We start from the raw sequence: 269,522 nt of genomic DNA, 5'->3' as shown, positions 1-269,522 counted from the left end.
CCCCCCCACTGTGGCTTGTGCTAAACCTGTCAGAACCTACAACGCCTTGTCATCATCAGCCAGGGACCAGCACTTAGGAGCACTTTGCCTGCCTATTGCTGTGGGGTCAGCAGGGTTCACTAGGAACAGCAGATCCCTGTAGATGCTGTAGAAGCTCCTCTACCTGAATTGCCCTCTCAGCACCACGGATGCTTCTCTATTGATGCAGCATTCCAAATGAGCTTCTCATGTTCATGGGAGACTTTGAGTTCGGAGTCGGTGTCCAAAACAGCTCAGTTTTGTTTTCAAAGAAATGTTCTGTTTCACATCATCATTCCCGTCATCTTCCTTGGTCTTTAACTCCTTAGCCCCACACTTCATATTTTGCTACTGGTCTGGTTTATGCAGTAAGTGTAGCAGGGACTTTCTGCTTCTCCTGTTAGTTATCAAATCCAGATTTCCATGATCCCCCCCAAATCAAGTTTGTGATTGTCTCTCTTTAATCTAGTTTGTGTTGGCCCCACCTAAATCCAGGTTGTGATTGCCTCTCCTTAATACAGTGTGTCATTGTCCCACATAAATCCAGTGTTTGATAGTCTCTCTTTAATCCATTTTTTTTGATGGTCCCAGCTAAATCCAGATTGCCATTGTCCCAATTAAATGCAGTTTGCGATAGTCTCCCTTTGATCAATTTTGTTATGGTCCCCCCTAAATTCAGTTTGTACCAGCTGACTTTAATTCAGTTTGCGATGATCCTACCGAAATCCAGTTTGCCATGGTCCCACCTAAATACAGTTTGTAACAGCCTCACTTTAATTCAGTTTGTAATGGTCCCACCCAAATTTATTTTGTGATAGTCTCACATTTATTCATTTTACGATGGTCCCACCTAAATCCAGTTTGTGATGGTTTCTGAGAATCAAGCTTGAGAATCCAGTGGCTTTCCAAATCAGAGCATTACACACATTGAGTAACTGACAGTGCGGACATGAGTAACATGCATAATAAGCCCCTCAAAGGAGGTTATTCCAAACATACATTTGTGTTGTATTATTGTACAAATCACAGAAATAAGCAAAATAAACCATCCATCAATCTATATGTCTTCGAAGCAATCATCATGGCCAGAGTCCGGAGGGGCCTGGAGCGTATCCCTGGCAACACAGGGCACAAGACTGGGGTACACCCTGGACAAAATGCCAGTCCAAATAAACCATCAAGTCCCAAATTGAACTGAGCTAAATCTTAAATGAAAACATGGAGAGAACATGAGAAAAAAAACCTGAGGTGAGTCAAGCTCATAAATATATTACAGATGTGTGGGTGTGAGTATTTATGCACAATTCAGTCATTAAAGTGGAGGTCACTGTAAGGTCACTTTAAGGTCATTACAATTTCGTGACACATTCAAAAAAGCAAGCGCAGCACGGAACAAAGCGAGGGGCCTCGTTAGCTGCTGCCTTTTATGCTCGGTCGTGCATTATCAGCACGTTGTTTGGTCATCTAAATGCCTCTCACGTGCCATGTTAACCCTGCCTGCAGCTGCAATAATACAGGGACCAGCCTGGGGGGGGGCATCCACACCCCCCATCAGCACAGCACTGTGCCTGTGAGTGTAAATCAGTCCCCCCCCCCCACAGTCCTGTGATGTCCCATGTCTGGAAAGTATCTTCACTTTCTCTACAGGCTGCGACTCACCCCCCGACAGACTAAACAGCGACTGTCTGATTACAGGAAACCTCAGAAGATGGTGCATGAGGCCAGCTGCTGGACTGGAGCTGCAGGATCTATATCCGCTTACCCATAACCCCCTGCTGCACCCTGCACCATGCCATCCGTACAGAGTAAATCACCACTAACTCAGTCGAGTTGCCACCCTGGGTCGAATCTGCAGTGCTGGCTGCTGGCAACCGTGGCAACAAGCAATAGGGGACCGCATGAAAACAGATGCATCAAAGGTGTGTTAAGGAACACTTGGAGGGCTTTTTAAACACCAAGATGAAAAGCTATTATATCCACAAAGACTATGTGGTTTCAAACTGGTCTGCAAATGACTTTGTTGCTTTGGTTTCAGCCCATGAAGATTAAAGCACCTTAAAGCATTTAAAAAATGTTTCTACGTGTGCTCTACCTTTCGCGGCTTTGCCGTGGGTTGTCGAATGATGGTGTCGCCGGTTTAAAGCTGGCCCCTTTCACAGGACACACCCAGGCCGGCTTCAGACAGGAACCTGCTAACAATTTTTCATTCTAGGAACATTTACCGAAAGTTATGATTAAGGTATGGAAACGTTCAAAGTGTCCAGTGTTCCTGATGTTCCCAGAATGTTATCCCACTATTACAACTATGTCTAATAATACAAAAATGAATGAAATGCATGATAGAGCAGAGGATAACACTATCGCTTTATACATCAGAAATGGGTTCTAAGCTGTACAGCGCGTTTGCAATATGAAACTTTTACAAATTAATATTTTATTATCAAACAATAATTTTTAATGTTAATTGCGTTAAAAGGGTATTCAGGAAATTACGTTATCATGCTGATATTAACAGAACCTGTGTTAAAATGTGAAACACGGAAATAACATTCCATTGATGCTGCAGTAAAAGTGTTCTTTGCCACTGTTGAGAGAACCTTCATATAACATCGGCTAACATTCTGGGAATGTTCCCTGTTAGCTGGGAAGTGGATTCGGTTTGTTCTGATAACCCTGATTGCTGCACTGGTGGACAGGATGAGACCCCGGGGCATTCCATTTACTTGGAGGTCGGAATTCAGAACTGTGAATGACATCACACACGAGTTAACAGCGTTTCGGTACAGCAAGTCGGAAAGCCATTTAGCAATACCAGAGACCCGTTTCAAACAGAAAGATTTCTTGCTTAGCCAGATAACTTGTTGGATTAATTTACCCCCGTTTAAATGGCCTTTATCTTCATTCAGCCCAGACTACCTTAAATCCAACAAGCTGTTCGCAAGAAATCCTGTTTAATGAAACGGGCCCCAGTTCTAGCCTGGTTAACTATTAGCAATATCAATAGATAACACTTTGCATGGTTTTTTTGTGCATAAAAACACCATAGCGAGAAGTCCACAGATAGTGGTTGGACAGTACTGTGTGTAGGACTGATTTAATGAGCAACAAATAAGACATAAGGGCTAATAAACAGTACAAAACTACAGCCTTAACTTCTGTTGATAAAGGGCGCAGCCATCTTGAATTCTGAGCTCAAGTCAGAATTCCGACTTCAGGGGGTGTTGCAGCTTAAATTTCCAACTAGGAACTTGGAATTTCCAAGTTATGAGTTCAAATGGAATGCAGCAATAGGACCGGGGCAAGGGAATGGAAGGCTGATGGCTAACACAAAGGGGGCGAGGGGGCGACGGGGGGGGGGGGGGGCACTGAAGGGCACCAATGTGGACTGGGAGTCACCCAGCTGTCCCCTGCAACCTTGCGGCTGTCTGTAGTTGTTGAGATGTTAAAGCTCTCCTTATCTCTCAGGCACTGCTGAAGACGCCTCAATGCTCCCTGCCTCGTCCCCCAGACCCCCAGATGGTACTGACCCCGCTCAGCACATGTTCTTCATGTGGGTTTTCCGGCTACGCCTCTACAATATGAAAGGCTCTCCATCACAGCTAGCTGCTTGTGTTACATGTCACCGGGCAGTTAAAGTTTAATGGCAGGTATTATTGGAAAGGGATTTTTTGGAGGGGCAGAGTGTCCCCGTTTTACTGTATACCCCGACTCCTGAATATGTAATGCTTACCACATGGCTGGCATCTGGCCAGCTGGAGTGCAGCGTAAAATTAAAGAGTGAGAGAGTATGAGAGAGTATGTTTCCCCATTACCGTCAGCATGCGGCTTGATGCTTGACAAACTAGCTACACATATTTTTTAGCAGTCTACACCGCAGGATTCAGCTAATGCCCAGCGGCACAGAACCTACTTCCAAACGCATCCTGTTTCGTTTGTGCGCCTCCTGTTGGTGCGCTGGTCCACTTTGGCAGAATGGAGGTATCTCTGTGTCTGGAACAAGGCAGGGGAAAGAGAACCACGGTAGGATTGCGATGGGAATTTGTCCACCGAGCCTAAAGGACCTGGCTCCCAGAATTCCACGGATGCTGGGTTCAGAGACGCCCTCTCTCTCCATGCTGCTGGGTCCATCAGAACCATGGACTCATTCAGGATGGGCGGATCTCTGTCTTTTCACACGATCCCCCCAGACAAAATCCCAGCAAGACAGCGAAGCGAAGCTCACACAAAGTGCCCCAGCATCACGGCAGACTGCCCCGCGGGGGCCCGGTACGGCTGGCCCCTTTCAGAAATGCTAATTAATCATTACACTCATTACTGATTCACCAAGTGAGGCCCTGGTTCTGCCTTCGCAGTCTGACCGCGATCCTATAGACTGTGGTCTCCCTGCAAGACAAACCAGGATTCCACTGATCTAAGGACCAAGAGAAGGGGGACCGATAGACATCCAGCCTTTAATCCAAGCAGCGTAACAACATCGTTATAACAGATAAACAGGCCAGAAATTCCCAGAGGCTCTGGGGGGGGAGGGGGGGGGGGCGTTGTCCCCATTCAATCTGGTTTCCACACACCACAGAAACCACAAAGCTTGTGGTGTGGCTCCAATATGGGTTTGTTCCCTAAGATAATGAGTTTTACGCTTCACTTCTTAAGCAGGGGCTAGGGAGAGAGACGCATGTTTTGCAATATTAAAGAAAACAGTGCTTAAGCCAGCAGCACGATTAGAAACACAATGTGCTACAATAAACGACATGCATTACATAATTTCCCAGATGCTTTTTTCCAAAGGGACTTACAAGTGAGGATCGGGGAGCAGGTCAGACAGTGTCCCTGGAGCAACTGAGGTTAAGGGCATTGCTCAAGTGCCCAGTGGGGAAATTCCTCTGCCAATCATGGGATTTGAGCCAGCAACCTTCCAAACACAATAACAGAGACATAGAGTCAAGTCCTTACAGTTCCATAAAAGCTGCATTATATAAGATTCTGAGTTAAATTAGTTTTACTTAAATTATAAGATTATATTGAAATTCTATAAAAATTGTTTCCACGCCTCAGGTCCTCATTCAGCACGGACCTGCTGGACAGATGTGGTGAAGCAGACTCGGAACGGCAGAGAGCTCAGGTTGGTACAGGCTCCCAGGTCTGGCGGAGGCATCGCCGATGTCCCACCCTCCTCTTTACAGAACTGCTTTCACCAAACCCACCGCCGCAGCTTGTCTTTCCCTGCTGGGCCTGCAGCCGGCCCGGGTGACTCCCGGGGAGCCTCTGACACTGGCATGGAGGTCAGGGGTCTGAGGGGCCGGCGGGAGATCAGAGTGCACCTGCAGGGGGCAGTACGTGCCTCCCGCGCGCCTCCTGCGCGCCTCCCGCTGAGATATGTCCTCTCCATCAGCGTGAGGGCGTGGGGGTCTGCTGCCGATTTTATGGCTGGGGGGGGGGACACAGGAACACACGCATTCCTGTGGCCGGTCGAGGAGCCGGATGCTGCCCCCCACTCACCGAGAGGTGGTCCCAGGACAGACAAGCCATTCCATTTTGGGGGGGGGTCCATTTGTCGGTCCAAAAGGGCAGGAGGTGGGCAGATAAAAGCCTTTAGCGCACCCAGAAAGTGGTTAGATTGGGGCAGAATTACATCATTACATCTCCCACCTACCCGAGGATCTCTGACGGCAGCCTGGCCCCAAGGAGGCCACAGTCATAACGCGGAAGACGCCCCTCCCCACCTCTTCTCCTGTATCCCTCATTCTGTAATGTATTTGCAATTGCTGTGAATTACACACATTTCGATGAGATGCAAGGAGCCTGTTTAGTATAACTTGAGCAGATTACCACTGACTCTTTGCAGTGGTAAAGAGTGGGGGGGGGGGGGGGGGGTTAATGGCCTATCGCCCCATACCCCATGCTGCTCTGAAGCCAAGAGTATCAAAACAGAGGGGTAATGGGGAACAGAGCGTGACTTCCTGGCTTATGTCATGCTACCCTGGGAAGAGTCAGCAAGAAGCCGGGCTCCCGGTATCAGCATGGAACAGGGATGAACCAGCCAATGGCCACGTCCCATCCTGAAGGTGTGATGCAGGAGTCAGAGAACTGTAAGTCACATGACCCATTAGCCCAGAGCCGGCAGAGCTGACCTACCTGTCCCCACAGTCCTGTCCTTACGATCGGTTTTCACATGCCCCTCGTCTGAGTCGCGCTCCAGATGCACAGATCCGGGGCCCGGGGAATGAGCAGGACTGTCCCACAGGTGTGCCACAGGGCATGGAAGTTCTCAGACGTGGCCAGAGCCGACAGAGGAGCCAGGAAGTCACACACCATTACACACGAGGCGGCTTGCGAGCTGGGACTGCTGGTGTTTTGACCTCCGGGGTCGTTCATGTGCTCTGAAATGCTTCCATGGTAACCGCTTCACTAACATAACACCCTCACCTTTCTGAGGCCAGTGTGACTGTCTGAATGTGGGGGGGCTGGACCTCATTCACTCCCCCTGTTTACTCTTGTTGAAATAAACACCTAAATTGAACGCGTGACCTTTGAGTCTGAGATGTATTTAAAGGGCTCTTTGACGGGGCTGGAATGACGGCATTATGCTCTGAGGTTATGCTAAGCAGCTGCGCGTTAATGGAAACGCTGTTTACACATCTTTTTTTTTTTCAGACCGGAAAATCCCCCCGAAAGACATTTCAGCCTCCGTCGGCTCATTGTGCATGAGGCAGGCATTGAAACAGCCGCCTAAGTGGCCCTTGTGCGACGGGCTGCTTGTTTGACACGCCGCTCACGCTCCGTCTCGCCTTGCTCCGCCGCACCTGCCCATCCTCCCCCTGTCAGCGCTGCTCCTGGCCCTCTCTCCCTGCCACCCCCCTCTGGTACCCCCCCTCTGCAAACACTTCAGGGGGGGTGTACGTCTGCAGGAGGCACACAGCTGGGTTTTGCATGGATCCACCATTCATGTCTTCATGCCCCACCCGGTTCTGTACTGCGTGAGGGTCCTGAGCCTGATCCTGTGCCAGGAACCCGTCCCCTTGTTGGGCGAGACTGGCGCCATGCTGCCAGTCTCCCTGCAAACTCCAGTAGCATTTGCCTCTCCAGCATTCCGCATTCCTGCGGATTTGGCGCATGAGCCCTCCCCGGGTCCGCAGTCCCCCACCGCCACCTCACACCCTGACCTCTGACCCCGAACGCCATGGCGCTGACTTGTGTTGTCACCAGATGCCGGTCCTACGCCCACACAAACAAACTGCGCTCATCCCTCAGGCCCTGGAAACCCTGGAGATCACAGCAAACAGGAAATGGCAATTTGGAGCACTATCCTGGATTCAACCGGACCCTCTTATGCTTGTGTCTCTGTGTGTGTGAGACCTCCAGGTGGGTTGTGGCTGACCAGCCTCTACAGTGCAGCCTACATAAACATTTCCTGGAATCTCAGCACTATTTAATAAAATAAAATCAAGCTGGGATTTTCTCATTCTGAAAATCCTGGGTCACATGCACACGTCTGAGATGGTCTCAGTCTCCTACGATGTTCTGGGATTTGGATTAGTGATGATGAATCTGATAGCCTCATGGAAAGACGCAGAGTGGCTAGATCCTGCGGATAACAGCAAGGCCCACTACCAGGATTTACTCAGAAAGATACCAGAATTCCCATGATGCACCTGCCCAGACTGAAGAGTGGGTCTTTGTGACTTTGTTAGCCTTAGTGGACGTGGGCCTGGGGGCCTGCTGCTGTGGTCCATGTTTCCGATAGGTCAGGCTGCAGAGATGCTATCATGTTACAGGGATCCATCATCTACGCACATCTGGAGAAGGTTTTCAGGTCTCGCCCCCCCTTTGATGGTCACATCGCTGCACCCTGATTCCAATACACTCTCATCGTTCTCCCAAAAGATTGTCAGTATTCTTCTTTTAATCATTTTAATCCAAACAAACTGAACATAACTCACAACCTCTCACCTCGCTTGGACGTATGACTCGCAGTGATTTCATTCACTCCCATGGAAGCAGAGATTTCACATACTGTGACAGGCAGCTTTCTCAGACTTCTCGCTTTATCTGCTACGCCATCAACAGCTCCGCGCCAAACAGCGCACCTCTTTTCGACTCTAGACTAGCAGGTGTAGAACACCACAACACGTCTAGCTGTTGGACACCACTTAGAGCGTTGTGAAATGAAAATGGGTTACATAAACGAGCTCTGTCGGAGGCCTGTGTCAGCCTGTGTGGTGGCTTTATTGTGAGACGCACCTTCAGCACCCCCCCTCCCCCACCCCCAGACTGAGCGCCTTTCACAGAAACTCTGGAGCTATTGGGTAATGCGGGAGAGTAACGCCAAGCCAGTCTTAGCCCACATCGAACATCGTGTTTTGTTATACTTGACATGATAGCATTTCACTCTGGCCAAACTTGTCAGAACAAAACTTGGCAACGAGAAAAAAATGCAGAACTTAGAAGCCCCGTCATCCTTAATAAACGGCTGGGGAAGGAAGAGAATTAAAAGGGGATCAAGAGTCAATCACGGTTGTGGGGATTGAGTGAAGGCGTCACATCTGTAAGCCAATCAGCTTCTAAGGGCCCTGCACGTGTCTGCTGTGTGGCCTTTGTTTGAACACACCTGGAATGATTGGTTTTTATCTGCCTCAGTAGATAGGGGGATCTTCATTCAAACAACACCTTCAGCTGTTTCTTTCTGAAGAATAGCAGGATGGATTTACAGGTGTTGATTTCAAAAGAAGTGCACTTTTAGATGTCAGACTCCCTCTCGTTATCTCCTGCTCGTTATCTATAGAGGACGAATTTAGCTTTTCACGGTCTTGGATATCCATCGGAGGCAGTGAATCTGAAAGCGAACGTGGTTCTGAGAGATATCGCACCATCCCCCCCCCTCCCCAGCGTCACTCTGAGATCGCGATTAGTTTGATTATTTTTGTTATGGGAGGTAAGGTGGTGGCATTGTGGGATTGTCACCGATCGGAGGCAGATAACCGTGGGAAAGCAGGAGAGTGGAAGAGGGGAAGAAAAAGCCTCTTTGTGGAGTCGTGGAGTCACCCACCCACCTGCTGTCTTAAAGAAAAGGGGCTGAGGTGTGGCACTCCCATCCAATTAGGCTGCTTAAAGCTGCTTAAAGAAACAAACTCTACCAGAACAACTGCGTTGATATCAGCCTGGCCCCGGCAGATTGGCACCTCTGAATGAAGTGAACGCCTTTCTTTAGAACCTGCAGCTGAGACAGCACAGCTTAGCCTGCTAAGAACCAGAGGAACCACCTCCCAGCTGACCGATGTGGCCCAGTTTCCTGGAGGTCAGGAGTACAGTGAAGCAGCTGTCTAGCTGGTGGTCAGGCCTCCATTTCCATGTGATTTTCGCAGCATGAAAACAAGAAGGTTTCTCCTCATGCATCTTTGACCTGGACCTACTTCCAGCACCTTCATTGGTCCTCTGAAGATATGCTGAAGACCATGCGTATGAGTTTGGAAATCTCACACGTCTTGCTGACACAGACATTCGATGTCTAGGGGGGCCCTCGGCTGTCACAGTCCACTGGCTCTCAAGATGGAGACAGTCGAACCCTGGTGGACCCCCTCTGCCAAGCTCAGCGTGCTTCTGCTGGGCTGCATTCAGTCCTGCCGGTGTGGGGCCCCCCTCATTTCCGTGTCAGGGCCCGGACATTCTGAGGGGCATGGCAAACATCGCTGGCAGTCCACACATGCTGCGTTAAGGAGCTGCCCTTCCTGTCCTATACAAAACAGCCCCCCGTTATATATCTGGTTATATGCCAAACTCTCTAATGCATCTGTGCGGCGCAGTGTTTTCTTTCCACCAATAAAACTGCTTTTCTTTTATTACCAGGGGGCCGTGGTTCTCAGAAGCGTGTGCGATCTGTCCCAGGGGGATGCTACTAATCAGACATCCGAAATCGTTGTTTAAAGAATCTGCATCAATATGAAATTCAGAATTTTATTACAATGTGATTGTCTCATGAAATCCTGCTCTGTATGACTAGTGCTGCCATGGGATGGTAGGTATGTGTGTGTGTGTGTGTGTGTGTAGATTAGGTTTATATTATATTGTGGGGACCAAAGGTTCCCTACAATGTGAGAATACTTGTTATTTTCATGTTGTGTGGACCATTTTTCAGGTCTCCACAAAGATCTGTGAATGCAATGAACAGAAGGTCCCCATTTAGATGTTATGCCAACGTGTGTGTGTCTGTGTGTGACTGCGCGTGTATGTGTACAATACTTGAAGACAGACATGAGAGGAAGTTATGCATAGACATCAGATGGACGATGCTCCCGTGAACTTGGATAGCAAGCAGTCAGGGTTCAGATTACTGGATATTGAGCAGTGAAAGGCTGACTTTCACAAGCCCATTTACAATCCTCCTTCTGTCACCAAGCCCTCCCCTCTGATTTATACCGTGTGTCAGGGCACAAATCACGCCACTTTTCTGACGGTCCCTAAACGATTATTGATTGCTCTCCCAGTCTCTGGGGGATGAACATGACTTACCCAAGCCCACAACCTCTAACTTACTGAGCAATCAAATGCAAATATATCTTTTAAAATAAACAGAGACGGTAACGAGCTGGAGACCAGCCCAGCGGAAATGAGACCGTAGTCTTCAGAGCTAAACTAAACTTAGCAAACGCGAGCAAGTTAAAGTGGCTTTGGATCAAAGGCGAGGGACCCCTGAATGCATAGGTCCTTAACCTCTGATTGAGGGGTTATTGGCCCTGCGTTGTCAGGGGGCCAACCACTGGTGGTGGTGGTGGGGGATGGGGGGCGGAGTAGCCAATCCGTGGGGGGCTTACTGCTGCTTATCTTAAAAGAGCCAAGTGGAGCTGAAATGGTGCTAAGTGATAGCAGCGCACAGATCCCTGCAGGATTGTCTGTTTACAGAGCTCAGGCCTACAGCCTTAAGCAAGAGCGTAGCATACCTGCTTGTCCTGACATCTGAGATCTGTGATTAAGCTGTGATTAAATCCTTTATCTCACATAGCTGATAGACATTTACTCAGCCCAAGAAACAACAGTGGATCCCTTAGGTAATAAAAGCTTAAAAGGAAATATTTCTGGCTGATAAAAGTATGACTGCTTCACCTGAAAGCTGACAGCACCCCGATAGATGTTACTGCGCGGGTCCTGCAAGCACTGCATTTCCAAAAACCCCACCGAAACCATTTCGATTCTCATAAAAACCCGAAGTGCTTGACAAATTGCTTGCCGCGCAGACGTTACGAATTACACATCATTACAGTGACAGCATTGGGACCGTTTCCCGGTTTTTCTGATTTATTCAATAGGCCGCCAGGCTCTGTATTCCGCTGTCGCATTTCGGCTGCGGATCAAGCTGCGCCGCTGACGTGCTGTTTACCGTGAGCCTCTGATACCACGAGGTGCTAGGAGGATTGATACTTCTCTGTGGAGCACGGGAAACGTTAGAAGGTGTATACATTACCTGCAAAAAATAATATATACAAGTTCCTGTGCCATTGCTGGAAAAAATGTCAAGGAAAACAGTTCATTAGAAGAAACATATGTTATTTTTTCCAAATGTTATTTTTGTCATGGTGTGTGTGATGTGATGGTGTGCAGTGACTTACACACACTTACTGGACCCACCAGTCTGCTCTCTGTGGGGGGCGGCAAATTATTGCGAGGGAGGGGGGCTTGCATGAAACCTTATCTCCCCAGCCCATCCTCCATGGGTTCTAGAAACACTCACGGTCTCGTCAGGTCAAATGGAGCAAACCAGAAACTGTTTTATTTTTATTGACCACTGGAAAACGTATCTGGGGACTTTCAGTATGAGTGTGAATTCTCCCCCCCCCCCGCCCCACACACACACACACACACTCCCGTCCGTAAATTCCATCTGCATCTACAGAGGCCTGTCACTACACATCTTTTTCTAAGAGTAGGCGGGGTGTGGGGGGGGGGGGGGGGGGCAGGATGCTAACCTGAGCAAGTCTTTTTTTTCCCGAGATGTGTTGATAAAAAAGAGAATAAGCAAAGAAACTTGGAAGTTTGTAAAAGACAAAGTCTGGCTCAGGACACAAAGTTGTTTCAGTGCAACTCAAGCCAGTCTACAGGAACCGGACTCACATCTGCATCCTCTTATATGTCCAAATAATTCAGTGCCATTAGGTTATTTGCCAAATTAAACTGGAAAAATAAATGGAAAATGTTACCTAAAGGTGAATGTAATTCTTTTGAGATTCAATACATGCTGCACGAAGCTCTCTTGGCCAAATGGCAAACCAGTTATTGGAATATAAATGCTGTTTGTTGTTTTGCGTGAAATCACTACCACAATGCATTAAAAAAATTAATCATTGGAATGTTGTGTATGGTGAGATAACTAAACACCATCATGTACGAACAAGCATTTAGTATTATGTGTGCGTAATATTCATTTCATGTGCTGCGTAGACGATGCCCGTATTTTTACGGTCGGGTAACCAATATGCAGACAATCATATATGTGTATAACATTTAAAAAAAAATCAAAGGAGAATGGATGTGTCTGTAAATGCCGCGTGCCCGCACGGCGAAACGACGTCAGGATTATTGCACCAGTGAGAGTACAGTAAAAATTGAGCAAGGGGGGCATTAATTGAACCGCTACCTGGGGTGAAGCCAGACGTTTTCACAGAGGAAACTTGCCGTTCATAAGGCGATAAATCAAGGAGAGGACACGCCCCCCGCTTGTCTCCTGCCCTACAAAGTGGGAGTTGCAGAAGGGAGTGGATTTATCACCGTGACGAGACTGCCCAAGACAGACTTTGCTAGGAACCTAAGCAGCACAAGATCTCGGACACCGCCCGCTATGGACCCCAGAGTGCCCCTGCTGACCACCCTTCTGCTGCTGGCGGCGTGCGCGCTGGTATCACACGGTGAGTTTGGAGCAGACCTCACGCAGCCTGCCCTAGGCGGCCAGTGTGCGTCACTCGGCACAGCATGCATTTGCGCCTGATCCCCTAACTCCAATTTACCTGTCACTATGCCTATCTAATAAGCTTCGCCCGGGCGGTGTAGCGCTGTATTGCTGAGGGTCTCTGGACTGGATATGTTCAGTTATTCACGTGTAAAATCTAAATGCACTTTTTAAATTAAGATCAATAAATATAATATTGCATATGTATAAATGCGGGATTTAATATAGTATATTCTGCAACGCTCTTGCTTTTAGAAAGTTACTAAAGTTGTATTTTTTGCGAAATGTTAAACTATATATTGTTCTAACTAATGCAGTGATAAAGAAAACCTTTCGGACTAGGGTGAGCGGAATAAATTATATCCATGTAGTGGTATTGAACCTGCAGCCCACGGGTATGGCGTTTGGACAGCATTTCGACTGAGTAAAAGTAATCTGTTGCTTTGCTGATTAATGTGTGCACTTCCTATCTCCTTTGTTTTTATTTAATTACTCCCAAATTGGGTTAGGACAAAAGTTGCAGTGAGAGCAGCAGGTACTCACTTCAATCGCTTCGGTATGGGTTTTATGGCTCTGGCTTTCACATGATAATATGTGAGTAACCATCAGCATTTGGGGGGGTTGCGGCTGGGATGCCGATGATCCGGCGGCACCAGGCTGGTTCTCACCTTGAGTCTCTCCTGCAGGACATGCCTGCCGAAGGACCATCGACCCTAAAAGTCTGGTTTCAATTTAACATAAATAAACGTATTTTTAAACAAAGTGTAGAGAGACAATCCAACTTCATTTAAGGCTTGTTTAAAAGTGGCACCTACTGAAAGACGACGCGCTTAAATCAACTGTTTTTGTAAATGACCCAAAGCAAAGGGTCGTTTGATAGTAATGAGATGATTACAGAGATTAGGCTTTTTTCAGGACGATAAGCCGCGTGAATGTTATCGCATTTGTTTTGTGTGATGAACTCATTTAGGTAATTTACATTGTTTTATTTTTACTCACACCATCTCCGAAAATGCAATTTCCAGTATCCTGTTTTTATTTACCGAATCATCCAGAAACAATAAGGACAGGGTGACTAATTTTATGACACTTTAACTATTTTAATTAAATGTTTATTATCTAGATTAATCTGAATTGGCTGTTCAAAGTTAAATCAGGCAGGAAAGTATATGTTCAGCTGCAAATCGTGAATTTTGAACGCATATTTTATTCGTAATATTTTTATATTGGTCCCATTTTGACAATTTACTGTTGTGGTGTCCAGTGGTGTAGTGTCTGTGTTGGGGGTCTCACTCCACTTTTCACCCTCTGTTCTGCAGTGTTGGTGTTTGTAGTGCCTGGGCTGGGGGTCTCACTCCTCTCTCTGTGCAGTGTCTGTGCTCACCCCGCTCGCTGGTCTCTGTCCACAGCCAAACCCATCAGCCTGTGGGAGCGCTGTTGGTGCCGCACATCCATCAGCAACGTGCCCATGCGGAGCATCCGCGAGCTCAGGTTCCTGCAGACCCCGAACTGCCCCTTCCAAGTCATGTGAGTACCGCACATTCAAAGCAGCTGCTCAGCACAGTGTCATTAACATAGAAAGATGGAGGGCCCTGCATTCAATAGGTTACCCCTCCCCCACCCACATCTGAGGCTTGTGGAAAACAGTGATCTTGACATAAAGGCCAACAGGAAGTTAATGCCAGGGGACAGTCCTCCCTTGAGCTGGCCTGATGTCCTATGCACTGTGTATAACATTACCAGTGACACTGTTCTTATACTGACTTCTGCCCTTAACAGTGAGCTGTTAAGTAAAGACGCCCTCCTGGCCCCCGGCACTGAGCCCCTGATTCATACACGGGAGAATCTTAGAGAGGAAAACTCCCCCAGTAACTGCTAAGTGTCTCCCAGGTCGTGTTACAAATGACTGGATCAAAATAAAGACCGGTGTCTGAGTTTGATCTAACACAAAGATCTCTAAGGACAGGAACTTCTCAGTTCCCCTCTGTTCTTCAGCGAGGTTGGTTAAAGGGTTAGCGGTTACTAACCGTTTGATGTATGTGGGGTTCTGTGCAAACTTCTTATAGGATTCGTGTGTTCAGACGTCTAGGATGAAAGATATAATCAGTAACGACCTTCAGGGAAGTAGTGCGAGTTCAAGTAATGTGTCCTAGAGCCGAAATTCTAGCTACACTTTGCCCTCGGTAAATACTATAGGTTTCATCCGGAACAGAAAGCTATAATCAGAATATTGCCGTGTTTTTGTTCGTACGAGTGTCCTTGGCCCAATTTAAATAGGGAACAGCCGAAGATCAGAGTGGATTCAAAGCCGTTTGTGTCTGGGCAGAAATAGGATTACGGATCGTGTGGTCTCCATGTCCCTTTGAACAGGGGCCCGCTAACGAAGCCCAGTCGGCAGCCTCTGACAACGGTCACGCGGGTCGCATCGCGCGAGCGAGCGTGGGCGGTGTCAAACCACGGTGAAATCTAGGCGGGAGAGCGAGAACTTCGCAGGGGAAGCGACGCTCATTGCACACAGCAGACATGTGCTGGGGGGGTGACTTCCACGCGTGACCTGAGGACGGTGCCCCCGTGGGCGTCTGCCGTCTGTGATGAGGACCACATGCGTGGCATCGCGACGGGCTGCCATGAGTTTCTCATTGATTATTATCAGAGAGGAGAAGGCGGCGTCTTTCAGGATAAAACACAGGCAGCTCGAGTGGCTGCGGCCTACATATGGGGGCCTCGCTGTACATGCGGCTCAAAGCCTAACTGTTAGCTTTAATGTCAGCCTCAGATATATGGTGCGTGGAGAGACACAGTAAGGTCACATATCGTTCTCGCTGGTTGTAGTGCTAATGAATGTAAATAATAAATATAGTATAAATACTGAGACATTTGGTAATGCTTTACATTAACTGCACTTTCATAATGCCTTTATAATGCATTCATAGAACATTCATAAGCAGCATGTAAGTATACCTCAGCATCCTAACATGCCTTAACAGCTTAAATATACATTAATAACAAACATTATACAACTATACAAGTATAATGTTTATTATTATCATATAAGGGGCGGCACAGCTGTGCAGTGGTTAGCACTGGGACCTGGGTTCGAGTCTCCGCCAGGGTTCCGTGTGTGTGCAGTTTGCATGTTCTCCCCGTGTCGTTGGGGGGTTTTCTTCAGGTACTCCGGTTTCCCCATCTCAGTCCAAAAACAAGCTGAGGCTAATCGGAGTTAACAAGGTGTGTGTGTGTGTGTGGGTGGGTGAATGGTGTGTGAGTGCCCTGTGATGGGTTGGCGCCCCGTCCTGGGTTGTTCCCTGCCTTGCGCCCATAGCCTCTGGGATGGGCTCTGGACCCCCTGCACCCCTGAACAGGATAAGAGGTTTCAGAAATGTATGGATGGTGTTAAGGTATATTAGGATGTTAAGGTATATTTACATGCTGCTTATGAATGTTCAACAAAGGCATTATGAAGGTGCAGTTAATATGAAACGTTACCCATAATATGGACGTGATTTTTTAAGATGCAATTCAGACACCTGATTGGTGGGGACAGACCGTGCAGATTTGGTTTCCCGAGGGGTGGTCATGGCGTTCGATGTAAGACCCAGCCTGGCACACTGCCCCCTCAGTTCTAGTACTGTGCCGCCTCATTTGTGCCTTCCACACAATGCAAAATTTTACGTCATGTATGCAAATCAGAACGCAGTCTCAGTAGGGGGATAACGGTTCCCCACATCAAGCTAACGGCGATACGTTCTCATGGTAGCGCGTAGGCACTGCCCCGCAACCCAGCTCCATAGAAGGGATGACGGCTTTGTAGCTGACATTTCCCAGCATTCATAGAATTACATAACTTTCGCACATGAACATAAACGCTAAACTACTCACAGTTTGCCGGCCACAAGGCATCCTGGGAGATCATGTTAATGTTTCCAGACACCTAGGCATCGTCCCCTCTATCGAACTGCAGTATCGAGCGATGCCTACGCGTCGAGTTAAATATTTACTCTCATTGAGGTTATGAGGTGCTGTTCTCTCCATCTGTAATGCAGTTATTTTAATTCGCCTGTGTGTGTCGCCGTTTGCCTTTATTAAGGCGAATTAAAGAATTAATTGTACCTGAACTGAATCACAGGGGTCTCTGTCTTGTAGTTTGCTGCACCTGCTTGCCACAATACTGTACCCCCTCTGTAATTTCCGTTGCCCTCTTGCCAAGTCAGTATCGCCCCCAGGGCTTGGGTTAAACGCCCCGCTGACGCCTCTGTTTCCCTCTCCCCTCCCTCTGCAGCGCCAAGCTGAAGTCCAACAAGGAGGTGTGCATCAGCACGGAGACTAAGTGGCTGCAGCAGTACCTGAAGAATGCCCTTAACAAGTAAGGCGAAACCCTTTCGACAAGTAAGAGAAGCAGCGGGTAACCGTGGGAAACGGGAGATGAAATACGAGCCTGTTTCAATGCCAGCTCTCACCTTCCCAGAATGCTCAGAGGCGTGTGTGTGTGTGTGTGTGTGTGTGTGTGTGTATGTGTGCGCGCGTGTTACTGGGACTCAGGCATGCAGCCCCTTGTGTGGCATTAAAACAGGTCGCCGTGGTATTTCACTTCTCCTGTTTCCTACCACAGTCATTGACCTCGTCATGTCCCAGCCCGACCTCACCCCTCCCAACCCAAACTGAACTACATCCCTTCAGGTCTCTGTCCGTGAGGCCGGTCCTGAGCAGCACAGGCTCTCTGAGGAAGCAGCTTCTCTGCTCCAGTCTTCCTGTCCTCCCCCTTTCGTGGCCTCCTGCCCAAACTTCCAATTATATTCTGTCAGTTTGTTTTTAAACAGCTTCTTACAAGTGGTACAGAATCCAGCTTTGAGACAGAAGCTGGCTGCTTACCAGAGAGTTTATCAGCTGCCAGGGCGACGGTGTTGGTTTGATGGCTCGGCTCAGCATCAGCTCTCCTTGTTAACCTAACCCTCTCTCTCTCGCTTTCTCTCTCTCTTGTTTTGCAGAGTTAAAAATGCCAAGAAGGAGCAACAAGCCAATTAGCAGGCTGGCAGAAGTAAAGGTGGCCCCACTCTCCCCCCTCCCCCAGCAGACCACACAGACTCCTAACGCTCACGGTCCCGGTCCTGATCCAGCACTTACCCGCCAGCACTGGGCTGCCGCCGCCAACTGCCCCGAGGCCCATCAGCGCCGCGCGGCGAGACACGCGTCTGACCGGCTGTGGCTCCAAGGCCCTGAACATGAAGTCCTGTTCCAAAAAAGATGCCAGATGGATGCCACCCCTGCCCTGCCCTGCCCGCCCCTCACTTCCTGTCCCAACGGAGGGTGAAAGGTCACTGAAGCGCTCTGCTCCGCCCACGCCCTGCCCATGCTCCGCCCACTTCCCCTCCCACACCATGCTCTGAAGCCTGCGGCAACGAGCCGTGTGCACGCCCAGGAAGGCAGGGCCATAACCATGCAGCCGCCACCCCGTTGGTATCCTAGGCAATGGAAGCCCAGCATCCCTAAGTATTTGGTGTGCAGCACATTAGGGATACTGCTTGTAAATGTGCACGCAGATGAGTATCTGCCTTATATACAACTGTCCTACAGCACACCTCTGCATATCAGCGTATTCAAGGTGTGTGCTGGGAACACATACAGACTTTATGGGCCTACATACCTTTATGTAATAGATAGGCCCAAATTTTTATTTTTGTATGTCTCATAAACCTTATAAATGAATATCTGTTGTATTGATGTCAGCTTATCTTAACACTGAAGTACCATTCAGTGGAACTGGATTCTTGGCCAGTTGACAAACAGCGCCCCACTGTGGCCACATTAGCGGCAGAGCCAGCAATCCTCATGCTGCCCCCCTGGCCTGCCATACCCACCCAATAACCCCCCCCCCCCCCCCCCCACTCCCACCACATTCAATGTGAATGTAAAGACACCACAACCAGCGAGTGGTGAACATGCCGTCCACACTGACCTGCTGAAGGAATACCACCTTGCATTTTTTGGTTGTTTGTTGGTGAACAGACTCTCCCCCAGGACAGGCTCTAGCTATAGAGTAGGTAGCTGCCTCGGGCCCCTGACTTACCCGTATTGTGGAGGAAGCGAAATGATCATCAGTTTTCTTGGTAGGGCTGCCTGCCTAGTAAAGCTTTGGCTATAGGGCCCCTGAAAAGCTAGAGCCTTTGTTCAGAAATCAGACTGTAATCTTGGTATTGTGTGTCACCTGAGCTCTTTTCCGCTGGCCGGGTTTCCTCCGTAGCTCTCGCTGTGGCTCCATCAGTGAGACCCATCTTTGGTCTGTTATTTGTCCACCAGAGTAACTGGTGGTGCCTAAGAGTGCCTTATTCCTTTGTGGAGGTCACAGCATCACACCCCATTGTGACAGGCGGGACTCGTGTGGCCTGGACCAGGAGAGTGAGTCCGTTTGATAATGAAATGCGCTAAATGTGACGTTAAATGCGCAGCCCGGTGCGTATGAACGGAGGACATGGTGCCAGTTTCTGAGCCAGGTGAAGTAACCAGACCCTCTTAGTCCTCTCCTCACTCCCCAGACAATGTGAAGACACCTTGTGTAAGGCAGCCGCCAGTCACATATTCGACGACTCCTTCCGCTTGTTTACTGTACCTCTCTGTCTGTATACCGCCATTCATTGTTGTTCTTTTTTCACTTTTATATTTTTTAATAAAGACAGACAAGTGAAATGTTGTTGGCTCCCCTTCTTGCCGTCTTTGGCCATCATCGCTCCTTAAGTGCACATTAATTAGACGTCACGGTAATCCCATAATCACATTACAGCCGGTGCCAGCCTAACACCGCACACAGGTGCCAGGAAGCTCTGCTCCCATCGGATCATCTAGCAAGGGGGGGGGGGCGGCAGGAGGTCAGGCAAAGGTATTCTGGAGTGGGGTGAAGCCAGGAGAGCTTGGTGTCTTCATGGGTTCTCTGTTCTGTTTAGGGCCCAAGGCGGTGACCTAGGGATCAGGATGCCCCCCCCCCCCCACCCCCGAATGCCTGGCTCATCAAGGCTGTCAGTGCCAATAACCAGAAAAGCCACACAATGAAAACATTAATAGGGGTGTCACAAAACACAGGCGAACGTGTCCTTGCAGGTCACGACGACACGAGCTGAACCTCGGTGTTTGAACCTATGCAGGCTGGCGATACGCTGGGTCATATTGGCAGTCCCACTACCCTGCAGCAGCACACCCCTGCCACCGGGGACACCAGTGAGAAGCAGCCCAGTTGTGAGCAGGAACCCCGAAAGGGATCAGCACGAGGCGGATGGCCAACCGTGGCTCTGAGCTGCCGGGGTCATGTGACCAGCAGCACCCTCCAGTCGGTGCTACGTTCCCAGAGTTCTATCAGCAAGCTGTGTAAAATGAAAACAGTGTGCTTCATGTGCGGCTGGCGCCATAGAAGCCGGGGCCCCAAGAGAAGCCGCAGCTGGGATCCTGCCTGTCTCGCTGCAAGCCGCTCGCGGCGGGAACCCAGTGTGGTGCATGTTGGTGGGAGCCAGGAGGATTATGGGAAGGCAGGGAGGGACACACACTCCACTTCTATCAAAGCAGCGGTTAGTGTTTTAGAGACTTGTGGTATTCAGAGTCACATCTTGGGGTCTAAGCTCCCCGCACCAGCAGTTGGTTCAAGTCCCCAACACAGTACTATGCACACTAAAGGTGAAAGCACCAAACGTGGCTTGGGATGCCGGCAGCACTAGGGAAAGACACATACTGCATCATGTGTGTCACTTGGCTCCCATAGCGGGGGATTGTCATTATTAGCAAAGTCTGGAATTCCCCAAAATATCAGCCAGTCAGCTTTGACTGCAACACATTGACCCTACTTTTCAAATTTACACAGTCAGACTCATCCCAGGACAAGCTCAGGCTTGCGTAACCTCTCGGGGTTTGGCAGAGATCAGCGTGTGAGAGGCTGCAGCAAACTTGAATACGTATCAAACACCCAGCACCACTGCCTGCTTTGATTTCAGAAAACAATGGCAGGCAGATGTATTTTAAATCCCTGCCCGGCAGGGGATGGACTTACTGGGGTTAATATCGGCAGCCATCTTGGGCTCTAACAATTGCTGTGGTGTGAAAGTAAGATGGAGAGCAGCTGTGGCATGGACGTGATGCATGCTGGGATTGTTTCTGGATGAGCCACACTCAGCATGTGGTTACAATGAGATCTGAGTGTTTGTACCATTTGCGGTGTAAACCGTACACTGCGTAACGTGACCACAGAAGTTAACGTTTGGCCTATAGGTAGCACATAGACACCGCAATCATTTTAAACTCTCACGTCAGCCCCATGTGTGCATAGTCGCACCACTCACCCTGCCACTCCTGCCTCCGCACGTGCGTCATAATGCAGCGAATCGCAGCTGGATGCTGCTGTTAGCTGACCAGGTCAAAGGTCACATTTTAGCCAGGAATTAGCCAGGGTGGTCCTCAGGTAAAAATCAGAGAGAAAACTGGACTATTAATGCTGATTTTATGACTCAATAATTCTCCGTGAGCCAACGTGAGCAGCCCCACCCCCCCAGCAGCTCGTGGCTCTGGGTTATTGTAACGGAAAATCGAGTGTTTTCATAAAACCATGCTGAGATCCATCTATGGGGGGGTACATTATCTGCAGCCTGCCTATGATACATGACGCCAAGGGTAACAACCTATTAAATTTGCATACATCATGGCGGTGTTCAATATTCATGGCGTGATGAACGTTCTCCTGCTGGCCTGCGGCTGGCTATCTGAGGCATCCCCGGCCTCCGCGCTTCGGTAGTGGGCTGTGCTGGCGGAGCCCCTGCTCTCTGTCGGCGGCCTGCCCGCGCTGCCCTGCAGCCATGTGTATTCAGCCTGTCCCTGGGGGACTGTCACCGGAACACCCCCTATCTGATGACCCCAGGGCGACCCTGGGCTCGTGGTGACAGAGAGTCAGAATGGGGGCATGTTCAACACCACTGATTACATCCACTTACTTAATGGTATTTAGTCTCTAATTGTGTTAAGAAATGGGACAGAACTCGGGACATAAATCACTGCTAAGGACCAAAGGGACCAAGAGACATAATCCAGGGCTGCAGACAGTCCCAGCAGGACTGGACAGAGGGAACGTGATACAGAGAGAGGCCCAGCTGGGCTGGAAACAAGGCAGCGGGGGGGCAGCATTGATGCGAAGGTGAAAACCGTGAAAAACCCCCCCATCGTAGCTCTCACTGTCCGGCCCAGCATCAAGGCTCAGGCAAAACTCCGCACAGGACAAAGACACTTTTACTTCTTACTAGTTTGGCAAAAGATCTGTTGAAAATAATCTGCTAACCAGCCAGTGTTAAAACTTGCCGACGAGGAGGCAGTGGTGATGCTGATTTGCAGAACTACGTTACATCACTTTTTAGTCTCGACTGATTGATCAGTGGGAATCATGATCTATATATGATGTTATAAGTCTATGAGTTAAAAAAAAGCAGGCTAGAAGGGTGAACTGAAAGCCAAACCAAAAATCTATCAGTTATCTATCTGTTTAGTCTACTTCAATGACAAAGGTGGTAATCGCCTGTTAGTCACTGTAAGACACTGCTAATGAGTTACTTGTCTGTTATCGCTGACTTCCAATAATACCAACAAGGCACCCAGGCACGCTGTCTCTCCCCATTAATGGCACCCCCACCTTGCTCGTGTGCCATGTGATGGGGACAGAGAGGCCGTGCTGCCATATGAGGCCGCAGGTTCCACATCGCTGATGAGGCATCGTCCCACAAACTGCACCTTCCAGTAGACCAGGGAGGCCGCGTCTCTGAACTCCCAGGCACCACACAGCTGGATGTGAAGCAGGAATCAGCGGACACACAGACCGAGTCTGAGAGGTATTAGCTATGCTTGTTAAAAGAACAAGCGGCGAATGTTTAAGGGCAGAGATGGGGGCTGACAGAGATGGGGGCGGCTGTGAGAGACGCACCGTGAACCAGGAAATAAATAATGTGCTAAATGGAAAAGTGCTTGGCAAAGGTTGACGGGAAAACTCATGTTTGGGAAGTAAATGTTTGCAAACTCCATTGGTATTTATTTTACCATATACAACCATAGTGCCAAAAAGTGCTTGGTTGAAAAAAAATCAGCAAAATTAAAAAAAGATGACCGTTATTCCTTTTTGATTCTGCTTGGACCTAATTTTAAACGTACTAATTTCAGTAATTGAAAACGGTCCATCTACCTTTGGTTTGTCTGCCAGAGGCAAGACCTCCCTGAGTCTCCCAGGATGCATTTCTCTGTAGTGACTGTCACATGTTTGGCAGAGTAACTTGTTTTCAGTGCTTTGCACCCTGTGCTGTATGTACCGGCTCCAGGCCCCGCCGTGACCCAGACGAGAACACCCAGCTGGAAGATGGATGGCTGTCAGGGGTGCCATGGGGGGGTGGTTAGGACGATTCCAAGGGCCCCTCACTCAGGGGCCCTAAAAAAATTGGAAAATAACTGGATTGGCCTGGACTGGGGGGTCCAGTATGACATGCTTCCAAAATCTCTAGCAACGCCCCTGTTTGATATAATGTATAAGTTATATTCTAGCTGATATTTTCAATTATGCATTATGAAGGTATCTATAATCCAGGGGAGCCCAACCTTTTTTAACTCAAGATCTACTTTTCAAGTGGCCAGTGTGCTGAGATCTACCAGTTCAAATAGGGAGCCATAGCTATTACTCTATTATTCTATTATTACTCAAGCTATTGCCTTTCTACATAGTTAACAGGCACACAGCAAATCCAGACAAATACAGGTAATTCTCCAAATTGAAAAAGTGTAAATAAATGTATTTCTTTACCTTACTGGGACGCCGTCACTGGGAAGCTATTGTTACAGCCTTACTTTTGGTGTTCAGCTTGGTAAAAATTGACTGCTGTGCTGCTAACTGACATTTCAGTTCTCGCACATTTCGGCTGCATATGGCTGTTTTTGCAGGGAACTCTGTCTCGTAGCTTTAAAGCCATGCTCGCATTGCATATAAGACATATGGACTTTGAGTAAACAAAAAAATAATCCCTTTCCACTCTGAATGAAAATGATACGTTTTTGATCTTTTGGCTTCTGACATGTTTGCGTGCGAAATGTTTACAGTACACGATTAGCTGCACCCTGAAAAATGGGCGCATGAGCGAAAGTGCACGGACGCTTGCGACGCACTTGGTGATCGATTGAGAATTACTCCGCAATGCCTGGGCACCCCTGCTATAATGCATTATACGCGACAGCTTTGAATAAAGTGTTAGCAAACATTCCAACTGGGTTAGTAAATGCACAAAGAAATACAGAAAAAGCTGTATCCTCTGGGAATTTTGCAGATGCTGAGACACACATCCTGAAAGGTGGAGGGGCTGCCCGCTAGAAGGACGTCCTGCTTGTGGACAATGGGAGCGGCCTGGCCTGGCCCTCAGCCTGCTGCTGACCTTGGCATTGCCTGCCACTGTATTACCTTTAAATCTTTCACCAAATGCTGCCCAGGGCTCATCACATTCAGTGCCCAGAAATGCCAAGACGCCTGAGCATTTCTGCAGCTGTGGATATTGAGCAGTTACAGGACTGGAAAGGTGACTAAGAGTACAGTGAGTCATCTCCTGCTACACCAGTGTTCCTTAGCCCAGACAATCCACAGTTCTGCTCCTTCCCAGCTCCCAGCACTCCTTTACCAGGTTCTCGGTGTTCTTGATTGTTTAGTTTATGTGTGCTGGGTTGAGAACCACTGTGCTAAAGGCATTAAGATCACCTGCTCACTTACAAACGGTTGAGGGTTTCAGAGAACCAAGATGGAAACTGGTAAGATGACACAGAGACAACATGGAGTCCCCTGTAGAACATGGAGTCCCTTGTAGAACGCTGAGAATTTCAGGTGCAGCCCCGTACATCTCAGAAAGATATGAAATCAGCAACTCTGGCTGAATCTGTGTCCTGTCAGCATGGTTCAGCATGATCTACTCCTCCGTCCATTCAGCCTGTCTCCCAGCACGCTGGCCAAAAGCCCTCCATTCACTCTCTGCCACGTCCCAACCAAGGTCCAGATTTACCCCATTTCTTGTGGTTGTCACTCGTAAAGTTATAACAGTTTGGCATGACTTTTACTGATGTTAGGCTTCAGAGGACAACATGCCGACACATTCAGAGTTAGAAGCCAAGTACTGATACTGCTTAGAATGAATTATAAACATTAGTGTCTGGTTCAGCAGTCATCATCTTGGAAAACCCAGCATCTCTTGCAACCCTAACTCTGTTTCATCACATTCCAGCTCCATATTCACCATGACGATGAGAACTGGGTCTCAGGACCAAGAGGGGGGATTCTGGGTATCCACCCCTCCCCCGGTCCCCCACTCAGCCACTAACTTTTACACATTCCTCCCGTCTCTGCATTCTGCCAAAAGCCGCCTTGACTTAACGCCCCCCCTGTAAATCTTCTCCTCTCGGTCCCCCGCTGAAGGCTGTAGATCAGCCTTGACATGGCAGCTCCTCGCCGCAGAGCAGACCTCCTGCTGAACTGTATCTCCTGCCTCAAAGTGTGCCCTTTATCTGGCCGCCCTTACCACTGACCTCACATCTTTCCTTAAACATCTGCGCAACAAAACATCTCTGAAGCATGGGAAGTTCCAGAACACCTTTCTGCCGAAAAAAAACAGGCATGTGTCGAGATCTTTGCAGCAGGACCTACAAAAACTCAGGGGGGGTGGGTCGCACCATCAAGGAACACATCGGTTTCCTGCGGTGGGTACGATGTGCACGATTAGCACAGGCAAAAGGTGATTACATGGGTCCTGTAATTGTGTTCGGCATCAAGGCTCTTGTGATCCAGGCTGCATCATGGCCACATAACCACCTTCCGGGGGCCGTGACAAAACCACGGTCGGCTTCGCTCGTCTGAAGTAAAGTGGCGGCAGCTCTCTGACCCGTGGTTTACATAATGACCGGTGCACCGGCCATAGCCATGTGGCCGGGAAGGGGATGCCAGTCCCATCTGGCATGGAGCACTTCACACTCTCTGCAGATTCATGTAATCTGAGACCATCTCATGTTGTCCAGGGACTCGAGTAATGTCCTCTTAAGGACCCCTGAGATCCAATTTAGGTGCAGTAGGACTGCCTGAGTAAAGGTTACTGTCTCTGCCATTCCTCCGGGCCAGGAAGTAATTACGCCGTTTGAGAAGGTGTGCTTTTAAACCTCATACTTCCTGAGTGCTGCGCAAGTCACCATATTCGTGTGCGCACCAGACCAGCATGCAGCCACAGCTTAAAGAAATGTCATGTAAAGCTCGTTCATCTCTAATCAACGTTTTTGTCCAAATAAACAGGCAGGTATACAGCGTATACTAAATTTTCAGGTTCTGATCTATCCTGGACAACATCTCTGTGACCTGTGGAGTTTTGTCTGCGTCTTTTCAGCTCGTCTGAAGGTCGCTTTGGGTTCTCAGACTAAGACCTGGTTCATACGTACTGTGGGCGTGGCTGTGCTACAACGCAGGCGTCATAGTGCTGGACCAGCCACACTCCTGGATGTTCATACTTCTTGCACTAATGCACCAGGCCTGGCGCTGTAGAGCGAAGCTGTGCGTTTATGAAGAGTGACATGGATGTTATATTAAAGATAATTCTTTTACTAAAACTAACTGTGCACTGTTCTTATGTACTTATAGTACATAGACAGGTATATTGTATTGCAGTTACAAACATATTTTATTTTAGTTTGCAGCCATCTGGAAGTCTTTATAATCCCGTAGCGCGGAACCTTATACTTGCTGGTATTTCCTGACTTTCTCAGCCAACCCTTCTTTGAATCCGCTAGCCATGTTTGTTTTCAGTCTGATCAGATAGGTTGGAAAAGGTGTTTATGTGCAATCTTTGTCCGATTTCCTTTCTGACTTTCTGCTACTTTTCACCTAGCCGATGGATGATAGAGGCGCGTTAGCATTATGAACGGATCGTACACGCTGTTCAAATTTTCAAGTGGTACGTATACTTATGCATGGTCCCCCAACGCGGTTCCCCAAGTGGGGTCCCCCTACCACCAGCCACTTGGTTCTATAGCACCCAGCGCAGAACCGTGTCTGACACTGGTAGTCCATCAACCAAATTGCTTAGTTACTATCGAGAATCAAAAAATGGTTTGTCATTCAGTATCAATAACTAAGGAGTAAATATCATCAGTGTCAGTAAGCATGTAGCATGCTTGCACCAAGACCTAACAATGCGGATGACTGGTAATGTTGCACGCACATGTCATAGAGACACGCAGGAAAAAACACTACACGCCCACAGACAGGGCTCACGTGTGTGCACATTAGGAGATGTGGCTGACAGGTCTGCATGTGCACACAGCCAAGAATGGCAAGATATTAAACGCACATATGCAGAACATGATGCATGTTTTGTTTTAAATGGCAGGCCTACTTTAGTGATAATTACTAAGAGAACAATTTGACAAACCGCAATTAACTTACTGCCCGATATATACGAATATCAATCACTCATAAACATTTTGTAGGTTGTTTACGACCAGTTAACCCTTATTGGGTTCGTGGGCTGCTCAGCCTTTTAGGTGAAACCAAACCAGATTCTGGACTGTATGCAGTAGTTCTACTTCTTAAAGGAACAGTATCTCAACCTTACTATTTTTCAAATAACTTCAGGTTGAACCCACATGACATTAGCCTGCATTTCAATATAAATTAATAAATTGATGTCTGTTTTTACAAACCTACAAGCAAACAGAGATCTTTGTTTTTAAAGTATATAACTTTTGATCAAATTAATGCTGCTGCTTTACCATGATTTATGCAATTTTGTACTTAAGTAATTTTTCAAGTACTGTCAGGCAGTAGGTAAAATGCTAACAGGGAAAAAAGGATAATATGTAAACACAGCCAAACAAACATATGAACAAATAAATAAATATAACACTGTTGCCTCACACCTCTGGGACAAGGGTTCAAGTCTCCGCCTGGGTTCCATGTGTGTGGAGTTTGCATGTTCTCCCCGTGTCGTCGTGGGGTTTCCTCTGGGTACTCCGGTTTCCCCCCACAGTCCAAAGACATGCTGAGGCTAATTGGGGTTACTGAAATTGCCCATGGGTGTGCATGTGTGAGTGAATGGTGTGTGAGTGCCCTGCGATGGGCTGGCCCCCCATCCTGGGTTGTTCCCCGCCTTGTGCCCATAGGCTCCAGACTCCACGCGACCCAGTAGGATAAGCGGTTTGGAAGATGGATGGATGGAAATAAATATAGATTGGTGTAAGAATTTTTTTTTTCTGTAGAAATTTCTTACCTGTTTTGGAATGTGGCTTGTGGGTAAGGTCTCTTCTGCCCATGATCAGAAGGTGATTGGTTCAAATTCTGTTGTTGACCATTGGGCCCTTGAGCAAGACCCATCTATTCATTTTCTGTAACCTCTTGTATTATTCAGGGTCATGGAGGGATCTGGAGCCAATGGGCACAAGGCAGGGAGCAACCCAGGATGGGGGCACAACCCATCACAGGGCACCAACCAATCACAGGGCACCAACCCATCACAGGGCACAACCCATCACAGGGCACCAACCAATCACAGGGCACCAACCGAATAACAGGGCACCAACCCATCACAGGGCACCAACCCATCACAGGGCGCCAACCCATCACAGGGCACCAACCCATCACAGGGCGCCAACCCATCACAGGGCACACTCACACACCATTCACTCACACATGCATGCCTATGGGCAATTTGGTAACAATTAACCTCAGCATGTTTTTGGACCATGGGGGGATGCTGGAATACCTGGAGGAAACCCCATGATGACACAGGGAAAACATGCAAACTCCCCACACATGGAGATGAAGCCATGACAGAGACTTGAAACCTGGTCGCAGAGGTCAGAGGCAACAGTGCTAACCAGTACACCTCCCTGCCACCCAGGAAAAAAGGCATCATTTATAATGACATAATCCACTCTTTGCATTTGTGACTCTGGAGGGTGAATGACCTGGAATTCATAACAGTATTACTGCATTCATTCATTAGAATGAATTCTTCTGTGCGCTTTTTGTTTGTTTTACTGATTTTTTTCTCAACTAGCACCCGTGCTACCATTTAAAATAAGAGTACCAGAAGAGAACCAGAATGCGGGGAGGATACACAGGGCTACCAAAAGGGAATCTAAGCCATCAAATTCAGAAAACTGGGAGCCATTTGGACTCTCATATGCTTTCACAATTTGTACATCCCTGAACTTAAATATTTTTCTATGTTATGAAACTGCTTTCAGTGTGTAAAAGCAGCAAGGAGCTGAAAAATACAACAAAAGATTTTTAATGTAATGTGTAATGTAATTTGTAATGTAATTTTCTTTTTGTTAAGATTAATTTTATAAAATTGGTATTGAACACAGTATCATTCAGGAATCGGTATTTGAGTTACGGGATTGATACTGGTACTGAAGATCTTTGAAAGATACTCAGCCCTAGACACCAGTGCTCTTCCACTGAGTGACAAGAATGCCGATGCAAACTTCAAAGAGACTGATATGTCCAGCAGAAACACTAGGATAGAAAACAGCACAAAGAGAAGAGAAGTGAGCATTGTGAACATTCACTGTGCCTAGGGAACTTATCTCTGACTTTTACATCTGAAGCTTGTAGCATAGCATGACTTCTGTCCCTCAAATATGTGTCACGGGACAATAAACATGGCTGGTCTTTGATATTAAGTTGACATAAATGATAATATCCACACCAAAGTGACTAGATGCCATGAACCAATAAACTGATATGCATCCCCAGCACAAGACGATATGAAAGACTATGCCGACAGGACAAGCTGCAGGAGCACATGCAGATACGGGACCTTGGAGTGTGACTCCCAATGCACTGCTTAGTGACGCCTGATTAGTGGGACAAGGGTCCCCAATCGGGCAAGATCCCTAATAATAATTAGGTCTAATTAGGGTCATTAGCTCTGTGATTTGACTGAGTACGGTCACTGAGGTTTACTTGCAATTAAGCGCCTGATTGTCTCCGTTTCCAGCAATGACTGGGCCCTTGATGGGAGAAACAACAGACATCCTACAGCCTCAAAATGAAACAAAGATTTCACAATGAAATATAGGAGGTGCAGAAACACCATCCGGCTTACAGATGCACCAACAGACTTGAGACTGACCCGTCTACCGGGCCTTGAGTCCTGCCAGGGTCCCGCAATTCAAAGACTGGCCGCATGTTCTCCTTTATGGCTACACTGAGCGGGCAGACATGCTAAACCGTTTAGCGAGTGTCGCTCTCGTGCAACGGTACTAGATCACCAGTTCCGAGGAGCCACAGGGGATGCTTAGTGGGAACCAGAGCCTCAGGGTGCAAGTGAAGGAGCATGATTTGAAGAGGACCCATAAATATTCCATTAAAAATAACGATGCAGGACCAAGGGGTGCTAACAGCCATGTCACACGCGGCACAGCAAGCTGAGCTGACTTCCCGGCTCGGTGAGGGGCAGTCTCACCCCCCGGCACCAGCTGCAGGAAACACTGTATATTTGTCTTCCTCTAGAAGCATCTAAGGCTGTTATTAATCAATACACATCTACTTCCAAAAGCTGTGTGATTAATCTCCGCAGGGAGTATAGAGGTCACCTGGGGCCTGGGATCCTTTGTAAAGACACTGCCACCTTGGGATATGAGCGCTGTACCCTTCAAGGTCAAGAAACGAAGAGTAAACTCAGTCTATTGTAACGGAGAAAGAACCCCAGAAAGCCAACAGTGAGAACACGAGGTTAAAGACGGTCTCAAATATCTCACTTTAATCTATTACTGCAGCTGAAGTTTCAGTGCACAAGAAGGTAGACTCATCAGTCCCAGATGTGCTGATGTGTTTATGTAGCAAGTCTATCTTGACTTAACCTGGGTGGAACACAGTGAAACAAGCACGGGACTTTCCTCTAAGCCAGTGCTGCCCTGCTCAAGACAGAACTTGTCTTCTTTGAGCTGGTAGCAATCAGACTCTGGATACTCAGCAACACCTCCGGGGCGTGTAGCCGGATGAGGGCCTGCTGACCCCTCCCCAGCAACACTCCCGCACCATCGTATCCACAGCATAGCACAGCTCTGGGCATGAGGGCCCCAGACCAATCATGTTTTTTTTTTTTTTGGCGTGACACATAAAGCCAGAGTCATGTGAGTGTCGTTTTAATGGCTGGACAAACTGGGCCTCAGCGACCTTCTTGAGGATGGGAAAGCGAGGAATGCGAGGACCATGGGTAACCCTTCCATCTTCAAGACACACCTTAAGACCCATCTGTTCCATGAATTCCTCTACTAACCTGATGCCTCTTCATGCTCTTCAGATGCTCTTATGTTACACTTCCTAGCCCTTGAGTAGTCTTATTAGGTTCTTACTTTGTCAACAGTTATTGTTTTGTGCTCCAAACAATAACAATAACTTCTGCTCCAATTCTGCTCACACTTGTACCTGGACATTCATTGGAAACTTAGTCTAGCTTCACCTGTCCCTAGTTGACTCCATGACAGCATGAGTGTTTGCAATATGCTGTTTGTCTCACTTGTACGTCACACTGGACAAAAGCGTCTGCGAAACATGTAAATGGAAATGTAACTGAAACCAGGATGATTGGGAAGGAACTAGTATGGGATTGACCTCCAGGAGCTACTGAGATTAAGACACCATATGATGCTGATTAGCATCACATGTTCAACCCAGGTAGCACAGGAAAGTGAGTCCTAGTGCAGAAGCAGAGGAGGACCGTTGGGTTCGAGAAGCTCGAGAGGCCTATCACACCTCTTGCTGTTATAGCGCACATCTGTGTGGAAGGCGGGAAAGGAGTCCCGATGCCTCTTCAGCTACACTGAGGGACCACACTGCATCATCTGGAACTCAGTCTGCTTCCATTTTCCTGAAGAGGTTTGATGTGTTTCATTTGGGAACCTTTCAAGCTCCTGCCAAACCCTTCACTCTTCGGCACATTTTATTTGTCCTCGCAAATAAAATGCGTTTCTGGCTAACGTTCACATCCTGTAAAGCACACTATTATTAAGCAGACATAACTAAACAGAGGGATATTTAAATGATGCCAGTAAAACTCAGGCGTGTTAGGACTGAAGTCCTAACATGCCTCACTGGAGTGGACTTCAGTGCTGGTACCATATATTTAACGAGGGAGAAATGCATTTTAACAAGTCTTACGTAGAAATAAGATTCACCAGACCGTTTCAGTTTGGACAGATAAAAGTTTTCCTGGTAGGTTTTATATGGACTTAAAAGCTAAACTGCTGTATTAAAGTTTTAAAGTTCATCAGAGTTTTCTCAAGGTGTTGAAAACTCTCACTTGTTTTTTCCCACTTCTTTTTGAGTTTTGTGGGGGTGGAGGTGGGAATGATATATTACGTTAAACTGTGTATCAGTGAAATGCCCACAGCGAAATGAAAAACATGCACGGCGTTACTATACTATCATTTAATTACTCTCATCAGACACTGAGTGCATAAAAATAATTACAGTGCATCTAAAGATCAGAAAATAATAAATAACATCGAAACCTGTTTCTAAAAGTCCAATAAAAACACTGATATCAATGGCTCAAGTGCCTTCAAATGGTAAAAGTCCAATAAAAACACTGAAATCAGTGGCTTGAATGCCTTCAAGTACTCCTGTTTATAGAAGCTGAGTTATTTCCTGTACACATGATCAAATCAAAAAGCAAAATACTGCACCGGCCAATGAAAACACACAGTTGTTTTAATGCCCTGGCCTCACTGCCTTTGACACGACGAGTGTTGCCACACAAGAGGTCGCCCTGCTGGACACGGAATGTGAGACCACTAAAACAGTGTCTGTGGCCTTCATGATCCATGCAAAGAAAGGCTAACAATGCTGACTGGACTAACAAGGCTGTTACAGTTCAGGCAGGCTGGAATATTGCTTAAAAATGGCTAACAAGGCTAACCAGGCTAACAAGAGCATTGTGGATAAAGTAGGCATTAGCATTGCTTATGGCACCCTGAAGCCAGGCACCCTGCTAACAATGCAGTGTTGTCCAGTGTTCCTGATGTTCCCAAAACATTATCATACTACTACAACTAAGTTACTCAAAAAAGTAATCCATTACAAAAAGAGGTGGAAAGTTCAGGTCCAGACAGTAGAAATCCAGACCAAGGTTATCTTTCAACCAACTAGTTGAGTATAAAGAGTCACAGGCACAACTTAACTGATTAACATTAACAATTAGCAATTGATCCTATTTCTATAAAGTGTTATGAGAGCTACTCATTGGCTCCCTGTAAGCTACCAGTAGCTAGCTGGAGACGTGTTGGCGGCCACTGACCCACAGACACAACGGCGCTCATGGGATTTAAAAACAATACTGGGAATACCAGTGGAAAGAAACTGCTCATATCTGTCTTGTGCCCCTATAAATGCCGAAAGGACGATAACCTTCAATGAATCTGATCTCTTGCTCAACTGCTTCTGATTAGGAAGTGCCATATTATAGCAGATAAACAAACAATGCGATAATGACGCGGCCTTTTCTGTGACATGGGGATTATTTGGCAGGGGAGCATAGAAGGGCTGCCAACCCCAGAGCCAGAAAGGACACAGAGCCCTTCATGCCAAGGCCCTGCTCTGGGCTGACACTGGAGGTAGACCAGCCACCAGAATCCTGTTTTCAGCACAGTGCTGACCAGGCTCTCTAGCACAAGAGACACTAGGTCAGGTCCCTTCGGATTTCCTCCCACGGCATGTGACACGGCATGGCAGTGGGGGACCTACAGAAAGTGTGAGAGAACATTACCCATCAGGCCCTGCACAGGCGCCACGATGTCAAGCGCCGTCAGCAGTTCAGCTGGGATTTCAAAAGGTCGCCGCTGGGTTAAGAATGTCTTCAGAATGAAGAACCTTCTCCCAGTCTGGGTACAAGATTCTTCTGTACATCCACTCCCATAGGACTCATACAAAACACATAGCGGACCCATAGAGTCCAACATTTGCCACTAGAAATAATGAATGGCTTGTCTGGTTCACTGTAATCCACATATGGATGACAAAAATCCAATGAGAGCTTTGACATCTCAGGGAAGCTCCTGTTGACCTCAATGAAGGCTGGCGAGAACGTCAGTAAGTCTGCTTCTGGAATACCCATGGGATCGGATACCCCTGCAGCACCATGGCTGGACTCTGCAGTGTCCCATAGGGTCTACGGTGCTTTCAGAGAATAAACAGAGCTCAGCAGAAACAGCTCCTTCAAGAGCTAGACACAATAACTTCGCCACCATGAACGAATCGGCACGAAACCTCTAATCAGCAGCTCTATCTAAGCTATTCCATTAGCTTGTGTTTCTCCGGCCTTTGAACGGTGACCTGCGGCTGGGTGTATCTCGCAGAAGTATAAAAGCACACTGGGGCTGTTATGTGGACAAATCAAAGCCATCCCTGATGGCATGTAAACAAAGAGCGAAGTGCATGAAAGCTGATCACTCTGCTTAGGGCTGAAGTGCAGAGCCCAGAAACATCACACAGGAACAGAGAGTCCAGATACAGTGAGAAAGATTCCCTTGGGAGAGTCTGCAAAAGAAACAAATCCTCCAAAATGATCCCATGCAAATCTTAGAAAATGTCTAAGTGAAGCCAAAACCTGATTAGATGCTGTTTAGCCTGATATGCCTCCAGCTACTCAAAGAGAACAATACAGATTGTAAAAATCAAGTGGGTGGAGGTGGAGGAGGAGGGAGAGGGGGGGTCTCTTACGGTAACGGGCACTTGGGAGTTACCTCCCAGGCCTGAAGGGGAGCAGGAGTTCCAGCTAGCTTCACAGGACATGGGCAGGAAGGATGGATCCGTGGATGGATGAGGAACTCGCTGCTCTCAAACGCTTGCTGGCACCAGGATCGATGCTCATGGTCAACGCCGAAAACAGAAACTGAGTGAAGCAGCGCCAAGAACATATCCTCCTTTACAAGTGAAAAAATAACAAAGAAGAAAATGTTACCAGTACAATTAATTACAACAAGAAATTTCTCCACCCGCAAATTTGCAATGTTTATTTAGGGTTAGCAGAAAGTAATTCCTGAAAACACGACAGTGCATTGAACTTCTGTTTCTCTAAAATGGATCTACTTATTTGGCCTGGTTTTCACCTTCTGTTCATAGTCCTGTTTAATGGTTTGCTCAAACCCCCCAGGGAATGCATTTTAAACTCTTTGGAAATGCCATATATGCTATACTACTAAAATACGGAAGACGGACAGGAGGAATGTGTTCCCTGTGAGCACTGGCCTCCCATCCAGGGTCCCCTTGCCTTCTTGCTCTGTGTTTCCCTGGGATCCGCTACTCTTTACTCGACAAATGGCCACACCAAACAAAGAGTGGAGAGTGAGAACTTGTGGCACGTTTACAGGGGCCCCCTTGACGATCGTTGCATTTAAGGCAGAGCTTGAGTTTCCTGGGCAAACCGCAGATCCATAGATGTGGTGAGAGCCGACTTAATGGGCCTGATAAGCCAAGGAGCAGCAGTGACACTGCCCTGGCCTGCTGGGTTGCGAGGCAGCGCCTGGGCCCAGAGAGACCCTGGCTCTGTTACCCACTCGCCCCCAAACCCATCAACCCATCGCCTTCCTCCCTTTGTTGTCCAGATCCACAAAAGCCGTCTGTTTCCTGACAGCTATGCGGAATATGTTTCTGCTTATAAAATGGTGGGGGGGGGGGGGGTCTTTTTACAGCTTCCATTTATAGCTGCTCCCCCCAGACCCCAACCCCTAGTGCCCCAATGAAAAGCTGCCCTCCAGATCCGTTCCAGTTACGGCTCCCTTGCGGTGTGGTTTTTGGCCTGCCGGGGCCGGTAACCTGGCCTCCTGAGGCCTGGCAGCAGCAGGGACACCAGGAACCAGCAGGAAGTTGCTTGAGGTTTGGCTGTCTGCTGATTTCCTTTGCCTGTATATTTTTTCAAGGGTACGATGTTGACGACCAAACTTAACCTCATGCTGTTTGCATGTAGTCATTGAAGTGCCTTCACACAAAGTGTTTAAAGAGTCTGTGTGTGTGTGTGTGGGGTGGGGGGGGGCAGCCTAAAACCAAGGCATACCTAGTTAGGATCCAATCCCCCCAGCAGTTACAGAGTGCATGAGGAAGCCCGTTCACTCCAACTGTTTCATATACATAGTTAAGAGCTTGTCTGTCTAGCATCTAGTGTTGCATCTGTTTAGACTAAAATGTTTTCCTCAGGAAGGAATGTGCAGAAAAAATGCCACAAACACACAGATTATACACACAGAAACTCCAGCTATATATGGTAATGCAGGCGCTGAACTGAAGTGAAATCTGTCAAACTGGACTCAGAGGAGAGCACACCTCCAGGCCACACACAGACGATTCGTTTTTATTTGTCAAGCAGTTTTATTAAAGAAAAGAAATTAAAATTCATCAACAGGCATTGAAAAGGAACTAAATATTAGCAGGAGGGTTGACAGGGGTCAGGGTAACGCGTTTCATCCACGGGAACACGATTGATCACTGCAGCTCTTGGCGGGGCTTGATCTACGGGGAATAATACATTTAAAAAGCATAGGTACGCATTTATTTCAATGTTTACAGGAAACGTCTGACAAAATGACCATAATCAGCAACAATTTAACTTTAAGGGGTGCTAAGTCTGCAGCTCATTTTCCCACACATAGCAAAGTGCTAACATTAGTCATAATTTATCTCGATCTGTAGGCTCCAGGACAGGAAATTAAAAGTTATGCAACAGCTGCTCTCTCCTTTATAGTCAGCATGGAGACGGGGCTGCAGAACAATGGCTGACAACGAGCCACCAGCCACGAGAGCTGGAATAATAAGCAGATCCCACTAGGGAGGACAGAATCTCTCATCGCTCTTCTCAATGGGGAGGTTCTCCAACACCTGCCTCACAACACACAGACACACACACAAACAGATTTTTATATCTTTGTGGGGACTCTACATTCATTTCTATGGGGAAAATTCTAATCCCGACTTGACAACCTTAACCCCTACCAGCCCTAACCCTAACCATAAGTAATGAAATATAAGACTTTTGGCATTTTTAGTTTTTTGATTGCATTCACAGATCTTTGTGGGAACCTGAAAAATGGTCCCCACAATGTCAAAATAAAAGGTTTTTTATTACATTGTGGGGAACATTTAGTCCCGTGATTTGGGGAAGGTCAAGTGTCAGAAGCAGGATACTTGACGGTATAAATGGCCAATGAGATCCCATGTCCATCGACTCTCCCCATCGAGCCTTGGGTAAGCGCAGGGCAGGTGTCGACGAGAGCCACCTTGGAGGCTCCGATTTTAAGTTTAGGTTTTCTAGTGATGCCCATGTCAAAAGCTCTGATCCTGTCGAAACTCAATCTGGCCACCTCCCACGCTGAAACTGCTGCCAGAAAAGAAGCGGCAAAGCTTCACCGGAAAGATTGCGACCGAGGTGACAGGGTGGCAGAAACGCATGAAAAAGGAGTTTCGCTTTGCCACCCAGTTCTGGAAAAATATATCTGAGGCCCCAGATTATCTAACCTGCAAGTAAAGTTACGAGCTTCATTTCATTTTATTATTTAACCGTAAAGAATCTGGAGATCCCAAGCACTGTTCACAACTGGTGCACAAATCCAGCATAAATCCTTCCACCATGGGAACAACCAGAGAACAATAGAGTTTTTCCACTAATTGTCCCTTGTGCTGAAACATGCGTGCCGAACACGACACAGACGAGACAGTGGAGGATCTTCAAAGTCGTTCACGCGTTACCACGGCTGCAAATGAATGATATGTGGTAGCGAAACACTGCAGCTCTGCACATGAGCTTATAATCATGATGCACAGAGATCAAACCAAACCTTAACTGTGAATAAGTGCAGCCGTATTTCACTAGTGGATACACCATGTTACCAGTAATTATTAACGTGTAGATAATACTAGTTTGCAGTACCGGTCAAAAGTTTGGACACACCTACTGAAAATCATTTGCTATTCGACGAGATATTGACCGACGAGGAGACCTCAAGTTATGAAGTAAGTATTATGTAGTATCCTGTGAACAAGGAACGAGATGGAGTGTCGTGACAGATGACCTGGGCCCCCACAACCCCCCAACGTAAACCCTAAAGAGCTGGCTTGGGATGAGCTGGATTGAATAGTAAGAGCAAGGTAGCCAACTTGTGCCCAGAACTAGTGAAACTGTTGGAGAAGCATTCCAGGTGGCCACATCTGGAAGCTGGCTGAAAGAATGCCAAGAGTCTGCAATGCTGTCATCGAAGCAAAGGGGGGCTCTTTTGAAGAGTCTGAAATTTGAAAAAATTTTGAGATGCTGAAAACTTCTTAGTAGTCGCAATATTTGATATGTATTACATATTATGTATGTAAGTCTTTTACTATAAGGTGACTCGCATAGCTAAAAAAGCAGGTATGTCCAGACTTTTGACTGATACTGCGTGTGTAAAGGGCTGATCAGCCCCATGTCAGCCAGGTATGGCCCATTAGCTTAGCGTCACACTACAATTCTACTGCGTGTGGTCACTAAGTTAATGCTGGGTGCTGGATGGTCAATGAGAGGAGAACACCCAGAAGGACAATGTCCAGACCCCCTAGATCAATTATCTCTGACCTTCTCCAGGTCTACAATCTAACACCATATGTCCCAGACAGCGACCACAGCCTAGCTTTAGAGGTTCAATAAGCTAGCAGCTGATAGCATTATGTCACACAACAACAGGCACAGCAGTCAGCAAAGCAACACACTTACTGATCATTAACAGATGCAAGAAGGGGGCACAAATCAGGACAGGCACAGCGTGATGGGCATGAGAGGCATAAGACTGGGGTGTGTCTGCACCCTACGTAATCCTGCTGTGAGCATCAACACTAAGCTTGCAGCTAGAACATACACTTCTAGACAAGTTTAAGATACAGTATACATTGCGAATGGATGAGTCCTGAGTCGGCTTGCATCCCCCAAGGCACCCAACACCTGCTTTTTGTATTGCCCAGCCTTCCTCGGCCACAGGCAGGGACACACACCCTAACCCTACTATATTCTGAAGGTGGAAGATGCAGCCTGCAATCTGCAGGGGAGACACACCTGAGACCTGGACTCGGGCAGCAGAGGCATTGATTCTGCCGCTTGGGCTCACAAGCCTGGATTCCTTCTACATCATGATAGTTCCTGAATGGGGTGTTTGCGCCCCAGAGCCCAGCAGTAAAACCCGATCCAAAACTCATCTGGAGTACAGAGCGTCCCTTTATAAGTTTAACCCCCACACAGGGGTCTACGAACAAAAACAAGGCCTTTCTATAACTGCACTGCCTTTATCAGCAGACGTGTTTCAACATCACAGTAGATTTACAGCAAAAGCCACTAATAACTGGAGACAAATTCCCTGTATATGTGAACATACTTGGCCAAGTAAACCTGATTCTGATTAATTATGAATCTGAAAACATACTGTACGTTATTAATCTGAATGAGTTTACGGCAGGTTATGAATTTTAAGGAGATTACACATGGTTAAGGAATCTCACAGATCACAGAGTAGGGTATTAATATGTAATATGCCATAGAATTCAGGTAGTGAAATGTCATCATATGAGGAAGGATTTGATTTCAGTTTTACTCCTCAAAGATTAAATAGGATGCAGATGCTGAACAGAATAATTTAAACTGCAACAGCCATGCTGGGGTGGGGGGGGGGGTCCACAGGCTGCCACATTATGGGATGGTTGCTCATTGAGAAGGACAATGTCCTGTCCAACTCAACAAACCAGCATGGTCACAGTCCATGCAAAGAGCTCTGAGAATAGCTGTGCATTTGAGCAGGTTTGCATTTCATCGCCTGACCTATGGCACCAGTAAACCCAAGCCAGTGTCACGGGGTTATGGAGCAGGTCTGTGCGCCTGCAGTCACTAACAGGAGCAGTAAACTCACCTAATAATCGCATGAATATAAACTTCAATTTGGCTATACACACCTCTGACAGGAATCCTTTCTGCCCAAAGTCATTGTATTCACAAGCTGTTGGGACATGCTGAACCCCGCAGATGTTTGAAAAATGTTGAAAAACGCATATTTATCCAGGGTACAGGATTAAAATCACAAGTTTATACTGCTTACAACAGGGTCCCCATATTCCAACGAGGCACCGCCAGTCATAAGGTTGGGAATCCCAAACTTACAGTGTACTTCAGTGACCATTGGATCTGGGGTGGTTTGAGGTCAAGAGGTCCAAAGGCAAATTGGGTGGTTCAGAAGAATAGTGTATCCTTTTATAAAATTACATGTACTTTATAATGAGAAATAATGACCCAACCTCAACCACTGGCATAAAAGAGCGTTTGATATTGATGGGACACAACATAATAATATAGAAGCAAAGGTCCATTTGTAGGGGGGCTGAATGCATGAAGCAAAATTAAATATTGAGGGTAACGTTTCCCCCTTCTTTGTTATCATCCCGAAAAGTTAATGCTATGGTACCAAACAGGTCATGTGGAGTGAGTGAAACAGGACTCCATTAAAGTGTGCGTGCCCTCTAAATAATTATATTCTCCCACATGTTTGTACATTTTACTGTAAATCTGCAGGTAATTTTACTGGTTCATATTCGGGGCAGTCTTTTGTATTTAACATCAACATAACTCAGTCAAATTGAAGAAACGAGCTAGTAAAAGTGGGTAAGGTGACAAAGGGATATTATTTGAACGATTTCACAGGTGCGCAAAGGAGCGCAGTTTGGGTTAAATTAGCGGGGAGCCTCAGAAACTCTAACTGTTTAGTTTTTCCTCGCAGAAACATCTGCCGGTCGGACCTACTTCAGTTGATCCTGGTACTTCCATATTAACCGTTTAATCCGATCTAAACCTACAGTTTTGCCAGTTATTAAATAACGACCGAAGGGCTCCAAAGATGAAGTAAAGTCAATAAAAACATCAGAAATGTAATTTAAATAGTAAGTTAATACTACTTTATTTCGCGTAAACGATTTAAAGACAAGCCCACCCCCAGCATGTTGTAAAAATAACAATTGGCCTCTACAGTTACATTGTAGTTGTGGCACTTTCCCATCGTTACATGCCCTATCGGCCTGCGATGTGAGGGGTAATGACTTCCATTATTAAGGTCGCCCTTCTCATTTTATTTTACTGGACCTCAGGCAGCCTGTGACCCCTTTTCCCGTCTTCCCCACCCTCCGCCAGGCTCCCCACCCCCGTACTACGCACTCCATCTGACAGCGGCAGCACGGTGCCCCTTCTCGGGCGGGAGGTTTCCAAGCCTGACCGTCAGATAGGAGGCAAAAACAAACAAAACACGCCGTAGTCCCAAAATACAACATTATTTCCGAGAAAGAGGAAGGATCGTCGCCAGCTACATAGACAGTTTGATTACCCAGATGGACAGTCCGATTAAAATCATTTTTAACAGGAATTTTAAGCTACATCCATACCCTTAATGCTTTGCAGACTTGTGTAGATTTTCCTGTCTCATAAAAGCTCTACACTATATGAAATGCGGTTATTAAACTGATCATGCCCACATTTTGCATTATGTTACTTTGAGAATACGCAGCTAGGATTTGTGTACTCCCATTGTAAAGCTTTTTTCATGCCCAGACAGAAGGTGCCAAAGATTGTTCTTCTTAAGCGAACGCGCTTCATGAAATATTTAAACGTTGGTTTAATCTAACATTGTCTCATGCTGCAAATATATATGCATGTATTGCGTGTTATTTTTCAGTTTATCGGTGACTTCACAGATTAAAGCTTTATACCAATGGCCAGATGGCTGCCTCGTAAAATCCCAGCAGACCAGCTAGTTGTGTACTGCCGAGTTTGACGGACGGAGTACATCCATTCATTAAATGCTCATCCTGCTGTGCAAGTAAATCTAATGCTCGGGAAAATGCGGTCAATAGCCAATTTTCAGACTGTGCGCGCCATCTATGGTTCACTTTACAAAATGCTAATTATTATTTCCAAATTTGACGGTTGCCGTATTAAAATTGAGAAATACAGAAGCCAAGCACAGGGACACGACATTAATAGTGAACAGTATATCTTACAAAATTATATTTAACTTGAAGGCATTGAAAATAAAGCGTAGTGTAGCCGTGGGACTACTAGTAATTTCTAGTAGTGTATTATAGATCTGCAAGTCTGAAAAATGCAGATGAAAGATCTGAGAATTCTGGATTATATGAGTGGCTTTTTTACCTAAGGCTTAGGTCCTGAGCAAAATGGGTACGTGAAGGCTTAGTGACACTGCTGAATGGGACAGTAAATATAAAATATGCACAGAATGCTGCAACCCTCCTCACCGCGTGGGGGCGCGCTCGGATTTTGGGCAGCCCTAACGGAAGCTTCAACACGTCTTTCATTGTAGTTCTGTTCCGGAAACGGACTGGCGGTGTAATATGCTAATGAACATGCTTTTGTAACAGATCAAGATATTGTAAGTATCAAAGGGCGAGACGCATTTTGTTATGCGAATCTAACTTTGTATATTAATAGTGGCTGTATTAATTTGGTCTAGAGTTCACTAGTCGGCCAGTCATGGTTAGCGTGCTGCTGTGACAGAGAAAGGTGTAAGACAATAAAACTGTGGCTTTCCTTGGCTGAATTCAGTCTCCTGTCATGGGCTTGAAAGTATCAAAGTAGACAAGCTGGCGAAATGTCGTTTCCCTGTTGAATAACAATGACAGAGTGCAGTGACTGGTCTGGAACAGGGAGATGTGTGTCAGCGCAGGATGCGGAATCACTGTCTAATAAAAGCTTACCAAATACCTGTAGTAGGTTGGTGAGACGCATCGTGTGTCGGTTATCTGACTGTATTTAATGCTTGTCTTTTTGTAGTTGTCACTGGCTCAAAGCTGGTTTTTCAAGTTTGTTTCGGATAAATTATTTGTGCGCACGTTAATGAAATACTTCCTCTAAAAATGTTTCATGTTCAGTTTTTGATAATTTTTTTCCGTTCTTTAAAAATGGCCTGAATGTCATAATTGGTTTAATTGGTCTATTTATTTGTTATTTATTTGTTCATCTGAAGGGTTCTTGTCTCGAAATGTATTAAACACTTGATTTACACTAAGATGAGTGGATGTAGAATGATTACTTTTTTACTGTGCAGTAACACCGAAATGCCAGCAGATGGTAGTGAGGGCCAAGACCTCCCGGTGCTGGCGAGCCCTGGATGCTCTGCTAACGCCAGAGGGACAGAGACGGGGGATGAACATGGACCTGGAGGACGGGTTGTTGGCCCTGACTGGCTGGCCACCTCGGAGCCGGAGCTGCAGGCACGGCCACGAACCTTGGTCCATATTGACCGGCAGCAGATCCAGGCTGTTTCTCAAGGGGCACAGGATGCCGAGCTTCAGGGGCTGGGCGTGGATGTGTATGACCAGGACGTGCTGGAGCAGGGCGTTCTGCAGCAGGTGGACCGGGCCATCCAGCAGGCCAGCCAGGCTGCAGCACGAGCAGAGGCCCAGAAGGAGTACGAGAGCGTCCTGGACGACCTGCGGTACAAGTTCCGACCCAGCCTGCATGTGCATTGTGGTGGTTAGAGTTGTACAGAATCTTGAGATGCTTCATTTGGCTTATGCTGATTGTCAGCATGGTGTGGATGTGTTGCCATAGTGCTTTAGGGCTCATTACTGAACAACTGAACTCGTCTGCTCAGGTCCTGCACCATTGCGTTGAAACACATCAATAAGATCATCGAGCAGCTGACCCCCCATGCAGCCTCCAGCAAAGACATCAGCAGGAGGATGGAGTCTGTTAAACGGCAGAAGGAGAACAAGGTGATCTGGTGTCTCTCTCAGCCATGCTGGGCGGTGCCACAAGGGGGCGCACGTAGTGACTTCTGATTGGTCAATACTTGTAGTTTTAGTGCTTGAATGTGCACAGCTTGGGTGTGTGGTGTTCAGTAAAGGTTTCTGTCTGAACTCCTCAAATACACATGGCAGGAGAATCAGCTGAAGAAGATAAGAGCCAAGCAGAAACGACTACAAGCCATCCTGGGAGGAGATGATGTTCAGAGGATGGAGGCTGAGCTGCTGGTTGAAGGAGATGAAGGTGAGGCTGGTAATGGTGTTAGCAAGTACATCTGCTCATCAGTAAGGCCGTGAAACGTGGGCCCACAGGTCAGCTTAAGCCTGGTGCACTCTTTGCATCATTCCCTGCCTCCTGCATGCCCTACCCAAACACCACCCCTCATCAGCCCCATCCAGGGTGTTTCTAGCAGGTTTGAACATGTCTGACATGGACAGTCTCCGGTTGTGCGCCACATATGTAAATGGGCAACTCTGGAAAATGTCCGGACCTGATTCTCTGGATGATATCCGGAGTTCATGTGTGGAAATGGTCTAGGTTTGGGATCATGGGCAGTTTTAATGTAATTAAATGCATGTTTTTGTCACCAAGCCTGCAGTTTTCCCTCTCTCCCATTGTCAGAACCGGGCCCGTCCTCACTGGGCAGCATGCTGATGCCTGTGCAGGAGACGGAGTGGGAGGAGCTGATCCGCACGGGTCAGATGACACCCTTCGGTACCCGTGTGCCGCAGCGGCCCGAGAAGAAGGAGCCCAGGAAGGTGATGCTCAGCGAGGGCTCGGGGTTTGACCGCTACCTGGCTGACCAGGCCCTGATGGCCATCAACAGGAAGAAGCCGGCGGTCAAGAAGAGAGAATCCCGTCACCCCGGTAACGACACTGCGGGGGATGGCCGCACATCAGTGAGGGACCGGAAGCTGCAGAAGCGCATGCGGAAGCTGCAGAGGAATGCACTGCGGGCGCACCATAAAACCAAGGCCAGCAAGGAATGGGAACACCTCCCCTCGAAAAAAAAGGGACCCCGGGACTCCGATAGCGAAGGTTCAGAGTACGTGCCCAGCGACGAGCTCATGGACCCAGATGAGCCGGACCGCGACGAGTTCAGGGTTGATGGGGATGAGGAGTACGAACTGAAGCCCTATGTGGGGAAGGCTGAGAAGAAGGCCAGGAGGCCCAGGAAGGTCCCTGTGAATGAAGAAGACTACCCCAGCAGCTCAGAGGAAGAGGAGGTATCGAAGAAGGGTGGCGTGACGAAGTGTAAGGATGATGGCGATATAGACGTGTACAAGCAGAGGATAAGGTAAGTTTGAGAGACCGTGGTCTCATGCTCAGCTGGGCCCAGCAGCGCCCCCTCCTGCCAGCCGGCCATAATCCCGTGATAGACAGCTGTGCCTTAACCTAGTGGATTGTTGGGCGCCTGAATTTTTATTACAGCGTCTTGTTCGTTAATGCCTAAGTGAAAACCAAAATTACTGCTTGCCCCAGAATTGAATATTCATATTTATAGAAACTAAATGACATTGGCACGTTTCCTTGTGCGGCTCTAGGAAGCGATGTAAAATTAAACAACGTGTTTCTGCGTCTTATTGGTATGACGAAGCGGGGGGTAGAGGCAAAAAAAAATGTAATTAACTGAACTGAAGCTTAGTCCTGACTTAATTACAAATATAGTCTGGGCACCGAAATAAAGGGAATGGTTTCATTGTCGAGTGACAGGCCCCGGACTCAATGAAGATGGATTTTTTCCCTCTCCCTCTCACACCTTTCATGGGGAGCTCAAATGCTTAATTGTCTGTATCAATCTTAATTTGCTTCCTGACGACGCTGCCACTAACCGGCATATCTCTGCAGTCGGGGCGGATCAATTAACCACCGCCTTGTAGGCTGGCTAATGCAGCGCAAGGGCGCAGGGTTGGGGGCCCTGGCAATCTGTAGGGATACGGGGGGCCAAATCGTCCCCGTGACGACTGACCGGTCTGTGCCCGTTTATACTCTTGATAAGCATGGCTGTAGGTGTCTGGGTGCTGAGGATCTCGGCTTAACTGCACCGTGCTTCTCTTCTGCAGGAGGTGGAAGCGTGACCGGCTCAAGGAGAAGGAGCAGAAGCGGCAGCGGGGGGAGGACGAGTCCGAAGACACAGACGCTGAGTTTGACGAGGGCTTTAAGGTGCCCGGGTTCCTCTGGAAGAAGCTGTTCAAGTGAGGTGCCACTTTGCGGTTCCCTGTTAGGAAACGCTGTCTTATTGAACAGGAAGGAATTAGAGAACAGGCTGATTGATGGCGTAGAGGCAGAGTTCAGACTTCTGGGTCCTGCTGGGTGTGATTAGCCAAAGCCGGGGATGCTGTCTGCTGTCGCTGGCTTGAATCGACCCGCTGGGTGCGGCTGTATCCCCAGGTACCAGCAGACCGGGGTCCGCTGGCTCTGGGAACTGCACTGCCAGCAGGCGGGAGGCATTCTGGGAGATGAGATGGGGCTTGGGAAGACCATTCAGATCATCGCCTTCCTGGCAGGCCTGAGCTACAGCAAGATCAGGACCCGCGGCTCGAATTACAGGCAAGCCCCCGCCCTCCCCCCAGACTGACAGTCTCGAGCACCATTAATATTTCAGCAGCTGGATTGCCGATGGAGAGAGGGGGCGGCATAAATTATTAATGGCATTTCAATTATGATATTCCTTTAATTCTTTTAGCGGAGACATCAGAGGAAAACAAGAGCGTGATGGGCGGAGACTGCAGGGTTGGGGAAATTAAACCTGAAACGCGTAATTAAAGATGTTGGAGGCAGCGCCTGTGTTCTGCCGACGTGCCGGGCAGAGTTTGCAGGGGTCAATACTGCATGTAGCATCGACTCTCCACAAATTGATTGTTTGCAAACTCGATTAGGGCTCGATGGCAGTCTGGAATTTTAGATGGGCCGTAATGCGCTCGCAGTCGTATCCTGTCCATTCATCTCGTGCAGGAAAGTGCATCGTGCCGCTAATGTGTCAGCTTCTGCGTGCCTCTCCCTCCCTTTGATTTACGTCCTTGTTGTCGTCCATGAGCATTTTTATTGGTCAGAGCTTGATGTAATGAGAAGCAGTGGGTGTGTTTGCCACTCGACCCATGTGCTCATCATTTGGCCCCCCCCCCGTACAGGTACGCCGGCCTGGGGCCCACAGTCATCGTGTGTCCAGCCACTGTCATGCACCAGTGGGTGAAGGAGTTCCACAGCTGGTGGCCGCCGTTCCGAGTGGCCGTTCTTCATGAAACTGGCTCCTTCACCAATAAGAAGGTGAGGACCCGTCTTCCTGCGCGGCGCTCGTTAGCTCTTGTTTGAAGCCTTCGTTAAGACCTGACTGGTCCACCTCAAGCGCCCTGCTTTACCGCTTCACACCTCTAAATTAAATTTATTCCGCTATTAATGACCCTGTCACTAGTACCGATCGATACAGATGCCATGTGGCGTGTACCTTTTCTCCCGCTCTGGCCTTATGGGTAGGGCGTTTTGCTGATCATCTGGATGTTTACTTAATTAAACGGATTGAATTCAATTACAGGCTAAAAGTAACGAATCTCTTTCAGAACCGTTTATGGAGACGTATGTTTTCCTCACATCCAAATAAACTGAGCTGTCCTTTTTCCTGCAAGGCCATTAATCACACGGGGCTGAAGTATGGTTCACCTCCCGAAGGGTGTTGGATCGTTCGCAGTGATGTGCTTTTAATTAATTAGGAGGAAGACGCTCGCACAGAAAAACCGGCTCTATCTCTAAGGAAATGTTGCTGTGTCGAGGTTTGACCCTGTGCAGCACGCGTTCACTTCTCAGCCTAGAGTGGTGATGTCAGAGCTGTCACATGACAGCAACAAACCAGGTAGCATGTCCTGCAGTGGTGATGGGGCCATCTGGCGGGGAATTCCAGGATGGTTTTAGCAGCTGGCTAGCGAGCAATCGGCCTGCCTAGCTGGTCGTGATTATTATTCAGTCACACGTGTGTGACGGGAGTGAGACCGCTTGGCCAGCCATCACTAACGCCGGCCCGCGCCCTCTTCCCCCCGTCAGGAGAAGCTCATCCCGGAGATCGCGGCCAGCAACGGCGTCCTGATTACCTCCTACTCCTACGTGCGCATCATGCAGGACTACATCCAGAAGTACGACTGGCACTACATCATTCTGGACGAGGGTCACAAGATCCGCAACCCTCACGCTGGGGTCACGGTTGCCTGCAAGCAGGTGCGACCACACGTGTGTGAGTCGTATCTGTGTGTGTGGCGTGATAACTAACCAGCCCTGACACGCTGGTGGTTAACGCTGTTACCGTGTAGATATCTTCGCAAAGGCGGCACCGTGTTTCCTTCACTGAAAGGCTATCGATCGGATCAGACCTGATCTTTTTATCATGTGCTAATTGTCTTAGTGGGCCGGTGCATAAATCAACCTGGGTGTTGGAAGGCCCCCATGCGCAGAGATCGAAGGGGCTCTCTGAGCAGGCAGTAAGTGATGATCACCCCGGTAGAGCGTGTGTCGCACTCTCCTGACCAGGGCCATCCATCCCCCCCCCCACAGTTCCGAACGCCTCACCGCATCATCCTATCCGGCTCGCCCATGCAGAACAACCTAAGGGAGCTTTGGTCTCTCTTTGACTTCACCTTCCCGGGAAAGCTGGGAACCCTCCCCACCTTCATGGAGCAGTTCTCTGTGCCCATCACCATGGGAGGCTACTCCAACGCCTCCCCCGTGCAGGTAGGACGCCGCCCGGCCTACTGCTGCCAGCACGTGACCCTGAGCGGGTCCCCGACGGATAGTAATGGCCCGTGACAGACGGGTGGCGTGCAGGCAGGAAGGAGCTGACTGCGCCTCGGGGCCTAGTCCCGCCCGGGGAGATGAAGACCCGTCATCAGTGTTTGGGGGTGGGGCGTGTTGGGCGGGGGCGGGCAGCTTTATCTGCATCCCCTCGTTAATAATACACCGACCGTATGGATTTATGCGCTTAACTTCCTTTAAAGGTCTATCGATGTTTCCTCCGCCAATAATAAAAACCTTTACAAATTATTAATGTTATTAAATGGTTGCCGATGACAGCATCGGGGCCCCTTCTGAGAGCCGCTGCTCCTCACAAGCTCCCCCCCGTGTCGGTGTAAATACACAGGGTGCGAGTAGCGATGCACGGGCAAAAGCGTCCTGCCCCAGCAGGCCCCTGGAGTCTGACTGCTCCCATTAGATGTCTGATTAATTTAGTCGAACCCCAATCATGGGGCCCTCGTGACGAGGTGGCGGTTAACGTACATATGACCCATTACTGTAGCATATGTTATCTGGGCCTGGCTGTGTCCCACCTCCCCCTGCTGCCGGGGGGGGGCTGCCCCTCTGCCTTTTGTTGTCTCAAGTGGGCTGTAATCCCCACTTATTGTATCCCCTTCAAGGTTCCCTTTGATCTCTAACCCCCACCCCCGGCCCCCACCCACCTCGAATCATTGGCAAATGGTGCAGGGTCTGCTGGTGGATTAGGGTGGTGTTTTCGGTAAGAGGGGCCCCTCCCTCAGGACGGGCGGCAACTCCATGAATCTTTAATGCGCCAATCTGCCGAAAAAGGAGGGGAAAGGTAAAGCACCACCAAAGCCTTGGGCACTTCAGAGCAGGTGGCTTTGGTTATGTAATCCAAGATGGCGCTCCTGCTCCAGCACGCTCCCGGAAGCTGCTCCAGAGTAAATCGCTCCCCCGCGGTCCCTCGACAGGTGCAGACGGCCTACAAGTGTGCGTGCGTGCTGCGCGACACCATCAACCCGTACCTGCTTCGGAGGATGAAGGCCGACGTGAAGACCAACCTCTCTCTGCCTGACAAAAACGAGCAGGTACAGGTGGCTGGGGGAGCGAGCGTGTACGCGGCGGAGCCTCGAGGCCGTATGTAACCGAGGCGGCGTGCAGACGCACCACGTCCTGCTGGGTTCGGCTTGGAGATCTCGCCTTTGCTCTGTGCTTTGTGACGTGTGGAAGACCTTCTGTTTTATATTCTGCTGAAGAGCAACTCTCACAGGCTGCTACATTTCAGTACATTGTGAGTCGTGTATTAACCTGAATGGGATTTTTTTTTATTGCTATTGTAGGTTCTCTTTTGCCGATTATCTGGAGAGCAGCGTCAAGTCTATCAGAATTTTTTAGATTCCCGAGAGGTGTATCAGATCCTGAACGGAGAGATGCAGGTGAACACAATTTGCATGACTTTGTGGGGGACGAAAAAGGGGTCCATTTTATAGTAAAGGTCAGATTGGCCTGGACTGTTCTCTGGCTGCCCAAAGAATTACAGTAAAGCCGGGTCCGGGGGGGTGGATTTATTCGCCTGGTGACCCGTCTCTGCCCACAGTAGCCGGGTTTTCCATGAGAGACTCAGCCGCTGCAGTAGGGGGCCAGCAAAAGAGCGATTCATCACCCTGTCCCAGGATGCTTTTGGTGCAGGGGTCACAGAGGATGGCTGTGTGTTTACAAACCTCTAATGGGCCTGTACAGTCCATTAAGCTGCATTTTTAATGGGCTGTCCACTGCCAGGTCAGGGCCGGGAAAACGGCAACAACAGACGCAAACATCACTTTGTTTTATTGAAGGCAGTTTTTAATTAATCAGCCTTATTAATGCAATGGAATTTTTGTTAAGGAGGCTTTTTCTGAGCCGTGACTTGGTTCTGTTTCTGTGGCGTGTGAATGTTTGTGTGCGTGTGGCTGTCCGGACCCCGCTCAGGTCTTCTCAGGCCTGATCGCCCTCAGGAAGATCTGCAACCACCCGGACCTGTTCTCAGGCGGCCCCAAGATGCTGCGCGGGATCCCGGAGGAGCAGCTCACCGAGGAGGAGCGTTTCGGCTACTGGAGGAGGTCTGGAAAGCTGATCGTGGTGGAGTCCTTACTACGGCTATGGTTCAAGCAGGGCCACCGGGTGCTGCTCTTTACACAGTCCAGACAGGTAGGGGTGTGTGCGTGCGTGTAAGCGCGTGCGTGTAAGCGCGTGCGTGTAAGCGCGTGCGTGTAAGCGTGTGTGTGCATGTGAGAGAGGCGAAGAGAGAGCTGTACTGCCATACAAAAGCAGAACACGGTACCTACGCTGACACACAGACCACTTAAGAGTTTTTTCACTGTTCATCCCTGTTTATAGTAGCGGGGTACATGATAGCATTTTCCTCACAACTGAGTGTTGGTGAGCTGAGATATTTTGTCATGAGAGACAACAGAACCCAACAGACCCGATTTCAGTCATGAATTTTGAAGAAATAGGCAGTCAGAAGGAGATCCAAGCATAGAGCGACATGCGATGGTCGTATCGGTGGAAATGAGATGCAACTGATATGAGGACGAATGTGCCTCGATGAGCTTTTCCTTTGTGTGGAGCGTGTGTGGAATTAGGCTGGGTGGGGGCATTTGACACTCATCAGGAAGCCACTCAGCCACCTAAGAAACGAACGCATCCCCTACACTTACTGCATTTTTAGGGAGCCGTCTAGCTCCAGCTGCCCCCGTTCAGGGTAAATAAGTTCACAGCCCGCAGGATTAGCACTTCTGTATATGTACTATTAATCCCCTTTAATCCTATTAGCCTAAGTCTCTTCTCAGGGTGTCCCAACTCTTCCTTTCAACAGATGCTGGAGATCCTGGAGGTGTTCGTGAGAGAAAAAGGATACACTTACCTCAAAATGGACGGCACCACCAGCATAGCCTCGAGACAGCCTCTGATCGCTCAGTTCAACGAGGTCCGCTCTGCTGTGTTCGTCTCCGGTCATCCTGTCCCTCTATCTTCATGTATCTCATCAAGGTTCCTCTTCTGCAGGACGCGTCCATTTTCCTCTTCCTGCTGACCACCAGAGTTGGCGGCCTGGGTGTGAACTTGACCGGTGCCAACAGGGTCATCATCTACGACCCGGACTGGAACCCCAGCACGGACACTCAGGTGAGCCTGTGCGGCATGAGGAACCTCTCACCCGGGCTGCTTTATGAAGTCTCATCTGCTTGTGTTCATCTTAATGGACCCTTTTAGGCTCGGGAACGTGCCTGGAGAATCGGTCAGAAGCTGCAGGTGACTGTGTACAGGCTGCTAACCGCCGGGACCATAGAGGAGAAGATCTACCACAGGTTAGTGCTGCTGCTGTTTGAGGCCTTCAGGCAAGAAGCTCGAACTTGGGGTGGTGGTGGTGTGTGTTTTGCCGTGTGCAGAAAGCCGCAGTGGGCTGGGTGTTGCTGTCTGAGTCATGTGACCTTCTGCAATTCCCCTTTTATGTTCTGCACACGCCTCTTGGCAGCATCGTTTCTTAATTGGCTTGCTAAGTCGGTCATATTGCCTCAACGCTTGCAGGCATGAATGCTTATTGCGCGTCAGGCACTAAGGGGAATATAGGTCATTGTAAGGCGGCCGTAACCTGTCGCGTTATTCAATCTTAACAGCGCCAGGAATTCCCAAAGATGGCGCCGCGATGGGTTGTTTACAGGCTGAATGAGTAATTCATTTCTTACTTATAACCTGGAATAAGTTTTCCCGCTGTGAAAACGTTCTGTGGGGTAACATTTCATGGTGGATCATGGGCGGGCCGGGCAGTATTTCTGGCCATTATGATGCGGGACGTGGGCCGGGCCGATCAGCGAGGCAGCCCCCTCATCGTAACTCTGCCCGTCCCCTCAGACAGATCTTCAAGCAGTTCCTCACAAATCGAGTGCTTAAAGACCCCAAGCAGCGACGCTTCTTCAAGTCCAATGACATTTACGAGCTGTTCACGCTGAGCGACCCCGACGGCTCGCAGGGAACAGAAACAAGCGCCATATTTTCAGGTAATTTACAAACCGAGCCAATTACGCTTCTGAATGGGAAATTAAACGCGGCCCGTACCAAAGCTGTCAGCCCCTCTTTTATCCTTGTTCTGACACTCGCGCGTTTAGATTTACTTGGGTCAGCTAAAGGAGATGTTTTGCTCTGTACACCTGATAGCATCGTCACCCCCGTTTTGTAAAATGCTGCCAGGTACCGGTTCCGACGTCCAGGTGCCTAAGAAGCCCACTAAGAGGAGAACGCCTCCGCAGTTGAGCCCGAGGTGTCAGAATGGGACCATAGACCCGAAGGACCTCCCGCCGGATGTGTCAAGAAGCGGTGTGACCGCTTTCCGAGACGCGAGCGGATCGATGGTGCCCAACGGCTGCGGTGCCAGCCCCGAGGGCGAGGGGAGTGTGGGGGTCGCCGGCAACCCCCAGAACCTCCCTCAGAAACAGAGGGAGAAACGGAAGCACTGCGAATCCAAGGGCCGGGTCGCCAAACACAGGGACGCCCGCTTTGAAGGACAGCGCATCCCGCACCTAGTGAAGAAGCGGCGATTCAAGAAAGCCAGCAATGATGATGACGAGGAGGGTGGGCGGAGCAAAGATGACCAGAGGAAGAGCGACGACTACGTCTTGGCCAAACTGTTCAAGAAGTCAGGTAAAAGTAAATAAAAATAATAATAAATGAGATACCTCCTGACATCATAGCCAGTGAAAGAAACTTAAGGCACGATATCATTTGCCAGTTGTTTGTGTGAATCTTTTATTTGAAATCCAGTCAGGAAAGATGGGGTGGATTGGGTCCATTTCTTCACAGAAGCAGCTTTGTTCATTGTGCACTTTTTTCCCAACCTTTCCCAGGCATCCACAGTGTGATGAAGCACGACACGATCATGGAGGCCTCTAACCCCGACTACATCCTCGTGGAGGCAGAGGCTGAGCGCGTGGCAAAGGATGCCCTCAGGGCCCTTAAGGTGTCTCGCCAGCACTGCAGGCTGCCCTTCGCACGTGGCCCTGCACGCGATGGCGGCAGCTGTCCACCGGGAGCGCCACCTCCTTCCAGGTGCGGCCCTGCTGATGCACTGTGCTGGCCGGCACTTGTCTCAGGGGATTTTTTATTAAACCTGTGTTTTGTACTGGATAGAAAATCAAGAACAGGCCTACGATTGTCACAAGTGATTGAAGGAGCCCCTGAGCAGCCATTGTGCGTGTGCTTTATAAAAGCATTTTAAGCTACTTAACGTCATGCACCGAAACAGGAGCCTGGAAACCCCAGCAATGGTTGCCAGTTTGATTTCAGATTAAATATTGAATACTTCCTAGTAAGCCTTGGGATGCATCTGCAGTAGCAGAACAAACTTCAGTTATGTTTATAGTCTGCTAACCATTACCTACAAACCATTAAATCAGCCAACTGTTCACAGCTGCAAATTCTGAGTAGCGTTGTGTTGAAAAGCAGGGGCCATCTGAGATTGTCCTGCCTGTTTTCACGCTGTGCCTTCGGCCATCAGAAAGTGTCCACTCTGCTTAGGCTGGATCAGACCAAGCAAAGATGTTAAAGGCAGTATGGCAAACCCTTCACAGCTGCACGTTTCACATTCGCGGTTTTGGTTATTCGCGAATTGCCCATTAACAGTTGAACAAGAATATTTTCGGAGCTTCCTGAAACACAGTAGAAATTCAGACATGTAAGCCAAAAACTACACTGAAAATGATTTGGATCACATGACATCACGTAATGTATACATGATACAGGTTTGTTAGTGTAAGTGCATAACATAACTTTATAATTAAAAGTCTTGCCTTGGGTATGCCGCGCATCTTTGTCCCAGTAACCAGCCTCCCTCACGTGTTAGCTGTCATTGTGCCCGTGGAATCTCGTGTTTCTCACAGTAACTTTTAATCTTTTCAGTGCCGCTAATTTTGAGTCCAAAATGTATCAGTACTAACGTTGTATATACAGGGGCATAATATAGATGGTTTGTATATTATATAAATACTGTAGGTCTAGATAGGTAATGACGTTGACATGCAAAGTGTACAGTTCAGTACTGTTTGTTTAGAAATTGGTAATAAATAGACTATCTGTGTTATCTTTTAGGCTACCAGACTATTATGGGGTGAGATTAGGGGTACCTATTATTTGAGAATATTCCCATTCTTCCGCCCCTACCCCTCGCGAATGTGAAGGGGTCATTATACTTCAGATTATGCTCCTTTGCCAATTCTACATGCTTTAAGAAGCTTTTCTTTGCTTTGACATCTTCCCCTTTCTTTCAGCAGGAGATTTGGCCAAAGGAAGAATCCCATGTTAGCAGAGAGCCATGCTCTTGTGGAGCGCTCATCTGACAAATGCAAGGTATGCCGTCAGTTGTTCTGTGTCATGCATGAGGTGGACAGCAAAGCGGATGCATTACGGGATGTGCCCTTGTTGCTCTGCTGTGCAGTACTGCCCCTTGTGGTGGTTGTGGGAGCTGCCTACTGGACCTCTTACCTCCTGCTCTGCTCTTTGACTGACTCCCTTTTGTTAGGATGCCGCCGTCATAAAGAAGCTCTGTGCTAAGAAGGGCCGCCCCCCCAGCCACTTCAGTGGACAGGAACTGGAGGAAGATGCCACTTCCACAGTCCTCTCATCATCCTCCCTGCTGGCCAAGATGAGGGCCAGAAACCATCTGAGCCTCTCGCAGAGCTTGGAGGAGGAGGAGGAGCAGCAAGATGAAGGCAGCGTGGCTGCTACGCAGGTCCCCACAGAGCACGACGAGCTGCTGGTGGAGCTGAGGAACTTCATAGCCTTCCAAGCCCCGGTCGACGGGCAGGCCAGCACTCAGGAGATCTTGGCCCATTTCAGCCCCAGGCTGTCGGCCTCCCAGACGGCGGTCTTCAGGGAGTTGCTCCGGAACCTCTGTCATTTCCACCGCAGCCCTGGCCAAGAGGGCATCTGGAAGCTTAAAGTTGACTTTCGCTAAGGTGCTGGCCGTGTTGGCACAGTGCTTGCGTATGCTTTGGTGCTGCTCTAAACACAGTTTGTTTGGACTCTGCTTGAGCGTTCCTTTGATGCTAGTAATCAAGGGTTGTCGAGTAGATGCCATAATGAAAACTGCACAAACCCATGTGCCATTTGCTCAGGTTAGACTGCAGATGAACATGAAACTCCATTATGGAATATCAGCCATGGTGAACTTGACTTAGAACTATTCCACAGACTGTTTTATATACTTGAATGTTCATTGTAAATTAATTTTCGTGCTTATGAACACTTAATGTAGTTCCTTCCTGATGTTTTTCTTGAATTTTATAGACATGTTGTATATACATCTGAGTGACAGCCCTGTCATGACACTGATCAGTCTACCTCTTACGTCTCCACCCTGTTACATATAATGCAACTGTGAGTCTCATAGATGCCTATTTAAGATTTAAAAATAAATAATAAGGGCACTATGGAACAACGGAGTGACTTGACTTCTGTTTTTCTGCATTGAGTTCCTTTCTATGGATCTGCTGATACTTAACGCCTGAAGTGTGATTTTAATTTTGAGACAGTCCTCAAAAAAAAAAAAAAAAAAAAAAAAGTCTGGCGGTAATTTAAAGGAGCATCGAGATAACCGTGGTCATCCTTCATGATGAAGGATTGGAAGTTAAGTCTGCTGCTTCTGGATTTGCTGTGCAAGCGCTTATCCCGTAAATATTGGTGTATGACACCGACGTTTACCATATAATGGTCGACTTTTAGGGTATTTTCACTGAGAGTCTTTGGGTACGGAGAGAGGTCACATGATTTCGGCGCCCTATGCCATCATGCACTGGAACCATCTTGTGCTGCGGGCATTTTCCATAAGTCATTAGGCATGTTTTTGCGTCGTCTTGCTCTTGTTCCAATAATTTGGGCAAAGTTATTACTTAAACTATCAGCTAAATAGGTTTGAACGACTGTTCAAAATTATCTCTCGTGGCGTGGTCTCATTTACGTATTGCACATCCTCTACCTGGACTTTATGTAAACCGAGTTGCGTTAATCTTGACTTTATACATTGACATATGCATATATTTCTGTATCAGATGTAGGTTTCAAAATATAAAACAAAACCTCATTTGCTTTTTAATTAACTACAAACGTGCACTATATCGTTATTTTTCGTCTGAGTTCTGCGAGTTTGGTTACAGAAAATAGTCCGGCGTTAATTCGATCTGATAAAACTAATCCTCAGAAGCATTTGGGTGTGATCATGTGGTGGTGATTGTTGGTATATTTAAATACGGAATGTTTTCTGTTTATCATAAACGGCTGGGAAATATTTGCGTGCTTTGCAATCGTCAATTACTTATTTGTATATTCAAATCCATTAATCCACATGTAACCCTGGATTCTGGATGAGTGAGTAGCGTGTGCCAGTCTCCCTCTCGGGCTGTGGGTAGTAAGCGGGCTGCAGTTTCTTCCACAACTGCGTTTAATAATCACCAACACGGCAAAACAGCACTTTCCAACTACTTTTCCAGCCGCTCTCCCCTGTCCCCCTGTGTACCAGGGCAGATAGGAACTACTGTAATAATACGGTTAACCAAGGGAACATACTGAACCTAAATGTAAAACATGTAAATATAACCGAAAAAATAAAGTGTTGTAACTGATTATAAATAAAATAAAATAAATTAATATTAAATCTGATCATTCAACATAACATTGTAATGTAAATATACATTAACCTCAATAAAATTACTGCAAAGCATAATAATAATATAACATACATCAGTGACATACACTTAATTAAAATAATCCAAAAAAATAATGTGCACAGTAACTACGGTTACAATACTACTGGAAGTAGCTTCGTTGTCAGTTCGGCTACGTACACATGTGGGCATGTGGAAATCTATAGAAGGCTGGTGTTCTTCCTCAGGTTTTACTCAAATTGTTTCTTAAAGGTTTTGTGTTCTTGAAATTTTCTGATTTTAACTGGAAAGACTAACGCTTCGGCAGTACTCAAGAAAAGATTTCTGGAGAGTGGCATATGTAGGCTAAATTTGCTTTAGCTGGTTTTCAAATGACAAATATCTGTTTATTACCTGCTTCTAAGTTCTAATAGTAATCGTAGTAGTGTCCTTTTAAACGTGGATTTATTAATTGCATTGTCTTTCGTTTTCATTCATTATCACGGTCATTTACTTCGTAAATCTATTACAGTGTTTTTTAAGTTGAACAGATAGGTCTGGTAATAATTCGTTTTTGTTCAAATAGACATTGAAAATGTCATACATGAATGAATGAATAGGCCTAGTTGTTTCTGATCGACAGTAGCCTACATTTCTGACGTTTATCTTGATACGCATCGGCTAACAATAGACTAAATGTAGTATTTAAAAGTAATTTTAATATTGACTTGTCCATATGCCCGTTTCTCTTTAAAAGATAGGTCTGTAAATCCATGTTCGAAATGATTCAATAGGAAAATACGTTAAGATAGATTAAGGAAGAACTAAACATTTTAACTCGTTAATTGAATTTCCGGAAATAACATAAAGAAAAAAATCGCTCTGGCCATTTTTTAAGATTAATTTCTGGAATAAAAACTATAAATCCATTAAACTATACTTCATATTTATACCTGAAACGGTGTTTTAACTGTTGTAGCGTATTCTCCGCGCGTGTGTGCGGAGCGCCCGTTTTCCCGCATGACTTCACCGATCCCGCAGGTACAGAGTGAAGACGTGCAGGCGCTGTATGAACCGTGAAGCGCTGATGTTTCCCCTTCGGATGGCGCTCGACCTCTCCTGGTCATTGTTAGTACGACGATATTGTTAGTACCAAGATCACCGTTGAAAACGCGCAAGCACTGATGCGTGCTTATTCACAAATTCGGATGCCCAACAAGAGCATTCTTTTTAAACCTAAGCCAAAGAACAACCTATATTTAGTCTAGCAGCTAGAACATGACAATTATTTACTTTCTTTTTAGAAATAGACTGGTAGGCCTATTTGGATATTTTAGGGCAGTTTAAAAATGCATAGGCCTAATTGCAGCTCAATTTCCATAAGAAGAAGTTGACTTAATTATTACACATTCTCATGCATTAAAGTAGGCCATCTTAAGAAATTAAAAGGTCAAATTGTTTTTGTAAAATTGCCGTATCACCATATATAGTTCAAATTAAATACGTATTTTTTCCAATGAAACGCACTGCCAAGGGCTTAACTCTACTTGAAATATCACTACAGAAGAATTTATACACTTGGAATGATAGGCTACATGCACTTTGTAGACGACATTTAATATACATAAAACCTGTACGAATATGGTAGTTGTATAACCTTATGTAATTTACTTAAAGCTGTAAGTGGCTTTTCCGTGTAAAGTACCAGGTAAATGCAGGATAATATTGTGGGCTTTGTTTAATATATTTTCTTAAAGCGTCACTATCTGCGGAATAGTGATTATCTGCGGAAACGGAAAAGGACAAGGTTCGCACGTGGTGCTGACCAAGGTGCTGATATTTAACATTTTACTCGAGTTGGTCTTTTTTCATTGATATTTTTTAGTGTTTTCTGAACTGTGATGTTGACATTATTTTGCATTTTTAAATTACTGGCAGAGCTTTGTGATGAGGCTTCATTAATAACTTTTTCATATCTGAATTGTAATGACACAACACTTAATTCAGTTGGTATTGTGTCCGGATGCTCTTGGAAAAAGGTGTACTCTTCAGTACAGCTAAAGACAGCAAACTGCTGTATGTCGAAATGGAGGATATTGTACGAGGTGTAAATACTTGAAGCAGTATTAATTTTCTTTTACCGAGTTCAAAATAAAACGAACTGATGCACCGACGACGCAAATAGCTTGATCGTTTTAATTTACTTTTTAGTGGTTGGGACGAGTTTGGGTTCACAGCCGGAAGATGCGTCAAATAGACAGGCAGTAACGCGAGTACCGGACCCTAATCTCCCTCCTGAGAATCAGTCGACACCAACTGGATCAATGATATATGGTCTTATTAACAGAAGCTGAACACTCCCGTCACACGATTCACTAAAAACAAAGACCAATAAACAAACAAATTTTCAATTAAAATAAGTCTCCACAAAATAGAGGAAACTTATCAACAGTTGTTTGATTTCAATTTTCCATCGCATCTCGCCGAGGTCATAATACCAACTTTATTTTCAGCGGTGCATAAATTAATTACACGCATTTAATAACCAAAATATCATTATATTCCCCCCTTAATATCATAAACGTTTTACGCCAGGGAAGCACTTAATAGTGCAGGGGGCCGTAACAGGCTATTATCCTTGTGTAATGCTATTAGAGAACCAATTATGAGCCATTATACTTGCTTTTTTGCAGTTTATGTGATTTCATCCAATCCCGCCCTCGTCTTCAAAATTTCAGCTGGTACTTAGAGCCTAATTTTCAGAAGGCTGAGAACCGGCGATGTCTGTGTTCCACGTCCCAGATGAGTTTTAAAAGTAATTGAAAGGGTCCCGTTGCATATCATTTACTGGGAAAGAGGAAATAAATCCAAGGACCCCTTGCTGTGAACAAAATCAAAATTTGGATGTATGAGCACTCAGCAAGCGAAGCCGTGTATAAAGTGGACCCCTAACCCATCTAATGTGCAATTACTGGTCTGACAGTCAATTTAAAATCCAGAACCAGTCATCTAGATTTTTAATATCAAAAAGCGAAGGAATAAAAAGTGCATGGCTGTCGATAAAGGGCGCGTGTGTTTGGGGATGATTTTGGGAATAACAACGCATACCGCAAGGCAATTGGCGAGGAAAGGTACATATTTTAAGTGGTAGGTGCGATGGAGATTTGACGGTTTTCACCACGTGGGATGCCCTGGAACACCCAGCGGGCCTATCCAAGTCACTCAGAGCAGACAATGCTGGAAATAATAAGATTATGACCAATTATGCCGGAGATTATAAAGGCAAGTGCTGAGAGGTTGGTCGTGCTGTAGACGCTTATAAAGACATCTGGTCATTCCCAGGGCTGGGCTGATTTCCCCGACAGCGTGCGTGTATTAGTGAGAGAGACAGAGAGAAAGAGAGAGAGAGAGAGAGAGAGAGAGAGAGAGAGAGAGGGAGAGGGAGGAGAGAGAAAGAAAGAGGCAGACTGAGTGTACGCAGATGACCGAGGGAGTGTTACTGCCGGTAACTCAGGCACGCAGGAACCGCACCATCAATCTCAGAAGGGGGCTCGCACGTCGGTTCACGACAACAACTACATCAGGTACGCTTCTTCGTGTTTGAATAATGTTTTTGACTTCTACCTGAAACGGAAAGGACAACCACGAACCACTCGTCACAGACATTTCGTAACTGATGTTCAATTATGTTTGTGCATGAATAATTCTCTCTCGTGCATACAGTTGATTTTGCGGGTGTTTTGGCCTTCAGTTGTGAAACGGAGTTATTCATTAAATGCTGAATAATCCAGTGAGACAGTTGTGTACAGTGCAATCTCCCAGTGAACGGAAAATATGTAATGCATACTTAAATAAAATACACCCCTATTTGGCAAAGAAAGGTCTAAACTCTTTGCATCATTGCGTCTTTTTTTCAGATCGACTGCGAACTTCACCCGTATCCAGATAAACTTTAGAAAATGTTTTACTTTCATTGTCCGCCTCAGCTGGATGGGGAATGCTGTAGGACAAATACTAGTAAGTATTTATTTTGACTCTGAACTAGACTACGTTCGATGTTGCGGAAAAACGGGTTGTCAGAAAAATGCATGATATTCAGTTAATTTAATCAAATTGGTTTATTAAACGTGAATAGTTTCTTTTGTGTGTTTTTCATATTTAAAGTTGGTTTTAAAATTAGCGAGGCGAATGCAAATGCGTTATTCTTGTATTTTTGCCACTTGGCGTTGTTTAAAGTTAAAAAAATTTGCAAATGCTACTATTGCGTGTTCATTTAAAATATTTTAGTTTGAAAATATCCGCGAATATAGCCTATATACAAACAAATATAGGGTTTAGTTTTACCTTTTACCGCAACATTATCACCGCACGTTGTATATTTCTTGTTATGATATTTCCACTACAATTCTACTGGAAGCGTTTTATTGTTTTTACGACCGTCGTTCTTCCACCTGGCACCATCCTTTAGGCCGAGCACTAGTGTTTGCCCTAGGGCCACGCCAGGCTGTTTTGTTGCCTGCCTGGGCACAGATGTTTGATGGCTAATCGACATCTCAATGTGGTCACGGTCGTCTCCTTCAGACCGTCTGCATTAATGTTTAACGTTGCTCATCTAAATATTTACAAAGCATGGAGCTCCACCTACCAAGTTTAAAGTGATTTTAATACACAGCACTTTAAAATCGTCTTATGCATCACTAATATTCCTGAGTAAGTTTTCCCCACCGAAAAAGGCGCATCAGTCTCGAAATGTATGTTACGATAGTTAAATGATGGTTCGAATTTTTTGAAAGGGAATTTCACAATAAGCACGTTAATACCGGCTTTGAGTGTGTGTCTTGTGTGTGCGTGTGCGTGTGTGTGTTGTGTCACTCAATTGTCAAAATATTACTTAAAATTATCTTGTCTTTTCTGACTGTGTTCCTCAGTAAACAGCGGCTCCTTCGGAGGCCACGCAGCCGGTGACTTCGATGACGGATTTCTCAGAAGGAAACAACGCAGAAACAGGACTACGTTCACTTTACAACAGGTAGGCCACTCAAGTTCCTTAGCGTATATTTTATGCGACATTGATAAATATTAATCGAAAGTACAATTTTGTTTAGTAAATTATGAGTGCTGTTGATTTTACTGTTTGTGAAAAATTGTGAAAATCCTTTTCGTCTGTATTTATGTATACGTGTATTTTTTGTAGCCTATAAGTTTTTTTCTGTATAGCTAATTTTAATTGTTTTAAACTTATTTAAATTGTGACAATTATTTATGTATTTGTTTATTTGCCACGCAGTGTTTGGATAAGTGTCAAAAGAAACGAGTCTGTTAGTTCGTTTTTGTTTTTTTGTTGTTGTTTTTTCTAATGTCCATACGAGTAATGACGATGTACACAGTGTAACTTAAAATGGTTATCGTCACCGGCTGGACACCGATGAATTTGCTGCGTTGTTTATTTCAGCTAGAAGCCCTCGAAGCGGTTTTCGCCCAAACGCATTACCCCGACGTCTTCACGAGAGAAGAGCTGGCAATGAAAATCAACCTCACCGAAGCCCGTGTCCAGGTGAGCCGACTCATGAACACACACCCCATAAAGTGTTCAAAGCACGTTTGGCCAAAGAAAGTAAATTAAGCCACTCTGTCATTTTCTTGATGCACTTTAATAACATCAACATAATGTGGAATATTAGATTAGGTTGATTAATCGGTCATTCATAATTAACTAGCGATAATGTTCTACACTAATTTGTCCGCGTCTCTAAGGTACAAAATTACTTTAATACAAATCCATTTCCGGGCTTCAGAAATAGAGGTAAAAAGCTTTCGTTCTTAAAGCCTTCTCGTCGTTGCAAGGTAGTGGAAAAATATTTTTAGCGGTAAATTTATTCATCTCTTTGGCTCATCAAAGCAAGAACAACAATCGGGAGCGCGCGCGCACACCAGCCGAACGATATTAGCATTCTGCTTGGCGAACGTTTAGTGCCTTTACTTCTGACAATTTACCATTCATAGATTGGTCGGCAAAATATTCGCCGTTATACAAACATAGGCGCATGTAATGAAATTCAGTGTGTCCTATATGTAATTTCCTGCTTCCACGATTTGCTTTTGGGTTTTGTTGTGAGCACAGATCTAATTGTACGAAATATAATAGTTTGCCTTTTTTTCCCCAGGGTCATCTTACTATCGCTTAAAACCAATGACTGCACATAGATAATGGAATTCGCTGCTGTAAATTAGGGATTGTAAACAAATTATTTCCCTCTAATCGGATTACCAGATTCGTATTATTAAATCTGAACATGAATCAGTCGCAGCATGCAGGGATATTAAACTTACATTATTATTAGAAAATAAATTTTCTTTTTGTTGTAGTGTGTAGACCTTCCTTTTAAGTGTCAATTGGCCTTGGCTGCATTAAGAGCAAACTGCAAATTGAGATTAATGGGGCAATTACAGACTATTCAGACGGAGGAGATCATGACTTCTAGCTGGAAGGTGCAAGGGTGAGATAGCGCCGTGACAATTACAATCCGAATATTGTTGCCCTTCCTGTAAACTGTTGTCTTATTATTCGGAGTGAATACTATATGTTTGTGTTTGTCCGCTGACATTATTGTACCTATGGACAATACTGCCGGGCCTGCGGAGATAGGACCGCATTGTGCCCTTCGTCCATTCAAACGTGATTAATGCGTTAGAGAGCGCAGTCTTAATCGAATCTGATGTTGTCAAACAATCACTAAATAGGGAAATAAACGACTTCATCACGGTTCTCTCTCAGAAGCAGGGGCACTGTCAGTAGGAAGTCATTAAAATATGATAATGAAAAATTGCTCAATTAAATGTTGTTATAGGCAATGACCTTCATTCAATTAAGATACAAGAACTTCCCTGAATATGCAGAGCATTAGTGTTAGCTGAAGTTTTAAATAAGTCGCCATTTGTACGGTGAGGTGGCCCGATACTGGGGAGAATTAACAATAGAAAACAAATTAAACTTTAGCCATATTCAAGATGTTGTTTTGCAAGGCTGAGATTAAAAAGGAAAGAAAATGTCGTAAGACTAAAATGAAGACATTTTTAGCATACCTTTGCATGTCTGTGCACTGTCTTCACCAACCGACAGGTATGGTTTCAAAACCGAAGGGCCAAATGGAGGAAGACGGAGAGAGGAACGTCCGAGCAGGAAGGGGGCAAGGAACAGACGCGCGAAGGGACTTCTCCCGTGAGGAACCTCAATTCTCCGTCCCCCGCTGACCAGAGCCGTAACAAGAAGGATCAACTAGAAATTCAGCAAAGGTACGTCATGCTTTTAGCCGTCATTTGCTACTTGGTAAAATACTATTGGAAAAATACCTGACACATGTTTCTCGTTCATATTCAAGTCTGAACAGAACGGTCGGACCAGGTGGCCCATTTTTCCCGTCCTGTCTGCCCGGGACCCTCCTCAACACGGCCACTTACGCCCAGGCCTTATCCACAGTCGCGTCTCTAAAAGGTGACTTCGCTTCGTTTTGTATAGCTGCTGCTGTTGTCCTGTATTTTTCCAAGATTCATCATTTAATAATAATAATAATAATAACAATAATAATAATACGCGTATGCTATTTAAATTTTTTTCGCTCCGCGACTGTTTTTTCCCCTTTACCTCCAGTAGGCGATGCTCTTGTTATCAAATCTCGTTGAACTTTTTGGCTTCGACTTGGGTTGGTGATTATGTTTTACCGGATTAGTATCGCATCCGTGATGTACCTTAACGCGCTTTATTTAAATGAGAGTAATTATCTGTATAATTGAAGTTTGGGTAGGACTGGTGAAATTGTACGGTAGGTTTTGGGGAGTACATACCCTCACCCTGTGGCTGTGCTTTTCCCCCTGTCTCCAGGAGGTCCCCTCTGCTCCTGCTGTGTTCCCGATCCTATGGGCCTGTCATTTTTGCCCCCTTATGGTTGTCAGAGCAACCGGACGGCTAGTGTGGCAGCGTTGCGCATGAAGGCGAGGGAACACTCCGAGGCTGTGCTGCAGTCGGCTAACCTGCTAGGGGCGAGCCAAAGCGCAGGTGTGGGTCCGGCAGCAGGTGTGGCCGTGGGCGTAAGCAGGAGCAGCCCTGGACCCATCACAAGCAAAGCCCCAAGTCAGGCGAGCTCCCAAGATAAGCCGGCGCCCGGAGGCAAGGACCCACTTGAGAAGAAGTGCAGCTTGTGAGTGCCCCCTAGAGGGCGGCCGCTGTCAGAACACTGATGCAAATAGGCTCTCTGTACAAAAGACATGAACGTTGCCCCTTGTGAGAGCTTTATCTTGTCCAAATACCATAATCTATTTGTTTCTAGTATTTACTGATTTATGGAGTATTTGATTGTGTTTTTAGGGAGAGGGGTGACTCAAGGACATTTTTTTGTTACTTATCATATTAAATAAACAGTGTTACTGATAAGTAAAAATATACACCGTGTATAAGTGAAGACAAAAGATTTGCACTGGATGCCTGTATTCAGTCTTGGGCAGCATGCTCAGAGAATTTGGAGAAGTCATGATCACCTCAAAACTACCCTGGTATGCCGTTACTTCAGAATCAAGTTGTAAAATACCGATGCTTATAAAGTCAAAGATTACAAAATATTCATATAATTACAATGCGCACGTGGAAATATCATCTGCGGAAGGCTGCGTCAGATCATTTCCTTGTATCCGTGCTTCGTAAGTATACTTTAAAGTTGAATGCATACAACGAGCTAGCTGTGTATAACATGTTGTATCATCATACGGTTACGTTTTTGTCTTGTTTTGACATGTATTTAAAAAAATTAAAGAAGTAGACATTCACGTATGTCTCTTGTAGCTCATTGCTTGAGCCATCTGGCTCAAATTAATAATTAATTCCCTTTCCTGTTCACTAGAGGTAAAACTGCCAGAATGGATCTGATTATTTATTTACTTTTATGAACAACCTTGGTCCCCTCGTTGGTCGCATTGCCCGCATTTTCCCAGCTAAACTTTTTATCTTTACTAGGAAATAATTAGTCGTCATTTGCAAATGTATATTTACAGCTGTTGGTTTCTTACGGCACCCCCACTGAGGTCTTGAAATGTAGAATGTATTTAATTTAATTTTATTCTTTCACAGTATGTTTCCCAGAAAGAGAGATAAATAAGGGAATAGTTGTGCAAATTAAAAATATTTAAAAGGATTGTACGTGAAAAGTAGTTAGGCTGATTAAATTTCTGTCCTTGAGGATTTTCAGGAAATTACTTTTGATCGTCAATAACACAATTAAGTAAACTACACACACATTAGCATGAATAATTGATAAGAAATTATGTATTACCACGAAGTACTGATTTAATATTTTATGATGCAACGTCCGGGTGACTCGACAATACGAGATAATGTCAGGCGTCCTGCGTGATTTTTCTGGTGCTCTGCGCTGCCTATACGGATTTCTTCGTCCGTTTGATAAGAAAGGTACTTACTACTAAAGTCTTAAATGCATTTTGCTTGCGGAGGACTGTGGTATATCTGAATCAATGCCAGTGAATGCGCCATATAATAAATTTATAAAATGGTATTTACTTTAAGAATGGTGTCAGTTTGTAGCTGCCTTTCGGTTTGTAGTTGCTGAAAGTTACTCCGTTTGAGAAATATCAGCCTTAGCCTACCCACCGGCTTTTTTGGTTACGCAGCTCCGGGAGTTACAGACCTGGGGCCTGAATCACCGTCAGAAACCAATCAATCGAGTTAGTTTATTCACAGACTCACCTTCTCCCTGCGATGCGAGACGGGTCGCTGTTGAAACTGCATCAAAAGGCATTCTGGATAATAACCGCTCACTTATTAAAACTTTCGACACACTGCGACAGCTTCATTTGAGTTCTGCTAATGTGTTTGTTTGTTCTAATGCATACTAATGTTTTAATTAAGAGTTTAGCCACTACCAAATATAAATGAGATAATGGTTAAATCACATTGGACCAGTAATTTGTGATTTCATAAAGATGTTGTTACGATGCTGCAACTGTACATTTGGAGTTATTGATAATGCGATGTTCTTATTAACTATTTTAATCATTTTAGAGGGGCATTATTTATATTAAATTAACTGGAGGGCTGCCAAAAAATGAACGTCTCTTTTAAGAGAAACAATAAGACATAAATACAAGTGGGATTTCCATTCTTTGCCGCATATGGGACTTTCCTCATTTGGTTGTAATTATGAAATATTGTCTGCCACAGCAGTTATGCATAAGCCCTTGAAAAGAGTCGTATGTGCAGATGCCCCGCGTAAGTTCTCATGAAGTCATCTCTAGTCGTCACTGTTTTGTAATTCCTGCATTTAAGGTAATCAATACATCAATCAATCATGCTCATCTCTGTCGGAAATTATACCAACGTAGCAGTCTTTAATGCAGTGGATAATGATGTTTACAAGCAACCCAATAACCACATGGTACTTACTCAGCACGGGGCCAGCCAGCGCCGTATCATTTTAGATTCCCATCCGAAATTGGGCCGGACCACTGTCAATACTCTATGTCTGGACCAAGTTATGAATCTCTCACGTGTTAAGGTCATCTGAAAGAGCATAAACTAGGCTACTTGAATAAATGTTTTAATCACCTTTAACTTAAAATGCCGTTCCCCAAAGTTCCCTGCACTTGTGCAGCGCTGTTGAAATGATAAACCTACTTGAAAATAATACAGAAATCAGGCTTATCTGTTAGTCACGTCTCCCGGAGAATATGCAATGGCAAAAATAGGGAAAGATTGCCAAGGATGAAGCAGAACCATATATTGCTCTTTACCACTAGAGGGACCCAAAGTGCAGTTCTGGGCGAAACACACCATTAGATTAAAATCTCAGCTGCTCTACAATGGGTCACTGTAACAACTCAAAATTCTGCCATATCAAAGCTTTGTTCAGATGGAATCGACCTGCCTACCTGATTTATATGGAATGTGATTTTAATTTAATCAACTCAAGGATGTAACTTTGGGTTGAACTTCGGGAGGGTTGAGATCTCCAGCCACAGGTAACCTTATAATGTGATATTTTCCTTCAGTCACCGTGAAAGACTTTTTTTTTTTTTTTTTTAGAATTTTGTAAATTATGCTTACTGTAACTTCATTACAAGTTAACATTTAAGTGAATGAGCAGATACAGTGTAGCTATTTTAAGAACATTGAAATGAAGTGACCAGTGAGTAAAGCAACACATAACCATTAGACATCAAGTTCAATTGGAATCAGTTTTGTCTTCATTTAGCATTTACAGTTAATTCATTTAGCAGATGCGCAGATGCTCTTGTCCAAAGCAACGTACAAGTGAGAGAAATAGCACATTGCACACATTCGTGCTGCTGAGGAGTCGATTGGGCATTAGTGCAGCTAGGCTGAGTCTCCATTGAATGCCCAGGTGTAAGTGTAAGTGTAAGCAGTCCTGGAGCAGGAGCTACACAACTTCAAACACAGTAAGAAGCTAATAAGACAATACAATGATGAGAAGTGCAACATTATGTATATGTATCTTCATTATATTTCCACCATCTCTGACTATGCTATGCCTCCAGATACAATCTACCAATCAGCATTAGAGAAATGTCTCCATTTCTGTATAATTATCAAGGTCTTTTGCCCAGTTGATAAAACTGTGACCTTTAGGCATGCATGATCAAACAGACGGATATACAGATCAGACCCAGTTTCAGGCTTTTCGACTGGCCATGTAAGTGAGATAGAAACATGTGGGATGTGGCTTCATGTACAGATACATAGTATCTAAGCAGTCCTTAGTGTCTGTGCTACAGCGAAATTACAAGGTACAAGGTGCTGGGCTCAATTTCTGCATATTTGGTACACAGGCCGTTTGCTCTGTATGGATGTGAAGAGTCTGACTATTTAGTTTTCAAGCAGTATTGAGGTTGGTTGGTAGGAACCTTAGATTTTCAGCCACAAGCTTAAGGTGAAACAATCACAGAGGTCGAATATTTCGAATAAATATTTGGAAATTAGCTCTCCTTAGTTTTTTATCCGCTCCATGGTGTCCCACACATGTGAGGGTTTGAGAACCCAAGTGCAGACAGATTATTTAAATGAGATACTTCTGTTATGCATTATGGTTGGGAGCCAACATATTTTCATAGTGCATGGACCGCTAGGTACATTTCTTCTGAGAGAGGAAATCAAACATAAGACGGAGTGGCCAAGTAGGTAAGGTACCAAATGTGGTAAAAAGTGTCCGTTATAGGTGCAGCCACCTCTGTGGATACTTGTGGCATTATTCATGCAGTCGGACTGAATCATATGAATGGAAACATGCTTGGGAGTGATGCTATGCAGAAGCCGAAGGGGAGATTTTGTGCGAGGGAGTAACATAAATAAACTCCCTGAAACTCTAGAGAAGATCCAGGCGGGGAGCCATGCTCTCCAGTTGCTCTGGATTAAGAGACTGGCGTTGGGCATGAATGAAGAGGGTTTTGATACAGAGAGAGTGTGTATATTTTTGACCGCTAGGTGGAGACGCGAGCTCCGGCAGCGTGCGAGCCCAGTCTATACTGTAACCGGCTCCTTGTCTGGAATAATTAGGTTTCACCCAGGGGATGGCGGCTCAGAACCAGGTACAGAAGGCTCACGTGTAATTCCTTTTCGCTATAATTTTCAGCATCCACCAGCATTACAAACAGCTTAAGTAGAATCTGTTCATCAGGAATGTCATAGAAAAAAAACTCCGTGACACAGTAGGTAAAATACCAAGCTTTTACCGAAACATCAGTAGTGTGAATCAGTCCACAAAATAAACAAACTCCACCCACACACAGGTCATAGAGAGACATGATGGTTAAGGTACCTGCTTCTTAACACGGAGTTGGAAGTTTAATTATGTCCATATATATTTAATACATGTAGGGGGAAAATGATTAAATAAAAAAAATGTGTTTTTTTTTTCAGGGTGGCACAGAGATTAAAGTGCCAAGTACTTAGTCTGAAAGTCTATAGCTCAAATCTGACAGAGAAATTACTATATTCAGTGTGTTTTTTTAATTCTCTGGCTTTTAATTCATTATAAAATGTATATGGAAAAAAAAAAACTATAAGCTGCTGCTGTGGCAGATTGGCAGGGTGGCTAGGGTACCAAGTGCTTAATATATTAATATAACTCATAAATGCTTTTTTTAAAATCCCCTAATTCCCAGAGTGGCACAGTTGGTAGACCTACAGTCTTACCTGTTTAATGTACAATTTCAGGATTTGAGTTTGGCAAAGGAAAATTCTCAAACATTCTCTTTAAATCCCGTCCCTTTATTCCCAAGGAAAATATATCTTGAAACGGTTATGTTTTAATTTGTTTTGTGGAACAATTAGTCAGGTGCAGGCATTTAACCTGCAAGTGCTGGGTTTAATTATACCAAAGGAAATTCCCTATTAAATGTGCTTTTAAATGCTAAGTCCCTTAATCCCTCCTGAAAAAGGCGGTCAAACACCGGCTGACCATGCCAGAGTGGCACAGTTGACAGGCAGCTAAAGGTGTTGCATCCTTATAGTTTGTTTGCTTTGGTCTGAATCAGTTGATGGGTTTGTAAACTTGTGGTCTTTTCCCCTCGGTTCAGTTTGTTTTCACATAGAAGAAAATCCAAACAAACCAAAATACACCACTACACTGTCAGAAAAAAAGGTATAATTTTATACCTTTGGGGGTACAATTACTTGTCACTAGGGCTGTACCCTCAAGGGTCTGTCAATTGTGCTCCAGCTGTAGGTAAATGTACATTACCAATCAAAAGCTTTTGTTGCACACTAAGGTTTTCTACATTTGCATGTTACTCACTTAACATTTACTAAAAATACACCCGATATTCTTTGCCAACAAATATTGCATATTTCTATGCAGTTTAGCATGGAGCAAAGACAGAAATGGCGTTTATTCATAGCTATAGTAATTATCTCGGCAATATACCAGGCTGTACTGCAGCAGCAGAATGCCGAATTCACTTGGAAGGCATGTCTTGAAAATGCTGTACTGACTCAGACTTTACAAAGAAGACCGGCTGCCTTCAGGCGACTGAACAGAAGAGGGGAGCTGATATTGAACCGTTTAGCTCAAACTTGCAGAACAAGTTAGAATCACATTCCCACCACAAACAAACTGCTCCAGAGTTAATTTGGGACCGGACCGAGACCATCTCCTCTCTAGGGTGCGAGGATCCTTCACACCTGCCCAAACACGTTGCAGCAAGGGGGAAATCGAACCAGAGTCCTATTTAACCAGACTGAAAAGTACAGGTGTGAAAACACCTAAAGTGCCTAATCAGGAGGTGTAGGGTTCAAATCCAGCAAATGCCTACAGAGAAAGGTATATCAGACAGATTTTACAACCTGCTTCCCAAACTGGCAGTGTTGTGCAGAGGTAAAGTGGTTAGATGGCCAACTTAAAGGCTGGAGTCCTTCCAGGGGGACACTGGCTGACTCACACTCATACCTAAATTCATAGTGATGATGGGCTGGTAAGAATGCACCTGTATGAAAGGAAATAAGCTTTCATAAGGAAAATAGCATGAAAGAATAGGACTGTTATGCTTCTAGACAGTAAAGTGAAAAGTTTTTTCTCCACTCCACATACACCTCACATGACTGGCAGCCCTTGAGAGACTCAACCCCACCTCCCATTTACCAACTCAAATCTAAGAAAGACCATCTAGTACCACAAGTCACAGTTGAGTACCTCACATACAATTTCACCATCACTCACAAAGACATTCGTGGAATTTTCCAAGAAACATAAATACTTGTATAAAGTCTTCATACAGTCATATGGTGTCACACATCATCCCATGTTTTTGTTAGAATCCAAATCAAACGCTTTTTATATACAATTTGACTGCTCCAGATATTTGCAGATTGCATAAAGACACCAGGGGGCCCCCTGCTGTGACGGGCCCAGGGGTGGTTGCCCCTCCGCCCCCTGCGTCCTCCGCTACTTTTGGGTGGGGTGGGGTGGGGTGGGGGTTCGCTAGATTTAGCAGCACTTAAGCAGTCTTGGTCAGGAGACGTTTCCATTACACACTCCTGTCTTGGGCACCAACCAAATCTCCACTGCAATATGTTGTACAGCAGTGCCTGAAACTGCTCTGCTCAAAAGAAGCATGTGTTTACTTCGATGGTGCAGCAGATATACTTGTTCCCTGGTGCTTTTACTGATTTCTTCCTACTGAAAGCGACACCAAAAAAGTTCACATGGGGTTCAGGTCAAGCAAACTTTCTACATAGCCCCTAAGCATGAGCCTTGTGTGGCTCTGTGGGCTAAGTCTCTGTGCCTGTGATCAGAAGGTTGCTGGTTCTAGCCCAAGCACGTCTGTGACCCATTGAACAAAGCCCTTACCCCCCCCCCCCCAGGTAGCTGCCCTTCACAGTTGCCTTGCTTTTACCTACAGAGAGAAAGAGGGGAGAGACAAAAGGAGAACTTCCCCACAGGGATCAATAAAGTATCAACTTTAACCTCCCATGCTTTGTGAGAACCCTGGTAAGTTTGCTTGTTCCTTGCACTTAGAAGCAGAGCATACAATTAGTTGCCAATATTATCTCCCATTTTCTGTCACTGTCATTTCAGCTGGCACGCACTTTATATGGGATATCAAAAATATGAACCACCTTTTTACACGACAGAAAGAAACCTCACAGCTTCAAGCTATTAATGAAAAAGTGAACAGACTACCAGTCTTGCACTATTGCAGCAGTCGCAGTTCATTTAGGCCTAGTGATCAGCTGTGTGCATATTAATTGTGCTCTGGCTGTTAAAGAGCTTATTGTTTGTGCTTTTTGTAATTGTTTCGGTCTAAATAGAATTAAGCTTATACTAGTAATTACCACTTGTCAAAATATGCATTCCCTAGTGTCTTCCTTGTAAATGTCAACCTGGAGATGTATTTAAACATTTCAATGCTAGCATCCATGAGCAGAATATTTCAGACTGTGTTCAGTGCAACCTGAATTCATTATTGCAAACATGGAACGTCCAGCACTTAGAATTCTGCTGGAATTTGTCTATATAGTCCAAATTTACCTTACCTGAACATTAAAGCATTCAGTCAAAACCCAACCTCCATACTCTCTATGACTTCTGCATCTGTAAAAGACTACATTTGCTTAAATCTGTTTAAGTAAGTGGTAAGATGATGATACAGTAAAACAAATGAGAGCTTACAAAGTACTGTGTGGCAAATTAAACAATAAACAATAGACATCTATGCCTATGAGTACCAGAGGTGGATTTGATACAGAAGTAAGAATATACACGGTGAGAGAACAGTCACATCAATCGAGGCTATGGGGCATTTCACTCAACAAAACAATCATCTCAGCCAGATCTCTGATCAGGATCCAGGTAACACCAATAAACACCAATATTCACAGAGAAATAAACTCAAAGTAAAACCACCAGTGACTTTTTCAGCCTGCATTTTCAATCCCCACTAAAAACCTACGACTTCAACTGAAGGACAAAGGCAGCAGCAGTTATCAAAGGTGGCGGAATTTCAATTGCTGACTGCATTAGACACACGGTCCTGGCCATTTGCATATTTAATGGAGACAATCCATATTTTTTAATAGATTTAATTCAGGTTATGTAGGTCACCAAGGGTACAAGAACAAAGCCTTCCTTTGGCTTGAAGCACCAACTTCATACCTGAATTGTTTTCAACAGCTATATAAAGTACACAATTATGTGCATTCTGAATGTAAATGTCAGTAACATTCCTCACCCAAATCTGCAGACAGCACAGCGGCAGTGCATTTCGGAGCACTGTGGCTTGTACCTGCCACAAGCAGACCTCCACAGTTTGAAACGCTCCGGGAATCGCAATTTCAAACATAACCCGTGTGACAAAAATGATCAGTCTGACTCATTCTTTACTAAGACTCAAAACCATAGGTGTGCTTGAATTCTATCATATAAATTATCATCCTAATACGCTATCCATCGGAACAGCTTCATGCAGTTTTATTGCAATGCTTATGCTCTGGAGTTTAACCATCTTTAGGTGGGCTTCTAACACCTAGTTCCTAGGGAATGGGCTTAGATCACAATATACCCAAATATACCCACAATTTATCGCTTCTTGACTGAGGATATCTGAAATGGAATGGTATCTTTAAGCAGAGCTAAATAAATTACACTGCTTTGTCAAATAACTCATTTAAAACTTCAGCTTCAATAAACAATAAAAATAAATCTACATTACATATTATTATAGGACATTTCTTTCCAAGTGCATGTGAATGCATGCATATTTTATTGCCAGTCATTTTAAGAAATAATTCCATCTTTGTGTGTCAATAAGTCTGATATACATTCATATTGCCTCAGATATGTGTATATACATATATACTGTAACATCATTCATTTCTTTTAGTTTTCAGTCCCAAGACGTCATGTGCTTTCCACAGCAAAATCCTCCAGTTCGCTCATCGAGATAATATTGAGTTTTCTCTGGCTGCTCTTGCTCTCAGTGAGTGTTGGCTCCTGAGGCTGCTCATGTTGCATGTACACAGGTTCAATGTACATCTGTGAGTCCTGGCCTAACTCGGGGCAGTAGCCCTTCTGGACCCAGGGGTCGTTCAGCTCCAGCATCTCCTGGTCCTCTGCCAGGGCGGCTGGCGCAGACATCTGGGAAGAGGACCTCAGAGGGGGCACAGACGCGACAGGCAAAGTTAGGAAGCCGGGGTACAGAAGATACGGGGGGGTCAACAACTCCACTGACGATGCTGGCGACAAGGTGCCTTCTGGCGATTGGCGGACTGACAGCTGAATGTACTTTCCTGTCTCAGGATCAAAAAAGGTTTTTGTCTTGACCGGCACTGGCACCTCAACCATAAAGTACTGACCAGAGTTTGGGTCCTGGAGGAGCTTCCTTTCGGTTAGTGGGAAGGGCTGAGCCACCAGCTTTGGGGCTGAGGGGACGTAGCCAGGATCCATGCAGTACCGTGGAGCGGCATTTGGGCTGGGTGCAAGATGCTGTGACAGCAGCTGCCCCGTAGGGGATGGTGGCTCACTGGACACCATGCGAAGGGAGGTCTGATCCAGGTGCCATGTTCCTTCAGGCCTCACTTTACCCTCAGCCTTCTTTATTCTTCGTGTTGTTAGCTTCTGGGCACGACGGAGGGCCTTCTCTGTCTTGAGGGGAACTACTGGTGGTTTGCCGAATGTCTTCCCTTCATTGACACTGCAGGTTGGTTCTGGCCTCTCACTGATACCTCTCACGATTTCAGGCCCCTCTGTTACCCCAAGGATTCCAGCCCTGTCATTTGTCACATCTGCTGTACCTGCAGCACAGCTCTCTTCTGACAAAGCACTCCCTATCGAGCAGCATTCATCCTCCTCTAGGGCAGGATTCTTCCTGAAATAACCATGTGGTTCCTTTGTGGCGGTAGAATCTGAGGGAAACAGGGCACTGCGAGGTGAATGCTCCTTCGGTTGCTGGAATCGGTTTGATAGACCAACAGCATGTTGGATGACTTTGGTTTCTTCTGAATTGGCATCATGCCAGTCCTCTCCCTTCTCAGAACCGATAGGGGAAGAGAGTTGGAGATCTTCTGGAAATGTCTTGTGGAAATATGGCTTTACTGTTTTGGTTACAGGTGATGTTTTGAAGGTGTTGTCCTTCACCTTGAACAATGTGGGCTTCCCCAGAGATGGCGAGGAAGTATCAGGTAGTGGGGAAAGCACAGGGGCTTGAGCAGGGTACGTTGTGTTGTGAGTCCACCTGCCGTCATCGAGCACTCTCCCAGAGTTCTCCATTTCCCTCGTCCTCAGTGCCATCTCAGTTTTTTGGGATGAGTTGAGCAATGCGCCTTTAGCTTGCACTTCAGTATCATGGTTAGTAATGGCATAGTATTGCAGTCCCTCCATCTCCTCTTTGTTTTCCCTCTGTTGTATGATTCCTGTGTTCCCCGGACTATTCCGTATTTTTAATTTCTGTTCCGGAGTTTGCTGGGCTTCTTGAACAGACAAATATAATTCATTTAAGGGCTTTTTTGGAGTTTCAACATAAATTGGTTGCTTGTCAGACCCTGAATTTCCTTGTCTTCCAGTGAAATCTTCTTTGGATTCTAATTCCTTCATTGAAATGACCTGGTCTCTCTCCATCCATGTATGCATGTCTCTCACTTTATTTAGATCTTCTTTGTCAGTGAGCACACCCATTTTTGTCTTAGTATGTTCTTTAGATGGGAAAGTATGCTTTGATATTTGGCCTTTTTCTTCAGGCACCAAGGTTGGATCTTTTTTCATTTCTAGGTGGGAATTACCTAGATGCGAAAAGTCCTTCGGTTTGGCCTCAGCGGAATCTTTGGTTGCATGAACCTCAGATTTAGCAGGTTCCATAATACAATTATTTATTAGAACTCTATCTGATGTAAAACCTTTTAGTTTTACAAGCATTTCTAGGTTTCCGGATTCTTTACACAATGGCTCTAGTTCATGGTGTTCTTTTTGTACATGAACATTTGGTTTATGACGTTCTCTTCTCAAAGGTGCCTTAGGATGTTCATTTGTTAAAGCTTCTTCTTTCAATAAAGACACAACTGGTTTAGTGTATTCTAATGCTGGTTTGGTCTGCTCTGCTTTAACAGGAATGCCTTTTTTAGTATGTTCTTTTGGTACTGGTGCACCTGGTTTAAGGTCTGTTGTCACTGGCTCATGTGGTTTACTGTATTCTTGTTTTACACATACGACTGGTTTAGGATGTTCAGTGATTACTGGTACACCTGCTTTACTGTCTTCTCGCGTTACATGTATACCTGGTTTGGGATGTTCTGTTGTTACAGGTACCCCTGATTTAAAATGTTCTGTTGTAACTGGTATACTTGGTTTACTGCCTTCTGATTTTATACGTAAAACTGGTTTAAGATGATCTGTTGTTACTGCTGCCCCTGGTTTAAGATGGTCTTTTGTTACTGGTTCATCTGGTTTAGGATGCTCTGTTGTTACACGTAAAGGTTTAAAATGTTCTGTTGTAACTGGTACACTTGATTTACTGGCTTCTGATTTTGCACGTGACACTGGATTAGGATGTTCCATTGGTGCTGGTTCATCTGGTTTAGGATGCTCTGTTGATACTGGCAGTCCTGGTTTAGGATGGTCTTTTGTTACTGGTACCACTGTTTTACTGTGTTCTGATTTTACATGCAAACCTGGTTTAAGATTTTCTATTGTTACTGGTACATTTGGTGTGGGATGCTCTTTTGTTAGTGGTACATCTGGTTTAGGATGTTCTGTTGTTTTTGGTACAGCTAGTTTAGGATGTTTTGCTGTTACTGGTAAACCTGGTTTACTGTCTTCAGGTGTTACATGCATATCTGGTTTTAAATGTTCTGTTATTGGTACACGTGGTTTAGGTTGTTCTGCTGTTATATGTGTAACTGGTTTAGGGTGTTCTGTTGTAACTGCTACACCTGTTTTACTATGTTTTGATTTTACTCGTAAACCTGGTGTAAGATGTTCTATTGTTACTGGTGTGTCTAGTGTAGAATGTTGTGTTGTTACAGGAACACCTGGCTTAGAATGTTCTGCTGTTAAACGTACACCTGGTGTAGGGTGTTCTGTTGTAACGAATAAACCTGGTTTACTGTGTTCTGATTTTACACATAAACCAGGTTTAGTATGCTCTGTTGTTACTGGTATATCTAGTTTAGGGTGTTCTGTTCTTATTGGAACACCTGGCTTAGGATGCTCTGTTTTTACTGGAATATCTACATTAGGGTGTTCTCTTCTTATTGGAACACCTGGCTTAGGATGCTCTGTTGTTACTGGTGTACCTGGTTTAGTATGTTCTTTTGTTACTGGTTTAGGATGCTGTGTTCTTTTTGGGACACTTGGTTTAGAATGTTCTCCTGAAACAGATACATTTGGTTTACTATCTCCTGGCTTTACATATATACTTGGTTCTGTTGTTACTGGTAAACCTGGTTTGCCGTCTTCTGATTTTACATGTATATCTGGTTTTTGATGTTCTACTGTTCTTGGTACACCTGGTTTAGGGTATTCTGCTGTAACTTGTATACCTGTTTTACTGTGTTCTGATTTTACACGTAAAACTGGTTTAGGGTGTTCTGTTGTTACTGCTACATCTGGCTTAGGATGATCTGTTGTTATCAGTACACCTGGTTTACTGTGTTCTGATTTTAAACGTACACCTGGTTTAGGATGCTCATTTGGTACTGGTATATCTGGTTTAATGTTTTCTGGTTTTACACCTACACCTGGTTTAGGATGCTCATTTGATCCTGGTATACCTGGTTTACTGTTTTCTGGTTTTAAACCTACACCTGGTTTAGGATGTTCCATTGTTACTGGTTTACTGTCTTCAGGTTTTACATGTTTAGAATGTTCTCTCATTAGATGTGCAGCTAAGGTAATATGTTCTGTGAAGACTGCTGTATCTTTTTTTGTATGTACCTCTGGTTTAGGATGTTCTGATGTTGCTAGTTCACTTGGCTTACTGTCTTCTGGTTTTACACATACACCTGGTTGAGTGATCTCTGATTCTACATGTACACTTGATTTGTTATGTTCTTGTACATTTGTGGCAGGTCGTTTACTATCATATGTTGTTATATGTCCCTGGCTCCCTGATTTAGTAAGTTCCTTCATTTCAAATACATCTGATTTAGGGCTTTTTCTTCCACTCTTTCTTCCATACTCTTCAGCTGAAAAGGCGTGAGCCTGATTGTGACCATCTGATTTATGATCTTCAGCTGCAGACATTAGCACTTTCGTGTGGTCCTTTGTTGCGAATGTCTGTAATTCAGTACTGTCGTTGTGTGTATAACATAAATTCCTCTCATGATCTTCCTTTTTTGCAAGAACTTCAGGGCTCATATTAAGTTTAATTCTATCTGTGTCAAATTTAGGGTTTTCTGTTGCTGGACGTTTAAAAGGTTTACTGGACTTTATAGTTCTAATTATCTCTGGTTCTGCAGGCTGTTCTTCAAATACCATTTGTTTATCATGTCTTGATTTAGCATACATACTGTCTTCTATGCCTTCTACTGTAGTTGGTACTTTGGGGAACTTTTGTGGTTGTAAATCCTTTCTTGCAGGTGAATCTTCTTTCCCTAGTGTCTCCAGCTGAGTATGATCTGCAGATGTTGGTGATACTGTGCTCAGCATAGCAGGAAATGTGTGTTCATGCTTCACTAAGGGAACTATCTTAGACTGTTCTTCTGCTTTGAGAACCACTGGTTTAGTAATTTCTTTTGTTGCATTTCCTCCTTGTATATCATGTTCCATTGGTCTTTTTATATCTGGCTTGGAAAATTCTTCTACAGTTATAGCTTCTGATGTTGGGCAGTTTTGTTTAGTGGGTAATTCCTGTTTAACATGGCCCTTTCCTTCTCCAGCAGTTTTGACTGTTTGATTGTTAATTCTTGAAGCATTCTCAGAGCCCACTGTATAGGTGACGGTTTCCTCTTTCATCTGTCCCCTTTCTGTGATTTCATGCATTGTGTTGTCATTGTTACGCTTTGAAGAAGGGTCTTCCCATTCAGTATCAACTTTTCTTGTAATTGCAAAAACATTAATTTTAACAAACTCATTCTCTATTGTCCCAAGAACTTCTTTCCGACTTTGGACATTCCTCATCGATGTCCCCATACTCTTGTCGTCTGTTTTATCTTGGATATTCCTCATCGGTGTCCCCGTACTCTTGTCGTCTGTTTTATCTTGGATATTCCTCATTGGTGTCCCAGTACTCTTGTCGTCTGTTTTATCTTGGACATTCCTCATTGGTGTCCCCGTACTCTTGTCGTCTGTTTTATCTTGGATATTCCTCATTGGTGTCCCCGTACTCTTGTCGTCTGTTTTAACTTGGACATTCCTCATCGGTGTCCCCGTACTCTTGTCGTCTGTTTTATCTTGGATATTCCTCATCGGTGTCCCCGTACTCTTGTCGTCTGTTTTATCTTGGACATTCCTCATTGTTGTCCCCGTACTCTTGTCGTCTGTTTTATCTTGGACATTCCTTATTGTTGTCCCCGTACTCTTGTCGTCTGTTTTATCTTGGACATTCCTCATTGGTGTCCCCGTACTCTTGTCGTCTGTTTTATCTTGGACATTCCTTATTGTTGTCCCCATGCTCTTGTCGTCTCTTTTATCTTGGACATTCCTTATTGTTGTCCCCGTACTCTTGTCGTCTGTTTTATCTTGGACATTCCTCATTGGTGTCCCCGTACTCTTGTCTTCTTTTCCATCTTGGACCTTCTGCATTGATGCTGCTACTACAGTGCTGCATTCTTCTTTTGTGCCTAGTTCCATTCTGTCACCTTCATTGACACTTTCCTTTTCTTTCAATAGACCCTTATGCGGCTTTTCATTGGTACTCCCTATGTTTGGAAGTGTACATACTTCGGCAGGATTCTCGTTTTCTGTTGGGAATTTGCCCTGATCAGATGGATAATATTTATCAGTTATAGTAGCTTCATTTTGAGTATGCTCTTTGTTTTTATACTGAAGGCCTTCATGTTTAGGCTGTTTATTATTTGTAAGTCTGTCCTTGTGAGGAATATCACTTTCTTCTGTTGTCCTTGCAGATAATTCCAGAGAAGCCTTGGGAATTCCCCCAAGCGAGGCATTCTTATTCAGAGTGTGGCCTTTCTCACCATATGACAGAACCTTCTTGATAGTGATGTCTTTCTGTTTGTCTGCAGGGGTAACTTCAGCTTGGCTGTTGACTGCTACAGTTTCAGCTCTCCCACTGTCAACTGACAAAAGTTCTTGTTTGTCACCGACCCTGTTTTCATGTACCTCTTTATCAGCAGGGTCTTGTTTTTTCTCACTTATGCAAGTGTCATGTTTTTGTTTTAAATCTTGTTTTGAGTAAGTTTCCTTGATATCATTTGATGCTTTCTGAATATGTAAGTTTCCAGTTTGCAACAACTCTTGTCGGTCATTTATCGTGTTCTTCTTTCCATGAAGTCCAGCATTTCCAGCACCTTCCTTCTTAGCAAAAGGAGCTGTACGGTTCCATTCCTGACTTCCCTGACTGGCAGGTGTCCCTTGTTTTACTTCTGTTTGCGGTGCCTCATTTTCTTTGATCTTTGGCAGCGTGTCAGTTCTAGAACATTCTCTTGGGGGAGTTTCAGCTTTCATATCCCAGTTCTCACTGGCTATAGCTACCCCTTGGTTAGCTATTCGCTGCCCATCATTCACTCGTTCTCTAGAGTCTTTCCTACTAGAAATGATGCCTTCCCGCTTAGCGTGGCCCTTTTCCTTGATGGCAATGATTTCTTTCTGAGCGTGAGCTTTGACTTTTGATGTGAGCAGTTCCTGCATTGCATGGTCTCTTTGGTTAAATGTAAATATTCTGTGTTTGACTTTATGGTTGTCTTTATTTGCTAATCCATTGTGTTTGTTACATTTTTCAGCAAGCATGCATCTTGCCAGGTCATTTCCACCAATAATAGCCTCGCCATTACCCACAGGATGACTCTCCATTCTTGAAAATACCTTCTCGTCAATAGCATCTGGCTGTTTGGATTTTATGTGCTTATTTTCCCTTGCTCCTTGTTCTTTCAGGCTGCCATTCACTTCCTGTTCTGTTGCCGCATGTGATTCCTGATAGCTTTTCCTTCTTTCTTGAACAAAACCATCATTTTTCCTAACTGCATTCATTATAAATCTCTCTCTGTTTTCTTGTCCATCTGTTTCAGGGTCATCCGAACCTTGACCTTTGCGGAGTTCATATTCTGTACTTGCTTTGATACTATTCTGTGCAAGCATTTTCTCTCCCCTAGTTTTCCTAACACTGGGATGTCGTTTGTTTAAAATTTCCTCATTGGTCATTTGTTCACTCTGTTTAGCCCAGTAGTGGTCTTCACTAGGATGTTCATTTTTCATATGATCTTGTTCTGTAGCAGCAGTTGTATCACTTTCAGGAAGTTTCAAGCCAGTAGCATGCTGGCCTGCTCTCGGTTTGGCTTGTGTATAGTTACTGTAATTATCTGATGTGGTTTTTCTGTTTGATGAGTATCCAACAGACTTCTGCCCTTGATCAGGGAGTTCCTCATTTCGTTGTGATGCACTCTTCTCCGTAGGTCCTTCAGGTTTAGGGAGCATATCACCTGAAACGTGTTTCCTTTCTTTCAGTGAATGTGTGTGTTTTGTAGCTGGTTCATCATTCTGCACTGTGTATAACCCACTTGACGAAAGTTCATTTAGTCCTTTTGGAGGGATTTTAGCAGTCTGACCATCAGCCCTATTCATGGTTCCTATGCTCAGATCTTGCAGATTTTGACAGTTTGCTGGCACGCTATGGCTATCCGGGTCATTCACTTGGATTTTAAGAACTCCCTGTCGTATATGGCCCTTTTCTTTGATTTCATTCATTGCTATTCTGCTGTGCTCTGATTCTTTCTGGGGAAACAAACGATGTGTAGTGTTCTGTCTTTCAGTGCTTGTATGGGATCCTGTATCTGCTTCTATTTTTTCCTTCAGTGCATGAATACCTTGGGTAGTACCACCCCACTTCTGCACCTGAAGTATTTGGCTGCTCGGCTTATTCTGCACCAGTTCATCTGCTTTCAGTGAAGATCTTGTCGATCTGACATTTACATTTTCACACAAGTTAAATGCATCTGTGTTGGGGCTGTTTCGATTTTCTCGCACCTCCTGTCCAGTGTCATGTTTTTTGAAAGCCGCCAGACTTTGTGTAGTGTCCATCTTGTTGTGTAAAAGTTCATCTCTTCTGATGACATCCTTCTCTTTCACGGAAAATGAGTTTCGTCTTTCATGAAGGGAATATGTTACTGTGGTGGATCCAGTAGGTCCTCCTGTTGATAGCTGCTCTGTTGGGCTTGTCTTATACTCTTTCCAGGTGGGTTGATTTGATTTGTTTCTAGATAGGCTTTCATTGGATGTTGAAGGGAGATGTTGTGAATGCCTGTATTGGCTCTGTTGACTCACAAAGACCTTGTCTATCTGCTGTGTACTTTCCTGTGTGATTCTGTCAGAGTTACTGTAAAGAGGAGCTTCTTTAACATTTGGAGGTGAAATTAATGTGAAATAGTCATCCAGTCTGTTGGCTTCAGTGTATTTTTTATGATCAGCTGCTGATGCTTTTGTGGGTTGCAAGGCAGGACTATAAACTGAACAGGCCTCTGCTGCTCCAGTTTGCACATTTGTACTGATTCCAGGCCCAGGAGGCCCAGAAGCAGATTTTTTTGATGCAAGAGCAGCATTGTCCTGCCTGCAAGGCAGATTGTCAGAGTCCGATAGCTCCAGGCCTTTGAACTTCGTGGGGCTGTATGTGCTCTTCACCCTCTTCCGATTATCTTTGAGGTTGAAGAGCAAGCTGGAGGCCATGGCTTTGTAGCTGTCCCGTAATTTGAGCTCCGGGGGGGAACAGGGCTCAGCGTCTCTTAGGGCAGCAAGGTCATCGGCAGGCGAAAGTTCATATTGTGAAACCTCAGAGGTTTCCATTTCTTGTCTGGCGTTTAGGACAGGGGTGAGAAGCTGCGAGATGCTGAACGGGGTGCAACTGCCTGCCGTCTGCTCGCCCACTAATGTGTGCACCTGATGGTGGACGGCGGATGGGCGGCTCCCCGAGAACGAGGCGTCGTCGTGTCGCCGGGACGCGTGGCTGCAGGGCGAGGCCGTGCTCGGCCGGTACACCGGGAGCTGATTGCTCAACTGATTCCTGCTCTTTCTCCACGGAGGGCATTTGGACAACACTTCTGACTCACAGCGCTTCTCCACCGCAGCAGGCTTGGGCTGAATCACTGATCTTGCGAGTTCGGAAGGTGTCCTGTCCTTGCTTAGCATCCAGTAGGATTTCACATCCTCAGAGTGGGTGGTTTGGATTCCGTGGGATGCAGTCAGCTCCTTGTACAGAGGAGAGTCATACCACCTATGAAAGCCAGTGGGGGAGAGAGTAGGGGGTGTGGCTTCCCGCTGGCAAGGAATCCTGTTGTAATCCGCCCATGTCTGGAATGGGCTGTGCTCACTGTGGAGGAAATAGTTGATGGAGCTGAGCTTCCTGAACGTGGCCTTGCTGACTTTATTCCTCAGTGTCTTGCTGGAGGCTGAGGCAGGCCCCAAATGGGAGGCCTGAAGCGAGGCAGCGGGCGTGAAAGGGTCCCGGCAGTAAGCAGGGAAATTCGACAGTTCATTGTTGAGGCTGAGCAGTGCCGAGCTCTCCCAGGTCCAGCCGTCCGGGTTACTCCGACGGCCATCCGGCGCCCCGTCCATTGTAGACCCACCCTCGGATGAGCTGAAGGCTTTTATAAGGGATGAGACTCTCGACCTACTGCGTCTGTTCTGCCACATAGCCTCGATGGCACCGTTGCTCAATTGAGACACATACCGGGGACCCTGATCCTGACTATCTATGAAGGAGTGCTGGAATGTCGCAGGGAGCTCTACAGCGAAGGCATCCCTTGGGGAGGAGGTGAGCTCGGGGTCCGTGTAGGCAGCCTCCTCCCCAACGCAGAGGCTCCTGAAGGCGCGGTCAGTGAGGCTGCTCACTTCCCGGTCCGTCTCGTCCATGAAGCCGTCAGCGTACTTGATCTGTCCCTGCTTGGCCGTTCGGCCTCCCTGGTGTCGCCGGTCAAGAGAGCTCATCCCGAGACGGGTCTGTGGGCCTGCTCGAGTGTGCCGGCCGCTACACTCGGGCTCACGCTGCGTGCTGGATCTCCTACACTCTGTGGGGCCGGGCCAGTTCACCATCCAGAAGGTGATGTAGCTTCTCTTCTTTTCTGCAGTGGAAGTGAAGCAGAAGTCAGATGTCATGGAAAATGACTTGATTACTGAGCCAAAAGACACCATGAATGAAAGTCTGCTCAAGACAGACAGACAGACAGAAAAACAAGCAAACTTTATCGACCCCTGAGGGGAAATTAAGCCATCATAGTACTATACATTTAAAGTCCCTGCAACCCTGATCTGGATAAGCAATTAGAAGATGGACAGATGGATGGATGGTTGGATAGATGGACGGACAGATGGATGGATGAATGGGTGTTTTTAAAGTACATACACTAAATTAAGATGGAGAATGACTTTCAGAAAGAACAGAAAGATATTTATAGATGAAACAAAAATGTGAATAGAAATAATGAATAAAAATAAGAGTAAATTAAGAAGAATAAAAAGAACAAAATAAGCAAGTTCATTACTAGCAGAAGAAAGAAGGTAATGATGGGAATTAGAGGGCAAGGATAGGAAGGGATGGAGCAGGATGGCTCATTAACAGCCCAACCCTAATCAAACATCGCAGCTGAGAATATAGCTATAACAGAACATGATGTGTGGAGCTATCACAGCTGAGAATGCTGGTAAAACAGGGTATGGTCTGTGGACCAATCATAGCTAAAAATACAGATGAACAGGGGCACAATATGTAAGCTTATCACAACAGGGAATACAGGTAATCAAGTGCAATTTATGCAGATCCATCACAGCTGAGAGTACATGTAAAGCAGAACGCAGTGTGTGGGCCAATCACAGCTGAGAATTCAGGTAAAACATGACAGTTTGTAGACCAATTGCAGCTGAGAATTCAGGTAAAATGACATGATGTGTAAACCTATCACAGCTAAGATTACTAAGACTTTGGCTCGCACACTGATAATATTACTGCAGCCTTGGTTGGCTTAATTACATCCCAGAATAACACTCAAGGCTGTTTTAATCCTTTGCCTTGTGGTCATAACCAAGGAGGAGGACCCTAAAACTCTTTTACTCAAGGGCAGGCATGGACAACGAAAGGCCAAATATCAAAACCTGCATTTGATACTAACATCAGAAGACAATGCAGCGGCAGAACATGACAATGTACTGAGTAAAATGCTTATTACCACAACGGTTAAAAAACTCATTAAATCTCAAGTAGGAATATAAGAAACTATTTGCATCACCTTTAATATATAGACATAAAATTTACTGAATTGAATGTATCTGCAGGAACTCATTGCATATTCTAGAACATGTGACTCATCTACATCGACTAGTGATCCAGAGCTTTTAAGCAGAGGCCAGTGGCAGGCTGGGAGATGACATGGTTATTTTTAACCAATGAAGAGCTGCCTGTTGCACTGAGTAACCTGACACCAAAAGGTGCGAATCTGGAGGGGCCCAATGGCAATAATTAATTAAAAGAGAAAACTTCAAAAAATAAAGTAGAGCAATACCTACGGGACAAAATGGTTCCCCTGTTTCTTGAAATTGTATCTCTTGTATATATTGAAACTGGTATTTAATTACAGAGAGGCTTGGTTTGCATTATCAGGACAGTTGGCATTAATGATACAGTTGTCTATATTTTTAGATACAAAGGAAAACCATCAGTAAATTATTGTAAAAGTGTCCCAAATTGGGATAGACGCCTCTAACTCCCCCAGGTTAAAAGCAACAGTGCAGCATTCCCATGCAGACTAGCCGATTCCTCGGACCCCTCACCTTATGCCTCTGTGCTCCATCAGGAGCCTGCAAGGGACACCGTGCCTCTGGCAGACCAGACTCACCAGGAAGGTGCACTGGTGGTGTTTCAGTGGGGCAGCTATGGGAGAGACACACATCACAGCAGGGCTGGCCAGCTAGTCCTGTCCGGAGGAGGATGGTAAGGAAGCAGCGGCAAAGCAGCACAGGCCAGGCAGAGCGGTACCATGGGAAGAAGCTCCCTGACACACGTATAGCAATAACCATGGGGTGTCGGGTGACAAGCAGATGAAATAAACAGGCCCGTCGGCTATTTTTATATTCGGAGCCCGAGACGCGCCGAAGCAGCTTTCGACACCGTAATGCTGATGAAAAGCCTTGAAGCCCTGGTAACTGAATCCTGACTATGCCCTAAGCATTGCATACCTGCCCACAGAACTTCCACAAAGTCGTTTGTGCTCCTGCAAACGTGTGTCCCGGAGCAGAAACGGCTCCCCGCATCACTGAGACCCTCGTGTCAGTTCTCCTTCAGAGAGGGGACAAAAATATGGTGTCGAGAAGCCGTACCAAGCCTTTTTCAGAATGGTCGGCCTTCCTCAGCAGTAATTCAGCATTCTTCAGATCAAGGATATGAGAATCAAATTGAGAATCAAATGTGTGGTTATGAAGATTCTGTTAAACAGGAACTTTTCCCCCTCTCATATATATAAAAGAGCATAATTACATGTCGACTCTCCACAAACACTGCCTTTAGTCTGCTTGATTTTGAAGATAGTCGATTGATGATGACTGGCCATCATTGCAGTTCTGATACTATTGCGAGGACCACTTTCTGAGTCGCCGTGCTTTCCTGTGTTATGCTTGTATCGTTTATAATGTAATGAATGTTCACTCAGCAGTCAGGAACAGCACTGATGATCCAACTCAAATAACAGCTCACTCATATAAAAAAAAGACAAAAATATATACCTACGTCCATATTTCTTTTTCCTGGCTGGCAGATTTTTTTTTAAATGCTGTATGTACAAAGTAAACAGATGTTTCTGACAGGTAAATATTAATAATGAATAATGCTCAGCAAAAACGCTTCCGTTAGTACCCACGGCTGCAGAGTTTGCTGTAGGTGTTAAAAACATAACACTCCAGTTACTGCGGTAATTCCCTTCCCGCCCCTGCTGCAGATTTAAAAGTAGAAAGGCATCTGAGTGCATTTTTCCTTCAGTCTGCCACTTACTGTGAGGTCAGGAGGTGTGGAGAGGGTCCATGAAGCCAGCCAGAAGCTGTCAGGCCTCACGCGCTTCCCACAGTTCTGCTCCAGGCAGCCTGCACTATAATTGGAGATGGACACACTGAACACTCTCACAGGAGTCTGGGTTGCCCCCCTGAACACCCCCAGTATGATGGACACCCACATATGGACCGCTTTCGCAGACTGCTGTTCGCTCTGCTGCACCGCTCGCTCACCCACCACCCCAGACCCCTGACCTCCAACCCCTGACCTCCAACCCCTTCGAGCAGTAGAACTCATGCCTATAGAGAGAGAGAAGGAAGGAACTGGCAAAGCCTGGTCAGACGCTCGGAGGTAACGACCTGGCAGGAGTTTTCAAGGTGACCTCCAGTGTAACACTGTAAGCATGGCTCAAACCAGTTGTTGCAGTGGGTTTCCATTAAAAGTTTTCTATAACAGTGCTAAAAATAAATTCATTATGTGCTGCTAAGCAGCCGACCAGGCAGTACGCCTACAGCTCCGAGCAGCAAGCTTAGGGGATCAGGTGCCAGTGTGTTACTGTGGTGACTGACATAGACTAGCGGGCAGGAACTAGTTAGTGATTGGTTTGTAGTCACATGGTGAGCAGGCCTGTGATTGGCTCAGGAAATTTAACTTCCACATGCCACAAGACTGTTGTCAGAAGTTTCCAAGAGTCTGTACGAGGAAAAACGTGGGGCTATTAATTCCCAGTCACTGGAAATCATCACGTTTTAGACTGCATGTTTGTGTGTTTTTAAACTGTTTTAAACGGTGTCTTACCAAAAAATGGTTTAACAGGACAATTTCCCCCAAAAGTTGCAGCCTGTATTTACATGTGCCCTGCTGCCAAATCCTAAACTTTCTAAATAAATAAAGCCACAAAATCACATGATCATTTATGTCACCATTTGTCCAAGAATCATGGGAAAATTACATCTATATGATGGAGGTAGTCAGCATAGACTGGACGGCACCAAATATTAATAAAAATGTATAAATAGCTTTACAAGTAAACCCTTGGTGTCTCAGTAAAACTACATAAACAGACAGACAGACTAAGCAAAGAAAAAGACAGCAATTCAGATTTCAGACCCTTCATACATTTTAAAGAGATCAGTAAATAACCAATACGTGTAGTAAATCAAAATGGTTGTACCTATCCTGATATTTCTGATGTGCTTCATTTTACATACTGAACTTACATCCATGTTGTATACGCTGCCTAATGTAAACGCTATGTGAGCTGAAATATTTGTTATGCGAAAGTGGTTTTTAAAAAAAATCAAATTGTTTCTGCTAAGTGATAAGGAAATAGATGTCTGAAACAGTAGTTGAGTTTGCAGCTTGTTATTCTCAGAGTCTATCAGTTATTGAGCCCCTCCCATGCTTTCTGAGCCATCTGCCACCCCCCACCCCCCACCCCCCACCCCTACGCTGGGACCAGTCAGAGTGAAGGCTTGGTGTTTCCATTGCCAATCTGAAGACATGAAACGAACATCTCTAACATCTCTAATGACACCAAACTTAAAATGTGTAAGTTGCTGTAAAGAATGACTCCTCGCGGCACGGTGAGGGAAATGGGACAGTGCCCCCCCCAGGCCAAGTGGTGTATAACCCTGGTGTCCTGTGACCTCACTGAGGGTGACTGTGCCCGGTTAGACCGGGGCCATCGATGAGGCCAGCAGCCGTTGAGCGGATGCAGGGCCTACGGTGGGCAGGTCTTTTGTGCATTAAGCGGTATAATTACAAAGCCAACTGACTGAGAGTAATTAGCCTAACGAGCCAATGAGCGAAGTCAATAAACAAGCAGAGTGAGCGGATGATTTAACGTACTGGCGCTGTCGGCTGGTCCTCCTTGCCGTTTACTGGGCCAGGGGGAGCAGACATCTACAGCACATATAAAATCGCGCTCCCTTTGATTTCCCCAGATCCAGCAGCTCACAATAAATACTCCCAAGCATTCATAGAGCTCCCCCCCACCCCAGCCCCAACCTACCCCGAGAAGCCTGAAAATAAGAGTGCGTGGGGCCAGGGAAGCAAGCATGGTCCCTGATCAGGGGCCACAGAGATTGGAGTAAGAGCCATGGGGCCACAGGTGTGTTTTGGGGAGGCCGGCCTTCTTGTCCTCCGCCAGGCTGCTGGAGATAATCCCTCACCCAGTTATACCTATTAATCATCTCCTGGATGAAGGAGCCATTTCGCTGCTGGAGACGACCTGCTTGTGGGAAAGGCAATTGAATGATGGAGAATCACGGCTATCTGCAATAAGGACGTGTTGCGGAGGTTCAGGACGCAGCAGAACCACAAGCCGCACACGGAAAAGCAAGCAGATTAGTGTGCCTGGTCTGTACTCTAACAAATGCTTGTGCTCCTTTCCAGGTGTGCTGTACAGCAACTGAAATTACACACAGTGTTCATGGTCAATTCACCGCTGTCAGGGTCTCTCTGAGCCAGCACCGATGCCATGCAGCAATCAGAGGTAAAGCCTGTCAGTTAATGTCTAATAATATATAGCCTTCAGAAATTGCATTCACTAGTAATTAAGCAACAAAACAGAAGTCCAAGCATGACATATTCTAGCCACTAGGGGGCAGTGTCAAATTCTCCAACCAGAGGGCATAGGACACGACAGGAGGCTCATATCAGCTGGAACTTTGTGGGCATTAACAGCCAGGGCTGCTGTCTGAAGAGCACATTTTCTGGGCATCAGCCATAGGTGTGTTTTTATGCTAAAAAAGGGGATGTTTTTGGCTGGTATTTCATCGTAATTTTAAAACTACAGTGCAGTAAGCAAATCTTTGGGAATGAGCACCTTGTGGTGGTGAGGCTGCGAGCTCCCAAAAGCCAGCCCTCACGTCGACTTAATTTTGTCCTTGTCTTTCCTCTTGGCTCTGTGTCTGTATCTGTATCCGTATCTATATCTGTATCTGTATCTGGCCCACATCTCCCCACGTAACCTAAACAGTAATCAAGTGATACCATTTCATTTACTATGAAAAAATAATTTTAATCCCATGACCCTGAGCAGAATAAGCAGATGGATGGATGGATGGACAGTGCATAAATGGTAGCCAACTCTGCACTCTTTTAACTGCAGCTGTGCCTTTCTACTTAATGAGATGCACATTTCAGTCAAGTGTTCTTTACAAGGGTGGGGGGGGGGGGGGGGGCGTGCACACACACACACGCACATGTAGGGTAAACATATCCTTATGGGGACCGCTCATTCATTTCAATGGGCAAAATGCTAACGCTAACTATGACAACCTTAACCCCTACCCTGCCCTAACCATAACCATAAGTAACCTAACAAAATACAAGAGTTTTTGCATTTTTAGTTTTTTCATAGCAGTCACCGATTTTTATAAAATAGAGTTTTCCCTTATGGGGACCAGGAAACCGGTCCCCATAAGGGAAAAAAAACAGATATTTATCACGTTATGGGGACATTGTGTCCCCATAAGGATAGGTAAACCCGCTCGCACACACACACACACATACACACACAGATACACACACACACACAGATACACAGACACACACACAAACACATACAGACACACATACAGTAGATACACACACACACACACACGCACAGGTACACACGCACACAGACACACACACAAACACACACAGATACACACGCACACAGACACACACAAACACACACAGATACACACACACACTGCTGTTTACTCTCCACTGCCTCAGAAAGGCTCTGTGTCCACAGAGGGATGCAGAATAACAATGAGTCCCAGCAGCTTGGGTTGTGTAATTAGCAAGAACCCCCCCCCCCCCATCTCACACCCCCATCTGTGTACCTGACATAGTGACCCCCGTCACCCCAAACCCCAATGCAGTGTACTTGAGAAAGTGCCCCTCCCCCAACCCTAAACCTAAGCCTGTGCCCCACAGATGCCAGTGCCCCCAACTTCATTCTGTGCTCCCTACAGAGGGGCACACACAGGGCTGGACAAAGGCACACTGGATGGCTTTGTGGCGGGGTACAAGTAACCCCACAACCAGTTCATCTTCACTAGGGCTGGTGGCACAAAGACCTGCTGGCATGACGTTCCCTGCAGCCCCAGCTGGGGGTCTGTCCCACACGCAGCTCCAGCACAGGAAATGACATTTCCTCCGCTGAGCAGGGGAGGGGTGTACGCGGAACTCGGAGGGTGTTTCTAACCGGGAACAGAGAGGCACTGTTTCATATTACACACCAAATGGGAAAAAGAAGGGAGAAAAGCCCTTGGACTGGTCTCGCCTGAGCCGCTGCACTGGGGTATGGAGCCTGCAGCTCGGCAAAATGAACATCTCCTCTGCGTTCTTAGTCCTCCTGACTAGGGCTCTGCTGGCAGGTAAGATGGCTTTTGCCCTTTTTCGGCAGTTGACAGGAAACACTTCTTTCTGCAGAGTAACGTGATCAGGCATTCGGCAAGACACTGTGGAGATAAAAGGGAGATTTGCAGGCATTTGGTGAGAAAACCTGGAGAACAGAGGCTGTTTTTTTCCGGAGAAGAATGTACATAAATGCATGGAATGCACAGGGGCCAAGCCTAATGCTGATTCTTACCAAGTGGCAGAACTGACATTGATGTTTTCAGGCACCGGTCACTCGCTCAGTAACTTCAGATGTGACTGCTTGTTACACAAATTCAGTTCAGCAAAGTTACCAAGCTTTGCTCAGGGATCACGACTGTCTGGAGTTCTCCCTCGAGTTTTCTGAAAGGTGCAGGCATGGACTAATCTATACTCACAGGAGAGTCGTGCCTGGAAACATGTCCATCTAGGTCACCGACTGTCCCTGTGATGTGGTCTCGGCATGTGAGACAAAGAGCAGACTGGCGTAGGGGGGAAGCATCGTAAATAAGGAGCAAAAATAAACAGGGACGGCGAGCTCAGCACAGATGTTTGCAATCTTCTCTGCCTTGTTGTTCAGCTTCAGTGAAGGAGCCTAAATGGTTTCCACCTGCAGCTGGGCTTGTTTTCTTTGGCAGTGGTGTTGCTTTCGAGTATCGAGCATGTCCCGCAACACACACCTCCTTTAAACTGGGTCAACAAGAAGACCCGTCTGCACGAGAGCAGCTCTGCACGCTGTCGCTCCATCAGCATGCACCACATAGCCTTATTTATTACCGTGACTTCAGTTTAAATCTGTGCAGCTAATTTCTATCTACTGCTCTTCCCTGCATAGTGTTTAGCAGTGAGAATAGTATCACAGATGGAGGCAACAACGGGATTTACAGAGCAGCTTTACAAAGGAGAGCAAAGCCTTTCTTGCAATTTAATCAACAACTGCAGGACATCAGCTAGGACCTAATGAGAGGGGTGTCAATTGTGCGGAAACATCAGACAAACCCAGTAAACTTGTGTGTGGGGTAAACATGGCCGCGTTCTGGAAGGTGACAGCCACCCCTCTCACATCCACTTCTACAGGATCTAAAGCAGTATGTTTCTTTCCAGAGGTGTGTGAGGCCCTCAACGTGAGTGTGATCCCGGGGCCTGTGGCTGTGGTCCCGCAGGGGCACAACGCCACACTGACCTGCAGGGTGACCCAGAGGAGGAGGCCCTCCAGCTTGCTGGTGCTGCGCTGGCTCTTCTCGCTGGAGGCCGGCCAGGAGCAGCTCATCGTCAGGATGAACGTACGGCGCGCCCAGGTCTACGGCAACTACACACGCCGCTTCCACCAGCCCAAAGTCAGCTTCTTCGAGGAGAAGGAGGGCGAGACCTACAACCTGCTCATTTTCAACATCTCCGTGGAGGACCGAGGCCATTACACCTGCAAGGTCCAGGAGATCACGAAGCACCACAGTCGATGGAGGGCTTTCTCCAACGGCACCGCCACGACAGAACTGAGAGGTAAAAGCGTAGAAGCACTCCTTATGCTGGACCTATCCGCAGGGGTGCCGCTATAAATATTGGGCCCCCAACCAAGATCAATCCAATTATATTCCAAATGTTTTAGGGCCCCCCTTGCTGAGGGGCCCTTAGAATTATCCTAACGTCCCCCCCCCATCTTGGCACCCCTGCCTATCATTACTATTATGTGACACTGGGGATTCTCATATCATAACAGTCTGCGTTTACATCCTATGGTGGGGGAGGGGTGAGGTGGAGTGGGGGGGGGGGGGGGGGGGCAGGGCCACAGGGCAGCTGCTTCCCCGAGTCCACTTCATCTGAACTGTGTCCTAAAACTGTCCACAGCTCCACCCCTTGGCCGGATTCCCAGCCAACGCCAGCGGGAACTGCGGGGGTGAAGCATAGGAACTTAGAAAGCAAGGCAGGCCCCTTTAAACTGTGGCCAGCTGGCCACCACTGGGCGGTGGACATGGAGGGACAGTGGTTGTAACCGTGGTGACCGGGGCAGTGGCTCCAGCCCTTTGAAAGCAATCCTAGCTTAGCAGTGGCGATTTTATATGGTATTCGATAAATACTGTTATCTGTGTTTATTTTTATTATTTATTTCACATAGGTGAATTACTGTTATACAGTATTACTTATTTACTAGCACATATGAGCAGCAAAAACTTCAGCACTCACCACGACTGCTCCCCAGCTACTTTCTGCCCTATCATTCACCAAACATGCTACCTTGCATGTATACTGCACAGATGTGCACATATTACTCCTTCCATGATTCCCTGCCAGGAGAAACAGCACTCGCGGTTGACGTGCGTTACGGCTGTGTGATCTGAGATGACGACAGAGGGAATCTTGGCAGAGACGCCACAGAAAATATTGACACTGGCCTTTATCGGGCCTCCCTGCTGAATGGACAGAATCACTGCTCAGCTCTGGGCTAAATTACAGTCCCAAATGTGAGACGGCATGATGTCTAATGTCTGTCTCTATGGGATCAATGGTTCCTCTTCTGAAGGAGACAAAGTGAATGCTTAGCTGAGGGACACACATGATGCTCCATCATCAGAGGATACTCTCCACACCCCAAGCACCTCAACCCTGGCAGGCTACATGGTGCTAGAACAGACCTGTAATTGTATAAAATACAGATCTATCATGTTGACCAGGCTTTCATGGCTTATGGCAGTAGGTTATGCTGGTTACTTAGAAAATCAGCCAACTAACCTTCACAGCCAAAAGCCGGTCGAGTTAATACTGGGGTGTTACTTACCTGAATTCCTAGCATCCTGGTCATAGGCAAACACAATTCATGTTACATTTCATATTTCACAATAATATGTTCAAACCAGCGTGATGACTTCTAAGATGAAGATAGAAATAAACTCTAGTCAGGCTTACTCTGATTAGATATGGTCTGTCTCTAACTGGACAAGAAAGACATTTCTAACATGATCTTGAAAGATCATGATCTTGAAATACCTAGCATTACGTTGGTTTTATTAAAGCCCAAAATTAAAAAAAAAGAGAAAGAAATGGGAGATGAGAGGTCATGAAACAGTTACAGACAGCAGTGAAAATGTTCAGATCGGTGGTTTATTGCCTCATTAATCTAAGAGTCAGCACCTCTCTACAGCCAAAACAACCCTCACAGATCACATTTTGACTGGTCTTGATCACATGCTAACTTGTTGACATGTCTGAGGTGAGGCTGTCCTCCGATCAGAAGGGGAGAAAATTGTCGCAGACAGATTGTGGGCTGAATAAATTGATTCCACAAACCTGCACTGGATAATGTGACAGCCTCAAGGTGCGAGCTCTGTGAGCTTGGGTCCTTCCATCTGGAAACTGTGCATGTTTTGACCCTAAAGTAGCCCACATATAAGCACAAGCTCCAGCACCTATATTGTATTTGGAATGTGAATCATTAAATAAATCAGAATTCTCATTACATTCACATATTTACAGTAAGCAGATGCTTTGGTCCAAAGAGACAAGTGAGGCAAATAACCCGTTGCAGACTGAGGTTCCAGTGAATGATCAGTACTGGGGCACGAGCAATACAGCAACTAAACAACAATGTCTAACAAAACAAGGCACTAATTAGACAATTCAATTTTCATTAGAAAGGAGAACCATAGCGCATGAACCCCTGCATTCACTTTTAAAGACCAACAGAAACTGACTGATGTCTACAAGCAGCTGTAGACCTACTGACCGACCTTGTCTTATTATTCCATGGTGACCTGCCATCTAACCAGTGTTATGCAACTAGAGTAAAGTTTACTTCACACAGATTAAAATGAACTAGTTCACATTTATGTCTTCTGATTATTTTTATGAGCTGTTCTGAATCCAAAGTGAAATTTGTGGTCAGAAAAATATCTATTAAAATATCACTAGCATCATCTACCATTAGAAAGTACTTGGAGTCTATTAATATAAACAAATCATTAGTGTCACGGCCGGCACACGGAGCACATCAATACTGAACAAGACACGGAATGCATGAGAAGATCAAGATCATCACATGATAATTTTCTAAGCCGCAATCCTGATCGTCATACATCGTATTTCGTATCACAACATAAAAGAAAATTTTCGCCTGCGGTTGCTATTTCTGATGTGTGGCCAGAGTGAACGACGCTCACATTCATTAGTGGGCATCATTAAAAATATCAGTGCATTCAATGAACGATGCTCATTTAGCACACGCTCATGCATGTCATTGCATGTAACATTTGCGTATCTGGTCATACAATAGTGCCAACGCTCTATATTGCACAGCTGCCGTTTGTCCTACTCAGCCGCTATGGCAACACCATAAGCTCGTCATTGTGGTCCTCAAGTCAACTAGGGGACATTTTTGCCACTATCGTCTAATTTTTCATTAAATTTTTATTGTTGCTACTATTCTTTTTATAATCCCAACATGAACAAATGATGACACACATTATTGCAAAGGTTTAGGTCATGGAAATTTGCACTTAAGCTCTCTAATAGGTCCTGCTCTTGAGTTCAACCAGGGGAAACAACTTTGTTCTAATAACTGTTTATCATCTCCTTTGTGAAAGAGATTTATTAAAACCAATTCTCAGCGGTAAATACTAAGTATGGAAATTGGGTCATTTCTGTTGCTGTTGAAGGCTCATTATTACTGTAGAAGCACACTCCTTCTCCAGACCAGAGCCAAATAATTTTAATGCACCACGATGCCGATACAGTGAGGCATGTTCTCCATTTAGCTAAGTGCCCCCTAGTGTTGCCCTGGGAAAGTGTCTTTCATCAGACGCCCAGAGAGCCAGACTATGACTCCTGACCGGGGAGACCTCAAAGCTGAGCGTGGCTATCGTCCTTTGCCAGCGGTTTGGGTATTTATAGGTTTTTCTGGACAGCACTCGGGGCGTGTGCCACCGCATGCAAGTGATACAGGAAGCAGGACAGACCTCAGCTCTGTTACTCAAAACTCATGTCTCTGCAAAACAGGCACTCGTGATGTGTTGGACTTCTGTAGCAACAAGAAAATTGTCTCTGCCTCTTGCGTTGTAGTGCACTTCCTGGCAGAGGTGGAGAAGAGTCACGGGATATGGCGGCTGCTTCAAGGTACCGTCCATTTCTTTCTCCCAGAAAGTACAACTGCCTTATGTCTTCTAAATGATTTTCGAATAGTTTTATGATGTGTTTAGGGCGCATCTTTCAGCCAAAGCCCACCCAGGACCACACAGCAAACATTAAAGGTCACGGCAGAAGCCTTTAGTGCCTCAGACTGTTTCTCTGCTTGGACTCAATCCATGAGAATGAGCTTCACCCCCAAAAATGTGGCCTATTGTAGCCCCCGTGCTGCTCTTCCAACAGGCTGGGTTCCAGCACAGCCCAGTTTGGTAAACCCCAGTGCCCTAGACAGTGTTTGGGCAGTGGTAGGTACCAGTGGTTTACCTGCTTAAACAGGCTCCTGCAAAACTCCAGATCAGGCCGGATGGGATGGTTTTGAGGTGCCTTTCTGTGTTTCAGACGTGTACCTGTGTGCTGTGCTCATCTGCTCTGCTGGGCTGATATGCATGCTCCTGTTCACGGTCATCCTCTCCTGCCAGTACCTGCGCAGGAAGCAGAGACTGAGAGGTAGGGATGCGTGTTACAGACACAGGAAGCCGGGTGTCTCTCTGGCTTTGCAAGCAGGACTCTTCCTGAATCCCAGTCTACTATGTAAGAGTAGCATCATATTAAACTGGAAAATAAATGAGCGTTCCCTGCTCACTATCTATCATTTAGCATTCATTTAAGCACTTGTAAATAAATAAATGTGTGACCATTTTTTCTGCCTCATTCCTTTGCAGGCAATTACTATTTGGTCAAGTGTCCTCAGAACAGGTAGGCCTCCCCCCCCCCCCCCCCAGCAGTGACAAAAACAATGACTCTGAAAAAAAAAAAAGACTGTGAAACAACCATAGAAATGATTTGTTACTGCCACGGGGAACGTTTAATTAGTTTCGGGGAGGAACGTGCACCGTGATTCGTCAAGCTGTACATTCAGTGTGATGGTTCCCATGGCAGCTGTCTGCAGCCCCCGCCCGGCCTCCCCCCATGACGTGGTACCACAGGCTCGCAGTCTATAAAATGCCATGACAGCAATCTGTGAGGCTAACAGCTCACATGTGTCGAACAGGACCAGGACGTCGATAAAACGTTCCTTCATCTGCACACTCTCACACTCCCTCTCTCTCTGAGATCGGTTCGCTCGCCCAGCACGCGCAGCCCGTACCCTGAAACGCAGTCACGGTGCCCTTTGTCCACTGCGTCTCACACACGGCTGTGACCTGTCACTTCCCAGCTCGGGGGAGACGGTGACCAGCGTGCTGAGCCGCTCTCCTGGCACGGGGGAGAAGGGGAGGAGGTGGTCTGCTGAGAGGCCCAGGGGCCGTGCTGAAGCGCCGCCAGAAATACCAGCCAAAGGTAACAGCATCTCGGCACGGCCGAAAATGCCTCGCACCCCCGGGCGTAACCCGAGCCATATCTCCTCCTTTTGACCCTCTCTTCTGTTCTCGTTTATCAGCTCCCACTGCAGACAAACTGCGGAAACCCAAACTTTTGAGGCCTCAGCCCAAGAAGGTAGTACTGCACCATCTCCGTGCCACCTATCTGCTTCTCCCCAAGAGCATGTACTCGCTTTCTAACTCAAAAGGACATTGGCCAATCATCAAACCAAATTAATAAAAATTTATGGTAACAATTAACCTAAGGTCATGTTTTTAGTAATTTATAAACACATTCATAACACATTAGAATGCATTCATAAAGCATTATAAATATGGCTATATTTGTAAAAAGGCATAACATATTACAGCCATGTTTATTATGCATTATGAATGCTCTGTGAAGCTCTCATCTATAATGCCCTATAGATACCTTTATAATGCATTATAATGATCGGTATAAGCATTAAGGATGCTTTGCACTGCATTATTTATAATTTGACTGATAGATCATTTCTTTTATTTTTCCTATTTCTTCATATTTCAGTTATATTATTACTGGCTGAGGGTTTCCCCGCACTATCACTGTGTAATACTTAATGCTGCACTTTCTGCAGCCGCTACATTTTATTTTGTTTTTATTGCTTCCTCATCACTGCATTTAATTTGGTACAAACGTGTAATTAAAAAATGCCTGGCACGCTTGAGGAGCGCTGTGCAACCGATCGCAATGAGCACCACAGAATCACGCGACCCCGAGCCAGTCACATGACTGGGCGAGGCCAGGCCAGGGGCCATCTGTGGCTAATAAAATGAAGCATGTGAGCCACGTGACTCGACAAAAGCTTCTGATTGAATTAGCATCACCTGGTGGAGAACTGAGGCCTTGTTGGGGGGAAAAGCCTGAAAGACGGACTTATTAAATGAAATAATGGGATTCCTAAAAATGGTTGCACCACTTGACGTGTGATCAGAAGCACATTAACCTGGTTAGAGGCCCCTGGGCTGTTTGAGGATTCAGATGGGCCCCCTATCATTTTCAACAGGATGGGTGGCAACTCCCGGTTTAAAATTTTATTAAACAAGGTTAGTTGAGGTCCCCTTGCACCCGTAGCCCCTGGGATAGGCACTGAACCCCCTCTCCCCCCGTGGCCTTGAATAGGATAAAAGGTTACAGAAAATGGATGGATATATCGATGGATAGCTGTGGCCCCTTTTTAGTGGAGGCCCCTGGGCTTCAGCCCGGGTAAACCCGTGCATTATGTGGCCCCTGCATGTGTCCCTGCCTCACAGCCACTTAGGGACAGCATTACAGGGCACACATGTCTTGGAGGACTGACCCTTCTCCTTTCACCTTTGGCCCTCCAGCCTCGGATTTCGGAGGACTCCCTGACCTACGCCGAGCTGGAGCTGGCCAAGCCGCAGCCGGAGGCGAAGTCGACCTGCACGGGCACCGTCTACGCCCAGATCCTCTTTGAGGAGCAGCATCTTTAGACAGTGCCATGAGTGGGCAGTCCCCTTGCGGTGCGGCCTTCAGTGGCGCACTCAGGACGACTGTGAAAATGCGTAATGTACTGAAATCATGCATAAAACATCTGCGCATGTTCGTTTCCTCCTTTTAACACGCAGTCCTCGCACAAACGCAATTAAGATGCGCTTTTTTTCTGGATTTTTCTTACTTACGGACATTACAGGACTTCCTGTGCACAGACTTGAATATCTCTAGGTTACACACAGTCTGTGAGCCACAGGGAGAGCCACAGATAGGCGGATTAAAAGGGTCATATATGAGGGAATCGGAAGCCCAGTAACCTCACCCTAATGATGGAGCGTGACAGTGTCAGAGGGCCGTCTCTCGCTGGCTCTGTGAAGGTCACGCTGCAGTTAAACAGGCATGAGAGCGGAGATGGCAGCAGCCCGGTCATTAGTGTCAAAGCCATAGCGGAGAGTCTCTGGGTGAATCCCACGGACCGCAGCTGAGGGATGGCATCCAGCAACCCCCAGCCCTGCCCAGCTGCCGAGGACTGCGATGAACCCGCTAATGGTTACATTTATTAAAAATTACCCTAATTGTAATCATGCTTAATAATTAGCTTTACAGTGCATTATAATTGGGTTAGACTACAAGATGGTTCTGCCTAGGTGCTATAATTTATTTGATTTAATTATTTGAAGGAGCCAAACAGTCTGACATTTAATATCATAAAATCACTGGTGTATTAAAATTGAGATGGCCATTGTCTTTTAGAAGGTCATTTGCTTCTTCGTGGGACAGATATATGGTGATTATTTTCCGGTCTATTAAGCTCCTCCACTTAGCACAATTAGCGCGATGTGCAGAGGTTAAAGAGAGAGCCGGTCTCCAGGCTGTGGTCACAGCAAATATTCACGGCCAGCTGCACCTGCCCTTCCCCTCTCTGAAAGGTATACAGTGTGGGGGAGGGGTCTCTCTTGGGCTGCCCCCTCCCCACCCGAAGGACAGGTCCTCCAGAAATAAACAGCAAGAGCAGCTCCAAGTCTCGCTTCTGCTCTCCCTGGAGTCCAGGCTCTTAGCATGATTCACACCATAGGCTTGGTTGTGATATCATACTTGCAGAATTTGTAGTTTAGTTCATCCTAAAACATCTGTCTTGTCTTTGACTGGGGCCGAGTTAGAAAGCTAGAAAGAGAGGTAGACTGGTACACAGTGGGGGAACAGACAAGATCACCTTCCTTGTTTCCAAGCACCTATCTGTACTGTGAGCACGAACTCAAGAGCCAGCTCCCAAGTAGACCGCTAAAGCCATGCCTCTATTTTATCATAATTATCGTCAAATTTACTTATTCAACTCAGAGCCTGTGAGAGGAATCAGTAATAGTCAATAACACAATGCACTTCTTGTGGGCAACTTGGCCTAGTTTGTGAATTTTGTTTCCTACCTGAATCCAATAACGATGTGTGATGATTTTATTCCTGGTCATTACTGAAGGTGCCCACAAGGTCATAGGATGTTGTGTGTGTCCAATGAGTAGGACTAATAAATAGTCTATGACATATTGTCTATTTGCATAGCTGAGTTTCCGTTGATGCCATGGACCTGGCCAGTTGCGTATGTTGAGAGACGATTTCCATGCCACTAGCCTAGCCATTAACCATGCTGCTACAGTATCAGCACTGTTAGCTGTGCCATTAGTTGTACTGCTAGCTGTGCTGTTAGCTGTGCCGATAGCCATGCACTAGCAGTGCTGTTGGCTGTGCCGATAGCCATGCACTAGCAGTGCTGTTGGCTGTGCCATTAGCCGTGCCCTTCCTGCACTCAGTTTCACGGTGCCGTCTCCGTCTCTCCACCCGCCCTCCTCTTCTCACATGATTCTTACACTTGATGGCAGCAATTAGCGGATGCAGCTCCGAAGGGTGAAAGTAGTGCCACGATTAGTGGGGCATTTATGCTGGGGGGGGAGAGGGGGGTCACATCACTGGCTCTCTCCCCCCAGTTTGAGAAATAACCGTTTCAAGTATGTACACATCCTCCTAGGAGAAACAGTCTGTGGTTATGCTGGGAGAGCCAGCAAACGCCCTTGGACGCAAACCCACAGCTTTATTTATGCAGACAGAAATCAGCTGTTTTCTTTGGTTCATTCCCGTCATGCTCACACGCGTTTGGATGTCCCACAGTCTTCTCATTCAAAGTTAACCTCCCATTAGCAGGGGAAAAATAATAAATGCTTCTCAATGACAGAAACCTATACAGAATTTCAGGTAAAAACCACCTGCTCTTTCATAATTTTAGATTGTACATTTGTTTATATGACTGCATCTAGAAGAATTGGGTACACAAAGAATATCAAGATAAAAACTAAGTAATATTTGACCATTAATGTCTTGTACAAGCTGATACCATAGAATTTTCACACTGCTACAGGACGGCCCTGCTACCATGATTTGAGTTTAATGAAAGACAGAACTTACACTTAACGAGTGACATCTGTGCATAATCAAGCTTCATCTTGGTCGGTAAATATAAAAAAGTTTAAAGGCCATCTACATTTGAAACTGTTTACATGCTATTTAATTACTTCTGACTTGAGGAAATGAATACTCAGAGCAAAATGAACATTCTGTCTAGAGCTTTTCTTGTGGTACAATAAATGCACGCTACTAATTACGACACAGTTCTGGTAGTTTTTAAGAAGGATCAAAGGGATTTATCCTTTAAACTAGTGAATATAAGCACTGCGTTTAAATCACCCATCAAAGCAGATAACAGCACAAGGCCACACCAAAATCAGGTGAGTCAGCTGAGCTCCTTAAGCTGCTCCAGCCAGATTGAACTACTGGGATCTCGGCATGTTTACTTACTGTTTGGAGGTGATGACGGCACCACACAAAGCAGAGCCAGGCTTACAGCTCCTCCCAACACACCCCAGAACCTCAGCAGAACATTCCATTTTATCATCCACCTCGTACTTTTGTTCCTGTAATGACGGAAATCTTACTCTGCGCTTATTCCCGTCCACCTCCTGTTTTTTGTTTCCAAAAGAGATAATGCTGTGATTTTAATTATGCACTACAGTGTGGTTTGATAACAAAGAGGAAACTGCCTGGTGCACCTTCAGGTTCTCTGCTCATTAGGACTGTAGTGGAAAAAAGTTGTGGAGGCAGCCTGAGAGATATGGCCTGATAGAGGAAGTCTGAGAGATATGGCCTGATAGAGGCAGCCTGAGAGAAACAGCCTGATAGAGGCAGCCTGAGAGATATGGCCTGATAGAGGTAGCCTGAGAGATATGGCCTGATAGAGGCAGTCTGAGAGAAACAGCCTGATAGAGGCAGCCTGAGAGAAACAGCCTGATAGAGGCAGCCTGAGAGATATGACCTGATAGAGGTAGCCTGAGAGATATGGCCTGATAGAGGTAGCCTGAGAGATACGGCCTGATAGAGGCAGCCTGAGAAATATGGCCTGATAGAGGCAGCTTGAGAGATATGGCCTGATAGAGTTAGCCTGAGAGAAACAGCCTGATAGAGGCAGCCTGAGAGATATGGCCTGATAGAGGTAGCCTGAGAGACACAACCTGATAGAGGCAGCCTGAGAGATATGGCCTGATAGAGGCAGTTTGAGAGGCAGCCTAGGAGACACTGAACATGAAGCAGCCAGAGATATACAGAATATCAGAAAGTCAGAAAGGTGGCATGAACCCAGCTTCTCCAATTATGAATCTATCTCCAACTTTCCCAGTTCTGAGTCCATGTTTACAAAGGTTATTTTGGATATGAAGACTCAATATGAAGTACAAGAAAAAGCTACATTTCTGTTTCATAAAGGAACAGTATTAACTTTATTATTTACATATATGAGCCAACACTGGTGAATGTCTCCGGTAAAACACTGTACTTCAAGATTCATCAGGCAAAATGTCAGATGCACACCAAAACTGCCCAGACAGTAGTCAAGACTTTGCTTTTTTATCGGCGCCATCTTGAAACACCTGTTCCTGTTCACCAGCTGAAACCCAAGCAGTAAACATCAGCCATGTGGTATCTCCTAGTGATGAATAGATTGTCAGCTCAGTTGTATGCAATGACGGTCAGTTTCTGGGTTAATAAAGGGCACAGTACAGCAGGCCAGTGGTGGAGCTTTGGGCATCTCTGCTGCTGGCCTGGTTCCCTTAACGAGCTGGGAGAGAGAGAGCACATCTTTCCCAGAACATGGTGCCGCTAGTGGCCTCCTCAGAAAGTGCACAAGCTGTCCGGTGGGCGTGGTGGGAGTTTAAGTCTCATAAGACCAGCTGAAGACCCGGCCCCAGACATCCCCCACCAGCAAAGAGTTGTAGGTCCTGAAAAAAAGAGTGAACAAATCAAAATCGAGGGACACATCTGAAAGTTCAACATAGTGTTTCCATACAAAAAACACAAATATACAAGGATCATCCTCAGAAGCTTTACAATATTTTCAAAAAAAAAAAATGTTACAATTAAATACAGTGCTTCTTTTTTGTGGAGAACAATTGACACCTTAACCTTGTAGGTATATTAAAATTATGTCATTTGTTGCTGTGATGTAATGAGTTTTTACCATTTCCCTAAAATAGGTTTTCAGATGGAATAATGCAAAACTTGATAAAAATGTTTTCAAATCTTTAAACTTTATTGCATGCACAATAAAAAATCATTTTGTATGATAAGATGTAATGCTCAATTTTTTGATAGTTTTATATTTTTTCTCTCATCTCAATAGCTCTTGCCCTGGATTTTATGAAATACTTTTGTTTATTACAGAAATAAATGGTAATATAATAAAACTGATTAACTACCCCACAGGCAAAATCAACAGTTTAGACAATGAAGTTGTATAATTTGAGTCGGTCTTCAAACAAATTTTAAAAATGAGAGAAAATTAATATGTTACAGTAATGAAGCAGATGACGGCTTTGTGGCAGTAGTCACTGTGCATTGGACATCTTTTATGTAAGGTGCAGAAATATGATGGAGTCTGCGCAAACTGCAGACAATTTTTATATTATACATCAACCTGTATATACAGATGACAGCAGAAAAATCTTGAGGTCTAAGGGCTGTATAAACAGGAAGAAACTAATGGCATCTCAAAAGAACACAGCAGAAAAAAAATAATATACAGAAGAGACTGTTTTTCTGTTTTGATGAGAAGACTGTAATATCATGCCTGGCAGAGGAAATGCTCACCTGTGGTATGACAGTCAGAAACTATTTATCTTTAAATTATCTTATACGGACTGAGGATGTGTTTTAACTAAGCAAAGGAATGCTTTGGTTAGAAATGCTTCCATTGTTTTTTTGAGGGAGCAGCCTACAGGTCATTGTAGGTACTGTAACATTCACTGATCAGGAGCCCCTTAAGATCTTAATATCTCTCAGCAGAGAAAGTTCCCTCAAAATGAACATGGGCCTTTACTGAAATATTACATACAGTACCTGGAAATGTCAGGTGCAAAAATGAATTACACTGTAATCTTTTGCTAATGTAATCTATTCAGTTTTCTTGAACCTAGAGCTGACATCAAAGTTTTCCATTTCCACTTCTGGATTTACTTTTCTCCCTCTTGGGATAATTATACATATGTTACAATAATTAAACTTAATTCTGTTGTTTGGGAACCTGGAGTAGTTCTGTACTGGAATAAACATTGTATTGACAGAAACCCATGATGGTGACTGGCCTGTTCTGAGATCAGTGAGTGTTCTAAATACTGTACTGAGACAGAAACAGGGCTGTGAGTAGCCTGTTCTGAGATCACTCATTATAGTAAATTCTATACTGAGAGAGGGCCAGGTAAGAGAGTGACTTGTTCTGAGGTCAGTGAGTTGAGTAAATACTGTACTGAGAGAGGGCCAGGGAAAAGAGCGGCCTGTTCTGAGATCAGTGAATAAATACTGTACCGTGAGACTGCCAGGGCCGTAACAGCCGGGTTGTTTTTGTAGCGCTGGCGTGAGATTGTCTGACTCCGATTTAGCTCTTGAAAAAGGACCAGGCGTCTCTCCCAGGTCTTACCTGGAGAACAGCAAAAATTAGAAGCTGTTTTTATTTATGGTCAGCATGTTGATAAATTGAGAAAAATATATCTAATATAAGCCTTCACCGTTATAAGAGGGGTTGTCCCAATTTAATTTCTACATTGTGATAGTTATATGCGCTGACGCTGGGCTGTAACCAATGTGTGCTAAATTGGATTTGGGTATTATTGCTTTCTAAATTGCATGCCTAGTTCAGCAGAATTGCTCATCAGTGTTTACTGGCTGTATGTTTAATAACTTTCCCCATAATTCCTTGCTGCAAACCCTAATGCCCTGTGCAACTGACACGTACATTATGAACTTCTGTCCAGGCCTCATGCAGTTAGACTTCTTTGACTTCACAGGCTGCTAAACTTCGGTGTAGGTGTAACTTGATTTATAAGGAGTATTGCTGAAGACGGCATTTTCTGTGGTGTTTCTCATATTGCATGCATAACTTAAAAATATTTAGCAGCTTATATCAAATCACAAACCTAAACACCACGATGAGCAGAGAAAAGCTTTGTAAAGATTCTCTTCACGGAGCCAATTAAACAGGTTCTCTCACTACTGCCTAAATGAGCCTGTAAGCCAAGAGGACATACTTTTACAGTTGCATTTTATTTATTTAGCAAATGCTTTCATCCACAGTGATGTTCTTTTGAGAAGGCAGAGTCAGATATTCCCTGGGGCAATTGGGAATTAAGGACCTTGCTAAAGGGGGAAATGGTGCAACCACACTGCTGACCCTAGGATTTGAACTGGCAACCTTCTGATCACAGGCGCAGCATTCTGTAGATCAGGATGGAGTAACAATGTCTGAGGGATGACGGTGTTACCAGCTTCCTGCACAGCTGTAGGCTCATGGGGTGACCCTGCCCCCTGGTTTGCTAGTACCCACCTCCTGGAATATTCAGTCTTCCACATCTGAGATAAGGCAGAGGTGAGGAAAACAAACACAAACATAATAATTGACATGTTATTGATGAATTGTCTTTATACCTCCCTCAACTTGCTTTTTGTAGAGCAAGGGGTGAGACACCCAGGAAGCTGGGGGTTAAGGGCCTTGCTCAAGGACCTGCAGACATGCTGAGGCTGGGTTTGAACCAGTGAACTTCTGATTACGAGCACACAGGTTCAGCCCACTGAGCCACACATTGCCCCCCAACAAGCAGGTATCACACACTTAGGAACAGATACAGCCAGACGTGCTGCAGATGCCCCATTTTGAAGCTGATATGGTTTAATAAGTTCACCTGTGTCAGCTAAACTGAACATCTGCTGTTATTTATGCACTAGTGAAGCTGAACAGTGATGAAAAGAGCAGCCACTTTAAGGGGAGACACAGGCCTGCCACGTGTAACATGTCCAGAGAATGCGAATCCTCTTCCTCTCACCCGAACGATGCCGTCACTGCAGCCCGTCACCAGTACATTGCGAGGGTCCCACTCGTGCTTCTGCATGAAGCAGCAGCACAGGATGGCCCTCTCTGCGCCAAAGCCCATGTCGAACCAGGATAGCAGCTGCCCTTTCATGGTCCACAGGTAGAGGCAGGGCCCAGTGCTGGACGCGATCTCCCCCTGGCAAAGCACCACATCTGTTGCGAAATGACCACCCACAGCAGCTGCACCCAACACCCATCAAGCAACCACAGGGAGCGACTCAAATACAAACCTTATAATAGAAAACATAGAGTGGTTGTGATTTAAAACATGCATTTTCTCAAAAAATAAACTTTCAAAAATCTTCAATACACTCTAAATGTCATACTGTAAGTATAAATGTGTATATTCAGGGCCGGCCCAATCCATAGGCAATATATGCGGTCGCTTAGGGTGCCAATTAATTAGGGGGCACAAAAGAGTGACTGAAAATAATCAGAAGAAATACCTCTGGTTGCATTCTGTAACATTACACTTATTTACACTAGTTTTAGTATTTAAGTGCTTGTGAAACAGACACAAGCTAGCTAGTTAGCAGCCAGACATCCTGTGCTACTGAAATGTTTTTAATATAAATGAATTGACAGAATTTGTTTTCTGCTGCTCTGGGGGGGGGGGGGGGGGGGGTAGTCAGCAGAATCTCACCCTAGGCGCCAGAACATCCAGGGCTGGCCCTGTATTAATTACAAAAACACATGCAGCTGAAATTGATCATTACGTTTTCGCTCCCTGCTGCCTTTGAAAGCTGCGCCCAAACATAAAACACTGGGTAATGGCTGGGTGGGGGTATGTATGTCTTTGACCTTCTTCTCCCTGACGGCCAGATTAACGCCGCAGGGAATGCGACGTGCATTCAGCACCGTCCCGACATGCGACGGCACCCTGGCTCACTGTGAGTTCATTGATGGCTAGGGCGGTCAGGCTGCCTCCGTGCCCCGGCAGCTGGGTGATGTAGCTCAGCTCCTCCAAGTCCCACAGGATACAGCTGCGGTCCCGCGAGCCGCTGACGATGACGTTGTAAGCCTCGGAGGCGGCCAGGCAGGTGACAGCATCTGTGTGTCCATACAGCACCTGAAAGGAGACCCCCCCCCGCAGACACTTCACGTCCCGCTCTGCTCTCCCTGACAGCCTGACCCCCTGCCTGCGCGTGCCGCTCAGGTGGCCCCCACCTGCTTGAGGCCCATGTGCTGGAGCTTGTCCTTGCTGAAGGAGACGTCCCATATGCACAGAGCGGCGCTGGTCCCCGCCGTGATCAGGGTGCTCGGGCACGGACAGACCGCACACAGGCACTCGCCCCACTTGGTCAGGCTCTCACAGACAGTGATGTTCTGTGGCCGGAAACACGGGGGGGGGGGGTCATAACGTCCTCAAGCATCTCGATTCGGCTGCCCCGCTGACCTCTGGGAAACCGCAGTACCTTCTCTGACCCGTAGGTGCCGAAAGCACAGGTGTTGTCTGGGAAACCCCAGGCAAAGAAGATGTTCCACAGTGGAGGCATAAGAAGCCGGTTCTTCTCCACGGTGAGTAATTCCTTCTCGCCACAGATGATGCAGCCCACAGGTCCCCGGGTCAGTTCTGGGTTCGTGGACAAGAAGCACAGTCACAAACACGGCAGCAGGAGAGGTTATACTGTGTTCAAATGACTACCGTGACCATTATATATTCACCTCCAGGGACTCTCTGCCTGAACCCAACACTGCAGATTTATACTGCGAGAACAGTGGAACATCACAGGAGTCATAACTGAGCTTATGTGTAGAACTACAGAGAAGTTCACTGTAGCAATCCTGCAAACACCATGTGGGGGAATTCTCCTGCGCTGACCCCAATACTCACCTAACAATTTATCTCTATTTATTTATTGATCAAATGACAAACCGGGACACAATATGCAGGAGCCCGCATGGCTGAGAGAAAGTCATCTAATTTCGCGGAGAGGGCCGTTTGGGACTTTCCGGTGATTAAATAAGGCTCACTCGCGGAATCATCACGCCTGGCCCCACTAATGGAGCAGACTGCTTCCTCCCCGCCCGCGAAAGCCGCCTCGCAAAAACACTACCCAGCATCTTCTCCTTCCGGCCTAGTGCTCCCCACAGAGCTGGGCGGCCTCATGCACGGCAGCTGAACACCAGGATAAAATAATAAGGTGACAAAGGATGATTAAACACCGGCCCCTGTGGGCCGGCCCACACACCACTGAAAGGAGCTTCCAGAGAGTTCCGGAGAGCGGCTGCGAGCCAGCTCTCGGCAGGGTACCTTTCAAAGGCTGGATGGACGGCTTCAGTTTGTCCAGTCGGTAGAAAAAAGGCACGGTAATGGTGATCTCCTTGGCCACTGAGCTCTTGTGTCCGCTCCTGGGAGGATGGGGCTTGGAGAAGAGCTGGGACCAGAGCTCACACTTACTATGGTTTTCAGAAAGAGGCCCAGCAGTATACTTTATACAAATGTAGGATTTTCAGAATGTGTCGATAACTGCATCATACCTGCTTTGGAATCTGCCCAAAATTACTAACAAAGCCCAGGACGGTGCTCTTCTTCAACGGGTCTTTCATGTTGCCCAAGTCCAGCTTGTCAGCATAAAAGTATGGGTGGAAGGTATTGACGGCGTCCACCGCGGCCGAGCCCTGCTGCTTGTAGCCAAATATCAGGTCTATCCACAGGTGGAGGTGGGAGCTCACGTAGTCACACTCTAGAGCCTGTAGGGGGCATCAGTGAGTCAGTACCGAATGCGAGTCTGTAGAAGTAACGCCGCTCCAACTATTGCTTATTGAATTTAAAGGCTGAAGACCACCAGACCCCAAACATGGCCACGGTGCACCTGGGACCAGCGACCCAGAGAACTGGCAGACAAGTAGGCCAGCTGCTATTTGTGTGAGGACAAATTACGAGCTAGGAAAGCCGACATCCTGGGAACCATTGCATGCACAGCACAGGGGTAATTTAACAATTTGTAAAATATATTCATATTTTACTGCTGAACTGCGCTGCTTTTACATTTTAATTTTGCATTTTAACTTTTCCTTCCACCAGTTTTGTAAAAGAAAGTATGGGACGATGCACACAGCTAAATCAATTACATGTTTCATGAGTTCAGTGTGATCTCCACTCAGTCTGGCTCAATTTGAGGTTAGATCCTAGAGCCTACAGGCACAAGGCAGGAAACAACCCAGGATGGGATGCCAACCCTTTGCAGGGTAACACTCACATATGCAGACCTATGGACAATTTCTGTAACTCCAATTAGCCTCAGCATGTTTTTGTACTGTTGGGGGAAACTGGAGCACCCAGAGAAAACCCCACAAACTCCCACTGGAGACTCGAACCCAGGTCTCAGAGGCGTGAGGTAACAGTGCTAACCATGACACCACCATGGCACCCCAGGGAACTGCCGCATATATGAAAATTTAAAGTGTTTCTAGTGCAAAAGTTACTATTTTACACCAAATATCTTATTTTCAACAAATACATTTCACACTATTATCAACTTTTTATGACACGTATTTGGAGAAACATAATAAGTTAAATAACCTGAAAACGATTGTCTTACACTTGTAAAAAAAATCGTAAAGTGAAAAAATAGTGAAAAATGCTAAAACATGTGCCGTGTTACCAACACTTTGTGTATTAATCTTCTGAATATTTATAAATTCAGCATGTTGTTCTGCATCAAGTGTGACTTAAATTTGGTCATTTTCATTTGCTATGCTAGTTAAAGACAAGCTTTAAGGTTTTCAAAAAAAAGTTACCTTTTGATGCCTTGAAAAATAAAAGTGAACAGTTTACTATCATAATTTTTGCATTAGCTCATTATTTTAATATTCATTCAAAAGATTAACCACTACAATGACCAGAATGACCAAAAATGGGTATAATTATGTAGTCCAAGAATTAGCTTTAATATAGACTTTAGTAAAAATTTTTGAATATTCCTAAGAGTATTGCCCTGCCCCTCTATAAGTGTCTGTACGCCAGTTGTGGGGAGACCGTCCATGATATCAGAATCTCATTTTAGTAAATGTTTGTTAGCCGTCAGTTTTTGGTATTTTATATTATGGGATCATTAAACAGAAAAATCAGAGCTATGGAAAAGTGCTGGAAAAAGTATGGAAAAGTTAACTGGGAGTCGTCCCAGCTAACAGACATTTCAGCATCCCAGCCGCTGAGAGGAAACTTAATCTGAAGTTGGTGTTTTGTGTATTGAGCTAAAAAGTGTGTGGGGGGGGGGGGGCACATTTCAGTGTGAAAGTTCTCCACAGTCTCTTCATTTCATCTGCGTATGAATAAAAAAGAGAAAAACAAAAGAGGTCACTTCCCACAAATGGGAGGCGATTACAGACAGTGCTGCGAGCTGATGAAGCAGGGGCTGCGGAGTGCTGCAGGCGTACAGTAGAGAGAAAGAGCACATTCATCCCCATAAAGAGGCGGCGAGCTCTAATGCAGTTACTCCAGGCTCCGGGATTGTGCTCCTGCTGAATTGGCCAGTTATCACGTAATGACAATGGTGCTAAGCAGAGTAATCAGCTATTCGTGATGAACAAAACCACTGCATAATCTCAGCGACACAAAGAGCAAATTTATTTAACTCTCGAAAACCGGCCCGAACCATCCGTCAGTTTCACAGTGGAATACGAGGCACAGACCGTCTTTGACTGCCCTGGTTGTAGCCCTGCAGGGCCACATGCTAGTGGCTGGAGGTGGAAAAGGCCACACTCACCTCTCTGTGCATTCGAATGAACTCCTGGGGGTCGCCCTTAGCCCACGGAGGAAGCACCACATCACCCACGGTGGTCCCATCCTGTGTACAGCCTTCACAGCACAGCAAATAGTCAAAACCCATTTTGGGATCACCATGATGATGACTATGACAACATGCTGTCCACTGTTACGCACCCAGCTCAAAATTGTTGGAATTGACCAGAAAGTCTGGCAGGTAGTAAAACTCTGGGATGAGCTCTCTGACGTCACTCATGTTGTCTCTAGAGGCTGATTCCCAGTCCTTCTTCACACAGTGGAACATGCGGTCTGCCACATCAAAGGAACCTCCCTGTGGGGCAGTAGAAGTCAGTGCCTCAGAGGAGCAGAGATGGAGATGCATACTTAGTGCTGGGGGTGTCAATGCCTCAGAGGAGCAGAGGTGGAGGTGCATGCTAAGTTTTGGGGGGTCAGTGCCTCAGAGGAGCAGAGGTGGAGGTGCATGCTAAGTTTTGGGGGGTCAGTGCCTCAGAGGAGCAGAGGTGGAGGTGCATGCTAAGTTTTGGGGGGTCAGTGCCTCAGAGGAGCAGAGGTGGAGGTGCATGCTAAGTGTTGGGAGGTTAGTGCCTCAGAGGAGCAGAGGTGGAGGTACATACTGAGTGCTGGGGGTGTCAGTGCCTCAGAGGAACAAAGGTGGAGGTGCAAACTCAGTGCTGGGGGTGTCAGTGCGTCAGAAGAACAGAGGTGGAGGTGCATGCTAAGTGTTGGGGGGTCAGTGCCTCAGAGGAGCAGAGGTGGAGGTGCATGCTAAATGTTGGGGGGTCAGTGCCTCAGAGGAGCAGAGGTGGAGGTGCATACTCAGTGGGGGTGTCAGTTTTGCTTAGGAGAGATTCCATTCACACTGTCCTGAGAGGAATGTGGCAGGTGAGGCACTAACAGGATCAGATTCACTAAATTAAAGGCAAAATCAAAAGAATACAAACATTTTAAGTGCAGAAGAAATAATAAAATTCAGTTTTTGACTGCTGAACAGATACACACATGATGTGTCCCTGGAAGTACCATCATCAATAAATTAGGGACTGATATATAATTCCTGAGCGTATTAAACCTGTTAAATTACGAATGGCTTGATTTGTCTGATGGCGACTGAAGCGTTTCACTTTTTTGCAGTTTTTAATAGTCCTGATAGAAACCTCCCGAGAAAGCCCATAATTTGCAATAAAAAGATTACCAATATTGAATGAAAATAATGTATACACAGTAAATGCTGTTAGTACAACAAATTGAGTTATAGATATTACAGCACAGAAAAATGTGATTTCACTGCAGCACAACACATTGCAGTGCATCTAATATCTTTATTGTTTTATATCTCTGTATTAAATATGCATGGCATTTTATTTTAATCAATTGGATCGCAATGTATAAATCTGATGTTTTTAAAAGACGAAACCAAATTTTTGCATTTTTTTGCTGCTAAGATATTTATTTGCATACATATTGAAATAATGCTTTCTGAAAAGTAAAAGTTTGCGAAGAAGCCAATGGACTGTAAGCAGTCAGGCAGTTGTTGTGCAGCAGGACTTCTGAGGTGTTCTCAAGCCTCAGGGTGACACACAGACGGCAATAGTGGGATGCACAGCTGAGGTGACACCTCTATGGCTCAAAGTGAGCACTCCGAAGCTAGGGGGCGCTGACGAGGTCTTACCTGCAGGCTCAGGAAGGTCTGAGAGAAGGGCTCCATCCGCACCAGGAAGGAGGCGACAATGATGGCAGATGAGTAGTGTGTGCAGTAGTGGCACTGCGCTGAGAGGTCACCTGTGAGGCATGGTGGGCATTAGGGGTCAGCAAATGGCAGCTTGGTATGCTCCTCCCAGCAAATGGGCGGGGTCTAAATGGCAGCTTGGTATGCTCCTCCCAGCAAATGGGCGGGGTCTAAATGGCAGGTTGGTATGCTCCTCCCAGCAAATGGGCGGGGTCTAAATGGCAGCTTGGTATGCTCCTCCCAGCAAATGGGCGGGGTCTAAATGGCAGCTTGGTATGCTCCTCCCAGCAAATGGGCGGGGTCTAAATGGCAGCTTGTTATGCTCCTCCCAGCAAATGGGCGGGGTCTAAATGGCAGCTTGGTATGCTCCTCCCAGCAAATGGGCGGGGTCTAAATGGCAGCTTGGTATGCTCCTCCCAGCAAATGGGCGGGGTCTAAATGACAGCTTGGTATGCTCCTCCCAGCAAATGGGCGGGGCCTCAATGGCAGCTTGGTATGCTACCATCAGCAAATGGGCATGATCTAAATGGCAGATTGGTACATGCCTGCCAGTAAATGAGTGGGGTATAAATAGGGGCAGGCATGCTCCTGCCAGCAAATTGACAGGGTCTAGATAGGAGTGGCCTGTGGCCTGGCCCATGGCCTGAAGAAGGAGACCAGAATTCTCACCGTCATTGTTCTCCACCTCATTGTACCTCTGGATGAACCTCTCTCTCCTTTTGTCAGTCTGGGCCCCCATTGGTTTGGACAGGTCTCGGAAGGTATTGGGCGAGGACAGATCCACTGTCTGCAAAAACAGGGTAGGGGTGGGAGAAGGCACTTTTAAAGGCAGTTTTTAACTGGAGAGCTCAACAGAGAGAGGACGCAAATCCAGATGACGCCTCGCCTCCGAGTCGTAGTCTGCCAGGATCCAGGGAAACACGGGGTACTGCATGAGGTCATTATAGGTGCGTCCCGCCAGGGTGTTCAGGTGCATGAGGTACTCGAAGTTAGTCATCTCTCCTTTCTGTAAGGGGTACATCACCCTGCTCAGCCTCTTATAAGACAATCGAATTTTAAAAAATATACACCAAATAACAGTTAGCTGATGAAGGACGAACTCCACACAGGAGCTGAAGAGAACACATATGAGACAACTGCTTCTCTGAGCTGACAATTCAATGGCTGTAATTATAAAACTACACTATTAACTAAAGTGTGCACCAGTTAACAACAAGTTTAGCGGACAGTCCGGGTAACCAGGAAGCTTGCTGTTTGCGCTGAATTCAGATAATCACAGTGTGACATTATATGTTTTATAATCAATGGCAACCACTGTTTCTTTTCTTTAGTTTTACTGAAAAATCACTGTGACTCGGTAGGGTTACTGTGACTCGGTACCGTACCTGCCATCTATGGAGTGCATTCTTATCACCACCAGCTTTCCTAAAAACAATACATGCAGGATATCTTAGCAGTATTCTGCACTACACATTCAAGGCAATATGCATTCACATTACTCTCACTAGACTCACAAGGATTTAACAGTGTATTGAATAAAGTATCACCCACTACATTTTGAATGAAATATTCACTTCTGAACCATAAAAAAATGTATTTTCTTTAAATTGTGTTATATCTCAGCTGCTCCCACCTGCAACTCGCTGTTAGTTACAGTCACAGATCTTTGTGGCTCACCGTTTCAGAGCTGTATTTAGAATCCCTAATGGTAACTGACACAATAAGGGCTTTCAGTGCCTCTGTGATGGCAGAGGACTGCAGTGTTACAGAGTAAAAGAGGATTTTAAAGCATTTAGACCCCAAGCAGCAGTATCCAGAAAAACCTCAGCTTCACTTATTACTCACCACTAAAGAAAATAAGCGTGTGATAAGACAGTGTATAGCGCCCTCTGCAGACTGTCTCTGAAAGACCATCTGACAGTCTACAGGACGCATCTAAATACCCCAGAAAGCATGTTGTATACAACAGCTTATAGCTATGGAAAATAGAAGTGCAATTTCAGTTTCCCTTTGACTGTCTCACGATGACAGACAAAGATACAAATAAAGTCAGTTGCCCTATTGACTGAAATTTGAGGATTCGTCACACGTAGGTAATTTGCACATTTTAATCAGTATGTTTTTAACTGAAAACAATGACAGCTTTTCCCCCCACATTTAGTTTAACTGCACATGAATCGGTATCACTGGGGTTGTGTTCACTCTAAATCCATTTAGGCCCCAGGGCCCCCATGAGAATAAGCGGCAAGCAAGCATGAATGGATGGATGGAAAAAGGCATTTTACCAGAGTCAGTCAGTGCCCAGCACTGGCTATATGTCAGCTTGTTTTTTGGACTGTAAACTCTGAGCTACTTTATAATTCAGCCTAAATGATCAGTCTTGGTGCGTCTACCTAGGGGATCAGTGAGGGGCTACGAGGGGCTCAGCACAGAACAAAAGGCCATCCTCCTTGTGTGGGTCATCGGCATGGTAACAGACAACAGGCACCAGATTTCTGTTGCCTAGTAACAAAGTCAAACAACAAAGTCCACTTCGCATGCTTCCACATGTGGGAGAGCAGCAACGTGAATTTTCTGTCTCCATTCTTAACAAACAGCTACTTTTCCCTTTTTTTTTTTATCTGAAGACCCAGTTGAATTCAGGGAATCGGAAGGGCTCCGAAAACATCTCCTCCTTAGAGGCACATCAGGGAAGGAAAATCACAGCGGGTGAGTATTAGCACACCGTCACTAATAACCCAGAATGCAGAACGTGTGCATCCCACGCCGCTCCATCCCCTGCCTTGCAAGAGAAGTCAAAGCAGCCTGTGCTATCAGGCTGTGTTTTCAGTGATAATTAACAAGCAAGTGGCTGTACTCAGACTGGGATTATAGCTTCTCTTGCACTGAAGGGCTGCTTTGTTTGACAGGAACAAAGCTCTGTGGGCTCTGGACAATCAACACAATAACACGTCTTTAAAAAATGAACTAAACTTTTTTTTTTTTTTTTTAAATCACCTTTCAGTAATTTCAGTTTTTTTTTTATTAATCAGTCATGTCAATATAGCCAAACCCTCACAGTTTTTGTTCCAAAGAGCACATCAAATGTTTAAATGACATGGTGTATTTCATCTAGAAAATCACTGACTTCCCACAGGATGAGCTGTTTTTTTTATGCGTTTGTTTAGCTAGCAGCTTAATGCTCCTCCGCGGTAATGTTACCGCTGCTGCGCTACTCGCGCATAATATTTCAGGTGAGCGGAGGAAAACCCAATTTGTAGACAGGGCCCCGGTTCTGAAATTGTTTTTTAAGAAGCATAAATGAAGCGGCGCATGGGGCGTGCGTGTGTGTGTGTTTGTGGGGGGGAGGGGGGGCGGGGGTGCGGCCGGGCACACGCTCTCGCCGCTCGTCTCCCGCTCCTGAATATGATTAATGAGCGGCAAAAGGGCCGCGAGGCCTCATAACAATGACTCCCGCTTTAAGTGAGGAGGAGCACAGTGCAGGAAGCCGATTCACTCCCCGAACCGTCATCTATCATGGCCGCGGACGCGCGGATCGATAGGCGGCCGCGCGTGTCGCCCGCACCCATCCGTCAGAGCCGCTTGTTCCCCCAAATTACACTCATCTCCTTCTTCCCATAGTTCCTGCGTATTAATGCTCTCCCTAATTAAGGTTATCTAAAGACATCCCTCCAGGCTGAGAGGGGGTGAGCGAGCAGGAATGCAGACAGTACGCTTCTCCCTCGTTCTCCTTCCAGGTGTACAACGTTGATCTTTCTCACTCGCATCATTCCTGCTTTCCGCGCCCCCACCCTCCTCCTCAAGGAGCTGCCAGGAACGGGTGTCGGTGACTGAACGGCCGTCTCTCTCCTCAGCTCCATGGCCAAAGGGAAGAAGAAGGCGGCGTCGAAGGGGAAGAAGATCACGCTCAAGGTGGCCAAGAACCAGCTGAGGCTGACGGCGGACGGAAAGCGCAGGCTAGACCTGAGCAACATGAAGATTGACGCCTTCCCCAAGTGCCTGCTGAAGATGGCCGACGTTGATGAGCTGGACCTGAGCAGGAATCTACTGAGGACCATCCCTGACTGCATCGACCGCTTCCTCAACCTGCGCTATCTGGACCTGCACAGCAACCACATCGAGCAGCTGCCTGAGGCCCTGGGCCGGCTGCAGACCCTGCGGCACCTCAACCTGTGCAACAACCGGCTGACCGCCGCTGGCATTCCCCCGCAGCTGGGCCGCCTGTCCTCCCTGCGCAGCCTCAACCTTGGCATGAACCGGCTGGAAACCCTGCCGGCCTGCATTGGGGCGCTGCGAGATCTCCAGGAGCTCGGCCTCTTTGACAACCTGCTCACGTCGGTGCCGAGCGCCATCCGCGGTCTCCCCAGCCTCCGCAAACTCAACACCCTGCGCAACCCCTTAGCGGCGAGCACCGAGGCCCGGCGGGAGGGGCCCACCGACGGCGTGGAGCACCTCTACCTGCTGCGGGAGGACAGCCTGTGCAAACTCTGCCTGGGCAAGTGCAGGGAGGAGAGGCAGAGGATCAGCAAGCAGGCCCAGGTCCCCTACAGGAGGACCGCCTTCTCTGGGCTCGTCGTGCCAAACTCCACAGCCCAGGAAAGCCAGGCCCTGTGGAGGTGAGCGTGGCTGCTTTGGGAGAGCAGCTCTGGCTAAGGGCCATCCGGACATGGCTGAGTGTTACATCTGTGTGATATGAAAGGTCAATATAAGACGTATTTAAGAACGGGGCGCTGTTCTGTGTTTAATATGACTTTGGCTCCTGATTTCTGTTTCTGCGTCGGAGGTTTGACATGGCCTTTGGTCATTAGAAAGGGACAGACTAGAGAGTACAGAAATAGTGGCAGAGCTTGAGTATGAGCACAATACAATGCTGTCATAAAACACTAATTAAAACTTCAACACATGTTTGTTTCTGTGTCATATTTAAAAGCACACACTCACAAAGCAAACTGGCATCTTCCTGAAGCAGCGACACCAGTAAAATGTGTGTAAAAAAGCATCACTCACTGCTACAATGAACAGACACGGAGCAGTAAAGCGCCGTGCTACTGGCCGGGGGTCGCTCACAGATCCCATTACGGTGCATTTTCGCGCAAACTGACAGCGCGCCGCTCAATAAGGCCGCGTGACGGATGGCCCCAGCGACCAGACAGTGGCGTGAGTTTTACAGCACAGAGGCAGTTACTCTGTGCGCCTCTGCAATGGACTGTGCAGGTGAGCCACAGCGCCTCCTGCCTGCCGTCACCACCATACTCTTCCTAAATGACACAGGGCAGGAATGGGGTTATGAGGAAGACGCAGGGTCGAGGAACAGCATCAGCACAGGGTTTCAAAGGCCGGGCGAATCAACTGCAGGTGAGGAACATTAGCTGGCTCTCTGTCATTGCAGGGCCGTGACGGTTAGTCCACCATAAGTGACAGAAAAAGGGGTGACAGAGAAATAATAATAATAATTGATACTTTATTGATCCCTGTGGGGAAATTCTCTTTATGCCTCCCCCAACTTGTTCTCTGTAGGTGAGAGAGAGCTGGCTGTGAAGGACACCCACCCAAGGGAGCTGGGGAGCTGGGGAGCTGGGGGGGGGGGGGTAAGGGCCTTGCTCAAAGAGCTACAGAGGTGCTGAGACTGGGCTTGAACCAGCGACCTTCCAATCACAGCCACAGAAACTTAGCCCACTGGGCCGCATGCTGCCCATCAGGAGTCACGACAAAGTGACAAAGCCAGGAGTGACAGGGAAAGGAGTGACAAAGCCAGGAGTGACAGAGAAAGGAGTGACTCATGTCTGTTGGCCACATGTCACAGACCATTTCCCTGGCTGCTGGTAACTGGCTAACCCAGACCTATGTGCCAAGTCTCACCTGATGTTGGTGATGGCCTCCGCAATCCCTCTCCCCTTCAGCAAGGGCACGGCAGAGCAGAACCTGGGGAGAGGGTGAGTGTCGCGTCACTGGGAGGGGGTGGCTCGGGGACACCACGAGGGGGTGTATGTACAGGGACACCACGAGGGGGTGTATGTACGGGGACACCACGAGGGGGTGTATGTACGGGGACACCACAGAAGACGCAGGTGTACGTTTCCCCACTTACTTCTTGAAGGCCTGGACGTGGTCCTTGTTCTGGAACACTAGGAAGGCAGACTGACCATTGCGCATGAAGACTTCCAGGGCGTTATCCTACGAAAAGGTGCAAGATTGAGTAACACAGCCAGACTGCAGCAGTTCCCAAGGCTCTCAGTGAGCGGGCTGCTTTTCAGCTTTGCAGATGAAATGGCTCCACAAACAAAGGGAGAAAAACACATTTCACAACAATTAAATCACACATTACATTTGGGCACCACGGTCGTTGTCTTGTTATGAAGACAGAAACTTGGTAAACGCACAAATGGAGGAAATATTAACGTGTGTTCAGTCATTTTGAACCAAGCACTCGTGCCTCAGGGCAGGATCCCAATCGCTCCGGTCGACTCCCCCTTTATTAAGTCCTACCTGCAACAGGAAGCGCATGAAATGCGCCTCCTTAATGTCCTCATAAGGGTGGCGCCTGCACGAGGGGCCGCTGTCGGATTTGTCCTTGTTAAGCATGCCGCAAATGAAGGAATCCCTGAAGCTGGAAGTGAAGGCAGGAGAAAAGCAGGATTTATCACCACGCACTCCGCTGGCGAGTTTTTATGTGTGCGCAGGGTGAGAAGCTGGAAATAATTAGCTACAATAAAAAATATCTACTTTAATTGCACTGTGGCATCATCAGATTATGTACAGATATGGAGACCGAGTTTTATGGAACTCAACCAAATAATATAGAAAGGAGAAAGTAAGAACAAGGACAATCACTGGAACAGAAATCAGAAATGTGTTTAGTGTTTGTGCACATTAATGTTTACATCTGTTTAGCAGATTTTGTCCAAAGTATGAAACGGAGAGCAGAGACAGCCATCATTCATGGTGCAGGTGCGATGTAGGGCCTTACTCTGTTGGCTATGGGATGTGAACCCATGACCTTTTGGACAAGGGCCCTAACCCGCCGAACTTCACACTGCCCTGATGATGAATTATTTAAGGGGTTTCATTGATTGCAGCCTTGCAATGGTGATATAATGAGAGGTTATTTCTCCCCGCCTGCTAAGGATGGTGTTGATAAGAGAGATGGCAGGTTGCCCTGTCTGGTGAGGTGATGGTAGGTCTCTACCTGCTGGGGTGGTGGCATGTGCAGCAGACTTCTCCAGTTGAGGACAGTGTGAAGCCCTCGCAGATATAGAAGTGGGCCAGGCCAAACACCAGCACCCCCTCTGTGACAATGTGGCCATTGACAATCACCGCGCCCAGCTTGCTCTTCACCTGACAGACCAGACGGACGTCTCATCAACAGACAGACATCTAGCAGAATTCATCAACAGGTGAGCAGAATACAGCCAAGCTCTGCAGAGGAGACATAGCGCTGTGGAGGGCTGCCATTGTATTCAATAAAACATTAACAGATACAAAAATTAAATGAAAGCCAGAAATGGCCAGTCTTCAGCTTCCTCGATCTGGGAGAACGGCTCGTCCGTGTCATGATATGTCATCACAGAGTGCTCCTTTTGAGGGGAGATTTCTCCTTTTTCAGAGTGGAGGTATCAGGAGATCCCTGGGCACACCATGATTGATTATTCTGAGTGCTCCATTACTGCTGACACATGGTGCACACGCACACACACACACGCACACACACACAGTCCATGTATTCCTGTCTTTATGGGGACTCCCCATTAATTTCTCCAGGAAAAACCCTAATCCAACAATGACGGCCTTAACCCCTACCCAACCCTAACCTTAATCATAATCAAACGAAATACAAGACTTTTGGCTATTTTAGTTTTTTGTTTGCATTAACAGATTTTTGTAAAATTGAGGTAATTCCTGTGGGGACTAAAAAATGTCCCCATAAGGTGAAAAGTTACAGGTCCCCACAATGTAATAATTACAAACTCACACACACACACATGGACTGAGCAGTACAAAATGCAGCCCCGGAATAAGAATGGGCGTTGGTGACACTTTCATTTACATGACTAATTTTATTGTTCCAGTTCATTTCACAGAGCCTGACTGCACCTGGCCCCCTCCCTGCTATAGCCTTGGCCCGACCCCCCTGGGACCCCTCTCCCAAACCATATGGGGCACCAGTTAAACACCATTAATACTGATCAATTCGGGCCCCCCGTCGCTGGTCCCAGTGACGGGATCCGGGTGGTTATTGCATGTATTAATCAATGACACGCCAGAGGAACACTGCGAGCTCGATGCGTGTCTCCCAGACCAGGGCCCACCTGGTGCTCCTGCCCTTCAGTGCCCGAACGCTGGGCACACGCCAGCAGGCCTGCTGTTAAACCCGCACTTTTAATGCTTTTACACTCTTCACTCTCTTTTTAATTATCTTACTGGGGACAATATCTCTAGCACCCCGGTGCAGCAGGCGGTGGCCTAACCCAGCTCAGAGCGAGGTGATGGAGCGTATTCATACTGGCACAGCGTCAGCACTCAGTAAGACGCTCATCTGCAGATATTATGGGCAGCATTTAAAAAAAAAAAAAAAAAACCTTTTCTGCTCATTTGTATGAAACTGGTTTCCAAATCGGGGGCTTTCTGAGATTTGACCCTTAGAGGGGGGTACAGTGCCCAAGAAATATGGTACGAAATCGCTAAATAGTTTTGAAATAATAATGTAGCGAGACAAAAAACAGGGTGGTCCCTGGGCGTGCATCACCCTGGTCAGCCAGCAGCTCGCAAAAATGCCTCCATGTCCTGGACTATAAAAGGTGAACGAAGGGTCACAAACTGAATAGCCACCGTACCCTGGAGACCTGCCTCAGTAAATAGCCGGCTGCATTAGAGCCAACGTGCGGAGCGGTCTTAATAAGTAAGGCGCCAACGTCACGCCGGGAGGATAGCGGTGGCCTCTTCCGCCAACATCCAGCCCCCCCCCCCCCCCCCGCCCCCCAGCACTCATTCATTAGCGCCATGAAAAGGACACTTGAGTGAGTTGTCATTCTGCGGCCCTCTAATTATTTGCCGGCGTGGGGCGAAGCACGCAAGGCAGCGTGAACTGTGCCTGTAGATTAATGAGCATGAAAGGAACGATTCATCTGACAGGCGTCGCAGCAGGACTAAAAACCTCTAAATGAATACAAGACAGTTGATGTCACCCCCTGCCGTTTTTATTAATACTTCTGTCAGGCACACGCAGCCCGACGCTGAGGCGGAGAAGGCCCCTCCGTCCCGGGAAGAGGCGGGGGCCTCCCGTTAGCATGAAGCTGGACAGCTGCTGGGTCGATATAAAGGGGGCATCCTGCCCCCTAGTGAGGTGACAACGATTAGGAAAACGGGGGTTTCCCAGGGCGATTTCCCATTGCAGCCTACCTCACATCCACATCTGTCCTGCTGTTTCGGGACCCTCACGGGGATATATGTGGATCCTTTCTGCACTGTCCCTTAAGCTCGGCCATCTCTGGAGCCCTCCCATAGCCTAGCTTGAGACCCTTTGTGCACTGGGTGACAGGTTCTGCATCACTGGCAAAGCACCGTCAGACCGCTGCAGAGCACTGACCTGCTCAGCCTCAGCCAGCTCCTGCAGCACCAGCTGCGTGGATGAGCAGAGCTCGGAGGGTTCCTCGACGGGGGACGACGGCTCCTTCAGGGAGGGGAAGAAGGTGAGCTGCTCGCAGTCCCGGGTGGTCTCTCCCTCCTCCTGGGCGGCCTCATATACGGCAAAGGGTTCTGTGTCTCACACACACACGTGCACACACACACACACACACACACACACACACAGGGCAGCCTTAGTTTACCTAGAGCACCACATGGGACTCCTAGACTGAATAAATGTAAATATGATTTTCCTCAATAAACGAAACAGCGGGGGTCCACAAACTGTCGCATCCCAAGTGGACTCACTTGCGTGTAAAAGCAATTCCTGGGTGTATGAAGCTTTGTAAATGCAAAACAATCACTCTGCAAGAAAGCAAACTGTGAGTGCATGTGTGTGTGTGCTTGTGTGTGTGTGTATGTGTTTAATGCCGACCCCACTATGATGGCAAAACCTGAAAAAGCAGGCCTTGTGGAGATGCCCTGACAGGGAAACTCCTGTTTTTACAACATCTGCCTGTTAATGTGTGTTTTCCTGTTTCATCTGCCAGTGAAAGGGATACCCCACGAGTATGGCCATACGTCAGGTGTGTATTTCACTGCAGGAACTGTTCCTAATGCTGTAATACATTTGTTTTAAACAGAGCTTGAATTGTTGCAGGTTTATATGGTTACAAATAAAATCATAATAACTGCGAGTCCACGTGTGTGTATGTGTGTGTCTGTGTCAGTGTCTGTCTGTGAGTCTGTATGTCAGTGTCTGTCTGTGAGTCCGTATGTCAGTGTCTGTCTGTGAGTCTGTATGTCAGTGTCTGTCTGTGAGTCTGTACTGTATGTCAGTGTCTGTCTGTGAGTCTGTATATCAGTGTCTGTCTGTAAGTCTGTATATCAGTGTCTGTCTCTGAGTCTGTATGTCAGTGTCTGTCTCTGAGTCTGTATGTCAGTGTCTGTCTGTGAGTCTGTATGTCAGTGTCTGTCTGTGAGTCTGTATATCAGTGTCTGTCTGTGAGTCTGTATGTCAGTGTCTGTCTCTGAGTCTGTATGTCAGTGTCTGTCTGTGAGTCTGTATGTCAGTGTCTGTCTGTGCCCGCCACACCTGTCTCTGCCTCTGTGCTCTCGGGTGCTTTGCCTTCTTCCACAGGGTCCCATTTTGCTTGCAGACTCAGGCGAGATGCTGGGAACTGGAGAATGACATGGCAGAGCAGAGGCTCACGAAGGGCCGCCATCACCAGTCGCCCCGCCGCCCACTTCGCCATGGCGACGCAATACCTTCTTAGAGCGCCGCAGGGCCTTCCTGCGAATCCTAGGCCTGGTGCGGCCGGGTCCCTCTGAGCCATCCTGCACCCAGCCGCGTGACACCAGCACCCCAGGCCCGGGTCCAAACAGGCCCCTCTCTCGGAGCAGATCTTCCTCCCAACTGGCCCAGCGCCGACCGACGCGGGCCTCCTCGCACCGCATTGCCTGCAGGGCGGGAGATGCAAAGCACTGGTGTGAGTGCCAACCCATTGAGCCCGGCTCCAGAGTGACCAGCAGGGGGCAGCGGTGAGGGGGTAGGCACCTGGGTATGGTTCTTCCGAAGGTTCTCAAATATCTCCTGAGCAGAGCTCTGCTGACTCTCCATGTACAACAGGTACTCCTAGGAAGACCAAAGAGAGAGAGAAGGTGACGTGCATGCGGGAGCGGGACCCAGGTATGCTGAAAGGTGTGGTCACGTGACACTTCATGTGACCTTGGCTGCTCACAACACTGCCTTGAATTTTGATGCAATGCAGCTCTGCACCCAATAACTGTACAAATTTCCCTAGGTCTGTTTGTGCTGTAGGTTTTATCGATGCTAAATTACGTCGCGTAGCAAAATAACCTACTGGCTACAGAGCGCACAATAAAACCTGCCTCCAAATCCAATTGTTTTCAGTGTGAGATAATTAAGTTAAGCTATAATATGAGCACAGCATGATGGAGCTCCTGGCTGCCCCCCTGTGTCGATGTCCTGCTGATATATTGCACTGACTGGCATTAGCCTGCAGGGGGCCACGGCACGCACTAACAGCACACTCACATGATGCTCTCCTACAAGGTCATTAAGCCGCTAATCACAGCGGCAGGCCTGGCCAGCGAGTGAGCCGCTCCGCGGGACACCGCCATAAAGAGCAGCCTGGAAAGCCCATTCCCTCAATCTCAGAGGGCCCCGTTTAACACAACGCTGCCCCCCGCTGGGTGTCTGGATAAATTAAACACCGAGGAGGGTGTGGTATTGTAACAGGCCCGAGTGAGTGTGCCCACGACTCCGGCTACAGTTGGGTCTGTCTGGATCTGCGAGTCATGTACGCTACCTTATCAAGCATTGAGTGTTCCGGAAAGATACAGAGAGTCCCTGCAGAACCTACAGACACACTCAGCCAGCCTCAATAAAAGCAATGCATTAACTGAAAGCCGTGAGAAGATACACATTTCGCACATTAAAGGTTATGAAAATTGTCTCAGAGGCACTACCTAGGGAAGGGGATTCTGGGAAAGGTCATTTTAATGATGGGAATTCTGGGAAAGGTCATTCTGTCCTCTACATGAAAAATGACAGGTCAAGACATTGTGTTGTTAGGGAACAAGTGCTTAATTTTAACAGCCTGCTCATAATCCAAATTGTTTATTAAAAAAAACATAAGTAATATATAGCATTAATTACAATTCTTATTTAATAATACCTCCTTTGGTTCCATAGCCACTCTACATTAAATATATAACTCTTAACAGCCCCTCTGCAATTAACATCATGCTAATTTACATTTTAATTACTTCCCAAGAAAACACTATCTTTGTTGATAGCACAACATAATGTCAACTTCACTGTGCATAGTTTGTGGATGTGTAATGAACTTAACTCGATCATTAGTGATGTTAATCATCTTTCTAATATGCTGATAAAGATGATTATGCAAATGGAAGGCTGTTTTCTGAAATAAATCCCTTTAACGTTTGGGCTAAAATGCTTCGGAGGACATCTGCAGTCGACTTTTACCATACAAAAGCAACATGTAACAGATGAGACAGATTTCCCAATTTCCTTTTAAATGGAAAACCGATGAACTGTCAAAGGCACCGCTGAATTTCCGACAACTGGGAGCAGACCAGCACGCACTCAAAAACACACACTGGTCTAACACAGCCCTCTGGTTGTAGGACCAGAGATAGAAAGTTCGGGTCCAAAAAGTACAAATCCGGACCAAGATTTTGTTTCAACCAAGCAGTTGACTACTCTTTGACTCTTTATACTCCATTGGTTGGTTGAAACAAAATCTTGGTCCAGATTTGTACTTTCTGGACCTGAATTTTCCACCTCTGTTTAAGTAACCACATCTCGTCCAGGCTTTTGTAGTCATCAGGAATCACATGGAGGCAGAAAACCTTGACCTAAACAGAGGGGTAACCTTCAGCAGAAATGCCACCGTTCAGCTACACAGCATGATTAACCCTTCAAATCAGAAATACGCTGCAGTTTGGCAGAAATACACCTGAGCTTCCCAGATCTAGCAAATAACACGAACTGTCAATGCAGAACAGCGAAAACCATAGCATTTCACTTGAGGGGGCACAAGTAACTTAGTAACTCAGTTACTGCTCAAGTACAAATCATGAAGAAATATTGTAACTGTATGGAATATATGAACTGTTAATGCATATGGGATCAGTATGTTAATTAATATATTAAATAACAGTGTAGTACTAAATTATTTGCGCTCCTTCAAGTAAAATGCTACCGCAAAAACTCCACAAAACTTGTGTAAGGCATGCAATGTCATTACGTATAGTGATCAGATGTAACGTTCTGTTATCCTGTTATAATCACGGCTAACACCATAGGCCATGAAACCGGGGCGGAGGGGATACCTACAAACAATTTAATGACAAACTGATGAGACTTCATTAATAAAAGCCTCAATTGTTCTGTAGTCATACATCAGTACTACATACCTGTTTCAGTGAATAATCCCCCCACTCCTGCCTTGAAATGATGCCCCCCCCCCTTGCACAGATGTGTCCTCTGGTGCATGGCTGACACCACTCAGAGTTCCCAGTATCATTTCTGGGAATTTTGGCAGAGGAACTGCGCCGCCCTTTAACCAGAAGCCACAGGGCTTTCATAAGTGTCAGCGGACAATCGCAGTGCGTGATGGCAACTTCCACAAAACCCAGCAAAAAAATAAGCAATAATAATCATCGCTCCCTTTTCTCTCAACTCCGAGTGGGACAATTTATCAAAACAACTGATAGGCTGTCAGGGGGTGATATGATAAAGAATAACACAAAATGAATAATGCTTTCATCAGATTGGGAGTTCCTATAATTACAGTGCCGTTTGTCAGCGAGCGGAGACAGCAGTTGTGGAAACACCAATTTCATGCCCTGGCGGCTGGATGAGACCGGCGCACCTCCTTTTCCAGATGGCCACATCTTCACTGGAGGAGCTAATGATGCGCTCGTGTTTCCAGGGAAAAAACAACAAGGCGGCCGTCTTTAACCTTCAGCAGCTAACTGTATGTTCTACAGAATGTTCCCAGGGAAAAATTAACAAATATCAATTACACTGCTCAGTGAGGTGTAATCGGCTGTAATAATCTAAATGAATTTAAGGGAATAATTAAACAGACCCCAGGGCACGCTGCCCCCCCCCCCCCCTCTGCGGGACGACACAAGGGGCCATGTGCTCACCTGTGGGGGGCAAAACGTCACACTACCAACCAGCCGCTACAGCGTGATTGGTGCCAAAGACACGGCTGCACACACACACGCCACATACACAGCCAAGTGCACGCGTGTGCGCGCTCCTGATTCTGTGTTCACACGGCTCCTCCAGTCAAACACTGACAGCCTTTTCCCTGCTTGACTGAAATTACCTTATTAATGATGTATGAGCATATATCCTAGTGCCAGAAAATAGTCTTGAAATTGAGTGCCGAATCTGGGTGCATGTCTCGCTGCGCGGTATTACACTGACACAATCTCCTCTCAGCCAAAACAGAACATGACCCTGTCTGAATGACTGGGACATTGTATGAATTAAATATGAATGCTCTTTTAAGTGCCGAAAAGGCCAGCCTACCCCTACCCCGGCACTCAGCAGCACCCCCTACCTTAGGCATGCAGAATGATTCCCTGGCCAGCCTCTTCTGGGCCGAACGCACCGCTGCCTTCAGGGGGCTGTGCTTGCCCTGCTGTGCCCGGTTCAGCTTCTTTTTCTGGGAGTCTACAGGAGTACAGGCAACGGGGGGGGGGGGAGGGGGGGTGGCACAGAGCAGCAGTATGTCAAGATCACACGGCTACACGTGTGCCAGCGTGCATGATGCATAGTGACCTGTGGGGCCCGCCGTACCGATGAAGAGCTGCCACGCCTTCACGCCGGTCTCCTCCCACAGCGGGCTCATATCTGCCATGCTCAGCGCACCGTCCTTCCCACCAGGCTTTGCAGAGATATCGATCTTGTAGGCTTCCTCCAGCATGGCCCGCCGCTCCGCCATCAGCCGCCCCCACATCGCGTCCGCCAGCGACTGCAGCTGGGACTCTACTGCTGGGGGCACAACAGACAGTGAGCCAACTATGGGTACAAGGTGACGCATATCACAGGAAGACAGAAAGGGAACTGAAAAGCAGAGCTTGGTCTTGGCACTAGCAGAGGTGGGGACTTGAGTCACTGACTCACAACTCGATTTGGACTCAAGTGTTTTGACTAGAGACTTGACTTGCACTCTCCAAGGAAGTGACTTCTTCCCATCTCTGGGTATTAGTGTTACACTGTGTGTCCCCTTGTGTGTCTCATTGAGGTCAAGGTCACTTTGCGTCCAGGTGTGACCCTGGTGACCCAGTGAGCATGTCTTGACCCTGGTAACCGTGTTCTGGTGCCACACCACTAATCTTGCATCCTGGTGCCATCCCGCAAGCTGCAAGCCCTGTTGAGGCTCTGCTGGCCCATACAGGAAGTCCCGCCCCTTAGGCTAATCACAGGCAGGACCAGGTCTTTCCCAGCATGTCTCACCCTCGGCGGAATCTGGGGCCTCACACACCACGCCCAAGGAACTGTTCTTATGCGGGAAAAGATGGCGCCAGATTTTCTTCGTGTGCTTCTTGTGCGTCCCGCAGCCAAAGCCATCCGTGTAACTGGAAGTGAAGGACAGAGCTGCGTCAGAATCCCCCGAGCGGTGCAGTCCTGCAGAAAGGGAGCTCAGGCAGCAGGAAGCCTCACCTGCCCGACTTGATGAGGAAGAGACAGTGCTGGAGGCAGGTGAGAAAGGCAAGGCTTCCATTGTAAGTCGCCAGGACCACATCCCATTGCTGCTGCAGCACCTCCATGGCCTGCAGGACTAGCCGCTGCTCGTCCGGCGTCTGTCTTGGTCGCGACAGGAAGTACAGCAGGGCTCTGTTGATGCTGCTGTACAGGGCATTCACTGCTTCTTCCCTCTGACCTCGGGCCTTCTCAATGGCCTGACAACAGCAGGAGGGTTAGGCCTTCTTAGCTAGGTAAGGATTCACGGGAGTCATGCAGGCCATTTATGAGCAACACTAAACACAAGTACGGATCAGGCCACTGAAACAGGCCTCGACTGGCCAGTCACAGTTCTTAAGGTCGGTGTGTCCCCAACCTTCTACACACTTACCACTGCGATCTGTTCAGAAATAAACACCAGGAGCTTCTCTGGCTCCACCACAAACATCCCGGCATATAGTTTTTCCACAAGTTTCTTGCTGAAGAAGGAGACATTTTCAATCAGTGTAGTGACCTGCCCGTCTGGTCCAGTGTCTGTGGAAAAATCGTCGTCAGGTCAATGTCTGTCCTGGCAACAGCAAATGGTGAGGTAGCAAAGTGCTGACCATACAAAGTGTTTATCGACAAATGACTACTTAGACTGCATAAACCGAACGTGCATATTAGACACATAAAAATCACGTGAGCTCATCATCATCGTGGGATCATGGGATTATCCTGGAAACATCATAAACAAGTGTGGGATGGTACCATCTCTGAACATACTGTATGTCCCTTAATGGCTGGAAAGTACCATTCTCAGCCAAGTGTGCTGAGCATGCGTTACAAAAGGACCATACCATTTCTGGCAACATGGGTGCACTGGCCTTCCTCCTGGCAGGTCATGTGAACGATGTCCATGAGGAACTCCAGCATCTCTGTCTGGAAGGTCTGCTTCTGCTCGTGTGAGGCCACCTCGGGGGAGGACTGTGAACCGCGTCCAAGGTGACACGCAGCTGTTAACAGTGCATGGCTGATACACAGTGCCTTTCCTTAAAATTGGGCAAACAGTGGCCCCTCATGGAGAAAATAAATGGCAGCGCTCCACAGAGCCGCAGATTCGCAGTTATTCTGCTTTGACCTATATAGCATCCCCAGCAGTTCTGACAGTACTGTCATTATCATTCACACTCTAATGCAATTGAATCCAATTACATCATTTGAGGGTACAAGAGCCTCTCCCTCTGGGATGTGAGCATCCTCTTGTTGTGTGACAGACACAGGCCCTAACCTCCCCCTCCCCCCTTGGTATTCACACCACTCTCAGTGCCTCTCACCTCCAGGAGCAACACCAAGGGGTGCGGCTGGTCTTTGGCAGGGACGTTGATCAGGCTGTCCATCAGGAGAATACGGATGAAGTCACACACCTGCTTGCGGGCTGGGTGGGCGGTCTGCAGCATGCTTTCCGAAGTCAGGGTGTCCTGTGGAACCAGGAAAGACTCAGCTGTGATCACTTCCTGCAGCCACACCTGAACTTCTGGTGGAAACACCCGAGACTGACCTCACAGGGCTCGGGTGGGAACACAGTCCCTGCCAGTGAGTGCAGGAAGGCAGGAGATGCCCAGAGCGGATCCTTGGGGTACATGCTGTGGACCAGACAGAAGAACTGCATGACACTACCAGGGTACAGCGTCTTCCAGGAGGCCTCTTCTTCTATCAAGGGCTTCATGAAGTGCGAAAGATGAAACATCAAAACAGAAAGATTACATTCTGAGAGAGGCTGAGGCATGTGACACTGCCAGGTGGGGGCAGCACTTATCTCACAGTATATTGACAGCGCTTAATGAATTAAAAGGCTTCTTCTCTAATTTTCCATGGATCCTAACCTCACTAATGATGACCCTGACCAGCTCCAGGAGAACAATAGCCACATCAGCACACAACAGCAGCCCAGTGGTCCCATTACCGCAGTCGATCACCCCCTGTAGGACCTCGTCAATGTCCAGCTAGAGGTCAAGAAGAAGGACAGTTGTGTCTCAGGTGTCATAAATGCTTTCTTTTTTGAAAATTTGTACATTTTACATTCGATGACACAGACCACCAGCATAGATCAGGGGTCCCCAGTCACATTTTATCAGAATTTGTTCTACAGAGGTTACCTGTCCAAACAGCAATGGAAATCCCAAAGATTAATGAATTCTGAGATGTCCATCTCTATGTACCATCCAGCCACATCTGTAAGCGACCATTTCTGGGCTACGAGGCCCATTACCTTGCCGGTGAGGCTCTCGAAGTCCGTCTTTCTCAGTAAGAGCACCGCCAATATGCCGTAGACCTGAGGAATGCCGACATGATGCAGCAGAAGCTTCTGCAGGACCTGAAAGCCGCCACATGTGCTGCTCAGAACCTCACAAGGCCAGGCCTGAGCTTTCAGGTTATCTGCAAAATGATTAGCAAAGAAATCGATGAACTGTTGGCATGCAAATGGGATTCTTCAAGCTATTACTAGCCAGGATCCCCCCACCTCATTCCTCAAAAAAATGCCATGTGTAGGTACAGCACACCTACACTGGTCATTCAATATACTTATGATATACAAATGCTACATGTGTACCCACATATAACAAACAGATCTGCTTTGAGCACAAAAAGTGACCCAAAGGAACCAATGAAAGACAAATGGTTCTGCAGTACCCAAGAAGATGGGTGACTCCCCCTGCAACCTCTGCAAGAGGGATCCGGAGGTTACACGCTCCCGGAATTTGGTCAGAAGCACCGGTGTGGACAGAAAGCAAGCGAGCAGCTTGAGCCCACGTAGGACCGTGCTAGAATGAAGGTGTTCCTGCAAGAAGAGGAGGAACCAATCCGGCCCAAGGGCAAAAAACATGTCCTCCTGGTTCCTGTCAGAACACAAAGCACCCAGAGATGTCAAAGTGGGTGAGCAACATCATCACACCCAAAAACACAGAAGAACAACATCTGACATGACAACTTCAGTCTGAGTCTCCCAGGGTTACTAAGGCTTTAGGCTTGGGGGTGAAAGCCAGCTAGATTCTGAATGTGTGTCTTTAGTGAACCTGGCTGTATAAATTGTTAAAGACACAAACCTTGTTTTGAGCAAGAGAACAAATTTTGATAAAGACAATAATATTTCACTCACTTCACAGGGAGCGCTCTGTCGGAGTTGGTTAAGGACAACAGCATTTCAAGCAATTGGTTCCGTATCCAGACTGATCTTGCAGGTGTTTGGCTCAAGGCTACAAAAATCAAGTTGAGGAAGTGAGTTTATATGACAGCAAGGAGGCTGGTGGCTTTCATCTTCGATGAATTTACTATTATTTCACACAAAGTTCTATTACATGCAGAATCGACAGCAGTTTTAAAAAAAAAAATACTTCCATTTCTGAAGTACACCCACATTCGAATACAAGTCCCACAGTGGGTAGTAGTACCTGGTGATGACATGTCAGCATCGGAAAATATGACGTTTTCATTCAAGGACGGGGGCAGCAGCGTGTAAATCATAAACAGGCCGAGTCTGGCAAGATGAAGGAAAATGTTTGGAGTGACCTTTCCAACCAGGCTTTGCAAATGGTGACATGAAGTCAACTCCCCCACCAGAGAAACACACACCAGTGACTGGGATGCTCAGCTCATTCCAGAGGACAAGAGGACAAAGAGCTCCTTACTAAGGCTCCTCCCCCGCCTCCCTCATGCTAATGAACGACAGGGCGGGGGCAGGAACGAGTCCCCCACCTGCACAAGTCCGTGGTGTTAAAATGGCCGACGAGCAGGAGCTTGACAATAGTGGTGATGATGGAGACCTGCTGGCACGTCACACCAGGCTCACTGAGAAGGAACAGCATCCTGTTCACCACGCCAAGGGAGTGCATGACCTGAGCATTTTGCTGGCCGCAGCTAGGGGGCGACACAACAGCAGAGTAATGGTAAGGCCTGTCCGTCTGGCCGATTCAGCGCTGATGTTGACCCTGCCGCCTTCTGCTGGGAGTAAGAGTAGTGAGTAAGAGTAGTGAGTAAGAGTAGTGAGTAAGAGTAGTGAAAGTCCACACAGCGTGTAAAGGGGGTGTGTGGCTCAGCGGGTTAAGCCTTGCTGCCTGTGATCAAAAGGATGCTGCCTGGCTTTTGGCAGAAAAGTCACTTCTCTGTTAGACACATGAACATGGCCTGCGATCTACAGATTGATCCAGGAGTGCCAGATAAATTACCTGACCCTGCACTCAAACCCCAAGCTTCACACTCAAACATGTGTGTGTGTGTGTGTGTTTGTGTCTCTGTCTGTATGTATATATTTCATGACAGGGACCAAATGTCACCACAGTATGATAAAAACCTGTTATTTTTATGTTATGAAGTCAATATTATAGATCCCCAGAAATGAAAGATCCAAAGTATAATAATTTGTAACTGCACTCAAAAAACTAAAAATGCCAATAGTCTTGTATTTTGTTTAGTTACTTATGGTTAAGGTTAGGGCTGGGTAGGGGTTAAGCTTCCCATTGCTGGGATTAGGATTTTGCCCATAGAAATGAATGTAGAGTCCCCACAAAGATATGAATACAAACGTGTGTTTATGTGTGTATTTCTCAAAGGAGAGCATGCTGGGATATGTGGAAAGAAGCATTCCAATGTACTTTGTGCAAATGGCAAATGAAAGCATCATTTAATTAATGGGGAGGGCAGTGCTTGAAGTGGGCCGATACTGACCAGTATACAGTATGAGGACCTCTTTGTATTTCACTTTCACCCAGTACTGAATAACAAGGGGAGTACCAGCACCCGATTTCCCCACTTCAAGCACTGCGGGAGGGATGTCTGTCTGGTCACCTAACACTGACCTGGCGATTGTCTCCTGATCAGGACATGTGCACTGGTACCATTTCACTACAGGGATGTGGAAATACCCCACCGGAAGCAGGGAAAGTTTGCTCAAGTTCACACGAATGATTTTATGTAAAACTAGGTGACTGTGAGAGAGCAACAGATCAGGAGCTGAGAAACTTCATAAGAATTACCTGGGAGACTTCAGGATATTGGCAAAGTGATTTAACACCAAAAAGTCAAGGCTTTCCGGAGCATTCCTCCACACCTGAGGAGAAAAGAAAGGAAAGTAATGGTAATTACTTTAGCAGAAATTTCTATTCTAATTGCATAATTCTGTTATATGATGCCATAGTCTCTGACTGGATTGAAACATCTGCTAGTGTCACACCCACTTTTTAACTGAAATCTCTAGCATCATTACATGTAAGTATGGCCCGCCATTACAATTACCCATTTATTACACTTATTAAGCAGACACTTTTGTCCAATGCACAATAGTGAAAGCAGTGTTAGCCAGTCCTTGCAGCAATTGGGTTTAAGGGTCTTGGACCCAATGGTGACATCACTCTATTGAAAACTGGATTTGAACCGATAAGCTCCCAATCATGGGCACAAGTGGACTTACCCACTAAGCCACATACCGGCCCAGGTACTGGTTTGCTTAAATTGTGTATCCAGCAGAGTAAAGTCATCCAGCAAATACCATAAGGAAGACAGCATCCTGTGAGCAGGCTTCCTGATTAGGTGCTACCTCAAAGTCACAGAGCAGGTCCTGGAAGGCGCTGAGGTTCAGCACACTAGCCGAACAGCCCAGTTCCATAGAGCCTGTGATGGACAGGAGCAGCTGGAAGGTCCGGTTGCTGATCAGGCGGCTCTTCTTCTTTAGCAGGAAGGCCAGCATCTGGAAACAGAATGTAGACTGAGCCATATGGGGGCTCGTTGACCTAAAAGGACACAGCTGACCTTCGCTGAGGTGTGAAGGAGCCACTCAGGCTGTGGCAGGTCCCGGGGAACCTCCTCAGCGGCCAGGGCTCTGATACCTTGTATCCCTGGATCCTGTTCATTTCCCTCTCCATGCCAGGACTGGTACTCAGCACTGACAGCAGAACCTTAACAGCTGCATACAAGGAGCTGTCATCCGACGCCATGGCGACAAAGCTAAGGACCACAGCCGGGCCTCCAATGTACTGGAAGCTGTCGACTGCACTGTGAGACTGAAACTTCCGGACTCCTAAAAGAAGTTCCACAACAAAAACACAATTAGACATGATGATGGGGTCCCCAGTTCACCATCTGTTTTAATCATCTTTTCCAGTATGAAGCTTTTAGGTAACTGGTCCAAATGACCTTACATGCTACACAAACACTACAAATCATGACGCAAACATTAATTAGAACACCTTCTGTATGAGACAAGTGCAAACTAATTATAAAACAAACAGACTCTCAATGGCACCTCTGTGATGATAAGCATCTACCTGAATGCCCGATCAGGGTGGCTCCTATGGTGCGAGATGTTCCACTGAGGTGCTGAGAGATGTTCTTCAGCAGGTAGACAGGAGTGCAGCTATCACGTGACGTGATGCCCATCTGAAAAGTGCGAAAACATTAAGGCCTTAACGTTCAGGGTCAGCCTATGTGGAAAGGGATAGAGTATCTGCCGAGTACCATTTTCATGAGTCTTTGACTGACCTCTTTGGCAATAAGGCGGCAGTCGACCTCATTGTAAACTTCTCGAACCTCAGCGACTGTGGTGACTGTGGCCACTTCTGGGTTGATGCCAAACGAAATCCTTTCTTCAGCTATGATCTTGATTATGGATGTGTCATCGTTCACTGGAAACAAAAAAAATGAACTCTTTAGACTCTCAGAATGCCCAGTAGAACAATGGGATCAGATCCAAAGGCCGAGGAGAGCTAAACTAATGGAAAGCTAAGGCCTGCTTTTTTTATTGGACATTCATACAAAGTTCTTGGGTATGGCTGCTTCTTAAGAGCTTCTGCACACACCTAATGGGCACAGTGCCTGGTAGTTTCCAATGTACTTTGTGCCCTGGCTGTACATGACTTCTACAGCTTCATGCGTCAAGACCTCCTCAAACAAGTAGGTGGGACCAACACGCCAGATCAAGGAGGATGGCTGTTTCCATAGCAATGGCGTGCCGATGATTCCACACACATCGATGACTCTAGTGGGATCCATTGAGATGCACAACCCAGGAAACGGCTGAATGTACTTCATCTACCAGGAAAGTCAGATAAAAGAAGCTACAATAACACACTGTGCGACACATCAGACTGTAGGTGTTCATACAAAGCTCTCCAATACAATTGGCCAAGACAATCACCTTGGATGTTCCTATCTTGGTTCCATTTAGATAGACTGTTACCCAACAGTTTTTCTTAATGTCCTTGGCAATGGTCAGGACCAGGTGGTGCCACTGAGCTGGAACCAGTTGCTTGGAAGTATTGAAGCGAAGCACAGCTGGCAGGGAGCTGTGTGCCTGTGAGTCTGGTTCCATCATATCTGCAAAGGACACAGACCACAGGCCATCGTCACACCCACATCTTACCTTCAGGGATGATTGTGACGTGGAAGGCCAGCTAACAGCTACACCACACAAATGCAGGGAACACAATTCATATACTATCATTGTGGGGACTCTCATTTCTTTGGTCATAAGTCGGATCCCTTAACCCCTACCCAGCCCTAATCTTAACCATAAGTAACCAAACAAAATACAAGAGTTTTGGCTATTTGAGTTTTTTTATTGCATTTACAGATTTTTATGAAATTGAGTCTTGTATTGTGGACACCAGAAAAATGTCCCCATGATCTAGTGTAACCCCCCCTCCCCCCTACACACACACACACACACACACACACACACACACACACACAAATGTCTACCAACACAATGAGGGATTCCAATAACAAAAACTTAAAAATAGGACATTTCTGCAGGGAATAAATGCACTATATTCTTGTACTTTTACTTCCTGTTCCTTACCGAGAAACTGAAAGGATTCTTCCTCTGTTGAGACCACCAGGTAGCGGTCGGGGCAAGACACGCTCACTGTGAGGCAGGAGTACTGCAGCTCGGCTCGGGACATGTGCCGTACCATGGTGAGCAGCCGCACAGGGTGGGCATCACGGGCCGAACTGAACTGGCTGATGAAGAACCAGGTAGAGAAAGAGAGACCGGCAGCTGGCGGGAAGCCACGGCAGTCTGCACGGACGAAAAAGAGCAACGTGTCTGCGCCTGCATTTGTCTGCATGCATCTCCATTTATGTTTGCATCTGCATCAGTTTGCATCTGTGATCATCTGACTTTGTGTCTGCGCACATCTGCACTGGCATTGGCACACGCCTGTATCTGCATCAGTCTGCGTGTGTCAGCAAATGTTTGCATCTGCGTTCATTTGCATGTGCTCCCATTCATCTGAGCACGTTTGCATCTGGATTTGAACATGTCTGCCTGCATCTGCGCAAGTCTGTGTGCCCGCCATATGTCCGCATGTGCGTCTGCATTCATCTGCATACATTTGTATACATCTGTGTGCACAGATATCTGCGTCCTCGTGCACTGACTTGCATCTGCACACGTCTGCACCAGTCAGTGTGGAGAGCATCAGTCCTCAACCCTCACCCTCAGGCTTCCTATCTATGCAAGTATTCAGTTTGAGGCACTCAATATACCCAATATACCCTAATTAAAACAATTTAACATGCTCTCTGTTCTGTGATTATTAGTAAATATGAACAGAGCTGGAAAACCATTATGACTCCGAGATTAAAGAAACATTGCTACAGATGCAAGAGTTCAAAGTCATCCTGAAAACAGCATAGGGTCTGCGGTCTTACTAGTAGAAAGAGTCACCTATTAACCCAAATAGCATGAATGCAATCCAAGTGAAACGGCAATCTGCGGACCCTTACCGGTTCCGATGCCACCTGTCTCTATGGAGTCGGCGCTGACTCCTTTCACAGTCGCTACAGATGGAAGAAAGAGGCACCTGTGTGGAAAAGATGCTGAAATTGGTCACCGGTCACGAGATCAGAGGTCAGACTTGCATGCACATTTGCGATAACGATAAGACTGCCAGCCTGGAATCTCACCCATATCCACTGAATCTCATGTCAAACTCCACAAACGACGGCATCGTGGTCACCCGGTGCGGCTGCAGGGTCCGAGGTGACGTCATGGAGATGAGGCTGACAACGCGGTGGTGAGGGATGGTGCAGTTGGGGGACATGGTCAGTAAGCTGTAGCTGTGTTTCAGCTTCTTTTTGGGGGCTTTGGTTTCTTGGCTCTGCCTGAGCTCTGCTACATCTGAGTTACACCCTTATTATAGAAAACAACACAGACAAACTATATTAATAATCACGGAGATCTGTACGTTTTTATCCACTTTATTTCCAGTGTTTTTATCGCACAACCAAAAATAAGAAATGTGCGCAGATGAAGTAAAAGATTTCATTTTTAAACAGTGAGGATGAACATGGATGTATGAGAAGGTCGTGTTTTACCATTCTGGGCAGCAGGGTTTGTCAATTCACCAGGTGTATCCTCGACAGCACACATCAACGGCTGGCCCAGGCACAGAAACCGCCTGCGAGACACCATGGGACAAGCAAGCATTAACGGCAGCGTCAAGATGGGCGTTAGTCTGTGCCTCATGGGCATCTACGGCAGGGTACCGGGCACAGGCACCCTCATACCTGAGACTGTAGGGGTCGATGGCCTGGGACGCCATCTTCTCAAAGATGCGCACCACTGGCAAGTGTAAAGGGTCATCGGTGCCGTCCAAGATGTCCTGGCAGTGGGTCAGCAGTGTATCCAGAAGGCCTGATTCACACATGATCTGCCGATTCCTCTCCAACTTCACCAGCGACTGGATGTGATGAGCCAAAGACAACTGCACCTCTACTGAGAGCTGGGAGGGAGCGAGAGTCACCACAGAATATGTCAGCAAGTATGAAGTTACTGAATATATCAATAGCAGCGCTGAGACGGTATGCTTCAGAAGGAAGTCCGGGGACTTTAACAAACAGATTCAGGGAGTTTCCAGGGAGAAGAAGTAGCTATTCTTGGAAAACAGCCTAAAACACATCAACCGTGCCTGTTTTACAAACACACCTGGATACAGTGGATGCTCATGATAAGCACACCAAGGTCTTTTATAAGATATATCGAGGATTGAAGAAATTCAAAGAAATTAGGGAAATACCTGAGGGTCTACAGGGCAGAATATTTTCGGAAGGAGGATCATGATAACGTGGATGGCACCAGGATGAAGTATTTTCTCATCAAACCTAAGCAGTCACGCAGATTTCACTGAGAAACATTCACTTGAGTAGCATAAACATCATAAAAAACTAAAGTTTCAAAGCTGGTTTACCATGAGTGACCAACCACCACCAACCCTCAGAACTGGCTCATACTAGTTGCCAAAGCACGGTGGGCCTGTTAGCACAAAATGCCTATTGGGTCCAAGCAACTAGAAGAGGTGGAACCAACCAGTCAGATGTTTTGGTCCTGTCTCCTCTAGTTGCTTGGATCCACCTCTTCTATAATCTGATGGGTTATCAATTTGAACCAATCATTTTACTTTCTGCCCTCTAAAGTTTTCATGAGCCCCCTAAGCAGATAATGCAAGAGCCCCAGGCTACTGCCTATTCTGCCTATAGGTAGTGCTAGTCCTGGTTACATCACTCTCACTATCTCCTGTCAAGCACCACGTCCAGCTTATTGTAACATACCTGCTGTTGCAGCTGCTGGCTGCTGAGGACATGCTGTTTGTGGCCTTGCGGCCCTGCAGGGCACCAGTGTCCTCTCCCAAAGCCTGGGCTGCGTGTGGGGTTGCGTCCTGGACGCCCACCCTGCCCCCGGGTTCTCCCTCAGCATCCATTCCCAAGGCAAATCGCTCCAAGAAGCCCAGCAGTCTCAGGCAGTCTTGCAGAGGTACCGGCATGGCGGTCCTGGGGCTTGCGGCTGCTTCTTTGAGCTGCCAGAAGGTCCTCCAGGAGCTGCGGCCGTGTGCCCCTGGGCTGTGCCCCTGCGGCTTCCCTGGGAAGCAGCCCAGGTCGAGCAGGGCCTCAGCCAGCCTCTCGTAGTGGCCAGCGGCCCGGAAGCAGTGCTCGTTTAGCTGGTGCAGCTGCACGGCTGTGGCCAGGGTGTGCAGCGTGAGGAAGAGCAGCTCCCGGACGCGGGTGGGCTCCAGCGAGGCCCAGCTCCCCCCCACGGCTTCCCCCAAGGCCCCTGCCATGTCGACCACGATGGAGAGCAGCCCGGTGAACCCCCCTGCCGTGCGGAAGGCGCGCCAGCTATGCGGTTCCTCCAGTACCTTCAGAATGGACTAGGAAGGGAGGAACAGAGAGCAGGGAGACATATGAGGGAGCGGCTGAAAAAGATCCCATCTGCACACCAAACCCAGGTGACAAATCTGGAAATATAATCATAGCGTTTCACTTATTACAATTTTATATTGCGGGAATGAATTCAATTACTATCACAGTACGAATTCCAGTGAATTACAGTGAAAATTAAGAACGATTCAGAATGAATATATTAAAATGGGCATTAAAAATTTCCCCAGACAAAAATGTTCTTAATCATGTGGGGCCTCGACATCCATTTAAAATTATACGTGCACGATAAAAGCCAAATATGAAGTAGCATGAAATATTTACCATCAGATATAACCCTGCAGAGCATGTGTGCATATGTGTGTGTGTGTGCGCGTGCATGTGAGTGTGTGCATGCATGCCTGCATGTCTGCGTGAGAGACAGGCACAGACACAACAAACGGGGGGGTACGACAGTGGCAGATAGACGCCTCGCCGTGTCTCTAATTCACTTAACGAGGAAGGATGGGTTTTTCCCAAGCGCTTCAAAAGGGAGCGGAAATAAAGGCCGGACAGATATATAAATAACTAACGTGTTACTTCAGAGAGCGGTTCGTGGGGGCTGAGCAGAATCGAATTAGCCTTATTCGATTTAGCGCGATAATATATCAAATGGGTAATGTGTCATAAAGAGAGAAAATGTGATTAACACCAATAGAAGTAATCAGAATGGCTCTGACACATCGCAGCAGAGGTCACGCTGAAGGCCCCTAACCTCGTTATGCCCTCATCGCCTCTGAGTTAGCATCCCCCCTCCTCGGATCTATAAAAACCGGATGTATACAGTAACTCGATAAGTTGGTTAGACGTAATCGGATTTATTTTGCGTGGCGTGATGTGATATAGCTCATAATTTGGGTGTGTGACACGGCGGGCCGAGCGCCCTAATGGGCCAGCAGCTCCGTTAGCGGCTACGCCTGTATTAGCGAATCAATCTGAATTTGTGCCTAATGCAATCAGCCTCCTGGCGGCAGGCATAATAAATTCACTGGCTTATTATGTTTTAAATGTGTTACAATTTGTTAAAATTAGACATAAAAACTGAGTTTGCACATCAATCAGAGTATGCACGCTGAACGGAGTTGGGGGGACGATGGTGTCACTGGATATCAGGGGCTGCCTGAGACCTGAATGCCCAACAATCTTATAATCAAGTCAGTCCTGTGAGTCATACAGATACGCACTGAATTCATTTGAAATACATTTACAGACACGTCCTTACAGACATATGGCTGGCCTGTGTTTCTGCAGCAGATCACGCACATATGTACATGTACCTTAAGCAGGTCTTGCCTGAGGTCCAGCTCCGCCTCCGTAGACGAGCACAGGGCCCCGATTGTGGAGCTCATGTATTCCTCAGGATTAATTTGAGATGCCTGCTCCAGAATGATGAGGGCGAGTCCTCGCAGCTGTCCATCATTCACAAATATCTTCACGTAGGGGATCATCCCATAGTCTCTGATAAACACTATCAACAGGTGTTCAGAGGTAGAGATATTCTCAGTAAATATTCTCTCAATATTCTCGTAAATAAAAAATACCAGTCGTTAAAAGCACAAAGCTCATGCAGCCAGTCAGTGACCCCAGCCTATCATGGGGATAATACTGTCAAATGCTAAAGCGAGAGCGGTGACGATGAGGTACGGTTTTACAGGAGCAGCTGTTAGCCGTGAAGCCCTACCGGTATTCCTGACCGACTTCACAGCTAGCGCTGCCACCACCTTCAGCATTTGACAGGTCAGAATCTTCTCAGGAAAATCATCACATGACCCAGCATTTTGCCCTAAAGATGGTGGAAAATTCAGCGGTGAGTATTTCATCCTCACTGTGCCGAAGGCTATACGACCCATACAGTTTGTCTGTGAGAAAGTGTTCAGCACCATGGGAGAGTGATCAGAGGGCAGTGGCCCACAATGGGCCTCGCTCGGTACAATCAAGAAAAACATCTCATCAGCCATTAACTAATAAGACATATGTATGAACTGTATACATGCGTAAATCTGTGTAAGGACACCAAAAGTGCAACATTGAACATACATAGCCAACAGAATAATAAAGAGTTTAAGAAATGTGTTGACAGTCATGTAATCAAACATTTAGAAGATCGGAGCAGATGTTCCTCTCACAGCATATGGCGTAGCAGAATGGGCCTGCAGGACGTACCACTCACGCCAGCCTTCCTCAGCAACTTGGCCTGCTTCTTCAGCTTCTCCAGCAGCTGCTGCAGGAGCCCGGCATCCCTGAGCACGTCGCAGAACAGCTCCGTGTGCAGGACCAAGCCGTGGAGGCAGCCCAGTGCAGCGCTGTTGAAGGGCACCGAATCGGCCCGCTCCAGAGCCCGCACGACTTCCAGCAGCGCCTCGTGTGGTATGTAGGAGAGCTGCAAGACCACCATCTCCAGCAGCTCCAAGAAGACTGTGTGCACCGCAGGCGGCTTCCTGCTAATACAGCCTGCCAGCTGGGCCAAAGACTGCAATGTCCACTCCAACAGGAAGAAGTTGGCCTTGTCCCACGTCCAGATCTTCCGGACCGTTTGCAGTATCTGGGAGCAGGTGTGGATGTTGTCAGAGTGAAGAAAAGAGGCCTGAATGATGCGGAATGCCGTGAGGTTCTTCACTGAGCGGCCTGGGGAGACGTAAGCAGGGGGAGGAGTGGGTAACCTCCTAACTGCCAGAAGACTTTAGAGACATTTTACCAACATGTTTATTTACGCGACAGTCATTCACAGTTTGGCACTGAGGGAGAAAAGCGCTCAAATGAACTGGGGTTTGCAGGTTGGAATCGACCACGTTCTAGTAAATAAATGTATCAGTGGAGGCTAATACAATCCAATTTCATCCCTAATTAAAATCACATCAGAGCAAAATGAAATCAGCAGAGAAAGGCCATGCTTCATCCCCTGTGTGGCGAGGCACCCTGTTTGTGATAGATGGCTACTTTGCGTGCCGAAGCAGAGAATGAATGTGGCGCCGGCTAATCGGGTTACGGAAACGCCGTGCACTTCATCATCCCCGGCGTAATTGCCCCTGCCGGCCTGCCGCGGGTGTTCCTGCGTTCCTACCTTTGGTGAGAACCGGGTCGAACTTGAAGCCTGGAGGCTGGGGGTTGCTGACGCACAGTGCCACCTTCAGCTCCGCCCTCCCGTAGAGGGTGAAAGCCGCCAGGAGGTCCAGGAAGTCCTGCACAGCTTGACGGTCCTCGGCCATCACGCCCCCCTCGCAGCTGCAACACAGAGATGGGGGCTTTTTTCTCCCTGCAGGTGGGACACTCCCGCAGCAAGGGCCTGGCCACCCTTCGGCCAGAATTCCACCGAGAGCGGTTGCGCCGCGTTCCGGCTGCGATGCGGTCACTGCAGGTGATCACTTCCACTCTTATCCAATGCTCATGATTGCACCAGAAGTTTCAGGGTGCGGCTCAGAAGAATCCTGGAAGAGGCTCTCTGCACCACTTCCCTAAACATATGCATGGGTCTATTGTGCTGGATGTTACTTCTGGAATGCTTCTGACATCAGTTCAACCTGCCAATCAGGCAGCGCTTTCCTCATGAATAATCATGAGTTCCCGTAGCCACCCTGCAAAGCACCCTGCTTCTGAAACACTTCTGCTGGGGGGCTGAGGACATGCATATAATGGACCAAAACTGTGTCGCAGCCAGAACACTGTGCGACTGCTGTAGTGGAATTCTGACATTACTGTATCCCCACCAAACTCAGCTGACTAACTTAACACTGGGATGTGCGGAAAGTAGATTCAGGTATCTAAAGACGGGACTCCTACACATCAGCACGTACACCGGGACCATGTTCTGATTATGTAGACACAGTTTCACATTCCGTTCTCTGACCTGTCATGGTCATGGAACCTGAAATGCAGCAGGTGATGTAACATGACCCCTTATCTCAGAGGAAGCTCGACCCGGGCCTGCAGTGTTACAGCGCTGGGACCATGCCACGTTGACTCACCGAGACATTATGGTCTGTAAAGCCATGTATCCTTCATTGTTTTCAAACTCCTCGAAGAGCGACACATCATGAGGGTAGGAGTCCTTGACGAAGCTGAAGACGCCAACGGCCACCTCAGCCAGAAGTGGCCCAGGAACCTGATCTGGGATCTTCAGCAGGTTCTGGATACAGATCTTCATACTATTCTTGGCTACAGAATAAAAAAGTATAAAATGAATAAATAAATCTCCATGTCAGCAAACAACTAGGCACTAAGAACACTGAAATACGGCATAAGTAACACTGGTAACACTTTATTTGATGGGCACAAATACTTAGTAATAAGTAAGTTACTACTGAAGGACAAATCATAAACAAATCATTAACAAATATGGTGGCCATTTCAGATAAAAGATGTCACGATTCATTAATGATGAACAAACATGAGATCAGTATTTAACTTGTGTTATTCATTACTTGTTCCTTCAGTAGTTCCTTAGTAGCTCCTTCAGTAGTTCACAAAGTTTTACAGAATTAAAGGTAAAAGATGCGTCATGATTCATTTGATGATGAATTAGTATGAGATCAGTATGTACCTATGACTTAGTTTGAGGTTCATTAATTAATAAATAATAGAATAATACTATATGGCAGAGGTCTGCGCACTAACACCCATTAAATTGTCCAGAGTGGGTAGGCCACGAAGCACTGCACTGGCCCAGGTAATCGGAGCTCTGAGGCAGCAGGACAAGGCAGAAATGCACCAAGCATGCTCATTGTTCTGTAATTGGGATCCAGTGTCTATTCACTCAAGACAATAGTATTTAGCATACAATGTCATTCAGAAAATACATTCTCATAATCCAGCTCCGGGTTTGCAAGCAATCACGTTATCAACAGCTAGTCAGTTAGAGGTCTATATAAAAGTCAGAGGAAGGTCAGTGTGTCACTGCTTCAGGCCTGTGTAAAGGTCACGGGGGAGGTCAGTGTGTTACTGTTACAGGCCTGCGTAAAGGTCACGGGGAGGTCAGTGTGTCACTGTTACAGGCCTCTGTAAAGGTCACAGGGAGGTCAGTGTGTCACTGTTACAGGCCTGCGTAAAGGTCACAGAAAGGTCAGTGTGTCACTGTTACAGGCCTGTGTAAAGGTCACGTGGAGGTCAGTGTGTCACTGTTACAGGCCTGCGTAAAGGTCATGGGGAGGTCAGTGTGTCACTGTTACAGGCCTGCGTAAAGGTCACAGAAAGGTCAGTGTGTCACTGTTACAGGCCTGTGTAAAGGTCACGTGGAGGTCAGTGTGTCACTGTTACAGGCCTGTGTAAAGGTCACAGGGAGGTCAGTGTGTCACTGTTACAGGCCCATGTAAAGGTCACAGGGAGGTCATTTAGTCAGTATAAGTATTGTAGTGTAAGCTACACTCACCACGTAGAACTGGAACAACATTCCTGGTCTGGGCTGCGGACACGGCCCTCAGCACACGTGAAGCCCGCCGTCTCCACACTGAGCTGCTGTGTTCCCACAGTGAGGTGAGAGCGATGATGAGACACTGCAGTTCTTGTGTCTCCACCAGGGTCTCAACACAGTGCACCTGTCCACACAGCTGCAGAATCACCTGTGAAAGAGCCAATCAGGGCACACCATGAGCTTTAAGCTAACACTGTACCCTCCTCAACACCCAGCCCGGAACAGATAACACTGCAAGCAGCACACAATCCCAGGGTCCATCACTGACTAGAATTAAAATCTGCTATGAAGGAAAAGCTGTAACCTGAGTGAATGTGTCCTGGAAGGAGCACAGGGCTGTGTCCTCTTCAGCCCTGTCCTTTCTGGGAGGTATGACCACGAACAGATATAGGCACTTGACCAAAGCAGATAGCAGCTCAGTCCCAATAATAGCCCTCACCACTTCCTGAAAGCACCAACAGAGGGGGTCGAAGCCAGCTGACGGAGGGGCAGAATATGACATTCCTGCTAAAAGTTCATTCACTCTAATAAAAATATGTGTCCTGGCAAAGTATTACCCAACACATTATGACAAGGAGGACTAAGCAGGTTAATTTGCAGTATAAATTCAGTGAGAACTTGCCTTACCGCCATTCTGTCAACACAGACGGTAATAGGAAGCCTTTCATTTACTCACAGGACTCTGAGCAGACAGCAGTGACAGTGTGTGTAACAGCAGCCAGCCCCTGCTGTCTCGCACTTCTGCTTTCTCCTGAAAGAACTGCTCCACTTCAAACCGGCCTTCCTCTGTTAGCGGAAAATAGCACCAGCCAATGAAATGCAACAACTACACAGTCCCAGCATGCACTGCATTAGGTAACACATACAAATGCTTCTTGAAGTAAGTATTTTGTGAAATTAAAGGCTGCCATGTATTATTTTGCCCATATCCCTGTAATGTAATGTATATGAGCAACATTGTGGACTATCTTAGGACACCATGTATCTCGCATGTGTGGTGCAATCCAAGGTGGCGGCTGAAAAATCGCACCGTAACTAGGGAGTGAAAGCGCTGCTGACATATTCAGCGTGTCGAGCACAAACACCCTACCGGAAAACAAAACTAGCTCACTTCCCCAAAAAAAGTACCTGGACCTCACATGCATGGTGCCTCTCTAAGCAGATGTGAAGCAGATAAGAGTGATGGGGACTCATTGTGATGTACATCAGTCACATACCACAGCTGTGTCATACTCATAAATACTGCAGTAAGGTGACACCTACCTGCAGCGTAAGATGGAACCTTCTGGAGATCAAACAAACACAAAATCTCCAGCCTAGGGCATAGTACAATAGAGAAGTGTGAGGTCTCCATACCTGCAGGCTGTCCTGGCAGTTTCTGTTGGACATGGGAAACCACGATCTGAGCACAGCGGTATGCGAGGCCCTGGAGATCCAGGCCGTCCATAACCCCACAGCTCTGAGAAACCTGGGGTTTGGTGGGGGGAGAACCATTTACCAAAGATCCCATGCTGGTTTCACTTCTCTATTATGGGACCATCAACATATCAAATGAAGCACATCAACATACCATCTTACAGCACAAGAGAGAAAATGATAATAAGTCTGACATGCTGGGGTCTAATGGTAAAACAGGGCTGCAGGGTCACGTGTGGGAAGATATCAGGCCTGTCCAGAACAATGAGCTGCTCTCAGGCCTAACATTGCCTTCATTCAGCATCAGTGTTTCTGGTCAAAGACAGCCGGCTTTTAATAACAGAGAATACATCTCTCCTGTGTCTTATTGTTCCTTCTTCAAGAAAAGTTTCAAGCTCTCATAGGCTACTTGGGAAATCTGAACCTGACTGAAATACTTCAAACAACACACAGCCCTAACCCCAAATTTAAACTAGCACATTCATAAAGACCCTGGTGTGTCTCAGATCCAGCCACACCCTTTGTACCTGTATGAAGAGTGGCAGGATTCTGATGATCTCGTCCTCTGGCACTGAGCCCCAGCCCTGGTCTCTGCCCCCCAACTGGGCCAGCTGGTCTCTGAGGGCTGACTCTGGGTTGCTGGCATGTTGGCTGGCTCTGTCCGCACTGTCGCCTGAGACAGGTTTTGCCAGCTTCCGAGTCTTATCTACTGCCTCCATGTTTTCTCTGCTAAGCCCCAACAAAATACAAACATGTGACTGCTCCCCCCCTCATTATTCATTTACTGTTAAAAATAATTACTTACTCACAGGATGTATAAACCAACACAAAATCACACAGTAAAAGGAGTCAGCCTCAAAAAGCCAAAAGACTCACTGCACTTACACAGCCCTGGCTGAAACAAGCATGCTTTCAGTGGAAACCGGCAGCTGGATCTTGTGCTGCCTTCAGCTTAGGGAAAGTTTCTGGTTCCTGAGTCGTTCTAAGCTATTTAGCGTCAGCTGTCTACATTAGTCCCTGATTTGATCTTGTGATGCACAGCGGCTGCTTCATTTTGCTACAAGAAATAGACAATTCTAGTAATACCAGAAAAATCTCTCTCTGCACATTCTGCTGGGATCCCTGTTTTTTCCTTTTAATTCACTACATCACTGAATCTGTACAATTTACTTCAGAACTTTTTCACAGTCACCTTCTGCAGATTGTGAAAGACTCTTTGTTTCTGTCTCTACAAATGAATAACCCCTGGCTATAAAACATACATAATAGGAAGAATTCCTTCTTCTTAGAACATATTCTTTTGTAATGGTGATCTTGTGACACTAGTTAGTTCACTGCTTTACTTACATTTAAAATGGACAGTAACAGAAGTCTATGCGTGAACTGAAACAGAACTCTATATGTCCACAGTAATCCCAAGAATTCCCTTTCTTGCAAAATTGTGTTCCTCTATGAGAGGTCTCCATTTACAGGATGATAATGCAGTCAGACTTACCTGTAGGTTCATGTGCACGTGCCTTGGCTTGTAGAGGAACAGGGCTGTTTGTCAGGAAATACTCTGCTAATCCAGAATCACAGCATTCCAGAGACACAGCTGGAGCAGAAAAGACTGAACGTCGACCAAGTAGTTGCTCTTTCATTAGCTCACCGGTCATGTGTCTCCACTCACCAGAAAAGCAGAAGTAGAGAGCTTACATTTCCTCCACTGCTCTCTCCTCATTTCAATAAGCCATAACGATAGTTACTCATTCACTTAGCGCTCATCTGCTACTTCCTGTTTATCAACACTTGTACAGACAGCCAGTGAGCTCAGACAGCCACAGGGGCTCTGTCACACTGACAGCCATGGTCAATGCAGAAAGCTGTTATTACTGTAACACAACCATTTGAAATAACTTTAGTTCACTGTCTCATTACTAAGGTGTACAGCTACATTAAATAACACAAAGGACATATTAGACAGAGATGTCTTTCAAGATAACATAATCATAATACAAATATGACTTGCACTGCTATACTGCAATTTATATTTCAGGTTATCAATTATATAAAATCCATAAATAGCCAGAAAATATATATTTTTTTTAAATCGACAAGTCTTTAGCGACCTCTATCGGTAATGTAAGTTAACGTACACATTTTTCATTTTCTTTTTCCGCTTAGGCCTGGCCAATTATTTTCTGTGGAGGGCACATCCGAGCTTCACCATGTTAGACTGGGTCATTTGCAGAATCACAATCACAATTATTTAACTGTCATTACAATTTGTATACAAAAAGAAAAACTATTTGGGTCACTTCTGATTCAACCATCAGTAAACAATTTTTATGATTATTTTTATGTCCTATGAAAGCTACAATACAAAACTTATTATTTTGTAATAATAAAGTAAAGAAGTAGCAGTTGTATTTGTGATTATAAATGAGACTTAAATATAGAAGTTTACCCGTATTTATCATGTCAGTGATCGCAGGGGTCAGTAAAAATAGCGCCACGGGCCAGATATAGTTTGTGCAAAGGTTAGATTAATTATATACAAGCTGCCGGGTCCCTCGCAGCAGTTTTCACCGTTAAACTCACCAAGCACGTACGGGAGCATGTGTGTTTAGAAAATGTATTATGGGGGTGGAACAGTCTGGTCCGTATTGACACCTGTCTTGTCTCGGTTCTACGTTGGATACTTGAGTTAATTAAACGAGTTCCGTCAGTTTAAAGTAATAAAGTGAAAATTGCACAAACTGTCGATCATGTAAAAAACGTACAAGCAAAACTATAACGCCTTGTTTTATTGTTATTATTATTTTGTACTTGTTAATTACACAGAATTACAGCGTTCCTGCTTCATTACTCAAAAAACCGTATATTATCACATCGACCTCATATGAGGGAGATAGCTTTTTTTTTTTTAGGGCAGTGGTGGCTTGATGGTTAGGGTAGAATTGAAAGATTGCAGGTTCGAATCCCCCACCAGCAAGTCACCACTGAGGTACCCTGAGCAAGGTACCGTCCCCAAGCACTACTCCCCGGGCGCTGAATTAGCTGCCCCCTGTCACATATGGGTCAAATGCAGAGGTCACATTTCATTGTTGCGCACTGTGTGCTGTGGTGTGTTGACAATGACCACTGATCACTTAATTCTAAATTCTAAATTTAATACTAACCCCCATGTACGACCCCTGAAATGCGAACTAACCAGCAGAAATCGCAAATATATGTCGCTCCCACCAGGGGGCACTGCAGAGTGCGCCAGGCTTCGATCGACCAACCAGCAATAGTAACAAGCTACATACAAATACCCTTAAATTACATAAACATCATGTCAACATAAATAAATGTCATAGACAAAATAGAAGAGAGTTCACATACCTGAATAATGAACATTGAAAAGACACATGTACAGCACATCTGGGGTGACAGCTAGTCTCTGTCACTTTCATTTCCAAAAGAAAATGACGGCCAACACGAAACCCTCCCTTACATAAAACTATATAAAAGCAGGACTTTAGGTGAAATTGATCATTCTCTAACATCTGTTACACTCATACACAAAGGATGAATCATTCGTGCATTTAGAGGGTGTGGTTGGCATTAAGTACCCATCTACAATATGAATTCCATAATTTTAGCATTAAATGTTATTTGACATCTCGTCCATCTCTGCCTTGTGTTTGACATGGGTGCTAGTCTTGGACCCGCTCCGCAGCTTTGTTCAGAATAAACGGTTGTAAAATGGATATCGTTATAATATTGTCTTATTTTACTTGCAGTGAAACAGGGCTGTTTGCCTATATAATTAACTGTTTAATGGTTTGCCAGGTACTCGAACAGGAAACGAAGGCACGCTTCGACGCTAAAGGTGTCAAATTTTAATCTTCAGATCCTGTCAGCTTTGACAACGCGGCATTTAATTATCCAGAAAGGTCACAACAGTAGATGTGGAAGGTTTTGTTTCAACCAATCAGTTAAGTAACTTTGACACTTTATGTTCAACTGGTTGGTTGAAAGAAAACCTTGGTCTGGATTTGTACTTTCTGAACCTTAACTTTCTACCTCTGCACAGCAGGTGCTTTATGAATAGCGTATACGGTCTTTTGGCGTGGTTTTTCCAATAAACGGTCAAACCTACACCACACATAAGACATAGGTTCCACGCATCCACAACATGGCAACCCTGAACAGAAGGAGGAGCTTATGCCAATTTAGCACGCCACGTGACTGCGACGTTGTCTGCGCGAGATATTACGGAGTCAGTGGCGAGTGTGAAAGGCACGTTTTCCAGTGCAAACATATCAGCATGCGACCTAGCAGATGGGCGGGAAGGAATGCAAGAAATTAGTGTCTTCATATTTCACCCAAGCAATTCCTGTTCATTGGATAAAAATACCCTTAAATCATGAAGATTTCCCCCGTCGCGGCAGGTAACAGCGTGGAAGTAGGTGACATATTTGAAGCTATCCAGAAAGGCGACACAGAGCAGTGTGCCCGGCATCTAAATCGTGATCGTGGAGCTGTCAGGCAAACAGGTGAGGACTTCTAATGCTCAGTGCTCTCAGTTCCTGGCTGCCGCTGCCAGCGACCGGCATCTATCCACCCACTACATTGCACGCTCCCACATTGTACGCTCCCACATTGTTAGTTCACTGCCTGCACTTTATTAACATTATATACTATATTATTGTAAATCTGCGCATTCCACATAGCTACCTCATCCACATATCCAATTATTTATTATTAGCTCTACTTATTCCTATATTGCATTTTTATTATCTTGTCCTGCTGTTTGTCCGATCCGCCGAATGACCCGTCCCGTTGAAGCTTGAAACTTGACGCTAATGCTCTGTTATGATTTATCAGATGGGCGCTACCTCTCATAGTTTCTGGTGTTTATTCTAAATGAACTGGTAACTGGGAGTCATGTGAATATCTGGAGGATCCTTTAATTAAGAAAAAGTTTCCGTTTTCTCTGTCTGTGGCATGGGCGTAAATTATGGGGGGGGATGGGGGGTCGTAACTCCCCCCCCAGTAATCAAAACCAGTCAATACAAACCCCCTGAACCCCCTTAAATGGGTGGAGCCCTCAACGCCCCGTGCTCAACCCAAAGTAATGCCTTAGTCTGTGGTATGTTTCTCTTACGCTCTTGGCTATATATGCAATCTTGCTCTCTTGAGTAGGAAAAAATACAACTTGGTAGCGCCCACATACAAATACCCAGTACTCCCGCGGAAAAAAATTGAGACCACTCTGTATAATTTGAAACAAATCTGCATTTTTTTAATCCTGGGTTAATTGTGGTTCTGCTGGCAGAAGGCTATGCTGAGCAGCAGGTTGCTTCCAGATTCTAAATTTCTAAGAAAGTAGTATACAAGAACGAAGTGAAGCAGGAGACGCTGGCAACGACCAGAAACCAGCCATGTAAAGGGCTGGAAGCGACTTTCTAATGCCAGAGATGACAGTTAACTTATCTGACAGTGACTCATGAATCGGAGGATGACATCAAGTGACCTTCAAAAGGAATGGAAAACATTAGGTGCAGGTGTGAAGTGCACTGCTAGGAGAGTTCATATCAGGCTCCTAGAAGCAGGACAAAAGTCCAATAAAGCAAGGAAGAAGCCCTTCATCGATGAGAAAGAAAGAATAGCCAGACTGTAGTTTGCAATATATATATATATATATATATATATATATATATATATATATATATATATATATATATATAATTTGCAGATTCATACCCATAAATAGAGAAATTCGTGAAAAAAAATTGTGCTGTGGTCTCTTGATTTTTTTCCACGGCTGTATCTGCGCTTTATTCTCCAGCCTGAGGTACAATGCCATGTCCTTTTATATAATTGCTGTATTCTTCTTCTGATATATGAAACCGTAATGATTATTTCCTAAATACACAGGCGGTGAATACCCACTGTTTTTGGATCGATAGGACAGTCACACCACACAAAAGCCATTTCCGTTTCCCTTTCTTATATGCATCCATTATTCATTACTTGAAAAGGGTTTGAAGGTTGACTGCCATCTGGAAGTGACAGCAGTCCCCATCCATGGAAGGCCAGGGTCTGTGTTTTCAAGTCCGATTTCTGATGTTCCCCTAGATCAGAGGTGGCCAATCTTATCCGCAAAGGGCCGCTGTGTGTGCGGGTTTTCGCTGTAACTTCCTAATTAGATTACAAATTAGAGGACTGATTGGCTGAAGAGTCCTCACACCTGGGTTTGAACAGCTGACCTACAGGTTATCCCAAAAACCTGCATACACACCGGCCCTTTGCGGATAAGATTGGCCACCCCTGCCCTAGATGATCAGGTTCCTTTCAATCCTGTCCCAAGAACAGCTTCACTGACCTCTGACGCAGTGAAATCCATCATAGCCTCTGGCCCAAACACAGATCGACTTCCTCACCATGCCATGTATCACTTACCCCTTTGTTTAGGGTCAGCTAAGCGTTTTTTTTACCATGGCTGTCTGGTCTCTGTGGTCTTTAACTGCTTCAGAAGCTTTGGTCAGTTTTTTTTGGAGCCTTCTGATGGGAGGTATCTGCTGTCTGTCTGTTGGGCCAGGCTGGGGGGGGTTCACTCCCCTGCACTTTGCCGCTCTCCAGGGGAGCAGGCCGCTGGCGGACCTCCTCCTGAGCCATGGGGCCGACTGCAACGCCACATGCGACGCAGGACAAACGGCCTTCCACTTCGCCAGCAGGTGAGTTCTAACGCAGGATTTGAGAGTCATCATAGCATCCTCTATATGTCAGAAAACCTCAGGGTGAAGCGAATGGCAATGCATGAATAAGCCGTAACCTCACTAAAAGCTACACAGTCACTCATATCTGCTGCCTTTCTAGACAAGGTAATGTCCACATCATGCATCAAATGCTGCAGCATGGGGCGGACCTACGCATCACTGATCTCCAGGGAAAAACTGCCCTGCACTACGCAGTCTCTGGGGGAAACGTGTAAGTCACTCTTGGCTTGGATGGACTCCCTTCACTGTCCTCCATTTCAGATCCCACATCCTTCCTTTGCCACATCCTTCTGACTGTCCTTGCAGGCTGGCTGCCCAGTACCTGTGGGAGAGGGAGATGTTCAGGTTTTCCGACACTGATAACTTCAAGCTAACACCTCTGCACCTGGCAGCCTCAATGGGGAACACGGACATGGTCAAGTATTTGCTGCGGAATAATGTGAGTCCCTGCCTGACTTGGATGCCCAAGTACTTGCAGGATCTGGCCCTTAATGATGTCAGAGTGGCACTCATTCTTGTTTCATATTAACTTAGTCGATTTATGCCGTATCTGCAGATGTGCAAAGTAAACATGTATGCTCTGTAATCTTTCAGCTTGTGGGTTCTGCATGACCTTTTGTATGGCAGGTTGAGCCCCGAGACTGTAATGCTATGCGTACAGCAGTAAATATCTCCGTTCTGTGATTTGTGGGTAGCGGTGTGCTGTGGACGCTGCCGACCACCAGGGGGCGACGGCGCTGCACGTGGCTGCGGAGAGGGGGGCCATTGAAGTGAGCTGGCTGCTTTTGCAGGAAGCCGGACTGCATGTGTTACACCTGCAGGACAACAACCGGCTGACTCCTGTGGACCTGAGCAGACGGGGAGACACCTTCAGGTACGTACGCCAGCACATCCCACACAACGCAGGTGGTGAGCATGCCCACACGTGCTGTGTTGATGCCCACTGTACAATGTTGTGTTCTTCTGTTTCGCCGCAGACACCAGCAGCTCACTGAACTTTTTACGAAGTTAATCAACAAGCCCCCAAATCACAAACCCAAGGAGTCGCGTGGTAACTACCTGTTTAAAATGTTGATTTTGTCTTTCAGTTTAAAAATGGAAAAACTGCGTTAGGGGAGCCTTTGAAATACTCTAAGAAAAAGAAACATTTTGACATCTGCGGTACCTTCTGATTAACACAAGAGGGCAGAATACACCTACTTAAAGTGGCGTACTGTTTCACTTCACGGCAGTTTCTCCAGCTTGTCCTTCATGTCATGCATGAGTGCCTCATGTCTGCAGCACCCTATCAACGATGAGCACATGAGCTACTGTCCAGTAAGCCTGTTGTCATCTCCTGTGTTCAGGCATGTACTACTGGGCACTGCTGTTCCCCACTCTTGGTGGAGGTGCCATCTTCCTGGTAGCTGTAGCACTTGGAGTCTATGGGGGTCTTGTCTGTGTTTTGCTCTTCCCCTGGCTGGCTAAGTGCATCTTCACCCAGTATCACAGGATGAGCAGCTACCAGAGGTGAGTTACACTAAGTCCATGCTCATATGAGCAATGCTGATGAAAATGTATGTGGATTTAAGCTGCCTGTTCAGCCTAGGGCCCTGTTCGCCATCTTGTAGTTCTGGATGGCAGGGGCAACTGTGACCCCATTCTCTGGAAAACCTGCCTTCTGCTGAGCCGACTGACGCAAAAGGGCAGAAACACGCTGGTGCTGCTGTTGAGTCTGTTTCTGGTCTATTCCAGGTCTCCTAACCCTGTCTACCTGGGTACTCTGGCAGCTGGTATGTTCCACTCACTGCTCTGCTTCTTTGGAAAGATCAGGCCTAATATCCTTTGTCATAACGGCCCTCATTTACCCGCTCTCTTGCCTTCTTGAGTCACATGGTTCCTTGACGACATCCCACGCATCAGCTCTTCGGATCTGCTCCTCCACACGTCCATCGTCCAGTTCTCAGCTGTGCTGTGGCTTTTTCACAGACTCCTCATCAAGGACCCTGGCCACGTGCGGCAGGCAGAGGCCGATCCCCGGTTCTCCAGGGTGACCGACCTGGTGGAGACCAATGAAAGCCTGAGCAGGTTCTGCATCTACTGTGAGGTACGGGGGGCAATGCAGGCGCGGGTGTCGCAGCAGACCTTCCTCGGATGGCTGAGAGCCAGCAGCGCCATGCTCATGGAGTTTTATTTATACAAAAATGTTCTGAGGGCAGAACTAAAATGATTGGTTCAGAGATACAACCATTCAAAGTCCAGGCAATTAGAGGAGACAGGACCAACCAATCAGATGTCTTGGTCCCGCCTCGTCTATTTGCTTGGATCCACCACCTCTACAATCTGATTATCCCTCTGAACCAATCATTTTTCATTCTGCCCTCAGAACATTTTTGTATAAATAAAACTCCCATGAGTCAGTGCTACCCAAGTGCAACTGATTAGCGTAGCGAGTCCCTGTCATTGTGGCACTTTTGAAGCTATTTGGCTTAAATGCAAAGAGCCAGTGCTAATTCTTTGGGATCCCCACGAGGCTCCTCATTGGCGGCTCCTGTGTCACAGATGTTCCAGCCGGATGGTTCCAAACACTGCAAGCTGTGTGGCATGTGCATCCTGGAATATGACCACCACTGCCTGTTCCTCAACCGCTGCGTGGGCAGGGACAACCGGCGCCTCTTCGTCCTCTTCCTCCTGGCTATGGCTGTGGCTCACACACTCTTCCTCCTTGCGGCTGCCCGTTACCTCTGGCGTAGGTTTACCGATGTACCGTTGGCCACGGAGGGGACCGTGGCGGGCGCAGAAATCTGGGTGCTGGCTCTGTCAGTCATGAACTTCCTCACTGGCCTGTGGGAGACCTGGCTGCTGAAGGAACAGTTCCAGACCCTCTCCATGGGCACCTCTACTTATTTCAAACACCCACCTCACCCACAGCGCCCACCGAGGCAGCGCTGGGCATCGGTCATCTCCTACCTGATAAGCGGGCGGCTGCATAGGCATCAGTGGCGCCTGTCCTCGGTGAACATTTAGGATGAAACTTTTCACAAGTCAGGTGGTACCTGCCCATCCATCCACACACACGGACCGGACCACGCTCCCCAAACCCATACACACACTTTACCTACATCTAGTGTATCATTTTGACATTTTAGTTGCCCGGCATTAAATTGTGTTCTTTTAAGAAAGTCATTAAAAAGTGTTTATTTTAGGAAAAAAATATTATTTTTTAACAATTGTTAGTGATTTTAAATATTTCAAAAATATTTTAAGCATTTTGTGTATGAAACAACGACCTGCTAAGTTTGACTGTGCTGTTTTTTCCACTGTAAACCTTTGAAATAAAATAGTGTCTGACTAACAAGCAACAGCATTCTGTCTGTCATATGGTACAGCTGTATTTCACCATACTTAACCATTTCATAATTAAATGCGGAGTGTTCCCTTTTAATATTTTAGTAATGTGGAAATTCCACGATTACCTCCATGGGCTGATCAACCATTTGTCACAGCTGACCAATAAGCTGTAAGTCTGAACCTTACATAGCCCTAGGGTCTTTGCAGTTTGTTTGTCCTTGGGGACCCACAGTCGGTCCATGTTTTTGCTCCCTCCAAGCTCTCTGAGGACCTGATTGGGAAACGGTCCTCTAAAGGCGAGTCACAGCCACAAACTGCAGCCAGTAACGCGGCTGTGAGGAGATCCTGTGGCATCAGGCCAGATCTTGCCAAATCTTTACTGGCAGCTGATGGTTGAGATTTCGTCCCAGCCAGTGATCTGTTTGTGAGCTTACGCAACCCCGCCACCATCATGCACTGGACCTGCCGAATGGCCCCCATCTACACTGGTGTATTCCTGCACTGGTCCCTGTGGGACAGGGATGGTCCGGTGCCAGCAAGCTAAGCCCCTCCACACTGTCTGGTTCATTCCCCTCCTTACAAACTGTCACAGCCGTCTGCCTGCCTGCCAACCATCCATCTAATTACTCCCATTAGTGAATTAAACTGTACCTCACAGCCTAGTCGTGTAACACCATGACTACGGCTTCGGGGCCAGTCAGTAATACACGGTTTATTCTGTGGCTGTGGTCACCGTAGCTCATCATGTGGATGCGTGTGTTCGGCCTCATGTAAGTCCACCAAAATGGCCAAGACCCCTTCTGTTACAAAGGGACATTTACTTTCAGAGCAATGTGATGTCATTTATTAAGAAGTCTCTTAATAAAAGGGTACCCAGAATTATCTCTTATTTAGGACTGGTGTTTCTGTGAGCTATTGGCCAGTGGCCGTTTGGGGAAGGCCAGGCCGTTTTCACTTCTGTGTTGCCGCCTTTCAGTTCCTGGTATTTTCTTGGTCTGAAATCTGGGATGGGCTCTGGCCTCTGTGTTCAGCTTCTCTAAGGGAAGCGGTCATTTTGGCGTCACCACCGGGGGAAGTTTTCCGAGAAAGGGACACAGCGCCTACACGCGTGGCCACGCTGCCCCTGGACTGGCTTAACGGAGAGGTTGCCTTCGGCCTCGGCGCGCCTGGCAGTCCATGTGGCGGCGTCGCACACGATTCCTTAGACTGGACCCTCTCCGGTCCAGAGCATGCACACACTTCTGCTTTTCCTTTCACCAGTTTCACTCCATCTTTCCTCCGTGCACCCCCTGATGTTCTGATGCACCGGACAGGCACCGAGCAGCGTGATGAACCGTTCCAGGAGCCTGATGGGAGGGAGACAGCACAACCCCCCAGGTACCAGCACACGCCGCTCTCACGCCGTTATTCACGCTCAGTGTCATTCTTTCTCCTGTTACCACCATGTGACAGCATTGGTGATCAGCATTAAGCGGCGCACCAGCAGCACGACTAAACGTCAGCCACCGGTCACTAAACATGCGCTAATATTGTGTTAATGATGTTTTAGGAAACAGCTAAGAATTTGCTATAAACATTTTTTTTAATTGGATGTGATGTGGGGAACAGCGAGAGTGACGAGTAAATGATTAGCTAGTGCATAATTAGGTTGAATGAAATGAAGCTACTAGAGTCCAGAGATCCCCCCTCCCCCCACCCTGTGTGACCCTGACCAGGATAAACGGGTAAAGGATGGATAGATGGATGGATGCAGGGATGGAATGCAGCTCCAGACCAGTCAGACTGCTGACATTGCTGATACAGTGGCTGTACTAGCGATACACAGGAAGGGGGCCAGGGAGGGAAGGGCCGATGGCTGCTTTGATAGAGAGAGAGACGAATGGGAGAGAGGGAGGGAGAGGACACACACAGGGACACAGATATGCAGGGTCAATTAAGAAGGGGGGGAGGGGGGAGAGCTGAGGGAGAAGGCAGAAGTGGCTCCGTTCCCCTGAGTTATGGATGGTGGTCACCCTGCATTGAATGCCTGCCTGAGAGCGCAGGGGCTCAGCTGTGGGGAGATGAATAATGCAGCAGAGGGGGGGCCTGCGGGGCCGGGGAGGCGGGGCCTGCAGGGCTGGGCCGGCGGCGCACAGGCAGAGCGGCGAACGAGCGGAGGGCAGCGAGACGGGATGGCGGCGTGCGGGGCCGCACTGTGAGGGAGCGATGCTGAGCCCCCGGATCAGGCAGACCCGGAGAGGTAAGCGCTCAGAGAGGTCACCCCCCCGGGGGCCGGGGGCTGCCGGCACTCTCAACGTCGCTTCAGGCATCATCCACTGCATACGCATGATATTTGCAGTGTGACAGCAGTCTGCATGCGATTCCACGTGTCATCCTGAATCATTCATATTGCGGTGCGTGACTTCTTTGCGAGACACCCCTGCATGATGCATGTGTCTAAGGTCTCATCAATACCTCAGTGCCAAGGGAGGGCAGTCTTACTGTCTATGATCCCTAGTTCTACCTATTGAAAGGATTATTTTCTGTTTTAATGGACTTCTGGCAGATTATACTGATGAATATGGACTTGCATTTTAATTGAAATTCCATACCTGCCACACCATTTTTCCCCAGAACAGGGCTAGTAAGAATATGAAATCCATGTGCCGTAATCCACGTTTCCATCAGAGGCACACAGATGGGTGTGTCAGTGGGTGGGTCTCTCACAGAGGGTCTCACCCCAAAAACCTGTCCTGGAGAGAAAGATCATTGCTTTAGCAAAACCGCTAACCAGCCCTAACAGAGGTGTCCTACCTGAAACCCTTGACTGGCATTGTGATTCTGCCTGGCTGAGAATATTGCAGTGGCACAATGTGAGTCTGAGTTTAGAGCAAATCTCTACACTGCATTACAGCTGCAAAGACAGGATTCTGTTTTCTGCATTGTTGGCTCTGAGCTGTGTACAAATGTGGGAATATGTATTAAAGAAGTGTTTGTAGAGATGAAATGTATGAAATGTAGAGGCTGGACCAGAAAGTGACGGCTGCATCCAGAGGACAAGGGAAAAAGCTGCTGGCCTCCCTGAAATTGCTGTGCTGTGCACTGGACTGCATGAAGCCAGCTCGGACAGACTGGTCTTTATCAATGTGGACTTCAGTTATGCAGTTGAGTACAGGGTGTAGACTTTGTGGCAAAAGCAGATTTTTCTGCAACTTTAAGCTGGCATCAGCAAATGTCAAAAGGCTTATTCTTCTCTTCCACCATAGATGCTTCTAGAAGCAGCGGGAGCTGCGCACACATTTTATTCACGTTCCTCTTTCACTCTCAACATCGACAACAAAATCTTTTCTCTAAAACGGAAAACCGTTGAGCTGTGCATGGAGCGTCAGGTCACCAAAGCAGGCACCTGCTGTGTACAGTCCTGACAGCCCCTGAATGCTGTGCATTACAGAAATGGCTTGACGTGGCTGATAATAGCTACAAGTCCTCCATGCAATCAACACCCGTGTGAGCGATCTCACTGACGTATATTAATCGCTCAGCTTTTCTGGGTAACCAGGCTGCTCATGCTTCATTTTTCCCGCATAAATGCTGGTCAGACCCGCACCTTTTGAGTCACGCCACATTTCATCTCAGATAGTAAACAGTCAGGGTGGCAGTTCATCACAGGCTGAATAAGTGGTAATCGTGACTCTGCAATAAAGAAGGACAACTGAGAAGCCCCGGAGAGAGGCCTTCACCTGCCATGAGCACGGGGAACAGGAAAGCCATCACAGGTCTCCTTCTGTGTCCTTAGACATAACAGCTATCGAATGTTCTGAGTGATGCTGTCTGATAGCTCATCCCTGGCAGGACTTTTGGTGCCCTGAAGAAGCTCTGTTTGGGACATCTTTTGTAGCGCTGTACGCTCTCGCTTTTTACACGCCTGGAGTCTTAAAAGCACAAGCTGAGCATGTAGTTTTTTAAGGGGGCCTGATAGGCAGGACGGCCTTAAACTGAAAATGGATGGGTAAACTGAAATCTAAAAGGAGAATTTTGAGTATTTCTGCCATGGTGCACAGAATAATGGATTCCTGAATATGGGCTGTAGAGCAGAGTGATGCAGGGAAGGCACGCCTACCTGTCATGGCAGCCAAATGCCTTTGCGGGATGCAGACTGAGGTCGTGGTGTGTGTGTGTGTCTCCAGCCAGGTCCAAGAGCATGGTGATGGGGGAGATGTCCCGCGGCCCCGCCAGCCTCCAGGAGAGGGTTCTGAAGGCCGGCTGGCTCAAGAAGCAGCGCAGCATCATGAAGAACTGGCAGCCCCGCTGGTTCGTGTTATGGCCCGACCGACTCTGCTTCTACAAGAATGAGGAGGAGACCAAACCGCAGGTGAGCTTCTAGCATTCCCCGTGTCCTGACCTCTGTGGGGGAAAACAGCCACTGGTGATATTCAAGGCAGATAGATTATCAATGGCAGGAAGCACGGGCAATATTTAATACTCCTGCCCCAGAAAACCTGAATGCTGGCACTTCCTCATACAAATTCCCGAGTGGGAGTATTAAAGTATATCTATCTACGTATCTGGGCCATCTGCAGAGCAGCGAGGCTAAACTAGAGGTGGAAAGTTTGGGTCCAGAAATTACAAATCCAGACCAAGATTTTGTTCCAACCAACCAGTTGAGTTTTCTGTGACTGTGACTCATTATGCTCAACTGGTTGGTTGGAACAAAATCTTGGTCTGGATTTGTACTTTCACGACCCGAACTTTCCACCTCTGGTCTAAACAACATGTAAAGTCCCTCAGAGATCCTCAGAAAAGATGTGCCAAAGCCTCACCTTCCTCCAGGGCCCTCTCAGGGTCTGCACTATACAAGTACCCTGTTGCCATGGTGAAATATGGGGGAAGGGGTGTGTATAAGACTGCTCACATAGCTAATGAAGCAGCACTGACCACACCCCTGAGCTGCATATAAATAAATATGAAGTCTCCCAGCCCTGGGGCTGGCAGTGGACATTCAGGGCACGGTGGAGCTGCCTTTCTAATCAGCATTCCCAGAACATCTGCTCAGTGTGCTTTGCATCAAAGCCATTCCGGCACAGGACTCAGCAATTCCTGATACGTTTTGCCCATTACAGCTAATGTTGCCGGGACCTGGGGTGTCATGGCTGCCCAGCCGGCCCACTTCCCCCCAGGCTTCAGCTCCCCCGGTAGCTTCTGAGTGTAGGTTTGCCTGGATGAGCAGATGGCTGGTTTGCTAGGTGGAGCCGGACTCTCAGCTTTATGAGCTCTTGACAGCTGAGCCAAGAGACGCGTACAGCATGCAAACAAGGCAGCACAACGGAGCAGCCCAGCCCCTCCATAATAGCATTAAAAGCACTTCACACATACAACCACAGAGGGCACTAATGATGTATTTTGCTATGTTGGTGCTACTTTTGTCTATTAGAAGTATTGTTGCACTTTCACAAAAGAAGCACAGTGCATCTGAGATCGCCAATGAAGATTCCCTTAGATCTGTCACACAGAAGCATGTGGAGTTCATGCTGTACTACTGTCCCACACATTTTATCACCTTCACTACTTCCTTTCCACAGGGCAGCATTCAGCTCCAGGGCAGTCATGTGACAGAGCTCTCAGCCAATCCTGAGGAACCAGGCCGCCACCTATTTGAGATCATTCCAGGTAAGCCGGTCTAACAGCTGTGCATTTCCAGCTGCCTTAAAGCACATTCTGCAAGCTTTACTTGCACGTTCCTACGCTGCTCAGCTCCACAGTGAAACATGTTACAAATTATCTCCATTTGTAAAAGAAGGTAAAAAGAATCCAGGCCAAGTCTCAGTATCCATTTCATCATACAAACAGAAATGAGACTTGGCTCACTGGAGCATAAAAACATGGCTTTTAATGTCAATGGCTGGACATATATTAAAACAATCCAGGTCAGAAAGGGTGGGGAGCTGAAGCCTTCGCTTCTCTCAAGCAGCCCACACAGGGGCACCTGCTAAGTACCATTAAACACCGAATGACACGATGCTCCAGTCAGCATCCTTTACTCTATAAAAGGACAAAATAACGACTGGAGGCACTGGCCACTGCGATCACAGAGGTCATTCATTTCACTCGGAGTGTCTCCTTGGACCCAAACCTTGAGAATTCCTGGATTTAAATTTTTTAGAGCACTAAGACGATCGAAGCATTCAATTAGTCTCCTTCCCATAAAAATCTGCGAGATGGGGCCTAATAAACAATGCTAAATGGACATTGGACATCCCCCAAAACCCGGCATTGTGCGCCAAGGTGCCTGCAGCAAAGCCAGGAAGAAAAGAGCCCTGATAACACACAGATCCATAAGCTTGAAGTAATCCTAGACGTTCTTCTACTTAGCTCTCACAGGCCTACAAGGTGCATATCAGACAGATGCATATCTATTATGATATATATATATATATATAATATTATTTTTATTCCAAGTGAATGTCCAGTTCTACAGCCAAATAAGGGGACAGAAGCAGGAACTCGAACCTGTGGCCTTTGGAGTGCTAATCGACTGCAGTACCTGCTTTTATAAGATCAACTCCAGCCTTCTGTTACCGGGAATCCTGAGGAATTCGGAAGTATTTACAAAAATATTCCTCATGTGTACCAAAGGGACAGCTACGCCAATCAATGTATTTAAAACATGACCACAGTACTGAGAAACATGGAACAGTCTACCATCACCTCTAGGCATAAGAATAGACCAGACCTGCGATAACAATGGTGTCTGAAGGTGATGAAACACGGCAAATTTTTGAGCAATGTTGCCAGCAACTGGGTGAGGCAAAGGGCAACTCATATGGATCTGGATGATTGCGAATAGTTGCCCACTGCCGATTCTAATTTTTCAAATAGAAATTTGTTGCCTAATATCAATGGGAAAGTGCCTGAGCAACACTGGTCAGCAGAATTGCTCTCTGTATGATCATAGCACCCTCAAATTAATAGGGTAGGAAGTCAATCAGTGGATGACTGCCATGTTGTGGCAGGTATCGTGCCTGCTCACTCATTTCAGATACACCCTTAGTGATTTTCTTCTGGACTCGACACTGGAAAAGACTGACAAAAAAACCTTTAAAAGTAACAATTAATCACTCTCTGGAGCACTTCAATCTACTATGCATTTAACAAGGATGAAAACACGTGATGGAGAGACTGTCGTCTGATGAAATGTCACAGCTGCTATTGACCTCTCTTCCCAGTTCAAGCATTTCTTGTAATGTTGACCATCTGCTAATAGATTATTTCTCAATCCGGTCCTCGAGGACCTCAAGACAGTCCATGTTTTTGCTCCCTCCCAGCTCCCTGTCAGACGGTCTGGGAGTCCCAGACGATGGGTGGGAAACACTGCCCTAATACAGCAGTTGATTATGTGACATGCTATGCAGTTTACCAAAGAGCTAGTGAAAAGGCCAATTAACTAAAGGGTTAGGGTTGGCTCAGAGACCCCCATAATGTACATTCTTCCATTTACAGCTAGCGTAAGGGTTTCTGCAAACTGCAGGTGCAGGCATCAGTGCGCTGTTTCGCCTCGTCATTGCACACTGACCAGTTGCTGAAGATTACTAAATCTATGCCATTTGTACAATGAAGGCGGACACCCCCCCAGTCTCAGAGTGGCCACTCTGCCTGTCCATTGCATCCATATCACTGCTGACTAAGCCAATGACTGCAAAGTTTGATAAAGCCCCAAGTCTGCAGTGGCTCAACCAATAGCCAATCAGAAGTCCATCAATACGATAAAGGGGTTTAATGAAGGAAGGAAGGAATGCCAGTGATGCCATTTTGTACTTATTACATTAGAAGAGAGAGCTTTGTGCTAAGCAAGCAGAGAAGATAAGCAGCCTGCCAAAGAGATGGGTTTCCCTCCCAAAATATCAGCATAGCATTAATTTATACTGCACTGCTAAAGGGTCTGCATGCACTCAGCCACTCTCTTACCAACCTATTAATCTGTAAGAACTTTAACTACAAATATGACATGTAGGAACCTGAAATTCAACTGTCTACAGAGAGCTGGGTCAAATGTTACCAGGATGTTTTATTCTAAACTGCTAAAACATACATATAAACATAAGAATGTTACCAGGGCAGGCTGCTAAACGTATGTGGTCTGTGCTGTTAGCGGGACAGGTGACTAACTGTATGTGGTCTGTGCTGTTATCGCAGCAGGCAGCAAATGTATACGTAGCCTGTGCTGTTAGCAGGGCAGGCTACTAAACGTATGTGGTCTGTGCTGTTAGCGGGGCAGGAGACAAACCGTATGTGGTCTGTGCTGTTAGCGGGGCAGGAGGCAAACCGTATGTGGTCTGTGCTGTTAGCGGGGCAGGCGGAAAATCACATGTGGTCTGTGCTGTTAGCGGGGCAGGCGGAAAATCACATGTGGTCTGTGCTGTTAGCGGGGCAGGCTGCTAAATGTATGTGGTCTGTGCTGCAGGCGGAGCTACCGACGAGGCCTTGCTGCTCATGGCCATCTCTCACACTGACATGGAGGACTGGGTGAAGGCCATCCGCCGTGCCATCTGGGCCCCCTTTGGAGGAGGTATAACCACCCCAACAGGCACACGCACACATTGTGTATTATGACACATCATGCATTGCACACTATATGGGACACTAGCTGATAATGGGTGTGACCTCCAGTGTAGATCTCAAACCCAGAGAGTAAAAATAACTGGTTAAAAGGGGGTCTTGATCCTACTTAGATAAAAATAACTAGTATAAGAGGAGGTCCTACTCAGGTTAAAATAACTGGTCAAATGGGGTCTGGGTCCTACTCGTTTCAAGTTCTCCTTCATGTGAGACCCTGAAGCACATGTGTCTCCACAGGAATCTTCGGCCAGCAGCTGGAGGACACAGTGCTGTACGAGAGACGTTTTGGGCCGCGGCAGGCCCCTCTGCTGGTGGAGCAGTGTGTGGACTTCATCCTGGAGCACGGCCTGAGGGAGGAGGGGCTGTTCCGCATGCCCGGCCAGGCCAATCTGGTGAAGGAGCTGCAGGATTCGTTCCACTGCGGGGACAAGCCCCACTTTGACAGGTTCACAGACCATCTGACACAACTGCACCATTGTCATTGACTCCAAAGGCCTTCAGAATCCTGTCCACACAAGGGCTACTTTATTTGCAAATTAAGTATGCATTTATTACCCAGGGTACTTAACAGGCCAAATATTACAATTAGATGCACCAGTACTCACCAGAATAACATGAAACACACAATTTGGTATCTTTGCTCGAACTCTGTCGGCTTTTAACTGTTCTTGCAGAAACACTGATGTCCACACAGTGGCATCTCTGCTAAAGCTATATCTGCGAGAGCTGCCTGAGCCTGTAGTCCCCTTCGCCAAATACGAGGACTTCCTCACGTGCGCTCAGATGCTGGCCAAAGACGAGGAGATGGTGAGTAGGGTTCTGTGCATGTGCATCTCCAAACTTTGTAATCTTCATGTTCTTGGGGGGGGGAGGTCTGCCTGTCAATTTCTTTCTAGTGTCTGACTCTGACAGAGCAGAACAGGGCATGTAGCGGACACAACCAAGATTGAAAAGCCCGGACTGTGTACAATCAGTGTGTATCACCAGTCTGGGGACTGTAAGCAGGACATCTGGGTTGTATCTATATAGCCAGGAAGCAAAGAGTCAGGTTTGTAGTGTTCCCATCAGAGGAGCATGGGTATTATGGCATATATGGGGAGCATTTAATACAGCCCCCACTCTGAAAAATCAACTACACCCCTCCCCCCCTGGCAGATTCTGTTTACCATTGAACCAACCCAAAATGCCAACCCAAGCAGGGGGCCCAGAATTTCTAGCCATGGATTCTTATGTAGGCAGAGAAAAATAAGAACAGAAATAAATCTGACGTAAACCTGAACATGTAAGTGGCTAGCAAGGTGGTCCGTTGTGAAATAATATCCTGCCAAACAAAAGCTACACTTTCTGCCATGACCTACAGGAAGGAGATCCTCATTGAAAATATCATTTTTGTCTTTCCTTCAAGGGGATACAGGAGCTAGCAAAGCAGGTGAAGACCCTGCCCCAAGTCAATTTCAACCTCCTGAAATACATCTGCAGGTAACCTCATTTCCCAGTCCTGTAATAAACATCAAAGCAGAGTTTTTCAGTCCCCGCAAAGCACAAGGTAACCAGCTTATGAGTTTCAATCCTGACACCAATCAGCATTTTGTACCCGTTACTGTCATTCTGTTATTCAGAAGTAAGTCACATGACATTGCATATTTGAAGGTACTTAAAGATCAGAGGGTGCTAATCACAGCCTCAGACGTCACAGCTTTTTACCCTGACAACATTAAAGTCTGTATAATAAAGATAACAAATATAAATCACATGTGCACAACCAACAAAGATAAAAGAAAAAGTCAAATTACATTTACAATCCCTAACTGGTAGGTATCTGATGTACTTTAATATCTGGGCATCTCAAGAGCCTTTCTGTCTCTTTCTTGACAGAGCTGGCCTTCATTAAAAGCTTACATTATTAAATTTAGCAAGCGGGTACAATAACACAGCAAGCTCACCTGCTGGATTAAAACTTAAAGAATGATCCCCTGTCTATTTAATCACTACATTACAAATAAGACCAGCTAAAATTTAATGTGTTAGTAACCAACTAGGAACCCTTACAAATCTGCTGCTTTGCAATGCCTCCGCAATGGCAAGTTTACATTCAGACAACTCAGCTCACACAATCGATCCAGTAATGGTAATTTCATTGGTTTTATACAGAATATATTACTAAAGCAGTTTAAGATTACCACAGCAAGGACACTCTGGGGGAGGTTAACCCTTATATGACCAGGTACGTGTATGTTAAAAGCCCCCGTAATTAAAATACATTCCCTATAATACATAGACATTTGTACAGTTAGAGGAGTTGCCCAGAGCGTAGCGCAGGGTGGTTTGATGTGATTGTAAATGTATTATCCCTTTACTGATATAGTAAAATGCTTAACTTTATTCTGTGAAAGTTATGAAACAGTATGAAAATGAGTGTTGCCTTAGGTGCAGTTAAAGTTTAAAGGCATTTAAAAACTCGCAATTCTGTAAAAAGTTGGCACTTCCTCAACGACAATTGAACTGGGAGCTGTCATCTAGGCATCTAGACATGACCTTTAAATCGTCTTTAAAAGTTCCACCGGCGCAGTTCCCCCTGGTGTTGAAGCTGGGTTATTTCACGGCTGTGTCAATCTGCGTAATTACGAACTGATTTAACTTCTGTGGCATAACTTTCTTTCCAGGTTCCTCGATGAAGTTCAGTCACATTCAAGTGAAAATAAAATGAGTGTTCAGAACCTGGCAACAGTGTTTGGACCCAATATTCTAAGGCCTAAAATGGAGGACCCTGTGACGATAATGGAAAGTATGTTTTGGTAGTGGATAGGCTGAACAATTAATTTTGTATGTACCTGTAACATATGGTTCTGGGCTGAACATGGATAGGTGGTGAGGGACAGTCTGTGTTGATGCAGCTTTTCCCCTTCAGGCACTTCCCAGGTGCAGCACCTGATGACTGTATTGATCAGAGAACACGATCGGCTGTTTGCGGTGGCCCACGTGGAGCCCCCTATTGATCCAAGGGAGACCACGCTCAACAGCCAGCGTGGCATGGTGGGCTGGATCTCCGATGAGGAATTCTCTTCCACAAGCAGGATTGCCTGCCCAACAGAGGACTTGTGCAGCAGCGCCCCCTGTCTGGATGCCAGCACGACCGTATCATGTATACGGGCACCTCAGGGGAAGGCAGAGGCTAGCATCAGCCCCAGCAAGCAGGCCAAGTCTCTGCCCGCCTTTAAGTGCCCCTTTCGGGCCCATGGGAAGCTGGGAGGCTCTTCTGTAGATATCCCCAGTCTGTCAGGTAGCAGCTGGTTGATGAATGGACTACCGTTGCGGCGAGGCCACCAGCGCACGTCATCGGGGGGGTACATGAAGGATCTGGGGCCGTTGCACAGGCTGTCTACCTATGACAATGTGGCCCCCAGCAGCTTGAGCGTGCCAAGTGTCGCTACTGAGGCCTGGAATGTCCATTCTGCATCCAAGCCCAGCCAAAAACGATCATTCAACCCTGACTTGGAAAGCAACGTAGGGCCGGGGAAAGGGCTGCCAGGACAGGCTGAGAAGGTTCCAATGGAATCGGGGGATGGCTGCAGGGACGTGGGTCCCTCTACCGAGAGCATCTGCAGCACCGAGGGCGGCAGCGAGGGCGCCAGGCCTGCGGAGCCCAATAGCAACTCACAGACACTGATGAGCAAAGTGACAGAGCTGAAGGAGGAACTGAGGCAGCAGAGGGTGGCCTATGGCAGCAGAATCAGGAAGTAGGTGTGCATGGGGAGCGGTCTGTGTGCCACTTTCAGGCCCCAACACAAATTAAGGTCAGGGAGACTTCATGTCAGGCAAAGGAAACGAAGGCAGGCTGCTCTGAGATTCATAATATACAGACCAGGGTTGGGGCCATTCCGCAATGCATTGATCAATTCCAGTCCAAATCAGGAAATGGAACTGGAGTTGGAACTTAAATCTCCCTGAAATTCAAATTCAACTCCAATTCTGTTCCCCGTAGTTTTTTTCCCAATGCCAGCTCCAGTCCCATCATTCCAGGAGCATCTGTATATCAGGTCCAGTTAGGAGTTACCCATTTTCAGAAAAGAATGATGGGATAAATTAATGTTATTATTTTATTATTATTTATTAAGGAGGTCTTCTCTGTGGCATCATCCACATCTGCAAATACAGTGCCCTCCACAAATCTAAAACTGTGGAGTACTCAGACTCAAATGAAAAAAAAATTTTGTCATTGCCCCAAACATGGAGAGCACTGTATGGAACACATAATGGATCATGTTATCACCTTAAAATGGCTTGCTATTAACCCTCCACAACATTAAGGGGCAGGAGCCACTAGCCATTGGTTACTGGTGGGCTGTGTTTGCAGGCTGGAGGCCTCCGTCACTGCCCTGGGCACCCAGGTGGAGAAGCTGCAGGAGGAGTTGGACCAGGAGCGCAAGAAGCACCAGATGCTGGAGATCAAGTTGCGGAATGCAGAGCGTGCCCACGAGGATGCGGAGACGCGCAACCGCCTCCTGCAGAAGGAGATGGAGGAATTCTTCTCCACACTGGGAGATCTGACTCTGCAGGCAAAGGCCGGAAAAATGTAGAGTCAGAGCAGGGTGCTTGCAGATGCAGCCATGGTTTGGTAAACCATCTACTCGCATTCAAAGTGTAAGACGGCTTCTTCGAACTGCCCTGGGAGAGCCACACCATAACTGCTGTTGTTCGTTCTGTTGGGGATTCGTTAAACGGTGGAAGCTGGCAGAGATCTCAATTAACCACACCCTCAATGTGCCTTTTAGGGTCACTGCACGGGACAGGAAACAGTCTGAACAGAATGGACATTCATTTACAGTTCACCTTGGCCCACTCAGAAAAGCCATGCGATTCAAACCCAGGTACCAAGATAATGAAATGAAGATCTCGTAGTTTTTCATGACAGAGCTCTCTCTGCCAGCTGTCACTCAAACACACCTACACAGTACTCTGCTTTTGTTAATGAAGAGTTAATTAAATGACCCCCATATTAGCCCTCCTACAGAAGACAGTCAGAGGTCACACATCACAGCTAGCTGGCTGTTAAAAGTGCTTCCTGACATGATTCTTAAAGTACGGGCAGTCCAGGAATCTAAGCGGCCCACAAATCTCATTTTGCAAAGTCTAAACTCTGAGCCAACACTCTTAAATGGCAAGCACATGTCTTGTAGGTTAAACAATATCACTTGAGATAGAAACAGCCTGATGTACTTGTTTAGGCGTATTCAAAGCATCCCATTATCATGCCAGAACAATGCAATCGCTCATGTAGGTGCCAGTTTTCTTTGTATTATTTGTCCGTTTATTTGTATGGTTAACAAAACCTGACACACTATTTCAAATCGTTCTAAATTAAGGAATAAATGCCTTTACTGTCATGTGACAACTAAATTTGTCGTCATGCTTACTATATGTTTAGCTGGAAAATTTTTTCACATTTTCCCCAAAATAAAATGATTTGCGTACAGAGAAAAATGACACTATACACATGAACACAACCCACAAGCGTACAAAACCGTCTGTGGCCAACTGCATTTCCTCCGATGCTCATGTTCACAATGTCACAGACAGATGGAGGGCTAAGACAGACACATGATGTCAGTTTCCCAGTTTATTGTTTTAAAGTTAAAGTTGGCATAATTAGACTCCAGTGGACACACTGACAGTAGTGCCCACTCTCACCACCCCCCCCCCCAATGTGCGATAGAGAAACCCAGGACCACGCTCTCCTGTCGAGTTGCATGGCTGCCCTGATTAACATACATTACAGACCAGCATGTTCCTGTGCCTTTGCTCAATATGGTCGCACATGTAGCCAGTCCCACCTGGGCAGACGCGGAGGAGACAAAGCTGGTTATAGCACAACAATGGTGCCCAGCCATAGAAAATCAGTTTAGTTTATTAAAAAAAAACAAAAAAAAAAAAACAATGTGGATTGACAGTACCAAACATTTTCGACATATACATGGCAAAGTCCACCACATGCTACACACATAAGTACGTAGAGGGTATTGCACATGAACAGTAGAAAAACAAACAAAAAAAAAAATACATGAAGTTTTTGTACTCATCAGTGAAGTACACAATGTACAATAGCAGAAGTATCCTAATATTGACAATTGTACAATTTCAAATAAATAAATAACGAAATCCTTTATTTCACATTTGTTTTCTCTAGCGAATGTGGGCAGCTGAGTTTATGCAGGGACTCAGAGTAATTTAGTGTGAGGTAGTTCATCAAAGTCTATTTTTAAATGTGATCCAACACCCCCTAATGCAGTGGGGAGGCAGAGCTCTGACTGCACCAGAAGGGGGCTCCAAATCAGTCACGAAAATAAGAGCACTTAAACACAAAATCCGTGAGGAGTCCACCCTTTTCAGAGGTACCCCGGGTCACAGACCAGACACACATGCCAAACGTGTACGATATTGTGCTCTGACACACAGATCTGCTCCAATCGGTTCTCCCTCAGCCGTCCAACACAGCTTTAACACAACACAATCTGACATGTATCAGGGGATTTGAGAAAAGTCGTCATACTTCAAAAAGAAAATTACTTTGATGAAAAACCTGACCAAACTGCCCATGGTATCTTAAAAATAACTTTTAAAAATGCTCCATGACATTTTGAAGTGTCCCTTTCTCAGATTACCTTTCCCAACCTTTGGGTTCGTCGAAGCAGTAAAAAAATAGATTTGTACTAGCCGCCCTAAAATGTGAGGGAATAGCGGGAAAATAAAACAGCCATTCACAAATTCAGACACAAATTCTCACAAAGCAAATTCTTGTCTCCTAGTCATTCAGGAATGAACGTGCAGCAGCTGCAGGCACTTTTCCCTTTAGTAAGTAAAACAAGCCACTTTGAAAGGATGCCGTTACTGCGTTGGCTTCTCATATCGTACAGCTTCAGCTCCTCCAGTCCGGAGCTTTTTGTTCGCCGTAAAGCAAATCAACACGCAAAGAGCGCAGAAGTGAAGCTGCAACCACTCACAGGTCCAGTGTTTCATTAAATGAATCAAATAAAGCACTAAAAGTGACACATAACTGTACTGAAACTCAGTTAAAACGCTACTTTAATACATACTTGAGCCACCATGATACTGTTATAAAACCAGCTAACAGGATTTCTTTGCCAGACTCCCACGCAAAACACTGGAACCTCAGGATCCAAACCTACGATCTGGCCTGTTACCAGGCAACGCAATAGCTAACGAACCAGCAACCGTCGTCACCCTCTGTTACACCTGAAGTTTATTTACAGGTGGCTGCCACCAGCAACTCCCAGCTATACAGCTTGCCACAGTGACACTCGTCCGTATGGAGCCAAACAGCGCAGAGACGTGGGAAGCACAACCCTAACCCCAATACATCTTTGATGTTACTGTAACACTTCTCCCTGGTTACCTGCAAAACTTACAGCTGTCAAGAACTATCACCAAATCCTACTGGATGAGCACACTGTGCAGAAAAGGATGAGGCAGCAAAGGTTCCTCAGAGATGATCTATAACAAAAAATGTATCAAAATGCTGCGTCTTAAACTGAAAGCGTCATACAAAGTAGGCTAATTAGACAGTCCCATGCTGGATGCTTCAAAAATGCAAAGTGGACCGTGCCTTTGAAAATCCACTGGCTGAGAAGGAGCCCGGAAGACCGTTTTTACAGCCTTTTAAGGAAAAGCAAAAATCACTCAGGCTGGAAAGGAGACAGGTCACAGCAAAGAAAAGAAAAGTTTCAAAACATTTCCACCATAAAACCTAAACCAGTGTTTCCCAATCAGATCCTTAGGGACCCGCAGACAGTCCGTGTTTTTGCAAAAATGTGGACTTTCTGGCAGGGAGCCGAAAGGGAGCAAAAACATGGACCATCTGTGGGTCCCTGATGATTGAGTCGGGAAACACTGTACTAAACTGATCATTCTGCAATCATATGGCAAAATGGTATTGCTGTAGCTTAAAAAGAAGTACTAATTGATCATAGTTAAAATTAAGCAGACACTTTAGTGTTTTTTTTTTTTTAATATATATATGTTCTCAAATTCCTGCTAGGGGATAAAATACGTGCCATGATTATTTACAGTCAAAAAACCCCAAAAAGAAGCCAAAGCATCCTAGAGACTGGCCAAGGGAACAGGGAGATGCAGGTCAGGAGGTCATCTGCAGCAGCCCAGCGTGCCAGCTGAGGTCTCCAGGCTGCTGTCCGTGTCAGAGGCCATGGTGGGGTCGGTGGACATGGAGGACACGTCGTTGACGGAGGAGCACGAGGATGGGTTCTGGGAGCCGCCCATCACGGCTGCACCTGTGCTATGAGAAGCAGAGCATTACCATCAGAAGACTGACCCAGTGTGGGACACCATCCACCCCACTGCCCCACATCACCCCCACCAGGCAGGAAAGCACTTGGCCCAGTAATAAGAAAAAGGACTGAATTTGTACCAGAACATTCCTCTTCCACAACATCTAAGTTTCTGAAATGCACAATGATACAGAGCCCACTCATCGTCACGTCTGCACATATGCAGGCAGTTATAATTATATGAATGACATTTTAAAAACCTTTTGACTGAGTGTGTTTGTGCAGATCCATCCCCTGAAAACATCAATATTAATGAGCCTCTGGGAGCCATAAGCCGTAAGAGGGCGTACTTGATTGGCTGTGACTGAGTGATAACGGCCTGGGGGCCGGAGGAGCCATGGGGGCCTGAGGAAGGAGTCCCATTAGCCAGCCCTTTTGTGGGGGGGGGGGGAGATCTTAAGCGCCCGATAACAGCATGGGAATCAGCTGTGCCCTGCTACATTATTCATACGCACACACACATACACACAGATTCCGAGAACAAACAGCCATGCTTTCAAGTTCCAGCATCCATGTTATCACCATTCAGCGTCAATACAACCGGAAGAGTCTATACACACACACAGAGGCACCATCTGTCACACACTGACAAACAGGGAACAGCCCCCTTTGTAACTAACCTAGGGAAGCTGGCTGGCCACGGATCACCCCATTTTTCGTCCTCTCCTCCCACTCCAGGACCTCCTTGTATATGAGCTCTAAAATGAGACAGAAGGAGTAAGGAAAAGCGGTGAGAAGCAGAGTGAGAAGCGGATGATGTGGATGGTATTGGAGCCTTCGGGTGCGCCGTGACATTTGTCACGTGAGAATAAGCAATATTCATCCTTCTAATTTAAGCTCTAAAAAAGTCAGCAGTCATTATCACGGTATAGGCCTACGGGATGAGCTCATCTGGCTCACTGGGCGTAAGCGATACGGAGACATGTCCATCGCGCACACAGGCCCAGCCTCGAGTTACATGCGGCGTGCCATTGGCCGGCCGGGGTCACGCTACCTTTCCATTCATCCACTGTGTGCTCCCGCTCGTCCAGCTGCTTGTCTGTGATCAGCGGCGGGGGCTATGGGAGGGGCAGAGGAACAAGGGTGAGACTGGAAGCTACGGACAGCCCTCAGAAAGTGAGAGTGTAAGGGGTGTCGCGAAAAGGAACACAGTGCCCCCACCCCCCCCATGTTCATGGTTCAACCCATGCTGCATTTTATCACTTACCCCTTCCACCTCAGTGGGATCGTACCACACGTTGATATAGGGGTGCTGCAGGGCCTCGTCCACAGAGATGCGCTTTGATGCATCAATCACCAGCATTTTCGACAGCAGGTCCCTGGCCTGGCTCGCTGCAAGATAAAATCAGAGGCTACCACAACCTTGCCAACCATAAATATTTATCATTACACAAAAGCATATTCATGCAGTCCATCTGGACGACATGGTCGGTGATGTTGGTAAATGAGTATCCGGTCTCAGTGTTCCTCAGTTGTAGCCCACGTTTCATTAACAGAAACACATGGACAGGACCAGGGCACAGCATGACCCAGATTACTTCTAGGAAAGCAGAGATCTCACCCTTCAGCTTGCTGTGTTCGGAGTCGGCCGGGAAGAGCACGTCGGGGAAGAGCTTCTCGAAGCTGTATCCGGCGTAGCGAGGTCTGTTCTCCACATAGGTGCGCACAGACTGATTCAGCTTCATCAGGAAGTCCTGTGACGGTGTGCCCAGCTGCTCAATGACCTTGTTCCACTGGTCGATGTCTGATGGGATGCATTTAAGGACGACACAGCCTTCGTGGAGCGGCCCACACAAACTCTGACACAAAGTGTGGGCAACGTGATCCATCCAGAGCCTCCGACACTTTAGCTATACACAATCCTGCAGAGGGACCAACCTTACCCAGCATTCCAAGCACACCACTAATCAAACAGCAACCAGAAAAGACAATAGAGACTCTGGTCTGGATGGGTCTGTATGCTGGTCAGTGAGGGGACAAGTACACTAGAGAGGCAGGCAGTGTGTACAACTCTGATGATGAGGCATGACGCCAGCATGGCAAGAAGCAATGGTATCCAAGGGAACATCCAAACACACACATGATGAATGGAGTACAGGTAAGGATACGATCCGTACCGGGAAACAACACACTACCTCTGACCATTTCAGCCATGATGCAGCCAACAGACCAGACATCAACTGAAAAAATGAAGGACATAAAATTAACATGCAGAACACACAAGCGAAAATGAAAAGAACTGATAAACGGTGACGCACCAATGTATGGTGAATAGAGGGGACGGGGTGGGGGGGGGTGGGGACATGCAGGACAGAGCCAGCGAGTGCGGCTCAGAGGCCCGTCCACATTCAGAACACATGGACTGAAACAGTTAAACCTTCGAGCAAGCTAAGCTGCTTATAAAGCATTTACACACTTACGGCATTCCATCATGTCTCGGAATGGTGGCGACTCAGGGGACAAAGCTGAGTACAATATTCGGACATAACCAGTGAGGATACGAGAAAACCACCTTTCTATGAACTGAAACCCACCTTCAAACCACCAGTTACTACTGCGGACATAGCTGAATTAAAATGACACCGACGTGGAACACGGGCCATCTGTGTTCCGCCCATTCGGAGTGCAAAGGCGCTTTGGACAGCTGAGGCCCAGCTGATCACAGGCAGCAGCACAAGGATACAGTCCCGTCCCGGGAAGAGGATTTTGTGGCGAACCATTTCTGCCATAATGCACCCCACAGACCAAATGTCCACTAAGAGCGCGTGGCACAGACAGGAGGAGAGAACAACAGCAGAGCAGTGAGTGAGCAGGTTGGACTCAGGAAAGGAGCTGGCCAGCACCCTCACATGTGTACGTGCGCACTGCAGGCCAGGCCAGCTTCGGGATCAGACACGGCACGCATACGTGCAGGGAAGTCTCCATGAGAAAATGCGTCACGTGACCCATAGCACAAAGATTTAATTCCGCTAATAACTTGTGTTTCTCTAATACTGATCATCAACTCCAGTTGCAGAGTGTTCCAGGGTCTCTATGACATCAGTACATCAGTGTGGAAACAGGAAGTCACTCACCATTTGCCTGGTACCCCATCCCCAGGATGACCTCGGGAGCCCGATAGTAGCGCGTCACCACGTAGGGCGTCATCAGCAGACCCGTGGCCGCCGTCCGGGCCAGACCGAAGTCCAGGATCTTCAGGGTGCAGTCGGATTTCACTACGATGTTACTTGGTTTCAGATCCTGTGGGTGGACAGGAAGAAGGTCGCAGTGAAAACCCAACCCACAAGTCATATTAAAAGCCTAAAAACCTATGGGGCAGTGAGTGGCTCAGTCTCTGTGCCCGTGATCGGGCCGGTTTGAGCCTTGGCCTCAGCAGAACGGTCACAAATCTGGGGCCCTTGAGCAAGGCCCTTAACACTGCAGCTCCAGGGGTGCCACACATTGGCTGACCCTGTGCTGTGACCCCCAAGCTAAGGAAAGCAAGATGGAGGAGGCGAAAAGAAGGATTACAGAATACCTGTATTTGTGCAAATGGCACATAAAGCATTTAACATTATTTATCAGCACAGTCTATCAGGCTCTGAACTACTTCTCCCAATTAATACCAATGCTTTGAAAAAGAAATCTTCCTTTCATCATGAGAAGGTAAAAAAGGTTAAATTATGGTGTAATTGAATTTCAAACATATCAAGGGGAGGCCTGTCCAACAGGGATGTGGAGAGGAGTCTCACCCTGTGGATGATCCCAGCAGAGTGCAGGTGCTTGATCCCACACAGCATCTGGTAGAGCAGGTAGGACAGGCGCTCGTGGTCCAGCTCCATCTGGATCACCTGACACAGGTTGGCGTCCATCAGCTCCATCACCAGGTACCTGTGAACAGACATGGGGAGATCAAAGACAGTGGCTCAGCACCTGAGGTGACCCAACACTCATATCCTCATGTCACAATCTCATGGCTGGTCCTGCTGCTGCTTCACTGTCCAGCAAGTTCTCAAAAAAAAAAAATGAGAACTGAGAACTGGGCCACAGCCCCAGACCACAGAACCACTGGGGGAATTCAGCTAGCAGCTACACCAAGGCGCACTTCGCAATTGTCTGTCTGAATAATAATCTTTATGTCATCAATTAAATGTTAAATCCATATTCATATTAATGTCATATACCATATGTCTTACCTTCAATGCACTGACACTATAACACAGACAACATGGGTTATGCTACTCCTAAGCAGTATTAAATCACAGTCACACCACAAGTACTATGAAAAAAAAAACATGTATTTAAGAACAAATACTCACACATCCTGGAATTCATCAAGTGTTTTTTGAGGAGTAAATACATTTAACAGGCCAATAATCTGTGGAGATAAGAAATGAAATATATGTTATAACTTTGACCATTTACACATTTCTTAACACATCCTACAGTAAAGTGTGGAATACAGGTAACACTGACATCACCAAATGGATGGATCTGCAAAGCAATTATAGAAGAACATTCCTACTCCTTAAAGGCATCTGCGTACCCCAAAAAACGGCTGCCTACCCTGGACTGACACAGAGTGAGGGGTGAGATTCACCTTCCTCACTCATAGAATGACCATTTGTAGTTAATAGTAAACAGCAGGGAAGGGGCTTTGGTAAGGTGACCTCACCCCTTGCTTTAGGTGACCTATTAGCAGCTTCCATGCAATCTACCACAGGATGTCCACCAGGACCTGTAGCGGTTTGAGTCACACCAGACACCCATTCATAGTGGTATTATTAACACCCATACAAGACTGAGCACTGGTCGTACTCAGGGCCTCGCATGGATCCATGGGCCGGTCCAGCACTGTGAACTTACGTTTTTATGGTTCACGCATTTCATAAGCACCAGCTCCCTGTAAGCTCGCTTAGCATGTGTCTGGTTCTGAAAGGGCCGGCTGAGCTTCTTGATGGCCACGTTTCGCTCGAGGCAGTGGTCATAAGCGGAGCTGAAAGTGAAGTGAAACAAAGCAAAATTAGAACAAGTTTGGGGGCAGAACACTAGCCTAGGACCACAAGAACACTAGCCAAACGCCAAAGCACAGCAAAGATCACCACGCAATGCTCAACCAAGGACACCAGCCAACAAACAAGCCTAACCCTGTCTCCCATTGTGTTCAGTAACTCTCAAACTGCTAAATGTGCAGCCGTTTGGAATACTAGGAGCTACAAAGGAACCTCCATGCATGGGCTGAAAATGACCTACTGTACTGACAGCCAACAGACTTACCAGACGATTCCCTGTGCACCTGAGCCAATGGGCCTTAAGTTCTGGTAGCGCTTGAGAACAGTGAATGTGGAATCGCCAACATCCAAACTGTAGAACTCCTTCTCCCGCTTGTTTTTGTTCATGGTTCAATCTTGGGAAGCTGAATTCTGGGCATTCAACAAAAATTTCTCTTCTCAACACCTACAACTCAAGACACAAAAAATATTAGCCTTCTCACCCAAAATCGTTATTACATACAGAGATTTAATGTACACTACAGACACTGAACAATATTTTCACAAGGAGGGAGACTTTAAGCTGTCAGAGACAGCCTCCATAAAGGAATTCAATCCCAAACATCCATTTATATATGACAGCCATACCTTTACTGAGTAACAGAGGGCAAATATGGTAGAATCAGTCCTTACTTTTACTTCAGTTATTCCAAAGAGCAGATCAACATGAGGTCTTTCCAACAGCTAAAACCATTGGTTTCTGTACAAAACATTATCCTTAACAGGAGAATGCTATAGTCAAAAACATGCTGTGCCATCCACCAAGGAGGTACTATACACCCAATACATTTACACATGTTCGTTGTCCAAACTAAGATAAATTGGCAAAAGACTAATTTACTAAAAAGTAAGTTAAATGCTTAGAGGTTTAATATCAATCGAGTCTGACAAGCACCCTGAAGTACAGTGCTGATGTCAGCCCTTCTTGCTAAAGGCTGATTTATACTTCTGAGTACCTGCAGACAGCCCTGAATTCACACAGGTACACACAGGCACACTGAGACGCATGCACACAATCACAGGTTTGGGGAATCTCTAATCCCGACTTTAACCCCTACCCAGCCCATTGCAGTCACAGATCTTTGTGGGGACCTGAAAAATGGTCCCCACAATGTCAAAAAAACAGATTTTTATCACATTGTGGGGAACATTTGGACCCAACAATGTAACATAAACATAATTCACACACACAGATGAACGTACACCCGCACACACTCCATTTTCCTTCCTCAGAAGTCCAATAACTGAACTAAAGCGCAGACACCACAGAGCTCTATCTATTCAGTGCCCTGCTTTCACCAGACCATTCTCTCCTGACAGTATCTGAGACCCCAAACGACACCAGACATCCAAAATGCCATTAGCACTTCTACAGCCAGAACAGAATGCCACATACAAAGAGGCAAGCTGACCCACTGCCATGCCTGGTAATGACAAAAAAAAGCCCACACTAGCACAGAAGTGAGCCAGCGGTTTGGCCGGCTGGTAGCTTGGTGGGGGGTGGCCGTAAACTCTCAAGGGCCCTCCTGCAAGCAGCTCCATCCTTAACAATATTCGTCCGCATTCTGCCGCATTAGCGTTGTGCCAAGCTGCTGAAATGCAAACCTCGTGTTCAGAGCCTAAGAAAGCAAACACCCAGCCGTTTTCAGCTGACCCGCTCAGCCACAGCTCAGCCACACACATATTTCCGTGGGCTTGTTTACATGAGAAAACAATTAGCTTGCACAAAACAAGCTGGCATTCAGCAGCTGATTAATGAGCGATATTACTCCCGACAAAATATCCCAGAGTAAATAAGCAGACTAAGCAAACGATGGTATCACAGCGAGTGACAGGCGCTCCCTGATTGGTCAACTCTTCTGACACACCAGTTGGTCCATTCCCCCCAACACCGCCAGTGGAACTACCATCTCATTTCTCGAGCCTCTAAGACTTTCCAAACATCCAAACCCAGTGGCTGACTCAAGGAGCCACGAGGGTCCCATAAAGCATACCACACACTGTGCCCTGAATCCTGTTCACGGCTGCAGGAGAATGAGGCCTGCCAGAGCAAAAGATGCATAAAAGGCCAAGGTCTCCACTTTCAGGGTGGATACAGTAAGACAGGTGTCTGACAGGAGGGGGCACTGACAGTTGCACAGGCTCAGGCTGGCACCACACACAGAAATGATGCCAGTAGCATTTATAGTCACACTAGGAAGCTGTTTCAGTAGATATCAGCTTACCTGTGCCAAACGACGACCAATATGAACCATTTTGAAGAAATCAGCGACATCATCAATTATTCAAGAACCATAAAAGGTTTTCTGCCCAAACCCAAGGGCAGAGACCCAGAGCACCAGACAGATTCACCTTACTTGGGTTCATTCCTTAGACCAGCATCAGAAACAGGCCTTGACTACCCATAAGTCAGTGCAACCATTTACAACAGAAATACACAGACTTTCAGTCTGACTGCAGTTGAAATGCTTAATAATTCAAAACACCTAATTCATACGTTTAAGAGAAACATTCCAAAATCCAAACATTTCCAGAGTAAATTCCTACCTAGAAACACAGCTGCCAGACTTGGTGTGATTACTGCCATATAAACACTTAAGTGGGTACATTATTCAACTACCAAAGGATATAATGAAAAGAAGCAAGTTGCATGGCCTAAATTCTAAAATATATCATAAAAAAAAGAATAAGAAATAAAATACTGATTACATTTTACTTTCCAATTCCAATGAAGAATACTTACAAGTTATTTAAAACTCAGCCCACAAAATAAGTCTGAAATTTGGGTAAAATGTAAGACAAGCATGTCAGTGAAGGTAGACTTTGGGGACTTCAAAGTAACCATGGAGATTCTAATGTGCTTTATATGAAGCCTGTCTGCATGCCTTTACTTTTAAAATCCTCAACACAAAAACCTTACTAAGTAACTAAGTGATCCATCAGACAGGTCCTTAACCATATTGGCTTAATAAAATTACATAATCAGCCATACACTTATATATTTCTTAAAGGTAATCTGGATAGCTGTGCCCTCGCCCGTCAACTGGGAAATTATGTAGAGCCTCCACATAAACTGTTATTCTTACTGTTCGCTACCGCAAAAGCCACAGACACGTGGTTTGTGAAGTGATAAATAGACGTCAAGCACAAGTGCTAGTTAATGTACGCACAGTTAAAGGTGTGACACTGTCTGGGTTGCTGGGTCTAGGAAGAACCGTCTGCAGAACCAACCATATATACAGACCTGTATGACTCAAACAGCTACCATACATAGCCAGACACACAATGACTCAAACTGCTACAATACTGACCGTATACACACAAGCACAAGCCAGATACAGTACTGACCGTATATACACAGGCACGAAACCTGGAGGCAGATACAGTACTGACCGTAAATACACAAGCACAAGACTTGGAGACAGATACAGTACTGACCGTATAATCACAGGCACGAGACTTGGAGACACAGACAGATACAGTACTGACCGTATATACACAGGCACGAGACTTGGGAGACAGAAACAGTACTGGCCGTATGTAAACAGGCACGAGACATTAAGCCAGATATAGTAGTGGCCGTATGTACACTTGCACGAGACTTGGAGCCAGATACAATACTATCACTACATAAACACACATGTACGACTCGGCCACATTACTGACCACAGACACACAAAAGAACATGAGAAAGATATAGTACTGACCGTACATACACCGTCACGTGTGTTTCAGGCATCCAGAATACCGACACCAAATAGACAGACAGCGTATGTCTCAGACGACTGCAGTGCCGACGCTACATAAACACGCAAGACACTAAGCGTAAGGGTTCACATACAGTACACAATGAGTGTCGTCGGGTTTGTCACGGTGAAATGCTATTACAAATATTAGCCCCACAGCCGAGGGCCATACAGTCTACTTCAATAACAAGTTTAGCCAGCTTCATAGCTGGCTGTTGTATCCCAAAACCAACTCGAAAGGTTACCGATAGCTAGCTAGCTAACTGGCTATTATTTGCAAAGGAATCCTCGAAAATATATAAACGGTAGCTTCATAATCACCCTAGATATGCTCCGAGTGCGCGGAGGCAGACAGTGGAAAAAGACGGGCTGACAATGCCTGCATGTTAAGGCGTGAACAGCAGAACCTCGTCCGTCTGTCAGAAAAGCCGGAGATACGATCCGCCGTCAGCCCGCCCTCCTACGCGACAAACAATGGCGCGTCCGCCAAGACGCCGCGACGCACTTACCGCCGCGACGCTCCACGGCCGTCCCAGTGTCCGCCACACGCGGCTTCCGCTGCAGCTTCCCAAGGCGTACAGTAGGACATGCGGCAGCGTCCCTGCGCTCCGTGCGCCGGCATCGGGCCCCACTGGCGCCTCACGTCACACGCCCGCTGCGCGTCCACGGCAGCGCGCGCCCCCGACACCGAGCCGGGCATCCGCGGCGTCTCAGGTGTCCTGCAATATGTCTGTACCGACAATAATTCTATTTAAGCTCATGGGTCTGGATGGGAATATAATGTTATAAATATAGTAGGATAATAATACTCCACATGAGATAAACATAATATATAGTTTATTAATATATTCGTTGGAAGATTATTAGTACCTTAATATCGGTATTTGAATGCTACAATAGTAAATTTAAATTGTAAATTCTCGGAAAATGTTACATACACATAAACAGGTATTCACACATGGAACTTTCCCAACGGAGGACGTAGTAACAGTGAATGACAGGTTACCGAGAAGTAGAGTAAACCGATTACTTATTCATTTTAAATTTGTGGGTATTTGTTGTGTCGGGACTGTAACTGTCCAAGAAACGGGACACGAACAACGGAGAACCAGAGACAAAGTCCTGGTATCGGGGTGACACTGCTGAGATGAGGCAGCAGGGGGCAGCGCTTAGATCGTTTATAATTGGCTAGTGGAGAGCTGAGATACCAGCCGGATGCACCAGAACGCCCAGAACGGGAGATTGCTGGGATAATGCTAAAATGAAGCAGCAGGGGGCAGAGTTCAGATTATTTATGACGCCGTTGGAGAGCTGAGGTAGAAGCCGGCTGCAGCAGAACGAGAGATAGCGGGATAGTGCTGAGACAAGGCAGAGTTATTTGTACAATTATGCCCTAACTAAATATATACCACTGCCTTCATGTTCGCTTCTTTGTAGGTCAGGCTATTCTGTTACTCACCATTACACAAAATCTAATTTCTTGGTTTACTTCGTCATGCAATACTTTAATGAAAAAGTCCACAGTACCATTAGAGTATGCTGTGGCAACTTTTTATTTGGAATGATAATTCAGATCAGTTTTCTGGTTCCTCTTTCTGCCGTCATTGTACTTTCTGTGTTATCTTTGGAAGTATGGTCTTGTATATACACCAATTGCAGCTGTGTTCTGCTATTTTCACATTATGTGAGTTGACACAAGAATTTCTGTCCCAGCTGTAGCAGTCAGCAGAAATGTGTCCACTCAGGCATCCCAATGTACTACGTGTTGCTTTAAAGAAACTCACATTTCAATGAAAACAAAAAGCCACTTCTTTTAAATCATCACCTGCTTGTATACCCATGACTGCTTGAAGGCAGCCAGATGTTTCTTTTATTTGCCATGTCTGTGGGGACACTAATATGTTTGATTCTATGTACACAGTTATACTAGAACACTGTACCATCCTCAATATTTAGCCACTATACAAATATCACCATCACCAGCTAATTAATCTGGCTTCTTTATTTCCTGGTAGATTCATCCCAGCTTTCTTTTTTTTTGGTTTTGTTTAGATATGTGATTTCTTATATAAACTGTACAAATCACCTCTCGGCATTGTGTGGGGGTCTTACACTGCCTGAATCTAACAGAATTATTGATCATTGCCTGACATTGTCTGACATGCTCTAGAAAGTACAGTATTTCTGAGTTGTGACAGTGAGCATGTAGGAAAAAATACTCATCCTAGTCTCATTTTGGTATCCCAAAACTGGACATTGGTAGGCCCAGGAGGGGAGGCATATTGAGTCTGTTATGTCTTAGGTCTTAGGCAAGAAGAGAGTGTTTTGAATACTGACTGTAACACAGATGGCAGAAGGACAATCATACCATCTACAACAAGCCTCCTCACATGAGACCAAGCCCTACCCTGGTCTTGCAGGATGTTTGTGTCGGGAAGAAGATGAGATGTGGTCCCTCCTGGAGGGGGGGTTTATAACAAAAAGGGTTAAAAAGGTTAAAGCATCAAACCTGCCATGTTTACAGAGACAAAGAGCCCTATATCACACCATTGGACAGATGCCATCACGGGGGAAAAAGTACATACATAACCGAAAACTTAGGACAGCTCTGCTGGCAAAGACTTTCCTTCTAAGGATTATGATGCTGTGTAATTAGCACTTTCTGCAAAACAGGAAGTGATGGGTGATTATGTTGAGGATGTGCAGTCTTACTGCTCAGGCTGATGGAGAAAAATGGTGACGTGCTGTAAATGAGAAGAGGTGGACATTTCAGGTAGAGAAAGTAAAAATCCAGGCCAAGATTTTGTTTCAACCAACCAGTATAAAGAGTCACAGTCACAGAGTTGGTTGAAAAAATCTTAGAAATATCCATCTCTATAAATGAGTGAGACTTTATGTGGTACTATAAGTTCAAAGGACTGTGCTGAGTATTAGCAGGCTCTATGTTGAGGCTAATTATGGCAGAATTACTGCTGTGTGAAGCCTGTTATTGACAATGGCCTGAATTCTGGGCTAATTAAATGTTCACTGGTGGGTAATGTTGTGTGTTTTGTTGTAAATTCATTTAATGTGGAGTCTAACATTGTAATATCCAGTGGTTAATTTATCATGTGGAATTCAAGGGGGCTGTTGATTTTGTGAGGATGTTCATGCTGAGTTTAACCTCTCAACAAATGTCACATCCCCCTTTGTATCCCAAAAAAAATGTCAAGTTTCTCTCTGAATCAGTAGTGCTTCTTCTTATATGTCAAAACAAACATGAAAATTGAAGTAAGAAGACTATTTTCAGAACAACGCTGACTTCTGCAGCAAGAGTTGTGATTCATTTTTTTGCGCAGGAAATGGGAGTTAACCAGCTGGTTGTGTATATGTGTGTATATGTGTGTGTCTGTGTATGTGTGAACACTGGCTGGTGTGCATCTGAGTGTGTGTATGAATGCCTGTTTGTGTGAGTTTTTCGGTGTGTGTGTAAGAGGGTTATCTAAATGAGTGTGTGTTTGTGCGTGAACCTGTTTATGATTCACTTACCTCCCCTCCCCAAGCCTTTTAATTGTCAGCACTTAGAAAGCTGCTAATTTGTGTTACAAAGACCTGGAGAGCTTTTAAGAAAGGTCTCTGGGTCCATTGCCCAGTCAGTAGTGAGCTATGTGAGCAATGTCTCTATATCTATTAAAGACCCACCCACTGTGTCTTAAAGCTTGTGGACTCTCTAACTTGCTTTTTATGGCCTCTTGTAATTGCATGTTAATCAGGGATCAGATCAATTAAGGCTGACATCCTGGTCCTTATGGGCCTTTGTATGTGTTGATCTTTGGGTTCTCACTAGGATGGAAATACCATTTTATTAGGGAAATGATTTGTACACACTGGATCGTAGGTGTGCACACTGGCCTCAAGGGTGAGAAGTGGGTCTCCTGGCTAGATAAAAGATAATCACCAAGCACCAAGCAGTTCAGATGCGGGGCATCTGCACTGTGACCTTAGCGAGATCCGGGGCCCTCCTGCTGTTTCGCTGCAGCCAGCTCACATGTAACATTTGCTGCCCATACGGCAAAGTGAACAGGTTCACCACCACCAAGATATTGCCAGGGCGATCCATCGGCACCAGGCTGGCCACAGAGAAGATTAAGAACTCTTCCTATCAATTTAGAATGCATAATTTATAAATGTACATAAATATTCCATATATATATATATATATATATATATATATATATGTTTGGTCCCTGAGCCTAAGGATTATAGTTAAGGTTAGGCAATATATTTATTTTTCTTTTTACATCACTGCCTCTTTATCACCATTTCTGTTGGCAGAGGCAGAATGATTTAACATTTTAGGCATCGTACATAATGACAGCTATTAATAATTGTATTATATTGTCAACAGCTTGGTTATTACGCTTAGTAGTAGGATGATTTTCTACATATCAATCACTTTCACGTTTGCAAAAGTCGGTCATTGGAGAGTAATACGACAACTGCTCCATCTAGTGTCAGTAGGTCACCATTTCTGTTTTATCGTTGTTCTTTTACTACAACGTTATTTTGCATCAAGCCTGCGTTATGCCGATTATACCATTTAAAGTACTTGTAAACATTTAAGTATAGCAGGGCTGTACGTTCATATATCCGTATAATTATCGTGCCCTATTTGTCAAATTGTAAAGCCATTGTATTTCAAATATTGTACAGCTAATCTTACAATTAGTCTTTTCACAATGAACCACAGGGTGGCGCCAGATACACATTATTTTAATACCCACATTGATGAGAACTTTATTATGAAACTAATATTTTGAACTCAGATAATGATATGAGTCGATACTTTTTTGTGATGGCAGACCGATTGGGATCAGTCTTGCTCTTAGTTCTCTGCCCCCTCATAGAGGGGCTTTGCACAGCAGGACTCAGATGTGCTTAATATATCGGCACACATTGGCCCTGGACTGACATCACATTGCGTACATGACACAGAGCACTACTGGCGGCGGCCATCTCTGTGCTTTATGGTTGAATTCACCCTGGAACTCTAACTGGAGGCAATTGAGCTCCAGTAAGGTATAATCTGTCCTTTTGGCTCTAACTGTGAGCGACAGTGTGCTCTGGAGACCAGAGGTGGGAATAGGGAGCAGGTGTAGACCTACAAGAGAAGAAAAGCACTCAGGCAGGCAAGGCAAGGCATCCATGCAACCTCCGCAGCTGTAGGTGCATTCTGAGCATGATTGCAGCTGCAGGGCACAGAGAAACACTATTTATTCTGTTTGGCACAACAAGTCAAAGTGTTTTCGTAGATATATTATAGTCTCTGGTTAAAGACATAGGTTTACTTTCAACATTGATAGGGACCAAATCCATCCATTTTCTGAAACCGCTGAATCCCAACTGGGGTCACAGGGGGGGACCAGAGCCTATCCTGGGAACAATGGGCGCAGGTGGGAACCAACCCTGGGCAGTTGCTAACAGACTGCAGGGTGCAGACACTCACAGGGCCAATTTAGACTCACCAATTAACCTATCCTGCATGCATTTGGACTGTGGGATGAAACTGGCCAAAAACAAAGTTGCTGTTTGAATCTGTTTAATTTAAATCAGCAAGTACTTAGGAGCCAATGATTGGATCATTATTACAGCTTAGCAATGTTATGCCGCAATGAAATGAAATCAGCTGAGTACCTGAATCTACTGAATGGTCAGGTTATCTCAGCAATTGATTTTTTCTTTCCTAATGGCATGGGCATATTCCAGGATTCCAGTGAAGTGCCCAGCATGCAAACATGTGACCCAGAAGGGTAACTTCAATGAAAAGAGGATAGAACAAGGCCAGCGGCAGCTCAGGTCTGGGGGGTGGGGCCTCCTCAGCACACGTCAGTGGGCAGGGCGGTCCACGGGTCGCCCAGGACCCAGATGTTCCCCTCATAGCCAGAGAAACATTCAGTACTCATCAGCCGGTGACACTCTGCTTGTCTCTCCTCACAGGGGTCTGGACGGGAGTTTGTCAGGATGGGGGAGGAGCTGCCGGTTGTCCTGGAGCTGCCCGGGTCCATTGTGGTGAGTGCAGGTGGGCTTCTCTCTCACTGTACTGGTCAGGCTGGAATCTTATCTCTTACCTGCCCTCTTATCTCCCCCAACCTCCTTCGCTAAGCACAGTCCAAGAAAGGGAATTCGGAGGCGGCGCAGCGGGAGGTGAGCGTGAGCATGCCCAGTGGACAGAGTGTGCTGGTCCGGTGTGATGTCCAGTCTAGGGGCAGGGATGTCTTTGACATGGTGGTGGCCCATGCCAGGCTGATGGAGCCCTTCTACTTCAGCCTCGCCTTCATTGACGGTACGGCACCTGTCACTTCGGCTTGTCGTGCTGTGGACTCATGTCCAAGTCTGCTTCCCTAAATCTCATCTAGTCCACACCAAGAGCTACAGAATGACTGCTTTCCTCACACTGCTTCTATGAACAAAGAGACATCCTTCTGTAATTGTCTCTCAGTTATTTTCGGAAAGTTTTTTTTTCCTTATGCACATTTTTATGAGTATTGTACTTACTGTTTCTTCAGACGATGAATTTTTCTTTCTGGACCCTGAAACAAAGATCTCCAAGGTCGCTCCAGACATTTGGAAGAAAACACCCTCTGCCAGCTTTGCCCTTTTTCTCAGAGTCAAGTTTTTTGTCAATGACATCTGCCTCATCTTGTAAGTCACATAGCCCTGTCCTTATCTGTTGAATTTCTCACTGAGCCAGGAGAGACTGTGATGTTTCAAGCAGCAGCAAACAATTGCCAGGTTTCATGTTCAAAATGCCTAACTAGTAGAAATGGCTCAATTACACTTCATGAACCATTTGCTGTATTTTTCGACCCCACTAGATGGCAGTCTTGGTTTGCTTTGGGGCATGCTTTGAGCACCATCTAGTGGCGTCAGAAAATACAGCAAAATGGTTCACAAAACTTCAATTTACCATCACTACTAACTAGTTCCCGTCTTACTGACAGGCACCAACTGACACGCCACCAGTACTACTTAGTAGTACAGCTGCGGAAGGATATTCTTGAGGACCGGCTGTGCTGCAGTGAGGAGACAAGCCTTCTGCTTGGGGGTCTTGCTCTACAGGCTGAATTTGGGGACTACATGCCAGAGGTATGTCCTTTACTCTAGAGCAGGATCTGTTGGAAATGCAGTTGAAATGAACTGCATTTCATGCATCATTAAGGTAACCGGCTTTAAAACCAGCTGAGCTCCGCCTCTGCCAGGTGACCTGCAGCACTTCCCTTCCACTTCCAGGTCATCCAGCAGCTTCCTGACTATGGGGTGCTGTTCCACCGCATGGCTCACATGGAAAAAAAGCCGCGTGTGGTTCTGGGAGTGTGTGCTAAAGGGATCGTCATCCACGTAGGGCTGGACAATAATTCGATATCAATATATATCGCGATAGAATTTTTTCGATAACGGTGATACGATTTTTAAACACATTTCCGATATTTCGATATACATTTGAATATTATATATATTCACCGGCTTTTAAAAATGTATCACAAGTGCTAAACAGTATTCAAATCGCATTCGCATGGTAATTTGCTGAACAACGCAGCTGTGAAACGTGATCCAGGTAAAACTTTTTTAGACAGCATAAATAATATTGAAGCATTTGTTTTCAAGCAGACTGTTAAAAGCAAAAGCAACAAAGCATTTTAGACTTTGTAAAGAAACCATAGTAACCACGTGTATGATACTTTTCAGAGCTGTGTCAGAGCGAAATGACTCGTGAATTTAATTTTGACACTGGTTAGCTTTTTGTAAAAACGAACTACAGTACACCCCGCAGGTTTTTTGTGATTTTGTGAGCGATCTTTGTGTTTTCAATGTTGGAGAATATAATTAAAGGTTTGTATCAAGAAACGACGGTGGTTTTTATTGTATACTGGTAAATCTCTGCTGTTAGTTGGTGGTATGCCTTTTGTTAGCCAACATGTATGTCGGGGCCGGCTCTACGCTGGGGCAACGCCCCCTTAAGCAAACGTCCTGCCCCCTTAAATCAAACTTTTAGAAGTTGAGGAAGAAAATAATAATTACCCACAAACTGAATATGGACAAGATTTACTACAGTAGCTGAAAAGTCCACTGAAAAAGGCACAAACGAGATGATAAGTTTCACTTCTTGTTCGCTCTTTCTGTTTGTGCGCGGGCTCACGCAGCACTCGGCAGATCCCCCACTCACCCTCCCCCCAGCTAAACATCCAATCACTGTTAGTATGCAAATGAGCCAGTTTCTCAGTAGGCAGGGCAGGGCGAAATGAGCTGCGTGATTGCGGAAGGTTTAGAGGAAGCAGCAATCTCTGCTGTCATAGCGACTAGTGAGATCATGGTTCGAATTATTTTTGTCTATTTGGGGGGGTCTTGATCGGGGGGTACTGTAACTGTACTGTGACAAAAATAGCAGTTTGGGGGGGGGGTATTAACATTTTTCTTGTTGTTTTTTTTTTTTTTTTTTTTTTAAGAAAGATAACCTCACCTTGTAGGAAAATTTTATGTAAAACGATTTTAGACACCCCTAGTGTGGATCGTACCATTTGAACCACCTTGGCGCTAGAAGCAGCTTAGCCAGTCGGTTACGTCATTCATTCTCATTGAGCGACTTGTTCGTTGTGATTTCAAGATTCTTTATTCGTCACATACATAGTTATAACAAGTACAACATGTAGTGGAATGAACCCTGACCGATCCTATTTTTCAGTTTTATATTTCAAGACTCGGTGAATTGATTTTTTCTTTTTCATAACTTAGCCTACCCTTTTTAGTTTTGGTAATATTGGCAATAGTGAAAAGTGTTTTGTTGGGTTCAAATATGTTTGATATAGGCCATCCAATTAAGGTAAATGTCTTGTTTTTAATCTGATGAGGAACATTTTATTTTATTTTTTGTTTTACTTTTCAGTTTTCCCCCTGAGGGATTGCCACCTTACTGTGGTCAGGGGCTTTGCGTGCCTCAGTGACCCTAAGAGCTACACCAGCAGAAGCTTAGCCTTCAGGTGGGACACCCAAGTTGGACAGGTCTTAGGGTAGAGGCCTGACAAAGTGCAATCCAATTACATGACAAAAACAGTTATCCAGAGCACCCCCACCCCTTTCCCGCCTTTGTCGCCACCATGTGCCCCCTTCACATTTCTGTCTGCCCCCTCATATATGCATGTATAGAACCGGCTCCGATGTATGTACATATTTATAGCATGCCGATCGCGTCAAACAAATCGCGGCAATGCCAAAAACCCATGCATGTACATTCTCAGTTATTAACGCACATAAATACATTTCAAGCACATGCTAATATATTGCTGCCATATTGGTTTTCGGTTATCTCGATCATCGGTTATCTCGACGCTTTTTGGCAACCCCCTAGGCTGGCGACATAACCGGGTTCGACTGTATATGAATAATCAGCCTGTTCTAGTTTAAATGGAAATATATTATTGTTAATAAGCTGAGTCTGAGAGTTTTATTTATTTGATAGTTTATTTCACATTTCTTGTTTGTTAAAGGCTAAATACAAATAAAAAGTGAACCTTTTTTTTTTGTACTGTTTTTATTTAAAAAAAAAAATTATATAATTTTAATAGGAGGAGCCTGGAGGTATTATAGACTTTGCAAATTCAGTTTGCAGACAACCATTGTGCGTGTCCTCGGCAGTTTTTTCCTGAGGCTTTTTAATATTGTCCATATCGATATCGGAATTATATCGTATCGACCAAAATTAAGAAATATATCGTGATATAAATTTTTGCCATATCGTCCAGTCCTACATCCACGAGATGAAGAACAACACTCGCCTTGCCAGCCTGATGCTGTGCTGGAGGGAGACAGAGAGTATCTCGGCAACTGTAAGTCTGCCACTATTCTCTATGACCGCTACTGCTGTGAGTCTGCCACTGTCCCCTATGGCTCTTATTGTCCACTGTGACTCTGCCACTGTCCCCTATGGCTCTTATTGTCCACTGTGACTCTGCCACTGTCCCCTATGGCTCTTATTGTCCACTGTGACTCTGCCACTGTCCCATATGGCCTCTACTGTCCACTGTGACTCTGTCACTGTCCCATATGGCCTCTACTGTCCACTGTGAGTCTACCACTGTCCCCTATGGCTCTTATTGTCCACTGTGAGTCTGCCACTGTCCCCTATGGCTCTTATTGTCCACTGTGACTCTGCCACTGTCCCCTATGGCTCTTATTGTCCACTGTGACTCTGCCACTGTCCCCTATGGCTCTTATTGTCCACTGTGACTCTGCCACTGTCCCATATGGCCTCTACTGTCCACTGTGAGTCTGCCACTGTCCCCTATGGCTCTTATTGTCCACTGTGAGTCTGCCACTGTCCCCTATGGCTCTTATTGTCCACTGTGACTCTGCCACTGTCCCATATGGCCTCTACTGTCCACTGTGAGTCTGCCACTGTCCCCTATGGCTCTTATTGTCCACTGTGAGTCTGCCACTGTCCCCTATGTCTCCTATTGTCCACTGTGAGTCTGTCACTGTCCTCTGTAACTCCTAACATTGACTGTGAGTTTCCCATAGTCCCCTATGGCTGTGATTCACTTGCATATTGAAATGTCACTGCATAACCTTTAAGAAAATGCAGCCTCTTTCGGTGTGAAAGGTAACAAACAAGCGCGTGTGACGATGCTCCTGCTTCTTTGCCCCAGTGGCGGAGGTTCACCGTGGAGACCCGAACCTCCAGAAAGAAGCATTCCTTTGTGGCAGAGAGTTCGAAGATTGCTCAGTACCTCCTGACCCTCTGCTCTGCACAGCATAAGTTCTGCAACGAGATGCACTCTCGCCAGCTGAGCCTTGGCCCAGCTGCAGGTCCGCAGATGCAGAATTCCCGCTCTGTTGCACTCCGCTGCCACTTAAGGCCACTGATGAGGCACAGCTGTTACTGCTAAATGTTGGTCATTAGAGGGGGTGTCCCCTGAAGCTTGCTAGTGAACCAGGAATAAAAAAAAAAAAACAGAAAAAAAATTGTCAGTTATGCTGGGCTTTGATTTTGTCGCCTTAACGTTGGCTTTGCATTTCAGATGAGGCCGTCGCTAGGTGCGCAACTCCAAGTGACGGTGCTCAGCAGCCCGTCACTGAGCATCACTTGCTGCACCTCCTACAGCAAGTCCTGTGATGACCTTGCTGGCTGGGCTGACTCTCACCAGCAGAGGGTGCTGTTGGACACACAGGACAAGCAGAGGGTGCAGCCAGATACGCAAGGCCAGCATCTGAACTGCGGGGTAGTATGTTAGAGATAAATGTGACAACAGGTTTCAGGGGCTTTCAGGGGGTGATGTGAATGTTAATGAAATAAATCATCATTGATTTGTGTTTGTCATCATTTTGCGTAGCATGCCTGACCAGAACAGGGGAGGCCGGACTCCCAGATCAGGTGACCGGGGCCCTGTGTCCATCATCATCGAGAGCGATGTTGTGACCCAGACCGTGGGCACATCCACACTTTAATCTCCAGCTTGTGTCATCTGCCACAGAGCAGTCTGTTTCACACAGCACCTGTCTCCATGTTCTCTGCCAAGCCTAGCCTCTATGGGTCAGTACCTCCTAACTGACACGCAGTGAGACAAACATATATTTACATTTGTTGTTATTTTTAGTCATTATAATTCCAGGCTAAGGCCAGCCAACATTCACATGTTTGGACAGTTATTTTGACAAAGAGCCCTGGAGCATGATTTGGTCACCCTTAAATTCTTATTTTGTTAACAATTTAGATTTTGGTGGTCAGTGGTCATTGTTGACACACCACAGCACAACAACAAAATGTGTCCTCTGCATTTAACCCGTATGTGACATCGTGATAGGGGGCAGCAAATTTAGTGCCTGAGGAGCAGTACCTTGCTTAGGGTACCTCAGTGGTGCCTTGCTGGTCGGGGATTCGAACCAGCAATCTTTCCATTACAAGTTTTCACCTTGGACAGAAGGACCAGGTGCCTCAGTGACATATTGACATATGCCAGCTTTCTGACATTGCAAAATTCTAGAAATTCTAACATTCAGACATTCCAATATTCCAACATTCAGAGACTCCTATATTCAGGAATTGACAGTCCAGTATTCCAGCATTTAGATATTCCAGTATTCCAATATATAGACACTCCAGTATTCCAGCATTCAGACACTCCAGTATTCCAGCATTCAGACACTCCAGTATTCCAGCATTCAGACACTCCAATATCCCTGCATTCTCCCATTGCACATCCATGTTTTTTTTTTACGGCTGGGGTTTTTTCTGGCCACTGGAGCAGCAAACCCTTGTTCCAGGCTGTCAGTGATGAGAACCACTGACTCCCTGTGGGTCAGGGAACCCCCATGCAAGAGTGCAGCTCCACAGTCGCTATGGAAACACCCTTATGTGTCAAGACCAAGGACTACAGCTTTGTGTCAGACGGTAACATTATTTGGTGATGATCAGAGAAACCTGTCATAATATTTGATGTTTAATCTGACAAGGTTTTTATTTTAACTTCTTGTGAGGGTCTCTAACTGCTGCGTATTAAAATGCAGTTTTGATTTAAATTAAAATCGCCACTCCTCATTATAATTTGAACAAGGCTAACGCCCTTTTGGTCAGTCACTTGCGGCACAATCGATGGCAGCATTATGCAGACACAGTATCAGTGTATTTGCTATGAAGTTGAGATGTTTCCTCAGCACACCCTGTGGTCTTCTGATCATTGGCCCTGAAGGTGCCACCTCAGAGGTAACACTAAGGAAGCACCAGGGAATGTTGGGCTTCAGCTTCCTACTCTGCCGGGCAGTTCCATCTCCACAAGGTGAAGACCCCAGCTCTCCTCAGAGCCTCGTCCGTATCAGACAGCTGTTTCCTGGCCACCCAGCCCACCAGCGTGGCTTGCTAAGGGAAGGGGATGTCATCCTAGCAGTGAATGGGCAGTCACTGAAGGGCCTCATTTACCCGGTGAGACACACTTGTGGTGGATGTGCATCCCATCAACACGGCTGATGTGTGGTTCTCTAGACATGCCTCATTGTATCTATTTGTGATAATGGGAATTGTCCTGCGGTACGATGCTACAGTCTATCAGATTATTCATGATAATCCTCATCAAAACTGGGATTCTTGAAATTGAGTAGACCTGCCCAACTACCTGATCCTTTTTCCCCACAATGCTTTGTATGGACTTGTGAAGGAAGTTGTGCAGCTCCTGCTGAGCGACCCACTGGAGGTTAGGCTGTGTCTGTACCATCCAGCCCCCGGTGAGCTACCAGACATGGACTCCAGTGCAATGGTAAGCCCCCCCTCCACAGCCTGACCCTTTTAATAACTGTAATTCATATAAAAATAAGAGGATGTTCTCTTTTTCAACAGAGTCCTGTTCCTATCAGAGAGATCAGGTCCAGGTCCCTGGAGATCCACATGAGTGAAATCATCCATGAGTTTGGCCAGATCCTGCTCCAGGAGAGGTTCTCACGCCGGGCCAGTGCCCCTGGGCAACAGCAGTGGCTCTTGGAGCCCAGACACCATCTGGACAGTAAGCCAGAGGCCAACACCGGTTCATTCTCACCCTCCGGCAGCAGGATCAGAGACCGTTCCAGGGCCTTAACACAAGAAGTGGGGGAGGTCTTGACATCAGTGGTGAGACCCTGTGTGGTGACACATTTAGCCCAGGGGCAGGAGCCTGAGGATCAGCCATGAGCGACTGCAAATCCACCACAAACACGTCAGTAAGACTGCTGGGGTCAGAACAATGTTAGTCAGCCACACTCTTACTGTAATAGGCAGATGCTGCGGTCCACAGCAAAGCTGTGAAACATCTGCACCTCTCCTCACTGACATATTTCAGGGAAGAAAATGTGCCAAATGTCCACCTCAGTGTGATACAGAAGCATGTATTCATGATGGGGGCTGACCTATGACCCACGGCGCTGTGGAAAGTGTAGGTGAAGCTTGTTATTCTCAGGGATGCCCTCTGCTTTCAGTGGTCCTGGAGAGCTCACAGACTCCATGCTCCACTGCCTGGTCCAGAATGATCTCAACATCCGAGCAGATGCGGAGTTCCTGACCATCAGCCCCCTCTTGCACGGCTCCCCCAGCTGTGGCCACCTGCCCCCCCCTGGCCACGCCCCCTTCTCCACCTCCAGCCCAGTCCGTGTCTGTCACAGGTAACGATAAGTTGGGGGACCAAGATGAGGAGGAGGAAAAGGAGGATGGCGATGAAGACCATATGAGGGTGAGTTGCAGGGTTGATATAAAAAAAACTGAATGGACAGCTGCTTTTATGTCCAGGACGTCGTGGACAGCCCGGCCAAAGCAGACGGCCGAATGTGCCCAGTGGACAGACTCATCATGGTTTGTCTTTTGCTGGGTGGGCTGCTTTTGGCTTTAGGCAGTGGGGGTGTGTTGTTTGATTGCAAACTTGAAGTGTGTCATGGTCATGTTGCAGCTGAATGGTCACAGCGTGACCGGCGTCATGGAGGAGGAGGTCCTCAGCATGCTACGCTCGTCCGGCAAACGTCTAATGATGGTCCTGGGTCGGGCTGTGCAGAACCTGCGGGCCCCGCCCCCCATGGACAGCCCCCCAGACATAGTGCTGTACAAACAAGGCAGTGGCCACTTAGGTGGGTCTCGCAGAGATGAGGTTTCATAGGCGATGAAGCAAGGCTTCCAGAGAAGGTGCATCAATGGCCATGGAGAACACGTGTGTGACCTTTTTCAGGCAAAATGTCACCCAGAAGTCAAGTCAGGTCAACTGGGGTTTCATGGTCATGGTAATTGTAATCAGTACACTGCATGACGTGAAACAATGTTCCCCAGGCTGCAGTGCTACATATATACATGAAGTGCATTGATTGATAGGACAAGTGGAGGAAAAAAAACAACATTGACACACAATGTAAAAGTAAACAATGATTGGATGTTCAGAAGGGGCAATGATGGAAGCAACAGAGCTCATCAGTGGTATGTAACAATAAATAAGGATTATCCATCCATCGGTAACCGCTTGTCCTATTCAGGCTTGCAGGGGGTCCAGAACCTATATAAGCGCAAGGCAGGGAACAACCCAGGATTGGGCACCAACCCATTGCAGGGCACAGTCATACATAAGTCACTCACACATGCACACTTATGGGTAACTTGGTTTTTAGACTGTGGGGGAAAACTGGGGTTTTGATAAATAATGAGTATCAGTAACAGTGGCTGTAACAGCACTAATGGTAATAAAGTAACAAAGTGCTGGTAGATGGTTAGTGTAAAATGCAAATCTTTGAGGGGGGGGGGGAGGGGCAGCAAAGAGTTCAGAGGCAGGATGGCCATGGAGAAGAACTCAGCAATCAGCCGTCGGGACAGCAAACCGTGAGAAGATCCTGTCGGCACATCTCTAACATAAAGGGCTTTTTAAAGAAGCTTCTTAACCCTAAAGTGCTGCTCCTTCCTGTGTTTCACCAGCTGCCATGTGTTTGTACTGAGCACTATTTTAATTCCCGGCCCCCTGATTTCCCTGGAGGGACCGTCCACCTGACCCTCATCGCGGCTCCACCCTCCTCTTGCCCCGCAGGCATCAAACTGGCCGGGGGGGTTGGCAGCCGCTGGCAGGCCATCTATGTACAGGAGGTGGTGCCCCATTCCCTGCCAGTGTGGACGGCACCATCCAGCCCCGTGACAAGATCCTCTACATCTGCGGGAAGTGCACCATGGGAATGACGCTGGAGGCCTGCGAGTCAGCCCCGCGCAACGTCAAGCTGAAGGCCACCAGGTCCGGGCTGTGTCACATGACCCAGTTCAGCTTTGCACATTGATCAACCAGCCCGGTTCAGAGGTCACATGATTAGGGCCCATAACAGTGATTGTTCTGCCCTCTGCATCAAACGCCTTGCTTGACTCGGCAGACAGATAACGTTTCCCAAAGACAACAGACTCCGAAGGAAGAGATAATTGTTTATCCTTTACTGTTGCTTATGGAATAACGTAAAACTGCAAAAATACACAAATTACAGAACGGTAAGTATACAAAAATAGTGATATGTACACGCACAAGCACAACTGGGGCATAAACCTAGCCTTAAGCTTCCCTAAACCATAAAGGTAATACGATCGTTTAAATAAGGAATAAAGTTACATCCAACATGTAAAATGACATGGATATAGCGTATGTATACGTAAACATAAGTAAAATAATAATTGTACAAAGTCTACCTACCGACTGTGCCTTCTAATCAACTTAAATCAGGGAGCGATGACAGTCATGACAATGTGCTCTTTCGTTACTGCTAGACTCACATGTTTGACGTCATCAAACAAGGACACTAACGCTAAGTGTAGTACCAATCTTTGTCCAGAAGGTGTCACTAAACTACAACTTTATACAAGGTTAAATGTGATTAATTCAATAGAACACCACACTCCCCGTCTGGTATGCCAAAATACCAAACTCCTTCCTTTTCCCTTTTAATTGTTAACATCCCGTGTAGGATCTTCATGGAGGAGTAGTATGATCTCATTAATTGGTCTGAGAAACACTTTGGGTCCATCCTTCCCAATGATCTTCACTTGTACTTTCCTGACTCGTCCATCCTGACTGGGGTAAGCTTCTGTTATGATACCTAAGGGCCAGTCATTCCGTTTGGACTGAGGGTCTTTGAGCAGGACTATACATCCTTTGGAGACGTTGGGTTGTTGATGTTGCCACTTCCGCCTGTACTGTAGTGTGGCGAGGTACTGTTTGCGCCATCTGTCCCAAAACGTACTTGCAAGACTTTGCACCATACGCCACTGTTGTTTATATAGATCAGGCTTCTCAAAAATCCCAGGAGGAAGTAAGTCGGTGCCGGACTTTTGGGTAAGTAAGGTTGCTGGTGTCAAGATGAAAGGATCCGCCGGATCAGACGACACAGGTATCAAAGGTCTGTTGTTTATAATGGCAGTGACTTCTGCCATAAAGGTGGAAAGTACCTCATGAGTGAGACTGGAGGATGTCATCTGCAGGAGCATGGCATCCAAGATCTTACGAGTGAGACCAATCATCCTTTCCCACGCGCCACCCATATGCGATGAATGGGGAGGGTTGAATGTCCATGCACACCCCTGATCCGACAGGAAACGTCCCACTGCCTTTTCATCCACATTGGAAGGTATCTGTAGCTCTTTACAAGCTCCAATGAAATTAGTTCCTCTATCCGAGCGAATCTGCTTCACTGGGCCCCGGATTGCCAAGAACCTCCTTAAGGCATTAATGAAGCTAGAGGTGCTCAGAGATTCAATCACCTCTATGTGAATGGCCCTGATACTTAAGCACGTGAATAACACGGCCCATCTTTTATTTACTGCGACGCCACCTCTTGTTTTTCGAGCAGACACTGACCAGGGCCCGAACACATCTATTCCCACATGTGTGAAAGGCGGCTCTGCACTGAGTCTGTCTTTGGGCAGATCTGCCATCTTTTGAGTTTCACAGCCCCGCCTGAGTCTACGACATACAACACAGGAATGGATGAGACTGCTAACCCGCCTTTTACCTCCTATTATCCAATAGCCGGCAGATCTTATCGCACCCTCTGTAAGGTGACGACCTTGGTGATGAATTTGTTCATGAAAGTGTCGTATCAGGAGTAAAGCTACATGGCTCTTACCAGGTATGATGAGGGGCCTCTTTTCTCCAGAGTTTAAATCTGCTTTGACCAGACGACCACCGATCCTTAAGAGACCACTTTCATCCACAAAGGGGTCTAGTTTCTGAAGCGTGCTAGTTTTTGGAAGCGATTTGTGCTGTTTCAGACACTGCAACTCTTCAGCGTACATTTCCCGTTGTATGGCCTTCACAACAACTTCTTTGCTCTGAAGTAATGTGTCAGCACTCAGGGGCAATTCGCAACAGTGCCAACCCTTGCACGTTGGAGTGCTGTTGTTTGGGTCCTGCTTGTAAGAGTATGCAATGTGAATCAACTTGCCTATAGCTCTGATCAAACGACTCCAGTCAGAAAAACGTTCAAAGCGTTTCGAGACAGTGGTGTTCAACACTGTTACATGTGTACGAATTTCTACATCCTGATCCGGGTCGACAAGTGCATAGGGATCTTCAGCGACAGTCTCCGTCTTTGGTCGATGCAAAAATGCAGGTCCACTGAACCAGATCGTGTTTTGCAATTTCATGGGTGCTATGGGCCTTGTTGCAATATCCGCAGGATTATGCCCTGAACTTACATAATGCCACTGTTCTGGAGTAGAGCTTCTCCGAATTCTCTGTATACGGTTGCTCACATAGACATGAAACCTGCGCTCCTCATTGTAGATATAGCCAAGAACAACTCGACTATCTGTGTAGAAGTTTACCTCGTCAAACTTAACAGCAATCTCCTCAGTGATGGTCTCCATCATGTCCACGGCCAACACTGCCGCACATAATTCCAGTCGCGGTATAGTGAGCTCTGGTCGTGGAGCTAACCTTGCTTTGCCTGCGATGAACCCTGTATGGCAGTTACCATCTGAGTCAACTGCTTTTATGTAAGCGACTGCCGCAATTATTTTCTCCGAAGCGTCAGAAAACACAGAGAGCTCTGTCAATTTGGCATCTGACAGTGATGTTGATCCATAACTTCTTGGCACTTGCACATGTCGCAAATCTTGCAGAGAGCTTTTCCATGTCTCCCACAGCTCTTGATTGCTCACAGGCAATGGTGAATCCCAGTCGGTAAGGTTTGCGGTCAATTCCCTCAATAGTACTTTGCCCTGAACTGTAACCGGAGCCACGAATCCTAACGGATCGTACAAGCTGTTTATCACCGATAGCAGTCCACGTCTAGTACAAGGTTTCTCATCATTTTGAACTTGGAAGTTGAAACAATCCGTATCCAGATTCCAAAGCAGGCCAAGACTGCGCTGCATGGGAAGTGAATCGACTCCTATATCCAGTTCCTTTAATGCATTTGCATAATCTTCCGATGGAAACGCTCCCATAACTTCCTTACTGTTTGAAGCCAACTTATGTAACTTCAAATTGGAGTCAGCCAGCATGTCCTGTGTCCGTTTTAGCAAGCTGATAGCCATTTCTGGAGTGGGTAAGGATTTCAGTCCATCATCCATATAGAAGTCTTGCTCCACGAACTGCCTGACATCTTGACCGAACTCCCTTTCTCCCGTTTGAGCTGCACGCCGAAGACAGTAAATGGCCACTGCGGGAGATGGGCTGTTGCCAAATACATGCACCTTCATACGGTATTCGGCGAGTTCGTTCTCTGGGTTATTTTCATGGAACCAAAGGAATCTCAGGTAGTTCCTATCTGCTGGACGAACTTTGAAGCAGTAGAACATTTGCTTAATGTCTACCATGAAAGCGACAGGGTCTTTGCGGAATCGCATGAGAACTCCAAGGAGACTATTATTGAGGTCTGGACCTGACAAAAGAACCCCATTTAACGAGACGCCTTTATACTGAGCACTGGAGTCAAAGACAACTCGAATCTGGGATAGCTTCCTGGGATGGTATACCCCAAAGGAAGGCAGATACCAACACTGTTCATTAGGGCTGACTGGAGCAGCTATCTCAGCATGATCATTTTGGAACAGACCTCCCATAAAGGCTACAAAGTCCTTTTCCATATTTGGCTTCTTTCTAAAAGAACGCTTAAGCGCATTGAGACGTTCCACAGCTTGTGGACGGTTGTTTGGTAGATATTGTCTTGGCTGCTTGAATGGGAGTGGGGCAACCCATGAATTTTCCTCGTCTTGGTAGACTTCACTGTCCATAAATTGAAGAAATAATTTGTCCTCGATAGATAGAGCTATTTTCTCATCATCCTTTGTTCTCTGAAATACATCCCATTCCTTTAGACCTTGAATGCTCTCCTTGAACCGAGACTCAGAAAGTGATACTCTTTGCGGTTTCTCCTTTATGTTAAAATTATTAGGACATGGATGAAAAAGCGTGCACTGTCCATTTTCCAAAATGTTGGTGCGATAAGCTTGAACAAAGTTAGGTTTGTGAATTTTCCCAAGGCACATGTCCCCAATAATTACCCACCCTAAGTCCAACTTTTGTGCGAAGGGGGCATTTGGTGGACCATTTACTTGTTTATGGGCTTTGTGGACCCTGATAATATCCCTGCCTAATAACAAAAGAATCGGAGCATGATGGTCGAGGTGTGGGATGTACCTTGCAAGATGTCTTAAATGCCTGTGCTTACTGATCACTTCTGGATTGGGAATTTCCGAGCGGTTGTCTGGAATTTCATTGCACTCAAGAAGCACAGGTAAGGGTAAGACTACGCTTCCATCCAGAGATTCCACTTGAAAGCCTTGAGCCAATCTGCCTTCGGTTACCGTCGTACCTGCACATGTTTTGAGGGTGTAGGCTATGCTACATTCCGTAATGTCAAACAAATCGAAGAATTCTGGCCTTGCAAGTGATCTGTTGCTTTGGTCATCTAGTATGACATATACTTTGATCGCTTTCTCTGGATGGCTTCCAGGATAGACCTTCACTAGACAGACCTTTGAGCAAGAACGTGGAAGTTGACTATTTCCACATACCTCTGTACAAGCTGAAGACACCTCTGATACCACAGGACTGTCTTCATTTATCTTTCGCATCTTTGCTACCAGGTGATCAGGAACAGTCGCCCATGGTGCTGGGCCTGGATGAAGCGCCGCTATGTGGGTAGTGCTTCCACATTCTGAACATTCAATGGCCTTGTCGCAGTCTTTAGCCATGTGTAAAACGGAGCTGCAACATTTGAAGCATATGCCTTGCTGTTTGAGCAATAACCTTCTCTGTTCCATAGGCTTCATCCTGAACCCTCTACATCTGGGCAGAGGATGAGGTTTCTCATGCAAAAAGCAATGTTTAGCAGGATTTATTTTATTTTTGGATTCGGCGGCGGCCGATGCATTTCCAGAAGAAACCTGGGTCTTGTGTGTTGCGACAGCTCTGGGAAAACCCGATTTATTTAACTGTTTGTTTGGTCTGCGAGACTCTTCCTGCCCGGTCATAAGGGAGAAACTTGGATCATTGCGCATTTTTGCTTGCTGACATACAAAGTCTACTAAGAACTCAAAAGGTGGGAAGGAAACACTATAGTCCTCTTTATATTTAGATCCTACTGTGAGCCACCTCTCTTGTAAGTTATATGGCAATTTTTGTATAATTGGATTTGCGCCTCGCGCTGTATCTAGATAGGAAAGGCCCATCAGATCCCCGTCCTGCATAGCCGCTTGAATCTCCCTAAGCAAATCTCCCAGCTCCCGCAATCTGTAATTGTCTCTGTTTGATATTCTTGGAAAGTTCTCCAGTTTCCTGAAGAGAGAACTTTCTACCATTTCCGGTGAGCCGTATGTTTCAGAAAGCCTTTTCCAGATAAGTTTGAGCCCTTGCCCTGGGTAGTTAATGTGGACGGCTCTAATGCGTCTTGCGTGCTCGGCTGACTCACATCCCAGCCATCTTACTAGTAAGTCCATTTCCTCGCTTGGAGAAAGGTCAAGGTCTTTAGTAGCATTCAAGAACGATGCTCTCCATGCTCTGAAGTACTCTGGTTGATCGTTAAACTGTGTAAGGCCAGTAGACACTAATTCACGTCTTGCAATGAACCTGACTACATCAGACATTTGATTGTTGGCATACAAGTTAGTACTTGGCGTTGTTTGAAAAAAGGCATGTGGCACCTGTCTGTCTCTGCTCCTCTCTCCACTATCTTGACCCGCTGCAGCATATGCATGAGGACCGTCCTTTGGTGGCTGTGAGAATGCCTTACGTCGACTAGGAAGTGTAAAAGGTATACCAATCGGCTGAGAAATGGCAGGGTTTTGTATGCTCCCTGCGTTTACTGCCTGAAAGCTGGATGGAGTGGCATAGAAAGCACTCTGGCTTTCCTGCGGCACATAAGATGGAGTAGTCTGTGGTGGTTGCTTTCCTGAAAACCCTTTGTCTTTGTTATCATAAAACGGGCCATCCAGGACTGGCATCTCAGCTTCCTCCTCACTGGCTATCTGTTTTAAAACGTAAGCCTGCGTGCGTTCCGATTCATCCTCTGTAGATAGTTCCGTTAAACTGGATTTTCTTGCGCTTCCTAATTCTGCAGCTGTTTCTAAAGCCTCTGCCTTCGCTTGTACAGCGGCAGCTCTCTTCTCCAGTCGTAAAGCCTTTAATGAAACCTCAAGTTGCACTTGTTGCATTTTCAGCTCACTTTCTCTTTCAGCAAAGGCCATCTCTGCTTTAGTTGCTTCAGCCTCTGCCCTCGCCATTGCAGCAGCAGTGACCACCGCCGCCGGGCCACGTGAGTAATGTGACGAACATGAAGCCCTCGACGCCCGCCAACTTGATCCAGACTTGAAGCTCGGGTCGGACATTGCTGACGCCCATGAACTGACTTGCTCCCCGCCGTGGAGTCATAAACTGGAAGTTGATCACTAAAGATAGTCGTTTTACTGTTCTGCCCTCTGCATCAAACGCCTTGCTTGACTCGGCAGACAGATAACGTTTCCCAAAGACAACAGACTCCGAAGGAAGAGATAATTGTTTATCCTTTACTGTTGCTTATGGAATAACGTAAAACTGCAAAAATACACAAATTACAGAACGGTAAGTATACAAAAATAGTGATATGTACACGCACAAGCACAACTGGGGCATAAACCTAGCCTTAAGCTTCCCTAAACCATAAAGGTAATACGATCGTTTAAATAAGGAATAAAGTTACATCCAACATGTAAAATGACATGGATATAGCGTATGTATACGTAAACATAAGTAAAATAATAATTGTACAAAGTCTACCTACCGACTGTGCCTTCTAATCAACTTAAATCAGGGAGCGATGACAGTCATGACAATGTGCTCTTTCGTTACTGCTAGACTCACATGTTTGACGTCATCAAACAAGGACACTAACGCTAAGTGTAGTACCAATCTTTGTCCAGAAGGTGTCACTAAACTACAACTTTATACAAGGTTAAATGTGATTAATTCAATAGAACACCACAGTGATACTGTGTTTTGTGCAGGGATGACAAGCCGGTGGTACCCAGAGGGAAGAGGAACGGTGATTCGTTTGGTTTCATTCCATCTACATACTGAGAACAGAGCGTCTGTGGACATGTTGGTGATTCCATGTGATGAACCCTGGGTGGATCCCAGTATACAGTACTGTGCAAAGTTCTTCGGCAGGCAAAGGAAATCATGTATAAACAATCTTCATACAGATGTAAAACTATGATATTATGTCTGTCAGCGTTTGTCAGCTTGGCCATTTCAATGCTCTCCTAAATTCACCCCAGTATTTGCAGCAACTGTCCAATTCACCCCTACACTTTTTCATTTGACCGCTAGCACACCATTAATTAATGAACTTATTAAGTGAGCTGGTGGTGAAATTCAATGAATACATGGAATGGCTGAGGTGCCCCTGAGGAGAGTTTTGAGAACTAATGCGGTGTTCATCTAGCCGTCCAACTAGATATGAGTAACTTTTTGGAGAGCAGAAAAAATTCTTGTTTTTATTGTGTTAGTGTAAAGTACCTCACTAGGAGGGAGCAAAAACATGGGCTGTCTGTGGGTCCCCAAGGACTGCATTAGGAAATACTGGTCTACACCAAATTCCCTGTGTGTCTCTTTAACCTTCCCCGAGGTTACTTAAGCACTTGGGCTGTCAGAGGCATGTCGGGTGGGGGATTCAGGCGGGCAGACACATCCAGCCTAAGTCAGAAGTGACAAGCATTAGATCCAGAGCTGCTCCGCTGCCTGCCATCAGCGAATGCCTGACTGACTCTCCATCGCGATGTGTCAGCTCCCATTAGGGCAAGAGCGTGGGCACAGCCACATTCACTGGGCCTCAGCAGGCGAGTCAGAGTGCGGGTACAGCCACTCTCATGGGCCTTAGTAGGCGAGTCAGAGCACGGGTACATCCACTGTCACGGGCCTCAGCAGGCGAGTCAGAGTGCAGGTACAGCCACTCTCACAAGCCTTAGTAGGCGAGTCAGAGCGTGAGCACAGCCACAGTCACAGGCCTCAATAAGTGAATCAGAGCACAGGCAAAGCCACAGTCAGCACAGTCACAGGCTTTAGTTTGACCTCTCTCTCCTGTCTTGAGACCTGTCCTATCTCTGCCATCTTGAAGCCTAAGCTCTCACTGCCATCCTGAGGCCTGTTCTCTCTCTGCCACCCTGAGGCCTGTCCTCTGTCTGCCATCCTGAGGCCTGTTCTCTCTCTGCCACCCTGAGGCCTGTCCTCTGTCTGCCATCTTGCGGCCTGTGCTCTGTCTGCCATCTTGCGGCCTGTTCTCTCTCTGCCACCCTGAGGCCTGTCCTCTGTCTGCCATCTTGCGGCCTGTTCTCTCTCTGCCATCCTGAGGCCTGTCCTCTGTCTGCCATCTTGCGGCCTGTTCTCTCTCTGCCACCCTGAGGCCTGTCCTCTGTCTGCCATCTTGCGGCCTGATCTCTCTCTGCCACCCTGAGGCCTGTCCTCTGTCTGCCATCTTGCGGCCTGTTCTCTCTCTGCCACCCTGAGGCCTGTCCTCTGTCTGCCATCCTGCGGCCTGTTCTCTCTCTGCCACCCTGAGGCCTGTCCTCTGTCTGCCATCTTGCGGCCTGTTCTCTCTCTGCCACCCTGAGGCCTGTCCTCTGTCTGCCATCCTGCGGCCTGTTCTCTCTCTGCCACCCTGAGGCCTGTCCTCTGTCTGCCATCTTGCGGCCTGTTCTCTCTCTGCCACCCTGAGGCCTGTCCTCTGTCTGCCATCTTGCGGCCTGTTCTCTCTCTGTCACCCTGAGGCCTGTCCTCTGTCTGCCATCTTGCGGCCTGTTCTCTCTCTGCCACCCTGAGGCCTGTCCTCTGTCTGCCATCTTGCGGCCTGTTCTCTCTCTGCCACCCTGAGGCCTGTCCTCTGTCTGCCATCTTGCGGCCTGTTCTCTCTCTGCCACCCTGAGGCCTGTCCTCTGTCTGCCATCTTGCGGCCTGTTCTCTCTCTGCCACCCTGAGGCCTGTCCTCTGTCTGCCATCTTGCGGCCTGTTCTCTCTCTGCCACCCTGAGGCCTGTCCTCTGTCTGCCATCTTGCGGCCTGTTCTCTCTCTGCCACCCTGAGGCCTGTCCTCTGTCTGCCATCTTGCGGCCTGTTCTCTCTCTGCCATCCTGAGGCCTGTTCTCTCTCTGCCACCCTGAGGCCTGTTCTCTCTCTGCCATCCTGAGGCCTGTTCTCTCTCTGCCACCCTGAGGCCTGTCCTCTGTCTGCCATCTTGCGGCCTGTTCTCTGTCTGCCATCTTGCGGCCTGTTCTCTCTCTGCCACCCTGAGGCCTGTCCTCTGTCTGCCATCCTGAGGCCTGTTCTCTCTCTGCCATCTTGCGGCCTGTTCTCTCTCTGCCATCCTGAGGCCTGTCCTCTGTCTGCCATCTTGCGGCCTGTTCTCTGTCTGCCATCTTGCGGCCTGTTCTCTCTCTGCCATCCTGAGGCCTGTCCTCTGTCTGCCATCCTGAGGCCTGTTCTCTCTCTGCCATCTTGCGGCCTGTTCTCTCTCTGCCATCCTGAGGCCTGTTCTCTCTCTGCCACCCTGAGGCCTGTCCTCTGTCTGCCATCTTGCGGCCTGTTCTCTCTCTGCCATCCTGAGGCCTGTTCTCTCTCTGCCATCTTGCGGCCTGTTCTCTCTCTGCCATCCTGAGGCCTGTCCTCTGTCTGCCATCTTGCGGCCTGTTCTCTGTCTGCCATCTTGCGGCCTGTTCTCTCTCTGCCACCCTGAGGCCTGTCCTCTGTCTGCCATCTTGCGGCCTGTTCTCTCTCTGCCATCCTGAGGCCTGTCCTCTGTCTGCCATCTTGCGGCCTGTCCTCTCTCTGCCATCCTGAGGCCTGTCCTTTCTCCCATCCTGAGCTGTGTCCTCTGTCACCTTCTCTGACGGCTGTTCTCAAACTGTACCCACTCCCAGGGCTGTTCCAGTGGAATAGGCATGTGACGCTGTTCTCCCGGTTTGAGGATCCAGGCGTTGCAGAGCAGGATGTGACCTGTGACGACAGTAAGGACACCTTGATGCCTTTCTGGCTGGGATTGGTGAGGTGGGGGGGATTAATTATTAGTGAAGCTGCAGACCCCCCACTAGGGTATTACGGCACGGTGCTGCTTGCAGTGGGAGCTGTCCTGTGAAGCATGTCACCAGTTGCTGGGAGACGGCTACCCTGGGGGTAAGTGTCCTCAAGGGGCACACAGACTCAACCGGGAGGGACGGCAGTTCACTGTGCAGTGCTGCTCTCCAGATATGGCCGCAGACTGGCGATGGCACCGTGAGTTTGGGACTCTTACCCCTAAGGCTCTGAGCTATTCTGGGCCTTTTTTTGGAAATGCATATTAGCTTAGATGAAGTGGGCAGGTTGTGCTGTTTGTTGTGAATATTAACTGTGGGTGGCTGATTTTGTCTCAACCCAGCTGCTAAAAGCTTGGTCCTGTTCTGTTGTGAATTTGTGTACTATTTCTCAGCTTTGTGAGATCAGGCCTTAGTGTCAGTCTGAGCGGGTCTCCAAGGAGCCGCCCCTGTGTTTGTCTTCTGCAGGGAATGCTTTACCTGGCAGTATGGAGAGACTCGGACGCAACCTCCCGCCAACCTCAGCGCAGCAGGTGAGAACTTTATCTGTCCTTAAGATCGGCATGAATATTTCACCAGTCTGTGTCTGCCAGTGTAGGGACCTATGACCTGTCCTCAGGGATGGAGTCTCTCATCGAGCACTTGCTCTACCTTACAGTTCTTTGCTCTGCCCCCCCATCTCTGTTTAGAGCCGCATCTACCAACTGGAGTTCCCGAAGCCTGAGACAAGGGGGCTGGGCTTCACCCTGACGAACGGGAGCTCCCTCAGAGTGAAAGAGATCAGACCTGGGAGCATGGTGGCGCTGGACGGCAGGCTCCTGGTGGGAGATGTGCTCCTGGAGGTACCCGGCCATCAAAGCTTCCTCAAGCTGCCAGAGGAACATAGCTGTGGGGGGTTATGCTTCATGGCTAGTAGGATATGTAGAGGCAGGAGCTGTTCATGAATGGAATAAAGGAGCTGAATACAAAAAATACTGTTTAATTGGAAACATATTCGACCATCATTCTGTAAATTTCTGCTACTTTACAATAAGACTACGCTTATAAAGGGTTTATAAATGGTTTATAACTGGGTTATTAGGTTTGTAAATCATGAGCAGACAGTTATAAACAGTTATAACAGCTTATAACACTTTTTTAATTAATGAGTTACTACCATTTATAAGTGGGAAAAGGGAGCCTTATTGTAAAGTGGTACCATTATTATTATTATTATTATTATTATTATTATTATTATTATTATATTATGTGCCTCGAAGTTGAAGCTGATTCCTTGTGCCTATAAATTCAAGGAACTCGTGTCTTTATTGTTATCATACATGGTAGTATTACGAGAACTCCTGCAGAATGCCTTGTCTTGCCTTCATTCTGGCTGAGGATGCTTTGCTCTCTGCCAGGTGAACGGCATTATTGTGTCGGGTCTAAGGCGCAGCAAGGTGCTGCAGATCCTGTGGGCAGCCGAGGGCACTGTGCAGCTGACCGTACACAGAGACAGCTGGACCGTGGCCGGTCTGGAGCCTGAACATGGCCACCCAGGTCAGCTCTTCGGGCATTGGCGAGACTTTGGGCGAGGTCCTTCATCCTACTGATGTGTGACTTTTTCCACAGGAATCACCATGGAGACTGACACAAAAGAGGAAATGACAGAAAGACGGGTTATGGGAAGATTCTTGGAAAACTCTGGAGAGGTAGAGCGGAAAGTTTCCACCCAGTGCTACAGCTGCAGCCTGTAATGCCTGATGATGTCATCTTCACCCTCATTCTCCGCACTGATGACATCATCATTACCACCACAGTTTGGTAACATCCAAAATGCTGACCTTTCACTTCTGACCTGCAGGAAAGTCCAAACAGCTCCTGTCTCCCACTGTACATGCTTGACAAGGCCCAGGAAGCCTGCGACAGGTACCACACAGCCGCAGAGGGCAAATAATTATACCATAATGTGTGACTTTTACTTTAATTAAGGAGTTTATGGTTGATTTATTTCTATTGGTTGTGTGTTTTTAGTTGCTTATCTTAATTTTCATGCAGCAAATAAGAATTGCATTGTAAATAGCAACAATGAGCATGATTACCTTAACTTTCAACTTAATACAGCTGCAGGACACAGGGTGACTTTAATCAGCTATTAAGTTATCCACAAGGGGGCAGCAGAGAGCCATTAATAAAATCCATCCTCCTTTTGCATTTTTTTGAGTCTCAGATAAAATCAAGTCACTGACCTGTAGTTACATATGGTTTACTATGAGCAGCTTTTCAGCACATTAGGTGGAAGAGGTGGCCTTGCATGACTGCCCTATGGAGGAATAACATCATTATTCCTGACTCTGCTCCACCTTGCTTCAGGAACGCATTTCTGTCACTGCAGCGAGATGCAGCCAGCAGACGACGCAAAGACCAAAGTGATGAGTGGAGCAGTGAGGATGAGGAGGGTGTGGGTGACAGTGATGAAGATTCATCATACCCTGACTCGCCTTTGACAGGTGGAGTGGATTAATGGATCAGGGCCCGGGAGCATATCTCCAAAAAAATATGATGACGTCTGAGTCCTTCATGGGTAGCTGGGCTGCTAATCAGTCCATTACCTGCCACTTCTTCACAAAGACTCTCTGATTGATAACAGCTGTGATTCCAGGGTGCTTCTTGGAGCTTTCTTGTAGAGTTTACCTCAAAAGCGAGAGAGATGATATGTGGGCGGGGCTTCTGTAGGAGCCTGCATATTTCCATGCAGGTTTCTTATCCCTACAAATGATAAACAAACTTACAAAACTCACTCAGTCCATGGGACACACATCCAACAAAATTTCTGTGCCCTTAGTGAGTTGAAATTGAACGTTCTTCCTTGGATTATGGTGAGTGAGTGTTGGTTCCAGGTACCATAACATATGATGAGGAAATCTGACTTTCGTTGACTGTTGCATCTCAAAAACAACAATCAAATGGACCGAGTGAGTTTCGGAAATTTGATCTTCAATTCTGCTTTTCTCACCGTGAAGCAGAAAACCCCATTGTGTCAGAGGAGGCCCTCAGCAACCTGGCTGTGACAAGCCCGTCTGAGAACAGCCAGTACTCCGGCGTCTGCCTCAGGGCCCTCATTCAGAACCTGCAGCACCAGCTGGACCAGCAGGATCTCATTAAGGAGTTCATGGTACGTGGCCCGATCCGACCCGGACCTGAGTTGACACACGGAGTTGGGTAACACTAGGAGCAGTGTACTTTTATGGCTCCTTGGCCACTTCTGTTCATCATAGCCAAGGAGAGGAATCGAGCGCCTGGGCCCTCTCATAGGCTAACAGGTGGCATGCCAGGCCTAACTCAACTTAATTCTTCGCACGGTGAACTTCCTGTTCTTCCCAAAAGGCCTTGGAGCACCTGAGACCTGCCGACAGCTGCCTTGTGGGAAATGCTCCGGAGAACCGGGAGAAGAACCGGTACCGAGACATTTTGCCCTGTGAGTTGCTGGCACGCAGCTCACGTTCCCCCCTCCATTGCACCCCCTGAAGTGAGAATCTAGAGAGGATATTGGGGCTTAGGCCTGTCTGCCTATTGAAGGTCCACATGAATTCAGTCTTCTGCACCATCAGCTAATGACTGATCCAGTGTAGGGTCCTAGGTACACAATGCAGGGAGCGGGCCCACCCACACGCCTCCCCGGTTCTCTTACAGCACATATCATGCTGCGTGTGTGTTCCGTCTGTGCTGCGGGGGTCACGCGCATTGCACATTCTGATAGTAAGGCCACTGTGGATCTGTACTGTTCACTGGCCTGCAGAGCCCTGCTGCTCTGCTTGTAAAACTCAACACCACCCAGAAGGAGAGGCTCCGTCTGCAGCCGGAGGGGCTGCGGACCACACTGAGGCACACGCACATCACCATGGAGATTTTGTCGGTGGGCCTTTCTCTGGGATTTGTCTCCGAGGGGCCTTTTCTGGAGGCCTGTCTCCGAGGGGCCTACTCCAGTAATCTGTTTCCGAGGGGGCTTCTCCGGAGGCCTGTGTCCGAGGGGCATTCTCTAGGGGCCTGTCTTCAGGAACTTGTCTCCGAGGGGCCTTCTGCAATTTGAAAAGGTTCTTACAGTCTTTAGATAATTTCAAAGGATCCCAGCAAATCCGGTAAGAATGAGCAACATTCCCATCTTACCCCGAAGGAATTTCTGCCACGTTCCAATATGCCCATGCCCGTTTCCCTCCAGCTTTTGTGCTAGTCTGAGCTGATTCCCTGTGTGATGCCCTTTGGGATGCCCCCCCCCTACCTCCTTGTGACCCCACAGACGATGGAACACGGGTGTCAGTGGGGGAACAGCAGGAGTACATCAACGCCAGTTACATCCGCATGAGCGTGGGGCCCAGCGAGCGGCTCTGCTACATCTGCACACAGGGCCCACTGCCCGGCACCCAGGCCTGCTTTTGGCAGATGGTGTGGGAGAATCGCTCAGATGTCATCGCCATGGTGACGCGGGAGGTGGAGCGCGGCCGGGTCAAGTGCCACCGGTACTGGCCCGAGAAGCTCCATGAGATTCTGGACACCGGGCGCTACCAGCTCATCTTGGGCAACTACCAGCGGCAGGACTACTTCTACATTAGGATGATCAAGATGGTGGAGAAGGAGGTGAGCTTGGAGTGCAGGCATGGAGCGCTGATGTGTGTGAGGAGGGAGCAGAGGATGCGGTGAGGAGATCCTCCTGGAGGTCCAGCCTTATCCGCTGTATTAATGACACCCCCTTTCTCTTACAGAGTGGGGACGTCCACCTAGTGAGGCACCTGAAGTTCACAGCTTGGCCCGACCACGGAGTGCCACGCTCCTGCCACCAGCTGGTGCGTTTTGCACACTACATGCGGGCCGTGCACCACACCGGCCCCGTCATTGTGCACTGCAGCGCTGGCGTTGGCCGAGCCGGCGTCCTCATCTGCACTGATGTCATCCTGGCCCTCATCGCGAAGGACCTCAGTGTGAGACGTCTCTCCCCAGCCTTTAGCTGCCCGCCCTGTGTCCCCCTCTCCCTCCCTAGAGGCCAGGCCTGGCTCTTCCGCTGCCAGTGAGTCTAACCACTGTGCTACTCTGCCTCTGCAGATAAACATCAGCAGCATTGTGAGGGAGATGAGGCTGCAGCGCCACGGCATGGTACAGACCAAGGTGTGTTACTCTGCAGTTCAGGCAGTGCAATGACTTTCTGAGGCATCCCTATAGAGATGGCTCTCTGCCTCTGGGTAAAGCATTGGTCCTTTAGACATCCCCAGAGCTCCTAGATCTCTAAAGGCCACACATATGTGTCCCTGGTCCATTAATGCCTGTACTCACATCCTGGGGGCCCCTAAATGCTGAACCACATGGAGCCAGAAAACAGAACAAGCAGCTGTTTCCTGGCAAATAGACAACGCAGATCATTTCAGGGTTCAGCCTAATTTCATTAGCTGTCCGAGGGGAGTTCTGCTTACATCAGCACAGGGCGCGTTGGGTTTCCCTTCCTCCAGACGGGCTGAGCGGAGCCCAATAAATCCAACAGTACTGCTCGGTAATGAACACGGCCTTCCCTCTGATTCCAGGAACAGTACCTCTTCTGTTACAAAGTCTGGCTGGACGTCCTTCAGAACATCCCGGCTCTCTGTGGCACCCAGTGGATCCAGGAAAAAGCCTCCTGAACACTGCTGGTTTCCCTGGCTACCTTCTCCAGCATTCTCCCAAAGAAGACACTTTGTATGCTTTCATACACACCCACACCCGTGTATTTTTATTTTTAATTTTACCCTCTGTAATCTGCCGCCTGAATCAGCGTGAACCTTGTCTGTGTTCTTCTGCAGGACGTCGTCACACTGACACACTTCGGTGCAGTTTGGCATTTTAGATCTTAGATGATCAGCCTTCAAGGGTCCATCAGAACAAAACTGAGTTGTTTTGATCACAATGTGAATATTTTACCTGCAGTATTCTCCTCCAGATAATGAGCTATATGTATCATGTGTATCGTGTTAGAGCTCTGAACAGATTCTAAACAGATGTGCTTTGGTGTTGTGGTTCATGAAGTATGGTTTGTATGTTTACATGAAAACTGGTCGGTAGAAGCGGTCTGTCCGTGAAAGAGACACTGTAAGTGCGGTGGGGGTGGTGGGACGCAGGAAATGGGCCAGACAGAACCACAAACTCCTATTACCGCTAACAGTAATGATAGGGAGGAATGTTTAATATTAGCATTTATTATCTATCGACAAACATGGCCGTCCTCAGGGGGCCTCTGTCCTTTTAAAACGGAAGGTGATTCAAGATCTGGACTCTGGTGTTCATCACTCCACACAGTAAATGTGTGTGTGTTTCTTCCACTCCTGTCTCTTCTCACACACTATAGGAAACGTATAGAAAATATTAACTAAGATGATGAAATGCAGAAGCACTGATATGCTGAAGTCAGGATGGAGGCACGGGTGAAGACCTGTTTGTAGGCCATGATAGCTGGACTGAACCAGCAGTGCAGTTCTTATTGTATTACATGGTAATCTCAGTTTAATCTGCTGTGGTTTTAATAAAAGCAATATAATAATGATCTATAAAATCTATTTATAGTCTATTTAAAGCTCATTTCCACCCCAAAAATCCATTCAAAGAAGATGTTTTACCTTCTTCCAGTAGAAGTCGAATCTGATTGATGTTTCCCAGTTTATAAATGAGTTCTTTGTTGTATGTCTCAGATGTTCTAATATAGGGATATATGCCTTTATGGTGCATGTCTGCATGCACTTGACTGTGGAGAATCTTCAGAGGGGCCAAACAAAGCGCTTTTCTGGGGTCTCCTTTTGCATTTCACAAGATTCAAGGTTTCATGCCATTAAAAATTCATACGGAAATATAAATCTGTCTAACGTTGAACTGCAATTGCTTGTCTGGATAATTCTTATTTATTCACTGGATACTCCCCAGTATAACTCTCCATCTTAACCTTACTCTCCATTATAAAGTGCTATAAATAATAAAGTATGAGTGGAGTGGAAGGCCAGGTTTACTGGGTGGGGCTGTAAGGGAAGGTGCCACTGTTGGATTTCAGCTTAGTGTTTCCTGGCTGGGCCGTCTGTCCTACCTGATCGTTGTGTATCCCATCTAGACTGGCAGGCGGATCTTTGATGCATTAGTTGGGGAAGCCCAATGCGTGGAGCCGCACGCACCCAAACACACACACACACACACACACACATGTTGGTGTACCTATCTGAATGAGGACCGTCCATTCATTTCTATGGCAAAAACCCTAATCCCAATCACGACACCATTAACCTCTATCCATCCCTAACCTTAACCATAAGTAACCAACCCAAATACAAGACCTTTGGCATTTTTACTTTTTTGAATGCATTCACAGATTTTTATAAAACTGAGGTTATCCAAATGGGGACCCAAAATGATGTCCTCAAAAGTAGGGGAATTTCAGGTTTTACTACACTTTGGGGACAGTTTGGTCCTCAGATGTGATCAATGCAAACTCACACACAAACACACACACACACACCATTACAGCAGGATAAACACACTGTTTATTGTATCAGCATGGAAAGCACCAGGCAAAGGACCTTTCCTGTGCCTCCACTCGCTCATTCCCTTGTCATGGTTCACCGTTAGGTTCACTTCCAGCCATAGTGCTTTTAATTTACACTCGGTGTATAGGCCCCCAATCCACCCACTAAGTCCCTCTGATACAGTTCTCCCCACTAACACATCCTGTGAAGCCTGAACCCATTTAGTCCATATATGATTCACAAGGTCACATGACTCGAGGTATCCCACATGTGAACATGTGACCCAGGCGGCATGCAGGTGTCTCCCTAACCCCATTTCCCACTCTCAGGCCTCTACAAAAGGCCCCTGTGCTCCTCTGTGGGCCAGCCCAACTGCTGGGAAGGCCTGTTCATTGTCTGGCTCCCAGGTCAGAGCTGCTGGTGCCCGGTGTGGGAAATGAGAGGAATGTCTGCGCAGTGTGGAGGCCGAATCGATGAGGCTACGCAAGTCTCGGCAGCAGCAGTGGTGACAGCAGTGGCCCTGGCTGATTTACAGGCCCGGGCACAGCGAGCGGTGACCTCACAGCCCCCTTGTAAATCCACCGGTGCCGGGTTCACGGCACGGTGTAGACCTGCCTTGTTTCAGGGGATAGAGTGTAAAAATAACTTTCACAGAGTGCTGCCCCCATCACCAAAAAAAAAAAATACCACAGGACAATTCCCCTCACATTTCAGGTAGAAAAGCAGTTGTGGGCTGTTTTTTGACCAATGAATTAATATCCACCAATCTGCAGGTGTTTTCAGGCAGCTTTCCTCGAGGGCTGGCCCTTTTACCCAGACTCCTGTGCTGGGACAGCAGTGCTCAGACACCTGGAAGCCCAGCACACACTGGGGCCTGGAAACCAGAGGCTTAATTACGAATAAAAACAGCCTCAACCCAGCAGCCTCTCAGGTAGCCTGCAGGAGGCGCCGGTGGGCACGTGAGCTCCAACAGCAGCGTGCCTGAGTGCCTACTTCTGCGTCATCGTAAAAAATCTCTCTAACAATAATTTACCTGCCCCCCCAGACCCACCTCAAAATGACTGCAGTTCATGTTTTTCAAAAATTAACCACATTTATACTTGGTATATAACTGACCCATGTCTAGTGCCGATGTAAATACTTACCGGGTATCCCTGACATCCTAAGGAAATGTCCCTTAGTTCCACTTCGAGCTGTGGGTGTTTTTCCTTTGCTCTCGGTGATTCTGTATCTTCCTGTACAGTCGACATTTCACAGATCCATCCATTTCACTAGAGGATCCACACAGGCCAGGCAGCGCAGGCAATGGCCCAGGGCCCCAAGCTTGGAGAGGGCCCCCCGAGGCCGGCTGATTATGTCCACATTGCAACGACAAATCTGCTTTATATGTGCATTCTAGTGTTATGGTGTGTTTATTAAATTCTTTTTATTGAAATTATGAATTTAGACTTCAGGTCCCCATCAAACAGCTGCATTTCTATCCCAGGTGCTGGTTTTGAAATCCCACGGAATGTCAAAAAGTGAGACAGGCGATCAGGCCGGACAGAGGAATCGGGACACAGAAATTCTCATTCTCATCTCTGAACAGGGCCATGGACTGAGCGAGCCTCGCTGGAGTGAGGGTGGGTGGTGGAGGGGATAATCTGGCGAGTGCATTTTTGTTTATTTTTGCCGCTGTTGTCCATGTGAGGCCCCTTGGTGTCACTCTGGTGACAGCAGAGTAACAGAGAGGCTATTCATGACGATTTGAATGGAGGCTGCTTATCAGCTTTGGGGGGGACGGGAGGGGGTTTAACGAGTCAAGGAAGGCCAATTATGACAAGTCCGTCCTGGAGGGCTCAGCTCTAATTAAGCTAGCTGGGAATACGCTGTTTATGGGAAACATTTCTGGAGCCCCCATAGCCGTTTTTTTGGAAGGCTCTTTATAGGAAGCTGTTCCTTTTTTTGGGGGGGTTTTTGAGCGGTTTTGATAGCATTGGTAACCATTGGTTACACCTTAGAAGAACAACAACAGCCCCCAGAGCTGGGGAACCCCTTGGCCCCAGTGACCATTAACGCTCTCAGGCGCAAACGCTGAGGGGCGGACCAGGGAAAAGGCCCGGAACCGTCCCTGTTATGGCGACTTCATGCCACAGAGAAGAGGTCATTCGCTTCTCCTCAGAAGTCCAACTTCTCCTTCCATTGTTACATAGGAGGTAAGTCGCTGCATCTGGATGGGATCTATGAGTGACATACATCTCCCAGCTGAATGATTGATTAGGCCGCATTTGCATGATTGCAATTAGCGGAGATGATGGACAGTAATTGGATCCTGATGGATCATAAAGCTCTCAACTCACAGGATCAAAATCAATCCGCATTTCAGCTGGTGGCACAGTTACGGACACACAGCTCTTATGGAGTCATATGAAGTGCAGATGGAATTCGCAGGGCTCCTCGTAGCATGTGAGGTGAGGGTTAGGTTAGTATGGGAGGTTAACTAGCCTGTTAACCTGCTCTAACCTCTGCTCTCTCAAAACCTTGACCTCCAAGGGCAAAAAGTTGACCAGGTCAGGCTGACATTACTGGGAACCCCACCCTTCCCTCCACGACTTCCACCGTTAGACTCTTCTTGAATGTTTTCAGCATGAAATAGAACAAGAAAAATAGATCAGGCGGGGGGGGGGGGGGGGTTATTAACATTTTGGGAGGTGAAAGCTGAAAGCTGCTTAGTAAAATAAACAAACCTAAAACAAGCTCTTTTTCAGCATTAGTCCAAACAATTCAGGAATTTCAGATATATGCAAAGCCAATATGCATCAACTATGCATCAAAATACATATTGACGTAACTACTGGAATGAAAAGTGCTCATGTTTCAAAGTAGACTCATATTTCTTCCCACATTCTCCATACTCTCCCAGAAGGTCTTCTTACAGAAAAAAAAAAAAAGTTGAAAGACTCAGATGACCAGTTATGCATTGTGCAGGCATCTTGTTCTAGGATCTATGGGGGACAATACAAGAATGTAAAAAACCGTCTTAATTCCCCCTCTTTAAACCGTGGAAGGACTGCACTGTTTTATTTGACCTTTAGCGACTCGTCTTTCATTTTATTTACATGGTGCATTCTAATAGCTGCCTCTGGGGACCCATTCCAGGTAGTGGCGTAAATCACGAAGGGCTCCCCAGCTCCCTGCGGAAACGGCCATTACGGCCGTAACCCGGCACTCTCCAAGCCGCTCTCTCTCATGGGGGCCTCGCTCTCGGCGCCTCCATATTCTCAAGCGCGGCACACCGTGTGCCTCGATGACAATGACACTCAAAATATGAGACATAAATGACAAAATGCCCTGGCGCATGACATGAGTCATGTGGGGTCCCCCGGTGACACGTGAAGGACCTCGAGCTCTGGGATAACCCTGCTTAGTGAAGACAGCAGGAAGCACCCAAACAGTGCCTACAGAGTTAGCCAGCAGCGATGCAATTGCCCACATCCTTCTACACCACCCACTAATCCAGGTGAATGAAGCAGGTTGGCACCAACTCTATATTTGCATGTTTCCTAAAAACTGCACTGTCAGTCTCTGGACATAAAGGTTTGGGGTTGATTAAACTCCCCGAAAGTCAACTTGCATTCGTAAACTTTTTCAAAGCAAAGACAGGCATCTCAGCAGACCATGTAGTTCGGACATCTTCGCCTGTCTTTCCTCCTTTTCAGTGTGCATTGCTGTGTATGACCTTCGCCGGCGCTGCACTCCGTGTGATCCGAGCACGTCAGTGAGTGCTACGAGCGACGAGTTAATAAGGAGCCCTGTCAGCAACTGGCATCTCAACCCCCCCCCACCCCGTGTCTATCAAACCACTGTCCCGATTCGAGCACCGGCACCAGGATGACAGAAGCAGTTTAATCTGACAGCGAGGACGGCATTCCCTTCGTTAACTCTCCCGCCGTAAATTGGACTCCTCATCAGATGTGTAATTAGCACCTGCTCGTAATTCCGTAACCGGTGTCAGACTTAAAAAAAATGGATCGCCACGTTTATGGCGGAAGATGCGCCCAAATTGGAGAGCTATTAATGCGGGAGGCGGGAGGCTCGGCGCGGGCAGGCGTGCGGGTCGTTTGTCTTCATCAGAGGGGGCCCTTGGCCCCTTAATTGAAAAATGCTGAGAAACGTGATTGTCGAGAGCGATAATAATTCATTACAAAGGGGCAGACAAGCCCAGAGAGCCATTTGTATTCATTAATGTGCATTAGCAATTAACATGTGATTTTGACAGGCTCAGGGCCTGGGCCTTAATTCACGGTCGCTCGCCTGCGGGGTGGAAAATGGCGGCTGGCTTGAGAGAGCCGCCGATTCCAGACGGTGGACTGCATCGCTCTGCTCCGACGGGAGGCGCAGAAATAGGTCACTGCCGTCACGATAATGTCAAAGCGGTCCCAACTCGGGTGAGCGGTCCGCGGAAAGTCGCCTGTCTGACCGCTCCTGAGGACTCGGGGTTACAGATCAGCCACTAATGCGCCTTGTCACCGCGGAAAGTGAGGAACCTTATCAGATGGGCGCTGCCAGAGGTCGTTTGTCATCCCGAGTGATGGATCCTTGTCACATGACAGGATGCCGGAGAGGGGGGGGAAAGGACAGAAACAAAGGCTGTGAAAAAGAAAGGGGATAGCAGGGGGATGGAAAACAACGCCCATGGTGGGGTAATGTAAAACCCAGGGTTCAAGTTGAACACCCACCTTTTGTTCTACATACACGTATGTTTTTAATTCTGATCAGTTCATTAAATGAGTATAATGCAGCATATGTAAAGTATATCCTGTGAAATATACTGAGCGCGTTGGACCAGGGCTCTGCCTTACTATAGCAATGGAACCTTCTAGAAGATTCACCAAGCATAGGTCCATCCTCACCACACAGAGACTGAGGGTGTCTGTGAGACTCACCTACGACAGTGTCTCTTGATGGGAGCCCAAGACGTACAGTCTGGGGTGGCAGTTCAACTTACCAGTAGATGGCGCAAATAAACCTCGGGCACGGTCTCCTCTCCTCCCAGCCCTTCTGCCATTCATCTTGAGTACTGCAGACTGTTAGGTTTCAATGCTGTGAGCCATGGGCACAACGGCCCCCAAAGGGCCACTGTCCCCTGGCCTCACAGCACCAATTTGTATTCTTACAGCTGGGCAGGGAAACACTCCAATCACAACATGACAACCTTAACCCCTACTCAGCCCTAACCTTAACCATAAGTAAGACTTTTGGCATTTTTAGTTTTTTGATTGCATTCACAGATTTTATAAAAATTGAGCTTCCCCTTGTGAGGACCAATGCATGCATCCTAACAATGCATGACATTGAACTGCAGAGATCTCAGAGGAGAGCTGCACCACAATGGGAGAACATGCAGACACACGGAGCTCAGGCAGCCCCACAGCTGAGCAGACCATCTGTTCGATTATGATCCCAGGCGATGCTAGAAGATCCAGCTCCACTGTGAGATGCGGAATTTCCAGGAGGTGGGTCTGACCAGCGTTTGTTCAGGGATCTGAGTTCCTGCCTTGTCCATGGATAGATCAGAGGATGCTGCGCTTGACAGCAGCTTCACAATGGTTCTCCATGAGCTGGGTGGACTTGTGCTTCCCCTCTACAACTCAAACTCAGGCCCATTCGATAATACACGCAGTGGGACTCCAACACCTGAGAATGCGTACTGGTGCTGTTTAGCTCCTATAGCTCAATAAATAGAGCTATGTGCTAACAACAGAAAGGTCATTGGTTCAAATCCTAGGAGTGCATATAAAAGTTGTAAACCTTCCCTGTACTGTAAGTTATTTTGGATAAAAGATGTAAAAGAAATGTGTAAGTGTTTCTGATCGTCCACAGTGTGTTGAGACGTAAGCTTACTGATGGGACGTTTCAACGTGAGCTGTGATAGCCAGCACAAGAAAACATGGCCTGTTTCTGACGGAGTCCAGAGGCCTTTGCCTTGTCATTAACAACAGACGCTTGTTGGTATTTGGAAAGGCGTGAGGTGTTTCACTGGGCTGTAACTGTACCTCTCAGCAGGGGGGGGGGGGCACCAACAGGGACAAAGTGAAAGGTACACCTCTCCCAGGGCCCCGGAAACGCACCTGGCCTTCACACCCATGTCGTTCATCATGGGCCCAATCAAAAGGCAGAGCTGTCGGCCCAGTTTCTGTGCTACTTTTTCATCCAAATATCCGCCAATTATCTGGAGCGTGGGACACAAAGTGGAGCACTGAGCAGGAAGACGCTTCCAGCGTGTACGCAGTGGTGGGTGGGGGGTCCAGACAAAGGTGTGAGCGTGGATATGATGGGTGTGCACCCCTACGGCCATATGGCGTTCCGCGTGACGTGTGGTTGCCCCACTCCGGGGCTCCACCTCCCACCCCAGCAGGCTGAATGACCCCCGCTCCCGGGGAAGCCCAGCTGGCAGCTTTTTCCAGCTGGAATCCCCCGCTCCCCCGGATGCCCGGTCCGTCACATTTTCCGACCCTTCAGAGGGGTGTTGTTTTCTTAAACCCGCCACTCGAGGGGCGCCTTTAAGACCGACTGTGTTTTTCTCCGTCCTCCGTTCCCTCCTTCCACGTGCTATTTTTCTTTGTACGACGAGGTACCAGCTTGTGTCACTGTTTGCCTGTCCCACCCAAAGCATTACAGTGGTCCCCAAATATCGCTAAAGTACGGTCATGCTGCCCAGAGCCATATCGCCCAGACAGAGGACACCCTTGTGCAGAAGAATGGGGGGCATGCTTTTGTGTGTACCTGTGTGTGTGTGTGTGTGTGTGTGTGTGTGCATGTTTTTCGAATTATTTCATAGTGGGGACCAGATTTCCCTCAAATGTAATAGAAACCTGTAGCTTCTTACCTTGTGGGGACATTTTTTCAGTCCCCACAAGCATAACCTCAATCTGTGAATGCAATCAAAAACACTAAAAAAAATCTTGTGTTTAGCTTGGTTATCTATGGTTAAGGTTAGGGCTGGGTAGGAGTTAAGGCTGTTATGCTGGGATTAGGGTTAGAACACATAGAAATGAATGGAGAGTCCCAGTAGAGATACGAATATGTGGACAGTACATGTGTGTGTGCACGTGTGTTAGCATGCAAAGCCTCAATAACATGGATCAGACAAATCAAAGCAGGCTAATCCCTTATCTCTCAGTATTCAGTGTTGCTATTGTGTCCGTAGAGTGACGAGGGCCTTATCCAGAAACTGCTCCCACACTCCACCAGCTGCACATTGTTAAGTGTTCCCTCTCCTCTGGTTTAAACTAGACCTGTCCCGGCACAGCGACGCAGCTTCCCCCGTAAGGTGCTGGCTTTGTGACAATGACAAGGGTTTGCGTGTCACCGGGGCTCCCTTTCACAGCACGGAGCGCCGAGCTGGGCCCCTCTCCAGCTACCATTTCATCCTTTTATCCGTCTGCTCGGATGAGCTACGCCTACTGGCATGAGAGAAGGTGACACTCATCCCGCAGAGGCATGCCTTTTGGCGTGTCCACATGTACGCCTTTGTTTTTAAAGCCCTTTCAAGTCCTCCGATCCTTTCAAGCTAAAGTGTCACAGCAAAGGGCCTGTGAAATCCTAGCCCAAAAACAGGCCAAAAACACAGCAACACAAGGAGAACAAAGGGATGCTTCCAGGCCTGTCATTCGCTCAGCTTCAGCTTCTGTCACAAATTTATTAGCCTTCATAAACAAGGTCTATGACAGGGGTGTCAAACTCCAGTCCTGGGGGGCCGGAGCCCTGCACATTTTTTGGGTTTCCCCTCATTTAACACCCATGATTCAACTCCTTGCACCTCCTTGTCCTAATTACCACACAGCTGTTGAGCTGAATCATTTGTGGTGGAACAGGGAAAGAACTAAGCTACACAGGGCTCCACCCCCCCCCCCCCCCCCCAGGACTGTGACAAAACACCTCAACTTGGGCTGTCCATCCATTATGCCAGGTCTTCTGCTCTCTGGCTCCCGAGACCAACTGACCAAACACTGCAGGAAACAGAGGACCGAGGGAGACAGCCTCCAGGATGAGGTGAACCAGAAGGTCTAGGACCTTAATACAGGTTAAGAACCCCAAAAACTAGGTCACATGCATAAAAAACGCCAAAGACAGGACACCAGCGGCACCGCACAGCAGCTGTAGGACGCCAGCTACTTGGAACCATGAATCCCTGAACCAGAAACTGGCTAACCAGAAGCCCAAAGTAAGATGCTGGTCACCGGGAACCATGACCAAGCCACCCAAAGCACCAAGCCAGTACCTGCTGGCACATAGAATGCAGACTTACTCCATCTTGCCCTATAAAACAATCCTCTGACTGAGAGCCCTATGCTCTAAGAGAAATGGTGGTAACTGAGCAGTGAGAATTGCTCACTGTTCTGCTTAAATAAGGTTAGGCTCCAACTGCCACCAGCTCAGAGGAGGGTCAGATAGTTTATGAGTAAATGAGGGACAGGTGTGACAATCTCAGCGCCAGGTCATCCCCTGTTCACACGGAGACCCCCGACTGCCGCTTCTAATGCATACCAAAACAAACAACCGGCCACACGCATGCATTCACGCAGGCTCACACACAAACCGAAAAGATACACACACGGCCACTGCCGTCCAACAAAAACAGCAGCTTCCCTCCAACAACATACAGTAAAACTACAAGAGGTGAAACTAATCCTGGGTCAACAAAGAGTGGCATGGAGAAATCTGTGTCACAGGGTGGGGGGGGGGGAGCAGACATCTGGGGGGTCTGTGGAGGGAGGCCGGGTCATATACTGGCACCCACCACCTGCAGAGAATATGAGAGGGTCCTCCAGGGGATGTTTGGTGACCACTTCCACCTGTAAGACCTGCCGAGTGGAAGTGTTTGAATCCCAAACGTGCCAGAAAGCTCTTCCTGTGCTGGAAACACAGATGCTAATTTATTCCGAGGCCCCACGATGACCCCCTCGTACTGGGAATGCCCCCCCATGAGGGCGATGGCTATGAAACTAGAGAATACAGTAACAGGCCACGGAGGTCAGGAGTCAGGGGTGCCTTTTGCACTGAAGAGTTATGGGAAGAAGTAAATGCTGGGCAGAGGAGAGCATCTCCACAGGAAGTCACAGAGGTCACAGGTGTCTGTTTGAGTGGATCCCACTGAGGTAGTCATCGTAAGTGGGACTGTTGTCAAATCATACATGTCAGCCTGCAGGCTTGACTCCGCATCACTTACAATCTTACAGTCAGCCAAGGGATTCCAGCCAATCCCACAATCAGTGTGTGGACCGCTTCTACTCCAGGTACCAGAACTCCCCGTTCCCATTTTACAGCGGGTAACATTCCCTGCGCTGTTCCTCTCATTTACTTTGCCTGTGTAGCTGTTTCATTGGCAAACGGGGACCAAAAGGTTATGGCAGCCATGTTTGTGAAAGCAGATTGTCAGGAGTCCGTCCTGCCGGGCTCTTCCTGCAGCGCGGTTAAAATGAGAAACCCGGACGGCTCAGGGCACTTCCACAGGTCACGTCGCGTTTGATAGATTGCAGCCGTCACAGCCCGCGGGGCACAACAATGTGCAGGGTGCAGGGTAAACTCTACTGTTTTAAGAGCAACACGGGGTGGATATTTTATGTTTTGCAGTAGACCCTCTCAGTTAACGGTTTGTACATGACAAGCTGTGGGGAGGCTGAGAGTCAACTGGACGCCGTCAGGGCACCATGCGGGGGGGCAGGGGGGGTTGGCATGGGATGGTGGAGCGGGAGAGTAAGCAGCAAAACAGCGCGAAGAGGACAGGGGGACGTGAGTGGAGATGCAAAAATACCGCTGGTTCTTAAACAGACTTGGTAGTGGGGTTTTTTGTGGGGTTTGGGGGGATGGGCCTCACTTTTGATGGTTAAAAAGCACCATTTATGTTCACTGTTTTTACAGGCCAGCCACTGAAGTGCACTGAACCACAAGGCCTGGGGATTACCCCAGGACTACCTCATGTGGGTCTCAGCCCCACCGGCACAGACTGAGGGCGTCACACACGGCTCATGGCCTGAGATATCCCTTAACACCGCAGCTTACATCACCAACAAACGGGATGGCGCATTACACCTGGGACACCCATCCATCCAGCAGAAAGTCGAGCGGCGTCTACGTTAGCATCGCTAGTGTGCATCACTCATAGCATCTCAGCCAATATGGGAAGTTGTACTTGCACACGCTGGTATTTCTTGCTGGTTACCATGGTGAAGGGATGCGCAGTCATTAAAGGGGCATTCTTCTGCATGCTCTAGGGGGCTGATGTATCCCATATATGACTGCTGGGGCCCTCACAGGGTAGGAGGTCGTAAAAAGAAAATAAAAATGCTGTAAAGAAATCAAGGGCTATTCACATCATTAAACGGGTAATTTATGGAGAACAGATATTCATGTGTAGATTTCACGCGCCAGTGGTTCAGGATCTCTCCAAAAAAAGGCAGTCAGGCATCAGTCATGGCGATCCGTCACAGGAACGAGATGCGGAAACTCACATGTTTCGGCATCCACATGTCCTCCGTGGCCCCTGGATGGGGCCCCACGTGGATCGGGCCCCACGTGCGCCCCCGCGGAGAGGGGAAGCAAGAGCACAGTTCCCACGGAAACGATGTCCATGTCCACCCTTTACATAATGTTTACGGAGCTCTGTGGCATTCTTGGCTTTACTCCGTGAGGATTTTATCTCCAATTTCCAACTGATTTATTTACCTTTAATGCCTCCCAGTACCTGCCGTTCCAGATCAGGGCTCCCTTGTGACACTAAAATGGTTTTTCCAGTAATTTAGATATTTCTGCTGCTTTAGGGTTTTGTTTACTAGGCACCGACCTGGGGAGGGAGGAGGTGGAAATAGGGTGGAAATTTTAGTTCAACAAAAAACGCTCTTTTCATTCAGCTGTAACACAAGACATTTCATGTTCCCTTTTTCCATTTCTTAAACATAAGAAAATCATCACACCATAAAATCATCACATGAACCCACGGTTATATATACACATCGAAATTAGACGTATATGCAATTCTACACGTGTACACGTTATATATATGTATATGTTCTTCGGGGGCCTAGGACTTGTTTCGGAAATGCGATTGGCTGATTTCACCAGCACATAATGGAATGAATGGCTTGTAACAGTTTTCCCACTAACTACACACAGACAGCCTGCCCCCAGACGCAAGCGCCGTCCGCGTCCTGACCCTGCTGCCCATCTCCCACAACGTCCCGCATTCCTTTATCTCGAAATAATGCATGAAGCTCCTTTGCTCTCACACACTGGTCCCGTTTATTTGCTTAGCTCTGTGATGTGCAGCCTCCAGTTACATAAGCCCGTCGAACCTCAGGCTAAAGCAGGCCATACTTGCTCTGTTCTGTTTACTTAGCTCCCCCTTCAGACTGCCGGTTCTGCCGCTGACCGGGAGAGCCCACAGCGAGCACCGAGACGCCATGCATTAGCAAAGCGGCTCCCATTGTTCCCGGGGACTGTCACTTGGATGAGATCCTGAGAAAACTTGAATGCGGCTATGGTGTGCTGGCGAGCCTCCGGCCCCCCTTGGTTCTCACAGAGGCCTTGGCTTTCCCAGCCCCCCCCCCTGCCCTGGGGGTGTGTTTTCAGTGTGCCCAGCAGGTCCCTGCCCCTTCACAAAGGGTTTTTCATGGAACAGTCCAGAATGCCAGCTGGTGTGAGGGTTAAGAAAATAATGCCTCTATCTGCTGTGGCGCACTGACCTGTGGCACCAGCACACGTGACCCTCAATAATTGGAGAAAAGGTTTGTGGGAAAAACCGTAGCATGCATGAGGGTCCTATGAAAGTGCTTTATAACTTAGGAGTCTTGGAAAGGCCAGAGAGGCAATACTGCAGTAGGCTGACCACAGATTAGCGGATTTGTGCGCCAAGTCACCATCTATTCGTTTAACTGGCAGATTGTCATTTTCAAGTTGTTGTGGTGACGCTCGGCTTGACGTAAACGCTGACTGCTACCTGAATGACGCCTTGCGCAAACGTAAACCGCGGCAACGTGACCTCCTCCTAGTCCACAAATGGAAAAACGAAGAAGGAAGACTAAATGTGGTGTATCGCCGCAGGTAAGGGAGTGGGGTTATCCTCTCGGGACCCAAAGCGACCGCACAGAGCTTCCATTCAGCCGCTTAAAAACGTTATAAAACATTTTATGCGTCTCTGGGCTCCGTAGAAACCGTGAACTGCAGGAGTGCAATAAATGCCCCTAATTGCTGCCCCTGCCTACAAGGACAGCATGAGTCCACCAAACAAATGGCTTCCTCAGCCTGGTTCACACACCTCCAGGTTCTTCACGTTCCCACACTGGGATCAACATCTAACGCTGCCCTCCCAACAGGCACCCATGGCTATTGTTTATCTTTAGGCACCTTCTCACCTGGTTCCGAGTTCCTGGGCCACCTCGACCGGGAACTTTTGTAGTTCCTGGCTACTTTCGGGTGTCGCTTTCCCACCGCAGAACAGGAACTGTGACCGCTTTGCTAAATAAGCCAGGGAGATGCAAAAGTTCATAGGTTAAACTTACACATAATTTCATAGGAACTTAGATATTAGGAGGATTGATCATGCGGTCGAAAAATATGGAACAAATAACATTTTATTCATATGGCCCACGACAATTTCATTATTAAATTTGGCCAGAAGATCTATCTTTCATTTTCCACAGAATAAAAAATAATGTAACATTTTCTGCTAATAAGCGTTGGCAAGTTTCACTGCTGGCACTGCCGATATTAGACAGAAGTACATCGGTTATCAATCAGATTTTCCTATGACACAAGTGTCCTATGGGGACACAAGTGAAAAAGGTATTAATGAAATTGAAATACAAAAATAATTCCATCTGCTCAACTTATGCTCCACCGCTTCTATCTCTTTGCCCCTGACTTACTCCCCATTATAAACATTCATATAAACAAGGTAGAAGGATAACAAAATTTTAAAAAGTTAGTGAAATAAGTACTAAAAATAGAAATATATAAAAAGTATATAGAAGGTAAAGATAAAAAGTTACAAAAAAGTTTGAGAGCTGATTGAAGTGCTGCTTGCAGTTAAAGCTTATTTTAATCAGTGGTGTTCATGATCTTAATGGCCTGGTGCTTCAGGTCTCTGTGTCATGACAAATGTGTACAGGTCGAGAAGGAAGCTGCTGGAAGCTTCAGAAACGCTACTCAGTTACTTTACCCTCTGACCTGGAGTAAGCATGTCAGCACAAGATTAATGTGAGGTAATATGTGCAATAACACTCCTTGGGTAAACCCCAGGCACGGAGCCCCATCAGCCTCGCTTGTGAAACACACATCTCATTTGGAAATAAACACTTCACGCATGTAATCAAAGCCATACGTGGATGCGGTGTCGCTGTGTGATGGCCGGAGAAGCGGATGAAGGAAGAGAATGCTGTGATTCTCAGGCGTGCAGTAGCACTGGGCCAAACCCAACAGCACTGAAATCCACCTTTAACATCTAGTCTTTCTCAGATGACTCTTCAGAAGTCCAGACAGCGTCTGTAACAGGGAGCCCGTTATCCAGATACTCAGTAAAACTTAGTAAAAACAAGCAGAAGACCACCCTCCTGTTCACACTTGGCCCACAAAACCATTTCAAACCATTGAGAAATTTTATATAGTACAGTAAATTGGATCCTCTATTAAGAGAGGCTGGAAATGTTGAGACCAAATGTAACTTCCAGATGGGCGGCCATTACTAAATCTAATTTGTTAGACATCTGCACAACAAATTCGATATGATATGCGCAGTCTAGTCTGGAGTCATGTTACTGAGTTTGAGGCCGTGTCGTAAAGCGTGACATATGACATGCTGGACGGAGTTAATACACTTTCTTTTATGGCCTGGGATTAAGGAAACCACAATGAAAAATATCCATCCATCCATCTTCCGTAACCACTTGCCCAGTGCAGGGTTGCGGTGACAATGAGAAATGTTAAGGGAAATTCATGTGAAAGCATTAAAACTATGGGATGGCGTTTGGAGCATTATTGTTCTTCACGGAGTTCATCATTTAGCATCGTAAAATGAGCAGAGCAGCCCGCAAGTCCTGGCCTTCATGAACAAGGTGGCAAGCCTGCGCGGACATCCAAGCCAAACTGAACACCTGCTCTTCCTCAAGATGGGGAGCTGCTTTTTGAGGGGCCCACAGAAGGAAGTGGTTTGCCCCTCCCACCCATTTTAGGACTCACAGCCAGCCATGATCACAGTAAACTGGTGGATAGTAATCTGATGTGTTTCAGAGCAACATGCACAACCAAATACCTACCAGTGGATTTCTATATTTACCTAAAGCATTTATCCAAAGCAATTTACACTAGGGGATGGGTTCTCTGTTTTTTTTTGTGTTCCTTGGGATTTGAACCCACAACCTTCACATAATTAGCACGGTACTGTACTTGTTTAGCTACCCCATATTGCGCACTGCCCTATGAAGTCATCATGGCTGAGTTGAATCACAGTGACAGGCGAGGACACACATCCACTCACACAGGATACTGTGTCCGTATACAGGCCATATGGAGTTCTGGGCCTAGTCAGGAGAAATGGGCTTTTGTGCCTGAGCCTGTTTAAGGGATCTTGCAGTAGGTGGACATCCTGTATAGGCCCTCACATACTGTAGGTCTCTGCAGACACGGACACCGGTCAGCCGTGATGGTTCCGCTTCAATAACAGCTGTCACCAGCTACATGTCACAGATCTCAGCTGCCATGGTCTGTCTGTCGACTGAAAGTGTTTCAGACAGCCAGGGTCCGTGTCACCGCAGTGTCAGTGTCAGTGTCACTCCAGTGTCCGTGTCACCACTGAACCGCGCTATGAAACAGCAAACGGGCCGATCACATGGGCTGTGTTTGGGCTGGGCCCGTCCAGAACTGGCCTCTTTCACTGTGTTCTCATGGATAATAAAGCATACAGGGGTGTGGGGGGGCGGGAGCTGTCTGTCTGCCTGTCTAAGCGCCTTCATAAGCCTGTCATTTCCCTCCCCCACAGACGACCCCCCCCCATGCCAACAAAAGATCCCTGTTCCCCGTGCCCCCCCCCCCACCCCGCATTTCCAGGCCGACGTCGGCACCGCACGCCGCCTTGCTGACCCGCCGCCACTCGTCACCCCGCCAGATGCGTGCAGGTGGTCCCCCCCCGCGCCTGCAGAGGTCAGCTCCAGCCACTCACGGCCTCTCAGCCCGAGCCGGGACAGTTTCCATTCAAGGGGGGTGGGGGGGGGCTTTAAGAACGGCGTTCCAAGCACACCAGACTGAGACCACTTGGCACGGGATGTGATTTGGGAAAATAAATGGTGGCCACTGAAATATTCTAGCAAAATTGATGCCTTTTCACATGTGTGACATATGGCCTTTGTTCTGCCGTCTCTCAATGGCTACTTTATGTGGTATAAAAACGCCAGTGTTTGGATTAGCGCGGAGCCCGGCTGGTTTGTGCTGAAACCACTTCCCAGTGACCGTCTCGCCGCCATGAGGGAGAGACTCAATGGTTAAGAAACATAAATGAAACAGCTCCGGCTGTAATAAGATCCCCCTGCAACACAATCCACCGCACTCTGGCGGGTGATTACTCCACGGCAGTGCAAATCGCCGTTTCCTCTAGTCCACCGACCCCCAACGAACCCCACCGTCACCACGTGAAATCAGCGCTCTCTCTTGTTTTTCACTCAGCCCTTCCTCCGCGTGTGTGTAAAACATTTTTTAAAAAGACACTTCACCCAGCTGCCCCGCTCTTACCCATGTTATGTTTACATGAATGGTGTTATATTCATTAGACCTAAGCCGTGTAGGGCCGTTTCCGGAACATGTCCCAGAGGCTGCTGACCTTCACCTTTGGGGGAAGGTTTCTCCGCCCCCCCCCCGGCGGATGCCACTCGAGAGGAAATTACAGTCTGAGCCTGATTGCCGAAATCCTTTAATGGCCCAAACCTCACAATGGCCGTGGCCCGCGATTCACATCAGCATTTTGCAAACAAAGCGAAGAATGTTCAGCTACCGGCTACTGAACGAAGCTCCTTTGACCGAATGCCATTATTTGAGGATTAACTGAGACGTTAAAGAGGTTTCCGTCAGTCGTCTGACGTCCAGAGCCGTCTAAACACCTCCATTCATCAGCTTAAGGGTCCTGTTGACATCTAGTCTCAGAGGAAGTCAAGTTTATGTTGGGTACACAAACTGCTTCATTCTGAAAAGCCGCCTTAAATCAAGCCACGTCCTTTTAATCTTCAGCCCTGCACCCATCACTGAACAAATTCCTAACACCGTTTTGTGAGACCTACTGGATGTTTTTTTTTGTAATCATTTCTGAAAGTAGTACTTATAAATAACATCAAATGACTCCACAATCATATTTTGTTATTTTTCTTCTTGATTGTTGTCCAGTCTTAATGTTTAGTTTATGTAATGTTTAGGACGTTTCATGATTAGGCACCTGTTGTTCAGTGCATTATAAAAATAGAATAACAAAAAATGCATTAAAAAAACCTAGAGTCCCCATAACTATGATGGCTGCCCAACAGTGTGAAATGTTTAAATGTGGGTTCAGTGCAGTTAATTAAAAAAAACGGGGCGAATCTGATCCTGCAGTGGGATTTGAGTATTAACTGGAATCAAAGTGAAACCCTTTGTAACTTCCTCACCAGCAGTAACTTCCTCTGACAGTGTGTTTTATTGGCATGTGATATGCAGTTATGCACACACACATTCAGTACAATATCCTGTAGAGCTGTGTTAGACGTTCTTTCTGCAGGGCTGCCCGGCAGACAAGAGGATGCTCTTATCCAAAAAAGCAAGCATACAATATGTGGAGACAATTCAGTCACGAAAACGTGGACTGTCTGGGGTTCCCCAAGGACCGTGTTTGGAAACATTGCTCTAGTTGATTGGTATTCCAGTGTTTGGCAAATCATGGAAATCAGGAATGGTTGGTTATTACTGTAAATATGACTTATATGTTGTATTGTCATTTTAGGGCAATAATCTGTCATTTATGTTTAACAGTCCGTGCAGGGACATAACATAAAGTCCAGTGAATAACCATGTACTGAATGGCAGTAAATACTGTGAGATGGCCCTTTTCACCAAGACTTTGCGATGTGGTTAATGTGAGTGATTTAGACCTTTCTGGAAATTTGCAAGAACTGTCTTCTTGCATGAAAAATAAACTCACTCTAATTTCGTGTTTAAGAAATGGGCTCGCGTACGTGACTTCTCCACTTAACGAATCACACTGTCTTGTCAGCACTCTGTCAGGCATCTTCACAGGACACCCTTGTTAAAGACCTGGAGCCAAAGCACCAGCTCTGGGTCCTCATCTGCTTCCAATCACTGCCCTGTTGACACAGAGGCAGACAGAGGCTGCCTGCAGTTGTTTTCAACGGGTGATCCTAAGCTAATATTGTCCTTAGAGAAGGCTAAGAAGTGTGGGGTCTTCATGGCTCACTCAGGAGCTGCGTGTGCTGTGAGTGACTGTTTCTGACAGCCTGTGCCTTACATGCATTCCCTCTCACACATTTATTTGTTGATACAGATGGGAATGTATCCACTGAATGTCGTACAAAATACGATCTCACTTAAAGATTAGCTCTAATTTTCGTAATTAAACGGCAAATAGCTATTGCTCGTGCTCGGTTGCGTCTTGCAGATGATCTCTTGCGGTACCACTGGATGAAGGCTTTGCAAGGTTGTAATAAAAGGATAATTTACCCGTGGCCTGAAATATGGCCCCTGGTTCACCTCAACCGCAAACTTCCTGTGAGCCGTCGCTGCCAAATCCACGGGCACGTCAGTTTAATATCAATATGGGCCTTTGTCCACTTCCTTTTTTAAACTAATGAGTTCTCGGGTTTCCATCGTGAGCTGGAGGAACTGCGGCATGCGCCGCGGACACGCTGAGCACGTCTGATGCCCCCCTCCCCCCCATAAAAGCCAACAGCCCGCCCGTGTTGTGACTACCGCTGCGTCCTTGCAATTTAAGGATGTGAGGGAAAGCAGAAGATAAATATCAGATGTGCGACAACAAAATAAATCTGATATGGGATCTTGGGATAATAGTGAAGCATTTTACAGATGTTTAAATACGTGCCGCCAGCCTTGGAGCCACAACCTGCGGTGAGGGCTTCCCCAGACAGTAATAATCGGGTTTATCTGCCGCTCTGCTCTGTGTTTAACCCACTCAGTGAGTCTGAGCAGCCCATGCTGGCAGCCAATGTGTTTTCATTGGCCACACCCTCAAAGGAAGCCATCAAGAGGCATGCAGGTAAAAAAAGCAGGCAGAGAGCGGACAGGCGCCTGAGGTCAGCGTGCTGAACGTGCTTGTCGTAGTATCTAGGGCCTCTGGAGGTATCTGAGGACTGATCCAGGAGAAGCAATGTGTGTGTGGATGGTACAGGATCATCAGAGATACATTGACATAGTCAGACGCTCCTGGGCTATTTGAGTCACCAGAAACCACCCCCCCCCCCCCAGTAAATTTGGGGGGCAGGATGATCATGATAAAAGTTTTGGAATTGGATGGGGTGGGACAGTGGTGATGGTATATGTGCTTGATCGGGGGGGGGGAGGGGGTGCTCTAGGCTTCAGCTCGGGTAAACCCGTGCAATAAAGGACCCTGATGCTCCTCAAAAGTTGGAGCCATGGGAACTTAAATCCAGCGCCTTGACTTGAAGGCCCCATCGTCCAACACGGCTACAAGCGAAAGCTCCTTCCACAACCGAAATGCTGCAGTTCTCCTGACGTGGGGCAGCTGACTCATACGGCCACGGCTCTCCCGGTCCCCCGCTGGCCTGAGGGGCTCCTGTTTACAGCACCGCTCGTGTGATTGAGGCAGCAAGCTGAGGTTTCCTTTCAAGGATGGTTTGAACCTACATTCCTGCTTTCTGCAACTGTGCATGAAAAATAAATGTGTCGGCGGCTAAATGTCCCAGATACAAGCTGTCAGCATATAAATTAAATCCCCTCAGCAGTCCGGCTCAGATCCGTGTGACGTGTTCTGAACAGGCTTCCTCTTTCTCCATATCCTTTCTGTTAAGAGAATGTTCTCAGAGTGCACACAGCCTGACATGGCCAAGTGGAAGACGACTCAAGAGAGTTAATGAAACGTTTCCTAGATCTGGTGATGATCTGATCTCGATTTGGTCTCAAGTGCCACCAACCTGCACACTTGCACCCCTCACCTTATTCTCCATCACACAGCTCCATCGGCACTCAACAGGCCTAATTTTAGTGGGAAAGCCCAGTCCCCACCCTGTCATGGCCCGCATGCCACAAACTTGATTTCCAGCAGAGCTGCGATCTAAGCACGATTCCTACATGGAAATCTTTGGTTATGCTGCCTTCTGACTCTCTTGCTGTTGGCTCTTAAAATAACATCACGCTACTTGGCCCAGCTAACAGCAGTTACAGTGTGCGGGCACCATGATATGTGTACACTTTTAAAGGTGTACACAAAGATGGAAGAGGAGCCACAGAAAAAGGAACAAGTAGATCAAGGGATACTGGAGAGGTAGGGGGTTATTATCCAGCACAGGGATGATGGGTTTAAACCTTCCACTGGGAGGTGGGGGATTATCTGATGATTACTGACTGCTCAGAACTGCATGGAGGGATCTTCTGACTGGATAGCTGGACTGTTTCAAACTCAGAGGGAACAGGCTGATCTGCACCGAAAAAGGCTTAAAATTCGCCACTTGTTTGCAAACAGCGACGGAGAGAGGACTCTGTTTCATTTCATGTAATTAAAGGAGCATTGACCAAAGAACAAGAGTGGAAGATGAAAGAAAATTTACACAATCCTTCTGGATTTGTCTATTATTTTATGAGAATCGCAGGTGTTTGTGTTTTAACACAGCATGTCATTGTAGACCCAGGAAGCTAACTTCAGACAGGCTAGCTGCCTTTAGCAGCATGATTTATGCAGCCAAGCTAAATCATTTCTTGGCCTAAGAGGCTGCCCAGAGATGCACGTTAGCACTTTCCATTTCATTCAAAGGCAAAAATACAGAGTAAGAAGAAGGAAAATATATGGCTGCCCAAGAAATACAAGTAGAAACTAATCCTTTAGATGGACCATTGTGTGACATATCTGTGTATCTGAGTAGCTCAATTTAAGATTAACCAGCTCTGCTACAAACATTAAACATCTCTTGAATTTTACTTAACCCCCACCTTTCCTATGAGAACAGACATAAAAGACCTTTATTGAGGTCAGACTTGTAGAAAACACAAAGAAACCTTGTTGTAGTAAAGATGAAGATATTTATTAACTGTCATTAAACACTCCAACCTCTTTATGTTATGTCAGGTTGAGGTAAAGGGAAGTGTCACACAAATATCCATTTGTTTATTGAAATTAATTTCATGTACTTCCCCTGTCACCCAGTGCCACTATCATTATCAGATAGAGTGCATAACAAACGGCCACCTGTGACAGTCTTCTTCTGTTCACCTCAGTGTCAATTTGTAAATGTCATCAGGCAGTACGGTGGATGGGCGATGTGTTAGAATATGGTTGTGACATTGAAAATCAGCAGAACCATACACTTAGGGTTTTCAACTAAACTTTCCTGTGAGATTAGTTAATTATTGCAGATTCAAGTTCTGATAAAGCAAATGTACAAACTTCCAGACCAGATTAGCCCAATGAATACAGCAGATACATTGCCATTTATTTCTTACTTGTCAATAAAGGTATTGTTTTACAAATAACATAATAGAAATAACACAGAAAATTAGCGATAGCTAATTATTTTGAAATATACTGTTTAAAGTGAAATTCAGTTAACCGATATAATTTATTAAAATATTTTTAATAATAAATTTACACACACCATTACCCTAATTACTCCAGCTGACAGAACGTCTCAGTTTTTCTTAACTGTTCTTCCGTGGAAATGTTAAGTGGGCCTATGAATTAGCGCTCAATCAGAGGTGTAAAGGAATGAAGTACAAAAACTTTGTTACGAAGTAGGTTTTTTTGTACTTGAGTATTAAAAGTTGTTGCAACTTTTATTTTAACCTCACGGCAATTCTTAGCCAAACAACTACTTTTTACTCTGATTCATTCTGCACGACCGTATTGACTTACCTTACAGCGCACCTGAGTAGGGCTTCGCAATTCTGGTTAAATTATACGAATCACAATTTTTTCACTCAGAATCGAGAACGCAATTTTCTTTGACAATTCTTGAGCAATATATTCCTTTATTATTATTATTTTGCGTTACATATTGTTTTTATGAAGATGGAAGAAAGATACGTAGAGATGCATGATATCAGCCTATCGCTTAAGATACCGAAATTGCCGGCGGATATTTAAATTTTTTCAATATTCAAAGTTACAAGGACTATAGCTACTACTGAAACAATGGGGATGACTGGATTGGACAATCAGCAATTTTCCCACTGGAAGACGAAGGCTTGAGTCGGCTCATTCACCACTTATAAGAAGTCTAAAAGTACCGGCTTGCAAAATGTTTATACTGTTTATTAAATGTTGCCCATTTATTGATCTTTTGTATTCCACTGAATAAAAATGTCAGTCTACTAGTCTGTGCCAGCGAGCCTATTATTTCTTACTTGACTACTTTTAAAACATTTTTTCTACTTTTACTTAAGTAGTTTTTTTACTCCATGACTTTTACTTTGAAACATTTTTCTGTGGTATCTGCACTTCTATTTAAGTATGAAAAATTTCCACCACTGCGCACAATAACATAAAATACGCGTCCCTGCCACATTCGCAGTTACCATCGTGGCTTGAAGGCTATTCAAGTGATTTTTCACTCAAATGATTGGATGAACAAATTTTAGTTAGTGCATTGGTCTTATTATTCAACTTAAGAGAAATAAATTAAGCTTCTATTAGAACGACCCACAAGCGCTCTGTTCAAGTCACGCAGTGTTTCATGCTTTTGGCAGACATCGTGTCCTGTATTTAAGGTATTTATATATTGACATGTACTGATATTACCGGGCTGTGGTAACCCACACTGGATTTCCCAGATTCCTTTGCGTTCTTTGGTGTAACACCGTAATTATGTGCTGAACCTAACGAATTCCTTGACCATTGTGATTAATCAAACAGAGGATCATGGTTACTTTTCTAATCTCAGTTCCTTCCAGGGTGCAGCCCCATGTGTTTCTTTCGCCGCATAACTTCTTAAAAATCCTGAATGAACCAAAACTCAAACACACAAGCACGAACAAATCGGGTTTACACGGGCGCAGCAGCGGGATATTCTGTAATTTCGGACAAAAACACCGAAAGCGTGAATCCCACTGAGCTCATCTTCCCTGTCGAGCCTTGTGCTATTTATGATCATCATTATTTTGGCAAGAACTCAGCATACCGGTCACAGCGGTCAATAGCGTCCAGCATGAACGGGATTTTTTAAAGGTACCTTAGAGATGCCATTGATTACTTCGATTCAGGAAGAAGGAATTATGTGACCCAGAGTTAATTCGAATTCCTTCCCTACATACATTCTCATCAAACAAAAAAGTGGCGTCATACGTCTTAATTACTTCGCCTGCCAGAGGACCTACAATAAAATACAGAAAGAAATCTTCCTCGGGATTGATTTACTCTTTGAGTCGCTAGTAACCGTGTCAAAGTGGCGAAGTCTCGGGAGTTTTAAAGCAGATTTAAGGCAGATACAAGCACAGAGTGAAAAGGAGCCTTCGGTGGCCCCAGCTATGGGACGGTGTTTAATGGCAAAATGACCCAAGCGGCTCAGCTTGGTGCCGCCCCCGCTGGAGCCGCTGTCTTTCACAGCCCCAGTATTGTGCTGCAGCGCTGCAGACGGAAAACAAAAACGACCCGGCGAGGTGCGACCGTTCCCCTGGCAGAGGTCACGTACAGAGAGCCATGAATAACGTCTAACAGCCCCACAGTGAATCCTGCGATTAATGGGCCACTATATGCGAATATTTTCCAGTGTCAGAACAGTAACGGCCTTTTGTCACACTTTGTGGAGAGATAGATTTCGTGATGGTTTTTGCTAATAATATGCAAACAAGATAAATTCGTTATGCACGAGTAAAGACACTTTTCCATGTGTTATTAAAACATGCATATATAGGCTACCGAATGAAATGCAATAAAATCAATTAGAAGTTTTGCACATAAATGCACAAACTCTCAGGGCTACCACTATGCTCCATAAAAGTGGATTAAAGATAACGCACTCAACTGCCTTCATAATGGACGACCGAGGTTTGGACAATAAGGGAGATCAAAAAGCTAAAAGTATTAAAGGTTACTAAAATAAAGTTTTGCGCTTTTTCGCACAGTATCTTGCGTATGATAATTATGCTGTTGTTCTCAGGACTGTTGTCAGAGAAGCGAAGACGATAAATGCAAGTCCACACATCACGTAGAAATCCACGCGTGACCCGTGGGCTGATTCCAGCTCCAATCCATTATAGGGATCATTTCCCCGACGCAGCTTCCAGTGAGAACTATGTGCAGCAGCGACGGATTTCGTTGGTTAAGACCAGCAGACGTCAGCATCTTTCATTGCCTTAGTCTTACTTCCCGGTTTCTGGCGGTAAGAAGAAACAAGTGTATCAACGGAGCCGCATTAGGCTGCATAAAAAAGAGCGCATTCATGAACAGCATCTTTATTAAATTAATTGTGAACACTAACGCTAATCAGTACGAGCGTCAAGATTTAATGGCATGTTTTAATCAAACCCTAGCACAACAGCTGATTTCTTATTTTTGTTTCTGGTGAATGATCCGGGGTTTTATAAAACGTCTAACGGTTGTATTAGGAATGGCAGGTATAATTCTGGTGCACCTGTTATTATGTCTCATCAATTCTTACCTCGGATCTTACGCATCTGATCATCAAGACGCAAGAAGATCGTCCCAAGGCGAGATGGTCGAGTCCTCCCCTGGCAAGATCGCCTCCAGCACATCCCGGGATATGGTTTCAGTGCACATGTTTAAACTTTACGATAAGTACAACAGGGAGCGCAACAGCCCCGGCGACGGAAACACTGTCCGAAGCTTTAAAGCAACTCCGGGTGAGCATTCACAGCTTCTCTTCATTTGGGATACGTAAAAAATAGCCTATCATCCGTTAGAGTCTCCAAGTAATTTCTACAATATGCTTACCTTCTTATTCTTTAAAATCCAAAAATCGTATTTTGCTGCTCAAGGCAACGCAGCTACTGTAGTATGATGGTAACTATAATTCTGAAAACTTTTGTAAGATCCTCCTGGTATTTTTAAATACGATAATGCCATATAATATGAGTGAGATGTACGACTGGCTATTGGCCTACCGTTGTTCTTAAAATAAAACTCGCATTGTCTAAGTGTTTTATGATTCTGTGCATCTTATCTGATTGCCGCTTTATACTTTGATTTGTGTTTAGCGTCAATTGTAGACTCTGAAAATAACGCCTCCGCTTTCCCACGTACCTTCTACACACTTTTCATTCCTCAAATTTGTTTATTCTCGTCATTAATACGAAAGCTTTAATCCGCTTATCTAAAAATCACAATTTTATCTCGTTCTATTTAGAGGTCCGAAACGCTCTGTTATAAATAAATAAATCTAGAAACAAACAAACAAACATTTTTACAAAGGTCAACTGATTGAGCAATAATATATTAGTGATTAAACTAGGGAAGTTTTCCTTAACCTAGTAGCCTAGCATAGTACGCATAAAAGACAACATATTTAAATAAGAACACATACAATACAATAAAAACGAATAAGAACTGGAATATATAAATGATATAAACTTTAAATTGTAAGATGTCCTTCAGTTCAGGGCCAGCTTTCTGTGGGCTGAAGTATCCCAGGCAGGGATCTTCTTAATGCGACTCAGCCCGACGCAGCAGCCGCACTGAAAAACGAGGAGGTTACAGGACACTGGTGTTCGGGTGCGCGCAGCTAGCGGGGCACCCTGGAGGATCAACAGAGACGCTCTCAGCAGACTTTTATTGCTGGATGGTGTTTTTGAAAGGTTAATCCCAGAGCCATGAAGTCAGCTTCTGTAATATACTGGCTTTCACATAATACTGTGTCATTGTTCCATAATTGCAGAAAGAACATGATCATAAGAAATATCACTTTGAAGTTTCCGCAAGAGTCTGAAGTACACTAAACCGCTTGATTAGGTCCTATTAATGCCATCAGACATTTTAAAATGTACAGAAATCATCAGGGGCCAACTATAAGTATTTCCATATGCCCAGCTCCAAACAGGAGCTATTCATAGGTATACAATCACTAGAAATCTGATGCACAGAACAGTTGCCTTGATATTTAAGCCCTGAAGTTGGAGCATTATTGTAATAATGTATGACTGATTTTGGTGTGTTTTTCATAGAAATTGTGGAGGAGAGGGTGTTGTACCAGTTCAACCTAACGTCCATCCAGGAATCAGAGGTGGTGCTGTCTTCAACGTTCCACTTCTTCTTCAGCAAGCGCCTGAGGCAGAGAGCGTGGCCATGCAAACGTTCCAGGGGCCCCTATTGTGGCCCCCAGCACCTGCTGCCCCCTGTCCAGCTGCTGCTCTGGAGAGTCCTACAAGACGGCAGCCCTGGGGCCCTGCTGACAAACTTCACGCTGGTCCTGCAGCGGAGAGGGGCGTGGCATGTTAAGGACATCTCACATGTCCTGAAAGGAGTCCGAAACACGAACGAGCGCTTCATCATGGCCGAGTTTGACCTCGGCGAACACTACCGAGCATATGGGGAGCTGGCATCCTCCACCAACCTGCCGTACATTCTGGTGTATGCCAACGACCTCTCCATTTCGGAGCCCAACAGTGTAGCCAAGACCCTCCAGAGATACGACCCTTTCTTCACTGCCGGAGAGCCCACTGAGCCTCCTAACTCATTTCCTGACGCTCGGGTCAAGAGGGACACCTACTTTCAGGACCCCATCGACAATAACGAGCTGCCAGAGGTTGAGTACGAGGCTCCGATGAAACTCGACCTATGGGAGGGATCCTACTTGACGTTGAAGCCAAAGCCGACCAAGAAGACTGGCAAGAGAAAGAGCCAAGAGGAGAGCAATGGACGCAGCCAGTCACTAGTGCTCAGCTTTGACGAGAAGACCATGAAGAAGGCCCGGCGGAGGCAGTGGGATGAGCCTCGTAGCTGCTTCCGACGCTATCTGAAGGTGGACTTTGCCGACATAGGCTGGAGCGAGTGGATCCTGTCCCCGAAATCGTTTGATGCTTACTACTGCTCTGGGACCTGCCAGTTCCCTATGTCTAAGGTCAGCCTTTGGACCGTTTACATGTGAGCGTCCAAATGCTCAGTCCAGGCAGGGGTATGTAACGCAAATTTATATGGAAGAAGCCTTTAGGACTTCCTCAACCACAAATACTGGCTACTGGGGTCTACTAGTGTGTGCTACTTTTCAATAGGTTGCTCTCACTGTGCTGTAGGAACATTGCCAGTTAAACTATGACTTTGCTCCGTTGAACAGCTATAATATATACGTATGAAGTCATGTGAAGTGCAAGTCTATTAATTCTGTATGCCATCCAGAAAAATGTAATTTATTAAAATGGATTTTCAGTGCAGGATATTTAAAATGGAATATATCATGGGAAAGGAAGCTGTATAAGTTATATAGCAGACATATCAAACTGATGGATTTCCCTACAGCCAGAGTAAAACGGCCATAAACTGTAAATGAAGCTTCACATTTAGGGAGCATGAGGAGCAGGAGCAGGTCACGCTAATACTGTGCCCCTCCCCCCCTCCCGCAGGTGGTGCGGCCTTCCAACCACGCCACCATCCAGAGCATCGTCAAGGCGGTGGGCATCACCTCTGGGATCCCGGAGCCCTGCTGCGTGCCGGATAAGATGAACCCCCTGAGCGTGCTCTTCCTGGATGAGGGCCACAACGTCGTTCTGAAGGTCTACCCCGGCATGTCTGTGGAGACCTGTGCTTGCAGATAGAGAGGCCTGGGAGACACCATTCCCAAACCCCCTGGGGGCAGACCTTGGGCAGAATGGACTTCTGCTTTCCAGTGATTGGAAAAATGAAGCTTTGATTATCACGTGTTGTCAGTCACTGTCTGGTTTAATCTACTCGCTTCGCGGTTCTCCAGCCAGTGACTGGCAGTGCGGCGTAATCCCACCCAATGTAGGTTTAGAAGCTTAATTTCTCCCATCGTTGCTGCTTTCTGGGCCAGGTGGCTGTGGTCCAGGGCTGTCGCCCACCACCTGGCGCTTCCCGTCCCGCATTTTACAGTCCTCTTTGGGGCAGACTGCTAACAGGTACGTTATCCGCAGTCATCCACAAGCTGGTGTATCTGCTCATTTGGATATACGGAATAGAAAGTAAAGACTATCATAATATGATATTTATAACGTAGATGAGTAAGTGAATAAGCATTTGTTTAAAGCTTAAGACGTATATGAATGCAAAACAGTGGAAATCGGAGAGTTTGAGAAGGTTGCGATTAGTAACAATGCTGCTTCTTGTCAGGTAACAGTGCTGGAAGGTATGACAGTTAAATGAGGACTCTGGTCTCTTCTTTCTGTGGGGTGACAGCTCTGCAGCCAACGATGAGAGCACGCCACCTTCTGGTGGTGTCAAATAGCCAGCCGTATGACATATTCTTTACAGGTTGCAAATTCACAGTCATCTTGAATAATTTAAGTTGCATATTCTCATGTTTATTCTGCACTGTACATACTAAATACCCTTTTTGATGGTATTATTTTGTAAAAAGTTATATACTATTTCACTACTAAAATTATTCTCAAAATTCCCTAATTATTTCAGCTTTTTGAACTTTTTTAAAAAATATTTTGTGCCACCTAAAAAATGGCATTCTGTGAAAAGCTATTTTTCTATGTATTTTGAGTATATGTATTTTATTTTTTTTCTTAATTAGCAAATATATTTTAGCAGCTCTATGTGTGTTTTAAATTATGAGGAAAGTAGTTATCAGAAATAATGAATAAAACCTAAAGCAATGATACAGAATTGCACATAATTTGTTTTCTTGTTAAACTTCTTGTTAAATGATTGACGCATGAATGTGTTCACATGTTAACAGTCCTAGAGTCAGTTTTTGCATGATAGCTTCACATGTCAGCAGAAAAGGAAGCATACAAAGGAGAACTCTAAACAACAGGAGGCTCCTTTTTTGGAAGAACTGAAGTTGCTACAGTCATTTATATGGAATGTAGCAACAAATGGGGTTTGCTTATTGTTTACATGTATTCCAGTCCAAATTTGACTGAAAACAGAAGCGCAAGACCATCTGAAGCTGTGACATTTTCCTAAACACAGACTTGCTGGAAGGTGAAGACCTTCAGCTGAATTTCGCGGGGTTTGAGCTGCAGATCTGTTCATTCTGTGCCTGCTGGGGCTGTTACCCATGTTGGCAGAACATGAGAGGAATGGGGACATCTGCCCACTGTCCATCTGGGCACCAAGAGAACATAAAGAGGACAGGTTCTTTGTAGTTGGGTTCCTGTGGTGAAAGATAGCAACATTATTTTGTTTTGCACCCACACACGCTCCCATACGCATAAATACAGTTTCAGGACAGGAATGTAAATATTCTGCTACCAAAAATATATTATTGCATATGGTCTTAATTGCCATACACAAATGAACAGATTCATACAGTGTTTAAAATGTCAGACAGGCTTGCAAATGGATTTTTTTTTCATTGCTGCATATGCCCATGATGTAAAAGTCAGAATTCACACAATGGGGTGAAATAAACCTCTGCTGCATTTTGGACATACAGACCCACGTTGGTTGGCCTGTCATTCTTCCCTGAAAAAAAATCACTGAACTGCCCACCAGGGGGAGCTCCAGCACAAGATGTAGTACTGTTCGAAAGTTTACCCATGTTACCTCGCCAGCTCTGGTCCAGCTCCAGTGGGCAGCCTCATGCCGTTAATGTTGGAGGCAATCATCCGTGAGGAGGAAAATGCCCCGCAGCTGCCCTGCGGCCGCCAAGGGAATCGCTCTGACATGTATGGGCAATGAATCAGCCCCCTCCCACCGCACCAAGCACAATATTTAGTTTTCCAAATTAGGGCTGATCAATTAATGGCTCGCAAATCTTATGAACACAATCAAACACTGTAGACCTCTGTGCATTTCTAAAAAGCTCAGGTGACTCACCTTACCGCGCCGGATTCAAGACCTTCAGGCAAGATATAATCTCATCAACTCCGGTGTTTAAATAACGTCTGTTTTAGCTTAAATTAATAACAGAATGCTCGGTGTAGATACTAGCAGCATTTTGCCGAGGTGAAGGTTTCCTGATTCTGGTAGGTTTATAGGCTTTGCAATTAACCCAAATGGCTCCAACTTTACACAGAGAACTGTTAACAGAAATATCCGTATAGTGATCAATGAACAATATTTAAAACCGATGTTTTATCTGCTGACATTCTGGTGTAAATGTCATAAATATGTCCATTCATCCATCTCGCAGATGCTTATATAGGACAGTGTTGTAGTAAATATCTAATTACTGTAATTACGGTTTTCATGCTGGTTGACTTCACTGTGGTAAAAACAACCTTTCACAGAAAGTGTTTGACCACACATTTCCAACTGGATTTTTCTCCCCAGACTCCAGTGAATCATGTGTATACAGCGCCCTCTATATGTATTAGCGAGCACTGTACCTGCACTCCTTCACTGTGCCAAAGAAATGGTGCCGTCTTCGGTATTACTAATAATGCCTGTAAAGATGTTATCTGAGATTGCTGCGTATTTAAGGAACATGATATGGTCCGTGATATTAATAAAAATTATAGATCTCTGAAGGAGTGGTGATAATTCAAAGAAATTGCAGTTTCATGAAATCACATGAAAAACACATCATCAACTTTTTATAAAGTATAGAACAAGTCCCAATCTATGCTTTTAGGGCAATTGCTTATGAGATCATTAGTGAAATTGGTGGGGCCTTCAAATGACCTGCACTACATTTTAATGGGAAGCAGTCTGCTGATTAGAGTGGAGAAAGTGGATGTCCTAGGAATACGTTGGCACCTGATTCTGGGCAAGTTAAGGCACAGTCGTCAATGGATTTATGGTCATAGGCATACATATACTTATATATGCTATATACAGCAGAGGCATAGTTAGAGATTAATGGATGGGGGGAGGGCTCAGTCTTTACTGGGGGGGGGGTGATGTCAAACTTATATATATAATATAAAAAGCTATTCATGACTTTAGCTAATAAATACATGTTATTTGGGGGGGCTAAGAAACATTTTAAGGGGACTAAAGCCCCCCTAAATTAGGCCTAACGACACCCCTGAAATACAGCTTCAGTATGTTGGCCACATGCGCAGGGAAGTCATTATTTGCAGTTCATATGAATGCCAAATGGCATGCAGACCACTTTCAAGGACACCTTGAGGCTCAGTTTTGGATCACTGCAGTTACTAAACCTTGCTGAGATCTTTTCCATTTAATCTGCATGCTGCAGGGCTTGCCGGATGTACCAAACACCTGTTTGTAAACCGTTTAGAATTGAGCTGTTCTCTCTACTATAGAAACACTCACTTCTTTTCAGCTTTTCATTGCAGCACAATCTCGGCGTGCCTGACTTCTGTCTGACCTTTGGCTTTATTCATTTTAAGCCATGTCACTCTTTTATATTCAGTGACCCATACTTAAGCCCAGCAACCTTAACTAAAGGGAATAATTTAGACTTTTCCTTTCCAGCATCAGAGACATGATTTGTATTAAGCATTCAGTGCAATGACTGGTCAGTGTGACCCGACGCTGGACAAGTAGCATGCAAGATAAAAAGGATGTAAAGGCAGATGGCTTAACACACAGCAAGGTTCAGCACAGGGGGTTGTTTTAGTGATGCTACAAATACTGCTTAGAATTGTACTTCCAGATGTCAGACACAACATTAGCAATATCTTTAAAAATATTAACAAAAATTCTTTGTTTCCTGCCATATACTGTGTGCTTCCCAGGAAAATGTCAGATCACTAAGATCTTGATTGAGGAGCTATATAATACAGGGAGTTTCATTTCTAAATAATTTTGTGGAAGTGTTCAGATTTAAATTTTAGTCATATTATTCCTCCGTTTTCTGTAACTGCTTGTCCTATTCAGGGTCACGTGGGGGTCCGGAGCCTATCCTGGAGGCTACGGGCACAAAGGAGGGAACAACTTGTTGAATGAATCTGTTACTGTCAGACACCGAGTACCATCTAGAAAAGGTTGGTAAAATAAAGATAGACAGATGGGGAAATCTGGTTTAATATATTTAATTGTATAGATAGAGTTACTACTGTTGACCCAACTATCTGAAAAGAGAACACAAAAGATAAAAAGACTGGAAGAGAGTAGGGCATGTGAACACCAAAAGTCGTTCAGTTCTGCTCTACATTTCCGCGGATACCAAACTGTACTGAGGCAGTGGAGGTCAAGTTGAAAATCATTACTCATGGAAATACGATTACGAATAATCTTAAGCGTAAGAAATTCACGTGCTATGGATAACATTCATTAAAAATGCGATACAGCATGAACAGTAAACTTAAGATTTTCCAATCTGCGCTATACGGTAAACGCTTAACCCTGAGTTTCTTAAGGCACTAGGAAGAGTTCTGAGGGGTATGTAGTCTCCAGCATGACCAGCAAACCCACACAACACACCAGTACATACAGATACTGCAGACATAGGCCAACTAAATGTACCTCTACTGCCATCTAACGGACGCACTAGCCCAGTAAGAAATTGGTTACATAGTATTTTAAATATCCCGTTGCGTAAGTTACACTTCATTGTTAGGACTTACAAGGACTTATTTAAACGTAGATAAAATGCACACACCATGTGGACTAAACGTTTTATTCCGGTATATATATATATATATATATATATATATATATATATATATATATATATATATATATATAGCGGTATTCAGTAAACCAGGACTGACTTATGAAGAATGCATGTGGGAATACTGAACTAAAGATGCAAAAATGTCGTATGTACAGACATTCTCGGGCAAATGCGCAGCGCTCGTTTCTCGTTAGCGCCCTAACTGTGAGATGTCATATGACGAGACAGGTGATGGCGTTCTCGGAAGTACTCATGACATATGGGGCAGGACAGCTTCTCTTCCCTTCGCCTCATCTGCGACTCTGCGGCGAAGTCCTTTTTGTGGTGGGACCGCATGTGAAACACCAGGTCTGAAGTCATTCGGAAAGACAAGTTGCATTTGGCGCACCAGTTCTGCACGGAAACACCGAAGGAGGTGAGCGTCGGCGGCAGCAGTGTAAGGGACGCGGTCTGTAGATGCACTCCAGCGGGCCGGGGCCATGACTCTGGTGTGTATGCGTAATGACTGCTGGACACCGACTGCGCACCAGCCGGCTCTCCGCTTAACAACGCGGTACCCATCAGACTGCTGTATCCCAATAAAGTCTTGGAGGTAATCGTCTCTGACATGTCCTCCGGCCGCTCTGAGGAACCGCTTAGTGTATGGGACGGGTGCGCTGCCGAGTCCTTTACTGTCCTTTTGTCAGGTTTACAGAAAGCGCTCTTCTGCGCCTCCCGGATACCCTTCGGCAAAACGAATGAAAAAGCGCTTCCCGATGACTGTAAACTCGAATCTATCCCGACGCGGCTCTGTCCAGTTCTGTTGTGCACCATATCATTAACTGTATCCGTTGCCTTTTCCGTCTTAATCTTCTCCTTCACCCTCTTAACCTCGGTGAAAGCACTCTGTTTGTATCCTGCCAGGTCCTTTTTAAATGGACATCGGTCTGCATTGAGCTTCATAAGAGAAACAGCGAACTCTGGAACAGCAGAAATATCCATGGTTAAATTCGTAATGTTACTGGCATTAGAAATGTTGTTTTTTTCCAGTAAGACCGATTTCTTCGCCCGAGGGCTCTCGCTTTCTTCATACTTCCTTTTTCGAAGTTGCACCACGTTGGTGGTGTCTTCATTGGTGCTGGATTTTTTGTGTTCCAGGTCTCTGGCAATATTATGGAAGTCGGTGACGCGGTGCTGTAGCTGCTGCTTTACTTCCAGAGTTTTTTGATGGGGAAATTCGTTTTTCATTTGCGCACAAAGGAATCGACAGTGCGCAAGATAGGGATACTCGTTCTTGAAGGTCTGGCTGCAATTGATGCACTTGAATCCTGCACAATAAATAAACCATATTGCTTTATTATACTTTATTTATAGTACTTCATTCCAAGTGTGACTTACTGGATTAACTATTCTGATATAGGCCTATCACATCAGTTTAAAAATTATATTACAGTTAAAGGAAGATGATGAAGGATCACTGCTTACCGTTATTGGGATTAGTAGGTTTTAGGTCGGTAAATCCTAACAAGTGGGAGAGTTCATCGCCATACCACACCAGTAGTTCTTCGTTTTTCCGAATGCTCCGCAGGGACCGGAAATACAACTGTCCGTTTTTGAGATACGCTTCCATGTTTTGCTCATCTTTGTTGCAAGCGGCTTGCACAAATCGTAACCAGGATAACGCCAGAGGTGAATTGTTCATTGTCTCCGTATCCACCTGTTTAAATGCCAGAGCCAAAGTCGTTATTACAATCTATGATTAACTTTGGCTTCAAGTTAATGGTAGTCATTGCAAAATGACATAGGGTCTGGCAATACTAATATATCCGTCATGCTAGTGTTTTAATGTAAGAAAAAATAATGTACATATGCCTAACAAGTTATTGTTCACATTGTGTAGTCCAATATAACACGTAGGCTAAGTCGAAACGTAGCTGTACATCAGTTCATTCATAAACAAGCTATCAGATTGGATTGAACTTACCCGAAAAACGTATGATCTGTTTCTTTTGTCGCAGGATTTCAAGGCAATAAAAGCGATGGTGTCATAGAAGGTGTTCTGCAGGACGCAGGGACCGAAAGCCGCGCCGAGCGGAAGGTCTCGCGTCACATGGACACTCGTCAGGACATCCGCCAGGTGGTGTTGCTGAAATTTGCTGTCATTATCCCAGAAAGCGCAAGGGAGGAAACTGAGCTCCATGCTTAGCCTGTGAAAGCAAGGAACATGTTGACGCGAAAACGTTCTGCGGCTATAATTTGCGTGTAGGTCGTGTTTCATTTAGACGTATCCAAACACTGTGTTTTCTCTGTGTTCATGCATGCAGTAGTTATTGTGCCGCAGCACGAGATAAATAATATATATTGGAATTAATGCATCACCATAGTAACTTACTTATTTCTATAATTAAAAAATCAGTCGTGCAAACGTTTTCTAAGCTACAGTAATGCATTTAAATTATACTGCACTTTGCGCAATTCTTTCGATTCCACTCTTTTGGGTCCATTCAATTGTTTCCATTGTTCTCAAATCTTCCATCAGCATTTAAAACATATAGGCTACTAATATTATACATCAAATATTATATCCATATATGACGATAAAGTTTCATAAAATCATGTTTCTTTGTCGGTACTTAAATTTTAAATCAATTTACAAATTTGAGCATTAGACGTGAGACTAACATAGGAAAAGTTGTTGACTTGATAGATTTTTCTATTTTTTGCTTTATGTTAATTTATATAAAACATATTCGTTGCGATCTTGACATTTAAAATGTGTGTTTTACTCGAATAGACCTACGCATACGTTAAGGTATCGATGACACAGTGAACAAACTTAATCAACCTACCCTGTGGATGTGGCTTCTTTCCAGGTCGCGAGCGCTGGATGCTGCTTTGTGAGGCAGGTGCAGATCTGGCCCAGTGCCGGCCGCAGTCCACGGCGGAACGAGAACGCGCAGCGCGATGTCTGGTCGCGACTGGCACTTGCGCTGCTGTGTCAGACACTTATCCGCGTCTGCCTGGGAGAGCAGCCATGCGTGACGGCCTCTAGTCCCCCCTCACCCCCGGGTGTCGTTTTGATTGGCGCTTCCCTCCTGTTACAGACGCCTTAATTATACCAGAAAGGAACCCGTTCACGGTTGAAATTGATTTTTAAAATGCAGAACGACTGAGCGTATTTCATTACATATTGAACCATATTGCCCAAAAGTATGCATTCGAATCCATTATTTGCAAACCATGCGCGTATTGTATTATATTAAAAGCGTAACTTCATAAATGTTGACTGTCTGTTGTTGCCTCTTCCAGTGATGGTAGAATAACTTATATGTGATGTTTAAGTGCATCACACAAAATTAAGAAAGTGAACGTGATATGTCCATATAGTTTTCTTCAAGATTCAATTCAATTCAAGATTCAAAGAACTTTATTAATCCCAAAGGGAAATTGCTTTGTCTTGGTTATACAGTTGCTATGAAGAAAGGGAAAAAAAGGAAATAGTATAGGAAAAAGTATTAGAATGGAAAAATATAGATATAAAAATTTAAAGAAAAATACCAATAAGTAGAAGTAAAATATAATAAAATTTAAATTAAATATAGCACACGTTTAGTAATGCACTAGAAATGCCGTGTAGATAAGGAGAAATATTGCACAAATGTAATAGTCAGATATTGCACATGGAACATTAGTTAACAGTAGTGCTGTAAAATATTATTATTGAGCAGGAACTACACATAGTTCAAGTCCCGTACTGACAACATTACAAAGAAGAGTTATATATTTTAATGGCCATTGGGAGAAAAGATCTCCTGTGGCGCTCTGTAGAACACCTGGTCATAATCAGTCTCTGGCTGAAATTGCTCCTTTGATCGGAGAGAACTCTGTATAGCGGGTGAGAAGGACTGTTCAGGATTGTGCGTGTTTTGGACAGGATCCTCCTCCTTGCCACAACATCAACAGAGTCCAGATCCATGCCCAGTACAGATCCGGCCCTTTTAATTACCTTATTCAGTCTGTTCCTGTCTGCTGCTTTCATGTTACAGCCCCAACAGACCACAGCATAAAAGACAACACTCGCCACAACCGATTCGTAAAACATCTGAAGAACGGTATTACAGATGTTGAATGATCTGAGCCTTCTCAGAAGGTGCAACCTGCTCTGTCCTTTCTTGTAGAGTGCCATAGTGTTAACTGACCAGTCCAGTTTGTTATCCAGATGCACTCCCAGGTATTTGTATTATATTGAATATATACTTATATTCTTATATAATATATTATTTAACATTTTGTGTTCCAGTGAGAAATAACAAGTCTTATATTCGTTCAAATTTAAAGATCCAAAATGTAGCCTACTATAAATGTTTAAGAATGATTATCTGCAGTTCTTATAGGAAGACTTTCCTCCGGAATATTCGGATTTTCTTGGTTAGCTTAGATTTTGTTAATATTTTTGTCAATTTTTATTTACAAAAATTAATAGCCATTTCATTCAATACCGATCTTATAAAAGGTTTTACTAACTTCACTAAATGAATATTTTTAAATAAATGTAACATTTCAGTTATTGTTATGAATTATACAATACCCATGGTTTCGTAAATCACTGGGATTGCATCGCAAATAAGATCAAAACTATCTAAATTATATAAACCTGCATGTTTAAAGTGAAGTTATAGTGCGGGAGGAAGAATTGCCTTTAATAGTTAAAAGAATTCAGTTTATTCAGACTGATATATTGCATAGCAATGTTACACTGACTATTTTGAACAATTAATTACACATTTATTTGTATTTTAATTGTGTATCTGCCTAAGGACTAAATCGGAGCAAACGTGAGAATGTGTCGTATAATGGTTAATTTTGGTTAAGCGTAGTACCTGGTACAAAACCCTGGATCTATTAGGCCTATGTTTTAAAAAGAAAAAATATGAAGTTATCTGAAAAACTGAAGGCATTCGGGAAATTTACCTGCACTTAAGATTACTTTTTTTTCTTTTTTATAAAAAAGGAAAAGAGTGAAAAAAATATTAGGCTACTTTTTGCCGTGTCTGTCCATAGTCTGCACAATACGTATTTTTTCCATATGCCATGCATACCATATGTCATGCATACCATGCATAAAGAAAGAATAAATTTCGTTTTCCTGTGTTTATTTTAAAGTAAGCGCGTCGTCAGTGCGACTTGGTTCGCGCAAAAAGTTTATCGAGATCCTTCTATATAGCTTCCAAAGTATGACCTGAACATGTAAGATGCAAGACTTTGGTCTGCAGCCTGGTCCGATACGGTCAGCTGCGTTTCTTCTTATCCTTTAACATTACAGTATACGGTGAGAAAAGGAAGCTTCCCCAGAGCGACAGTGCAACGCAAGACGCAAATCAAAGGCCCGAATGCTTAGACATTTTAAAGAAGCGGGTCCGATTTAAGGCTTCTACCATTGAGCAGATGCTACATTCTGTTCACTCCCCTAGTGTGTGAAATGCCATGCGTAAATCATTCGTCATATCGACCAAGAAAGCGTAGCTTCTTGTTTTTCTTTGCTTTAATAAATTCGAATTCATTTTATCTGGCACGACGTGGCAGTGATGATGCTGTAGTTATAGCCTACCGCTAATATAAATTTTGGTTATTGATCCAATCTGACTGGCAGCCCCTGGGAAATGTGATATATTCGTTTATGTTACCAGGTTTTTGATTATGTAATTTTCTGGGGGGAAAAGGGGGGTTTGGATGTACATGGTTTTACGATAATTTTGAAGGATGTACACAATTCCCTTGTTACTGTATAACCCGAAGGCGAAGATGTAGGAAAGTCTTGTCAAGGTGCCTTCGGCTTGTGCCTCGTCTTCCATTAATCATATGTATGTCATATTTATGGACTCATTTCATTGCGTATAGACTTTGGCATCTGGGAATACTAATGATTGGTGTCTTTTACAAGCAAAGACACCAATAAAGCCATATTAGTATAATAGGGAGCAAATTTTATTTCAATACGTCTTATATTAATATTCTAATGAATAAAGAGATCATCTTGATGCTTTTTAAAATCAGTTTTATCCAGTCGGATCATGAATTACCGCCCATCATCGATCGAAGAGAAGGCTTTCAGGTCTGTTTGGAGCTACTTGTTACAAAGGTTTGCAGCGTATGGACCCAGACCCGTGTTCCCAGACACAGCGATCATCCCAAGCCTGATTTTAAACAATTCATGAAACAAAACATTGTTGTTTACTCTTAGGCGTGACCTATATTAACATGGTTTCACGTGAATTTAACCTGAGCACAATGGTCGCCGAACATTTTCCTACGCTCCAAATATTCTTTTTAAACCGCACGTATTGGTGACGCATAGGCCTATAGTGAAAGCATTTTGGATTCGAACCTCAATTTCTAATAGTGAAATCCACACGTAAATTCAATAGATAAATATGTGGAGTTTTCGCTGAGTGTTTACACAGGTAGCGTTTAATGTCGGGATTTTCAAGTATTTGTACTATTTTGCAAACTACTTAAAATACGTATAATAAAAAAAAATATATAGTTTATTGAAATTTCTGGCCTCGTTATTTATTAAAAAATTAAGCAAATTAATATTTATTGTAATATGCAGTTGTTAGGTAAAAATTTGAATTGCGCCTTCTGGTTAAGTGTGAAGGAGTGCAGGTCCATTAGTATATAAACATGAATAACATCAGTACATGAACAGAACATGACTGAGCCACAGTGTGCTTAAGCCCAATGCAGGTGGCCTCTTTCTGGAAAAATCTTACTGCTCAGTGTCCGGTTGATGATTCTGTGTCTTTGGAGTGATACATGTATGAAATGTAACAAACTCCCTGGGATTCCTGAGATTCCCATAGGTTCACATTTCAGAGGTAGATACCACCATGAATATATCTTTGAGTGCAGTCACAGACAGTCTGTCAAAGTTGGTCTACAATGGTCAGAGGGCTGAGGGAGTCTGTTTAACAGGCAACCAGGGCACTGCATGTCTCAGAAAACACAAACACCATGTGGCTCTAACTGTGAACCTGTTAATTCGCACTCAACCTCAACTTTCCTCCCAGAAGGTTTTGGCTGTGAATCGGCTCACATTCTGAAGTTAGCGTAACTCAGTTGGTGTTCTTGGGGCCTTTTGGTAAATAGCCCAGGATGCAGCTTAAGCCAGATTTGCCAGAAATCCACCTCTGTTACTCAACCTTAGCAAGCAGTCCAATCCCCAGGCCAGGTCCAGCAGGAAGCACGGGTGAAGAGAATTCTCCGTTTCTTGATTACAAACCTGAATGGTACAGTAAGTTTCAGACACACCAGCTTTCCTGGAAGTTCAGAGTCTCAGATAAATTGACAGCAGCTCCATGACACCCATAAATGATGTGCAGTGCACTGGAAATCTATCATTCCACTGTCCAGCACTGCAGTGGGAAAATTTGCAGACAAGAAGTTTTACCGCCACAACTGTACCGCACCCAGTGGATAAATGTTACTGCTGGCTCCCCAACACTCCCCCCCAGCGAGCACTAGGCTTCAGCGATACTTCACTTTTAATTCCATCATACAGTCTACACCTTTTATCTCAGTATATAATACTTTGACGGTATTTTAAAAAACAACAGTATTTCAGTATTTTCCAAATTTGTCAAGCAGATGGGGTGATGGTTTCCAACGAAAATACCGTGGTATACAATACAACTAGCAAAGCTCCGGTTGTCCCTCATCCACCGAAACCAGTATACCTGAGTTGGGAAGCCTGAAGTTGTGGTTGAGCAGAGGACGTTTGGGGACATCACTGTGCAGACTCCCTTCCTTTAGCCAGCATTTGTCTGGGAAAGTTAGCATATTACCCTTCAGTGTGTGAAGTTTCGTAAGTGCTGGAGGACCTGTGGAGGCCCTGCACGTTCTTCAAAGTGACGTTACTGCACTGCAGTCATGACACCAGGGCATGGAGAGCTCTCCTGTAGAACCCTGGTGTCACAGAGACAGCTCACCCTGTCAGCTTTATTCATGAAGCCAAACTTAAGTGGCGTCCCGATGTAAAAGGAGCAGAGGTCAAGCCAGGCGATGGCCGCAGCAGAATTCAGCACTTTCACTCCAGTTCAATGCAGATAAATGCTGGCAAGCTTTGGTAAACCAACACGGTTGGAGTGGGATGGCAGTGCTTATCGAGTCCACATCACTGAGTCCTCCAGGGCTCTAATATCACAGATGTCAATCATCCAGCTGCCCTTTTCAATATTATTGAACATACGCATCTGCTCAGTTCCACATGCTGGGAAGCCTATTTAATGAAGATGTTGCAGGTTGCGATTAGACTGGTAGTGTTTTAGCTTTAAAATTTAATGATTAAGTTCAATGAAACACAATAGTATATTAGGTGACTTAAAACGGGATTTACATACAGCAGTGTTCCTGTAAAAACAAGTGCATGAAGTGGATTTATGTGATTTTGTTTCACAGTCCACTGAGAATGTGCTTCTCATCAAGAGGACCAGTGATCAGAAGCCTGACAGCCAATCAGCATCTAGCGACTGGTATGACACTGATCACGTCATTCTTTGGTCATATTGTGGCCGTCTGCTAATGGGTGTTTTGGACTAAAACACAGGAAAGTCAGAATGTGTCCCGCTTGATGTGTCTGGGTTCTGCTGCCTTCAGCTGAACACCATCTCGCGTTCAGGGGGTAAGCACCCTGACCCAGCTGTCAGCCCCTCCTTGGCCACTGGTCAATCCTGTGCGGAGACTCAGATGCCTGCAGCAGGTCCACAGGGTCCCGGGGGTCAGGCGGGGCCCTCAGAACGTGCCGGAAATGCTAATCAGTGGGGAGCTCCTAACGCGGAGGGTGCAGCGCTGCACATTAAACACGCTAATAAGGTCACGTCAGGCTGCATCTGTCTGCAGGGTGGTGGCTGTGACGGGATGTCACAGAGCAGCCAGGCAGAGGTCGTCCCACGGGAACGAGGAGGCTAAAGCAGAAAGCCCCGCCAGCACCCATAATTACCTAACAGGCAGAAATGGGCCTATTTTAGTCTGCAGGATGAAGTACAGCATGGCTCTACTTCTGCACCTGATGGTACATGAGGTTTCACACAGATCCTTCACAGCACAGGTCCTTCACAGCACGTCTTTCATAGCACAGGTCCTTCACAGCACAGGTCCTTCATAGCACAAGTCTTCCATAGCACAGGTCCTTCACAGCACAGGTCCTTCATAGCACAGGTCCTTCATAGCACAGGTCCTTCACAGCACAGGTCCTTCATAGCACAAGTCTTCCATAGCACAGGTCCTTCACAGCACAGGTCCTTCATAGCACAGGTCCTTCATAGCACAGGTCCTTCACAGCACAGGTCCTTCACAGCACAGGTCCTTCATAGCACAGGTCCTTCACAGCACAGGTCCTTCACAGCACAGGTCCTTCACAGCACAGGTCCCTCACCTTATCCAGGCATCAGAGCACCCAGGGAGGGATACTACTATCCAAACACATGCTGGTGCCACACATCTTGCCTGTTAAATGCATGCAAGCCGGCAAACGTAGAAACAAATGTAACCTGACTTTTAATCTGTAAACTGAAGCAATTTAAAATAATCTGATCAGCCTGATTTACACAGCTGTTAAAATAAATTGAATACAAGCCCATTAATGCTTCAGAACTCACTGGTGAAGTGATTCTGCACAGTAATTAATTAAATACATGCCGTAAAAGTTTTGAGATGTTGCCAAATGATGGTCTCATCTGTGATTGGCTGTTCCTCTCTGTGGTTATTAAATCACAAACTGGGGCAGTTAATCTGTGTCTGAGTGTATAAAACACTGGGGGGGGGGGCTCTGGCCATGGCTTTTTTAGTAATGTTAGAGCGCCCCCTCTAGGTGTAGTTTTGTCCACCTCCCAGGTTTGTTGATGCATAGTGCTGGCCCTATTCCCCCTCCCCCACCCAGCCTGCAATGCACACCAGCTTCAGCCCCCATTCCTATCCCAGCCCCCCCCCCCACCCACTTCTTCCCCAGTGCCAGCTTGTCAAAACTCAGCACAGTGCGTCTGATGGTAACTAAGGCCGAAAAGGGCCCAAATTAACTGGAATTATCTATGTCAGTGTGCATGCATCATGCGGGGGGCGGGGCTTACTGATAAGGAGTCATTAGCGTATGGAGAAGGCGTCACAGGAAAGGTACTGACAGGTTAGCGGGGAGGCGGCTATGCGGAACGCCCAAGACATGAACGCTTGTGACACGTGTCGGGTTGCTGCCGTGGTGACCGATGCGCTTTTAACCAGCGCCCCCCCCCCCCACACACACACACACACACACCAACTGCCAGCAATGTTCACCAAAAATCTCAGACATCACAGATTAAGGGATGGATGGGGGGGTGGGGCACTGAATGGACAGACCTATGGTAAGGCCATCATGGCTGACTCTGTAAAATAAGTCTGTTACATTTCTGTGTCTAGAGAGAGCTGTGTTATATCAGTTAGCTGTTATCGGTTTCATGTGTTTCCTGATGATGCGTGTAGATTGGCGTACAGGAGCGTGTTGCCCTGTCCAGTCATCTCTGTCTTTCTCAGTCACACTTTCATGAGGAGTCTCCTGGCAGATTCCTTACCGGCTTTGCACCAGCGCTGGCATGGTCAGGGTCGTTGCTTGATCCTTACGCCATCGTCACAGGAGCCCTGTGACCAAAAGGATAAAGTGTGATGCTATGAGCCTCTGAGCCAGTGTGTGAATCCGGCATCTGGAGGGTCTACAGCTGCCCCAGTCCCCGCACATCCACAGCAAATGCTATTTAGCACACCAACCACTGGAGGCTTCCATAGGTTCATGCCCAGCCGCGGCCTCCTGCCACATACGTGGGCCAAGTGTGTGTGTGTGTGTCTCCCTAAATCGGGTCCCGAAAAGGTTAAAGGGCAGAGGACGGCTTTCAGATGCTTGGAATTTCAGGAAATGGTCTCCGTGAGATGAAGACCTGAGGAGCACCGCCACCGCTGAGTGACAGACTAACTGATTCTTCTTTTCAGATGCTTTTGGCTCCAGCAAGCTTTTGACAGCATGAAGATGGTGTGATTCGCCTCAAGGAATTCTGGGAAAACCAAAATGAGGATTTCTCTTTCTGTCAAAGGCCTGTCCATGCTGAAGACACTCTCTGGCTGTGATCTGCACCCCTCACCCAAGAACCCGAGAAGTAAGCATGTTTCTAAAGCGCCCAAGTGCATCATTTGACCCGATTTGCGATCCTGACAAGCAGAAAAAAACCAAGAGCACAGAAATCCTTGACGTGTTCAGCCCAATGTCGTTCTTCTTATCAATCATAGATGGTCTTCCTAACAGGGAGAGACACCCCTCATGTTGTAAGGAGGGCCAAGATGAGGCTTTAATTAGCCTTACAGTCAGGAAGGTTCCTGATCGTCTTGACTTGTGTGAGAACTTCTCCACCAGTCCCCATTGGCCTCAGGTTGTCGGTCAGCCTGGGCAGAGGACAGACACCCCCCCTGTGCTGCCACATCCTGGAGAGAGTCTGGGGGCTTCAGTCCAAACTGTGGCATGACCCTACTGGCCATACTGTCCCCTCAGAGCCCAGTGCATAATTATCTGCTCTTCTGGCCTCAGACACCTTGGGGAAGTCATCTGTCTTGTTCTTGTCAAGAAGATTTGTTGGGACTGTTTGAGCTTCCCTCTGCTGAATTTTCACGTCAGCGTGTGCTGTGATCTTTCTCCCTTGGCTGCGGTTCTGTGGCGGTCTTTCCCTGTACCTGTGAGGCTTTGCGCAGCCGAAGCATTTCATCATGATACCAACCGCGTGCGACAGCTCGTTGACGCAAACAGGATTATTTGTCAAGTGGATCTACTGAGGGACTGGAGGCTTTCTCTGAGCTCAGAGCTGTTGGACTGAAGTGTGACAGCATTAATGTCACACGGGATGTCAATTCCACGTAGGATTACCATACATGAGTGACAACTGCTGTTGGAGGGCCTGCAGTTCCGAATTTCATTGGGCGGCATGGAATGTCTTCCTAAAGGTTGACCCAGGTCAGCGCGGTCATCTGGAAAGGTCAACGTAAATGTTAGGTGGTTAGCTAAGTATAACCTATACATGATGTCACCGCAAGTATGCAGGAATATTCTCCCAGTTGTTAAAATGCTTTAAGAGGGATATTGTGATGTTCTTAAGGTTTATTCCTGGAGAGGCAAGACAGAAACACTGCAGCTGGTCTTTGCTGGCCACCATGTCAAGTTCAGGGAGCTGCACTGCAAGCACATTATGGCTAAGAAGATTCTAGAACCCTCCCTTTTGGCAAACATAGGCAGACTGATTGATGGGCACAGACATCACTTTGTCATCGCATCTTGTCATCTCTCGGTGCCCCGTGGTCCGTCTCTCTGGCAGGCTTTGGGCGGGTATGCCATGACCCCTTGGCCTCAGAATCACGGCTTACACTCCTGTCATCTTGGTTACGTGACGCTCAGAACAAGGGCAGCAGGTAGAGTAATAGTGGAAATGTTCTTCAGATCTGAATGATAGGGGACAGAGAGCCGCTTACATCTTTCAGCAAGTAACTATAGTAACACCTGCATAAAGTATGTGAGGCACAAGTGTTTGCTGAGCAAAATGACACAGTTTGCCATGCATGTGAGCTGAACTGAATCACATCAGCGTTCACATCCCTGAGCTGTCTCATTTCCACCCTCATGGGGGGGGGGGGGGGGGAGTCAGCATCAGAGGGACCACCACTCTCCTCCACCCACGGTCATTATGGACATTTAGGTGTGGCTGCTCCTTGTCTTCAGTAGGCTGGTCCAGGAGAGCGCCTGGGATGTCTGGCTTCACGTGAAGGCGGGTCTCCACACCCCACATCTCTTTCTCAGGCAGTCACTGGCCTCGTAGCTTCTGGCCTCCAGGTTGGTGGACCAATCTAAGAGCTTCCCTCCCAAACATACTCCTACAGACTCTTCATCAAGACGGTGGCACTGATGTTGAAGGCGACGCGCAGCAAAGGAAACGACAGCTCTCCTGGTGGCCCTCATTCCTGTCGAATAGCATGACGGGATGTGTGTCACTCTGCGGTGGCTGGCAGAGGCTTTACTGGTCGGGTACAGCAGTGAGGAGGGGGGGGGACTGGAAAAGCCTGCTGGAGAAAACTGCTGTGGTTAAGTTTCCAAGTGGACATCTGAGCATTACATTTGCGAACCGCTCCATCAGATATACCCTTTTACAGCGGACGTCATCAAAAATATGCATGTGGATTTTGGCAACGGAAGCAGCATCTTGCCCCAGCCTTCCAGGTGAATTATCAAGCTTTAAACATTGATATTTAAAACTATTAACAGCGTTATCATGTCTGGTTATTGTGTGTTTGGTTGAAATTCTATAGCAACTTCGCATAAAACTACGTCATCAAGCTCTGAACTAGGTTGGGCTAATATATGAATTTGCATTATCAATCATTGGTGCTTAATGCTCTTGCATAGCTTGACAAGCCATTGCACTCCTCCACATTGCACGCACACTCTTATGTCATCATTGTTTACAAGCTATATGGGTCTATAGGCAGGGAGTGGTACACACCCATAAAGACAGAGATTCCGCCATTCCTAGGCTACAGAATGAGCCAAACACACTGTGGCCCCTTTTCCACCAGGATTATGGTCAGAGGAGCCCTACCATCTTCTAAGCCAGAAAGAGCAGGATACCCTCAGACCTTTGGACTGCCTTCAGTCAGTGCTGAGTCCCAGTCTGTTAACACTGCCTCTTGGGGCTGGTCTGGGAGCCTCGAGCCTGGTGGTCTGCTGCCAAGTCTCCCTTCTGAGTGCTTCTCTGTTCTCCGTCGCCCTCCCCAAGGTGTTCGCCGTCTACAATGTGGACAGCCCAGTTCATCCTACTGCATTATTTCATCATCTGTGGCTTTGCCATGGCAACACATCTGCGTGCCTCTGAATGGTAAGCCTTCACACGGAGCCGGTCTGAAAGGCCTTACAGTACGTCCCCACAAAGACGGGCGACTCTCTCTGTCCCCTGAGGAGCGTGGGGGGTGATCTGACTCAGGCACGTGTATTGAATGGTTCTTCATAATCGAGCCGCTGTTTAGGATGCTCTGTGTCCCCACCCCCCTGTAGCGAGGCTGGGGGCTCTTGGGCTCCAGGCAGGAGGATGGCTGCGTGTGGGACCTGCGTGGGGGAGGACCGCAGGGACACAGGGCACTTTGTGTGACACTCGGCCTCCATGACACATGGCATGGCCTCTTGCTACTGCTGTGATTTGGTCATCAGCAAAGGCGTAATTCAGGTGTAAAAGCTATTTGAACATATTACCATGAATAAAATTAAATGATTATATTTGAAAACGAACGTCGCCTATGATCGTCAAAGGTCCCTGTTCACAGTGTTTCTGTCCCTGTAAAGTCGTGGCGTGTTCACCCTGTCCGTGCTGGGGCCCCCTTTCTGAGGGCCACAGCAGGCACATTATGATGCAGTGCTGCCAGGTTTGTTTTATGGGAGGGGGGGGGCTCCCCGGGAGGGTGCTTTTGTCTGCCGCCCTCTGCTTCTGTCTGGTCAGAGCCGTAAAAGTGTCTCCCCTAGAGTGACACACAGCAGAAGGTGGGAACCTAGGCTGAGGACTTTTATTTTGAATTTGTACCAAGTGCTCCCCTGTGCCCAGACAGTTCTGTGACATTCCCCTCTCTGGGGGTTATTCTCATGTTTTTTGGGTGAGTGGATTGGGTGGGGGGGGGGGGGAGTGGTGATGCGTGGTGGTCTGATTCAGCCCCTTATAAAAATCAGGGTCCTGTTTACAACCGAAGGGGAGGGGGTGTCATTGTGAGGGATCTATTGTGGGGAGGGCGTCAGGCCCAGTGATGGATCTTCCAGAGCCCCACCCATGGCGGCCGTGTGCGGCCAAAGGAACAATTCGACAAGCAGCTCTGGGCACCAGCAGGAGCATATGGGCCAGCTGTGAATGTTGGGGGGTTAATAGGGCCCTTAGTGGGCGGGGCAAGGTGGAGCTGGGGGGACCAGGAACAAAGCAGCCCCGTCCATATGCTGCTCTGCCGCCCTGCATGGTGAACGGCCGGCACCCAGCTTCTCTGAAGCTGATAGGGCACGATCCACAGTGAGGGTGGCAGAGGAGGCTTCTGGGTAATGAGCAGACAGCAGCACCTCAGAACAGCTAAGGCCCGACACGCTCAGGCCTCCCCCCAATGGCCCTTGTTCTCATCTAGACTGGGAGCCTGAACTGCATTCAGTTTGGGGTGACTGGCCTGATCAGTAACTGGCCTGCTCAGATCCTCCCCCACCACATACCAAACAAAGAGGCCACTCTCTCCTACAACAATGGGGTGTGTGGCCCTTACACCCTCCATCTGTTTGTGTGAGGAACAATCAAACGTAAGACCTCCTGACACCCGTGGCCTTCAGGGCAGCGAGAGGCCCTGACATGCAGGAGGGAGCCTCAGCCCTCCATGGAGAGAGAGAGTGCTGCTTATGTGCCACCAACTGCTGAGGCCTTCGAGCTGTCAACACATCTAACACAGGCCATGATAGTCTGCCCCGGACCAGCGCCCCTCATCGCCTGACAGCGCGATTCCACCGGCGTTCCTGTTTAACGTTTCTGCGATGGTTTGTCTCAAGCTGTGTCATGCTGTGATGGTCCTGGTGTTTTCCTCTCTCTCTCACTCACACACACACACACACACACACACACACAGGTTTGTAATTACATCTTTGGGGGGGCTCTCCGTTCATTTCTATGGGGAAAACTCTAATCCCAACGTGACGACCTTAACCATAAATAACCAAACAAAATATGAGACTTTTGGCATTTTTAGTTTTTTGACTGCATTCACAGATCTTTGTGGTGACCTGGAAAATAGTCCCCACAATGTCAAAATAACAGGTTTTTATCACATTGTGAGGGACATCGAGACATACACACAGACACACAGATACACACACACACACACACTGCTGTACAGAGCCTGACATTTAAAAGCACATGGAAGCCAGTGAAACCAGCAGGAAAGTAAGAAACAAGTCATTAATTTAGTAGATGCTTTTATCCAAAATATCATACAATTAAAAACAGGGTCAGACAGTCCTTGGGGCAACTGGGGATTAAGGGCTTTGCTCAAGGGCCCAACAGTGACATCACTCTGCTAGCCATGGGATTCGAACTGGTGATTTTCTGATCAAAATCAGAATCATTGGCCAAGTGTTTTAACTCATACAAGGAATTCAGTTCTGCCTGATGGAGTTTCTCAAGCTATACAGACAATATACAGACAGTGAACATATAATTTACATACAACACACAATATACAAGCCATATACAGATTATATACAAGACAAGTAATATACATGAAGTGCAAACAACAATAATGAGCATCACTTATGCGAATGAGAGTGTGGTCCACTTTCTTTATCTTATCTTGGCTTGCCTTATCCTATCTTATCCTGTTTTATCTTGTCTAATCTCATCTTATCTTGTCTTGTCTTATCTTGCCTTACCTTGCCTTGTGATTTGGGGGCTAAGTGGCTAACCAGGGGCTTGCTTGGCCTGACCCTTCTATTATAGCCACTCTTGATCCGCATTGGTTAACCACCTGAGGTTTTTTGATAATACTCTCAGTATGGAAAAGTTCACATGATACTTTTTCTTGTCCAGCTAAGACACTGACGCTTACCACCGTAACAAAAGTACATTCTTTCCCTTAATGCCATTCAGGGTCTTTTTTCCACTCTTAATGGGGCATAAGGGGAGGCCTTGCCCCCATTGTTGGGCAAGCCTACGGGCTGCAGGCAGGGGCCTACTGAGGTGGAGATGATGGACGGCCTGCCTGCCATGGGGGGATGCAGAACCTTCAAGTACCACCTCCCCAGTGAGAGAAGCCATCCCTTCCTGACAGACTATGTTCCACATGTGGTTTCTCTAGGCTGATGTTTTGTGATTTACATTCCCATATTTCCCATAAACCATATGTATCTTCAAAGGTTTTGGTTAAAGTTAATGATTATATGACCAAAATCCTGACAATATCAGGCTTGTTAAAGAGGCAGAAAAGCCCAGTGGATTCTGGGAGTCCTGAAGAGTCTTGATCCTCATGTCTTTTACCGACTGATCCTGCTGTTCCCCTTCCATCTCAGAGGGCTGATGCAACAAGGTCCCCACCGCACCCAAACTGCCCTCCACAATCCTATTATCGCATTTGCCATGTTTTATATCCTGAATGTCATCATCGTGTTTCTTTTGTTAACCATATATAAACATTTCAAGCAAGGCTAAAGTGTCATAACCAGGTACACAGTGCATGTACAAGCTACACTGCTTCAGTGTAAAGGAAGGCTCTGTCCCTCATTTCATACCCCACTACTCTGGCCATAGGCACCAGACCCCTGAGTTATTAGGGTTTGTAATAATAGTCCTGACAATGGGATTTGAATAGAATGATCACAGTACCACCTACCGGACACTTTTGGCACTGCACAGCTAGTGGAGAAGCTGGGGGGGGGGGGGGATTTAAGCCTCCAAAATTCTGAAAATAACGGTACTACTCACCATTACCCAAAATTTGTCATTTGAAAACATTTAAATTATTATTTTGCAGTACTCACGAAAGTACTGAAGAAAAGTGAAAATAATTTTCCCACTGTCTACTGGCTGTTTAATATGCTACATTTCTATTTTTTAATTAATATGATTTTATTTGATGGTGGGAAATTCATTTTACATACTGCCATCTGCTGGCCTAATAGAAATATTTAGAAGATCATTTTCTGCAACTTTTGGCAAGTGAAACAATAATAAAATGATGAAAGGTATATTTTATATTTTAAAAATATATGTTTACAAGCTCATTTAAAAAATCTATTTTTAATAATATGGTTTGGCTGTGGGAAAATAGTTATTCATTTTACAAAATACCATCTGTTGGCTTTATGGGAATATTTACATTATCATTTTTCCCCATAATTGCAATGTTAACATTTAACATTCACTCTTTATATTGCCATCTTGTGGCAAAATTTAAATCCTGCAGTTTGAAAACAATTAAATGATTTCTTCCCGAAATTGCAGTACCTATGTTTGGCCACGAGATGGCAGCAAGAAAAATGAAAAATTATTTTCCCACGGTCTACTAGCAGCTTTGTGTGGTAATTGTTTGTATTAAAAATACCTTTGGACAAGTTAAAACAAAATATTGAGATTTTAAAAATATATGTTTTAAAAATAGTTAATCATCTTATATACTACCTTCTGCTGGCCTTATGGGAATATTTAGATTATCATTTTTCCCCATAATTGCAATTTTAACATTAAATTGACGATTTTCCCATGGTTTTGTGGCCTTTTAATATGTTAATTGTTCATTCAAAATAGTTTTTGGCAAGTGAAACAATATTAAAATGATGAAAAGTATATTTTATAAGCTCTTTTGCTTTATTGCGTGAAAAAAGCTGATTTTTTTAGTACAATGTGTTTTTTTCCCACTCTTTATACTGCCATCTTGTGGCAAAATTTAAATACTGCAGTTTGAAAACAATTAAATTATTTCTTCCCGAATCTGCAGTACTTATTTTTGGCCACGAGATGGCAGCAAGAAAATTGAAAAATAATTTTCCCACGGTCTACTAGCAGCTTTTGCAATAATTGTTAGTATTAAAAAATACCTTGAGCCAAGCCAAACTATTTTAAATGAATAATTAATATCTTAAACGACCACAAAAGCTGCTGGTAGACCGTGGGAAAATAATTTTTCACTTTTCTTGCTGCCATCTCGTGGCCAAAATTAGGTACTGCAATTTGCGGAAGAAATCAATTAATTGTTTTCAAACTGCAGTATTTAAATTTTGCCACAAGATGGCAGTATAAAGAGTGGAAAAAAAACACATTGCACTAAAAAAATCAGCTTTTTTCACAATATTACAATGATGAAAAGTATATTTTATAAGCTCTTTTGCTTTATTGCGTGAAAAAAGCTGATTTTTTTAGTACAATGTGTTTTTTTCCACTCTTTATACTACCATCTTGTGGTAAAATTTGAATACTGCAGTTTGAAAACAATTAATTGATTTCTTCCGCAAATTGCAGTACCTAATTTTGGCCACGAGATGGCAGCAAGAAAAGTGAAAAATTATTTTCCCACGGTCTACCAGCAGCTTTTGTGGTCGTTTTAGATATTAATTATTCATTTAAAATAGTTTGGCTTGGCCCAAGGTATTTTTTAATACTAACAATTACTGCAAAAGCTGCTAGTAGACCGTGGGAAAATTATTTTTCAATTTTCTTGCTGCCATCTCGTGGCCAAAAATAAGTACTGCAAATTCGGGAAGAAATAATTTATTTGTTTTCAAACTGCAGTATTTAAATTTTACCACAAGATGGCAGTATAAAGAGTGGGGAAAAAAAAACATTTTTGTACTAAAAAAATCAGTTTAATTCACGCAATAAAGCAAAGGAGCTTATAAAATATACTTTTCATCATTGTAATATTGTTTCACTTGCTAAAAACTATTATTAATTAACAATTAACATACAAAACGGCCAAAAGACCATGGGAAAATCATCAATTTAATCTTAAAACTACAATTATGGGAGAAAATGATAATCTAAATATTCACATAAGGCCAGAAGATGGTAGTATGTAAAATGAATAACTATTTTCCCGCAGCCAAACCATTACTAAAAAAATGTTTTTTTTAATGAGCTTGTAAAATATATATTTTTTAAATCTTAATATTTTAACTTGTCCCAAGGTATTTTTTAATACTAACAATTACTGCAAAAGCTGCTAGTAGACCGTGGGAAAATAATTTTTCAATTTTCTTGCTGCCATCTCGTGACCAAACGTAGGTACTGCAATTTCGGGAAGAAATCATTTAATTGTTTTCAAAGTGCAGTATTTAAATTTTGCCACAAGATGACAGTATAAAGGCAGAAAAAAACATTATTGTACTAAAAAATATATACTTTTCATCATTTTTATATTGTTTCACTTGCCAAAAACTATTTTTAATGAATAATAATTTGCCCCATCTTGCTCTCCATAAAGGGAAGAACAAGCTTGGGGGTCACAGTGAAGAGGCCGCTACCTTGTGGCCTCCAGGGGTTTCAGGTCTTGCTCAAAGACCTGTGGACATATGGCAATTCTGCCAATTCCAAGCATGAACCGTCAACCTTCTGATCACAGCCAGAGGTTTAGTCTGCTGAGCCACACACTGCCTCCTTTATGTATTTCACTCTTCTGACTCTTTTCCTTAAGTTGTTGTAGCGTTTCCATCATACGTAAGAGGGCATGCCCACCAGACTGCTGTGCATTCTGAGACATGTATTGACTATCAAAA

At 46.3% G+C, this 269,522-nt stretch overlaps 13 protein-coding genes and 2 long non-coding RNA genes across 45 annotated transcripts; 10 read left to right on the top strand and 5 right to left on the bottom strand.

Annotated features, from left to right (window-relative positions):
• Window positions 1–12,749: 12,749 nt before the first annotated feature.
• Window positions 12,750–19,630, top strand: cxcl12a (chemokine (C-X-C motif) ligand 12a (stromal cell-derived factor 1)). Of its 2 annotated transcripts, none has more exons than XM_023824232.2 (4): window positions 12,750–12,908; window positions 14,359–14,476; window positions 17,229–17,312; window positions 17,935–19,630. In XM_023824232.2, exons 1-4 carry the CDS (start codon window positions 12,842–12,844, stop codon window positions 17,969–17,971), a joined length of 306 nt encoding a protein of 101 aa, XP_023680000.1. In that variant the 5' UTR covers window positions 12,750–12,841; the 3' UTR covers window positions 17,972–19,630. The 2 variants fall into 2 exon arrangements, with proteins under 2 accessions (XP_023680000.1, XP_023680001.1); XM_023824233.2 differs by having other exon boundaries at window positions 17,229–17,335.
• A 22,670-nt stretch (window positions 19,631–42,300) lies between these two features.
• Window positions 42,301–55,984, top strand: ercc6 (excision repair cross-complementation group 6). Of its 2 annotated transcripts, none has more exons than XM_023824207.2 (21): window positions 42,301–42,403; window positions 43,079–43,468; window positions 43,628–43,748; window positions 43,914–44,022; window positions 44,401–45,076; window positions 45,843–45,974; window positions 46,171–46,329; window positions 46,911–47,046; window positions 47,815–47,985; window positions 48,319–48,495; window positions 49,488–49,604; window positions 49,857–49,952; window positions 50,485–50,703; window positions 51,374–51,484; window positions 51,562–51,681; window positions 51,769–51,863; window positions 52,408–52,553; window positions 52,744–53,193; window positions 53,397–53,598; window positions 54,819–54,894; window positions 55,067–55,984. In XM_023824207.2, exons 2-21 carry the CDS (start codon window positions 43,089–43,091, stop codon window positions 55,499–55,501), a joined length of 4,128 nt encoding a protein of 1,375 aa, XP_023679975.1. In that variant the 5' UTR covers window positions 42,301–42,403; window positions 43,079–43,088; the 3' UTR covers window positions 55,502–55,984. The 2 variants fall into 2 exon arrangements, with proteins under 2 accessions (XP_023679975.1, XP_023679974.1); XM_023824206.2 differs by having other exon boundaries at window positions 54,816–54,894.
• Window positions 55,985–59,891: 3,907 nt separating this feature from the next.
• On the top strand, window positions 59,892–91,773 carry drgx (dorsal root ganglia homeobox). Its single transcript, XM_072710367.1, has 8 exons — window positions 59,892–60,769; window positions 62,114–62,214; window positions 62,638–62,739; window positions 64,306–64,478; window positions 64,565–64,677; window positions 65,065–65,380; window positions 90,228–90,327; window positions 91,764–91,773. Exons 1-7 carry the CDS (start codon window positions 60,667–60,669, stop codon window positions 90,295–90,297), a joined length of 978 nt encoding a protein of 325 aa, XP_072566468.1. The 5' UTR covers window positions 59,892–60,666; the 3' UTR covers window positions 90,298–90,327; window positions 91,764–91,773.
• c3h10orf71 (chromosome 3 C10orf71 homolog) lies at window positions 73,767–87,933 on the bottom strand. 5 transcript variants are annotated; one of them, XM_023824203.2, is made up of 4 exons: window positions 87,834–87,933; window positions 87,026–87,125; window positions 86,621–86,720; window positions 73,767–84,918 (listed from the first exon to the last, which is right to left on the bottom strand). In XM_023824203.2, exon 4 carries the CDS (start codon window positions 84,887–84,889, stop codon window positions 74,600–74,602), a length of 10,290 nt encoding a protein of 3,429 aa, XP_023679971.2. In that variant the 5' UTR covers window positions 84,890–84,918; window positions 86,621–86,720; window positions 87,026–87,125; window positions 87,834–87,933; the 3' UTR covers window positions 73,767–74,599. The 5 variants fall into 5 exon arrangements, with proteins under 5 accessions (XP_023679971.2, XP_023679972.2, XP_072565736.1 ...); XM_023824204.2 differs by lacking the exon at window positions 87,026–87,125 and having other exon boundaries at window positions 87,834–87,925; XM_072709635.1 differs by lacking the exons at window positions 87,026–87,125; window positions 87,834–87,933 and having other exon boundaries at window positions 73,767–78,396; window positions 78,463–84,918; window positions 86,686–86,873.
• A 105-nt stretch (window positions 91,774–91,878) lies between the features above and the next one.
• Window positions 91,879–100,906, top strand: vstm4a (V-set and transmembrane domain containing 4a). Its single transcript, XM_023824151.2, has 8 exons — window positions 91,879–92,206; window positions 93,312–93,707; window positions 97,257–97,310; window positions 97,719–97,826; window positions 98,042–98,075; window positions 98,536–98,657; window positions 98,758–98,813; window positions 100,046–100,906. Exons 1-8 carry the CDS (start codon window positions 92,155–92,157, stop codon window positions 100,169–100,171), a joined length of 948 nt encoding a protein of 315 aa, XP_023679919.1. The 5' UTR covers window positions 91,879–92,154; the 3' UTR covers window positions 100,172–100,906.
• A 3,054-nt stretch (window positions 100,907–103,960) lies between these two features.
• On the bottom strand, window positions 103,961–149,751 carry wdfy4 (WDFY family member 4). 6 transcript variants are annotated; one of them, XM_023824144.2, is made up of 63 exons: window positions 149,508–149,750; window positions 148,898–149,069; window positions 148,540–148,741; window positions 147,953–148,064; window positions 147,273–147,382; window positions 146,901–147,041; window positions 146,555–146,744; window positions 145,155–145,344; window positions 144,254–144,414; window positions 143,356–143,817; window positions 142,874–142,975; window positions 142,470–142,660; window positions 140,548–141,143; window positions 140,016–140,100; window positions 139,507–139,721; window positions 139,315–139,397; window positions 138,904–139,129; window positions 138,724–138,800; window positions 137,795–138,013; window positions 137,132–137,310; window positions 136,794–137,025; window positions 136,477–136,619; window positions 136,263–136,374; window positions 135,825–136,015; window positions 135,536–135,685; window positions 134,976–135,049; window positions 133,699–133,860; window positions 133,395–133,480; window positions 133,103–133,199; window positions 132,637–132,842; window positions 132,215–132,381; window positions 131,829–131,948; window positions 131,504–131,665; window positions 131,280–131,423; window positions 130,803–130,929; window positions 130,355–130,497; window positions 129,943–130,181; window positions 129,736–129,857; window positions 129,076–129,270; window positions 128,837–128,949; window positions 125,266–125,343; window positions 124,977–125,168; window positions 124,804–124,888; window positions 123,670–123,839; window positions 121,273–121,421; window positions 120,573–120,693; window positions 120,175–120,260; window positions 119,946–120,008; window positions 115,472–115,511; window positions 114,973–115,092; window positions 114,756–114,873; window positions 114,030–114,139; window positions 112,517–112,670; window positions 112,341–112,432; window positions 110,110–110,322; window positions 109,883–110,006; window positions 109,044–109,201; window positions 108,796–108,954; window positions 108,518–108,697; window positions 107,582–107,764; window positions 107,024–107,111; window positions 106,071–106,182; window positions 103,961–104,488 (listed from the first exon to the last, which is right to left on the bottom strand). In XM_023824144.2, exons 2-63 carry the CDS (start codon window positions 148,918–148,920, stop codon window positions 104,422–104,424), a joined length of 9,411 nt encoding a protein of 3,136 aa, XP_023679912.1. In that variant the 5' UTR covers window positions 148,921–149,069; window positions 149,508–149,750; the 3' UTR covers window positions 103,961–104,421. The 6 variants fall into 6 exon arrangements, with proteins under 6 accessions (XP_023679912.1, XP_023679913.1, XP_023679914.1 ...); XM_023824145.2 differs by having other exon boundaries at window positions 129,076–129,267; XM_023824146.2 differs by having other exon boundaries at window positions 148,540–148,738.
• On the top strand, window positions 116,614–118,990 carry lrrc18a (leucine rich repeat containing 18a). 3 transcript variants are annotated; one of them, XM_023824152.2, is made up of 2 exons: window positions 116,614–116,795; window positions 117,941–118,990. In XM_023824152.2, the coding sequence occupies exon 2, from the start codon at window positions 117,945–117,947 to the stop codon at window positions 118,704–118,706; it is 762 nt and encodes a 253-aa protein (XP_023679920.1). In that variant the 5' UTR covers window positions 116,614–116,795; window positions 117,941–117,944; the 3' UTR covers window positions 118,707–118,990. The 3 variants fall into 3 exon arrangements, with proteins under 3 accessions (XP_023679920.1, XP_023679922.1, XP_023679921.1); XM_023824154.2 differs by having other exon boundaries at window positions 117,891–118,990; XM_023824153.2 differs by having other exon boundaries at window positions 117,824–118,990.
• Window positions 149,752–152,223: 2,472 nt separating the features above from the next.
• On the top strand, window positions 152,224–158,098 carry LOC111850328 (palmitoyltransferase ZDHHC13). Of its 3 annotated transcripts, none has more exons than XM_023824096.2 (10): window positions 152,224–152,535; window positions 154,584–154,719; window positions 154,862–154,972; window positions 155,068–155,200; window positions 155,553–155,635; window positions 155,739–155,812; window positions 156,108–156,270; window positions 156,496–156,578; window positions 156,657–156,847; window positions 157,303–158,098. In XM_023824096.2, the coding sequence occupies exons 1-10, from the start codon at window positions 152,406–152,408 to the stop codon at window positions 157,765–157,767; spliced, it is 1,569 nt and encodes a 522-aa protein (XP_023679864.1). In that variant the 5' UTR covers window positions 152,224–152,405; the 3' UTR covers window positions 157,768–158,098. The 3 variants fall into 3 exon arrangements, with proteins under 3 accessions (XP_023679864.1, XP_023679863.1, XP_023679865.1); XM_023824095.2 differs by having other exon boundaries at window positions 155,457–155,635; XM_023824097.1 differs by having other exon boundaries at window positions 152,412–152,535; window positions 154,625–154,719; window positions 155,457–155,635.
• A 1,047-nt stretch (window positions 158,099–159,145) lies between these two features.
• Window positions 159,146–172,080, top strand: arhgap22a (Rho GTPase activating protein 22a). Of its 4 annotated transcripts, XR_002839778.2 has the most exons (11): window positions 159,146–159,468; window positions 162,258–162,442; window positions 163,650–163,737; window positions 166,529–166,633; window positions 166,921–167,128; window positions 167,358–167,490; window positions 168,089–168,162; window positions 169,347–169,468; window positions 169,592–170,420; window positions 171,038–171,324; window positions 171,456–172,080. XR_002839778.2 is itself a non-coding variant. In XM_023824155.2 (10 exons), the coding sequence occupies exons 1-10, from the start codon at window positions 159,420–159,422 to the stop codon at window positions 171,258–171,260; spliced, it is 2,016 nt and encodes a 671-aa protein (XP_023679923.2). In that variant the 5' UTR covers window positions 159,146–159,419; the 3' UTR covers window positions 171,261–172,080. The 4 variants fall into 4 exon arrangements, 3 of the variants coding, with proteins under 3 accessions (XP_023679923.2, XP_023679927.2, XP_023679924.2); XM_023824155.2 differs by having other exon boundaries at window positions 171,038–172,080; XM_023824159.2 differs by lacking the exon at window positions 171,456–172,080 and having other exon boundaries at window positions 169,592–170,424; window positions 171,038–171,161.
• Window positions 172,081–172,572: 492 nt separating this feature from the next.
• Window positions 172,573–184,486, bottom strand: mapk8a (mitogen-activated protein kinase 8a). Of its 8 annotated transcripts, none has more exons than XM_023824162.2 (13): window positions 184,329–184,485; window positions 183,781–183,872; window positions 180,300–180,479; window positions 179,889–180,018; window positions 179,342–179,400; window positions 178,775–178,913; window positions 178,118–178,283; window positions 177,152–177,223; window positions 176,605–176,787; window positions 176,251–176,375; window positions 176,038–176,101; window positions 175,664–175,741; window positions 172,573–174,986 (listed from the first exon to the last, which is right to left on the bottom strand). In XM_023824162.2, exons 3-13 carry the CDS (start codon window positions 180,419–180,421, stop codon window positions 174,841–174,843), a joined length of 1,284 nt encoding a protein of 427 aa, XP_023679930.1. In that variant the 5' UTR covers window positions 180,422–180,479; window positions 183,781–183,872; window positions 184,329–184,485; the 3' UTR covers window positions 172,573–174,840. The 8 variants fall into 8 exon arrangements, with proteins under 8 accessions (XP_023679930.1, XP_023679928.1, XP_023679932.1 ...); XM_023824160.2 differs by lacking the exon at window positions 184,329–184,485 and adding an exon at window positions 184,141–184,310; XM_023824164.2 differs by lacking the exon at window positions 184,329–184,485 and adding an exon at window positions 184,141–184,310 and having other exon boundaries at window positions 180,300–180,445.
• Window positions 184,487–198,058: 13,572 nt separating this feature from the next.
• On the top strand, window positions 198,059–216,609 carry ptpn20 (protein tyrosine phosphatase non-receptor type 20). Of its 5 annotated transcripts, XR_011989483.1 has the most exons (17): window positions 198,059–198,429; window positions 199,368–199,565; window positions 206,801–206,838; window positions 209,707–209,793; window positions 210,325–210,389; window positions 210,546–210,698; window positions 211,254–211,392; window positions 211,465–211,544; window positions 211,697–211,761; window positions 212,206–212,342; window positions 212,856–213,007; window positions 213,220–213,310; window positions 214,130–214,467; window positions 214,593–214,808; window positions 214,930–214,992; window positions 215,403–215,553; window positions 215,658–216,609. XR_011989483.1 is itself a non-coding variant. In XM_072709629.1 (16 exons), exons 1-16 carry the CDS (start codon window positions 198,074–198,076, stop codon window positions 215,496–215,498), a joined length of 2,271 nt encoding a protein of 756 aa, XP_072565730.1. In that variant the 5' UTR covers window positions 198,059–198,073; the 3' UTR covers window positions 215,499–216,609. The 5 variants fall into 5 exon arrangements, 4 of the variants coding, with proteins under 4 accessions (XP_072565730.1, XP_072565729.1, XP_072565731.1 ...); XM_072709629.1 differs by having other exon boundaries at window positions 212,859–213,007; window positions 215,403–216,609; XM_072709628.1 differs by having other exon boundaries at window positions 215,403–216,609.
• On the bottom strand, window positions 199,735–206,760 carry LOC111850323 (uncharacterized). The gene is made up of 2 exons (XR_011989484.1): window positions 206,578–206,760; window positions 199,735–206,351 (listed from the first exon to the last, which is right to left on the bottom strand). It is a non-coding gene; the product is annotated as an uncharacterized lncRNA (long non-coding RNA).
• Window positions 216,610–240,768: 24,159 nt separating the features above from the next.
• On the top strand, window positions 240,769–245,242 carry gdf10a (growth differentiation factor 10a). 2 transcript variants are annotated; one of them, XR_011989482.1, is made up of 4 exons: window positions 240,769–241,409; window positions 242,727–243,622; window positions 244,122–244,634; window positions 244,846–245,242. XR_011989482.1 is itself a non-coding variant. In XM_072709627.1 (3 exons), exons 1-3 carry the CDS (start codon window positions 241,115–241,117, stop codon window positions 244,311–244,313), a joined length of 1,383 nt encoding a protein of 460 aa, XP_072565728.1. In that variant the 5' UTR covers window positions 240,769–241,114; the 3' UTR covers window positions 244,314–245,242. The 2 variants fall into 2 exon arrangements, 1 of the variants encoding a protein (XP_072565728.1); XM_072709627.1 differs by having other exon boundaries at window positions 244,122–245,242.
• Window positions 245,243–249,415: 4,173 nt separating this feature from the next.
• On the bottom strand, window positions 249,416–251,398 carry znf488 (zinc finger protein 488). The gene is made up of 3 exons (XM_023824106.2): window positions 251,181–251,398; window positions 250,682–250,913; window positions 249,416–250,524 (listed from the first exon to the last, which is right to left on the bottom strand). Exons 1-3 carry the CDS (start codon window positions 251,394–251,396, stop codon window positions 249,416–249,418), a joined length of 1,557 nt encoding a protein of 518 aa, XP_023679874.2. The 5' UTR covers window positions 251,397–251,398.
• LOC111850336 (uncharacterized) lies at window positions 249,501–252,476 on the top strand. The gene is made up of 3 exons (XR_002839773.2): window positions 249,501–249,632; window positions 251,215–251,333; window positions 252,070–252,476. It is a non-coding gene; the product is annotated as an uncharacterized lncRNA (long non-coding RNA).
• The last annotated feature ends 17,046 nt before the right edge of the window (window positions 252,477–269,522 follow it).

The sequence above is a fragment of the Paramormyrops kingsleyae genome, chromosome 3, assembly GCF_048594095.1.
Source record: "Paramormyrops kingsleyae isolate MSU_618 chromosome 3, PKINGS_0.4, whole genome shotgun sequence".
Classification (NCBI taxonomy): Eukaryota; Metazoa; Chordata; class Actinopteri; order Osteoglossiformes; family Mormyridae; genus Paramormyrops; species Paramormyrops kingsleyae.
Note: the sequence above shows the minus strand (reverse complement) of the source record. Positions and strands in the feature narration are given on the sequence as shown.

Bases quoted from the DNA above. Each gene is read 5' to 3' on its own strand.
- cxcl12a (XM_023824232.2), top strand. From the start codon at position 12,842: ATGGACCCCAGAGTGCCCCTGCTGACCACCCTTCTGCTGCTGGCGGCG. The intron at 12,909-14,358 runs GTGAGTTTGGAG...CTCTGTCCACAG, and splicing joins GTGCGCGCTGGTATCACACG to CCAAACCCATCAGCCTGTGG. The intron at 17,313-17,934 runs GTAAGGCGAAAC...CTTGTTTTGCAG, and splicing joins CTGAAGAATGCCCTTAACAA to AGTTAAAAATGCCAAGAAGG.
- ercc6 (XM_023824206.2), top strand. From the start codon at position 43,089: ATGCCAGCAGATGGTAGTGAGGGCCAAGACCTCCCGGTGCTGGCGAGC. The intron at 49,605-49,856 runs GTACAGGTGGCT...TTGCTATTGTAG, and splicing joins TGCCTGACAAAAACGAGCAG to GTTCTCTTTTGCCGATTATC. The intron at 53,194-53,396 runs GTAAAAGTAAAT...AACCTTTCCCAG, and splicing joins CAAACTGTTCAAGAAGTCAG to GCATCCACAGTGTGATGAAG.
- drgx (XM_072710367.1), top strand. From the start codon at position 60,667: ATGACCGAGGGAGTGTTACTGCCGGTAACTCAGGCACGCAGGAACCGC. The intron at 60,770-62,113 runs GTACGCTTCTTC...TGTGTTCCTCAG, and splicing joins CACGACAACAACTACATCAG to TAAACAGCGGCTCCTTCGGA. The intron at 64,479-64,564 runs GTACGTCATGCT...TTCATATTCAAG, and splicing joins CAACTAGAAATTCAGCAAAG to TCTGAACAGAACGGTCGGAC.
- c3h10orf71 (XM_072709634.1), bottom strand. From the start codon at position 86,866: ATGGTTATTGCTATACGTGTGTCAGGGAGCTTCTTCCCATGGTACCGC. The intron at 84,919-86,685 runs GTGAGTCTGGTC...CTTCCACTGCAG, and splicing joins ACCACCAGTGCACCTTCCTG to AAAAGAAGAGAAGCTACATC.
- vstm4a (XM_023824151.2), top strand. From the start codon at position 92,155: ATGAACATCTCCTCTGCGTTCTTAGTCCTCCTGACTAGGGCTCTGCTG. The intron at 97,311-97,718 runs GTACCGTCCATT...TCTGTGTTTCAG, and splicing joins GATATGGCGGCTGCTTCAAG to ACGTGTACCTGTGTGCTGTG. The intron at 98,814-100,045 runs GTAGTACTGCAC...TTGGCCCTCCAG, and splicing joins TGAGGCCTCAGCCCAAGAAG to CCTCGGATTTCGGAGGACTC.
- lrrc18a (XM_023824152.2), top strand. From the start codon at position 117,945: ATGGCCAAAGGGAAGAAGAAGGCGGCGTCGAAGGGGAAGAAGATCACG.
- wdfy4 (XM_023824144.2), bottom strand. From the start codon at position 148,920: ATGCTTGTTTCAGCCAGGGCTGT. The intron at 139,398-139,506 runs GTATGAGGGTGC...GGTGTCTCGCAG, and splicing joins ATCGACCCCTACAGTCTCAG to GCGGTTTCTGTGCCTGGGCC. The intron at 133,481-133,698 runs GTGGGGGACTCG...TCATCTTGCCAG, and splicing joins AACACCACGGACTTGTGCAG to ACTCGGCCTGTTTATGATTT.
- LOC111850328 (XM_023824095.2), top strand. From the start codon at position 152,406: ATGAAGATTTCCCCCGTCGCGGCAGGTAACAGCGTGGAAGTAGGTGAC. The intron at 155,813-156,107 runs GTAACTACCTGT...TCCTGTGTTCAG, and splicing joins CAAACCCAAGGAGTCGCGTG to GCATGTACTACTGGGCACTG. The intron at 156,848-157,302 runs GTACGGGGGGCA...CCTGTGTCACAG, and splicing joins GGTTCTGCATCTACTGTGAG to ATGTTCCAGCCGGATGGTTC.
- arhgap22a (XM_023824155.2), top strand. From the start codon at position 159,420: ATGAACCGTTCCAGGAGCCTGATGGGAGGGAGACAGCACAACCCCCCA. The intron at 167,129-167,357 runs GTTCACAGACCA...CTGTTCTTGCAG, and splicing joins GACAAGCCCCACTTTGACAG to AAACACTGATGTCCACACAG. The intron at 168,163-169,346 runs GTAACCTCATTT...CTTTCTTTCCAG, and splicing joins CTCCTGAAATACATCTGCAG to GTTCCTCGATGAAGTTCAGT.
- mapk8a (XM_072709632.1), bottom strand. From the start codon at position 180,421: ATGAACAAAAACAAGCGGGAGAAGGAGTTCTACAGTTTGGATGTTGGC. The intron at 180,019-180,299 runs GTAAGTCTGTTG...CTTCACTTTCAG, and splicing joins GGTGCACAGGGAATCGTCTG to CTCCGCTTATGACCACTGCC. The intron at 179,401-179,888 runs GTAAGTTCACAG...TTATCTCCACAG, and splicing joins AATGCGTGAACCATAAAAAC to ATTATTGGCCTGTTAAATGT.
- ptpn20 (XM_072709628.1), top strand. From the start codon at position 198,074: ATGGACAGCTGCTTTTATGTCCAGGACGTCGTGGACAGCCCGGCCAAA. The intron at 199,566-206,800 runs GTCCGGGCTGTG...TGTTTTGTGCAG, and splicing joins GTCAAGCTGAAGGCCACCAG to GGATGACAAGCCGGTGGTAC. The intron at 211,393-211,464 runs GTCAGCTCTTCG...CTTTTTCCACAG, and splicing joins GCCTGAACATGGCCACCCAG to GAATCACCATGGAGACTGAC.
- gdf10a (XM_072709627.1), top strand. From the start codon at position 241,115: ATGATCCGGGGTTTTATAAAACGTCTAACGGTTGTATTAGGAATGGCA. The intron at 241,410-242,726 runs GTGAGCATTCAC...TGTTTTTCATAG, and splicing joins AAGCTTTAAAGCAACTCCGG to AAATTGTGGAGGAGAGGGTG. The intron at 243,623-244,121 runs GTCAGCCTTTGG...CCCCTCCCGCAG, and splicing joins GCCAGTTCCCTATGTCTAAG to GTGGTGCGGCCTTCCAACCA.
- znf488 (XM_023824106.2), bottom strand. From the start codon at position 251,396: ATGGAGCTCAGTTTCCTCCCTTGCGCTTTCTGGGATAATGACAGCAAA. The intron at 250,914-251,180 runs GTAAGTTCAATC...GCATTTAAACAG, and splicing joins ACAGATCATACGTTTTTCGG to GTGGATACGGAGACAATGAA. The intron at 250,525-250,681 runs GTAAGCAGTGAT...TTTATTGTGCAG, and splicing joins ACCTACTAATCCCAATAACG to GATTCAAGTGCATCAATTGC.